The 282,139-nt window shown below is 37.8% G+C and overlaps 28 protein-coding genes, 2 long non-coding RNA genes and 2 pseudogenes across 59 annotated transcripts in view; 17 read left to right on the top strand and 15 right to left on the bottom strand.

Moving 5' to 3' along the window:
- The window catches only part of LOC149048833 (uncharacterized), a 14,247-nt gene extending 5,390 nt beyond the window's left edge, over positions 1-8,857 (bottom strand). The window contains exon 1 of the long non-coding RNA XR_016185006.1: positions 8,732-8,857. This is a non-coding gene — a long non-coding RNA (uncharacterized LOC149048833). The remainder of the gene's footprint in view (positions 1-8,731) is intronic.
- On the top strand, positions 1,878-2,516 carry LOC149048834 (uncharacterized). The gene is made up of 2 exons (XR_016185005.1): positions 1,878-1,988; positions 2,157-2,516. It is a non-coding gene; the product is annotated as an uncharacterized LOC149048834 (long non-coding RNA).
- Positions 8,858-8,995: 138 nt separating the features above from the next.
- On the top strand, positions 8,996-18,811 carry LOC149048832 (guanylate-binding protein 1-like). 2 transcript variants are annotated; one of them, XM_089200485.1, is made up of 13 exons: positions 8,996-9,116; positions 11,541-11,772; positions 11,942-12,099; positions 12,689-12,861; positions 13,548-13,743; positions 14,079-14,340; positions 15,014-15,309; positions 15,659-15,913; positions 16,428-16,550; positions 16,791-16,838; positions 17,193-17,552; positions 17,770-17,817; positions 18,172-18,811. In XM_089200485.1, the coding sequence occupies exons 2-13, from the start codon at positions 11,625-11,627 to the stop codon at positions 18,439-18,441; spliced, it is 2,337 nt and encodes a 778-aa protein (XP_089056611.1). In that variant the 5' UTR covers positions 8,996-9,116; positions 11,541-11,624; the 3' UTR covers positions 18,442-18,811. The 2 variants fall into 2 exon arrangements, with proteins under 2 accessions (XP_089056611.1, XP_089056612.1); XM_089200486.1 differs by lacking the exon at positions 11,541-11,772 and having other exon boundaries at positions 9,032-9,116.
- A 4,033-nt stretch (positions 18,812-22,844) lies between these two features.
- LOC113684123 (trace amine-associated receptor 7f) lies at positions 22,845-24,383 on the bottom strand. The gene has a single exon (XM_027201460.2). The coding sequence runs from the start codon at positions 23,990-23,992 to the stop codon at positions 23,036-23,038; it is 957 nt and encodes a 318-aa protein (XP_027057261.2). The 5' UTR covers positions 23,993-24,383; the 3' UTR covers positions 22,845-23,035.
- Positions 24,384-28,101: 3,718 nt separating this feature from the next.
- LOC113684146 (adenosine receptor A1) lies at positions 28,102-36,861 on the bottom strand. 2 transcript variants are annotated; one of them, XM_089200482.1, is made up of 2 exons: positions 36,694-36,861; positions 28,102-30,229 (listed from the first exon to the last, which is right to left on the bottom strand). In XM_089200482.1, exon 2 carries the CDS (start codon positions 30,220-30,222, stop codon positions 29,134-29,136), a length of 1,089 nt encoding a protein of 362 aa, XP_089056608.1. In that variant the 5' UTR covers positions 30,223-30,229; positions 36,694-36,861; the 3' UTR covers positions 28,102-29,133. The 2 variants fall into 2 exon arrangements, with proteins under 2 accessions (XP_089056608.1, XP_027057289.2); XM_027201488.2 differs by lacking the exon at positions 36,694-36,861 and adding an exon at positions 32,585-32,697 and having other exon boundaries at positions 28,777-30,229.
- Positions 36,862-38,210: 1,349 nt separating this feature from the next.
- On the top strand, positions 38,211-39,912 carry LOC113684124 (adenosine receptor A3). The gene is given in 2 exon segments (XM_027201462.2): positions 38,211-38,263; positions 38,666-39,912. A coding segment is annotated over 1 exon segment (1,104 nt). The 5' UTR covers positions 38,211-38,263; positions 38,666-38,681; the 3' UTR covers positions 39,786-39,912.
- Positions 39,913-42,709: 2,797 nt separating this feature from the next.
- On the top strand, positions 42,710-45,808 carry LOC113684144 (adenosine receptor A2a-like). Of its 2 annotated transcripts, none has more exons than XM_027201486.2 (2): positions 42,710-42,924; positions 43,899-45,808. In XM_027201486.2, exon 2 carries the CDS (start codon positions 43,924-43,926, stop codon positions 44,887-44,889), a length of 966 nt encoding a protein of 321 aa, XP_027057287.2. In that variant the 5' UTR covers positions 42,710-42,924; positions 43,899-43,923; the 3' UTR covers positions 44,890-45,808. The 2 variants fall into 2 exon arrangements, with proteins under 2 accessions (XP_027057287.2, XP_089056610.1); XM_089200484.1 differs by having other exon boundaries at positions 42,710-42,999.
- Positions 45,809-47,795: 1,987 nt separating this feature from the next.
- LOC113684149 (tachykinin-like peptides receptor 99D) lies at positions 47,796-49,836 on the top strand. Its single transcript, XM_027201491.2, has 2 exons — positions 47,796-48,010; positions 48,895-49,836. Exon 2 carries the CDS (start codon positions 48,922-48,924, stop codon positions 49,834-49,836), a length of 915 nt encoding a protein of 304 aa, XP_027057292.2. The 5' UTR covers positions 47,796-48,010; positions 48,895-48,921.
- Positions 49,837-51,246: 1,410 nt separating this feature from the next.
- LOC113684125 (adenosine receptor A2a-like) lies at positions 51,247-52,357 on the bottom strand (annotated as a pseudogene).
- Positions 52,358-59,923: 7,566 nt separating this feature from the next.
- Positions 59,924-61,593, bottom strand: LOC113684126 (adenosine receptor A1-like). Its single transcript, XM_027201463.2, has one exon. It carries the CDS (start codon positions 61,528-61,530, stop codon positions 60,727-60,729), a length of 804 nt encoding a protein of 267 aa, XP_027057264.2. The 5' UTR covers positions 61,531-61,593; the 3' UTR covers positions 59,924-60,726.
- Positions 61,586-64,679, top strand: LOC113672058 (uncharacterized). The gene is made up of 2 exons (XM_027188333.2): positions 61,586-62,317; positions 62,591-64,679. The coding sequence occupies exons 1-2, from the start codon at positions 61,987-61,989 to the stop codon at positions 64,159-64,161; spliced, it is 1,902 nt and encodes a 633-aa protein (XP_027044134.2). The 5' UTR covers positions 61,586-61,986; the 3' UTR covers positions 64,162-64,679.
- Positions 64,680-66,784: 2,105 nt separating this feature from the next.
- On the bottom strand, positions 66,785-69,887 carry LOC113684127 (adenosine receptor A1). The gene has a single exon (XM_027201464.2). The coding sequence runs from the start codon at positions 69,885-69,887 to the stop codon at positions 69,075-69,077; it is 813 nt and encodes a 270-aa protein (XP_027057265.2). The 3' UTR covers positions 66,785-69,074.
- Positions 69,888-71,699: 1,812 nt separating this feature from the next.
- Positions 71,700-78,552, top strand: LOC113684128 (neuronal pentraxin-2). Its single transcript, XM_089199556.1, has 4 exons — positions 71,700-71,858; positions 72,470-72,557; positions 77,524-77,719; positions 78,107-78,552. Exons 1-4 carry the CDS (start codon positions 71,700-71,702, stop codon positions 78,480-78,482), a joined length of 819 nt encoding a protein of 272 aa, XP_089055682.1. The 3' UTR covers positions 78,483-78,552.
- Positions 78,553-79,168: 616 nt separating this feature from the next.
- Positions 79,169-86,895, bottom strand: LOC113684152 (adenosine receptor A1). Of its 3 annotated transcripts, none has more exons than XM_027201493.2 (2): positions 86,588-86,895; positions 79,169-80,302 (listed from the first exon to the last, which is right to left on the bottom strand). In XM_027201493.2, the coding sequence occupies exon 2, from the start codon at positions 80,276-80,278 to the stop codon at positions 79,220-79,222; it is 1,059 nt and encodes a 352-aa protein (XP_027057294.2). In that variant the 5' UTR covers positions 80,279-80,302; positions 86,588-86,895; the 3' UTR covers positions 79,169-79,219. The 3 variants fall into 3 exon arrangements, with proteins under 3 accessions (XP_027057294.2, XP_089055068.1, XP_027057295.2); XM_089198942.1 differs by lacking the exon at positions 86,588-86,895 and adding an exon at positions 83,480-83,636; XM_027201494.2 differs by lacking the exon at positions 86,588-86,895 and adding an exon at positions 81,740-83,405.
- Positions 86,896-92,452: 5,557 nt separating this feature from the next.
- Positions 92,453-100,920, bottom strand: LOC113684148 (actin-like protein 6A). The gene is made up of 13 exons (XM_027201490.2): positions 100,755-100,920; positions 100,601-100,677; positions 99,114-99,192; positions 98,124-98,225; positions 97,594-97,694; positions 96,430-96,729; positions 95,914-96,003; positions 95,495-95,556; positions 94,460-94,574; positions 93,852-93,932; positions 93,347-93,442; positions 92,994-93,077; positions 92,453-92,854 (listed from the first exon to the last, which is right to left on the bottom strand). Exons 1-13 carry the CDS (start codon positions 100,777-100,779, stop codon positions 92,774-92,776), a joined length of 1,293 nt encoding a protein of 430 aa, XP_027057291.1. The 5' UTR covers positions 100,780-100,920; the 3' UTR covers positions 92,453-92,773.
- Positions 100,915-107,594, top strand: LOC113684151 (uncharacterized). Its single transcript, XM_089200478.1, has 6 exons — positions 100,915-103,107; positions 103,349-103,537; positions 104,162-104,338; positions 105,547-105,667; positions 106,047-106,156; positions 106,669-107,594. Exons 1-6 carry the CDS (start codon positions 100,999-101,001, stop codon positions 106,984-106,986), a joined length of 3,024 nt encoding a protein of 1,007 aa, XP_089056604.1. The 5' UTR covers positions 100,915-100,998; the 3' UTR covers positions 106,987-107,594.
- A 2,748-nt stretch (positions 107,595-110,342) lies between these two features.
- LOC113684136 (glutamate [NMDA] receptor subunit 1-like) lies at positions 110,343-119,865 on the top strand. 3 transcript variants are annotated; one of them, XM_089200481.1, is made up of 9 exons: positions 110,367-110,472; positions 110,654-110,691; positions 110,925-111,280; positions 113,668-114,269; positions 114,853-115,511; positions 115,805-115,972; positions 116,469-116,671; positions 117,502-117,680; positions 118,172-119,865. In XM_089200481.1, exons 3-9 carry the CDS (start codon positions 110,960-110,962, stop codon positions 118,881-118,883), a joined length of 2,844 nt encoding a protein of 947 aa, XP_089056607.1. In that variant the 5' UTR covers positions 110,367-110,472; positions 110,654-110,691; positions 110,925-110,959; the 3' UTR covers positions 118,884-119,865. The 3 variants fall into 3 exon arrangements, with proteins under 3 accessions (XP_089056605.1, XP_089056607.1, XP_027057274.2); XM_089200479.1 differs by having other exon boundaries at positions 110,343-110,691; XM_027201473.2 differs by lacking the exons at positions 110,367-110,472; positions 110,654-110,691 and having other exon boundaries at positions 110,698-111,280.
- Positions 119,542-135,944, bottom strand: LOC113684134 (kinesin-like protein KIF27). Of its 2 annotated transcripts, XM_089200474.1 has the most exons (29): positions 135,769-135,944; positions 134,802-134,939; positions 134,207-134,293; positions 133,666-133,773; positions 132,574-132,709; positions 131,691-131,837; positions 131,054-131,110; positions 130,499-130,668; positions 129,734-129,883; positions 129,525-129,605; positions 129,037-129,140; positions 128,645-128,867; positions 128,298-128,514; positions 128,061-128,173; positions 127,620-127,759; positions 127,260-127,368; positions 126,911-127,089; positions 125,887-126,151; positions 125,147-125,442; positions 124,692-124,893; positions 124,229-124,301; positions 123,627-123,768; positions 123,157-123,409; positions 122,752-122,930; positions 122,181-122,397; positions 121,343-121,428; positions 120,915-121,033; positions 120,714-120,781; positions 119,542-119,937 (listed from the first exon to the last, which is right to left on the bottom strand). In XM_089200474.1, exons 1-28 carry the CDS (start codon positions 135,799-135,801, stop codon positions 120,747-120,749), a joined length of 4,059 nt encoding a protein of 1,352 aa, XP_089056600.1. In that variant the 5' UTR covers positions 135,802-135,944; the 3' UTR covers positions 119,542-119,937; positions 120,714-120,746. The 2 variants fall into 2 exon arrangements, with proteins under 2 accessions (XP_089056600.1, XP_027057271.2); XM_027201470.2 differs by having other exon boundaries at positions 119,542-120,781.
- Positions 135,945-135,946: 2 nt separating this feature from the next.
- On the top strand, positions 135,947-141,615 carry LOC113684135 (inactive double-stranded RNA-specific editase B2). Of its 4 annotated transcripts, none has more exons than XM_027201472.2 (3): positions 135,968-136,226; positions 136,452-136,617; positions 138,091-141,615. In XM_027201472.2, exons 2-3 carry the CDS (start codon positions 136,575-136,577, stop codon positions 141,273-141,275), a joined length of 3,228 nt encoding a protein of 1,075 aa, XP_027057273.2. In that variant the 5' UTR covers positions 135,968-136,226; positions 136,452-136,574; the 3' UTR covers positions 141,276-141,615. The 4 variants fall into 4 exon arrangements, with proteins under 4 accessions (XP_089056602.1, XP_027057273.2, XP_089056603.1 ...); XM_089200475.1 differs by having other exon boundaries at positions 135,977-136,286; XM_089200476.1 differs by lacking the exon at positions 136,452-136,617 and having other exon boundaries at positions 135,947-136,226.
- Positions 141,276-149,644, bottom strand: LOC113684129 (glutamate receptor ionotropic, NMDA 1). Its single transcript, XM_027201466.2, has 7 exons — positions 149,082-149,644; positions 146,930-147,513; positions 145,495-146,144; positions 144,638-144,802; positions 143,955-144,157; positions 143,271-143,449; positions 141,276-142,328 (listed from the first exon to the last, which is right to left on the bottom strand). Exons 1-7 carry the CDS (start codon positions 149,517-149,519, stop codon positions 141,599-141,601), a joined length of 2,949 nt encoding a protein of 982 aa, XP_027057267.2. The 5' UTR covers positions 149,520-149,644; the 3' UTR covers positions 141,276-141,598.
- A 3,417-nt stretch (positions 149,645-153,061) lies between these two features.
- Positions 153,062-163,055, bottom strand: LOC113684145 (tRNA (cytosine(38)-C(5))-methyltransferase). Of its 2 annotated transcripts, none has more exons than XR_016185075.1 (13): positions 162,751-163,055; positions 161,296-161,405; positions 160,325-160,401; positions 159,937-160,008; positions 159,680-159,745; positions 159,074-159,119; positions 158,403-158,426; positions 157,286-157,369; positions 156,541-156,910; positions 155,375-156,225; positions 154,728-154,782; positions 153,829-153,961; positions 153,062-153,365 (listed from the first exon to the last, which is right to left on the bottom strand). XR_016185075.1 is itself a non-coding variant. In XM_027201487.2 (13 exons), exons 1-13 carry the CDS (start codon positions 162,818-162,820, stop codon positions 153,259-153,261), a joined length of 1,260 nt encoding a protein of 419 aa, XP_027057288.2. In that variant the 5' UTR covers positions 162,821-163,055; the 3' UTR covers positions 153,062-153,258. The 2 variants fall into 2 exon arrangements, 1 of the variants encoding a protein (XP_027057288.2); XM_027201487.2 differs by having other exon boundaries at positions 155,375-155,420.
- Positions 163,056-163,972: 917 nt separating this feature from the next.
- LOC149048831 (fibronectin type-III domain-containing protein 3a-like) lies at positions 163,973-170,691 on the bottom strand. Its single transcript, XM_089200881.1, has 6 exons — positions 170,480-170,691; positions 167,401-168,011; positions 166,226-166,531; positions 165,702-166,010; positions 164,672-164,761; positions 163,973-164,375 (listed from the first exon to the last, which is right to left on the bottom strand). The coding sequence occupies exons 2-6, from the start codon at positions 167,981-167,983 to the stop codon at positions 164,371-164,373; spliced, it is 1,293 nt and encodes a 430-aa protein (XP_089057007.1). The 5' UTR covers positions 167,984-168,011; positions 170,480-170,691; the 3' UTR covers positions 163,973-164,370.
- Positions 170,692-170,848: 157 nt separating this feature from the next.
- LOC113684142 (protein sidekick-2) lies at positions 170,849-178,594 on the bottom strand. Its single transcript, XM_089200883.1, has 5 exons — positions 176,127-178,594; positions 175,188-175,487; positions 174,174-174,482; positions 173,288-173,377; positions 170,849-172,991 (listed from the first exon to the last, which is right to left on the bottom strand). The coding sequence occupies exons 1-5, from the start codon at positions 176,707-176,709 to the stop codon at positions 172,987-172,989; spliced, it is 1,287 nt and encodes a 428-aa protein (XP_089057009.1). The 5' UTR covers positions 176,710-178,594; the 3' UTR covers positions 170,849-172,986.
- An 875-nt stretch (positions 178,595-179,469) lies between these two features.
- On the bottom strand, positions 179,470-182,087 carry LOC113684141 (uncharacterized). Its single transcript, XM_027201481.2, has 2 exons — positions 181,067-182,087; positions 179,470-180,753 (listed from the first exon to the last, which is right to left on the bottom strand). The coding sequence occupies exons 1-2, from the start codon at positions 181,565-181,567 to the stop codon at positions 179,854-179,856; spliced, it is 1,401 nt and encodes a 466-aa protein (XP_027057282.2). The 5' UTR covers positions 181,568-182,087; the 3' UTR covers positions 179,470-179,853.
- A 1,183-nt stretch (positions 182,088-183,270) lies between these two features.
- LOC113684137 (death domain-containing ATP nucleosidase) lies at positions 183,271-189,770 on the top strand. Of its 9 annotated transcripts, none has more exons than XM_089200884.1 (6): positions 183,316-183,434; positions 184,368-184,441; positions 185,890-186,664; positions 187,348-187,533; positions 188,342-188,431; positions 189,060-189,770. In XM_089200884.1, the coding sequence occupies exons 3-6, from the start codon at positions 185,974-185,976 to the stop codon at positions 189,332-189,334; spliced, it is 1,242 nt and encodes a 413-aa protein (XP_089057010.1). In that variant the 5' UTR covers positions 183,316-183,434; positions 184,368-184,441; positions 185,890-185,973; the 3' UTR covers positions 189,335-189,770. The 9 variants fall into 9 exon arrangements, with proteins under 9 accessions (XP_089057013.1, XP_027057279.2, XP_089057010.1 ...); XM_089200889.1 differs by having other exon boundaries at positions 183,330-183,434; positions 185,890-186,658; XM_089200885.1 differs by having other exon boundaries at positions 183,344-183,434; positions 184,368-184,407.
- A 3,839-nt stretch (positions 189,771-193,609) lies between these two features.
- Positions 193,610-201,121, top strand: LOC149048830 (uncharacterized). Of its 3 annotated transcripts, none has more exons than XM_089200879.1 (4): positions 193,610-193,719; positions 196,987-197,060; positions 199,005-199,097; positions 199,810-201,121. In XM_089200879.1, exons 2-4 carry the CDS (start codon positions 197,048-197,050, stop codon positions 200,088-200,090), a joined length of 387 nt encoding a protein of 128 aa, XP_089057005.1. In that variant the 5' UTR covers positions 193,610-193,719; positions 196,987-197,047; the 3' UTR covers positions 200,091-201,121. The 3 variants fall into 3 exon arrangements, with proteins under 3 accessions (XP_089057005.1, XP_089057006.1, XP_089057004.1); XM_089200880.1 differs by having other exon boundaries at positions 193,613-193,719; positions 196,990-197,060; XM_089200878.1 differs by lacking the exon at positions 193,610-193,719 and adding an exon at positions 198,007-198,071 and having other exon boundaries at positions 197,044-197,060.
- Positions 201,122-204,244: 3,123 nt separating this feature from the next.
- LOC149048829 (uncharacterized) lies at positions 204,245-205,350 on the bottom strand (annotated as a pseudogene).
- Positions 205,351-210,157: 4,807 nt separating this feature from the next.
- LOC149048828 (death domain-containing protein CRADD-like) lies at positions 210,158-212,662 on the top strand. The gene is made up of 3 exons (XM_089200876.1): positions 210,158-210,268; positions 211,280-211,369; positions 211,996-212,662. Exons 1-3 carry the CDS (start codon positions 210,262-210,264, stop codon positions 212,268-212,270), a joined length of 372 nt encoding a protein of 123 aa, XP_089057002.1. The 5' UTR covers positions 210,158-210,261; the 3' UTR covers positions 212,271-212,662.
- Positions 212,663-213,455: 793 nt separating this feature from the next.
- LOC149048827 (death domain-containing ATP nucleosidase-like) lies at positions 213,456-230,591 on the top strand. Of its 8 annotated transcripts, XM_089200866.1 has the most exons (8): positions 213,456-213,619; positions 215,014-215,053; positions 219,928-219,967; positions 226,550-227,282; positions 227,749-227,934; positions 228,627-228,689; positions 229,305-229,421; positions 229,655-230,591. In XM_089200866.1, exons 4-7 carry the CDS (start codon positions 226,562-226,564, stop codon positions 229,415-229,417), a joined length of 1,083 nt encoding a protein of 360 aa, XP_089056992.1. In that variant the 5' UTR covers positions 213,456-213,619; positions 215,014-215,053; positions 219,928-219,967; positions 226,550-226,561; the 3' UTR covers positions 229,418-229,421; positions 229,655-230,591. The 8 variants fall into 8 exon arrangements, with proteins under 8 accessions (XP_089056992.1, XP_089056993.1, XP_089056997.1 ...); XM_089200867.1 differs by lacking the exon at positions 213,456-213,619 and having other exon boundaries at positions 214,935-215,053; XM_089200868.1 differs by lacking the exons at positions 213,456-213,619; positions 215,014-215,053 and adding an exon at positions 218,446-218,555.
- A 5,392-nt stretch (positions 230,592-235,983) lies between these two features.
- LOC149048826 (death domain-containing ATP nucleosidase-like) lies at positions 235,984-249,343 on the top strand. Its single transcript, XM_089199555.1, has 8 exons — positions 235,984-236,172; positions 243,538-244,277; positions 245,051-245,236; positions 246,035-246,112; positions 246,669-246,727; positions 247,023-247,077; positions 248,082-248,171; positions 248,799-249,343. Exons 2-8 carry the CDS (start codon positions 243,551-243,553, stop codon positions 249,071-249,073), a joined length of 1,470 nt encoding a protein of 489 aa, XP_089055681.1. The 5' UTR covers positions 235,984-236,172; positions 243,538-243,550; the 3' UTR covers positions 249,074-249,343.
- A 2,359-nt stretch (positions 249,344-251,702) lies between these two features.
- Positions 251,703-277,247, top strand: LOC149048825 (uncharacterized). The gene is made up of 7 exons (XM_089199554.1): positions 251,703-251,842; positions 253,196-253,235; positions 267,550-268,013; positions 268,727-268,806; positions 275,900-275,992; positions 276,652-276,735; positions 277,126-277,247. The coding sequence occupies exons 3-7, from the start codon at positions 267,568-267,570 to the stop codon at positions 277,245-277,247; spliced, it is 825 nt and encodes a 274-aa protein (XP_089055680.1). The 5' UTR covers positions 251,703-251,842; positions 253,196-253,235; positions 267,550-267,567.
- Positions 277,248-277,405: 158 nt separating this feature from the next.
- Positions 277,406-278,860, top strand: LOC149048824 (death domain-containing ATP nucleosidase-like). The gene is made up of 2 exons (XM_089200875.1): positions 277,406-278,088; positions 278,528-278,860. The coding sequence occupies exons 1-2, from the start codon at positions 277,551-277,553 to the stop codon at positions 278,719-278,721; spliced, it is 732 nt and encodes a 243-aa protein (XP_089057001.1). The 5' UTR covers positions 277,406-277,550; the 3' UTR covers positions 278,722-278,860.
- Positions 278,861-282,139: the final 3,279 nt, after the last annotated feature.

Here is a 282,139-nt window from a genome sequence, read left to right as displayed (position 1 = left end):
AATTTACTCGTGCATATTAACACCAAATCGCACTCGACATCATGGTATTACCTATGCTGAAATGCATCAAGCTAAAAACACTTTGCACCACATTTTTCCACCTTTTAGAAATTCTTCATGCATGAGGGTTAAATAATGGAAAATTTTGGCTGAGTCCTTCAAAAGACAGCTAGTTAAATAAAAGCTGGCGTCGATATTTAATTCGCCTTACTTAATTTATAGTCAGCTAAACCAATTCCACTTTATTTCCTTCCGTTTTGCCTTACACCAAGGAGATACCCCTGAAAATTTTCGCCTTGATTGACGGTTATACACAATAGAATTCTCATTTTGGATTCTGTGCAATGGCTTATGAGACTATAGGCTGCGAAAGTACCTTAAACGTGATATCATGAAATATCTGTAGGCATAGTATGTCGGGCTTACATAGTGATTTCTTGGTGATAAATATAAATGTTTTCAGACGGCGAGTCAACATTGTATATCAGGTGTGTTTATATCGTCACTAGCCTGGAGTTAAAAATGGTATATTGTACCATCAAATGAGACTGGAAAAATGAAATGAGTAGAAATAAGCTTTCAGCTTCCAACTTTTGACGTTAAAATAAGTGAGTTAAATATACTTAGACAATAACTGTTTCTTTTCTCTAACATTTAAATGATAGGGCTTGACGTCTTTAAGGAAAGGTCAATTATACAATTTATCTTTTCGTTTCCAAACCAGAAACTCTGAAAACGAAGCAAACAGTGTTTAATGAAATTAAATAGAACATTCACATTCACGTTGGATCCAAAGTTAATTTAGTGCCGCTTTCGCTAAGAGCGGTCCTCTCGACTTCCCGTCGAAAAAAGGTTTTTTTTTATTTTTTGCCAATGAAAAGGGCTTGGGACACGTGTTTCAAAAATAGTTTAGTTGTACTCTAGTTCTCTCTTTTTGCGTTGCCACAAGCCAAAAATGATTTTTAGGCTAGACCACCTGTGTGGAAAGCGATTGAAAATGTAAAGGACACACTTTAACAAATGACGATTCTAATTCGTTACATTAACTAATTTTGGTTTCACTTTTTACAACCCGCGAAACAGGTCATAAGAAAACGGGAAAAATAAGCATAATAACGTCACGCAATACATCAAGCTGGGTTTGTCCAATTGATTTTGATGGTCGCAAGGAAATGTTGAGTTTGTCACTCAAAACCGTTGTGGTCCATAACAGCGTAAAATAATTAATGATGTGAACAAATTTTCAGAAAGGAGGGCTAATTCATTGCGTTCCGTGTGCTAAGTCTCGGGAGAAACTGCAAGAATTCTTGCAGAGTGTATGCATGTTGTTTTGTAAATAAGACTGTAACGTATTTTAACTTGTTTGTATGTCCTATAAGCTACGCGATATGTCTGTAATGACCAGAGCACCACATCTTATTCTTAAATTTTGATCTTCTCCACACTGTGTGTAGTTCATGACCTGATGTTTCAACGAAGATTATCGAGAAGGCGCTTTACGATCACCCTTGTTTACTTTGTAAGTCACGCAAGCGTTCAAGCGTTACGACCGATCACGTTTGCGCAACGTTTAAGGACAACTCGGCATGTATTCTCCATTCAGTTGTTATGAAAACCTAAGATCCTCAACGCAGGAGATAAACAAACGAAGTTTGAACGGTGCAAAGGAGATCTTGGTCAATTTTTAGAATTATGCAAATAATCTTTGACATGAGCGCAATTGAGCAAACACATGGATTTGCGTTGTTGTGCGGGATTTCCCACACTTTGTCAACGCCCGCGAAATTTATTTCTTTATTTATTTGTCCACGAGAGAGAAGTGCTTGTCACGTGGTTTCTATTTGCGTTCAGTGAGCCGTGAAGACTGGATTCCAGTCGGCGTTTTTTCATAGTGTATTGTATGGCGGCCATTTCTCTTCTCAGTCGTTGGGTTTTGGAGAACTTATTCGGAATTTCATGTTTGTTTCTTGGGGATTTTTGTTTCCAAGGTAAGGATAAGTCATTTCATATTTTCACGGGTTCTTTGCGTGCTTTAACTTTTCAATTTTGTTGTGGGAGCTTCACGATTAAGCTCTCACGAAAGGCGATTACGTTTGTACACCTGGTTTGTGTTCTTTCTTTCATAATCTGAGGCGTTTGTTTCGTTATTTCTTCAGGTGTCTATAACAAAAGATTTTTTCACGTAAGTCAACACGCTGAAACGCGGCTTGTGTTCAGTGCAGGTTGCACAGGAGCTTTTACGCTTTCACATTTAGCCAACATTTATCGGCTTGGACCTTCGGTGCGGGTTGTGTCAGATTGAAAGGAGTCATTGTACTCTCGCAAGCCAACATTTGTCGGCTTGAATGTATTTGTGCGGGTTGCGCTTCAAAGAGTCTCAGGGTGTCTCAAAGTGTCTCACGAGTGTCTCAAAATGTCTCACGAGTGTCTCAAAAGTGTCACAAACTGAAAGAAACTATTGTTTGCCTTGAACTGTCAAGAGTGTTATCTATTTTAATAAACTGAGTTTCTAGTTAGTTGGATGGTTGTTGTTGCTCGCTCAAGCACACAAGTAAATATGGGGATCTCCATTGACCAATTCCGTTCAAGGATTGGATCTCATGAAGATTTACATCCTGATTTTAGTGAAAACTATGACCTCTTTGATGATCTCAACATTTCATCAACATCGCTGAATAATGAACCACTGATATTGAATGAATTACCTGATTTTGATTTTCGTCAAATGGTCCAGACACCCGATAAAGAGCAAAAAGAATTTTTTTAACACATTTTACATCAGATTAAAACCTCAGAAACCCCTTTCTACTGCTTCCTCAGTGGAGGGGCTGGTGTTGGCAAATCGCATTTAACAAAAGCTTTGTATCAGGCAGTGCTTAAGTATTATAACACTAGAGCTGGTGATGATTTTCATCAGATCATAGTTATACTATTAGCTCCAACTGGTAAAGCTTAAGGGTGACACTCTTCATAGCACTCTGGCCATTCCTGCCAATCAATCACTGAGAAATTACAAACAGCTTGATTCAAGTAGACTAAACACTTTGAGAAGTCAATTGATTTTTGTTGATGAAATCTCAATGGTAGGAAATGGTATGTTTGCAATACAGCTAAACAATAGGCTTAAAGATATAAAAGGCTGTAGAGAGGATTTTGGAGGTGTGAGCATAATTGCTATAATGGTGACTTATTCCAATTAGAATCTGTTATGGATGCTTATATTTTCAAAGACCTCAAAAATGTAGATTTATGCTGTTCTTTCTCCCAGTTTATGGCATAAACACTTTAAAATGTTTGAACTTAATGAAATCATGGGTCAAAGAGACAACAAATTGTTTGTAGAATTACTTAATAGGTTGCGTAAAGGTAAACACACAGTAGCTGACATTGCAAAACTTAAAGAGAGCTATACAAGAAGACATCAACAACCCAATAGATGCAGCTCACCTATTTATACAGAATGCTAAAGTAGATGAATTTAAACAAAGGGCCCATAATGCAGCCACAGGAAACAAATTCACAATAAATGCTCAAGATAGTGTTATTGGAGCTATCTCTCCAGAGCTAAGAAACAAAATACTAAGACAAATACCCAATGATCCAAGAAAAACAAAACAGTTAGCCTCAACCCTTTGTCTTGCTGAGGGTGAAAGAACACACCTTGTCATGAATGTACGAACCGAAGATGGCATGACAAATGGTGCTGGAAATGTTGTTAAACTAGTTCAGTTACATCCACAAACCAAACCATCTGGTATTGTATGGGTACAATTTGACCACTCAGATGTAGGTCAGAAAAAAAGGAATGAAAAAAGACATTTGTATGTACAATGAATTGAACACACATGGACCCCAGTAAACCCTGTGACTACACAGTTTGCGGTAGGTAGAAACAGAACAGCACAAGTTGTTAGAAAACAATTTCCACTGTGTCCCGCAGCAGCAAAAACAATTCACAGGTCACAAGGTGATACTGACAGTAGAATTGTTGTGGATTTTAGTACCAGAAATACTATTCCACACATACATTATATGGGACTCAGTAGAGTGACTGCTATAGAAGGCCTATATATTTCTGATTTGTGTGAAAGCAAGATTGCTGTTAATCCAGATGGAGAGATTAAGAACAACTGCAAAACTTAAGCTTTGCATCTCCCTCTCCATGACATAACATTTTCCCTTCTTAAACTGTGTTATCTTAATGTAAGGTCTCTTCACAAACACATAGAAGATATACGTAAAGACTTAATTTATCTAAGTGCTGATATCAATATTTTCACAGAAACAAGATTTAATTCTCAAGATAATAATGACATGTATGACATTGCTGGTTATGTTCTCTTCTGTAATGATAACCTTAATTCCAGCAATGGATCAAGGTCTTATGGTGGTACAGCTGTGTACAGTAAAATCCCATACTTACCTGGATACCCCTATTGTCACAATATACATGGTGTTGAAATAACAGTAATTAAGTTAGCAAGGTTTGAGGATTGGACAATCATAGGGATATATCACTCCCCAAACGTGCCTGTAAGACAACTTTATGAAGCAATAACTGAGGTTTAAAATAACATTTCACCAGACAACAATATCATTACTAGAGACTTTGATATAAATTGGCTTGTTGAAACAGACAGAAGACCTTTGTATAATTTACTAGTGAGGGATAACCACTACAAACAGTTCATATCAACTTATACAACTGACAACAACACAGTAATTGATCATATATATACAAATATATCTAACATTGATATACAAGCAGATGTTTTAGAAACACATTTCACAGATCATAAAGCTGTTTGGGCCTCATTTCACGGTGTCCTATAACAAATTACTTTATCATGATGTACATTGTTTTTAAGTTAAGAGAGCAACAAAAGAAAGCAGTAAATAGTTATGAAAAGAGTTGTTTCTCTTTTTTCAGAGGAATTTGTAATGAGAAACTTGCAAATAAGGAAATGCTGCTTATTCATTTGGTACCAGAACAGGCCTTTTAAAATTAAGTTTGAAGTCATCTTTCTAAGAGTTGTCCAGTTTAACAGCCTTTACAAAAGACAAAAATAAACTACATAACACACAGTCCTGAAATTTCAAGGCAGCTCCCTAAGCATCTTGGCTAATTTCTAACTGCAACCTTTATTGACAACCCTGCATTAAACAATTATTCCACAGTTAAGTCTGCAACCCCTCCTGAAATACTCCAGGATACCAAAAAAAACAACAACAAGCAAACAAACATATTAGTGAAGTGAGCAACAACCACATGCGTGACTTTCACGTAATATAAAATTCGTGATTGCAGCATTCCCACGTGCGTAAAGTGCTTGTAACTTACGGGAAACACACGCATGTTACACCAAAAAAACCCGCGTGGTACAAGAGGCCGATTACTCGCAATTTCTCGTAGTTTTGAATTTCCCTTTTGTTTTTCAGAACACCCATATACCTGTACTTTTTTACACCGATGCGATAGAAATTAATTGGAAAAACATTCCTTGAAATAGGAAGTCGTCCTGTATTTTCAGCGAAAAAGATTGTCAAGTGATCAAAACAACACCGGCCAGATTATAGTCACGTGCTCGGCAACGACTTGTGGAAAGCGATCATCTTTCATTCTTACCATCAAAACAGTCACGCTTGCGTAGAAGAATAACAAAACGAAACGATTACAACGGAAAGACCCAAATTGGCGTAGAAAGAAATAATGCTGCAAATTACCATTTTTTTTTTTATCTCATATGTACATGTTTCTGTGGGAATTTCTGTGTCAACAGCTTGCTGTCACTCACAAACTCTTCGTGATTCTCGCTAGTCCTCGTTATGTTCAGCGCATGGACGATTCGAAGACGCTTCAAATTTGGTTTTTTAGTTGATCATAGCACTAATCTGAAACATTTGAAGTCCATTTCAATATAGTAAATGTCGAAACAGGCGTGTAAAGACAATAAATATCGCAACGATCAGTGCAATCATAATAGCGCCACGACTTTGGACTTACTTCTTCGGAAGGATAGATCTCGAGTTCGAAGCCGACTAATTAAGACTAATTACTAAGAGTCCACGCTAATTTGCATATCGCAGAGCGCCCACAAGAACTCGTTTCTACGCTATCGTGTATCCACGAGTTAAAAAGTAGTAGCAGAAATTTTTTCAATTTTTTTTCAATGACTGTTACGAAAATATTTACTGCTTCAAGTATTTCCAGTATTGCCGTATAAACAAATAAATAGCCTAAGCCACCAAGAGGTAATTTATTTGACATAGTTTGAAGCTACACTGGTTTGCAGATTTAATGAATGTAACCGAAGAAGTTACAATTCATAGACCCAACGTTTCGACACTCCTGTCTAGTGCCTTCATCAGGGGTGATCTAAACGCTGCAACAAGAGGTCCTTTTATATGATCACTAATTAGCGGCCTTTTTTTTTTTTTTTTTCTGACGAGGTGTAAATAGGCGTCAGGAAGTAGACCGCCATCGTCACGATTTAAAGGAGCGTGGGCGGAGTTAATGTGCCAAGCCTCCAAACAAAGGCGCTGGTGGTAACGCCGATTAGTAGTGATAATTTTAGAATTATCCCACCCAATTGTATGGTTGGTTAGGCAAGTATGCTCCGATAAAGCTGAATTTTCCTTTTTGCAAAGAAAAACCGCTTTTTGGTGCTCTTTTAACCGTGTACCAAACTGGCGTTTGGTCTGTCCGATGTATTCGTTATCACAGTCATTGCAAGGAATAGAATAAATGGCGTCGGTTCGTTGTTCTTTCGTGACAGGATCCTTAGGTTTGGCGAAAATATGCCCCAAAGTCTGATTAGTGATCATATAAAAGGACCTCTTGTTGCAGCGTTTAGATCACCCCTGATGAAGGCACTAGACAGGAGTGTCGAAACGTTGGGTCTATAAATTGTAACTTCTTCGGTTACATTCATTAAATCTGCAAACCAGTGTAGCTTCAAACTATGTCTGATTGTCCACCTGGTTGCCGTGTGAACTTTAATATAAGGTAATTTATTTGTTGAAGACGATTACCAAACGTTCAAAAACACGCCAAAAAGCTTCCAGGGAGGGAAGGAAAGGCATATTGCTTGATAAAAGGAAAAGTTAATACCCCAGATCCCTCCTGTGAATCTGTATTTGTTCAAATAATTCCCACACAAAAATTACTATTCAGACTGTTGATTCCAGGCCTAATATCACCCCTGTAGTACAGTTGACTCACAGTGAGCGACAGGTTTGCTTCCGCTCAAAAACCCCTTCCAAACACTTTGTCAATAAAATCCCACACAAGTACGCATTGCGGACCTAAGTTGGTGGATGAAAGTTAATGATATTCCCGCGTGTTTGAGGCAATCGGTGACCTTATTGGTGTATAAAATATGCGCAGACATGCTTTTTTAGCCCGATTAACGCCTGCATTTGAAAATTCTTTCATACAAATTGGTGAATTTTTGATACGCAAATTAAGGTCGAAGAGAAGGGTCTCCCCCACGCTAGTAAGAAAAATTTTTCAGGTGAAGTTTCCATATTTTGTCTGTGAACTAACTGAATACATCTTGTAACCTGTAGCAAGATAGAATTCCGTGAGCCATACTATTACAGTCGCTATGCGCTCGACAAAATCTGTGAAATTTATACTTTTGTTCGCTGTCCACACGGGTGGTCTAGCCGAAAAATCACTTTTGGCTTAGGGCGACGCGAAGAACAACTAAACAATTTTTAAATATATGTCCTAACCCCTTTTCATGGGAAAAAAATAAAAGAAAACTTTTTTTTCGACGATAGGTCGAGGAGACCGCTCATAGTGAGAGCGGCACTTACGCATCGAAAAACTGTTTCTGAGAATAAGTGAAGCAATTAAAAACGGCCTAAACACGTAAAAGTGTTTGTTTTCTTAGCGATTTCTAAGTAAAACGAAAACTGTGTATTTTTTTTTCATTACTGCGATAAACAATGACCGAAAATTGTCAAATTGACTCGAATCAATGATGCAAAGATATCCTTATGGGATTCATTTGTCCTATAATCTAATCTATTTTGTTGTTTGCAAGAGATACGTGAGATCAAGCCGAAAGCAGTGACAAGGACATAAATGAAAATCTATACGAAGTTTTGCGTGACAGATCTTTTAGGCGGTTAACGTTATGTTTTGGTTTCTCGGAAGCTTTTCAGGTTTTGGGAATTTTGAATCGACTGGATTTCTCGAGAGGATAAGAGGTAACTGAATACAACTTTGTTGCACCAGATTTTGAAATTTTCGTTGACGATCGATCCATTTAAAGCGTACTTTTTAAGGTATATCTGAGACTTACATCTACCTTGAAGAACAGTACTTGATATTAATTCGAAGTAAGAAGAAAAGTAAATAATTTCAGTTTCTTCGAACCATCTCATGATTTTTATGAGATTTATATCCTGCTAAAGGGGTCTGTGCCGGCATTTTACATCCGTAGTTTACTCACGGAGGAAATTATAAATCTAGATGACTGCAAGAGAGGTTTATTTGCAAACGGCCGTTATAGTGTTTATGTACCTCAAGTTGATTTTCACTTCGCCACTCATTTGCACTCGTCGCAGTTAGAGAAAGGTAGTCTTCACGACTCTAGTCAGATTTTCAAGTAATTTTGACCATATTAAACCTTGGACGACTCCTTTTAATACTTTTACTCCAACACACTTCGCGGAAGCATTAAGGTTTAAGAAGCAAGTCACATTGGGAGCCTCAACTTACCTCAGTTTACTCGTCGATACAGCAGCGAATCCTACGACACGCTTCGGGAGTTTCTTGCTGTAAAATGATTCGAGAAGTCTTGCCCTTTGAAATAATGATGAGATAGCAATTTCGTAAACAGGAAAACTTTCACTTTCTAAGACCATGCATGCGCAATACTACTTTATCAAAAGGTATTTTCCCGAAAGTTATTTAAATCCTCGAAACAACTGAGGATGACAACACATGACAACAGCTAAAAATAGCAAATACTAATGAAACTATCATGCACTGGTGGCGTGATCACCTTTCTTTGAAGATCCGCATGCGGGCTAAAACGGAACACTTTCGTTTTCGAAGAAGGCTCCAAATATTTCAATGTAAGCAAGTTTAAGCCAAGTAACAGGTGAGCTGTTTCACTTGAGGATTTATCTGTGCAACTGCGATTAGTTTGTTTTAAAAATATGCCTCAAATATTTCAAGTCAGAGGTCTTCGATAGAACTTTAAATATGGCTTAAAAATATACAGTCTGCTACACATGCAATAATGTTAGTAACATGTAGTTCTGATGCAGCTTGAAAAAAATTCAGGGTTGGGGTTTTAAAGGGAGATAAATACTACCGTTGAATAGAATAATCTTAATTTCTTTTGCGTAGTGGTTATGGACATATCACGCTATTCTGTTTTGCATAAACATCACTGAGAATTCGTTCATTTCGCATGGACCAGACTTTCTGCTTCAATTTACCCCAAACTCAGCGAGAAATTTCATTACTTAAACGCTTTCTGGTTAAGAGGAATCAATTTGTTCCATAAACATTTCGTTCTCCACTGAAATGAGTTACGAAGTTTCGCATACGTAAAGCGGAAGTAGAGGTCAATCACTAGAGGCTGCTTTCGTTTTTAATTTGTGAGCAAATTAATTCAAATCCTTGGAACTTTCTTGGAATCCTTTAAATATTTTTGAGATGAAAGTCATTAGTTAACCATTTTAGCAATTGTTGAGGTTTGCAAATTTGACTTGCATCGCACAGACAATTCACTTGTTCACTAATCAAGACGACCTCTCTTAGATTTAGTTTTGAAATGCAGATTACGGTAGTTGAGTTTGCCATTGTTGAGAGACAACCTTTCCTCTCTCTCTCCCAACGGGGAAAAATGATAAGTGAATATAATGACTTGAAGAATGGATGCAGTTGTCAAAACAATGCAGGAGCAAAGGGATTTTTCCCCTAACCCAAATATACTGCGGTAGCTTTGAAATTTAGAGCTCTCGACAACATCAGATGGCAAGAATTTCCCTTTGATTTACAATATTTATGTTAATCTGGGAAAGATTTTGGTGGTTAGGTGCATATACACACACAAAAAAAAGGAGTCAAGAAGATGAAATTCACTGATTCGCATTAAAAATGTGAAAATTATAGAATTACTCGCAGGCACTCTACTGATAAAATTAGTAAATTTCATATTCCTATGTTTCTGTTTCATTAATCATCCAATATAACACTTTTATAATAAAGTTCGGATATAACACGCGCTGTCAGTGGTTGAAAGAGCGTGCTCTATAAGAGTGTAGAGCATATAGAGCTGAGCTAAAGCTGTCACGCCATCTGCCAATTGTACTATGTACGACCTTTTCCGGGACTTCTTTTTAACTTTTTTCCGATAATTGAAAGTGAAATTCGGAACTGAAGAGAGCCGGCAAGTAGCAACAGAAGAATCAAACAAAGGTTTGTAAACATACCAGGCGCCGTAATTTACGTTATTAAAACGTGAGCAGATACTAAAATCTTCAAAGGAAACACAAAATAAACATTCCGAGTTTTAAAGATTTTCACGCTCAGTTAGATTGCAAGCTTACGTACGGTAATAAAAATCAAACACAGCTAACACTCGTATAGTATATAAAGTTCAGTGTTCAAAAACAAAACAGAACAAAACAGAAATGATGAAAAATATAACCAAACTCATTAAAATTCATACTAATCATGACGGTACGAGCGAATATGATCATGCTAAGTTCATCGCGGCTCGCTCATCATGGCGATCTCCGGTCATCACAGTAAAGCAAGCCTCAGAAACTACATCGGCCTTCCTTCGAGTAAAAAAATAAGAGCTTGCTCTGATATCCTTTCCGATGCGTTGAGTGGAAAGTCACATCAGTCACTGCAGCCGAGTTTTGCAGTGCTGTCATCCCGAGCGATCTTCATGTTCCGGTGAATTCGGCTGTCGTTCATTCAAAATACACTCGCCTTGAACAGTTTGTTTCCTACCTTGTCATGTGAAAAAACTCGCGTATTCTTAAGAGCCATAATTCGGCTGAAGTTCATTGAACATTTCACTTCAAGATTTTGTATTAGAGACTTAACTTCAGGCAAAAGTGTTAAATTCGACCTGCCGAACTATTTTAGTTTGTAAACTATCGCAGAATGTGAACTTTGATGGTTTGACACTTTTGACAGCTTTAGTCCTGTACAGCCAATCAGATTACTTGAACCATTCTAACAGGGATTCTGATTGGCTTATTGAAGCGTGCTTTATGCGAGTATAGAGCATGCTGACGACACTGTTGTTCGCTTTGGGAATAAAATTTGTTTTGAAAATTGAAAGTAATGCTCGGGGAATTTAATGGATTCTTTATTATAAAACAAATAGAGACGCCTGGACTGTGCTCTGTTCTGTTATAAAGCACTTAGGAAGCGGATAGAGCACTCAAGAAGTGGGGACACTTCTTTCGTGCTCTAGCCGCTTCCTAAGTGCTTTATAACAGAACAGAGCACAGTCAAGGCTTCTCTATTTGTTAATTCAAATTATTTAAATTTAAAGGAAATACAATTACCGCTTTGGATGACAAAATCGTGTAAAGGGTAAAGAAACAAAGAATCTTCGCCTATTTAATATACTTGCAAGATGTCGAAAAACTGCGCGGTTCCCCTCTGCCTCCCAAACAACTGCAAATGGGACGAGCAGACGGGGGAACACAGCACTAACGAAGAAGAAGAAAGAACCAGCCTCTATGTTGTGAATGCTGCCCTGGAACGATTGAGGAGTGTTAAAGGTAAGTTTTGGATTGCTTGAGAATGATCATAGATTAATATTATTACCCTGAAAGCGATTTTACGGAGCTAAAAAGGCTGTTTTGTGGCGAGAGATTCGTGCCTATGCATATAGCATTTTAGCTGGATACAACATGCTTTTTGTAATGTGTGATCTGGATTTTGTTGTAGGTCCAGTGTGTGTTGTATCTATTGCTGGTCCATGTAGGAAAGGGAAATCTTACATCTTGAGTAAAGTTTTTGATCAAGGCGAAGTTTTTCCCCTTGGACATAAGTTGGACCCAAAGACTATGGGCATATGGTTGTGGATTGTACCAGAGAAATTTCAGGTAAAACACTTTTTATCCGTATATTTCTTTTTCAGGAGCTTTTGAAAAGGGAATGAACTAGCTTCAAATAAATTCTGAAAAAAATAATGATGGTGTTATTGATAAAAATTAGAATGATAATCCTAATAAAAAGTGAAAGCAAAGAGAACAAAAGGTTGATTGCAAAGTATTCATATTCTCTTGCATAAGTTTCTTAGCAGTGTTCGCTGCTGATCCCAGATAAGTAACTTGGTCTACATCTAGTCTTAATCAAAACAGAAATATTGATGAACACCAAAGAATATTACTTATCGTAAAATAATACATCTTTGTGTAATCCATTTTTGTTTATCTTTCTGTTGTTGTTGCTGTTGTTATTTATGTGGTTGATGTCACTGTTGTGGTTATAATGGCTGCTCTCAGGCTAGGAGAAGATTATAGTCAAACTAAAATTATGGCAAAAGAAATTTTGCTGTATCTAATATCAAATGTTACATTTTAGTTACCAATATTTTTTCTCTCAGTTTTTTGTATCTTAGATGTTGTTGTCTTCCTTGTGATATTTTCTTCGACGTAAAAGGTTCAGTTGTTATATTATCAATACCCATAGGACGCCAGCGGACAGGAATTCACAGTGGTGTTATTGGATTCAGAGGGAATAGATGCCGTAACTGGGGGTAATTCTGACGATCACTGTATTTTTACATTGACCATCCTTCTGGCCTCAGTATTGATTTACAACTCAGCTGGTGTACCGACAAGGACTGATCTTGACAAACTAGAGTATCCTTAATCGCTGAGGTGTTTCGCTTTGTAAGCTTATGAAAACTTGATGATTATTTTATGCCAGGACATTCACAAACTCTCATTTTAAGCACTGTATGTCTTCAAATTAATCTAAGAAAGACTGAAATATTGGAACGATTAGTTCATAAATGAAATCGGAAAGCTGCTGTTCATAGTATTTTATATAATAAGCTCGGTTATGTACGCATTCTGATTGGTTCTCACTTATGATCAATTGGAGGACAGACGTAAAGATGACGTCATCATTAAAACTTTTTTTTCCGTATATTTTAATTCTTTATTATATAAAACAAATAGATTCCAAGTTACCGTGCGTCTGTTCAGTAATAGATCACAGAGGACGTGTCACATCAGTGACACACTTGGCTGCGCCTCGTGTGCTACTTTTTTGTTCTTACCACATTTTGACGTCATCAGTGATCTATTACTGAACAGACGCACGGAAACTTGGAATCTATTTGTTAAATAGAGCACTTCTCTAGACCACACGGAGAATGTGGATCCAATATCAGACTACAGACTGCTGGGTAGAAGAATAACATGCATAGATCACTGAATACGATGAGCTACGATGCGTCCCTTCTAACTCTCATTGATTGAAAAACTGACTTTAAAATTAGATTTGTCTTTTCATAATTTCTTGACTTTAAAAATACTCTCAGCTACATTGTGAAGCTGTCACAGCGAATTCAAATTTATTCAGGGAATGAAACGTCTGATGTAGCCAAAGCTTCTTCAGAAGATGATAATGCAAGAGCCTTTCACAAGACTTTTCCTTTCTTCGTTTGGTTGCTTCGAGATGTTGTTCTTGCCCTCCCTGAAGGTTGCCATAGTCTAAAGGATTACTTCTTGACCAAGGTAAAATCAATAAATCTATTCAAAAAAATTTATGCACCTCAATTCGAGGGGAACTGGTCTTCCAGATAATCGTATTTATATATATTTTTTATCTTCCTTACTTGTTCTCAAGGAAATTGCCTCAGAAAATAACATCGGTAGTACCTTATCAAAATTTTTTTTTCACCAAACTTAACATTCCACAATAAAAGATAAAATTTCATTAGTTTCATCGTAACATTTCATAGACAGTACTTCATTTCAGAAATAAACCAAAGTATCTTGAAGGTAACGACACATAATCTGCTTCAGTAGAAACAGTCTTTTTTAAAGAAAGAGATGTATACTTGTTCCAGGTATTCAAGACTTCTGGGCCGAAAGCTGACAAAGCAAAAGAAGTGGCAGAGAGCATCCTCAGTTATTTTCCTGGATTTGACGCCTTCCCGTTGCCAATCCCTTCGTCTGATCCTCATGTGGTGTTAAACCTCAACAGAGATGAAGTACAAGATGACGTTAACAAGTCCTTCATTCGTGGAGTCGATGAGTTTAAATCAGTTATGAGGTCTAAACTGACTCCAAAGCACAGCTTTAACGAGGCAGAGTTTGTGACTGGTGAAGGTACAGTACTGAGAAAAATTTTAGGTTTTGCTTTGCTTATCCATAATTATGATCCCTTGGAATCGACATACCGCCTGACTAACTGACTGACAAAAACATCCAGATGCAGCTCGTTAATTTGTCCACGAGTAAGTCTTTAAATGTTTGGGAACACCTGTGGAACTTTGTAGTGAGAACATTATCATTAAGAATGATAAAAATTTCCTCACTTTGTAGTGGAACAATTGATGCCGTTACTTCTTCATTTACATTGCTCAGTTTCTACTGGTTTATGTCCCTCCGTTAAGACTCACTTGTTTAACCGACAGTCTTATAAACGAGTGTCGAGTTCTAAAACTTGTGAGAGTGACAAAATGAACGAACTTTTTAGCAATCAGAAACGTAAAAATTTTTACAGGAAAAATCTTCAAAGGCGACGAATTAGGAACAAACTATTGTACTAAAGTGAGCAATGATATTAAAAGTTCGGCTGGAGTGTAGACATAATTTTGATTCCGATGCAATTTGTGGATAGAAAATAAGAAAAAAAAAAAAGAAGATTGAAAGCTTTCGGGAAATCTATTTCTGTGATAGGAAAATTTCTGACAGTAGCGATAAGTGCGGACAAAATAGAGACATGAAAGGGCACTTAGATTTTCTTCATGATGTATCGCCTTGTTTTGATACTGTTTAGCGCTCGCCATCATGGTAATAAGCTACATCACGGCTTTAAACACCCCAGGAACAGTTCCCAATGTCCAAAACGCCTGGGATGTCTTTGTCTCCACCCAATGTACCAAGGCCAAAAAGGCTGCCGTTGAAGAATACGACAAAGAAATGAAAATGGAAATGTCTGGAAAACTGCCGTGTGAGAGAGACATCATCCGTCAAGCTCAGCTAGCAGCTCTTGAGCGAGCACTGAAAGTGTTTGAGGAAGAGACGTTTGGAATATCCACTGCTAATATAGACAAGTACCTAAACGAGTTAACGGTTGGTAGGATTTCCTACGCTTATGTGCTACTGACACTTGAAAACAACTTCGGTTGTTTTATACTCTTGAGTTATTAATTTTTTTCTCGAAAGAGAGGATTATTTGCAGTGCTTAATAAATATGTCTCTCTTCCTGAGAGTCACCATCGTAGTTTTTGTCAAGGGGTCGTATGGAGGGTTCTCCTTTCGTGAACCAATGTTCAGTAATTACCAATAAAGCTCCTTGAGAGCGGCAAAACTGCCTATGAGTGATGAACTATCGATAAATTTTACCGTCACTGCAAATGACACAACATATTACTCATTGTAAGATTCTCTTTGTTAACAAATTTTTAAATAACTCCGATAGGCGTACATGGAAAATGGCTTGAATAGCTGGCAAGAACGAAACACCCAGCTTACCAAGGACAGCTGTAAGCAGCTGCTGATTGGCCTTAAGCATCAATACCTTGATCCAGTTCTGATTCAATTGAGGGGAAAGGATGGCGCAAAAGTTTCGTTTGCTGAAGTAATGGGCTGCTACAGCGCTATCGAGCAAGGATTTAAGGCAGAGGCCACCGGGGCAGAGGACGTTTGTGCGCAAGTCTTTCTTGATTTCCACCCCGTGAGTCACTTGCACTAATCCAATATTCTTTGATTGAGTGTTACGAAAACATCGACGGCCAATCAAAACAATTAAAAGAAAATATCACAGGGAGCCAGAAGTATATCAAAATAAACGCATATGACATTTCTAAATCGCGAAAAATGTCTATGGTTGAGCCGCGACTAGGTTTAATTTTGCATATGTTTGGCGTTAGTTTTCCAGATCAATTTTAGAATCAAGAAACGAAAAAAAATGCAACTAATTGAGGTACTAACATGAAATCTGCCCTGAATCGACACCTTTTCTTTTAGAAACTAGACACGACGAGAGAGAAGGACGTTGTGGCGGGGTTAAATTATTGATTAGGGTCTATGTATATTTCATGATCATCACTGATGCTCTCTTAATCTATACGGCTCCAGCGTTAAATTGAAAATTGATTTCATTTTATTGACTACGAGCTTTATATTACATCACGCATGTTTAGATCTTAGCGATTTTTGCTTAACTTTATTTGCTTTCTTTAATGCAGGAGCTGCAAAATGAGATGGAGAAGCACATGGAACATTTGCAGCAACTCAAGGATTTTGACAAGAACCTGGCGTACGAAAAAGAAGCGAGGGCACAAGAAATGGAACAAAGAAAGAGAGTTGAGGTATAAAAAACAAGCAGATAAACTCAGCAAAAATGAACAAACAAAGCTGACAAAAGATAAACAATGACGAAAAAGAAAGCCGCTAAGTACCATTGACAAAATAAATCGTACTTACTTGTAACATGTGATAAAAAAAGCCTTCCTTGGACTGTACCATATGAAGCTTTGCTCATTAATCTATCTGCGTATATGTAGTTGTTAATTCAATATCATCATCTTGTGTCTTTGATGTTTATTTAGGAGGAGAAGGCGCGTTTGGAAGAAGAACTAATTAGAAAGGAGAAGGAGGTGTGTTCAATTTTTTCTCTGTAGTAAACTGTGAGGAGAGAAAATTGAAACTTAAGCGTGTTGTTGAGACTTCGTTTTGGTTTTCCTCGAAGGAGAGGGGTGCTCGCTTCCAATCAACACCCACAAATACTTATAAAGACTTGATATTTTGCTTCTTGCGAAACGTCTGTTACTGGAGTTGTCTGCAAGGCCAAGCTATGCTTAGAAACGTCCCTTTAAACTAAAACCGTCTTTCGCGACTTTTTGCTTAAAACTTAACCATTTCATGACAATGCTGCGTACTGCATAGGGGTAAAGTTTATAAGCGATCCATTGATCGTCATTTCATTAACCGATCTATTTTTTTCACTTTAGATGGAGCTCCTAAAAGTGAAACAAGAAGAAGATAGACGACGCCTGGAAAAACAACTGAGTTCTAAGATAGAAGAACAGGGGGAGCAAATGCAGAACATGATGAGAGCAAACATGGAGCAGTTGTACAGAGAAAGACAAATCATCGTGGATCAGAACAGGACAATGCAGGAGGCTCTGTCGGGCATACAACGCTTGATGAATGAAGGAAATGATCAAAAAAAAAATATTGAAAGGCAGATTCAACAAAATGCGATGGAGAAGCACATGGAACATTTGCAGCAACTCAAGGTTTTTAAAGAGAACCTGGCGTACGAAAAAGAAGCGAGGGCACAAGAAATGGAACAAAGAAAGAGAGTTGAGGTATAAAAAACAAGCAGATAAACTCAGCAAAAATGAACAAACAAAGCTGACAAAAGATAAACAATGACGAAAAAGAAAGCCGCTAAGTACCATTGACAAAATAAATCGTACTTGCCTTCCTTGGACTGTACCATATGAAGCTTTGCTCATTAATCTATCTGCGTATATGTAGTTGTTAATTCAATATCATCATCTTGTGTCTTTGATGTTTATTTAGGAGGAGAAGGCGCGTTTGGAAGAAGAACGAATTAGAAAGGAGAAGGAGGTGTGTTCAATTTTTTCTCTGTAGTAAACTGTGAGGAGAGAAAATTGAAACTTTAGCGTGTTGTTGAGACTTCGTTTTGGTTTTCCTCGAAGGAGAGGGGTGCTCGCTTCCAATCAACACCCACAAATACTTATAAAGACTTGATATTTTGCTTCTTGCGAAACGTCTGTTACTGGAGTTGTCTGCAAGGCCAAGCTATGCTTAGAAACGTCCCTTTAAACTAAAACCGTCTTTCGCGACTTTTTGCTTAAAACTTAACCATTTCATGACAATGCTGCGTACTGCATAGGGGTAAAGTTTATAAGCGATCCATTGATTGTCATTTCATTAACCGATCTATTTTTTTCACTTTAGATGGAGCTCCTAAAGGTGAAACAAGAAGAAGATAGACGATGCCTGGAAGAACAACTGAGTTCTAAGATAGAAGAACAGGGGGAGCAAATGCAGAACATGATGAGCGTCGTGGATCAGAACAGGACAATGCAGGAGGCTCTGTCGGGCATGCAACGCTCGGTGAATGAAAAAGATGATCAGATAAAAAATCTTGAAAGGCAGATTCAACAAATTGCAAGCAGACGACCACCATCACCACCCAAAAAAAAGGAGGAATGTGTTGTCGTGTAAACAAAATCTGCAGTATGATCAGATTGACATGCCAAAAAAGTTTGTTAACCATTGATAAACTTTGTTTGGAACTTTTTATTAGTAGAGAAACAGAAATAAGTTTTGGAAGGGGAAGAATATGCTTTATTTAGCTGTGGAGATAGTGCATTATACATCCCGTTGTCAACTATTTTAAGATAGCTCTCTCTATAATGATTTTGGTACATCTTTACTGATTATCCGTCTGCGCAAACGAATAAAGAAATAACCAGAATTTAAAATTATCGCATTCGTCTAACTATTTCAGTGTTTTGTTTATAAAGCTTGTCAGTATGAAAGGATTTGACATCCCAGTACGTTCATCCTCTCCTAGAGAGCGTTATCCTTTTGAACGTATCACTCTAATCTTTTCTCTGCTACAACGAAAAAAAAACAAATTCTGGCCTGGACGGGGTTTGAACCCATGACCTCTGCGATACCGGTGCAGCAATCTACCAGTGGAGCCGGCAAACCAACTGGGAGCTACTCATCAGGCAGTTCACATACATGATTTTCATATATTTACGGTCATTTATTCATCACCTCACGGGTTGTATAGAACCAACATGATGACCAGCTCTCAGTTGTCTTGTTCGCTCCCAGTTGGCTTGTTAGCTCAGTTAGTAGAACATTGCAACGGTAGAGGTCATGGGTTCAAACCCTGTACAGGCCTGAATGTTTTTTCCAGGCCTTCTTTTCACTACTGCGAGGATCGCTTTCGCATTCACGTCTTTATCCGCAGTTCATATATATGATTTTCATATCTTAACAGTCAAAAAAACAAAACAAAACAAAACAAAATAAAACAGAGCAGAGCAAAACAAAAAGTATCTCTTAGTATTTTTCATTACTGTAGTAATGGCGTTCTACAAGATCATGGAATTAAAACTCCCTTGAACTATAGCAATAGATCACGAGTAAAGCCTGTCAAGAGGTAAGATTTATGAAGTCTTAACTGCTTTTACGTGCTTCATGCACATGTTTTCGGTATGAGTTCAACCACAAAAAAAGCTAACCGTAGTTTGTGCTCGGTACGTTTTATTACTCGCTCGAAGTGGCGTTTGTCTCTTCAGTAAAAAAAAATACTTTGTCATCGAAACAGATCTTAACTAAAGCCTGCTGTGAGGTTAGTTGATTTAGAGAATCTATATTGCTCGTACGTGCTACTATGCATTTGTGCGTTTTTCAGTCTAATGCTGAGTTAAGATCAACTTGGTAATCATTCGTGTGAACGAATACCCATAGACGGTGATATTGTTTAACGATGAAATTGGTTCCATTGAAAGTAACCGTGTAAGCAACATTTTTCATTTGCAAAAATAAAAGAGTGAGAAATACATGATATTATTGTTTCTTTAGAGGGCACGGTAACGAATCTTGCAATCTGATTGGTTCTTTACCCGGTCAGTATTTTCCTATCTCTGCCCACGGGCCACGGTAACGCTTTCGTGAGTCGCCGAGTACATCCCAACTTTCGTTGTCATTTTTAATAAATATACCTCGTTTTCCAGCTGGGCAGTATTTTTAAGCAAACACGTCGGTCACTACCTCAAGCCGATAAATAACTTATGAATCCTCCCTTTTCTCTCTATCAAATCACTTTGGTTGACAGAAAAATATTGGTTTCAGAATGAATTTGTATAAACAATAGTGTCATTACGTTGGTTGACAAGCGGCCTAAAAAATTAATTTTAATCGTTCACAAAAAGTACCCAGAAAGTTGAAACGTGAGGTATTTGGTTACAGTTAAACTGAACGATGGAACTTTCATTCATTTAATATCTGAATTTTCTCGAGCAATTTGTTCATAGGAAAAAAAAAGCGAGCGAAGTTTTAATTTAAGTTCTACAACAAATATACGCTCCTGGTGAGTCTTTCCAATTCCGTTCAATTTGGACATTTGTACCTTAAATTGCACAACAGAAATTGAAGGAATTGAGAAAAGGCTGCATTAAATTCCCTTGTGTCTCGTTGGAGTGTGCTGTTCGAATTTAGTTTTTGTGAAGGAAAGATCAGAGTTAAACACGCCATTACAGCAAACAAACGAGCAAACTCTCACAACTTCAAAATAAAAAATTGAATTTACTCACAATTACTTTCCTCGCCGTTTACTTAATGAACAGAGGTAAATCTTCGTACATGAATGAATGGTCGATGAGAGTAAATAATACTTTCCGTTAGATCATTAACTGATTTTTAAAAAAAACATTGTCGTGACAGGCCTTGCCAAACTAGTTCTGTTGGTTTTCAAATGTTCCTACGATTTTTTTTTCTTGCGCGCTCTCTAATTGACAGGTGTCAGATTGTGACAGATACTTGTAAAAATAATGTTTCAAAGTTTGTTTGGAAGCCTTTTAAATCACCTTTATCGTTACGGAAATGAAAATGTTTCGCTGAGGCATCTCTCTTAAATTTGCATCACCTCTATTTTAACTACCATTTACTCACTCAAAAATTGTTCAATTTATGGAAGATCTTGCCGTATTTACGGCCATAAGTCATTCGGGTTCTTTCGGAAAGAATTTCGTCAAGTTTAAAAACAATAAATATGTTATTTACCGGCTAAGGGTCGGTCCGTATGGTGAAAAACTGTGACCTCGGTCTTGAAAATGCTGCCCTCGGCCTACGGCCTCGGGCAGTATTTTCAAGACCTCGGTCACAGTTTTTCACCATACGGACCTCCCAGCCGGCAAATAACATATATTTATGCAACGCGGATTTATTTGTATTTTTTTTTTTTAATATCGCAGACTACTCGAGCGCAAAGCTTTAATAGGTATTCCTGCAGTGTTTAAATAACACTGGAATCGCAATATAACCTCTTCCCCTTCACCTCAATAATAAGTGGTGTGCATTGATAAGGTTAATAAAGTTGGCATAAGATAAAACTGACTATGAGGAGAATGGATTAGATAGCTCTAGTATTCTTGATTTTATCATGCATTTACCCAAATGTCTCTTTCCTAATTGGTCAATGAGGATTGCACGACAAGAGTGATAGACAATAAGCATAATTGGCAGGCCCGATTAGTATTCTTTTGTACTCACATAAATTAGCTTAACTAGAGTCTCGTCTTTGAGTTAAAACGTTGTTGTTCCTTAGACATACTGACGAGGCTACCTGAGCTAATCTTCATGAATACAAAACCGGAATACTAATCGTGTCCGCCATTTTTGTAAAGGGTTCTATGAGCAGGGTTGTCTTAGATGACACCTACTGTACAATCTTCTCAAGCTTTTCACGAAGATCAAACGTTTTTTCGAGGAACATTAATTTTGGTTTGAGCTAGTTTTTTCACTTGACCAAATTCATTCATACTCATCCACTGAGTATGGCAATGCCATGTGGTACATTTTACAAGTGTTACAAAAACTTATTTTCATCATTAGTAAACAGCTCATAGAAACCAGCACATCTAAACGTTGCATTCTTGATGTAATATAATCCGACTGAAGATTAACAACACCGTCTGCAGAACACTTAATTCATATCCATACCCTTGGGCAGCTACAAAGTATTCACGATTTCTAACATAAAGCAAATAAATCATGAAGTTACTTGAGTATTAATGATGTTGATAATGCACGTTTTGGAGCGATTATTACTTTCTGAAATAGAAAATTCTTTTTTTCAAGACGACGAACTTTTTTCTCGGGCATGGTTTGATGAAAGCGTAAAGGTTAGTGCTTTTTTTTCTTTGAAAAAATCTGATCTTACTCAGTCAGACCTCATTTTTTCATCATTCGTGCAACCATTTGAACACTTGAGTGGTTTTATGTATTGAGTATTGGTTCATGATATTTTTGTTCTATTAATGTTGATACCCTATCAATTGATAATAATGACTTTTAACCTCAGTGACTTTATCAGTGTTAGCTTTAAAGTTTTTTTTTTAGTTTGTTGTTTTGCTCTTTTTTTGTGTGTTGCTTTGTTTTGCTTTGTTGTTGTTGTTTTTTTTTTCGGGTTAACACGAATTAAGCCATTTGGCGATTCCACAGGGAACGAACAAAATAAGAAAATATTGCCGGGGTAGCAAATGAATTTTGATATATTTAGATTTAAAGATTGGAATGAAAATAAAGGAGATAGATTTATTTAACCTACCGGCAGTAAACGACAAGCATGTGATTTATAAAAAGTGCTCAGTTACAGTGAAACCTGCTTATTCTTTCGCTAAGGTTTGCGTAGTGATAGAAAGTGCAAGTCGCTCCATGTATATACATTTTATTCATGAACCAGATCCTGTCTTCCTAATATTTAACTATTGCATGGGCGGTCTGGTATAAATGATGCTACATTACCATCATTTCACGCTGTTACTAACTATTACTTTCATAATGACGTCTGCCCAGCAGGAAACAACAAACTAGAATAATATAAGTCATTTCATTGCCAACTTTATTTGATGTTGTTTTTCAGTATGAGGCCACCGTTACATTAAGATCACTATCAAAAACAGCAAAGAATTATTGTTGTTGATATAGTTCTCAATTTCTTCACAGTATATTTATATAAATTAGATAGTTTTATGCATTCTCTATCATTAATAGACTTTGTAGTCAATATATACAGCTTTCATTTTATGTTAAAGAATTTCTTGATTGCATCCATCACTTCTCTCATGCGGCATATATAAACCAGCGGATGCAGGGCCGATGTAAAAAAGATAAACGTTACCGTAAGGGTGTACATAATTTTAGCATGTTCTACCCCTTCTGTACAAACGTAAGCTTTACAAAAGCTGACGAAAACAACCGGGACATAACAAGCAATGATAAGAGCAACAATGAATGCCACAGTGCACACATACTTTTTGAGGCGACAAAAATCATAGAGGCTTCTCTGAGAACCACGGCGATCGCAGACAGTCAGTTGGTCTATTTGGATCTGATGACGTCGCACTAGTACAAGTATTTTTATGTAGACTGTTACGATAACGAAGAGACAAAGCAGTTTAGAAGCCTTGATGATGAAAAGAAAAGTCTTCGGGTCTAACCATAATTTTGTTACAGTTATCGAGAGAGACAGAATCCACGAGAATAACACTGCTCCTGTGGTACGCCTGTTGGTGATGACTTCTTTATATCGAAGGTGAAGGTGAAGCGATAAATATCGATCAATAGTCATAAAAGTCAGTATGACGAATGACGCACTAAGCGTTGTTTGTGAAGTAAAGTCGTAAGCCGAACGCAGAACACAATAAGATTCAAAATTTCTTGTGATCTCTGCTATTTTGAAAGCAACAAAAGCTGGCGCTGCCAAAAATCCCAACAGGAAGTCACAAAAGGCGAACCATCCAAGGAGAATATTCGCTGGCTTGTGAAGTGATTTGGTTTTACAGAGAACGGCCACAATAAGAAGGTTTCCAAACGATGAAAATATAGCAAATGAAGAGTTTAAAACACACGCGATAACATTTACGATAAGTGTGGCCGAAGACTCGAAGATGGGAGCGGTGAAGTAGAAACAAGTCACCGAGGAAACTGTGTGCGTTTGATCCTGATTAAGCAAAGAGGAACTGGAGGCGTTCATCGCATTATCTTCCCACGAACAGCACTATTCAATATGATTACCAAAGGAAAAACTCCAGATTTCAAAACTACGTAGCTACCTTTATAAAATGCAGTCCTGCATATTGGTCTCAAAGTGAATGTTGTCCATATAATAGATTTCTCCCAAATCACGAAGTGCCTCTTGACGACATTGATTTATGGAATAAGAACTAATCCGTTTCACTCGGTCAGTTAATTATAAACAGGTGATTCGAGAACTCGTTTACGTAAGTTTTGATATTGTTTCTGGCTTAACCTGCTTCTTTTCAAGGAACTTTTACCACACGATTAGGAACATTAGTTTAATAGCTGTGACGAGAAATGATGGTTTTTGAGGTTTAGAGAGTTCTATTAATAAAATCGATATTTCTTAAATATGAAATACTTTTCTCCTTCAATGAGTGAGTTGCCAGTAATCGGATCCTTGTGTTTGTGCAAAGGTTTTTGGGATCGCTACGGGGCAAACCTTGCAGCTCGTTGGAAACATTGCAGCTTGCTGAAAAGAATGTGTGGCGAAAGGTTGTTTTGACATCCGAAAAAAACGTTTTGGCGAGATATTATCACTTTTTCACCGCAGTTTTGTCATAGAGGGATAAAGAAAATTTTAATACGAGGGAAGTGGGAGTTTTTGTTAGAATTACCACGAAATATGTTATAAAACGTACCGATTAACTTCTCTCTAGTCCTTGCGTAAGGTCTAATGTGAAATCGCCATCGCGTAATGGTCTTGACATAAATTATTACAAAATTGGGCATAAATCGCTAGGAAACAACTCATTCAAGTCTTCGCAGTTGTATTTATATATGTACAGCCTGTTTTCACACTTGTCAACGTATTAAATAAACGAATTACGACGTTTGAAAAAATACTTCCTCAAAGGAGAGAATTCGTTGTCAGCGGAAATGAAAATTGTTTTTACCAAGCTGCTGGTGCTCTCTGAACGGACGAAATAAACGATGAAAAACATGAGGAAATCCCCAGGTCAAGTGATAGTTTGTTAGAGAAAATCCAAAGGCCTTTGAGCTGTAACTTTCTTCTCGAACTACTTAAAGGATCTTGTAAAGAAAAGCAAGATCACGGTAACTCCGATAGAAACTGTGGATATATGAAGCGACACATTTGTACCTACTTATCGTCAGGGTTCAGTTTTGAGCCGGTTATCAGCGCTGGTTCGTTCTCACTGATCACAACAGAGAAGAAGGTGCTTAATGACTTTAATGAACGACGATAATATTCAACGCTCAAGCACACCACTCAATCAGTCCTAGCTGTTGTAGCGCTTTTTTGCATTACCAAGCTAAGCAAGGATCTAGAAGTAGACTTAACACCCGTCAAAAAATGAAAAGGCTTTGTTGAGTTATTTCTCTGCGATTTATATTTAGTTTTTTAAAATTTCGAGACCTTAACGCGATGTTAAATTCACAATAAATCTTGCGCGTGGAGACAAGTTTATCGGTAGATTCTACTACATATTTCATGGTTGATCAAACAATTCGAAAAACTTACGCTTCTCTTGTATCAGCATCACCCAAATCCATTACTGATAAAAAAGAGGCAAGAATAGGAATAATCTCTCTCCAAAATCTTTTCTTTGGACGTAGGAACAGACTCTCGCCGTACTTTCCAGCGAGTTGCAGTGTTTGCCCCGTAGCGATCCCAGAAATCTGTGCGTAAACACAAGGGTCGGATCGGATTACTTTCAACTCATTCATTGCAGCACAACAAAAGTCGAGCACTTAACAGAAAACAATTGCTTGGCAAGGTTGTTAAATTATTTTTCCTCAACAAAGAAGTAAAATCAATTTGATGAAAAAAATTCATTTTTCCCTAATGAAACGTGGGAAGTGGTTTGCGACGGAAGAGCATCCTTGCATCACAAGTCTGATAAAAAAATATGTAATGTAATTAGTTCGACTAAACAATTTCATTTAATTTATTCTAAATTATTGTAATTCATTTATTTAGTTTATCTCAAAGTTCTTTTTTTATATTTTCCCCGGAAGGGACTAGCATTTACTGCAGTAGATAAATATTTTACATCCGCAAACTTGCTACATGATATTATAAACAAGGGCATTATCACTTATGCATATGAATTAAGTGTCAAGAAGGATGTTGCAATGAAGGAAAGGTGTACAGCACAAAAATCGTACCTCTTCTTTCAGATAGAACAAGGGAAAGCAAAACGAAGAAGAAAGGAAAAGTAAACGAAACTTTATTATTAGGTTTAAGTTTACTGCCTGTGTGAAAAAATTTTCTTAGTCTTCGTTGAACCACCCTGAAATAGATATGGCGACATGAAAATTTTCCCACGGTATGAAAAAAAAGGTGTTTACTTTAGTCATGGTTTTTGAGCTACAAAATTCAGTTCAGGCTCAAGCTGAAAGTTCTGGAATTTTGGTCATATGGTTGGATGAAATAAATTTATCAAATTTATTCAATTATTATTATACCTTTTAAAATTGATTATTTCTGCTTGAGTCAATTGTACAGCAAGCAGGCACGCGGACCTGTTGTGAACAAATATAGGTGCATCCGGCTGGCGAGTAGAATTTCGTTGTTATTGTCATAAAGCTGGCAGTTTCAAGTTCAATTTCAAAATGTAAGGATAGTGAAGAAGGACTTATGGAGCTTTTACGACGGCCAAAAACGTACAGTGTGGGCAGACACTGAGAAAATTCGTTTGAATCATCTTCATATTGTTGCCTTCTGCAAATGACCAATGTTCAAATTAGAATACTTGTTGGGTAAGAATCCTTTAAGAAAAAAGCTATCGTGAATGAAACGAATATTGAACAATCCATTTTGATACAAAAGTTCACTTTTACACCAAAGCATAGCAAAGCAAAGTATACTTTGCTCTCTGGGAATAATACCAAAACAGGCTCTTCATGAACGTAGAATGAATTATGACACCATTAGTCGTATCATTAACGGTGACTTTATCAATAAAGTTGCCATTTTTTTATTATTTACATCCCGTGTTACATTCTTATTGACTCACACGTTTACTTATGTTGGCCTCTCAAAACAAAAGCAATATTGGTGTATTTAATTTAGGTACCGTGTTCTTTTTTTGTTGTTGTCGTTTTTTTATGTGTGTGTGTGTGTCGAACTCTTCTAGATGGGATCTTTAATTCGTCGATACGTAGGTATCTAAAGAAGAGAATTTTCGTTTTGGGAGACGTATTTTACATATCCGTTGTTGACATGACGTAAAGGTATTTTAAATGTGTGACTGAAATAGACATTACACCTCAGACAACAATATCATTGTATGAAACAGGCGAAGGGCAATATCGATGACGATTTGGGTTAAGTTTCTCATAATTAACAGTTGCTGCATTGGATGTAAAAAATGAATCTGTCTCGAATTCATCTGTGTGTAGTTTCACTGATTGTTTTTAAAATTGGTAAACAAATAAAGACACTCAAAGTCTGGGACTGAAATCGTTGCCCCTCGCATGACATTACAGCGTTTTAAAATATCACTTAACGGAACGATCGAACGACAATATCATTGACGAGTTCCGTTGGCAATTGTTGCAGTATCAATCATTGAAAAAAAAATACACCTGTCTGGAATGATTTTATATTTTGATAGTGATTGTCTCATTTGCCGCCTTTCAAAAATGTGAATTACCTTGTTTTTGGCGAGAAACCGCTCGAAGTTGGTCATCATTGACAAGTAGGAATTATTGCGAGCTAAGAGACTAAACTGGTCCTACTCCAGGGGAAGATGGTCTACCTCGAGTCATTTTTTTAAATTCAAAGTATCCAGCAACCGAGTGAACCAAATTTAAGACTCAAAGAGGCTTTTTTAAACCGAAACTGTGAGTGCACTAAACGTCATTTTATAGGAATCTTTTTGCATTTGAACCAACATGGAGGAATGAAATATCTCAATTTAATCCTCTCTTGTTCCAGAAAATTAAAAGTGGACTTAAATTTAAAAATCCCAACGTAGTCCTTAGTCCTAATGATATAATTATCATATTTCATGACTTAAACTTCATTTCTTTTTGCGCACTTCTTTTCTTCTTCCCGCTGCTTGTTGGATTACGATGTCTAAAAAACAGTCACCTTCCTTATTTTCTCAAATACCTTTAATTTTTTGAGGAAGAAGCTCTATCGCACTGCACCTATACATTTTTGTCGGTTTTTAAGATTCAGCCGTCAAGCATAATATTTATCTGACGAATTGAAATTAGCTGAACCCATCTTATCCCCCCTCTCCTCCTTTGTTAATTTGATTTTAATATGTTACCAGGCCTGCTGGTAGACAGAGGTATTTAGTAATATTTGAAAAACGTTTAAGGAGCTACATAGGGTTTTTGACCGCGCGAGATTTGGGTGCGAACATAGGGCGAGCGTCAACATGCAAAACAAACATGGTGGCTCGATACGATCGTGCCATTGTCATCTGAAAAGGTGCGTGAAAAACACTTTAACTCTATACAGTTTTTATGTGATAAAATCCAGGGTTTCCAGAAATTTCTACCGAAATATTCATAAGCCTTCTACACCCGAAAAAGAGGTCAACCGAAAAGAAAACACCGTGGGAAAGATTGCCAAAAGACTACAGATTCGAAAGTCTACGCATGCTTAGATACCAATCTCAACGAAGTTCTATCCCATTACGTAATGTTTTGCGACAAAGAAAATAGGGTTCTTTCGAGTAAGATTTATCGCGTCTCCTTCGTTGGAATTCCTAACGCTAATTATCACTCGCGAGCGCCTCCCTTCGTGGAGCCTTAGCTTAATGACGAGAATCATTTTGATTTTATTGTTACTACAGCAAACGATACTCCGAACCTTGGTTATTACCTTTTGGCGCCCGCCAACATTGAGCAAAAAGCCTATGGAGCCTCCTTAAATGCAACTATCGGCATTGTTAGTGTAATAAGGCTGAGTCTTAAGGCTGATTAAAAAAAGAAATCGAAAAAGAAAGGTCCGTAGAGGCTTGGTTGGCTACACAGAATTTAAGCTGGTATAGCGTGATTAAACTAGCTGGTATTTTTAAAGAAAAAAAAGAAACCTTCCCCACACAAAGTGTAGTTGCTTTTTCACAAACACCAAACATTCTCAAACGGTTTGAAATTGATAAATCTCACGCCTCATCATACGTTTTCAGCAGCGTGCAGTTCACTAGGAGAATATTTTCCCTTTTTATGCATCAGAAATAAATCAGCTCTCCTCCTTGCCAGTCGTCTATGCCCTGTTGCACCATAGCTGCTCTTCAACTGGCTTTCACCATATATGATGTTTAAATTCACCGCTGAGCAGGAGTTGACGAGATTGGAGACAGATGTCAGAGTGATCCCTGCCGCGTTTCTGACCCGCATGTTGCCCCTGGAACTCAAAGAACCGCTGCGGAAGACATTAAGGATAGCTCTACGGAAGTCTTGCATTCGAAATGAATACACAAGGGTGTTTACGAACGAATTACTATACTGAAGTAATTTTATGACATAAACGAGCCTGTGAGATGGGTTTTTGCAATAGTGGCAAAAATGGACAATTATAATGATAACCTCAAAAGGCATCCAAGTCACGATGAAAATTCCTGTGATAAGAAACAACGTTATAGCGAGCCTTTTGTCTTTTTCAACCCCTCTTCGACGTCGTCTTCGATACTTGATCCGGAGCCACAAAGCACTGTAGGCAGAGCAAGCCACTGTAAGCGACACGGACAAAGATGCAACGGTTACTGTGTGAACGACGCCTGAGATGAACTTAAATCGAAAAAACAAATAGAGGCAGCAGATGGCCACTGCCAGGATCCAGGTGCCCGATACGGCAACTATGTAACACTTCAGCGGAGTATAATGACGATACTTCCACGGCCAACCAACGGCATACAGTCTCTCGACAGATACGACTGCTAAGGTGAAAACAGACGCCATGCCAGAGACAATATCGCAACTGTAATAAACGGCTTGAATAACTTCACTTGTACTCCACAAATCTGGATTTACAAAATGGAAGATATAAAGTGGCATTGCCAGTGCCCCAACCATCAAATCAGCCACCGCAAGGGAGATGAGAAAATAGTGGGTTGGTCGTCGGTTAAGGCTTGTTTTTGTAAAAGCTGCAATAGTCACAGAGTTTCCAATGATTATGGTCAGCGCAATCAAACCAAAGGCTGCGGTTAACGCGATAGACTCTGCCTTGGTAAGGGGTGTCTCCGTATCCTTGGAGCTTGGCATCTCTGCACTGAAAAGGGGAGAAAAATACAAAAACAAAGATTAAAAAATAGAAAATGGAAAACATAAATCAATTAGCCATTAGGAATTTCCCGATTTAACTCTTCAGAACTTTTTTTTCTCAATAAACTTTTGGGTCATTAGGTTTCCCTTTTTGACCTTAATTTATGCGAGTTGCAACATACGGAGTGGACTCTATTATACTTCATAACCAAGGCCTCTGAGACCTCATGCGGCTAGGTTTCCTTGGAGACCCTGAGCCAGTATTTAAAATGAACTATTCATCAAAAAAATCCAAATTTCATAAAACATTTTTTTAAAGTGGAACTTCCATTAAGCCACCTTTCTATAACGGCCACCACTGCGTTTCCTAACAAGTCACCAAAAACTATTAGAATCACGCCACCCCCTTTTTTTTTTTTGTTTTTTTGATAAAAATTTTTACACTAAACTTTAATTCACGCTTTCTCTGCTATTGCTACATTATAACTGAATCGTTCGCATAATTACAAACCGAAGCAAGCCTTAATTTTTTTCGATAAGGATACGCCAGCTCGTCTGTGCCCTATATGTGGACGGCTGTCGTGGAGAACAGCAGACTTAATTAATTTTCACGACTTGAAATTTTTCAATTTTCATATTGTATAATGAGCAATGAAAACAACGCCAATGTACGTATGTGACCACACTGAAATGTTCTCAGCAGTCAACGAAGCCCAGGCTTTCAAGGGAAGCTTTTAACAACCTTACCACACGAATATTTTCGCAACATCCTAGCTTGCATTAGAGCACGCTTTCATGTGGGTTATCATTGAGATTCAGTCTTGTTGGAAGGCGTAAAAGGTTAAGCAATCGCTACACTTCTTTGCCTTTACAAAAAAGCAACAACAAAATTTGTGAGGTTGGTCTAACATGTTTTTAACCAAAATTTCCCTCGACCGATCATTGACAGCTGCTTTTAGCAAAGTGCATAAAATCTCAATTTTAGAAATTTTAAAATAATCCTACAGGATGTATATATCATATGATATTTTATTTGACTTGAATTTTTAAAAGAATATTCTGTCATCCTTGTAGCTTGCTTTGCAATCAGGTTGAAGGATTTTCTCTCCTTTTTTATCCCAATAGTATTCAGGAGACATTAACACGCCCGTTTTTCACATTTATCTCTTATGATGAATAAATTTCTCTCTAAGAGCGTAAAGTTACATTCAAATGTAAACTAAGGAACTCTGCGAGACAAAACACATGTAAAATACTCACAGGCTACTTTTTTTTCCGCTGTGGTTTGGCTGACGCTTGTCTATTGCTCCAAGCTAACTTGTTGTTGCGGTGAGAAACTTATGAATTAATGAGGAAAATAAATAAACCATCAGACAGGTTTGTGAAAAAAAACTGTTGACTTTAAACCTGATCACACCTTTGTCTTTGCAGAGTGAAATTTTCAGCTTGGATAAAAACCAGAGAAATACTGGAAACCGCGTTTTGCAATGCGATATGGGTTGGTCTCAACAGCCAATTCCTGAGCCAGCTGGTTCTCTTGTTTTTTTTTTTTTTTTTTCTCCTTTTTTACCATCGAAACCTTTTAAACGTCTTGGTTTGTAAACTAACATAACAAAAGGTAATGAATGGTGTCGTTTTTTTAAATTTCATTTGCATTTTAATTAAATGCATTTTAATTAAAAGTATTCTCCGACGATCATCGTTGAATTTTCACCAAGCCGAAGCATAAGTGGGTCTCTTTAGACTTTCATCATTTGGAATTTCTCGAAACTGAACTTCAAAGAAGATGCATTTCAGAATATAAAGTCAGTATTCCAAGAATCAGTGCCAACAAACATGAATGAAAATGAATTTAAATGATATAGAGAAAACTGGGAATATTGCCTTTGCGTTGACTCTGTGACAATTTATGTAAGCAGAAGAAACTGAATGAAATGTTATAAACTTAAATTTGCCTTGAATTACTGAGTATTTTATTTCAAAATCAGCCAGTTTAAACTAAAAAGCAATTGGTTTACGGTTTTGTCCCGGATTTCACAGAATAATGTGAACTGATTTGAACACCAAAATTCAAAGGACGCAAATGTACATTATTTCAATGTGAAGGGAGTTTTAGCATTTCACACAGTCAGTGGAATAAAATTTTCCTAATCTTTAAAAGACTGCGTTCTAATGAAACTGTATTCTCATATTTGTAGGCATTCACTATATAAAGTATTGTCATTTCGCCTCTTTTACACAGAGAAAAAGTAAAAATACACATCATAGAGACTTATCTCAAACTTCTCTTCCAAAATAATTTCTTTTTCTGTAATTTTTCATACCGAAAATTGGAAGTTAAATCGAATAATGAATACGTTACCTTTGTCGCGGAAAATGATTGTGGGATTATTTACAAAGACTCTATATGTACAACTGATTCAGCTCTGTGGAAACCGAACGCTTAGTCTGGACATCTGAAAGCTCATATGATATAAAATATTGAAATTCAAATTTTTGGTAATTTTGTGACAGCGAAGAAAACGATAACTCTCTTGATGGGAAATAGTCGCCCACATTAATGAACAAACACTTCATTTCTATCTGTCAAAGCGGTAGAACAGAACCTAAATATGTTTAGTTTCTGAAATTTCACCATTTCAGAAGATAAACTTGTTCTAAATTGGTGTGATTTGTGTGGGCTGAAAAAAATACTTTAACATTTTAGAAAAGCAGTTTTAAGCTTGGTCAGAATTAGGAGAAACAATGGAAAAACAAAGCTATTTATTCAACCAACGCTTTTAGGAAGGAAGTAAGCGAATGCGTCGGTCCTCAACGAACGCTCAGATCGACATTGCCCGTTGTGAATACCCAATTATGTCAGTATCTTTTTGTATAATGACAGAAGCTTATGAATAACGTATGTACTCGGATATCAGCTTCGACGCAAGCTGAAGGACAGCGCACCTAAAAACCTTTCTCGTTGTCCAAACAAATCATTACAGGCATTCCTCAAAGAAACGATAAGGTAAAATAGGCGCAGATAAAAACAACACTTTATCTAAATACGTGCGTCAGAGCTTTGATGTGGAAAAAGTGTCTAGAGACGGAAAAATAATTCCAGAAATAAATACTTGGACCTTAAAATCAATCAATCTCTGTCTTTGTTATATTAGACAGGAATTCGAACATTTTGCTGAGCGAAGGATGTCTTAAGTATTGTCAGAAGCTTTGAATAATTCATTTATAAGGTAATTTGTAATTGCCAAAGCCTTGAGAGCGACGTCAGTGTATCTGCCAATGAAGCTTCGGACGTTGCTACTGGGTAAGAAGCATCTGACCTTGATCTATGTAATAATATCTACTTCTCTGTATGTGATTTCAAAGATATTTCTAACCAGAGGATGCGTAGGCTCCAAATTAACTTTATGAGCATTCCATTGATGACAAGACAATTGAAATGAAGTCAAAATAAAGTCAAGTTCGACAGGCCATCATTTATGTGCACACATGCGCAAAGCTCGAAACTGTTCTAATCGGGTTGATCCAAGTATGACGTCAGTACCGAGCATAATTTTTCTCTTGTCAAACAAAGAAGCCACGTGACAGTTCTAACATGGATAGGATTATTGCAATAGTTTTTCCTTTCAGAAGAAATAATAATTATATAATAAGTCCTTAGCATTTTGTTGAAATGAAATGTCTTTGTTAGCATAATACATAACACAATAGCATTTAATTCTAGATCTTTTCAGATTCCCCTAGGAGGGGAGAAAGATCAGAATAAAATGGGATGGAATTGATAAGAAGCAAGGCCTATATCGGGGAATCATTTTTATAGCATGCTCTAATGAAAGCAACTGATTTGTAAGCCTTTTTTTTAGGTAACTTTCGTTTTAATTTGTTCTCATCTATGATTCTGTGATTCCCTTTTCGCTCTTATCAACAGGAGTGGAAAAATGACCGATATTTCTTAACTAATAATCACATTAAGACTATCACTCATCACTAAGAATTTGCTATCTATCTATCACAAATGCTGCAATCTCATTGGCTACTTTACTGGCCATTTACTTCGTAATAGGTGGCGATTAACCAAAAATTATTGGTTGTAAACAAAGTAGGAAAAAACACGAGCTTTTATGTTTTATTTCATACAAATCAAAAGCTCTTAACTATTTTTGTATATTTTTAGATAATATTATCCTTACAGTCTATAGGAGATCTGCAACGACCATATTTATGTTATTTAACCCCACGTAAACGAACATTAAAGGATACTGGGGTTAATTGTACATAAAAATTAATCTACAATATATCATTAACCACACAGGAACATAAACTCACTCTATCCAGCATTTCCGAGTCTGAATATCGAGCCAAGATTGTTATATTTTAAGAATATATGCAAAACACATGCGCCAATAAACATTTTGCCGCTGACCCTTTATGATATTTTTTTCTCTCTTTTGTGCCACTTTTTTATGAATTCAGTGCGTTTATTCAAAAAGTGCCGACAATGTTGACACAGGTGAAGATTTATCGAAAAGTCTCATCTTTAGTGGATGTTTCTTCAATTTATGTTAATGTAGACCTATAATGAAGTATCGTCAAAGCGGATAACGATACATTTTGTATTTCTTGAGATGACTCAGAGGAAGAGTTTTCTTTTAACTGTTTTTCTTTTCCGATAACATAATCATAGTCCGATTTAGCGGCTTTCAAACGAAACCGCCGGTGTGAGACTTTGTTTGTTTTTGGTCTTCTGATATATTTGCCCCTAACGGATTTAGGATTCAATATACTTTCATTTGCTGGCCGGATTTTGGACGAAGATTACTGGAAAATACTTTTATGTTATCTATTTAGATGACAAACGTGAAAGAGAATAAACAAAGCCGTTTGAATTTAACCTAGTATGCAGTTTCATTGCTTTCTTGTCTAACCTAAACTTCCTCAATTATTGTATTATTTGATTGTTGTCATGTATAAACTGTGAATCTAATACCTCCTAAAATATTCAAATGCCCAATTTATCTATCTAAAGAACTTAAATGCTTTCATGTGCTTAAATTCTGATTTCTTTCTTTGGGTGTGTCGTTACACCCCTTGAAAATTAAAGATGATTTTTGGTCTCAGTTTTTTTTTTAATATTATGATTTTTATCTGAATTCAATGTCGGCTTATTTCTTGGTAGGTAGCTCCACAGTTTGCAAAACGACCACCTGTCTAGATTCAAAGCATACAAACTCTGTTGTCTTTCGAAATCAAATAGCGATCATTTCATGTCAGTAACTTGGCAACGATGCCATCTAAATGGATTTTTTAGTCCTCAAAGTAAACACTATTGCAAAACAAAAAAGCTGAATCGAATAGAAGAAATCAAATAATCGGGGTAACACGGTTGACCTTTACTTAGGCAGAACGGATGCTTTCAGATTTCTCTTGGAGTGGAGATTTTTTAAGGACTACCATTTTATCGCGTTGGAAGTCAATTATTTAGCTTCCGATTGACTTTGAGGTACGTATGGACATTTAGTCTATTGAATACTATACTGAAAAATATTGCAAAAAGCGTATTCTTCGAATTAATTTTTTTCTTACTCTTAAGATGAATATTATTTTAAACTAAATGTATTTGGTTATTGCGAGTTTAATTATCTTATGTTAAGATCAATATGGATTTTAAAGATACTTACAATGGATGTATTTAGTAATGATAATTTTCTTCTGTGATTGTGCTCGTAAAGTAATTAAATGGCAGACTTTAAGTAGCTTGACCGGTTGGCACATTGTGTAAAATCTTTTATCGTCCACTGTTTTCAAATTTGATGGCGCCCTTCGCTTTAACACGTATATATTTTCATTATTCCTGTTTTTAACCATGGACGTACAAAACCAAGACTAGAGATTATTTTTCAAGGAAGTTTTAAATCTGACAACTAGCAATTTTGAAGTTTCATTTTGTAATCTGATTCGATGTCAAAATATCACGTAGGGCCATGATAGTCCAAATTACGGAAATCCGCTAAAATGCTGGATATCTTGAGAACTTCAAGGAGAAGATGTATAAAAGCTGAATAAATTTAAGGCTGCCGGGAATGGATATTCAATTCCTAACGCATAAGCCTATGTATCGTGAGCTAGCAAAGGCGCCCATCACTCACTGTATTATGATAACTGTTTAAATTTTTTTTTGTCTTTTATACAGCCATTTCCGTATGGTCAAAATAACAGCTAATTTGGTTCACAAGGCTGTTTAATCTCTAAAAACTCAAATAAAAACGAGGGAATAAAAAAAAGAATAAAACTCAATGTAGCGATTACGACATTTTGAAGCTTTATTCAAACAGAAACTAAGTAGTCCGTAATGTTCACCATGCATCTTTCTTAACAAAAAGTGAACTGATCATGGATCTCGACATTCTATTCTGGTTTTTATATACTGATTTTCTTTTCCCCATCTTTCAACTCTTTTAGCTCTCTTCTTACCTTAATTCTAGAATCCCTCTTTTACCTCTTCCTGTTGCAAGTTGCTATAAAATTGGTTGACGGGAAAATGAAAACAATCTTAGTGCGATTTTAGTAAATCGAATCTTGATAAGTTTTGAATTCGTGACAAGTGCGTATGAAACACTTTCCTCCTATAACTTTCGCAATGTTAGACAGCTGCAAGCAAATATAATTTGTTTTATCTTTAATGCATTTTAGGCGTCTTGCTGATCTTAAAGTCGTCTGAATTTCCGCCTATAATCCATTAAAACGACAAATGCATTCGTGGAGAAACCCAAGCATCTACTTTCTGAAACGTAAAAGTTTGGCCCTCTAAATTGTTTTTTACCGTTGCACAGCCCCCTGTTCGAGATGTCTGGCTTTTAAGTTACAAAAGGTCAAATGATTACCGACTAAATCATTTTTCACTCTTTCTTCAAAGATTGAAATGTTTAAACTCCCGTAGAGAAGGGTTGAAAACCCTCCCTGGAACTGTCTGATTTTAATTGCCACTTTGGAAATGAAAACAATGTGCGTTTAATATTCATAAGTATGTTGCCTTTAAATCGTAAGCGACACGTTATTCAAAGAGAAAAAAATGCGATATTCTTAAGATTCGATATATTTTGAAGTTCTCTCTTTTGAACGCTGAGTTTGTTTTATCCGCCAATAAATTGAAGATGAAATAGCGTGTAATGAAAGTATGTACAATCGGTAACCATGTTGCAATTGAATTCCCTTCCGAAATGTTTTTGTCATTTATTTGTTTAAGAGCTGAAGTGGGTCACATCTCAGTAAAAGCAATTATGAATTATAAGTACTACAGCTAATACAAAACTGAAACAATATATATCAATAATTTCATGAGCCGTCACGTATCCTCAGCAAATTTGAAACCTAAGCGTTAAATATATGTACCAATCAAGAACAGAGATATATTTGTAAATTAATAATTATACGACTGTTTGCCATGCTGCTACACCAAACTCACTAACGCAGAGGTAACCGATGGGTTTTCATGCTGTAAAAATAAAATAACCTGTGATCCAAAAGAAACCACTCTATCTATGACAGTGGTTATGCTGACGTATCACGGGTTTAAAATTAAACTGGTGGAAATCCTACCTACTCATTCCCAGTCGACAATTTATTTCAGTTAAAAAACAAAGGAAAGAACATAAAATGAACGGGGGGATAAAATATTTGAAACAAATCATAAAAATGTTGAATCGATCCCACTGTCTTGCACATGAAGAAAAAAATGTAAAAGGGTCATTTCTGGAACTGCAAAACTTTTGATCGTGATGTTTCCTTGGCTGCATAGTAAGTACGGACAGTTTTACCCAAACTTTGATCGTTCGCCTCAGAACTTTCACCGAAATGGCAAACTAAAGTAAACAACTACCACAAGGCAATTCAATTATCATGTTATGTAAGAAAGTGACCCAATAATACACACTGAAAATCACAATTAATTTATTATCTGACTAATGAATATTTTTTGGTTTGCTGTGTTTGTTTTTAGTTCGGTTGTTTTTGGTATCTTTTCCATTACCACTCTTCAATAAAGGTAAATAAACATAGCATTTTGAATATGAAAACCTAATAATATAAGTCGTTAGGTACTTATGGTAATCTCACTTGTGTGTAATATTTTCAAGCTTTCTCGACGGAAGCCGGCGAGGTGGTTGCTTTGGTGTAAGTTCATTAAACGGTGGCTGTGAGGCTTTCTTTCTTCCTTCAAAGTGTCAAAAAGCATGTTCTATTTAATAAGAACAAGATAGCATTTATTAAATTCGACTTCACTGCTACATGAATAAGTCTTTCGAGAATTCCCTGTTGAAATATCGGGGTTATTACTTGCAGAGAAACTTCTAAATTCAGTACAGTGATCTTGAGGTCTGTATCTCTACAATCGTGTTAAATTATCATATTTTGGAACCATGAATAAATTCTATTGCTCTTTTTTCAGACTCAATTCATCCCATATGGCAAGCTCTTTAGCAAACAGGACACAAGAAGTCATCTTTTCCAGGAGAGCAAACATTGCTTGGAGTACCATCTTTGGCTTTCTCGCTGTAATTATTGTGGCTGGTAATGCTTTAACAATTGTAGCGTTTACAGCCAGGCGACTTGTTCGTAGACGTGCTGTTTTCTTTCTGATCAGCTTAGCTATGGCTGATATGATGGTTGGAGCAGTTGCCATACCGCTTTACATCTATTTGAGCATTCAGAAAACCTTAACAAAGAGAGCTGTCCATCACATCTATGAAGCAGTGGACATCCTGTCCGGATTGGCCTCTGTGTTCACATTGGCACTGATTTCTGTTGAAAGGCTGTTCGCCATTGGGTGGCCTTTGTTTCACCGCACCCTACGTAAACGAGCCTACTTTTATTTTGTGGGTCTGGCATGGATTTCTGCCCTAATCATATCCATCATAGACTTGCTTTATCACTACAACATCGTGTCTTACCTCGCTACTCTGGACATTGTTCTCACTGCTCTGTGTACTTCGTTTGTAGTTACTTGCGCTGCATATTTGGGTCTGTTTGTTAAGGTTCGTTCTCGAGATTATAGTGTAGTTGGGAGGGAACAGGACAAGATCTAGAGACTAGCAAAGACACTATTCCTTGTAACTGGAGTGTTTATGGTCACATGGCTGCCTTTTCAGTGCCTTCTGTACGTGGTACACTTTTGCAAGACATGCCCCTTCCCTTCTCAAAATGCAGTGAACTTCATTAAACTATTACAATATTTCAATTCCTTTATAAATACGGTTATTTACTCACTTAGAATGCCTGAATTCAGGAAGGCAATTTCTGAGGCTTTTAAAGGTAGAAGAAGTCATAATCCTAACAAAGATAAGAATATTTACCTCAAAAACCTTCAAGGAGACACACTGAGTGCAGTTGGTGGTGTTCTGGGCTCCTATTCGTCACTAAATCTACGCCTTTGTATGGGAACTGAAAACATCGTCCTATCAGAATTGAACTCGTCAAATCTTCGAAGGAAGTGTTTTGCTTTTAATAGCTCTAGAAATTTGAGAAAGAGCTCCAGCCGTAGAACTTTTGTAAGTGTATCAGTAGTTTAAGCGCATAGTCCAACAGATCTTTCGCCTGTTACGATCACGTGGACAATAGAAAATGGTCGTGACGCGAAAAAAGGTATCACCAGGGGCTGAACAAGATGAAATACGATTTCTGATTTTAACGCCAGTGGTGATTAAGTGAGAGATCACTGGCTATTAAAATGGTTTTATAATCGGAAAAAAGCTGAACACGAAGTCATATTTGTCCTTCAAGGTAAAGTAACCGTAACTTAGCAGTTCAGCCGAAGAAGCTCAATTTGGTAATTCTGTAAGTTCCATAGTGTTCTTTCCATTACTGGGATCTATTTCTTACAACATGAACAACCATTTTATGATGGACAAGGCCATAAGATAAAGTCATGAAATAGAGATTTTCTGAAAAGTAGCTTTCTTCTGCACAAAGTTGTATTTATTAGATATGTGACGTGGGCCAAATGTTCTCTTAGGAGCGTATAATTGTTTAGGAATGGCCGTTGTAATTGAGCCTTTGCGCGTGCGTTTTACATGTTAAATAATTCCAGAATCAATGTAATTTGTATCTTTTACAAATTTCATGTAAATAGCATATAATATATCAAATCGACTACAGGTACGATTAAGGTGATGACTTAAAGCTGAAAATAAATTACTATACAATGATTAAATATCATATAATATATCAAATCGACTACAAGTACGGTTAAGGTGATGAATTAAAGCTGAAAATAAATTACTATACAATGATTAAACCAATTAGTTGTGCATGTAAATAGGATCAAGCAAAAAATTTAGAATAAAAAGGAAGGAGGGCTATAGAAAAAATTTTCTCATTTCTCACAAAATTCTACCACAACAACAAAATATCAAGTTAAATGTCTGCAACAACCAAGTCTTCATTCCACGTTGAAGGCTATTGCTGGTTTTCACGTGACGTCACTAAATTTCAGACTTCAGAACTATTGATCCTCCTGAGATTTTACTTTCATGATGTATTAGAGCAGCTAAAAACTAATATTCAGACAAATTTTCACTCCAAATGGGTTCTTGGTTTAGTGATAGACTACTCTTAAATTTCTAAGCTTTTGCGTGACGTGGCCTTTACATGACGAGCGAGAGAGCTGTTATGTTGGTTTAAAAGGTGACTTATTTAGGGAAATTCAGCTATCTGAACAGTTCTTGTATTAGAATAAAGTATTATTGTTACGTTTATGAGTTCTTAGAGAGATAAATTCACGCTTTTGTAGCAAAACTCAGTGACAGATGTTTCTGCTGGTTTCCGGCCGCCATGTTGGTGCCCATCTAGGTGGGCACCAGCATGGCGGCTCCATACAAATCTCTATAAATTTGGGAAAAACGTTTCTCCTCATATCTTCCGTAAGAAAAATTGCTGTGACCTGAATCTTGGCGAGAGTCTTTACATATCTAGCTTCTTTCTATTTCCAGATTCTAGACTAAATCGATTGAACGGTTTTTATTTTTTATTTTGATCTATTTTGAATGGCGTGACACTGAAAACCAGCAATTTGTGTTGCTTTTGTTACAGTGTCTTATATATTCTTACTCCTGTCCTACTTTTTAAACAGAGGTCAGCTAAGTTGCCCTTGCAAATTAAAATGTATCACCCTAATCTCGGCCAGGGAGTCAAGTGCTTTTCAATGCTGTCATCCTGCACAACCATAAATAAAAAGTCTTATTAATTATTATCATCGACTGTTCTGTGGTCAGGAAAGAAAGATAAAGGTTTATACCAATGTGCCTATAATTGTATAGATCTTTCCATGAATTCCATAACATTTTCCTTTAATTTTTTGGTGGAAAACGATGCAACTTTTATTTTCCTTCGTTTTTCCTCCGATTGCGGTATAATTGTATAGATTTTGCCATGAATTCCATAACATTTTTTGTGGAAAATAATGCACCTTTTATTTTCCTTCATTTTGCCTCCGATTGCGGTAAATAACACCCAATGACATTCATTAGAGAAAATTACAAATAACATCCTGTGTCAGCGTTTCGTAGGTTGGACCTCAGTTGCAAACAAAATGAAATGAAACAACGGGGTGAGAGGGGAAGAATTTCTCAGTTTTTTTTTTTATTTTAATTTTTTTATGTTTTAACCGATTTTTCCGTGATTCCGGAGGGTTTTTGTCGCATTTTCTTACCGCACTGCTTGGTTGTAGTACATTAACTTATGGCCGAGATAGATTCAAAGGCGGTAAGCCACAGTGGTCGGGAGATCTTTTGAATGGGATAAATCAAATATTTGTTTGGTTTCAAATTATCATCTTAATTGATTGTATTGCAGAAGGGTGAGTCTACCAATTGAAACATTGCTTTTCAAATTTTATCTGTTGACAATTTTAGTCCCTGCGTACACCAGTGACCTATTCCTGTAATTAAACATAAGTTTTTCAAAAATTATTTTCTTCACCGGATGGCATTATGTCATTTCCTTGATTTCCTTTTCCTTCCAATGTTTGTATTGTAACGATGGTTAGCACAATAAAAAACGTTTTATGTTTACAGATAAACATCCAGGCGCTGTATAAAGGTCAGTATGAATTGTGTCTGGTGCAAATTCGTTTATTCAGATTAGTCAACAATGTATTTTTGACGCTTTACGATCTGCACAAATGAAATAGCTAAGCATTCTTAAAATCAAGAGATGGGAAAAATATTTCAGATAACATTCTCACATCAACAGTCAGTCGTTGGTATATCCGATAAGTGAGGAAAGCTCTAAATTGATATCTTTTTAAAAAGTTTCTCTCTTGTATCATTTTATTTTTCATTAAAATTTCACTCCTACTCATGGAGGGATCTGACGTATTTACCGATAAGAATTTTCCTATACTTCTATCTTAGATCCCGTCATAAATAATTGCGATAAAAAAAGGAAAACAAATATTTGTTCTTGCTGTGTAAACGAACCCTATAATCACCCATGCAGACTCGCTTCATCATTCACTCCATGGTAGTCTAGAGATTCAGCTGAGCTTATGCTGATACTTTGGCCGTTTTGCTGCTCTGGAATCATTTCAGAAGCTATAGACCTTGACTGATGTGACTTATACACCCAGTGGCTGTTTGATAATGACGACAAGACGATGGATATAGTCTGTTTGAGCTGCTGAGCAGTGGCAAGTGCTCTTCAATAACCCCGGTGGGATTTCGTGTAAATCTTAAACAAGATATTAGCAAATCTTAGAAAACTATCCTGATCAAAGCCGGGAAAGAGGTATTTTAGGGCAAATTACAGATAGAAAAACTACAATTACCTCGTTGATCGATCATTCAGATTAAGAGCTCCATGTAAGAGGTCTGGAAATCGAATATCGTACGAATTTCAGAGAAGCAAAAATTAGAGGGGGTCAAGCGATTTGGCATCGTTGACGTCTTCGGAAAAGACAATTCATTGTAGCTCACTTAAACCACTTGCGCTGAGTTGATGTTCTAGGACACCCAAACACTTTGCTAGCTTTTGTTTTGTAGTAGAGATTGAGCTCAGTATGTTTTTTGGAACTGTATTTGAGAAGACAGCGATATTTTAAATTCTCAGCTTATCACAGAGATCGTGCCATGTTTGAAAATTTGGGCGAAGTTCACCCCTTTTAAACGTGTATGCTACTTACTAACATCATCGACATAATTTTCTGCTCATTTTTTTTTCTATTGTAATAAAAAAAATTTGCGTGGGAGAGAAACGACAACAGGCAAAAAGTAGCTTGATCTAATGGTGTGTCCATTCTCTGTTTGATTCCTTCTTCTGCCCTTATTATTGATTGATTGACTAGATGATTGATGAATGCTTTTAAAGATTTTTTTTCTAAATGACTGTTTTTCTCCATTAATTGCTTTGTTGATCGATGATGCTTTAAGCTGACATATGCAAACAAAATAATACATTTTTTTGTTGTTATAACCTTGGCGAAGTACAGCTTATGATATTCCAATGGATTTATATGGCATGTTTTTAAAAGAGCACATCGAATCGATGAAGCTTTTAAAGAAAATTTACTAATGGCATTTATTATTTTATTTATTTCCCATGTAACGTGGTTCCAGAGGTTTTCTCCACAAGATCATCGAACAAAAAAGCTAAGTCATTTTTACTTTCTTTCTCTCTCAAAATCACAGACATCAATTCACAAAAGGACTCACAATGGACTTCAACCAATGGAATATTATTTGGAGTATCTGCTTTGGAGCAATTGCCTTCATGATAATTATTGGAAACTGTCTCTCCATCATAATCCTTCTCAAGCGCAGGCTTCGCAAACGTCCGCATTACTTACTGATAAGTTTAGCCATTGCGGACCTGTTGGTTGGTGTTTTTGCAATGCCTATTTACATGATCATCGTGATGTCTGGAAACAAATTTGTTACAGTGCTTGTTTTTGATTGTGTGGACATGTTCACTGGATTTTCCTCGGTGTTTACCTTGGTTTTAATTTCCATGGAAAGACTGAGTGCAATCGCGCAGCCTTTGCGCCATCGACTGCTTACCTCACGAAGTTACATCTTTGCGCTGATAATACCGTGGATCCTGGCAGTAGCAGTGACGTCTTCTCGCCTGCTGCTACAGTTAGCCATCATAACAAAACAGCAGTTCCTTTCCATTATTATCTTGAGTTTATCGACCCCACTGTTCCTGTTGTGTCTGGCTTATTGCATCATTATGCATAAGGAAGCCTTGCGACCACAACTAGGATTCAGAGCAAGGAGCGAAGCCAGGCTGTCTAAGACAGTGTGCCTAATAACCGGCATGTTTATATTAACGTGGATGCCATTCCAAGTATTGGTCATCGTTATTCATAAATGCACTGTATGTAGCAAAAGCGTACCTGTGTCAGTGGTATTCTTAATTAAGCTTCTGCAGTTCAGCAATTCGGTCGTTAATTTCTTCATATATTGTCTTCGAATGCCAGTGTATCGAAGGGCATTGTCTGCATTGTTTCGGAGCTGCAATTGCTTTGTCTCCCAAACTCAAGTGCACCCTTTCTTTCGGCATCAAAACACAAATGTCACAATAATTTCCCTCTCGAGTTCGGTGTCTGTAAACCGCTGCAGGCAAGGACAAAGTGAAAACTCAGAAAGTATAATGGATACGCAAATCAATCAGATATAAATCCGTCTCGTTCGCATTGAATCTTAAGCTTAAAGAGCAAATTCAAAGTGTACTCTCCCAAACGATTGACATTGCCTTTTTGAAAATTTGAAATAACTGCTTAATTTAATCGAATCTTAATTATCTGAAATTATTTGAAAAGCGATATAGATGCTTTACAATGCAAAGTCAATCTGGTCAGGGTTAGAATCTCAAGCTTCAGAAGTAATTAAGAGATAATGTTGACTTCCTCTTAATTTATTGAATTACTCGTTATCAATCTAAAAAAAATGGCCTGTTTACAGCAGGAGAGGAACTTTCTAGCGCATGACGTGAGTCTAATCTGTTTATCAGGTGAGCGAGTCAAAGTCTAATTACTGGCACCCCCCTTAGTAGCTGGCGAAAATATTGACTTAGCTGATCGCGAATATTGACTTAGCACTTTTCTACACAACTTCCAATACTTAAGTTCATTCCCGGCCTATTGCGTCAATCTTTTCAAAGTTGTTACAAGTCTGAACTGTCATGATAGCCTTCGTACAGCTGCCTTCAACCTTCAAAAATATTTATCTATTTGTATTTTTCTACTTCGAAGAGGACAACCTGTAATTACCTTACAAGATTTCGACGTATATTACTACTCAGCTAAGAATTCAATATACTGCGAAGAGGTGCATCTGTGATTTTTTTCTTGTTGGCTAAGTTTTAAAGAAAGATGTGTGTATAAAGTAGAATAACACATGAAAATAATTACATTGCATATGTGATCACTGAGGTATCATACGTAAACAACTGATCCGCCTTAAACTTAATCTCCATTTCAAAATAACTACTTTAAATCTCCTCATGGGTCTATTGTTGTAAATAATTATCAAAATGAAAATAATATGGCGAATGAGAATGAAAGAAACAGATAAGAATAAAAGTTAATGAGAACATGTATGGAAGAATAGGGAACTTCGTGCCTGTGATCTTCAGCTCTTGTTTATCTTATAAGAATAAAATACTTAATTCGCGGATCATTTCACTGATTTGCCGGTTTTTTGAGTCGGTGATTCTCATTTGTGGTTGTAAAAATGAAAAATATGATGAAATGGGAACAAGAATGAGAAACACTAACGTATGCACCAACACACGAGAAACGCTAATGTATGCACCGACACCATGGCAAATGGAGACAATCTGTCGGTAAGTTCTGAGGATCATATGATATAAGTATATGGAAGAAAACAAAAGGGGCATAATTTGATAATCAAACCTTAGTCCTCAATTTTCACCTTCATATTCCTTGCCGTATTGACGTTTGTTCCAAAATATGGGATAGACATAAGAACTTTCAGCTTTACCGCAGTGGCCTCGCTTTATAATTACATGAGTGCGTGGAAATAAAAACATGCCACACCACTGTGGGCGGAAAGGATAAACATGTAGGCAGGGTTCAGTTATTAGAATGTTCTTAGCACTGCCAAGGTTAGTGTCAAAACAAGGAAAGTTAGTAGAATTAAAAAAAAAAACACACACACACTTTCAGCATGCCCACAGCTGGGGGTTCATAACTACTTTAGTAAATGGAAACCAATAATAGCCCTCCATTGTAAGACTCTTAGAATGGTGGAGTAGCTTTTGCTGAGAATAGCATTGAAATAAGATGAGTTGATAGTGTAAAGCAAAAGCAAGCAATGTAATCATGTTCACGAAACACGAACGAAACCAAAACAAGGGAAGTTGATTGATCCCATGAAACAAAGGCACGCAGCTGCAAAGCTTCGTAATGACTTAAGCAAATGGAATCTATAATAAACAATAGATAAAAATGAGGGAAATTCTTATCTGTGAGGAACTTCCCAAAATTATTAATTATGTGCTGTGTGATCCTTAGCTAGGCCGATGCATGAAATTTAATCGGTTTAAATTCACTGCAAATCTTGACAAGAATTGATGATTTGTGAATGTACACGCCGCCATTTCATAGCGACTTATTTCCATTTTCAAGGAAGTTCCACTTGCTTGCATCACTTCACAGTTTAATTGAGGTGAAAAACAAGGCAAATGCTATTTCAAAACAAGATGATGGTTTCTATAGAATTTAGATAGTCTATAATACAGATGACGTAGTAGAGTGTTTCCTCAGTCTGCTATTTATATCATAGTGTAAAACGTGTAAACAAGGAACAAAGGGCTTACGCTTGAAACATTAGCTCTAGAAACTCTTTACGGTGGCCACTTATCATACCTCCACCCACGCAGCAACAAAGCCTCTTGAGAACTTACCCCCTTTGTTTATCTTAGCCATATTATAATGATAGGCTAGTTTCTGAGACATTTTTCCGTTTCAGTGTTAGGCAGCACGTACGTTCACTATATTTAGCCCCCTCTGTAATAATATATTAAAAGATTATGCTTGCAACCCTGAATATTCTAATGGCAATAGTAAGTTTAGTCAACACTATGGGGATTTGTTTCAACGATGATAACAAGAAACCAATGCTTATAACGATTTCATATCCTTCAAAACATAAACCCGGCTTACTTGTAATTGTGAAGTTTTGGCTTCAATTGAAATCTGAATCAGAGATTAGGTACCATTTTACTTCTTGACTTGTCACGGCATGCTTTAAGGTTAAAAGTACTTTACTATTTTCCCCTGTGCTTTTCCAAAACATTGTTTGTCGGCAGGATATATCTCAACAAGCAAAGAACTATCGGTGATACAGGCCGAGCCGTCGTGTTCCTTCCGGCGACGTCATTTGCCTTTTAAAATTTTTTTTCTAATAAAGGTTAACTTATCAATGCAGAAATGATTCTTTCCTTTGAACTTTGAGAATCGTCATATCAGATAAGCCATTAAAAATATTGGTATTGCTTTCGGTTTTGTGGAGTAAAGAAAACCTTCCTAACAGTAAAAAAATTGAGGGAAAACCATTTAAAAAAGAAAGGCAAACGAAAGATGACGTGAGCACGACTGCTAAGCCCTTCAAAACCTTTTATCCTTCCGTATTGGCTTCAGTATGTGGTTATCGCCCGCATCACGAAAAATTGCTTTTAGATTACCTTTATATTTCAGTTCCTCGTATCTGTGGATGCTTTATCAGTTTTCCTCCATCAGTAAAGATATCGTGCTTCAACTGACTCCACGTTTAAGGTGAGAACTTTTACTCTATGATGGCAATTTTCTCCTTCTTGATTTAGATTGAGTCTGTGGTTTAGATTTTTATCTCGGCCATAACTATCCTTACGCTCATTTCGGATTAGTGTCAGGTTTCCATCCGCTTTCAAACCCTTTAAATTTTGCCCCAAGGCAAAGGGTGAACCACTGCATGAAACTGAACATAAGCCTCAACACAAGACGAAGCTACTCAAGTTGAGGTTATCTAAGGTTAGGTGCGCTATGTCAATAATTATTAAGTTGAAATCGTAGGCTAGCTTAGAAGCAATTACACTAACCTCTCCCTATAGTTTGTTTCTTTTCCTGAAGCAACGACAAATACAGAAATAACTTTGTAGAGAAGATTAAAAATCAATTTGTCAAAGGAACGATTTGTTCAAAAAGGAATTTTACACGCTGACAGTGAAAAATGAAGGAAAATTTTACTTCTTAACTTTATATCGATAAACAATTTCCTACTAGCGATATGTAACGAACCCCTGAAACAAACAGCCGTGCAGTCATTTGATTAAGCACGCATAAATCATAAAATCTGTATCGCGTGGATCAGAGATGAAAAGAGGGAAGAAAAACCAACATTATCAAAAACAAACTTACGTATAATAATGATAGGTGACAGTATTTGGGTGACTCTAGATTGAATAGGGCTTTTACCTATCTTACTTACGTTGATTTTAATTTACTTGCCAACCTTCTCCATTTCCGGCAGACAACAAAATGGCAAATGGATTCTCTCCCAATTACCAAAATAACATATCTCTAATGGGCATCAAAACTTACAAACAACGGGTAGGTCTTGTCTCCTTACAAATTTTTGTTGTGTCATGATGAGTCAAAATAATTTTTCCTCCTTGTTTCAGGAATTGCTGCCCAAACCCGCGCTGAAGATGAACTTCAACAAATGGAATATATTCTGGAGTATATGTTTTGTATTCACAGCAGTCATAATAATCATTGGTAACTGTCTCTCCATTTCAGTTCTATTGAAACGAAGACTTCGTAAGCGACCTCATTATCTACTTGCAGAATTGGCCATTGCTGATTTGTTGGTTGGAATATTTGCAGTACCTATACTTATGATAACATCTGTCTCCAACGAAAGAGTTTTGTCACGTTTCATCTCTGATTGCGTAGACATGTTCACAGGTTTTTGGTCAGTATTCACCTTGGCCGTAATCTCTATTGAAAGGCTTTATGCTGTAGCACGACCTCTCCACCATCGACAGCTCTCCTTTAAAAGCTACATCATCGCTATGGTAATTCCATGGGTCTTCTCTGTTATCGTGACATCAACGAGAGTGTTACTTTATTTTAGAATCATGACAAAGCATCATTTTGTAGCTGTTATGATCATTAGCTTATCGACTCCATTGTTGATGTCTTTTATCTCCTACGGCATCATCGGGAATTTGCAGGCTTCCAGACCACAAAGTGACCACAGAGCTAGAAGTAACACTAAGTTAGCTTATGTACTGCTTTTGATAACAGGGATGTTTGTTGTAACGTGGCTACCGTTCCAAATTTTGGTTATAGTGTTAAACGTCTGCATACCCTGTAGGCGTATCCCTTTTGCGGTTATATACGTAATCAAGCTTCTCCAGTTTAGTAATTCTTTCATCAATTTTATCATCTATTGTTTAAGGATGCCAACTTATAGGAACATAGTTCATGAAACTATTTTGAGATTGAAATGTAGCCTTAGAAGGCAACGGGAACTTCACCCTACCACATTCAAGCAATCAAATATCTCACTTATTTCCTTCAACAGCACACTCACTTTACAAAACATAAAACGTTTATAATATGAAAACAGTCTAATAGGATGATATTGGAGGATGGTGAACTTTCTTTAGCGGACTCAAAGAGACTCTCTGGTGACAGATTCATGTTTTTATCATATACTTCTTACTGCATATAAAAATAAAAATTAAAAATTATGCTAAAGCTAGAAGGAGGGTGAAGTTATCCAATACGCAGCTGCTTCTAACTGGGACTTTTACAACATGACTGCCCTTCACAATTTCAGTTGTCCATTTAAGTGGGTGTATTACTCAGGAATCCTCACATTTGCTGTGCTGTATTGGACCGATTTAGTCCATATATCGTTTGCCAGCCGTATCAGTGATTGTGCACTAAGGTAACTGTACATAATCTGTAATTACACGGATCATTTTTTCGGCGCACGATCAGCAATAATCCCTTTTTAAGTGCCATAGCAACTTATTCTTTTTGTTTGAATTGAACCAAGGATAAGCAAATCAACATAATGGATATTACTTCAGATTTAACATAAGTTAACGTATGACGTTGATCTTTCTACATGGGATGGTCATTTCCAAGCGTAAGTACCGAGCAATGTTGAACCATCTCATGATCCTACCAGAGAAAAACAACCCATCAAAATAAAAGAAGAACTTCCGAATTGAAATGTCATATGAAACCAAACAATAGCATCCTATCGGACAGGTATGTAACCCTTTACCACAATGCAGTTTTCTTATAAATCCAAAGCGAAAGCCGCACGTTTTTCACTATTTAGCTGGCTGTCTGGCCTCTATAAATTACGTCTCTACATAAATAAACACACATACACATATATATATATACCCATACGTACGTAAAGACATAAGGAGGCAGAAGTTTCACCTCCACAAGTGTCCTTTTTCTTTATCATTTGGATACCCTCTCGTCTATTGTTGAGTCGCAACTTTCATAATTTTTGTCTTTTTTTAATCAAAATACAAACCTTAGCCCTTTTCCTCTGTCACAACACTGAATCCCTATTCATTGCAATTGATATGTAAGGACACCCTCTAACAAATTAGCTTTTTCCAGGTGCCCGGCCTCACGATATGGTGCGGTGAGCTCCGTCAACGATCAATTAGAATAGCGAGCTAGCGGTCTCGTGGATGACAATGTGATTTTTATTTTCCGTACATGCTCTTTTAATACAAAAATGAACGTAGTGGAGGGCGTTCGGAAATAAGTCAGTGCCTTGCTCTCTTCGCATTTGAACCCAGTCTCCCTCAATGTCAAAGGTCTCGTTGTTGAACCAGAGCCCCAAATCATAATGGAAAGTTGTCTGTAGGTAATTAAAACGAAGAATAGTTAAAGGATGCTAAGAAATAAATAAGAGTTGTTTGGTTAAATTTTCCTGTATTCTTTGCTCTCCGTTTTTTTTTCTCTTAGGGAAATAGTGCCGAGGATTTCAATTACAGTTGCCAAGTCTCTTCTGTCGGGTCGAAACTTAAGGAATGAAAAGTACCTGTTAAGGTTGCCATTGAAAGCACAGTGATGCCACTACTAAACTGCGACATTTGCTCTCCTCTCTTCCACGGAAAGAGATTTACAAGCGTCTCTTTAAACTCATTTATCCTTAAAGGATAGACAATAAAGTTAACGACTGCATTGCTGTAATGTAGAAACTTGATGATGTACACAGCTACCATAGACAAGAAACGCACAAGTTAAGAAAAACAATCAAAACTTCAAAAGGCAGCCACGTGACCAGGAAACACACTGTCAGCTTCATTAAAGTCTTGATTAGCTTCTCGTCACTTCCGGTTCTATGTGGATTTGGTAGTCGAGATTTAATATTTTTCCAGATGGAGCGATAACAGCAAATCGTTATAGTAAGCGGACTGCTCAAAGAAATTATTATAAGGATGACAAAATGACACCGGGTTATAATAGAAAAGTGTAACAAGAGTCTTGTCGACGTAACCATTGCAGCTAAAATCCACGGTAAAGCAATGCCAGCAACATAGATCCTGTTACTTAGCGACCGGTGACGTAGCGGCCAACTTATGGCATTACTCTTTTCAGAAAGATTAAGATGACGGTGAAGATCGATGCGAGCCCAGAAAACATGTCGATACAGTCAAACACAACAATAAAGAATCTTGTGGTGTAGTGGACGTGAAACGTTATGTAAACTGGAATGGATAATAGTCCGACCAGCAAATCTGCTGTAGCCAAGCTCATCAAAAAGAAGTGTGGACGGTTGCGAAGTCTGCGCGTGGAAAATATGACGATGGTCAGCAAGTTTCCAGTAAAGATGAAAGAGGCCAGTAAACCGAATGAAAGGCTTCAGAACACGTTCCAAGTATTGAAGTCCATGTTTTCACCAGAGTTCCTCGGATTCCCTTGAAAGGTTTACATTTAGTATTAAATCAATAATGAGGGAATTTTGAACCAGTAAATAAAAATATCGCCTTTACTTAACTAGAGTATCACTTAAGAGTATTTTTGTCTGGGAAACTATTGGCCCTCGAACCTAACAACAGCTACAGAAATATATTTGAACGAAAACACTATTTTCATGTCTAATTTAAAAATTGAAAAAATTGAAAAAAATTAATTGGACAGCTAAAGAAAATTATAATGCAGTCGGACGGTTATATTATTTTGATAAAAATATAAATAGAAAAGTTTGCTTTGCAAGAAAATTATTGGATTTCTGTCATTAAAGTTGAGTCATTTGCTTAAAATAGGCTATCTTTGCACGGAATAAAAGGGGTAAGTTTCTAAAGAAACTGTGGTGCTGTGTCGGTGGGAGAGTGTAGCAGGTAATTTAGTGTTAACAACTGAGTTGAAAACGTAAATTGGCCACCGTAAAGAGTAAAAAAGCTGACGTTTCGAGCGTTAGCCCTTCGTCAGAGCGATTTGACGAAGGGCTAACGCTCGAAACTTCAGCTTTTTTTCTCTTTACAGTGGCCAATTTACGTTTTCAACTCAGTTGTTACTACTAAATTACCAGCTATCTTGGCATGGCTTCGCAGCTTTTCACTTCGACCTATTGACTTCGTTCAAATGAGTGAATATATAAAAAATTTTCTCTTTCTCTCGCGTTTATCACCAATTAAAAATAAAATGCAGCGCACCATTTCAATAAAATTGCTTAAGAAAAATTTTTAAATGGGTCGGGATAGGAATAGGATAGGATAGTGCGAGATGAGGCAAAAAGGTACCGAAAATTCGAAACTTCATTTTTAATTTATCTGATTTATAAAAGAGCCACTTCAGTCTTAATTGAGAATCTCCAAAACATGCAGTGACGAATTCATCATTAATGATTATGAAGAACAACCTGTTACCTTAACTGAGAGTACAATTTTCAATTAGATTAATGACATTTAGATGTATTTTTGATTTTATTAATACCCACTCTTGGCTTCAAACAAGCTCTCTCTCTGGAGACCGGCTTATAAGAATTAAGAAAAAAAAGTGCCTCTCTGTATTCCGGAATCCGTAAGGAATAGACAACGACATTCATTAAAGAGTTAATGAACTGCATCATCTTCATGATATAAAATACTAGGTAGGGCCAAGATCAAATCCCGCAGAATGAAATTATAATTTTTATAGCCTGATGAGGACCCCAAGTTGGAAGGAACGTTCCCGTTATTATAAACAGTGACTTTACTAATATCTTGTTCGGATTGTCTTCCTGTTCTTCGATCGGAAGTGTCATGTTGTTTTCTCCATATGAGGACATAAGTGATGATTGTTATTAGAAGGGGGATGAGGATAATGTGTTTATCATCATTAAGAAGACCAACGGGGATATAAAGCGGAAGTGAAAGAGCAGTTTTTTTGATAGTAATAAGAGCAAAAGAAAACTTTCGTTTAAGAAAGCTTAAAGAAAAAACATTGTGCAAACCTAATATTGCGTTATTTTGACTACCATAAAATACTTCGCCGATCAAATATTTTAAATTTGCGAGGTCCAATTATCGGCAAATATGCGGAGTTCCATACATTGACAATAAAGTTGTTCTCGTAGCGGGTATCCTTCAATTAAAAAAGAAACTGATCGAGCGCTATTTGTTAACGCAATATATAATTATCACAGTTTCAATTCGAGTAAAGGATGGTGACATTCAAAGCGTTTTGTTTCCCCATACAGTTCCTTATACTATTGTTAACTTTAAGCGAAGCAAACTACTGGTAAAGAATAGGAGGAGAAAACACAAAAAGAATGAACTAAAATGCCAAAAGTTGAGAAGTAGCAAAGACAACAACAATTCGATGGCTTTGAATTGAAAGAATTATTAAAATGCAGGCGTTAATCGGGCTGAAAAAGCATATCAGTGCATAGTTTAACCACCAATGAGGTCACCGATTGCCTCAAACCCGCAGGTATATCTCTAACTTTCATCCACCAACATCCTGATTACAGGGCCCCCTGGCCAAATCGTAGACAAAGAATTAACGAGATACATACCCGTAAAATTTTTTGACAGTAAACTAAGGTGTTACGAAAGAAAGTAGAACCATTGCAAGTAAATTAAAGAAATTATAGTACTTGAGTATGTGATGGAAACCCCCCAGGTGGAGTATATGGGTCATTTTCTGCTGGGTATGTACAGCCGGCTCCTCAGAACCTCTGCCGTATTTTGGCCTATGTTGTGTTAGCCGTACTTTTGAATTTCCCTTTTGTTTTTCAATACACTGATATGCTTGTATTTTTTTACACGGATGCGATAGAAATTAATTGGAAAAGCATTCCTTGAAATAGGAAGTCGTCGTGTGTTTTAAGCGAAAAAGATCGTCAAGTGATCAAAACAACACCAGCCAGATTATGGTCACGTGCACGGAAACGACCTGTAGAAACCGATCATATTTCATTCTTACCATCAAAACAGTCACGTTTGCATAGCAAAGTAACAAGATGAAATGACCATAACGAGAAGACCGAAATTGGCGTAGCTGCCGAAACGTCGGGGAAAAAACTCTGAAACGAAAGAAATAATGCTGTGAAATCACATTTCTTCAATGTTATGGGTACATGTTTCCGTGGAAATTTCCATGTCGACAGCTTGCTCTGTTACTCACAAACTCTTCGTGATTCTCGCTGCTCCTCGTTATGTTCAGCGCATGGACGATTAAAAGACCCTTCAAATTTGGCCTTTAAGTTGATCATAACACTAATATGCAACATTCGAAGTCCATTTAAATTTAGGAAATGTCGAAACAGCCGTGGAAAGACAATAAACATCCCAACGATCGATGCAATCACAATAGCGCCAGGGCTTAGGACTTCTTCGGAAGGATAGATCTCGAGTTTGGAGCCGACTAATTACGACCAATTATGAAGAGTTCACGCTAATTTGCATATCCAAAAGTGCCCACAACAACTCGTTTCAACGCTATCGCGTATCCACGAGTTAAAAACAACGCAAATCCACGTGTTTGCTAAATTACGCTGTGTCAAGGATCATTTGCATAACTCTGAAAATTGGAGATCTCCTTTTGACCGTTCAAACTTCGTTTGTTTATCTTCTACGTTGTGGATTTTAGGTTTTTATAACAACTGAATGGAGAATAGATGCCGAGTTTCGAGGCTCAAATGATCGGAACGAAACAAAATAAACTTGAACTTCAGGATTTCGCTGGATAGATGGTAGTACTTCAAATGACTCGATACGTCGTCCTGGCATTCTACGACAGAAATCAGGGCTGAAATACTCGCAGCCACTACAATCTTTGCTTTTCACAAATCATGTAAACATTTCAAAAGATAAAATTCTCAGTAAAATGCAAAATTCTTCAGTTCATTTTTACTTTCGATTATAATTCGTTACATTGACCAATTTTGGTGTATAACATGGGAAAAATAGCATAATTACGTTACGCAATACATCTAGCTGGGTTTGTCCGGTTGAGTTTGATGATCGCAGGGAAATGTTGAGTTTGTCGCCATAACAGCGTAAAATCATTAATGATGAAAACAAATTCGTAGAAAGGAGGGCTAATTCACTGCGTTCCGTGTGCTAATCTTGGGAGAAACTGCAAGAATTCTTTCAGAGTTTACGCGTGTTGTTTTGTGAATAAAACGGTAACGTATATTTTAACTTGTTTATGTGGCCTTTTAAGCAACGCGATGTGTCTGTAGTGACCCGAGTACCAAATTTTACTCTTTAATTTTGGTCTTCTTCACACTGTGTGTAGTTCATGACCTGATATTTCAACGAAAATTATCGATCACCTTTGTTTACTTTGTAACCACGCAAGCGCGCAAGCGTTACGACCGATCACTTTTACACAACGTTTTAGTGCAACTCGGCATCTATTCTCCATCCACTTGTTATGAAAACCTGTAGAAAAAAATGTAAAGTTTACACTTTCGATCGCTGTCCACACGGGCGGTCTAGCCGAAAATGATTTTTAGCTTGTACATGTGGAAACGCAAAAAAAACAGAGAATCGGAGAACAACTAAACTATTTTTGAAACATGTGTCCTAACCCCTTTTCGTGGGCAAAAATGAAAAACTATTTTTATGACAGAAGTCTAGAAGACCGCTCTTAGCGAGAGCGGCTCTTAGTAATGCGAAACATGACCAAAACATTTCTTTGTTTATAGAAATATTAAGAGAGAATTTTTCTGGAGACCGCGTGAAATCAAAAAAATGTGGCACATGCCTAGAAAAAGCCCTACCTTCATACTTCGCTCAAAGATACCTTAGGGTAAGTCTATAAACGTGGTATAATTTTTTTGTTCAGAACTGTTTTTATTTTCTAGAAAATCACCAAACACTATATCGAGCCCCAACCACCATAACAGTGGCCGAAATGAAGCCGACGAGTAGGGCATCAAAAACGTTATTCTTCAAAAGCGCAAAAGAAAGCAAGTCTTTCCGAATATTATCTATTTGTATACGAGGTATTAACAAATGATTTGAATCTAATAACGGGATTATTGACATAACTATGAATTATTGGCGAATATTTGAAAATCGCCAAAATTTTATTGATTAAAAATTTCATTTTGGAGCAGTTTTTCAATAAAAATTTTTCCTGCTCGGTATAACTCGGAAGCACTTGAGATGAGCATTACTGAAAATTGGAAACGATGTTCTTTTCAAGGATATAAAAATTAATTTGGGGCTCTTAATTACTGCGAAGAAATAACCCGATCTATTTCGTGCAAATCGCAACGCCGCCGTGTAAACAACCGCAGATAATCCAATTATTCTTTTATTATCGAAGCCATAATTTCTGCAAAATCTTACCGCTTTGAGCTGTGCTTTATCAGAAACTCAATATGTTACCCTTACCTTCTGAAACCAGTGATTAAGGAGTGATGTTTCCATTATTTTTGTTTCAAATCGCCATGTTCACTTGAAAAGTGTTTACAACGTCCGGCTCGGAGCTGTTCATAAATCATCGCAAACCATCGCAACTCTTGACTTATTTCTGCTTCCATACAACTCCAGTATATACAAAAGTCTTTTTAGCACGATAAACCAAGATGCTTTGATTGCTTACAGTTTCATTTAAGAAACGTTTGGCTCACCAAATGGCACAATGATGTTCACCAACGAAGTCGTGTGTCATCACTCATGTTTGTCACGCAATCACGCTAAACGTGCACAGGACACCCAGACAGGCATTCGTCTGCAGACATCGCTGTACAGAGTGCAGGGCCAACTAATATTTATTTCTTAGTCAGTGTTATGTTTTAAAAAAACCTGCGCGAATTCACTTAAAAAACGCTGTAGATCTCTTTTGAGTGTTTTGAATCAGTGCTATTCTGAAAAACTACTATTTGACGTTTTCGTAAATTTAGTCACCCCCTGGTACTGACTATACATGCGTTGTTATCGACTTTATTTCCACGACTTCGCGCTTGCAAAGATTCTATTTATCAATAGGCACTCTAAGCATGACGTTTAACGGCAAACGGCAAACGCAAGCTTGCCTTTCATTTTGTTACCTATTTATGGAATTCTTAAAAGAATCCTGCACAAAAAGTAAAATAAAATAACACATTCACGACAAACACAAACCTACTTAATTCCGTGTACACACGCCTAGAGACAGACGACAGAAATTGAATTTTTGACGTTCGCGGGAAAAACAAACGTCATGCGTAACCTCTCAAATGACGAACTTCCCAGTTAACTAAAACAACTGGAAGTTAATTGTCTAGTGCTCCGTGATTATATACATCACCTACGTGTCCCTAGTGGATCGATAAGGTCTACCATGACCTTCAGTGGCAGCCAGACAGGTTCCACGGTGAGGCGTTCTTTTCTAATGACACAGGAAAAATTCTACCGACTATGTAAACAGAACAACAGACTAACAATTTCATGCTTTATCTAAGCACTTTGAACGTTAAACTTCACTAAAAACGTAAATCTTCGAGTGAGACATTACTTGTTATTTGATATCGCCTGACTGTAGGTCATTACAATTACATTTTTTAAAGCTTTGGACTTACACAATCTCTGTTTTTTGTTTTTGTTGTTGTTGTTGTTTTTTTTTTAATTTTCCTTACGATAGCGTGCTCATCAATTTAAACCTTTCGATTTTGTACCTTGATTGCTACGATGATAATGGCCATCGCTAGAAACTTGACAGTTTTCTCAACTCGAACTCGGAAAAAGTTGTTTCCGTCCCTTAATCAATTAATCGGCCATTCTTTGAGATCCCGAATTCTCGACAAGACAGAGGCGGCGTACCCTCGGAGATTCAAGAAATCAGGAAGTTCCTCCATACCAGCTAACTGAATGGGTTTTATAAAGCAAAAAAAAAAAAAAGAAAGAAAGAAAGAAAGAAAGGAAAAGAATACAGTGTCATATACTTTAGGTGTTTTCCTGGTCAATGAAACCAATATTCAAGCTACATGAAGTTCGTCACTGCTGACAGGTACAGCTAAAACAAAGGGCTTCGATCTTGCTCACGTAAGGCTGCTTACGATGAACGGAGATATCGAGAAACCGAAATATTGGAAGGCAAAGTGAATATCGATGCCCGTGCTAAAATGAGATCGACTTCTGATTCAACATCATTCACGCCCACAGCCTGTTTGTGCGCAGAGATGTTTTTCTCACATAAGCGCAGAGGGACTATAAGAGAAGCTTTTCCTGCAACTCGACTTCGCTTATCTTGGGAGCAGCATCTCCCAACTAATCTTTGAAAGGAGCAATTGATTTCCATTTGGTACGCTCACCTCTTAAAAAAATCGGCGGCCAAACGAAAACACCATTTTAGTTTGCTTTGGAAAATTTATGGCGCGACGCTCATTATATGGTTAGAAACCGTGCCTAATCTGATTTATTTTTTTAGCGCATTATTATTATTTAGAAAGCTACTCCCAATTTAATTTTTCCACTCCTGCACCTGTCTACCCTGGAAGCCGTCACAATTTACAAAATAGGATAACACATTTTTTTACGTCGTTAAAAATTAATGCAGTGAAATTTCCTCTATGCTGTAGTAACATATACCTAATTCATTTAGCAGTCTAGGGTGACGCATGAGTGGTATCGCGCTTAAAAAATGCAAACAACGGTAATTTTAAATTCTGGATTTAAAACTTTTTCCCGGAAATAAAAAATAGGGGATAAGAAGGAAAGAAAATAAGAGCGTATTGGTAACCGAGCCTCCTTTCGAGTGACATGTTATTGCGTGACACTATCGCAAAAAACGAACGTCAATGATTCATTTCATCTGTCAGGATGCTCTGGCTCGTTCTATAAAAAAACAAACTTCCATTCTTATTGTGAAAGGAAGACTTGTAAAATGTGAGTGTTCCAAGCTGAAATATGGTTATAACTGTCCAGCAATGCGACGTTTCCGGCAGGAACCTTCGTGAGATGTTTTCACTGTGATTTGGTATACACCGCCTGTAGTGCTGTACTATCGAAGCTGTTGTCAAGTCTCTTTATAACAAGATTGAGGCAAGGAACCAATCTTAGAAAGGTGTTTTTCGCCAGGTGAGCCTAAGAAATCCAGTTTACAATCTAGTATAGGTCAAAGCGATAAGATTTTGTTGGAATTATGGCTTCGATAATAAAAAGCCTAATTGGATTATCTGCGGTTGTTTACATGGCGGCATTGCGATTTGCACGAAATAGACCGAGCTCCTTCTTCGCAGTAATTAAGAGCCCCAAATTAATTTTTATATCCATGGAAAGAACATTCTTTCCACTTTGTAAAAATGCTCATCTCAAGTGATTCCGAGTTATACCAGGTAGGAAAAATTTTTATTGAAAAACTGCTCCAAAATGTAATTTTTAATCAATCAAATTTTGGCTATTTTCAAATATTCGCCAATAATTCATAGTTATGTCAACAAGCCCGTTATTAGATTCAAATCATTTTTTAATACCTCGTGTACAAATAGGTAAAATTCAGAAAGACCTGCTTTCTTTTGCGCTTTTGAGGAATAAAGGTTTTGTTGCCCTACTCGTCGACTTCATTTCGGTCATTTTATGGCGGTTGGGGCTCGATGTAGTGTTTGGTGATTTTCTAGAAAATAAAAACAGCTCTGAACAAAAAAATTATACCACGTTTATAGACTTACCCTAAGGTATCTCTGAGCGAAATATGAGGATAGTGATTTTTCCGATCATGTGCCACCTCCCACGCGGTGATAAAAAAAATTCGCTCTTAACATCTGTTGTCTACAAAATGTTTTCGGAAAACCCTTTTATAAGTCCCCTTCAATGTTTGTAGTTCACCATCATTATTCTTCCTTCAAATACATATTCTCTTCTGAAATTTAAGCTGAAACAATCAACCGAGTCTTAATTCTTACACCACAACTTTTTCAAGCGTAACAAATGTACTATTCTTTCAATTTAGTATTCTTTAGACGCTCATCGACCATCCTCGCTCGTTATCTCCTGTCTGAGATCAATCGCTGCTTTATTCACGAATAAGGCATCGATTTCCTCGGCTTAGAGGGTGCAAGGAAGAACTACCTGTCTATATTCTGAAATCCTCAAGGAGTAGATGATAACATTTGTAAATGAGTTAATAAACTGTAATATCTTAACGATGTGAACCACTTTGTAGGGCCAAGATCTGCAAGACTTGCAAAATGCCGATACAATGATCAAGACTTGGTGTGGACTCCAGGTTATGAGGGAAGCTGCTGTTAAAATGAACAATGTTTTCGCCAATTTCTTGTCATGATTGTCGGCCTGGTATTCGTTCTGAGGTCGATTAGGCAGTTTTCTCCATAATAAAACGTAAGCGGTGGTTGTTATCAAAAGGGGAGTCAGGAGAAATGTGTTCGTCAGAATTAGAAATTCCGAGGAGGATATAACCCGGAAGTGATAGAGAAGTCGAGATGAAACTCCTATCAAACCAAATACCCATGGTATTCCAACAACGCAAATGTAGAAACGTGATGTCAACAAACAGTGGCGAAAGGGCCATAACACGGCGTGGAGTCTTTCTACTGAAATGCTAGCAAGGGTGAAAATAGACACCATTCCTGTAAACATATCTACGCATTGAAACAGGAGTACCAGCAATTCCTCTTGTGGATGGATACCAACAGCAATGTACAGAGGAGCGGATACCGCTCCCACGCATGTGTCCGCGATGGCTAGGCTTAATAAAAGGTAACGAGCGCGGTTTAGAAGTTTCCGTCTTAGGAATACTGAAATGGTTAAGAGGTTACCCGCGGTTACTACTGTAGCGATCAATGTAAATGTAACAGTCCAGAAAATGTTCCAATCAGAGGAGAAATCCATCAAGCAGGCTCATAGATCTTTGCATGTGAACACAAATATAAATTTTTGCATGGAACTTAAGGTGGGACTTAACCTAAAATTTGACTACAAAATGCAATTTTTGTTTTTGGAGAAATCTGAAACTTCAGGCATAGAAGAAAGCCATGACATGAGTTTTTAAGACTAATTTGCTTTATTTTGTTGCCTACGATAAGTTTTCTGCAAGCTAGTAAAAAAATATTTTTGGTTACCATGGCAACGCAACGTAGCATCTTTCAGTCTTGCTCCAATTTGAAGCCCGAAAGTCCATCCAATTCCTAGAATTTCCTCAGTATTTTCAAGAGGAAGCTATATGACCCCTTACATGAAGTATAGCTAGTCGGAGGTGGCGTGGGATTGAAAGCTGGCGTGTTTTCAACTGTGGAGATACTGTGAGAGCGAGATTCGAGTTTTATATCAGCGAAGTTTTTGTCTAAAATGCCAGGAGGGAAGAAGAATACTGTATATAGAAGAAAGCGGAAAGGAAAGCATTTTACTGGAGTGCAGAGATACGCAAGGAAAGCGAAGAAAATGCCGCGTGCGGATAGAGAAGTCACAAACTCAGCATCGAGTTCCTCGTGTGATGAGGCTCTGTCAGATGCCGAAAGTGCTTCCATCAGTGCTTCGAGACTCAAAATGAGACCAGAAGATTCACCAGATAGTTCATCAAAGATTTCTGATGTAAATGATTTTCAGGGAGAGGGATACAGACTTGTAGACCTCAAGAAATTATATGCCACGTTGTCTGAAGCACATGTGTGCGAGGAAGGTGAGAAAACATAAGTGAACATCTGTTTTACTTTTAACCTTTTCTTTACTGTTCATGTCTCGTAGCATATGCTAGTAACAGTGTGCAGTTTCCATTTTTTTCTCTAAGAATGTTTTTTTACTTCTCTTCAGTACTATCTTTATTGTTTTCATTTATTAAAAATTACAGTTGTAACTGTCTGTTGTGTGGTATGTGGTGAATAAATTTTGTGACTCATATACATGTATGAGAATGCACAAAATAACTTTAGTGTATACTGTTATTATGTTCTAGGGAGTTTAACTCTGAAGGAGAATTCTTCTGGGAGAAATGGGCTAATGGCAGACCTCTCTGTGGAGTGTAGCTCCTGCCTTGAAGCTACACCATTGAAAACATCAGATACAATAACAAAGAAAGGGCAATCTTTTGACGTAAATCGTCGTGCAGTCTATCATTCTCTGGAGACAGGAGGTGGCTATGAAGGGCTAGTAACCTTTTGCAGCATCATGAACATGCCATGTCTATCACTACCTGCTTATTACAGACAAGTAGACACAATACTTGAGGCTTTAGAAGCTGAAGCCAAAGATGAAATGACACAGGCAGGGATAAGAGTTCGCGAGTACATCCTGAAGGAAAGTGGAGATGAAGTCAATGATGATGTAGTCGATGCAGCCGTTTCGTTTGATGGTACATGGGCGAAAAGGGGGTTTACCTCTCTGACTGGAGTTGTTTTTGTTATATCTGTAGACACTGGAGAGGTTCTTGACTATCATGTCCTTTCAAAAGAATGCCGGAAATGTACCATGAAAAGGTCTCAGTGTCAAACTGACGGGGAGTTCGAAGCATGGCAGATTGAGCATCTTGCTTCCAATGAGTGTGACATTAATTTTAATGGAAGCTCACCTGCAATGGAAGCTGAGGGTGCCATAGTTGTTTGGAGTAGATCTGTGGAACTGCATAAAATAAGGTATAAATGGATGGTTTCTGACGGAGACAGTAAGGCATTCAATACTGTGGAGAATATATATGGCGATGACTGCAAGGTGGAAAAACTGGATTGTGTTGGGCACGTGCAAAAACGCATGGGCAAGCACCTACTTAATCTTAAAGCAAGAACCAAAGGTAAACTTGCAGATGGCAAACCCATTGGAGGACGGGGCCGACTGACTGAGAGCCGCATTAAACGCCTTCAGAAGTACTATGGTCTAGCCATTAGACAAAACACCCTAACTAAAGCAAACCTAACAGAAAGAGAGGTTGATGTTGTTGTTTACACCATGAAGAAAAATATCATTGCCATCCTCCATCACAGTGTCCAGTCACAAGATGCTGCTAAACAACATCGCTTCTGCCCTGTTGGTGAGGATTCCTGGTGTAAATGGCAACAAGATTGTGCTACTGGAACAAATACTTATGAAGCAGGTGACTGTTTGCCTGAAGTGTTCTTTGAACTGCTGAAGCCAACATTCATCACACTTAGTGAAACTAAGCTGCTCCAAAGGTGTGTGCGTGGCGCCACCCAAAATCGCAATGAATGCATCAACGGACTGGTGTGGGCACGCTGCCCAAAACACAAGCATCATGGTGCCAAGGTGATTAGATGTGCAGTTGCTTCTACTGTGTGCCATTTTCATAGTGGAGCTGCCAGCAGAGCAAGAATAATGCAGAGACTGGTAATTCCAGCAGGGGAGTACACTCAGAAGGCCTCAGAAGAAAAGGACAAGAGGCGGTTGAGAAAATCGGACCTTCAGACCTCTGCTAAAGAAAAGAAGCGCCGGCAAGGAGAGCAAATGAGGCGCACACGCAGAGAAGATGCCCTACGGGAGGCTGATGGTGATACCTATGAACCTGGAGGCTTCTAAGTGACTGAAAGAAACATTTGCTATGATATTGGATAGTTCATAGCCATGCAAATTTGTGCAGACAATCTTCGTTTTAGCTTTTTAACTTTAATCGCACTTTTCTCAAAATGTGCATTTTGCGCATTCTAGAAAACATATCTCATAGAGGATTTAACCAATTGACTTGAAATTTTCAATGTTTATTGCTTTCAAAGAGTGTCTGGGAATGAGCAAAGGGTTTTTCTGTAGCTTTACTTTGTCAAAAGTTACAAAGAAAATTGTGGTGGAAATTCACCCCAAAAATTTTGCTTTACTTTAACTGGAGGCTGGAACCAAAGTTTTTTATATTTTTTAAAACTCTATGCTCATCCCCATGATTAGCCTATATACTATATAGTTATAAAAACAAATCAGAGCTAGCTGCATTCCATATCAAGATTTCTTTTCTAGAGTACATGTGGGTTGTGCACAGTATGGGGTAACAATATTTTGCTGGTATCAGGTTACAAATAAACTGTGTGCAGAAATAATTGAAAAAACTGAAATCTGTGATTCATTAGCTTTTCAGTGATATATGGTTTTATATGGTTTAACTAAAAACTGTGGATGTGACAAGTCATTGAAAAAAGGGGTCTTTTTTAGGTTAAGTCCCACCTTAAGCTGATGCTCCCTTGTAAGTCCGTCAGATAGACAACATACACGTGTTCAGCACATAAATACCCAATTCCTTCTTCACCTAGTATGACATCTCGGCAGTTGCGCACGTTCAAACCTGAGCTTGAAAGCGTGAAAGCGTGAAAGCTTTTAGGACCAAATCGTTATTCAAAGCCTTCAAATAAGAAAACCAGCTTTCTATTCATGGTAATAATTATGGATGAGCTCATCCACGCGGGTGTGGAAACACTATATAAAAAAAGAGTGGTGGACAATTTGCCATCTGCATTAAAGATCCCGAGGGCCAACTGAAACGTTAAAAAATGTTTTTGATTAAATATAGAAATAGAAAAGTGTTTTGGCTCTATATTTTGTTTATACCAAATTATTTAAATTAGGATTATCTCATTGGATCTGCATGATCCAAATCCATAATACTTGAAATTTTTTTAAGTGTTATTTCAGACTGCGTTTTAATTAACTCGAGAAAAATAAATTTCTATGACATCAGGGGAAAAACATGACTCGATTACTTCCTCACAAAGAAGGTGTTCAATTTTGACAATGTCACAAACTTCGAAGACTGAGAAAACTAAGCAATACAGTGCATAATGTCGACAAGTGTATCCCCGTTTATTAATTCAACAAGGTCCTGATCTCCTTGTAACCTTTACACACAAAGTTCGGTCGGGAAAGGAGTCAAATACAATGGAGTGAAAGAAGAAAGTTGCCAATTTATGTGTATTTATTTGTTATGTCCGGTTCGATCGTTTTTCGTGTTTTGTTTTGTTTTGTTTTGTTTTGTCTTTTTTCAATTTACAAACATCTGCCCTCTTATGCTCAGACGACTCAGTGTTAGAGATGATTGAGGCAGTGAAACCTGCCATACCATCAAGTTTATTGATGGACTAGAAAAGAGAACGACATCATCTGTATTTGTCCATGTCGCCATTACAAGTTGAAGGGTATCTAATACACTAATTAAATGTCTCGAAAAGACTACAAAGACGATGTTCGTTACATCGAGTCAGTGGACACCAAGTGATAAAGAAGGCGCTAGTGAGTCCTATGTAATTCCTAAGGAGCTACTATGGTGTGAATCTCTGTGTACGCACGTGAATACATGATATCAAAATGCAGTTTTAATTCAGCTGAAGCACTTTCAAAATCAATTCGAAAAAAGAAAGTACTATAAAAATGTTTTCTTAATAACCCGCACCCCCTAAAGAGAGTATCGTTGTGAGCGCTATAAGAATAAACTGGAATACTCTTTAAGAATAGCTAAATAACAATAGCTTCTTTTTGGGGCGAAAATATCCACTGATAATTGTCTCCGGACATTATCTGTTTCATGATGCGAACAGTTGTCCGAGAACGAAGCATTCTTGGCAAAAATTTTGTCATAGGAACTAAGCACATTGCTAACATCGCAAGGAAAGTTTCAAAAAGCGTACATTGTATGATGAAAAAAAATTTTCAAGGTGACGATCTCTTTTGTTCTTTTATGCCATCACAAAGGTTGCAAAGTACAATGATCGTCCGAGGGATTCAAAGTCTTGTAGCTCTCCATTAACTATACCAATTTTTACTTCACGCATGCAATGCATTCAAATCCTTGTTTTACAAGTCTGGCAAAAACATTAATCGGAATTAGCATATCTAATTTTAAAAGGGAAGACGTTTCATCACTGCACAGATATTGTGTCCTGACCGAGATAAATTTTGGTTTTAAGACAACATCAGCCATTATTATTAATGGACAAATGTTGCATCAACAAAGGCAACAATATGGAAATTCTCCCCGAATAATCTTATTGAACAGAATTTCCGATAAAAATACATTTATTGCATCGCAAATGAATCAAGGATTTATGTACACCTCTAAAATACAGAGGTTTTGTTTAAACTTTATTTAATACTCTTCGCACAAGAAATATTTGCATTTCTCGGTCTTTGGCTTTAAGAAGCCCAACCCGGATATAAGCTGGAGGTAAAAAAGAAGTCGATACGAAACTCCCAGCATACCAAATACCCACGGGATTCCAATCACGCAAGTGTAGAAACGTAGCGTCGTGTTCGATGGCGGAGAGACCATAAAATGACATACATTCTCTTGAGTAAGATGCTGGCAAGAGTAACTATAGACACAAAACCGGTAAAAACGTCTACGCATTGAAATACGAGTAGCAGCAAAGCTTCCTGTGGATGGATACTAAACTGATTAAGTTCCCAAAAATGTGCCCACAATGGCCAGGCTTTAAATCAAGAAACGAACACGCTTCAGAAGTTTCTTTTTACGAATATTACAATGGTAGCGCTATTGCTAACAGTTATCACTTTCGCTATTACACTATACGTTACGGTCCAGAAAACGTCCCAGTGAGTGGAGAAATCCATGAAGCAGGCTCCCTGATCCTGAAATATGAAAACAATACTCGTAGCAAATTTGACCGTCACAGAACTTGAAGCAAAAACATTTTTGAAACAAAAAGTGCTTAGTAAGTCTTAAATAGCAAGTTTCCGCATGTTCAGTTGGCATGAATAACCATTTTGGCATCGGTGCACGTAGGAATATAACTTTCGCTAAAGGAAAGCGCTTGAACACAAAGTCATCGTACATGGCCCTAAATATAACCAAGAAATTTTCATACAAAGTTACATAAAATGATATAAGATTAGCCCATCAGCACGGGTGATGAAAAACTAATCTACACAAAGTGAAAAATTTGACGTTTACCTCCTCAAAGTTTGAATGTGCAACAGTTGTGATAGTAAAAAGGAACAAAAAAAACTTTTAGCTTGAGATAGCTTTGAGAAAAAATGGAACGCGACTTGTATAATCTACTGCGTTTTTGTCTTCCAAAAAAAGAAGTTCACAAATGAAGTATTTCAATTTGACTAGGTCTTATCACAATTTAAAGAAAAAATGTTGAATTCCACATACTGATGATGACTTTTTCCTCACGGATGAAAAATAAATGTCTTCTTACAAGGCGAGCGCTTTTTCTTCGCGGCTATATTTCGACATCCTTATTTCCATAAAAAACGAACTGCTTTTGAAAAAGAAAGTGTTTGATTTAATGATAATGTTCTTCATATGGATTATACTCAACGGTGTTAAAAGTTGACATGATGGTAGTGTTAGATCTTTGTGCTTGGAGTAAAATGATCCCTATTTCTCATTAAAAATACAGTTTGGAATTCAGTTCTGAAGCGCGCTCCATATAAAGTGTACCTTTTCATCAGTGTTATTAATACTTTAAAACGTGCACGTACTTAAATTAAGAATTTACTTGGCTAGCGTTCTTAATATATTCATCGTGGTGTATCCACGAGTTCACCATAGTGTCACTTTTCTGAGTGGTGGCTGATAAGTCGCTTTAGCAAGCCTCCACATGTTTAGCGCAATAAAACATTAATTTTGCAAGGGATGGCGTTGGACGACCTACTTATCTGCAAGAAATATAAGTAGAGGTTCAGTTTTAATTTGGCTGAGCCCATCAGTTATGATCAGCAGGCTCGGACACACTACATTTAGCGAACACTTTTCAATCTGCTAAGTCAGACTGAATCCCTTGGACGATCATTGTACTTTGCAACCTTTGTGATAGCATAAAAGAACAAAAGAGATCGTCAGCTTGAAAACTTTTTTTTTCATCATACAATGTACGCTTTTTTTTTCTTTTTTTTTTTCAATAATCCTTCTTTCTTATCTCTTTACTTATCTGCTTTTTTCCCCACCTCAGCGTTGTTTACAATAGCATTATACATACACCTGTATTATATTCTCTACGAATACGTATAATTTAAAATTAACAATATTTGTAAAGGTAATAATGAGAATTTTCTTTTCTCCTATTTCGTTTGCGTGTCTGTTCTGTCGCACTTTGTAACAATCGTCGCACTTTTTAAGATAACTGTTGCATCTTGTAGTACTTGCGCACTTTGTAATAACGCCTGTCGCACTTTGCAATAAAAAAGCTACAATTCGCTTGCTTCACGCCTCAAGTTTTTATCTTTTAAGTTCCATCAGTGCTGTTCACTACTTTATAATTTACAACATGATTTAAAAAAGCTAATGGAAAAAAATCAATTTTTCGAACCGAAATGTACCAGACCATTTTCAGGCAGCCTCAAAGAGTTATGTCTTTAGCCATATACTTCGCGCTTTCTGACGTCACATCCTAACACCAGACTTGATTGATTGTACCACTTAATATTTGCATGAACAATAAGATCTTTTTAGTTTTGCTTTCCCTCTCTTTGGGATCTAAATTGGATCACAGGCTAGAGGCACAGGAAAGCAGTGTCTGTCTGTATTCCTGAAACCTCAAGGAGTAGACAATGACATTGACAAAAGAGTTACTGAACTGAAATATCTTCATGATGTGAACCACTAAATGGGCATACGGCGACCGTCTGCAGGATATGCAAAATGAAAATATCAGGTTTATAATCTGATGTGGAAACCAGGTTAAGAGGAACGTTGCCGTTATAACAATCAATGTTTTAGCCAGTTTGTTGTTTTGACTGTCTGCCTGAATTTGGTTCTGAGGTCCATGAGGTTTTTTTCTCCATATCAAAATGTAAGAGGTGGCTATTAACAGTAAAGGTGTCAAGAGAAATGTGTTTGACGTAACTGAAAGCATCAGCGGGGATATAACCTTCAAGTGATGGAGCAGTCGAGATGAAACTCCCAGCAAGCCAAATAACCACGGCAATCCAATAGCACACGGGTAGAAACATGACTTAAGCGCACGATGGCGGAAGGGCCATACGATGGCGTGCATTCTTTCCAATGAAATGCTAGCAAGGGTAAAAATGGACACCATTCCTGTAAAAACATCTACGCATCGAAATACGAGTACCAACAAGTTGTCTTGAGGACGGATACCAACAGCAATGTACAAAGGAACTGATAAGGTTCCTACGAATGTGTCCGCCATGGCCAGGCTTAACAAAAGGAAACGGGTGCGCTCCAGAAATTTCTGTTTTATAAATATTACGATGGTAACGAGATTACCTGCAGTTATCACCGTCGCCATCAAGGTAAATGTCACTGACCAAAAAACGTTCCAAGAAGAAAAATCCATGAAGAAGGGTTAGAATGATTCCGATATGCAACAATGAATAAAAAGGAACACGGAACCGAAAGTTATGTTCCTTTGTCCTTTTTCCTTTGTCAACACACACACGCCTGGTTCATACACAAACAATTCCTTATTCAAATTAAAGATTCAGACGTTGTGGCAGCAATATATGTTGAACCCTAACACTTTGCCATCTGCTTCTTGAAACTTTAAACATCCCGACGGATGAAAAAGTTAACGTTGGCCAGCCTTTGAGACTTGATGTAAGAATAGAGAAGTGTTTTGGCTTCAGATAACCTTTGTTTTTTTCGAAAACGGCACAAAATTTTTACTGGAAAACCTTTTTCACTCATTTATTTTTGAATATTTTTCTTCTTTTTAAACACCTTTATTTTAATTAGGATTATGTCGTCGAATCTTTATGGTCCAAATTCATAATGTAATTTTACTATCAAAGACCGCACCATAGTTAACTCGAGCAAATTAAATATCCATGACTTCAGGGGAAAAAATATGACATTGTTAATTCCACAAACAGGAAGGTATTCAATTCTGAAAATAATTTTTAAAGACTAAGAATAACAGTGCATGATGGTAACAACCCGCTTGTTTATTCAACTAGATTCCAATCTCTTCTAACTTTTACTAAGATAGGTTGATCATCAAAGAAGTTGAATACTATGGAGCAAAAAGGTTTTAAACTTATGTATATTAATATTCTGTGTTTGGTTTTTTTCTTCGCAAATGTGCAAACACCTGGCTTTTTAATTCGTAAAATAGTGTTAATGACTACCAACTTCCCGACAGCTCAGTTTTGGAGATCGTTGAAAGAATGAAACTTGCTTGAGCATTAAATTTATCGAGGAACAAGGGAACGATGTCTGGTTCTCAAATTTTTTCGTTGTCATCTCGAGTTATATAGAGTAATTTTGATAAGTGTTAATTTTAAAATGTCACGAAAACATGGCGTGTTCATAAAATGGAATGGACACCAGGTGATAAGGAATGCTCCCGTTACAAGAAACACTCAATCAAAAATATTTTCCTACTCATTTTTTCGATTTATTACGAGAGATAAATATGGGATCGGTTTTTGTGCTTCGACCAAATTTCTTTAAAACCATTAGCGATGGAGGAAATACGACGTAAATTGACGACAAAGCACGATGAAATCGAGTAGAGCTGTATTATGAGATGTAATTTGTGTAAATTAGAATCGACATAAATTATTACTTTGCCGGCACGGAGCGATGAACTGGGTTTTAGCGTAGCGCGCTTGGGACCACGGTTAGGGGGTTTAAAATAGTGACTAGTTAGTTATGCGTGTCATTCTACGGTCGGCCTCGCTGCGTCATCTTACTTTGTTTAGTTTTCTCTGGTTTTTTCTTCGCCGTGGCCATGGACGAAGCTAACGTTTTCTAGCATGATTGCGAACAGCAACAAAGAACTCTTATATCAATTTAAGGCCCTTATTTCAGATTCTATTTCAGATCTTAAGCGTGCCAACGAAGCTACGGCTTCGAAGCAGATGCAGGAAATCAAAAGGATAAAGCGTGACCCTGTTCCGCAGTGTAACAAGAGGAGCAACGAAGATCAGTTTAAAGCCCGTAATACTGTAACTGAAGCCGTGGAAGACGCTAAGGCAGCTTTGGGGACGAAGCTAGGCGAAAAATTAGCGGAACTGGCGCAAGATAGTGCGCTCAAGTCAATACGCAGGGCAACTGAAACAAACGATAGAGGCTTGTAACCAAAAATAGAGTTTTTAGCTTTGCATGCAATAAATAAATTAGGGAAATTGGGTAGAATAACCCAGTCATGAATAAAGTTACTCCAGTGAACTCCATCAGAGCAAAGCACTGGCCAAAAGTGGGCCGACTTCCAGATTGGAACAACGAGAGCTCCCTTAGCGCTGAAAAGCTTCATGTGCCTGACAACTTTGCACCTCAAATAAACCGGGGACAAAGCCAGTTAATGGTGAGACCAATCTTGGGAGAAAGCATTCACGCCACTCGAGCCGGGTTGATAAAATCTGGCATTGAAACACTTAACTTTCGCGTTATACGGGCAAACAAACCTATCACTATCACATGTATGAGGACCCCACAAGTTGTCCAGGTCGGTGATCAATGAACTTGCTAGCATCATCTGCTGCGCTGTTTAGATCTCGTGGAATCCACTGCATATAAATGCTTACACCGTTAAGGAGGCAGGTTTGGAAAATGCCCATAGCTAGATTCTGTAATGCAGGAACTCTGGAACCGGAGTTGACGATACGGACAACATTCTGATTATCGGTGAACCAAGTAACCGACTAAGCCTGTAAAACTCAGTGAAAGCTTTCATGGATAAAGAAACAGCAATTGGCTCCCTGAAAGAGTAGCTTTAAGATTTCTCGAAATCAGACCAATTCTGATAAAAAATTTTGCCTTTGAACTCGATGAAACTACCACTGGCTGAAGCGGATGCATCCGAATAGACGATCTTTGTAAGGCTTAGTCCTATCAAGCCATGCAAATAGGAATACCGTTGAGGCTTGCCATTTTAGTTCTCCAGAAAATCAACTCAGTCAAACTCTTATATGAAAGGTGAACGTGAGAATTCCAAGACGACGCACAGTTGATCACAGCAAAAAGATTTCTGGTCATAAGGCGAGAGACATTGCCCACACAGTTGGTAAGTGAAATTATTTTCCCGCAAACGCTAGCAAGCTCGCGCAGAGATATGAACAGAAGAATCAGACAGTATTAAATTTAAGAGATCCTGCAAACTTGTAATCCGTTCGTTAGTGGCGCCAATACGAAAAGTAGCCGTATTGATAACGGACCCGAGCCACGAATTAACCTGGGTCGGTTCCCAAATGCATTTGGATTTGTTCGCAAGAAAACCTAAACGGAATAAATCGGCGTGAACTTGTAAACTAGCAATCTTAGTATTGTTGTAGCCGGTAAGACCCGACGCCGTCGTCTTTGAAATAACAATCCGCTTGGCTTCTGATCTCCATTTCTTAACCAGAGGCTTGAGCAATTTCGTAAAAAGATAATGCACTGAGCTGAGGCCAAAAACAAGAACAGTAAATTCAAAAAAACCCAGTAGGGTAAATTTACGGTGGTCAGGAAAAATGTCCACATGATGATAGCCCGACTTCAAATCAAAAGAAGGCATGTAATCAGCTGGACACAGAGCCTCCTTGGCGACGCTTAAATCTCCACACCTAAACCGTTTGCTTGAAAGGAATTGATGAACGTGACGAAGGTCTAAAATGAGACGCTTTTTGCTAGATTTCTGAATAGAAAGGGACAATGGATGGATGATGACAGGCCTCTCAGAAACTTAACCGGAAAACTATTTGAGGGCCTTCAACAGATAGGTAGAGTTCGCCAAGGGCGTGTTGGGCGTTCCCGCTCTTCCTGTCGGTCCCATGGATTATGCCCTCTACCTGCAGTTCCTTCTACAGTCATCTAAGTCGGCGTCTGCTATCAACGGCGCTTTTTACGCTCTCAAGTGACTACGTCAGATGGCAGGAGTGGATTCTCCCACCCTAAGCCCCACCGTTATCTCCGCGAAGGAGGGAGCCCTTCGTCTTGTTAGCCAACCAGCCTCTCATAGAAAAGAACCCCTTGAGGTGACCCATCTCAAGCAACTTGCTGATAGGACTGAATTTGGCAATCTTTTGCAATTAAGAAGCTTAGTTATGTTCGTCCTCGCCTTTTCCGGCTTTTTCAATAGTTCAGAATTATGTCTCATTCGTAGTAAGCATTTTCAGTTCCGTTTCTAGCTATATTACTATTTTTTTATTGAGAAAAGCAAAACAGATCAATTAAGAGAAGGACGTTCTGTCGTCATCGCCGTAACCCGTTCGTCTTCTTGTCCTCGCTACCTTCTAAGGGCGTACATGAGCAAAGCCCATGTAGCCGGGAATTCTGACGAGCATCTTTTTCATCCTATTTCGTCTTCAGGAAATCGTAAGCGTTTAGTTTCGATTAACAAACCTATCAGTTACCCTGCATACGGGGATTCCTTTAAGAAGTCTTTTTCGGATATTGTACCTGACATATCAAAGTGTAGTACTCATTCCACGAGATCAGTAGGAGCTACTTTGGCAACCAATTCAGGCGTCTCGGAGAGGAACATTCAGCGTCACGGTCGCAGGGCTTCTGTAGGAGCTAAAAACATTTATGTTATAGACTCGCTATCTAGCCGGCTTGAAGTCTCTAAATCTCTGTCCCTCTGAAATTAAGCCCTTACTTTTACTATGTAGCATGGGTCTGGCTGACCGACGCGCCCATGCCTCCAAGTGTTGTTTTGTGTGTTCGGCTGTGGGCGCAAAATCTGAAATTTCCAGCGACTCAAGGACTCATGCGATTGCTTTGACGCTTATGTAGAAAGTGATGTGGGTATGAGAATTCGAAAAGCCGCAAAAAGGTGACACTTCATTCAAGAGAGTTTCCAGTAAGGCAAGGAATTTATTGAATCGTGGCAGCAAGCACTGCCCAAAATTTTAACCTCTTCAGTCATCGATTCTTTAAGGGTGACGCTTAGTAATCGAGTACTCCAGCTTTATAAAAGACTACTGGAAGACAGGGCGAGCCCATTCTGCAAATGTGCGCAAATGCTGTCGTCCAAACAAAGGTTTGAACATGATTTCAATTGGCGTTTGAAGTCAACTGGCGCGTGGCGCAGATTTCTATGGTTTTGAAGAACTCGCCAGGCAAAAACAACCAAGATGAGAAACTAATAAAATAGTAATTCTTGAAGGATTTATGAAATCGAGTGCATATGCACATGCATAACTCAACACTCGTATTATACGGCTGTGGGCGCCCCGAAGACTTCCGGTTAAAAAATATTCATATTCAGGAAGTCACATGACTTTATTTTAGACCGGTTTCGGAATTTCCTTTTCAAAGGGGATAACACGAAAGTGTATTTCTTTTACTCCTTCAAGTCAAGTGGAAAAGCAAAAGTTCTTAGAAATGATAAAAGCTATTGGAGAAAAAGAAAGGAAAAAAACAACAACAGCGGGAGGTAGCTTAACTTACGCACACCTTTTATTCTAAATCTATTTTGAATTTTCTACCGGAAGTTTTTTACTCATCTCGACAAGAAAAAACCATCCTCAAGAACTGAACTCTCCCTAAAGTAAAAAAAGAGACAAATGAAAATAAAAGAACAAACCAATAAGCATGAAAATAAAGCTTTCCTTGCGTATCATTGATTGATAAAAGGCATCGTTAAGCCTTTTTATCAATTTTTTCACTTAAACTTATAACAGACAAAAATTACAAACATAAATTGATTTAACACTTAGGAAACAAAAAGAAGTGATGATGAATTTGCATTAGACATGAAGTTGTATTCAGGAGCACATTGGCCTATACAACATACTCATAACGACTTAGGACTAAAGTGAAAAAAAAAATGTTATATCGTAGGTAATTTTAATTGATTTTCGAAAATTCCAAAATTAAAATTTCTTGAATGTCCACAATTCGTCACTGACCATCTGGGCTTCATTCTGTCGAAGAGTTTATAATCTCTTAGCCTTTTTCATTAAGTCTGAAATTTTAAATGAAACCATCGAGTTGCCGATTTTTTATACAATGCATAGATCCTAATTCATTGACAATTGCGATGGTGCAAATAACTGCGACCAGGCTGTTTTTACTTCTACTTTCTCGAATTATTTTCAATTTTGAGGCTGCTTGCGGACAAGAGAGGAGTTACACTGATGGGGCAATAACAACTCGAGTAGGCTTTAGCCTTAAAGGAAGCGTTATGAAAACGCTACGTGTCCCAAGTATTATTTGTTGCACTCAACACTGCTTGAAAGAGTCCAGGTGCATCTCAACAAACTTTAAGTTTCCGAAACATGAAAGCAATGGGATGTGCGAATTAAATGATGCAGCTCTTTTGGCCAAGACGAAAAATAAATTATCTCCAGAGGAAGATGTTATATTTTCGCAGTATAGTAGAATGAAGGTAAGAAGACCTTAGTACAGGTAACCAGGAGATATTTGTGGTTTGAGTAAGAGACACAAGGCAGCTTCCCTCCGGGTCGATCAATTTAAATCGAGATCTCGCCTAAAAGCGCCACCAGACTGAATATTTTCTCCAAAATGAGGACAGATTTAGCGTAATAGAGTTGCCTGACATGATACGGCTGTTAAGCTCATTAGTTTTTTTTCTGAGTGTATGATCCATCTTTAGTTCTTTTCCGCTGTAGAAAGTCCATCAAGCCCAGGAAATCCAAAACAAGGAAACCTACCATGGTAACTTTTTTACACTGAGTTGATGTTGTAATATTATGCTTGTGCATCTAAAGAAAGATTCACAAGAATCACTTTTGAAACAGTTATTCATTAAATAAATAACTGTGCTGCGTAGATTCTTGTTCGGGAACAAAGGTGTAAACAGAGAGAGAAACTTAATGGATAAATTTTGGACGTGTCGATGGATTTGGTACTGTACTAATTGGGAACACTGTTTAAAACTCAAAAAAACCCAAATAAGTAAAGAAAAGTGAATGCAAGTCTCGAGAGTCCCGACCGGTGGGAAGTGGACCAATTGGTTATTTAACTTTGAGGTGTCGCCTGGTAGTAAAACTTACTTCTCAAAACACAGTTGATTGGCCGGGGGTGGGATTAAAAAAAAAAGGAAATTCCAGCCCCTAATTAAGAGGCGGACTGTCTCCTCAAAGATCGAGGGACGAGGAGAAAGCGAAGTCACAAGCGGAAGAGGCATGCGCAAAGACACTCAGATGCGTCAATCATTAGCGGCTTTAAAGATGGGATAGATATGATTTTTAGCTTCATATCATATCATGATTTTTAGTTTCATAATTGTGACACTGAAAACACGTTGTGGCTTTGCTACAAATTAGCCAAAGATTAGTTTATGATCATGAGTTATCGTGTCAAGACTGTAAGTCAGTTTTGTCATTTCTGGGTAAATCAAATCATAAAAGATAACAATGAAGACACCTCTAAGCTATTGAAATATTCAATCGTAGTTAGTCACTCTGGGCAGTTTGAAACCAGATAGAATTACGACTGATAGTTTCCCTCCTTTTCGATTTGGGACCAATTGCTTTGATTTTTAATGTAAGTGATATTTTAATTTCACCACAAAGGCAAAAGCTGCAAAGCAGCGAGTGAATATTTGAAGAAGTTTGCCATCGTTTTGTGGAACTCTTTTTAAATTTCTAAAGCCATTTACACCGACAAAAAATATTCTGTTAGATCGTAATATTGTGTTCAAAAAACAACGCATTAAAACTGAAAGAGTAATACCATCTGACCAAAGGATTCTTCAGATCAATTGAAACAGGCCATTTTAAGTAAGCAATTACTTTTACTTTCGGATGTGTTTCGTGTCGTTTTTATTGAAACAAACTTACCCTTGCCTTAGCCCTACATCTATTGTGCAAGCTAAAAACCCTCTACGAAAAAAGCCGCACATAACCTTGGGTAACACGGATATAATGTTTAAGTTGGTTACCCTTTATCACAACGACTCCTTAGGTCTAGTTTCTGAGGCGTAGTTCTTTCCATTACACCAGAAACGATGAGAAAATGAATTTTCCATTTCTTATAGATTTTCTGCTTAGTTTCAGATTTTTCCCTGGAATTTCCATCTGCAGCTGGGTTTAACGATTCTGTTATCTTGCCCGCATCAGTTCCAAAATTACAAGCATTCACAATCTGTTTTTGGATGAAAACAGATGACCGAGACAGTAAGGGAACGTCATTTAGTTACGCAGTGGAAGGAAGGGAAAATGAAATTGTTTTGAAAAACTACAAGAACTTCCGCATCCAGGTCTCGAACAAAAGTCCGGGGTGAGTATCACGGCAAGCCTAAAACAAAAATGTACAGCAAAAGTTTTCTCCGGCCTTCTTTTCTTGTGATATGTTCATGGATTATTTTGTTCAATGTGTATTACAACCTCTTGTCTTCTGAGATTCTTGTAACCGGAAGAAGAACGGAATGAAAAATGAAAGCATATCAACGAAAATTTTGAACTATCAATAACTCGTTTTCCATCGTGAACGCTTTCCAAGAGTTTATTTCAACAAAGTAGCGCATTTGTATTTTGCTTTTCTATTTTTTGATAACAACGCTGCAATAGGGTCTCACATCGATTAAATGTTTCACAATATACTTCGACTAACCAATAACTGTCTTATTCAAGCCAATGTTCCTGTAGATTCTTTTTTTTTAATCAGTGCAAGTGGTATATCTGCAAACGATGGCAAATGGCATCACATCTGCGTGACTTGGGAGAATAATGACGGTTCATGGAACCTTTACAAGGATGGGGGTTTGGAGAAGGGAGGAACAGGCTTAAAGGCAGGTGCTGTGATTGATGGCGACGGGATCTTTGTGCTGGGGAAGTTTCAAGGAGATCGTTTGAAAGAGAAAAACTTCATCGGTCAGATCGCACATTTAAACATCTGGAGTCATGTTCTCCCAAATGCTGATATTACTCGACTCTCTCAGCTTTGTCTCTCAGGTGAAGGGAACGCTGTGAAGTGGTCAGATTTCAAAAATGGAGTCCATGGAAACATCAGTGTGGTTATTCCGTCGCCATGCAGGCCATAGCGTCCCAAATTGCCAAGATGTCTCGATTGAAAAATGTGCGTATGGGAAGAACTTCTATAGAAGCTGCACTAACTTTGCTTATTCTAGGTCTGTTAGATAATTACTGGTAAAAGCCGCATTCTTATTTGTTTTTCCTCATTTCCCTATTTTTATTTCTAATAATCCTGTTATGCTTCATAACTGCATAAAAATCAAAGTAGTCTAATCAAAGCAAATCAGTTTATTTTTACTTCTGTGGTTTGTTCTTTGCTTTTACTCTTAATTAGGTAAAAGTTAACGTAAACAAATAAATTCCTGACGTCTGAAGAAAAAATTCCCTCAGAAATCGAGATTTTGTCTAAGATTGGATTAGTTCAGCTGTCTTCAAGGCGGCAATATTTAAACTATTTCTTGAATGTTTATGTTATCATAATGTCCTTCTTCGTGGCTACAGATATATACTTTTATATTTTTTTCGCGATTTGACACTTAATGATTTGAAGTACCTGCTAGCCCTGCCAATCTGAGGTAAGATTTTGATAATCAATTATGTTGATGAAATATTCATCAAATGATGGCAGAACATATGTCACTAACTAAATAGTTGTATAACAGTTCTATCAAAAAGGTAGAAAGGCGAGAACGTGAGCATAAAGCAAAGATAAGTTCATTCTTTTGGTACTAGGTATAGAGATGATAAATGTATGTTTGAAAACTTTATAACGATACGTAGCGAACTCATTCTCTGTGATTTCAGTCTATACGTTCCTTAACAGGCTGTTAGCCATTGTTTGATTTCCATCCATAGAACTCACTTCTACAGTCTTGCTTAGTGAAGACGATGAGGTTTTATTCGAATTTATCAGTGGGCTATGCAGAGTCAACCGAGTTACAGACGTAGAGCTGTCGTAAGTGATTTCTTTTAAGTGCATATCGTTGACTCCGCTGCGGGACGAAGACCGACTAAAAATCTCCTTTAATGCTTCTTTAAATTCCGGGATTCTGAAACTATACACTGCTGTGTTCATAAACGAGTTGCTGTAATGCAATAGCTTAATAAAGAACACAGTGTTCACGGAAAATCTGCACGTCTTACAGAAGTGGACCAAAATGAAGACGAGCTGGAATGGAAGCCACGATACGACAAAAATGGTAGTGATGAAAAACAAGGTCATGCTTAGTCTACGCTCGACTGTTAAATCCTTGGCGTTCTTTGCACTGTTGTTTTTCTGATTGATTTTATATATGATAGCTATGTAAGCAAAACAGGCAACAGACAGGGACAGCGACAGGGAAAGAATTACTACAATGTAAAAAGCTTCTTTCACAATCCGCAAGTAAAATGCGATACTCACGGCGGCAACGCTTCCAGAGAGACCCCACGTGGCTGCGATACAGCAGAAGTAAGCATACCTGGGAATTAAACGATACTTGAAAGGGATGGATACAGCCAATAGTCTTTCTATAGATACAATGGCCAGCGTGAAGACAGACGTTAGTCCTGAGAGAATATCCACTGTAGAATGAACCATTGGCATGGTAAGGCTGCTAGTCCACATTTGTGGATTCACAAGATAGGAGATGAACAAAGGCACCGATACAGTTCCGACCATGAAATCAGCAACGGACAAGTTGATGAGAAAGTAATGAGTATGCTTGCGACGAGGTTTTGCTTTGACGAACGCAGCAATGGAGACACTATTAGACAAGATGATCATAAAGGCTACGACACCGAACGAAGTCCCCCAGAGAACGGCTTCAACGCTGGTCACAGTTCCCGTTGCTCCTCCTTGGGCAGATGTCGAGTTGTTCATCATTCCTGGCCGCGTCGTCAATTATAACTAAAACACAGAAATGTCGCAATGATGTTAATATGGTCAGTCCTGGGGTTTAAATGGGTAAACCGTCAATTGATCACTTTGAAGCTGTTTTGAATTGCTAATTGTGTTTATATCATCGAGCTAAATCCCTTTTATCTCTAATTTCAAAGTAACTGTAATTAAATGTGAGGTGTCTTTAAGCGTATGCTGTCAAACTGATTCCCTTCACAATAAGTAATCATATTAAATTATCACCGTAATCGCTTCAAGGTTAAAAACATACTTAACATAAAGGTCACGCCAGGCGCCAAGAACTCACACATTATTCCATTTGAAAAAGAAGCACAATGGTTTTTCACGTAAGACGGCAATAAATTGCTGCTTAGGGATTTGCTTTAAATACGTTTTATTGCGCGACACAATGAGCGTACTGTCAGAATTCAAAGACAGGAAATGACGAAAGCATAATCGTTTTGAGATATCACAAATCAAAGTCCTGCAGATGATGATCTTTTAATCGAAAGCTATTGTGTGGTCGTTTTCAAAGCCGTATGTTTAGGGCTATAAATTCTCAATCTCATTTAAAGTTACTGAATGGAGGCAAAAGTCCTTTTTTTTTCAGTAAAATCTGTCAAAATCCCTATAAACCTGCACCATGTTTGGCTCCTTAATTTCAAATTTAGCTACTTCACTAGGTATTCACATCATGGAGAATAAAAAAAACACATTTTCTTAATTTTTTACAAGCATACTTAATTAGAGCTCAAACAAAATAAAAAAACTCAGTCATTTGTTCACGATTTAAATTGCATACGGTTTTTGGACAAAGTTCAGTTGGCGTTTATGTGTGTGTTTCAGAATGATGTAATCCCAGATCTCTTTCCTCATCATAAGAACCAATTGATTTCACGGCTGCTAAATTTTGATATAAGTTGCCGCTTTTCGTTGTTTGTGTTACATCCTATGGTCTATTTGCTTGATCAACGCTCTTGATCATTTATTGCTTCGTTTGCCACTCTTTTCCAATTGAAAAGGCTCCCGATCACAATTAGGAAACAAACGTAATCTCAAAATATTCAAATAGCAATTCAAACTCTTAAATCACCTAAAAGTGCATACTTAGCCAAAAATTGTTGGCAATGATGATCTCTTCTCTCAATGTTCAGACGAAATATCCATAACTATAGACATGGAAATAACAGAAAGATAAAATATCGTGAAGAAACACACGTGAGATGAAAAATAAACATGAAACCGCTTTCCGCTTCCAACTGAGCAATTTGAATTGCTTTAAAAGAGGAAACTGTCTCCAGGTTAGGCTAAAGATGAATAATTCTTTTTTCCCTATTGAAGCTCGGGTCAAAGATGTCTCAAAATCTAAAAAAATTAACTTTTTTTATGCGAGAAAGAAGGAGAAGAAGAAGAAAGAAAAACAAATAGATGTTTTTAATTAGTCACCTCTGTCCGGAGTGAGGCCTTTCGAGGTTATTGCCATGAATTACTTCGATATTACTCTCAGCCAATAACACTAAATAGACAGCAGGAAATATATTTGAATTGTCTTGGAAATGGACTTTCGTGGTGTACACCGTAGATTTCGTCAAAGCCCGAAAATCCAATAAAACCTCATTGCTTCTATGGCAAGATAATGGGAACATAATCTTTAAGTTCATAACAAATAAAGGCTTTGGGCAAAAACACGGTTCAAGCTTGAGGTTTACCGGAATGATCTTTCAAGATAATGCACGGAAAAAAATAGTTTTCTTTTCGTTTAGTCTATAATTGTATGACGTCAGTGTATTTTAGTAAATCAAACCTTAATTTGGGCAACTTGTGCGCGTGAAGCGAAACCTGAGGGTCAAAACGTTCAATTTGGCGTCACGCTGTCTTCGTTTAACAAAAGCTTCATTTAATAGGTGTGTTCTGGGTAAAAGAATACAATTATTTCCAGGATGTGAACTGTCTCGTTCTGTAATATATGCGCATGATTGAAGAAAACTCAGAGATGTTCCCGTTTGGTAAACCTAAACATGTCCTTTCATGACAAAAAAGAAAAAGAAGACCATGAAATTCTCCCATAACAAACGGCTTTTTGTAGCATTTTCAGAACAACAGCGATCTGCATGTGGCCATTAAGCCAATATAATGTGGTTACATTGTTTTTTTAACGGACCCAAGAACTTTGTGAAGCAGAAAAGAAATTATGGAAAACGCAATTGAAAATTACGATGTTTAGCTTTCAAAATTATCTTCAAGGTTAAAAAAAGCATCAGAAGTATGATTCCCGATGGATTATTTCAGATATCTATCTTTTTTAATTTGTATTGTTTATTTCTTCGAAGGAGGACATTGTAATAATTAGCGTGGGATACAAATTACGATATTTATTTTTGTGTGGTTTGCGCGCTTCTTGTTTAAGGATGTGTTACCATGTATGCACTCTAAACTTAATACCGTGATGTTTTATCTGATCTCCTTGAACTATCAATATGAAGGCAAACAAAGGTGCCGAATGCAAGACAAAATATCTGATATAAAGTAATGAAACGGAAAACAGTGTTATGTTAACGACTTGAGATCTAAGTGTGATATTTCAAGGTTTCCGGAAAAGTTAAGATTTGAATAAACTCTGTGCAGAGAGCTAAGTCTTTTCTTCAACAGTTCAGATCGATTTCTTTATCTCTTTTTGCTCCATTATTAGATTCAGGTTATCCATATTTATCCATATGCATGATGTAAGCATGGTGTAAATCTAACACCTCGATAACTCTGTCTCATATAATACGAAGCGTTATCTTTCGGTTAGTGTTAGAAAGCTCGGTGTAAATTTTTACGGTGAACGATTTTGTAAAAATGACATTTTAAAACCAATTTAGCCAAAAAATATTCTAAATTATTAAATACATTACTCGCCGCGGTGTCCAGTCGCTTTCGTCTACCGATATATGAATTCCCTCTTTTTTGCCCTATGTTATATTCCGTTATTCCTTCCTAATTTTAGTGAATTCTGTCAGTTCGGTAAACACTTAAAAACATTTTAGGAAAATATCTTAAACGTCGAAAATGGCTGCTAGTCCTGTTGTGTAGGCTAAAAACTAAAAGGTAACAAATCGTATACACAAAAAAAATATTTCGTCAGATGAAAATTCCTTTGTCACATATCAAAGTCACCAACTCAAATCGCTGAAAATGAAATACCTTTTTGAATTCAGTTTCCTGGGCGGTGTTGTTATTGAATTTTTTCTTAATCTTTCAGTGGTCTTAAAAGGGGAGGCTTGCTGAATTGGTAGTAGTGACTTATCTGACTGTTGTGACGATTTCTGAACACTGGGCGAATTGCCCAACATTTAAGGCGATTTCGAATGCAAATAATCAAAATTTAATTAGGGCTTCGTAAATCGAGGATTAGACTCAGACGGAGCGGATCAAGATGTGGATGGTGGACTAAAACTGCCAAGATCGCACTCGCCTCATAAAGAAACTGAAATTGGACTCAGAGAAGTTGGAAAAACTAACGAAAAGAAAAGCTTTGCCGTTGAAATAAACCAAAGAGCTGCAACAACGGATCCCGGCTCAATAGACTTGAATGTAAATAGTCATGAACTCTGCGAGAGGAATTTTTACATGAATAATCCCAATTTCCTGTCAGATCCACAGGTTACGAAATATAAAATATTCATAACAAAAAGCTGTTTTGTGCCATTTTGGTTAAAACCAATGTCTGAGAAGATAAATGATCACTTAACAGAGAAACTTAATTTTTAAAAAGTAAATGAAAAGTACGTGTGTCGTCTCAAGATTTTCAGTGAACTTGAAAAAGAGGGACAAGCATTTCTATTAGGTTAATTGCCACGCACGTACACTCAATATATTTCTGCTGTCAAATTCGAGAGCCCACAATATTCGTGACGATTACCACGGAAATAGCTTATTTCGCGCTAAAAATTTACTTTAAGATTTCACCATCACGGAAGGTTTCCGAAGGATTCAATGGCTATAATATTTCGTGGATGTAAAGTATATTCAAAATCATTCATGAATATTCGAAATAATTGTTCATATAACCACTTCCTATGGTAAGAAATGTATATTGCTTTCTTGAGAGCGGTTTACTCCGTGATTACATGCTAATTGTGATTACTCTGGTCCATTCCAGATCTTTTGTCACATAGATTAGGTGGATTAATGAACATTTGGGTCGAATAACTAATTTTCTCTCGAGTGTAATTACTACTCGTTCGTAAGTGGCCAAAAATTGTTTGTACTCGACAGAAGAGTGGGACAACATTCATTGTGATAAGATGAAGTACCTGAACACGGAACTGATTTAATCGTCATTCCGACAATTTTTCACTTTCTGTTGGTACTTGTGTACTCCGAAAACCTATCGATAGAATTCAAAGCGAACTAGGCAAACTTTTTGCATAAAAACTAAGATAACGCTGCCTCCTCTCTTTGTGAAAGGCCTGTCGTTATTTCAGTTCAAGCTAACGTCATTCAAAAGGATTAGTAAAAACAATTTGTTTGTTGAAAAAATTGCCTAAGGCATTTATAATACATGGAATTTTCTAGGCGAGAAATTAACCTTTTAACACTGCATGTAGCTGATTAAGATATTAAGAAAGATTTGTCGAGATTTCACGACAGCTCACGGATGTACTCACTGCCGAGAAAAAACTAGAAAGGGCATAATGCTTACACTCCGCCTACAACTCCTTGCTTTCGGCTTTTATAATCGTGCTTTTTTAAATTTTTGTTACTAAGAGGAAATATCACTTTGAAATACCTAATGTTTACCAGTCAAAATAAAGATTTTTTTGTTTTTTTTTTTACTTTTTAAAATCAGATTCGTTGAATTACATTGATTTCAAGTAAAAGACTAAGTTACCGAGCTAACCATTTTTAAAGGGATGAACCGCTTCTAAGAAAATTAGCACGCAGTAAGACAGGAATCGAAGCGACTTACAGATAACTACAATTCGTGCATCCTGAAATATGTACCCTAAAAAGATACTTCTGCTCAATCGTCAAGATGAAAGATATAAATTAAGTTTGAAAAATTAAATAGCCAAATAATAAAACTAAGGAACTTTCTCTGGGCACTAAGCCACTACTGAAGTGCATTTATCTTCCTAGCAATAACTGTCATTATTGCTGAATTCCAAACGATCGATCAAAGCTGTGCTACTTACAGGTATTTACCAATTAAAAAATTTTCCTCTAGCAAAATTAATTTTTACATTTCTAAATCACTGCTTTTTTTATTTCCGTGCAGTAAATATCATAGGCATCGAGCCTATCAGAGTACCGAAGACCCAGCCAGAATTTCCATAAACAGAGAACATTTTCTCAGAAGAGAAACCACCAAATACAGTTATTTAAATCAAGCTGAAATGATAATGTTCATCATGATAGCACAGCAAAAAGGATATAAAGTCGTATACCAAAAATTTTGATTGCGTCGATAATCCGCTGAACCGACGTAAATAAATAACGATAACCGGAAAACCGAAAAAAACCAGACGCCACATTTTTTTTTATCATTGTACGTGCGGCCTTGGCCTTCAGTTTACCTTCGACGATCATAACGAAATCAAATTTTCAAATTCTTATTGAATTATTTCATCTTTGTCGAATCACATTTTGTGGAACATTATCATGTCTCAGCAAATTAATATACAAGAAGTGCTAAGGTTGTTTTTTCGGCAGCACGACTTCGTATCTATTCGATTTTCACGAAACAAGATTGAAAATATTGAAAAAATTGGGCACCTCACTCGAAACAAAAGTTGCGTCGTAAAAAAACAAAGCTTAATGGATATATTTTTAATACATCGGGTAGAATAAGTAGCTCAATTGAGAGCAAGCAATGCAACTTCTCATTGGCCCAATCAAATTTCCGAGTTCTTTTCTCGAATAACAATTAAGAATTAAGACAATGAGTAGTAAAAAGGATATGTTTCAAGTTTTGCTGATGGAGACGATCGTTTAAAATCAAAGATTTTAATAATCTTCTCCCAAAAAAAAAAAAAAAGAAAAGAAAAGAAAAAGAAAATGCATATATGAATCAATTGAGAAACGAGTTAATGATGGATAACATGAACGAAAACAATTATGCCCCCGCGCGAAATTTCTCAGTCACTGGATGGGGAATACGCCGCTTTTTGGCACTTTCACTCTCAGAGGTAACCAAAAAGGACACAATTTCAAAAGCAAAGGTGATAAGAAGTAAAAGAAAGATGTCGAATTAGGAATCTTGTTTTATTTGACATTATATTTTCAAAGCTAAAAGTGTAAGAAACTTACGGTATTTAGATCGTGGGAGTTGAAGACTTCACTGGCGCAGCTGCCATATCCGTTGCAGAGAGGTGCTGTCGTCAAAGGTAGACCCAGAGGAAGTTGACGACACCCATCATCTATAGGCAAAATAATACTCTCTTTCCCAAAGCAATTGTCATCCGGCAGTTAATGTTCTCGAACCGAATCAGCTCAACTTGGTTATAGATGTATTTACTCGAAAATATTGATTGGTTGCCTTTAGCGATAATTTGTTACCAGTGATGACGTCAGAAAGTATTAAAAAATGCAAATGATCTTGGAAAATAAATTGAAAAGGGAAAAGCTACCAAGGAAACGTGTCTTAAATCGTTTCTTCTTCTTGCTCCTTCTCTATAAAAAGCCTAGCTTTGTTCTTTTCCTAATTCGTCCTAACGCCTAGTAAATGAAAACTCTGAGGCCATGGTTCAAACTCCTTTTCTTTCTGAAATTGTTCTTAGAACATTATTCAAATACGACATTCACCATCCACAGGAGGCCTAGGGCAGATATTTAATTTCTTATTTAATTTCTCGTTTAATCGGGAGTAAAATTTACAATTAAGTCCGCCGAGGACCATATTTAGTATTCAAACAAAGACAAAACAAAAAGAGATCAAATAGAAAACTTTTGCAAATACTCGGTGATACCAAGAAAATACTATAACCATATATTTCCAAAAAGGTACCCATATCTCAAGTCACCTTTGTAGCCTTCATTAAAAGACTTAAGTGATTGGTTAAAATTTCAAGAATATTCACTAAGCCTCTGGTGAATCATCATTAATTACTGGTAATGTCGGAAGATTAAAAAAACAAATACGACTTGAAAGGACAATGTTGTGACTAGAACACGTGCCTGCATAGTATTCGAGAGCATTTGGCAGAAAAAAAAAATGGTGTAGCGTTCGTAAATATCTTTGGGCTCGCATTTAAAGTATGATATTCTTAGAAGGGTGGTTATTAGTCGAGGTTCACCATATCTTCTTTTCATGGTTTTAACTTCAACGGGCAGGGTTCTCGGTTCTTGTTACCTTTTGACTTCAAAGGGTAGGCTTGTTTATAAAGTATGACTTTCTTAGAGGGGTGGTCCTCATAACGTTTTTTCATGGTATTGACTTCAACGGGTAGGGTTCTAAAAGAGTTATTTTCCGTTAGCTTTGTTACTTTCTCGCTACATCATCACATGGTAGAAATTCTCGAGACCCTCTTTTGCTTTGTTTTGCTTTGCCTGAGGTGCACTTGTCCATGGCATTGTTCCATATCGGGAACCTAGCAGAATTTCTGTCAAGATTTTTCAACATTTCGCAGGAATTTATAGGTAATAACCCCTGGCTCCGAGGTAGGTAGAGAGCCACTGTGAAAGTTTAGTGTCTTGCTTAAGAATGCAAAAAAGATCTCTAAACAGAGCTTGTTTTTGAACCCATCGGCATAGTCCACAGTACTAATAGGCTACCGACGCACAGGTGAATTTTTACCCCAGACTTTTGTGGCCAGAGTGATACCCAAGAGGCTTGCAATACTGGATTTGCTCTTAAATACCATTGGTCCTTTTTGTTAATTAGGCAGTAGTTGGAAAACGAAATAGCCGGTCGCGCGAGACAGATACTATTCGGCGAGCGAAGAAACTCAAACATGACTAGCAAGTTGTGGCCGTTGATAAACCTGTTAAGACACTTTGCTATCAAGATACCTCAGGTCCCTTAGGAACCTAATGTGTACCAGAGAACTGCCACAGGGATTTGAGGGAAAGAAGAGGTTTTAGATTTCCCTCACTACTGAAATTCAGCTGGAACCATATAAATTCGCGGTGGCTCCGGAGCAGATCATTTTGAATACAGGGTCCTTTAATGGTATCACCACACTCCTCGTACTCCCTTGCAGTGAACAAAAAGCTGCTGTTATACTTTATGACTATATTATGAAATATATAGAGCATAAGAAACTCTTCGTGAAAGTATTGCTTGGAGTCAAAAATAATCTTGCCAGTATTCTTGCTTAGAGCAAGTAATGCAGTCTTCGGGGTAAAATAACGTAATGGATTTACTGCATTGAAGGTATAAAGGCATTGTTCCAATTATAAATTTGTCATCCAGTGGACTTTGTTTAAGTTTTCCGTATCGCTCACAACACCTAATCTTTCAGATTCTCATGAAGAATCAACTAGTACGGTTTTTAAAATGTTATTGTTTTATAAGGAAGATATGATGTCTCTCTTTCCTTAGCCTCAAAAGCGCACTACTATTCGAGGAGTTTCAGAACATGTTACACAAATGTACAATTTGCCTCTTTATTGCGGCAGTTTTCATTAAGGTTTGTCACATACAATTTTACTCTTTTGCGGCTTGTTCCTCATTATTTTGTTTGTTAGTCGGCAGCTGTGTTTGTTCATGCGATCTCGACCCTAATGAGCTTACTGACAAACCCCCTCAAGCATCATAACTTTTATTTATTCTTACACCACAGTCGAACTTGAATTGAGTAATTACCCACAGGTATGGCGTAGTGACCACTTAATACAGGTTCCTCAGATACACTGCGCCGCTTTATACCATGACTGACCACTAAATGTACAGAATGTCGATCAAAAATACTATTTAATCTGATTTTGGGAGATAAACTAAGATAAAAAATTACTTGAAATATTATTCTTAGTTATATCGGAGTGGTTCCGTTCGATATTGGTGGAAATAATAAAAATAGGCTTTTTGGATTCAGTTTAGGGTGACCGCGACCGCTTAATAAAGGTGAAAATATAGTAATAGAGGGAGAGTAAATTCGAAACTTTGACAACTGACCGCTTAATACGGTGCCGCTTAATTTAAGTTCAACTGCATGTATGTGACACTTGAAATGTCCCTCGAAATCATGGACCCAATTCTACTAAGCGTTTACTGATCATGGCTTCTTTTTTTCTGCAGCTTGTTTAATATTTGTTTGTTGCATTTGTTGTACGTCGGAAGTTACCTTTTTGAATTATACTATGTGAAAACTAGGGAGCTAAAACACTGCAGTTTCGCCACGTCCATCGTGCACTTTTAAGCGACTGATACAATTTTATTTGTAAATAAAAGCAATTTAAGGGAATGCCTCTGGAGGGAGGTACCCAAGAAAGACAAAAAACTCAGGAGTTTCCCTACAATATCAAGAGGAAGAAGAAGACACCATCTACCAACAAAAAATGGAAAAATCAGCCATTTCATGGGCAAATTAAGTCCTTTACCTCGAGGCCGGTTTCAATCACTTTTCCGTAGGCAGTTGCTAATGATGCAACAGGCAGCTGTGTCTCAAGGAGAAACTTAAAACATGCACAGAGCCGGTGGTAAGAGATCCTACAGGTGGCGGTACATCGATGGTAATCAACTTTCATTAAAGTTCCTGCGGATGGTTTATTAAATTTTTCCCTGGCTTGTAGTTGCTAAACGTGTTCTCGAAATCACTGAAATAACCTGGCTTGTAGTTGCTAAATGTGTTCTCGAAATCACTGAAATAAAAATTTATATCACTATCCATAGATAATGTCCTTTTTCTTAGTGATAGAGTCTGCAACAAACCTCTGACTCGCGAAACTCTGCCGAGCAAACTCAGTTGGAAGTGAGGAGTTGCGGGCAGTGATTGGTCTTGAAGTTTCGGTAGTAAATGTATCTACATCCGATCTAGGCATTATGCATCAATACAAACACCTTTTTTGCCATAAAACAATATGATGAGCGCTTGGATTTAAACTAGATTAAGACTAGTGTGTTCAACATGTACAGCTAGTTACCAAAGCGTACAGTGAAAAAAATGCAAATGTAGAAAGGTCGGGTTTAAAACTGAGTTAAAACGGGATTAACCGAACCGAGCCAACTTTCCTCATTTTGTTTAGTCCTTGCTTACTGTGTGTCTCTTCTACTGACAACACCTGTGACAGACACATTGATAACTAGTATTCATAGCTATAATACATGAATTCTGGAAAATTATATTTAATTTTTCAGGTAGAGCTCTCATCATAATTAGTCAATTTGATATCAGTGGAAACGGGGTGATACTTTAGTAAGTTCAGGAGAAGTTTCTTACAAAAGCCCGATGGTAAAGGAACCGAAATCGTCGTGATTTTTTTTAACGGTTTCCTAATGGTAAAAGAAGACTGAACACAATTACTTTTACAGGTACCGTGGCTCGATGCCATAATTTCGTCGTTAAAAGTCCCCGACTTCATTTCAGTTTCGCGGTCAAATGCTCCACCATCTGAGCACCAGGTGCTCTTTCAGGGCACATGCTGCTCTCACATGCTGCTTTCACATTTTGAACCTGTACTGAAGTTCGAGGTGGCAAGGCCTTTCTCACCAGAAGAGAAGAGTCATTGCGAGGTAATGGTCATTACCACTGCCTGGGGGTGGGGAGGAGGAAATCGGAGAATCGTTTTGGTTGTGTCGTATTACAATTTTCCTTGATTCCCTGCCTAGGATCTGAATTGGCCGTCAACAGTCCCCTCTCTTTGTTCTTCCCCCCTTCATTTCCCCTAAAACCGTGTGATCCCCCCCTCAAAATCCTCCAACAAAATCTCCCTTTCCCCCATCACCATGCTCCCGTGAGTGGTGAATAATGAGTGGCCTTTAAAGCGGTGCCCTTCAAACATATCACAACTCTCTTGTAAATCTGTTGATACCGTTAAACCACAGGTTGAACTCATAAGGCCAATAGGAATTCACCATTTATGCACTCACTCGTACCTTACCCCTTTGACCCCTCAGGGTGATTAGCGTCTAATTTCTCCTTGAAAAATTGATTGTTGAGCAAATTCTCCTCGTCAGCACCTTAGGATATGTATAGAGAATAATATGGAGAATATGCAAACTGATGTAAAAGGTGAAATGGATTTACTTTCTCTGTTTAGACTACGCCCGCGGCTTAGCCTGATTATGGACTCTAACGAAATAGTTTATGTGATATTTAAAAACAGATACGCTGAATAAGCGTTACACAGAACATTTTCTTCATGACGTTGAAGAAGTACACTTTGTAGAGACAGGTTTGTCACAAATGGAGTTTTAGGTGCAGATTCACAGTTGACTGTTCACGGAGCGGACGAAATTTTCAATCGGCACGACACAGCCCTAGAACAGAACGGCACTTGTAACATAAAAGTATAGAGGAGTAAGAAAGGAATTGGTACCAGTCAATTGAACGCCAAACAAGGAAAAACCACAGAAAGATAGATATCGAAGCAACGAGACGAGCTGCCGACTTACTGTATATTTCTCTTCTGTAGAGAGAGGCCGAGCAAACGCAGTCAGGGTAACATTGCTCCAGACTTTGAAAATCCCTATCAATTTATCTAATAAATTCCATTTTGCAATGCGCCTGTCTACTAATAGATCACAGATGATATTAAATGTGACCCAAGCGTGTTACTTTTGTTCTTGACACATTTTGACATCTTCTGTGATTTATTATCGTAAGGACCCACGGAAACATGGAATCTATTCGTTCTTTTATGATGAAAAAAGCCAAAGGGTGTTAATGGTGACGTCATCTATGTTCCAATAGATCATGAGTAAGAACCAATCAAAATGCCTGTATAATTTTGCTTACCATGTAAATCACAACAGTGATGATCATTTGCGATACTGAAAAGAGATGATAATATTATGCGAACGAATATCGTTTTATCAAATAAGGTTCATTCTGCCCTTTCACGCGTACGTGCATGATTGCGTAATGTATAAACCTATGGCGCTCACTCATTAAATGAACATATGGTCTGTAAAGCAGCCGGTAACGATTATTTCAAAACTTCAGCGTCAAGCGAATGAAATTCCTACATTATACAGCAGTACTGAGTCCGATGGAAAACACGCACGCTAATAACTCATATTTTGTTGATTTACTTGAGAGATATTTTACAACCTTGAGTTGTGGGTTTTTTCTTTGGTTAAGAAAACGTGACAGCATTCGTCGTCAATCGTGTCGAGATTTCATGTCTATTGCTGTTAACTGTGCTCGGAAAACGTCACAGTTAGTCAATCTGTTTAGTTGCTCAGTTTACCCCTGGTTCGAAAAACAACCTCAAGTATTGTTCATACGCTATTCTGAAATATAAAAACGTTACAAAAAGGGCTTTACGGTGATCTGGCGAAATCTATTATGATACATTAAATATACACTACAGTTGCTGCCAAAGACGAAGTCGTCAAGGACATTTTCTTTCGACACATCCCTTTCCTTGGTCTTCGTACTCTTGTTTTGATATCCACATTTGCTGAAATGAGCCCTGGAAAAAAAAGAAATAAAAAAGGAGGAAATTTGGTAAAAGAAGTTTCTTCCAATATATGTCATTCAGATTAGTATCTAGAGCGAAAAGAGTATTTATATCCTCAATAACGAACACATAAGCTCAAAGTTTGCTTTACCAGTGATGCGAGAATAGAACCGCCTATCCATGGGTTAAATCGTCTCTCCGTGGGCGCACTAGATATCAGCTTTAATCTCATGCTCTGGAGAAGACAAAACAATAATCAAGAGGTTTTATAAATGGCATAGTAGTTCATAGTTACATGCGGTTTTCGTCTTTCTGACGAATTCTTTAAACTGACCACCTCTTTGAGTGACTCCTTTTCCCTGCAAATTGGGTGATGCCCTGAAAGCGAGTTGACGGTAGAAAACTTCAGGTGCAAGTAAATTACATCAGGATGTTGGACAAATCCGTTCAGCAAAAGTAGAGCTACTTAATTACAGAACTCATGACTGGCTGTTTGATACTCACTGGTGGTGTTTTAGAAAGAAGCTCTCGATTCAGTCTTTCATTAAAACCTTGTAACAGAGTATTTCCGCCCGTGACGATAACAGATCCAAACAAACCCTGGTCAAAACAAAAAGTACATTACGTTCAATTTAATGTAAAACATAGAAGCTTGATAAATTACAAATCAACCTGTAGCTTTTAAAACGCGTGTTCTTTCTGTTGTGGGTGGATATATCTCTACACAAATCATTCATAATTCTTCGCGTTATTAAGGGGAAACTGAAATCAAGAGAAGTGCATACTACAAAGGGAACTAACATCCCCACGATTCAAATGCTACATTGCAAGCTTTTGCAATGAAGTGAACTGTCGATTGACTGTGCGTCCCTATCTCTAGTGCGCTTGTTTACGTGCTTATACACTTTATCTATGACTAACCTACAGGTACAGTTTAACTTGCATTTCCACGCCTTTCACTCTGTTAGAATAACGACTTATAAATAATCAAACCGTTCGAAACACTTACAGCTCTTATATCTATGTCTGTCATTCCTACACTTGTGGTGACCACTTGTGTGACACCAATCGCTGTGCTTCCCTCAATACCCTGAAGAAGCATAATGATAACATTACAATTTCATTAACTGCGTCTATGCATACTTGCTGGCAGGTTCAAAGAAAGCTCTCCTGTAACTGTCTTTCACGTCTCTTGAGCTAGTAAAGCAATGCAATTGAATCTAACGATACGAACACCTCTCACTCATTTTTAACTGAATCGACGATTCTCAAAATTGTCGCCACCTCTTTTTCAAATACAAAAAAGTGGAGGCAATTGTTCTTGGAAGTTCCCATGGAAACTCCGGGGCTTAAAATTCTTAATATTCTATTATACTCTGACCAGAGTCAGATGGACAAATAGGCGACTGTCGCGGCAGCTTTAGTAGCCAAACATTTTCTCGATTCACCATAGTGACGACAGTACCCCCAATTAAACTGAAGCACTGACCAAATGTGGGAAGTTGCGCAGATTTTGTGTACGGTAATCGACGCTCACCCGATTTATACTTCAGAGGTTTCTACAGTAGTAAGTTTTGTTCATCTGGCTTATCGTTAAGGAACAGCAGAAGAACTAACCTTGACATTTGAGGGATCAAAGAGTCCTTCACAAATCTTAAATCTCTCCACACCAAATGTGTTGTTATAACCATTTGGAAATTCGTAAACCACTCCAGGAATATTGCCAAGAATGCTTTTAAGTGGTAAATAAACAAACAAACAAATTAATTGATTTAGATTTTAAGAAAATAAAAATATCAAATAAAATGTGATATACTCTAAAACGAATTTAGAGACAACAAAAAAAATTTCATTTATACTTTTGTACGGAGGATTCGAGGAAAGAGTGAACTATAGAACTAAAGAGAGTGGGAAAAAGTTGGAACAAAGGGACGAGAAGATGAAAAAGAGAGAGAGAGCAAAGAAACAAACGGATGAATCGGAGGGTAGAAGAAACAAGGGACCAAATGGACGAAAGAAACAAATGGATGAAGGAAACGGACCAACGGCCGAACAGACAATTGAACGAACGAAGGACGAACCACGAACGATAGACGACCAGACGGACGAACGAACAAACGGACGAGCGAACTTACAATCGAACGAACTGGAACGAATGGACAACGGAAGGCAGGAAGGCAGGAACAAAGAAATGGAGGAACGGAGGAACGGAGGAACGGAGGAACCGAGGAACGGAGGAACGGAGGAACGGAGGAACGGAGGAACGGAGGAACGGAGACACTGAGGAATGGAGGAACGGAGAAACGGTAGAACGGTGGAACGGAGGAACGGAGGAACGGAGGAACGGAGGAACGGAGGAACGAAGCAACGAAGCAACGTAGCAAGGAGGCCACGAAGCCACGAAGCAACGAAGCAACGAAGCAACGAAACAACGAAACAACGAAGCAACGAAGCAACGAAGCAACGAAGCAACGAAGCAACGAAGCAACGAAGCAACGAAGCAACGAAGCAACGAAGCAACGAAGCAACGAAGCAACGAAGCAACGAAGCAACGAAGCAACGAAGCAACGAAAAGAATGAAGCAACGTGGGAACGAAACAACGAAGGAACTCATAATTGTTTAGTGACATTTGGGTATACTAGAAGGTTCACCTTTCATCATAGGGACCATCGGATACTTGGAGCACACTCGCCTGGAAATCTTGTAAGGTTTCCTGGGAAGAAAAGTAAAAATAAATTTATACGCATGGATTACAGCAACCACTCCTTTCAACCGCATAGAGCTAAATGCTAAATCTAAACAAACTTTTAAAATTTTTACTCAAAAAATACTTCCATATGTCCTTTTTCTTTACATTTTCGAAGTATTTAGAGTGAACAATGCTGTTTTTAAAATGTCAGCTGGGACTAAAGATTACCTTAATAATTCCATAAATCATATCAATGTAAAGAGCGTTGAGGCCAGAAAACGCACTAACTGAGAATTTCTGTCTTATCATTGTTAATATAATGGGTTACTGTCATCACATTAGTATAAATTTTCATATACTTAAATAATATCTACCACTTACAGTAACCATGTGTCTGTGAAATGATTTCGTAAGTGGTGGAATATTGTTCTTCTTGGTGAAAATAGCAGGCCCACCTTCTTTGGAGGCTTCCTAAATAAACATCAGAAAGAGCATATCCCATAAAATAATTAAGCATACTTGGTTGCTAGAATAAAAGGAGTTTTTATTCAACTGTACTAACAAATACCTCAAACAAAATTCTATTTTATTGAAATTTGCAGCATTTGGAAGTTGTTCTCATTACCAAAGAGGGAAAAAATTTTGAATGACCTCCAAAACCTTTAAGGGGTTTTTCCATAAGTGCCTTCAAATGGTGTAAAAGGTGTCTGTGTTGTAAGGTGAAACACAAACACCAGAGCTTGCTTGCAGGCTAAACAAACTCCAGTGAGAAATCTCATGAGTGGGTGTAGACTGCCTGTAACCACTGGCTTTTATTAAAACACCTGACTTTTGCCCTCAAAATAAAAAGCCTTCTAGTCACGTAAAGCTCCATAATTAACTGAGTTACTCCTTTACCTTACTAGCAATGAGGTAAGGCGGGACAATTTCAATATTCTGTTCTTCAAACATTTGTCGACACTGAGCAGTGATGAAGTCCCCAGCTAAGGGAGACTTAACAATTGCTTGTTGAAGAACATATCCATCATGAACAGGCACAGCACTGGTCTGTGTTGCTCCAGAATCTATAACTAGTCCAGTGGATCTACCATTTGCAAATGCTGTGAGCACTGCACTTTTGCACAGAAAGAATGCTGGGATATTATATTTTTCAAACATCAGTTCTGTAAGTTTCTCTCTCTTTGCACGTACATTCCACTGAGAAAAAAAAAATGAAGCCAGGAAGAAATAATGTTGGTATAGTACTGAAGTTAAACATTAAAATTTGGTAACTTTTTCTTATGTAGAGTTAACAACTGAAATGCAAACAATAAATAACTGCTTTTATAGTAACTCTGAACAAATTGGTGCAATAATCCAAGGGTATGATATACTGTCAGTGCCCTGTTCAGCCACTCCCTCTCTTACAAACCTAACCACACCCTCACCCCCCAAAACATCTGATATGTTATTTATAATTCAACTGCTTGATATAATGCCCATTTCTTAAAAGGCAGGAAAAGCAAAGAAGATAGAGAAGCGTTCCATATGCAGCTGACGGTTAAATACTCAGGATATTTCACTCTACAAAATAACCAACAGTCCAAATATTGCATGATATTTGTACTAAACTCACAGGTTGTTTGTACGCTACTTAGTTTACATGTAGTTGGATAATAAGTGTAGGTTCCATTTAAAATGAGAGGTTTCAATAAAAAGAAATGCACTCCTTCTATGGACGTCATTTAATCTGAGAGACAATTCACATCATATAAAACAAGTTGCAAATTGAGCCCTCAATAACACAATAATCTTTATTAGAACTCCTCAATGGGAATCTTCCAGCTTGCTTATTACACCGATGAGTCTACCCCCACCACTCCATCATAGATAAGCCTCCACTCTCTAAAAGCCCTAAAAATTTAGAAGCCACCCCCCAACCCTTAAGGTCTTAATTAAAACAGTACTTTGTCAATGAATCCCTTAACTTCATGTACAAAGTGACTTCAGTTTTTACAACCAAAACCATTTGGTACATACATATATCACCAATACCAAAATGTACACAGCAATCTGACTTACAGAAGCTTCTGACATAACCACAGGGTGAAGAGCTGATTCAGACTTGATGTCTTTTGCATACATATAGTCCAGCAGTTTCTCAAATGTATCCCAATCTTCAACTGCAGTTGACAAAATAATCAATTAAAAACAAAAAAAATACATAAATAAATAAACAGAAAACATTCATGAGGTGACCCAAACAGAAGCTCTTAAAATCCCACCTTCAAGCTAGCTCATATCAGACAGATATCAACAACAGGGCCAAAAATCACCCACATTGGTGATTTTCTCAAGAGGCCATTTTACAGTTGTGTACTTAGTTGCCAAGCCTTTAATTTGGAGTGAGGCTGAAGGTGACCTTGTTGTGTTAGAGACCAGTATCTAGTAAGCATGATAACAAAGTAACTTATTTTAAAAGCAGCAATATTTGTATCATATATTGTTACAAGTTCACCCTTAGTCTCACTTCTGTTCAAAGGCTTGGCAACTAAGCATCCAACTATAAGATGGACTATTGTGTAAAACTACCGTCTCTTCTTTATACTTACTCATTCCATCCTTAACTGGATTAATAATTTCCATGTTCTCTTTAGGAAGATGAATGTAATTGGTGTCGATGTAGTATTTTTTCTCTGGAAGTTTTGGCTTCTCTGCAAGGAGAGTAACAGAAATAAAACAAATTAAAGTAAACTTTAACAAAAGATAAACCACAATTGAAGAGGAGAAAATTTTGGAATGAGAGTTTCTGACTGGTTGCTTTGTATTGGGAAAAACTGACTGAGGTCTTGGGATGGTCCAAAGTAGAAGCTCAATGTGGGTCATTTCTGGACAATGAAAACACCTTTTTTCCCTGCCTCAGACTAACCTTTGCTCCAACATAACATAATTTTTTTGAGGTAAAAAATTATTTGCAGATGCATTTGTTTTCATAACAGTCACAATGTTATAAACAATGCAGACCAGTTTCAATTGACATTAGGTTTATTTACAGCACAATGTTGTTTTTTAACTTAAGTTGATAAAACCATAGAGTTTACAATACATTAACAGGCATAAACATGTTTTGGGCCTGACTCTGAGTAATTTCAGTCTGAACTGCTAGGTGAGGATTAAAATGACTCTGAGAAGGGCCTTGAACATTTTATACCCAAGAACAAAGACTGTAATAATATTATTATCACTTTGGAGGGCATTGAGAAACTGGAAAAAATATAGAGACAAAAACAGTCTGAACTATCATGCCAGCGTGTGAACAACCAAAATTTCCATTAAGCACACAAAATGTGCCACAATACCCAACTAAGTGATAATAATAATTATTAACCCTTTAACTCTCAAGATCTGATTGTTATTTCTCCCCTCTGGCTGCTACACATTTCCTTGTAAATTGGTTACAAGATTTTGGTGTTTGATCCAGGTAATATCTTGTAACTGATGAGTTTGAGCATTCTCATTACCCGTTTGCTGGATAATGTATGGATATTATAGGGAGAAGTTACATGTTAATCACTTCTGGAAGTTAAAGGGTTAATAAATACCTTCAGGAGGAGCATCAGTTTCCATAATTTCATCTTTGACTTCCTCTTCTAAGGTTCCTACATGTGTTGGGATGTCATACTTTAACAAAAAGAAAAGAAGACATTGGAACATCAAAATGACACTCTTTCTTAGTGTGTTATGTACACATACATGTTGCTAACTAAATAGATCGTCAAAAGGAAGGGATGGACTTCCAAGAGATAACAACATCAGGCAAACATGACATGCTGCTGCATCAATCATGTAGCAACTTTGAAGGGTGAAAAATTGAGAACAAATAATTATAAAATGTTCAGAGAAATGTGCATGCTGTGATTGGTCAGAACGAGTTCATTATATTTCTATAAAGCACACACCTTACATCACACGAATGCACTGTTGAGATATACACACAGCCTATGTCATCGTTATGAGCATGCACAATTTGTGGTACACTTTTTACAAGAAATAAAAAACTTGTTCCTTGAGCACTGTTGAGTTATATAAGCACCTGGTAATTTTTAAGAAAACTCGAGAAGTGCAAGAAGCACTCACCTTAGGCTCATGCTTCTCCACACTTCTCTTTTGTTCTTAAAAAATCCCACATGCTTAAATAACTCAACAATACATTGAGCGCATTTTTTATTTCTTTAATACAGTGTTTCCTTGAACAAGCACCTAGGCACTTATTTAAAATTTTGGCTGAAAGGAGGGGGCATTTACCGGAAAGAGGGCACTTAATTAGTGGGAAGGAGGGACACTTGCTAAGAAATTACTACCCTAAACTGATTCTGCTCCAGTTGAGGCTTAAAAAGTTATGAATAAAGTGGCAATAGAAACAGGTTTCCCATTCTCAGAGACTCAAGGGCTGTCAGTTGATGACTAGAAATTGCCTGATGGCCCCTGGGTCTCAAAGAAAGAGAATTTCCTTGTATCCCTACTAGGTGAGGTGAGGGAGGAAGAGCACTTATTTGAGGAGGTGTGTGTTTGATGTTGTGACCTGAGGGATGGGCACTTATATGGGGGAGAGCACTTATGAAAGGGAGAGCGCTTATTCCAGGAAGTACAGTAATCAAACTGTTGAGAAGACAAAGAGCCAGTTAAGTAAAGTATTAAATCAAACGGTAGATACAACACAATCTACGATTCAAATCCCAAGATCTAATTGTCAATTCTCTCTTATATAATTAACACTTTCCTTTCTGTGTCGGTTGAGAGAATTTGATGTTGCATCAAGATAACACTCTGGTTGATAGGTTTGGTTATTCTCATCACCTGATTACTCCTTTATATATGTGATCGTTGTAAAGAGAAGAAACATGACGATCATATCTGGAATTGTAACCTTATTAATGAACATTAATCAAGCACAAACTTGCGATCACACATCTACAAAGCTAAGTTACTCCATGGATAGCTTATAATATGTAATGAATTGCTGCATATTCTTGGCAAACCAGGGAAAATAGTAGCTAGAATTCTGACTATAACTCAAAAATTATCTTACCTTAGGACAGTCTTCACCAGCATAACCGGCCCGAACTGAATGGGCGCCAATGTCGAACACGATCGCGCCAACTTCGTCTAAAAACGAAAGAGTTTTTCTCAGACCAGCAAAATTGAAATATGCAAGAATTAGTCCAAAATATTACAAACATTACCTCCTCCGTAAACTCCGCCACTCATTTTAATCTGTAGTTTAAGTTTGAAGAAAAACCAGTAAAGTTTGTTATTGATCCACTTTAGAAGAGGAACTGGTCAAGAAACTAACAATCAAGCACGTGTGCGAGTACTCGTTCGTTACTGGTCAGCGTTAAAATCAAAGATGGTGGACGAAGTGAACGATAATCGTACTTTATTTTGCACCTAAATATTCCACGATATTAGAGATTTTCAATCCGTAAAATGTCGCTAAAAGATCTTTTCTCCAAAGCTCCATCGCCACCTCCTCTGAGTGAAGAGCCATGGCCCCAACCTGTTCCTTCTAGTTCAAATTCTTCGAGTAATTGTCACTGCATGTCACCCTTGTATTCAGCTACCGCCAGACCAACTGTAGACGAGTTTCTGCGAACAAATTATTTGATGATTCCTGAATTCGTGCAGCAAGTGAATCGAGCAAAGATAGCAGCAAACAAGGGAGGCGTTGGTCAAAGTGTGGTATTCGAAGAAAGTACCTCTCTCCAAGGAACTGCTCATCGAAGGAAAATCATTTCTTTTGATTCGCTAACACGGGACATCAACAGCGAAAACACAGAGAAGAAAGAAGATGGAATCAAAGAAATTAAAGGATGTGACTCAAATGTTAAACGTGGAGCCAGTGGAGCAAAAAGTATAGATGTGAGTATTGATACTACTGCTGCACAAAATCAGGCAAGTGTTCGGGACCTTGTGGTGCCTCCTCTACTTAAACCAAAACCTAGGGTCAAAAAAGTGATGAAGGGAGGAACTCTAGTTACAATACCAGCCCCTCAGATCAGAAAGAGACCTCCCCAAGGGTTTACTGCGAATGATGAAAACAACGTTGAATCGGGAGTACTTTCAGAACAGAGCGAGGGTGGAAAATCTGTCGTTGAAGCATGTCTGCTAGAGGGAACCCAGAATAAGATTGATCAGTCCTGTAAAGATGATCCAAGTAACAATCAGCTGGCCACAGGCAAGCATGACTTGGTGACACCTACACATGGATCGAAGGACATACCTGGGGAAGTTTCCTCTCATCAAAGAGAAGTGTCAGGCTCTGAAATTGTACCCAAGAAATGTCAAGAAACACAGGTTCTTGTAAGTTTCATTGACAATAATATACCGCAAGACGATAAGAATAACACGGATGAAAACTCTGATTTTGGTGAAAATAGATCCTTTAACACTATGGCCTTACTGGAAAAAGACAGCACAAATCCTAAGGAGATTGTGGATAAGAGGTCTGAGGAAACACCCACTGGACCCATGCAGGAGTCGATCAAGGCAAAGTCGAACGATGAATTTAAAGGGAATATTCCATTAGAGGAATCCGAAGCACTCAGCTCTGAAGACACCAATTTGAGTGAAAATCAGGGTGAGTATTTCAGTGATTATCAGACATTGGACATAGACTTAGTTAGAGACCTGAAAGAGAAGCACATCAGCAAAAACACTGATGGGAGTACAACGAGAGTTCGTGAGCCGTTAAGGCCTGGTTCTATTCTAGCTCAGCTTAAAAGTCCTCATAGCTCTAGCACTAAAAAACAAGAGGAGCTGTCAAGTGATCTGCCAAAAGCTACAGGAAGTTCCATGGCAAAGCAAAGCTCTGAAAAGCTTAATATGTCAGATGAAGAGCACAGTGAGAAGATCAAACAGAATGAAAATTCCCATCAAAATCAACTTTCCAGTGACGAGAAAAGCCAACTTACAGAAATCATTCATTGGGACAAGGAGGTTACGAGAAGAACCAGGGAGAGCTGTGCTAAGGGTATAGATAGAAACGCTGAGGAGTGTTGTATAGAGAATTCTGATGCAGGTAACCATGACACTGGTGTTTTCAACGAGAGTGCTGATGTTAAGAAAGATTGCACTGGCTCTATTGACAGTATCAATAGTGATCATAATGCTAATGATAACGACGACCAAGAAAACGGCGATGACGACTACGATAAAGATGATGATGACGACGGCAATGATAATACTAAGTCTGTTGATAAAGGAGACAGTGTAGCAGATGACGGCGGGGACGAGTACGCTGAGCTTGTGATGGTGGAGTCAACATCAGACGAGGATGAAGAAGAATATGATAACTTTCTTATTGATGAGAATGATTCCGATGGAGAAGAGAGTAAGGTGAAAAGTGATTATGAAGCTGAGGATATGGATCTTGACTCTGACAATGAAGGAGATACTGGCGGAATATCATTTCATCAAGATACTACGATTGGACAAAGGGTGAAATACTCAAGGGGCAGGCAGAAGGATAATAAACGAACAGCGAGGAATCGAAGAAAGAAGTTTCGCAAAAAGAAGAGGGCTAAGAGACAAAACCAGGTTTGTATCAAAAGAAAACACTCTTTTTGTTTGGAATAGAGCACTGTTTGAATTATTCAGTAGCGGTCAGAAAAAGCAACCACTGTGGCAGAAAAGATGAAATGTCTCTTATTACTTACCAATAGCAAAGAAACCTTGAAGCACATAAATCTTTTGTCTCCAAGCTTGTTCCCAGGATCCCCTCTTATTTTCCCTGGTCAAGTCTCTGCGTGAATTTTGTTGAATGTGTTTACTTTTATAGAGACTTTTAGAGAAAAAGAAATGTGGGCCAGTCTCAGGACATAAATCGACGGATACTCCAGAGAAACTTTCTGAGATCAAGACCTTACCAGTGAACAATCCACCCCGGGAAAAATCAGCGGAACCTGGATCACTGTTATCGATGGTGTCTTCTTATTCTGTGGATCTTACAGTGGCAGCCAGTGAAAAGGTTTGTATCCTTATCCTTGTCTTAGCATGAGAATTTAGTTTCCCCCTACTACCGTCCTGTCAACCATTTTTGTACTTTTGTTCGATGTATGGTTACGAACTGTGATTAAAGATTAAAGATTAAAGATTAAAGATCCCCTAAAGCTGGTCAGCACAACTCGGTAGTCAAACATCGAGTATGCGCGGGGAAATGAATCTCGGCTGGCCGCGCGCCAATTTCTCGCCCAAAGAAAACTTAAGAAATATGAAAATAATAAAAAAAAAAACCGAAACGTTCATAGAGTTTTGTAAAATAAGGTAACGTACCAAAAAGAGAAAACTTGAGACTTGTCGAATGCAAAGTTTATTTTATCATGGTATACTGTTAATTTTCCAATTTGCTGTAGGTTTTATGTAAAAATATACGCTTTTGAAATAACGTGACTTACTGGCTTTTGTGGTTGTTTATAATTGATTTACTCTTTCATTTATAAATTTACCTATTCATCTACACAGTGATTAAGTTATTTATTGGCTGTACTGATTGCTAATGGATATATCGATCCAACCATTTGACAGCTGTTGATTAAGTTATTTATTGGCTGTACTGATTGCTAATGGATATATCGATCCAACCATTTGACAGCTGTTGAAACGTAAGACTCGAGGTGGACAACACGCAAAGAAGTTGAAGAAAGCAAAAAGAACAGCGGAAGCTTTGGAGAGAAAACGGAGTGGAGAACCGCCACCTCGAACAAAACCAGTTTATAAAGAGCTCCTCAGACCAATCTGCTCATTTTACATTCAAGGAAAATGCAGGAAGGTACAGTGAGAGGTGCACAACAATAGCTGGTGTTCTCATACTTAACCCTTTAAATCCTAACATCAGTATGCCAATTCTCCATACTGTTCCGTATACATGTCCCAAGGTGCTGACAAGGAGAATGTTTTTAACAAGCAATAGGTTCTTTAGTTGCTGATCATTTCCTTCGTTCTCCTAACCTTGATGTTTGATTCAGGAGTGATATTTTGATGAGAAATTAGATGCCAGTCACTATCAGCGGTCACAGGGTTAACCTCTGAATGAGAATTAAGGAATTGACCGTTAAATAAGATTTTAGACTAACAATAATTTATTAATAATCTACTTGAAAAAATACGAGATAGCTTATCATAACTATGCAGTAGCAAAGCGCACGCATTAAGTGCAAAAATAATTTATTCAAACCCTGCAAGTGACATTGTGTGTTCGGTCAAAACAACTGCGTACGGTCAAAACAATAATATACAATGGTATTTTCACATCTTTAGGGTGCAAAAAAGTTCAAAGTCCGGCTAAACAGTTTAAGGAATTGTTCAGTCTGGTTTGTTACTTCTTTGCACTGAATTAACTCTCTTCTGCATTGAATTACCTGAAAATTTCATTTATCTTAACCAATCAGAACTGAGTAATTTTTTCATGTATCTTATTAAGATTGTAAACGTTCATGGCCCCGCTTTTGAGAAATTCGATGAAATACTGATTACTTTGTCCACAAAACAAAATTTGGGGGAAAAAAACGCTCAAATCATAACGGATTAAAATTGTTACGATACATTCCTATCTTAAGAGGTTGCATTGACCAAATGGGTTGATCGTTTTTTCTACCTTGCGTTGCGAAAAAATTGTTTAGTCAGGTTGGTGTTCATCCAGGGCTATTACAGCCCCGTGAAAACTGAAAAGTCGTAGAATTTTCTGACTTCGAAAGAGCGTGAACACTGCCCTCGTTTGAGAACAAGAATTCGAAAGAATGACGATACTTTATATGTACTGTGTGTCTATTTATGCATACTTAATAGACTATTCCCCCAATGGGGCTTTTCAGGGCCAAAGCGAATGAAAAAAGTGTTTAAAAATCCCGATTAGCAGGAGGCTGAGCAGTCTGATATCCACAAAGTGCATTGTCGTACAATGCGATTTGCATAATGCATAGTTGTTGAACAATAAGACAATCTCATGTTCCGTTTTGTTTTATTTTTTTTACCCTAAAGGGCAGTGAGTGCTCTTTCCGTCATGACAGATCAGCTTTAGTGAAGAAGAAGGCGATCTGTAGGTTCTACGTGCTTTCCGCTGACAATTGCCAGTTGGGAGATGACTGTGCTTTTATGCACAATATCCTTTTCAAAAAGTTACTACCTCCTTCCTTTGAAATTCAAGAGAATGTTATAGTTAGAATTCATATCTAACGCGAAATGGGTACTGAAGAAAGGAAGGAAGAAAAAGACGAACGCGAATTTAAGAAACGAAAGGTGACTGCGTTCAGTTCTGGCAATAGAGCATTGAAATTTTCTCAATTTTCTGGTGTTAAAAGGTTAAAGTTGTACAAAACAGTGCTTCATTTTGTACTCTTTACGCGTAGGAAAAGTGAGAAAACTTAAAATTTATGCTGAGAAGAAGCAGTTTCGTCAAACTTGTTGATGTTGTTTTATATCGTTTTAGCCGTTTGTGTTTTTTTTATTTTTCTTCGTGTGGATTCCTTAACCTGCCTTACGTTCATTTCCATGTAAATTTTTTCACACAATAAAATCCTGCCGGGAAGGCAGCCGCTGCAGATTTTCCCATGATGCTCTAACTGAAGAAACAAGCAGGATACTTCAAGAGGTAAGCGGTCATTTGCCAGCCATGTTCCTTCCCTTCCATAATAATCCTTTTCGGTCAGCTTCAGAAGTGCTATTAAAAAAAGTAAGCTTGCGGTGCTTTGAATGTAGCAAATGTTGCAACAAGAGGGGTGGGTGGGTGGTGTCTCGTCGACATGTTTAAGAAGTCCAAATTTCTTATCCCGCAATTTTTTCGGATGTAAATTAATGACGAGTACTTTTAATCAGTGAATTGTTATCTCTCTTCTTATAAACTACCGCTGCTGGACCATCCCTAACACGATTTATATATATATAGTTTTTTTTTTCTTCTTTTTACGGCAAGCGGAAGGTTTGACAATCACTAGCAGCACGATTAATAAGAGAAGCCGTCCTATGTTCTGAGTTAGGCGTTGATTAGTTTCACCTCTTACTAAAATGGGGCAAATTTGAAACTCGTTGGCTGATTTTTCGGATGGAAAACTGCTTTGGAGGTACTTTATTTAAAATCTCATTAATGTTTTCCTTATTTTGCAGTATCTCAACCCAGTCCACGAAGACGCTGATCAATTGCCAGAGGGGACTGACTTCGTAGCGTTGAATCAGCAAAGTTCTGATCCACAGTCGCCCGTTGAAGACACCTCGCAATCGGGGCATTTGTCTCCATACAATCTAAGGACAAGTGCACGAAAGCGGGTACTTGGTTGCGATGGAACAACACCAGGGGGCCAAGGAACATTTGGAAAATTGATCAGACTTGGAAGACCTGCAAAGGCAGAAGAAGACGGCGCGCAGGACGCAGAAGAGCAAATGGGCCCGTTCGTTCCAGGATTATACCGAGACTTGTCTATATAGATGCCTGACCTTCAGGGGCTTCTTTATTCAGAGCCAATGAATGAAAAAAGGGAATCAAACGAACATTCTAAGTGGACAAAAAGTTGTCAAAGATCTCCACTTACTGAGAGCTGCTCAGTCGCTTGCGTTCTAAAGGATACAAGGAGTTTAACATGAGGAGCACGAACAGTTGAAGATGGCCCATCCGGGAACGAATCCAGTCCGTAGCGGGATGGATGACTTGATCCCGAGACCATCAGGTAGCAAATTCAACGCTCATACCACTCGGCCACCGTCCCGAAGAATAGTAGAGAGTTTGTCAGTAAACGGTTTTTTTCGGAAGTATCCGACAGTTAATTGGCATGATGTAATTTTTCCTATGACAATAAGCATCTTAGGAATTGTAACATAACCTTTGCGTCTGAAGAACAAACAAAGACCGAAAAGAGTTTATATTAGTCCAAGTGTATCCTGGTATTTGTAAATCGTTAAAACAGGCTATATTTCCTTTTAGCTGTTCCGTTTCTCTGAAGGCACGTGTGCCATGAATGGATGTTTGGGATTTGAGGCTTCATTGTACTTAAAAGGTATCCAAAATTTTAAGCTCAATAAAAAAAACGCAAACCGTGTATTATTATGGCATGGCATAAATTGCTCTTACTCTAGCGTGACGGAATAATATCTATTGCCATAGTGCCTCTCAGTCCGTACTGGCTGCTTACCAAAGGAAAATGTTCTGTGCTTAAACATGAAGATAGATGGCCCTGAGTAGTGGGTGAGTGGGCCTTCAATCTATCCAGTGGTAACAGTTACTTAGAGACACCTCGCTGAACAGAAAATAAGCGTCTTGCATTGGATAATGCTTTAACTGATTCTTGGATGTATCGTACCCAGGTTGCTCACCACCAGGGTTTTTTTTGTTCCTTTTAGTTGCTCTCTGCAATAGACCTATCGGTCGATTGCTTTGAAAAGGTGAAAAACTGACAGGGACTAGCAGACAACTCTATAGTAATCATAAGAAACAGAAACTATTGAACAGCAATTGATACATACAAAGCTGGTTAAACAATGAAATCAAATACAACAGCTCCATTTAATGTCCAATTGTCAATCCAGTTCAGCTTACGCCATGAAATTTTAATTTCATCTTTTAACAATGATTTTGTAAATTGCTGCAGAGTTACTGCCACTCACCTTGGTTTGACACCGGGAAGCTTTTTTATCAGTGAAAGAAGGGGTTGGTTGGCTTATGGTAAAAATAAACAAACTGAATTACAGTGAGCGAAAGGATGGCAACTGCCTTTGGCGTACGGTTAACCCTTTTTCCAAAGATTCTGACCTACTTCAATGAACTGACGATGATGCTTCCATTGTCTTTAGTTTTCTATATTCTCAAAAGCTACGTGCTCGATATTGAACTGAAATTTCAAGGAGAAGTTACCTTAAATATCACTCGTAAGAATGAAATTAATGTTTTGAAGAATCCCACGTACTGGAGGTTGCTTCTTTCAGCGCAATTCAATATTGCAATAGCAATATCACCAAAACGGCCGAGGTAAAGAAAAACATCGGGACTACGCATGAGCAAAGGTATATCTGCAATACAGCGCTGGGTTGAAGGTCTGCGCAGGTCAAAGCGTTGTGAAGGTTGTCAAAACAAAGATCGGTGTCCTACGGGAGATATAAACAACCACATAAACCAGTAAATCACGTTGATTTAAAACCGTCTTCCGCTATTATAAAGATCAAAACAGATTGGTAAATCAACAGGGTACCAGTAATTGAAAAAGCATCGTTTTCGAGAAGTCTCGCGCTTACATTTTCCCAATTTTAATTTCCTCTTCAGTTGCTGATTTCTATTAGCCTCTTTATTTTCTTAAGTTTTCTCTTGGGCGGGAAAATGGCGTGCGGCCGGCCAAAACTGTTCCCCTTGCGCGTACCCGACGCTAGACTGCTGCGTTTTTATTTGCAGGCGGTGGGCTTCTGGCTAATAAAATTGGAGATAAAATGCACACAATCATAACTGCGATGATCAGCGAGAGTGGGTGATATAAATGTATGCTTCTTGCATACAATTTAGAGGCAATGGAGCCCTCTACTGGATTTCAGTTCCCTTGTCAAAGGAATTGGATACAATTCAGCCGTTAATTTGCGTTTCAATTCGGTCAGAACTCTTCAGAAGGCTAAACACGTTTGGCCGTAAAGATCAGCCGTAGTTTGGCGATCTTCCTTGAAAAAGGTGAAAAGTCTGCCAGACAAGACCATATATTCACGGAACGTCTGTATACTGTCTCACTCCCTTTTACTTAAAAGTCATCTATCTCAGTTTCCTTAATATCTCAATTCCTGACATTGTAAGTTTGGTTAAGATGTTTGTCAAAGAAAGCGAAAGAAGCCCTCTTAAAATATAACCATGAACTAAAGCTGCATGTCATTTTCCAAGGAATGAGTCTGGAATAATCTTAGTTCGCAAGTGAAAATTTGAACCAGTCATGGTTCAGATGTACCTAAAATACTGAATCACAGTTTGATTCAGCGCAATCCCAACTGATCCTATTTTAAGACTCGCACAACAAAATAAGTTGCCTCACTCGAAAAGGCCCATGCGCAATTGGAAAATTTGCAGTTAAAAATCCTTTGAAAGACTAACCTGTATGACCTAATTAAAGTTTAAAACGCAGCGGCTACCGAGCAGTTTTGAGGTGAAACCCAGCGGATGTTCATCATTTTTTTTTTCACAGTTTCTTTTTTTTCGGCCGTAAATGACAAAGTTATCGATCGCAGTATGATTCCAAAGGAAGAAATGAATTTAAAGTTAGTTTATTGCAAACAGAGATGTTAATGACATGCTGCTGAAAATACTTCAATTGCTGAGTCGAAAAGAGACAGGATATCAGGTTTAAGCGCTGATCAAATATGCTAAAAAAAAGTTGTTTGAAAGGCAGCTATTTCTGAGTTTGCAAAGAAATTCTGTCTTTGAATGGTCACCTGCCAGGAACGCATGTCTGACAAATGAGAAATTTAAAATGTCATGAATTTTTAAAAGCAACCGGAAAAAACTTGGCTATATTGAAAATTGTCTTCATTGGAGATCTTGAATTTTTATTGCTTACAGAACAGCATGGAGATTAATAATGTAGATTTAAGCTCTCGCAATTCGTAGAAATTTTTGTTTAATCACAGATTCACAGGCGTAAGTTGATTTTGTATCCTAGTCGTTAAAATTTGAAATTTGGTTTTACTCCGCTTCAAACAGGTACAGCTGTTGTTCTTGCGATAATTCCGTGCATTATTGCTTTTCATATATATCAACCAATCAAATCAGCACATTAATAAATTTTGCTGACATTATATCGCACTTCAGCGGAAATGACAGCGATTTACTTATGCGGTTTGATGACAGAAGGCAAAACTTTCCTGAAAGCTTAATTGTCTAAAATCCGCTGCAGTTCTGCCAAACCAGGGATTTCGTCTCTCGACTTAGCAGTTTAGGAAAATAAAGATAAGGTGTTATGGCTATAACAGGTCCTCTGTTTTTTACATAATTACAACCTGTCATTTGACTTTCCGAATGTGTGTTTAGTAATGTAAAATAATGTGTGATGTCATCCAATCACACACTATCCTAATGCTGATGTTATTAGATGCTGCAAAAGTTTCTTGTGATATTTTTTGTTATGCTTCGCAGGCCGCATGTGAGTTGCCGGATCTTGCTAAACACCTGGGGTAAGACGACTCACGTGAAAAGAACGAAAATAACATATGCATTGGAAATAGGCATCATCCGCTGAAAATTGGCTTAAGCCAATGGCACAATATGGACTCGAATGTTTGTCGTAGTTAGTACCAAATAACACCGGTCTTTCTTTCAATCAAGAATATGGCTGGAAGGATTTTTCTGAGGCAACTAATGTTATTTAACACCCTGAATTTTCTCACTCGTTTCGGTACTGCTGTAGAAAAGCTGGATGTCAACATTGCGGTGTTCTTTGACATGGATGACATCTTCCAGGAATATGTCTTCAAGTCGGCCGAACAAATGTTCCGATCAAGAAAAGTTGTAACTGGTAATGTGACTCCTAATGAGTTCTTGTTGGAGATGCATTTTTCAAGGCCTAATTTAACCGATGTCTTTCCCCTCGAATATGGTTTGAGTGGTTTGTTTCCCAAGATTTCAAACATCACTTCTGACTCCCAAGGCGTAATCTTCGTCAATGTAACAAAAGATGGACTACTTTATTCCTCGCTTTTGGAGAGTTCCGTGTTTCCATCAATTGGGCTACTACAGAGCAGAAGGGCATTTCCCATCACACAGGTAAATTAAAAATTCATCTGTCTAGCTTCTTTGTTTCAACTAAACTCACCTTTGACGCCCGTTAAGTGGTAATCTCAAGCGATTTTTCAATCTCTCCACTGATGTCAGCGAATTTCAATTTTTGGAATTTTTTTCACTACATAGGATATAAAAGCTTTATAATTTGGAAAAAATCTGTTAGCAGTTTGTTTCTTTTTTTAATTTATCTACCTTTCATCCATATAACCAGCCAAGTTAACATCACATTTGGGTCAAAAGGAATTTAGAAATTCATCTCAGAATCTCGTCCCTCGCGGAAGCTCTTTTTCGCTCATCAGCAAAAGAGCGCGTAACGAACGCTAGGAACTTAATCAATATTTGGATACTGCTGCTTTCACACTTTTGGATGATATTTACAAAATAAATACAATCGTTTTATTTAAATTTCATCGTTAATAAAAAAAATAAACATGCTTGAAAAAAATTGTTCGGGTAGATGCAATTGAAAAAAATTCAAAAATATTGTGTTATCAGATATCAACTTGGCTTAATAAATGAATTGAACCACTAGGAATACTGGCAAGAAATGAATATTTATACTAATGTTTATGTCTAATGTTATATCGTCAACGTGTGTTAGCGCCTGCCCATTTTAAAGCCGACAAGATCTTAGTGCCCCCTGCAATCGCCTTGAAAAGCTACCTCATAAAATCTCGAGAAAAGGCCTAAAAAGAATTCTCCTTTTCCTTTCATTTTTTCGTTTTACGGAAACGATCAGTTATATAACTAGTTAATCTACCATTCAATGCGAAAATCCGAAGGATAGTCACTTTTGAATGACAAAAAAAAAAGAGGAAATTTCCGACAAAAAACATCTGCGGCTCGAAGTAATTTCGCCATCTATCTAGGGTTAATTAGACTAAAAATAGGTTGAATGAAATTTTCATATTCATTTTCAAAAGGCTAAAGAAAATATTCTTTCATATATTTAAACCTTTGAAACCTAACAATTCAGTGGGAAAGTAATCTAAAATTTAGATATTACATGTTTCAAAATATTGCTTGGCTTTTCATTAACATTTTTTAAGATTATGAATTTTGGGAAAAATTCATCTATTCTAAAGTCAGTTTTGCACCATAAAGGTAACAAAACTGTCATTATTGTATCACGAATGAAAGCTTTCATGAAGAAATAGCTGGCGATAAAAGATAAGCACAATTCAAACAGAGATCAGACATATTAAGCTCGTAAACGAACGACAGGCGGTTAGCATAAGTTAAGGAAATCCTTTACAAAAATGATAAAATATGAATGAACCATTCCATTCCTGTCTGGTGACGAGCAGTTTAGAATTTACAGTTATTCAACAATAATTGTTGTTTTTTTTCTATATTGGAAGCTCATCGTTGACTTTCCTCATATATAGACGCTTGTTTCAAATGGTTGTGTGCTATCTAAGTAGCTCCCTTGTAGTTATTTAATGAACGGCCATATTCATGTAGAGACAGTAATGTGTTCCATTGTGGTTCTCCAGAAAACATACCCCTTTATTTTACTGATTCATATCGGCAATCAAGACATTTTATTAACAATTTTCGTAGATTTTATTTGTGGCACTAGAGCAATTTAATTGTAAATCACTCCGGCTGATATGCTTATATGTATATCTGTTCTTTAGAGCAAATAGTTATCCGACTGTGGCTGTTAAGCATGAAGAAAACTTTGATGTTCGAAATAGTTTGCCTCGATTTCACCTCGAACAAGCCTGAGAAATGTTTCCGGTCCCCCTTTGCGGTAATAATTTAAAGGCAACACTTTCAACGCATCAGAAGCAAAACTAAACCCCATCACTGTGACATGGCCAAAAGCGTTTTCCACTCTAGAATGGAATCGCTTCCCCCTTTGTACAATATGGAGGAAACGTTCTGTGTTATCCCGAGGTACTCCCTTTATGCTATCCTATTCCTACATTTAGAGAGCTGCTGAAGAGCAACGGCTTTCGTAAACTTTCTTTGAACATGACTCTGAAATAATAATATTACGCTAAGAAATAAAAGTAAATGATCCAAAAGGTATTCAGTAATTGAAAACACGGTGTATGTTAGCAGCTGCTTTTTTACGTATTGAATCTCTGTCTTCCACGTAAAAATCACCTTAAACGAGAACGACACCGAAAATATAGGTATGGTAAAAAAGAAAATCAGCAAATTTAGGGAAAGAAAATCAACGCGGATTAGAATGGCTGGGGATGTAAAAGGTATACAAGGATTGAAACTTGAAAAAATGTAGGCTGAATTTATCACTTCAGGTGCGCTGACATATCGTGAAGTGCCTCTATGGAAATCGTTTTTCGTTTATTTGTTCGTTTGTTTCTTTGCTTTGATTGTTGGTCTGTTATTTTCAAAAGGAAAGTTCTGGCGGATTCACAAGAGTTGCAGCGCCATCAATAATGGAATATGCACAAGTAATGGTGAAAATTACGGAGAAAATGGGCTGGAGGACCCTCAGTTTGGTGACATCAGCCACGTATGAGGGGCATGTATTTGCTGACGCTCTCAAGCGCTTAGCTCAGGAAAAGAAATGGCGTGTATTAACCTCATTATGGATTCAAGGAGACGAAAGTCTTCAAGAAATAACAACGGGACTTCTGCGCGTTATGTCAGCCAAATCGGATGTAATTATCGGGCACGTTCGTGAAAAGAGCAACGACAATATGTTTTGGACGATTCAAAAGTTGCAAACCATTGAGAATAGTAGCGTATGGCTCGTTACTAGGCCTACCACGTACGGTGTACAAAACATAAGTTCGATTCCAACTGGACTGACTCAGATCAGCTGCAAATTACCTGAGGTTGGACATGACTATGAGTTGTACGTAAAAGCATTGTACGATTCTTTTGTCATGTTCGAAAGTGCTTTTAAAATTTCAGTGAGGACAATAAACAATGAGCGAAAACAGGTCCTTAACACTTCAGAGAAATACAAATTTCTGCGGAGAACGGCTCTGATGTAAGTCAATAATCCATCTTAGAACTTGTAAAGTTTCTCTTTTTTTGGTTGTTTCATTTCACTCATTCATTGTGCAGATACAGTTTAGCGCTGAGAGAGAGATAGGGTCGCTTCTCAGGAAGGAAGCACTGAACTAAGGGAAGTAGATGAGTAGGATAAGGGACGGATAGCTCCATTGATGAGTTTGCAAAAGAATACTGTCTCCAAAGTGCAGCTGAGTAGGACCACGTCTCTGTGAGCGGTTCTCACAGAGATGTGGCAGTACTTGTCTTGTCAAATTACCAGAGGTCACTTTCGTTTGAAAGATTTATGTATGGTACGAACAGAAAGCTACATGAATCACTTCAATGCCAGGCAGTTCAATTTTTTTCCATCTTAAACCGAACACTTTACCTCGACAATGTACAACAATAACCCAAACTCTAGTGTATCAGAAGTTTACGTAACCAGTCGTTGATTTGATCTTTTGTTCGAAAGTTTATTTATTCATCTATCCTGGTTAATCATTCGTCAGGGGGAAAGATCGGTCGTTCTTCTCTTTAATTAGCCCTCTTTTATCCTGTACTTTTTGTTCCTTCTTTAGCCGTTTAAAGGATACTAACATAAGAGGTAGCAGCAAGCTTTTCAGAGCTCACGATTTATCAGAACAACACCATTCAGCCTTTGACATCTGGAATTTAAGGGAGGATCTCGATAGCAGGAAACATTGGCAACATGTTGGACTTGGTACAACAACTGGACTCGCATTAGAGCCCATTGCAAATCACAATGGTAACACCCTCCTTCCACTACTACATCCTAAGCACCCCGTCCTGCGGGTTCCTGTCGTCGAGTGGCCCCCTCTCGTGGTCTCAAAAGATCCAGCGTTGACGATGAGCCGCAAATCATGCGTTGGAAGAACTTTACCTTGCTATAAGTACTTAAGTGTCCAAAATTCTACGCAGACGACTAAGCAACTTCTTTGCTGCTATGGAGCGTCTATAGACTTTTTGAAGTTTCTAAGAAGAGACCTCGGGTTTGATACGGAAATTTATTTCAATCCAGATGGGCGATACGGGAAGTTCGAACCCGTGAACAGCACCTGGAATGGAATTATAAATGAAATTATCTCTGGCAAAGCGGATCTAGCTCTCGATGTGGCCGGAAACTTTGAAAGATCAAGGGTAGTGGAATTTGCATACCCTAGCATTGCATCAGCAATGAACATTTTGGTCAGGAAAGATCGCTCCTACAAGGAACAAGGTATAAGGTTATTTTGCAATGTAACCGGGTTTGCTTACTTGCAAGAAAGTGTCCAGGCTCGATTTAAAATCAGATCAGTGCCGATATAAGTCGGGACTCAATTGGTCCTGATGTAACACAGTATCCAGTATGACATTGTTAGGAGTGAGTGAGAATACTTTTAGATAGTGTACTTTTTTATTTTTTATTTTTTGTCATCTTTTTTTTTTTTTTTTTTTTTTTTTGCAAGGAAACTCAATCGTGGAAATCTTTAAAAAATGTAATTTAAATACTTCTACTCTTTTCTCTATCAGTAAGCATCTGGTACTCTTGGCTGGAACCGTTCCGATATGAGCTTTGGATCGCTATCCTGGTGACATGTAACGTGATCCTGTTTGTAGTTTGGTGGCTTGACAGGAAGAGTCCAAAAGGATATTATGTCCTCCTCAAGGACAGTGACGAAGATGCTTTTACACTTCTAGGTAAGAAGCAAAGCAAATCCATATGGTTTTTAGCAAGGGATGGGAATGGGAAGAAAAAGATAAGGCATTTATCGCCCGGTAACCTTAGCCTGGGACATCTTTGTTGACGATTCGTACACTCTAAAATGATTTTTCAACTTAAAAGAATGATGACTCGGGTCCAACCCGACTTATGATGACTCAGGTCCTAGAAGCTTTATACACAGCATAAGGGACTTTTCTCTCCTCTGGATGAGTGCACTCCTGAAAAGGACGGTTTTTGTTAGTGATGACCGACTTTCAGACAACCGAAGCAGGAGTCATCTTAAGGTCAGGTGTCTAAGTCAGAATAAAGTACCTTTACCCTAATGATGACTTCCACTTAGATTGGTTTGTCGAAACCCAAGTCACCGTCACCGTCACCGTAAACGAATTCTTTTAGATGAGTCTTCACCCGGACGATCATGCTAACGCTATCGGGTTGATATCATTAACTGTGCTAAGACTTTCTTTCCAGACGCCATGAGTTATGTTTGGGGAGTGGCATTTAGTAAGGACATTGGTGCGGAAAAGACTCCACGCAGCAACAGCGCTCGTACCGTTTCCGCGGTTTATGCGTTACTGGCCTTGATCATGGTGAATACCTACTGTGCAAACCTCATGGCCTTCTTACTTGATGATCCATACAAACTGCCCATCAGTGGTGTAAAAGATGCCAAGGTAAGTGCCGTTTATCGAACCTTGTTCAATTGAGTATGAAAAGCATCAAGAATTGTAATGTGTTTGCTAGAACACGACCTCTAATTGGTTCAGGAAGCTTGCCTCATTATCTCCACCGATCAGAAGAAAAATGTATTTAAAACTTAATCAAACTCAGATTGCATTTTAGTTACTATTCATTCCCGACGTTAGACACCAAACGACATGATTCCCGTTTAAAGCCGGTTGCCATTATTCCAATTGTACTCTCGTTGGCTCCTTGACTGTCCTGATCACATTGGTTCTACTAACTTACGCCCTATCGAAAAGCATTCGACTACTTTTCAATTTTTATGTGCAGCAAAATGCAGCTACTCTGACATTACTAATACTGTAATTTCAGCTTGCGTTAAAAATAACCATCGCTATTACCCAAGTTTATGACAGACTGAACTGATGAATTAGTTTTCCCAAAAGCGAGCGAGTTTAAACCACGATCTTGCTGTGAGAGGGCGCGAGGGATTTAGGTCTGTAAACATCCTATGGAATTTGCCTTCAGTTAACATCGATTGAGTTATTGCAAAAACTAATCTTAGCCTTAAGAAAGACGCGAAGCATTTGTCACCAAAAAGAACCGAAAAAAAGGAATTTGATGACGTATGTAAAATTCGAGTCCCAATCAGTTGAGCTACAGATGCTCTGAAAAAAGAGCTACGGACGTAATTTTTTCTACATCGTTTTTATTTTCTACAAAAAAAAGGCTAAGGAAGGATTGCAATCCAAAGCACTAGTTCCAAAGACGTTTCAGTCCACCTCTGTCGTCTAATGTTATTCTCGTCTCATTTCAATAGCTCACCGAGAAGTCTCTTTACCCACCAGATGGTTTTAAACTCGGAGTCACACGCGGGAGTAACGAGGAAGCATACTTCAAAAATCACGTCAAAGACTTTTTCAGGAAGATTTACCACGTTAACTTAAAAATACATCTGGTGGATGGTTTTCAGGCAGGGATACAGCAGCTTACAAACGAGTATGTTTTAAGTAAATTATAATCTTCGTATACAGTCATGTTTCTTGAACTTTTAGATCCGAGGGCTGGATATTCAAAACCAGACAACTTCTCATCGTGATAGTTTGACAAATAACACACGCACAATCAATGAGTCCGCCACACAGCCAATGAGTAGTTACTCAATTAAACAAGACAGTGAGTCAGTCCGTAAATTGATCCGCAGCCATTTAGTCAATCAGTAATGCAGCTTGTCGTGCGGTCCATGAGTTTGTTTGCTAATTAGTTAGAACTTGATCGTTAATTCATTCAATTATTTCTGCAATCAGTCAGTAAGTCAGTCAGGGGTCATCCAATCAGTTGATCAGTCGGTCAGACAGTAAGCCAGTAAGACAGTTTGACAGGCAGAGAAGCAGGCAGTTCATCACTAATTATGATTTGAAATAAGCTGCTCGTCAGTAAAGAATTTACTTAGTTCTACTAATTGCTGTTCGCAATATTTTCAATCTCAGCGAGCTGGATGGACTTGTGGGTGACTACTTATCTTTGAAGCAAGCTGGAAACAGTGATGCGAACTGCAGATACAGCCTCGCTGGGGAAAACTTCTACAACTTTGGCTATGGTTTTGTTTTCCCCAAAGGTTCACCATGGATAGAGGAAGCAACTTTGTCAGTGCTAAAGAACCAAGAGAATGGCAGTATTCAAGCTATTTTAGATTACTGGTTCAACAAGAAGGAATGTACCACGAAACCAGTGAAAGAACTTGGTCCCGAGAAATTTATTGGGTTATTTCTGCTTCTTCTCGGTGTAATTGGGTTCAGTATAATTTCTTTGATATCCGAGATGCTCATCATATTTGTGCTGGTTAAATTCGGACGTCACCTGGGTCCCATGGGAAAGTCTTTGACGCGCATGATCTTTAGTGTGCGCAAGGGAGAAGAAAACGACATTCATATAAAGTGGTTGCAGTTGTACAGGAGACATAAGAGCATGCGCCCAAACGAGGTACAATTCACTGAACCTCATCACGATGTTTCGATTCGAAGAGCGAGCTTTTGTAACTTGAGCTTTGAGTATGCAAATGAGATGTTACCCTTTGATGAACAGTCGGTGTATCTTCGTAGAAGTCAGCTATTGGCAGTGGAAGATCTATCCCTTTCGGCTGGTGGGAATTCCGAATCAAATAACAATACCTCTGATAGAACAGAGAATTCGACGCTTTGAGTATCAATAGATGATGTGGCTTTAGATTATACCACCACAAAACTGGCGAAATCATTGGGCAAATAGGCACCCCTTGTCACTCAGCACTCGTAGGGGTACCGAAGTTAGTAGCACACCAACGAAGGCGAAAAAAAATTAAAACTTCAATATCTGCTATGGCTGTATTGATGGATTATACTAAAACAAAATTTTAATTTAAGTCTTATGAGAAGTCAAAATATAGCCTGGGAAATGAGTGACGTGCAGAAAGAGCATTAAGGCTATTCTTATCCTGATAATATAAGGACTACGCCCAACCCAGTGAAGTTAAGAGTTCAAATGGATAAGTGAGTAAAATGTTGTCCAAACGTAGCACATACGTTTCACTAATACCTTTTGTTTCAATTGGGTGCAATATTTGTACCTCAACTAATTATGTGCGTGTCTCGTAGCAAATACATGCGAAGGGAAAAGAGAGAAAAAAATGATCATCAGAAACAAGTTTACGTTGACATAAACGGCAAGAATTGAACTTTCAGTTGTGGAGCAAAAACAAAATTACATAAAATTGTCGCAAATGAGAGATCTTTCCCAGGAGAACTCTCTCGGTCTATTTGGAGTATAGGTGATTCTACAACCGTACATAACTCTGTCATAAAACTTGCAACACACTCAGTAAGAACGTCCCCCGCCATGTGGAACATCACTTTTATTGACATTTTTGGCTCAGTCAACACATGTTTCAAGACCATGACGCCTACCACACCAATAAATAAAATGGTTCCATTAAAAAATACGTACCATAGTATCTTCGCTTTGAACAAGTGTAGAAAACTGTTTCATTATATGAACTGTTCAGAAGTAAACATGATTAAGGTGAAAAGTAGACTTTCAACTTTATAATTACAACGTGTGATTTTATACAACTTTGTATTATACCTATGTCTTTTTTACAGAATTGTTCTACAGTTCAAAGAAATAAAAGGAGAGGAAGTAAAATACAGCTATGCTGTTCCGTTTGTCCGTTACGGCCGTCAGGCTCTTTATTTAACATGCTTCTAAAAAGTAGCCTGTGCTGTAAAAATAAACAAACGCACAAAAGCTGATGGAACGATTGTTACTAAAACGACTTACCCACAAGAACGCATTAGTAATAAACAAATAAATAAATACTGACACACTTCAAGCTTTCACCCTTAGTCTGTTTTCACGACGAATGTATGTAACAATAAAGTTGCATTTTAGCTCCACAACACATTCTTTACAAAGTCGACCAACTGTTGAAAACAATAAAATACATGGGGCAAGAGTTTACCGAAACAAAGAATTAAGTAAATAAACTCCTTCCGGTAGCTGGTGTGTCGATGGCTAACTTCCACGACTGGGTAATTGTCCGAAAAACGAATTTTCTGGCGGGGAAGCGAAGCTTCGAGGGAAAATGTGAAATTTTGAGGACAGTCTCTCAGCAAAGGACATCACAGCCGACATACCAGCAAGCCAGAAGGTGGCTTATTTGATTTATAATCCTCCCATTACGTGTCATACCGCGCGATGAAAATAAATTTTCTTGACATTTTGTACTTTCTGGAGCAGAATTTGAGATCTGCTTTTTAATATCACTACCACGATTACTCTACTTAACCAATTGGTTTTTCTTCCGGGTAAAGTAATAAAGATTAAAAAGTAAAACACAAGAGCTGGCTTCTTCCTGGTCCAGTGATTTTGCACCACGCGATGTAAAGTAGCCAATAGACTCACGCGGAAATTAATAGTGGGTTGCAATGTCACATAGACCATGGAAAACTAATCTATATAAACACATCAAATTCATCCATGGTCTCAATTCCTTACATCTTCCTTTCTCACGTTGGTAAAAATGTAGATTTAAGCCCAGGGATTCTTGTTTTGTTCAATTGAATCTGAGGGAAAAAATGGCATATTATTTAAATTGGTCTTTCAGTAAATTATCATCACATATCATATCCTTTAAAAATATAATATGTATCGAGAAATGAAAACTACGGGGGAGTTATTGAACTGTCGTTCACACACCTTGTACTAAGTCGTCGGCAGATTCTTCCACAAGGCTGTGTTTGTCAAAGAGACCTGGCAATTCGGGGACCGTGCTGGCCACAGAAGACTGAGATCTACGCATTGACACCTCCTGTGAACTGAGGTGAGAGTAAAATCAGAGAATCACTTGGACGACTATTCCAATCTAGGCACACAAATCAGCCTCTCTATCGACAAGTAAATACATGAAAAACTCATTACAAACGTTGTTCTCTATTGTTTAATTTTACAGCGAAAAAACAGTTCGCCTCATCGTCCTTTCTTGGCCCTCTTCACATCGTGTAGAGAGTCTTTCTTAAATCATTATTGTTATTATTATCATTATTCTTTAGCGTTATGTGACAACCAAAGTACTAAGCAAAGACACAAGGCCATCAAACTTGGCTCGTTACTTTAGTTAAAAGTACCTCAGCTGTCGAAGCTCTTTACGAGAAACCCTAACAGGAGTAGAAGCTTGAGAAGGAACTCCCATTCCCTTTTCGGCAAGAGAATGCTTTAAGGTAATAGATAACAAAATGGAAGATATGAATCAATCAATCAATCAATTTGAAGTTCAGTTTGTCCGTACGTTGGTCCGTGAGTCAGTCAGTCATTTAGTCAACCAATCATTCAATAAGTCAGTCATTAATTCAGACAGTCAATCAGTTACTTATTGAGACAAGATAATTTGGTTTTATCAGATGAGTTGAAGATGTGAATTGGCCACCGTTCAGAGAACCTAAAGCCGATGTTCGAATGTTAGACCCTTTTAGAGCGCGGATTTGCTCTGACGAAAGGCTGAAGCTGGAACCTCAGCTTTAGAAACTCTTTACGGTGGACAATTCACATTATAAACTCAATTGATGAAACCAAATTATATTGTAATACGCCCCACCAACGCAGCACCATAGTTTATTTAAAGACTTACCCTTATTATTCAGTTATTGAGACAGTCAGTGAGCAAGTCGATCAGTCAACAATCCAGTCTGTCGCTCAATCAGTCGGTCATTTACTCAGTAAGTCAAACAGTCAATCAGGCACAAAGTCAGTCTGTCAGTCAGTGAGTAAAACAGTTATTTTATTAGTCAGTCAGTCAGTGGACAATAAGCTAACTAACCAACGGCAAAAAATTAAAAAATGTTAGAGAGTAACCAAGGAATTACAAAGCCAAAGAGGAAAACAAGACACCCAACGTAGGATACCCAAAATGCAGGCCAAAAAGGAAGCCAACAGTCATTCTTACAAAATCACCAGGGGAATATTTACCTTCATACGGGAAACGTCTGTCGCTAATTGCTTGGTGTAGACATCTGTACTTTTATGCTGAGCTTCCAGTTCACTACTGGCCATAAAAACATCCGATTCAACACTGGTACCCATTCCAGACACCATCTTCTCTCGCAGTTTCTTTTTTAGGTCGCGGCTTGTTTTCTTGTAGTAATACAGATCTTTCTCCAACTGTTGGGCTCTATTTTCAAGTTCACTGCGATAAAAGAGAAATATTTGGTTTAGTTTACATGCTATCACAATTGTATCATTTTCTTTGTGTCCGTACGACTGCAGATCTTCATTTCACCCTTGAGACTGGACATAACCTTTTATCTACATACAGTATTTTTCTACGTGAGCTATGGTAGACATCACTCTTGGCTGAATTACACTTCAACGCTATGCTTACATTATTTCTTTCAAACAAATGCGACAAAACCAAACACAAATATTAAACAACAACAAAAACAACTACACGGTATACCAGCGAAAAAGGGTGACGTAAATTCTGCATTTCAAACTAAATCAAATATGACCCGGATTGTTGTTGCGTTTTTCAATAAGGTACCTTATTCTCTCGTCTGGTGTCTCATTTAACTCAGCATCACGAAGTTTGTTCATTAAGAACTGTATCCTCTGTTCGTATTTCTTTTGATGCTCCACTAGCCTTCGGTCCCCTTTTATTCCAGCTTGCTGCAATCCACGACCTAGTTCACCAATGATCCGTTCTTGCTCGGTTATACGAACCTGGCGAAATTCAATGTAAAAAAATGGTAAGTAACATATTCATGTTGCAAAGTAACCTACAAAATTTAATCTCAGATGGAAGCAAAACATTCTCACAGAGGGAGAGCCAGTTTTCGCTGTTCTATCCTTTTGCTGATTATGTATTCATTTTTCTCCGAAGAGGAAGACGAATTATCATCAGACTGCCTTTCATACGTTACCCCATCGCTGATTCATTTATACTTACCTCCAAATCGCTGCAATGCAGTTCCAGTTTCTTCTCACTTCCCCGCAACTCGACAACTTTCTCAAAGTATTTTGACAACAGGGCGGTGGCTTCCCTTTGTGAGAGGTTACTCAGCTTGTTCATCAGTCCTTCTCGGTCTTTGTCTGTAAGAAGTTTACCACTGTCCAATTCTTTTTGTTGGGTAGCAATTCCATCGTTTTTAAACTCAATCGCAGCTTCTAGCGCGTCGATACCTTCGTCTAGTTCAATAAGCCTGGACAGAACAGAAGCATATCTCAATAGTGTTTGTTCTTGCTTCAACCAAAAAACCTCGGTATGATAAAAAATGACTTTGGTTGCTGTTAAAACGATCGATTGATCTTCATTACATGAACCTCTTGTCAGTCATTATTAACTCTCGTCACCTGTCAGCCTTACGGTGCATCGATAACGATTCTGAGAGTTAGGGGGTTAAAATATGTACATTTTACCTCCTTTCTTCCTTGGGATCTAACAAGGAGCCTTCCTGTAGTTTCTGCTCTAAAAGTTCACGTTGTTTTAGAAGTTCATCTTTTGTTCTCTCCAAAGTTTTTGCACTTTCATTGCTCTTACTTTGACTTGAAGCGTCAGTTTCTAGAAAACAAATTATGGTAAAATGATTATGGGCGTTCTGTGATAATTCAAATTATTAAAAGGTTGTCACACTCTTAGTACATTTAAATGTCTAATCCCAGTCCGCTTAGCTGTTAAAATCCTAACCTTGGCATATGTTGAACGGTACAAGTTCTTGCTTTATTTCCGCAATCAGTGATAATAGTGAGGAAATCGAGCAAACGAATAACAACAATTGTACACTAGAATAAAGCCATGCATGGAAAACGTAAAGAATCCAAGTGGTATTCTGTGTGATGAAACAGATTGTCCAAGTTAAATAAAAAGGATCTTGACCTTTCCGTCATTTCTGTCTTTTCTGTCACGACAGAGACGTCAATCGACTTTTAAGATAAAAGTAGTTCGATGATTCTCTGGTGAAGTAGCTCAAGGTGATATTTCGTATAAACCAGTAATTCAGGATTTTAACAAAGAATCCTACCGTCCACATTTTTCCCTTTTTGTTGGATCTGTTTGTCAACTTCTCCAAGTTGGGTAGATAGTCGAAGAATATCCTAGAGGATTCAAATGAAAATGATTTCATCATTAAGAAGATGTCGGAGTCCACACGTTTATTCGAGTTGAACCCTTTAGCCCCTAAGAGTGACTAGCATCTAATTTCTCCTTACAATATCACCCCTGAATCAAACACGAAAGTCATGAGAATAGAGCAGATGATCACCAGCTAAAGCAGCTCTTGATTGTTAAACAAATTCTCCTTGGCAGCCTCTTTGGAAAATACATGGAAAACAGTATGGAGAATATGCATACTGATGTTAGGGTGTAAAGGGTTAATGAAGTGGTTTAATTCACTAAACTATTTCTCTTCTCTGTGACTTAATAGTTTGAACAAGGAAGTGTCTCCTTAAAGAAAACATGAAAGTTAAAATGTGTTTTTTTCTTACCTTGGTAAGTATCTGGCTAGAGCGTAGTTTCTTCATTTCCAGTTCACTTTTCTCGGCCAGCATGGCTTCTTTGTTTAGTAGGATGGCTTCTCTTTTCTTAAGCTCCTCTGCTAAAGCTTCCATGGCCTCCTTTCTCCTCAAAACTTTTTCGACTTCATTATCCAACCATTGACGGCGTTGCTCTAATTTTGCTTGTTCGTCGCTGTAAACAGAACAGTAGACGTCCTGGGGGTATCATAATTTTTCGGTTTGGGGTAAAATTCAAGAGTAACCACCGCAACGGTTAGGGAGCTCTGTGATCTCGCTCGTTCTTTAGTAGTACATTAAAACGTGGCCTGTCTGGGGCTTTGCCTAATAGAAATTAGTGAAAGAAAAGCTGGCCAGTGCTTGTTCAGAAGGGAACTCCTAACCCAATGAACCTTTCTATGCAATACCGTATCTAGGAAGATTCGTACCTCTCCTTTTCTTCAGATCCTTGTTTGCCAACACTTCTAAGTCGCCGCTTAGCGGCTGCCACCTCTTCTGTTTTCCTTTTGAGTATCTTCTGCTGCTGGCTCATATTATCTTCAAGTTCCTTGATCTTGTGCTGTTGTTTCTGCATTTCTCTCTCCATTTTTATTTTCCTGTCAGCCTCTTCTTTAAGCTTCTTCTGGAGCTGATCCTGTTGATTTTTCATCCTGTCAATGTGCACCTCGAGTTCCTGAACTTTCTTTTCCCTCTCTTCGTGCAGGGCGCTTATTTTTTCATTGTCCTATGGAATATATAAAGAAAAAGAATAGGAAAAAGGTTATCTTTTTGACAAAAAAATTTCGAAATGCAGACCCATGCATGATACAAATGACGCAGTTGCGAGACCAACTGTTCAAAAAATTTTTGTTCAAAACCTTACGAATGATCACATCGAAAAGAACCGATACCAAGCTACAAAAAGATGGGTAAGAGAGAGAATGCTATGGACGCAGCGGCCTAATGCGCTGCCTTGGTCTTCAAGACGATCCAGGTTCCAGTGCTGCTATCTCGAATGTTCCAGCTGTTTACCGAAGGAGACGAGAGCCATTCTCGTACATTTCATCTTACGAGTAGGCAAAACAAGATAAGCTCTCTTCTGTGTCTTTACAGTTGGAAAGAACGAAGAAGTGCCAAGTATAACAAAGAATACTTGTAGCAGCTTAAACGTCCAAAACATAAGTCTTACCTTTTGCTTTCGTTTCAAAGCCTGAAGCTTGGCCTCCACCGCCTGCAACTTTTTCTTATACTCAGTTTCGACTTTTTGTTTCTCCGCGACTTCGTGATTAGTTTTAAATTCGTATTCTTCCAGAGTTTTCTTACTTTCTTCCAACTCTTTTTTGGCTTTTTCCAACTCCTGTTTCATGGACTTTATTTTCTCGGAGTACTGCTTCTTTGTGTCCTTGGCTTCTCTATCACTCTTGGCTAGTTCCTTGATCAACTCCTCTTTTTGCCTAAACATTTATCATCAAAACATCACACTGTATACAAAAGAGGTAAGAGGCAACTATACAGCTAATTTCTTTCAATAAGGAGAAAGATAAAAAGGTTTTGATATAAAACGTGCGCTGGCTACCGAGGAGAAGGACAACGAAGGGAAGAAAGGGAAGGAATAAAAAGATTGGGAAAAAAAAGAAAGAGGGGAAGGGAGGAGATTGAGAGGGAGAGAGAGGATGATGAAGTAAAGGAGGAGGATGACACGGAAAAAGGGAGGAAGGGAGGAAGGAAGGGAGGAAGGGAGGAGATTGAGAGGGAGAGAGAGGATGATGAAGTAAAGGAGGAGGATGACACGGAAAAAGGGAGGAAGGGAGGAAGGAAGGGAGGAAGGGAGGAAGGGAGGAGATTGAGAGGGAGAGAGAGGATGATGAAGTAAAGGAGGAGGATGACACGGAAAAAGGGAGGAAGGGAGGAAGGAAGGGAGGAGATTGAGAGGGAGAGAGAGGATGATGAAGTAAAGGAGGAGGATGACACGGAAAAAGAGGAAAACAAGGATAAGGAGCAGCAAGAGAGGGGCGGTTGAAAACGCTGAAAGAAACGAAGTGGGGGGATGAGGAGGGGTGATGGGGAAGAGGACAAGGAAGACGAAGAAAAGGAGAAGGAGGAGAGAGAAGCTGGGGAAGGGATGGTTGATGGAAAAGTAGGAAGGGGGAAGGAGGGAAACGAAGAAAACGTGAATGTGAGGAATGGGGAAGATCAACTTTGAGCAACGGTACCTTATATTAATAGTTAAATCTCTCAGTTTTTGCTGGGCGGAGTGGAGTCTTAACTCTGATTGTTTCACTTCGTTTCCGATAACTTGAGTACTCGATCGCAATGCTTCAACTTCATTATGTTCCGCTGAGTCAGGTCTTGACCCTCTGCCCTTCGATTCGGCCAAATCTTTTGTAGAGACCTAACGCAAACGATTTCACGAACAAGTTTATTACAGCAAACGCATATACCATCTAAAGCAAGAATATGTGGAGGTAGAGGTGCAAATCTATGGAAAAGTATTTTGTTTGTTTACATGACAATGTTTTGTAAAATGAAAATAGGTGCACAAAGCGTTTTTAAACCATTCACCTTGCCGTTACCCAAGATCTTTAAAGTCTTTGATTGTTTAGGAACAGTCTCAGGTACCCGTGGTATTTTCGAGCTTTCTCTTTTCATATTCCAAGTCCTGCCCAATTCCCTGAGAATAAATAAATATTATTCTACGATTTAAAAACAAATATGCCGACCAATGTTAGAAAAAGCAAGTAAATAGAGTCAGAACGAACTTTCTTGTGCATGTTCTGAGGCGAGCATGTCTCTCTCAATTTTGATGTAAACAGGATGAGGTTGGTTAGCACAAAATGATCCCGGTCAATTAGTACGTTACTAAAAATAAATCACACAATTATACACTTAGCCTTCGCTTCCCTCTGGGTGAATTTTTTGTACCTTGAAGGTTCTTCATCCACCTCGTCTGCACTTTCACTGCTGTCTGACAAGGTGCATACAACCTCGTCTTCCTCCTCGTGTTGGCTGACTAGCAACTGACTGCGTGCTCTGAAATCTTGTATGACTCTGTCAACTATGAACTAGACACGAAACAGAAGCAATCAAATTTCCTTTTTAGAACCTAAGGCAAGAAGAGTAAGAAATGGAAAGGCCTTTAACTTTCATGAGTGTATGGCTCTCTTTCTTAAGGCAATATGGCACATAGACTTAAAGTGTGCCAGGTAGGGGGAGTAAGAGTGATACAAGGAGACCTCTTTCCGGAAAAAAAAATTGGATTAAAAACAATCTCCGCGCCCCACTACTGCTGATCTCGGTTTTGTTCAAGCACTTCCCTCGGGATTTTTTTTAACTCAACGAACAGTATAGCGCGTTAATGCTTACCACAGGCGGGCTGCTGTGAACTTCTCTATCATTCATAGACGCCGTCCCATCTTCAACTAATGGTGCAGTATGAATACGTGTTCCTCGAGGACTGGAGAAGACCATTTTGTCTTCTAAAAGAACAACATATAGGCCCAGTAAACAGAATTACATTTTACAGAACGATAATCTAATCTGGTCGCACAATTTTGCTAAAAAAGCAGAAAAAAAATTATCTCTTGAAAACTTCAATCGTACCTTGATGACCCCCTTGGTTAAGAAGGAGTTGATTAAGCTGGAGTTGTTGCTGGAATAGTTGATCTTCATGTTTTTTCAAGCGATTCTGCGCTTCTTGCAGTTGGTTGTTGAGTTTAAGTTTCTCTTCCTCGAGTTTATGCGCATGCTCCCTTAAAAATTCGATCTCCTTTGATTTCTCCGCGAATATTTCTTCATCACTTGACAAATCTTCCTTGTACTATGAAGGAAAGGGATTCGTGGTTTAGACGGGGAAATGGCAAGGCCGATTGGGAGGCGATAAACTTAATTTTACTTCTTCATTTGCGTAACTTTGTCTATCCTGAAACCTTCAAAATCGTCACCATTACCTTGTTAAGTTCTTTCTTAAGCTGCTCTATCAAGTCGGCTTGTTGTTGACGACTGGTGTTTGGAGTCCAGATTGGTCTCGACCTGATCTGCTCTACAGCTTTAAGCAACAGGTCAAACTGGCTACACTGATTATTTGACATTACGCCGGCCTTATGCAGAGCTTTTAATTGATTTAAAGCATCGGAAAGAAGCTGTTTATATGTGTCACACGCTCCACGAGATCTAAAAGAGGACAAAAAAAACTCTTTTTCATTGGCTCCACGATTATATCGAAATACCTCACATCATGCTAGGAGGGGAAGTGATGTCAAATCTAATTTAGTGCACAAATAGGATTTTAAAAAATTGAAATGCAGCAATATTTGCCAAATTATTTTTCGTAGTTCCTTACCTTTCTAATTCATCTTCTAGCGACTTGATTCGCTCGGCATCTTCTCCTGTACCGGCAGACCCAAAAGATGAACCACGGCGTCGTTGAAGTTCTTCACGGAGAGCCTACATCAAAAGACAAAAAGAGTGAAGTGCCACGATTAACACGAGAGAAACACACAGGTGTAACTTTAAGGTTCAAACCTGGGGAGTGAGGGATGGGCAGGGGGCAGGAGGCACAGTAACACTTAACGACACGCGAAAACTGACTTTTGTCAAATATTGTACTTTTAGCTGGCACTATCTGGCTGACAAAGGCTTCTTCCTTTGGTGCCATCACATATTAGTGAAGTCTGAGAGCGAGCGCTTTTTGTGTCTTCATTAAATGTAGGTTACGTTAACTAACCCAACATGGTCTTGGAGTTCGCAATAGGATATTTTGAGGTATTTTCTTAAAAATTCAAGTGAATCAAATTCACCAACACACACACTGATATAAGATCACTTTACCTGTATCTCGCTTTGCATTTCTGCCAGTCTTGTATTCTGTGGATCACGATTAACCACTGGCTTGTTGCGAATGTTTCTAGCCTAAAAAGAAGGGAATATTGTGTGCGGCAATCTTCGCTTTACCTAACGTACCCATAAGTCTTAGTTTAGACTCAGTCTTGCCTTAGTTTCCTTTTCTTTCGCTTTAAACTAAGGTCCAACATACTCACCCTCGTGGCATACTTTAAAGAATTCAAATTTTCCGCAAAGTCTGTTGCACAAGGACTGAGACACGTTATCATCAATGTTCTGGAATTGCCTCCCAAGGAATCTTTAAGCAGTCTTGTTACCTTACTGTCCCTGTATGGAACATGGAGGACCTAAAATGGCAATCAGAAAATGTAGCAAGGTAAAGTTGAAGGTTCACTTCCGGTCATGTAAGTTATGCAGGTCAAATTCTGAATTCTTACAGACTTATTGTCTGCGAAAAACAGGTTGACAGCAACAAGCCTTTTGAACTGGTCAAAGAATAGAACTTAAGAGTTTTCCTTGCAAGAATAGGGTGGTGCTGGATTGGCACCGCGCTTCTGAGACAAAACACTAATATCTAAAAAGTTAATCTCAGATGGACTTTAAAGGAGCCAGAATTAAGGGTATTGTAACTGGGAGCAAGCATCGCGGCTTGCAAAGGAGCGACTCAATGAAGAAGACTCACTGGACGATGCACTAAGCGCGACTTGACGTTGAAAGGCTAAATTATGATCACTAATTACTTTAATAGTTACTACGTGAATTTGTGACATTATCTCATCCACAAGGTCAAAACATTACTTACTACCTGTATACTTCATGTAGATGACATAGGTTTAACGAAAAAGACAGAAACCTTAAGTAACAAGAAAATCATGCGTTTTTTGAACTGGCACCAAGTCAATAGGCCTGCATGTCTTGCATGAATACACCTTACTAGTATCATAACACATTTCTTTGCATACCTTCTTTTTGGAGTCCGCCAGAGCACTAATCACATTTCCCAGCGCTAACAAACCACTGTTAATGTACACAGACTCCTTGAACCTTTCACCAACGTTTCCTGTTCGATGAGCTCTCTCTGAACCAGCAAGATCAACGAAGTGGAACTTGGCATACTTGTAATCTGTGAAGTCTGACAAATAATGAAGAGAAATCAATGATTAGTCTTCAGTGCCCAGCTATCTATGAACAAAAGATTGAAGATAGGCTAAAGAAAGCACAGTTTTATCATTTTACCAAGTTAGTAAAGATTGCTTAAAACGGAAATACGATCGAAAAAAAAAAAACACACACGCAAACAAGGAAACAAAAAAATACCAAGACATGGGTTATAATAACTTTCTCTATAAGCAGTTGCCGATGTTGTAATAGGGGACTGGGTCCGAAAAGAGGCCACGAGGCGGTACCCAAACACGAGAGGCTTCTCGAGGCTAAACAGACGGTGGTGAGAGGTCTGGTGACTAGCTTTTATTGAAACACCTGCCAAGACATATATACATACATACTACATTTCTTACCCATGTCGCTCTTTTTCTCACTGTCCACATGCTCATCTTCAGCCAGAGGTTTTTGCTCTTTTTTTCAAGAAATCAAAGGACACAAGAATGAGGATACGAATAACAAGCAATTTGTGAATGTGCAAAAATTAACGTCATAATCTCATAAATTTAACTCTTAATGTCAATAACTAATCTTTAAATCCATATTAAGCTAAAAAAAAGTAGTAATTTGAGGTATTTTTGTCAAAATACCAGCGTGTAAAAGCAAGAACTCATTACATGAAGAAGCAATGGAGGGATATGGGATAACCTAAGTAACAAACGTCCAAAACTTTTCGCGGCTCCGCTACTCATTTTTGCAACTGCATCACTTGTCAACCTAAAACGTCCATTAAATGACCAGCTACCCAAGCTAGAGGAGATCCTTGTGTCTTTGTTTATGCATCTTTCCATTGAAAAAGTGGGCTATACACCTAGTTTGGGCTTTCCTCCTTCAATCAAAATCTATCGCTAACGCAACCTCGTTCCGAACGAATAAGATTGCTAAGTTGAAATTGCCAATTTTTCAACTTGCCACTTCGCCCTCTTCGCTGCTTAATACTTAGAACTGGACATCTACGTAAAAGTCAGTGTCGTTTTTAGACTTTTCTTTTACCAACATATAGAGTGAAAATCGTATGTGATCGGCTGGAGCGTTCATTCATATTCGTGGTGCCCACTTGCCGCCCAGCTGATCCTGAGTCCAGGCAGCTCATAACTTCATCTGCTGTGTTCACTGGCTGTTCAGTGGCTCCTACAATAACTGAAACAAGAGAGGAAAAATTCTGTACCTGATAGAGCCATTTTCATTTGCGAGTCAAGAGTAATTCGGTATTGCTCTGGCTTTGCTTTATTTCGCTCTGCGATTGGTCTAGAAATCTCGCGCCATTCCCTAAACCAATAAGATGCGAAACTAACACTAACCGTGATTTGGACACCCGCGTTTTCCCGCGCTTTTGGAAAATTGCCTGTTTTTACTTTGAGTTCCAATGGTTTTTTTCTATTTCGACAATCGAAGACAAAAAGCTTCAAATTTTTTGAGATGGAGAAATGAGATTTTTTTTGGCACAGCAGCCAGCAATTTATAAGAATGCTTTTATACTCAGCCTCCTTTCCAGTGACTTGCAGCAAGATCACTTACAGAGAGCAATTTTCATTTGAGTGAGGAAAATAATCCGAAATTGGTTTGTTTTGACTTTACCTCAGTCTATGATTGGTCCATAAAATTTACGTCACTCTTTCAACCAATCAGATGCAATTATCCAAACCACTCGCGATTTGGTCTCTCACGTTTTCCCGCGCTTTAGGCAATTTTTCGGCTTTACTTTAAGTTCTTACTGACTTTTTAAGGTACCGGTGTTTCCTTTCTTCGTTAAAGCAGATGATTAAGTTTGGGATATATAACGGCTAACTCTTTCGCTTCGTGCACGAAATTTGGTACAACAAAACTCAACAACACTACGGCAGTAAGCCTTCTGCCGATTGTATCATAGCAGTACCTGTATTTCCCTTCTCATCCTCTCTGACATGAATATCTTTGCTGGATGTATCCGTATCGAGTAAATCTCTCAACTCCTCCATGTAAATCTCAACATAGGATACAGTCACAACAAACTCTGTTTTGTGTTTGTTTTCCTGTGGAAAAAAAAACCTGGATATGAGTTATTTTGGGGATTATAGTGTTATCAACAGTTTTGAGTGAATAGATGACATCATCATGATCATGAAAATGATTACAGCTGTGGGCAAGTGTGAGTAAAATATTAATTTTTTGCCTGACACCTCCAGAGATGACACCTGGCTATAAATGGCAAACTGGTGGGGTTAAACGAACTTAAATCCTAATAATTATAATCATCATCATCACCACCATCATCATCATCATCATTGTAATCATCATTATTAAGAACTGGATCTTTGGATAATGCAATTCAAGAGTTTTCATTGGCTTAGCCATCATGGGTTATGAGCCATTACACCATGCTCTAGTAAGTGTACACATCAAAAAAAAGTTTACAAAATAAGGTTGGGAAGATTTGTCGATATTTTTGGGTGTTTTTTAAAATACTTATACCACTCACACTTGTCAGATATGAGGCAATTATACCCAACTCAGCCCTATGGACCATGTTGGCTATCTCTCATCTCATATCCAATGCACACTCCTGGAATAATTATTTTTATAATCCTAAAATCATAAATTTTTAACTTAATGTTTTACTTCATCATCTTTTCTTTACCCATTACTCATGACAAGTCAAACATGGCAATAGATTCAATATGGTGAAATAAGAACTATAAAAATTCCTTCCTTGAAGAATCAATTGAAGGTAAATAGAGCATGATGCTAGTTCACTAATGAAATATCAGTTATTTATGAAGTGATACAATCTCTATCTCTGTTGGAATGATAACCTTCTGAGCAAACAGGTGCCCTATGGTGCTTGCCCCTCACTGAGAAGATCTCCTAAAACAATCCACTTTTACTCTAAGGTTTAAATCCCTTAGAGAAAGGTATGACTAAAATCCTGTTACATGATGCTTTGCAAACCCTTTTTGAAAATCCTGCATTTCCCTGTGCTAACATTTACCTCCATAATCTGAAAAAGTTGTTTAACAGCTCTAAGAATGATCCCATACTGTTCTTCCAAAAGGCCAGCACTGTCAGTTCCACCGATTGTATAGGTCTTCCCAGAGCTCTGTCATACAAATAAACATTTAACTGATTGAAAAAGTATTAGAAAACTTCTTCATTACATGTATGTACATGCTATTTCTTGGTATCTTAGGGTTTACCTTGTAAGAAACTATGGAATTTCCTTAGTTTGTAAGCAAACTTTCACTAAAATTTTCCACCAGTACACTGTTTTGACTTCAATTTACACATGTATGTAATGGGTTCCTACACCAGAGATGGGCTTTATATTGAACACTTTACCTATAAATATCAAATCACATTTACATGTACACACCAACCATGACTTTGCAGGACAATTTTGAGCTTACAGCTACAAGACTTGAGCACAGTAACCTCAAGATTTACTAGTTGCTATTTACAAACCTACTGCTATTATGATATTAGATGTGGTAATAAAGCAACAAGAATGAACATTGCATCACAACAGTACTCACAGTTTGTCCATAAGCAAACACAGTGGCATTATATCCTTCCATACAGCTTTTCACCAATGGTTCCACACACTTTTCATAAACCTCTGTCTGATGACAAAGATTAAAGAAAAACTCTTAAAAATCAACAACTTGCCATCTTCTATGAAATATTGAGTTTATTCTTACATGGAAAAAGAAATAATCAGACATGAAGTATTTTTCCTCAACTTACCTGCCACATGCTTTTTTCCAAAACCCATTGTGAACTTCCTACATCAGCATTTATTACAAAGTTTGTTTGAAAAGCATTCCCATTTAAAAAGAGCTCTTTAAATGAACACTCCCTGATGGAAATTAAATCATCCAAATGTGTCCCCCCTCTTTGGCATTTTTCTATACCCTTCTTATCAACTCAAAAAGGACAAGAATAAATCTACTGCAACTGGTACAACATATTCGGAAAGATAGTTTATGACTCTTGTGTAATCTATCATTGGTGATCAGGTCTTTTCTTCTGATTTTAGCCCTTCATTTACATCATCACCCGATTTCGCATGTTTGTTATATACACACAGTACAATAAACACGCACATTGTATTAATAATAAATTCATTACCTGACTTGCTTTTGGAGGGAACACATAATCAAATGTGAATCCCCGGTCCTTTCCAAGGATCAATTGAGGCTTCTCTGGAATAAGGCGCACACACTGTGGGACATTGTGGACTTTCTCCTTGCCAACCAAAGGGCGTACCTGAGGGCATAACACAATGACATGCTTTGAAAAAAATTGCTTAGATATTAACCCATTTGAAGGCCCCTGAACTGCTCCTTACTGCCCATGTAATGCAAAAGACTTTTACTGAGTTTGTATCTCTTCTGTAACAATGGCAAAATACTCTACACTTTTACATTTTTTCATCAAAGTGTGCCCAAGGCGTAAACATTGAAGGATATCAAATGTCTTCTGATTATTCCCTAGATTTTAATGGCATATTGGTCACATGATGAGTGTAAACCAATTATTGCACATGAGAAAAAATGTCTAATGATTGTAGTTAAATTGTGATGAGTTACTTAAATAAATCTTCACCAAGGCATTACATTTATGGGAACTATTGGTAAATGTGACTACCCTGAATATTATCTACCTGCCCAAGTGTTTTATGTCTAAGTGGTAAAATATTCCAAAAAGTAATTGGGGGGTCGCACACTGATGGGGAAAACATTTTCTTTGACTTTTTTAATTTCCATTTACAGGTCCTCAGTTCTGACTTCGCAGTGACTCTCTCTCTGCTTCCAATCGAATGAGCCTTGTGTGACATCCAAAAGAACGGCTGCGAAGGATTTTAATGCTCAAGTAAATTACTTTCAAACACTATTCGATAAAATTAGCCGCCCACGATCTAAAAAATCTACAAAAGTGTTCTTTAGCGAACATGGGGATAAAATTAAATGGTAGGATAAAATAAAATAAATGCAAGACCAACAATAACCCCCCTAACTTAAACGAGCCAATTAAAAATTTCTTAGTGATTGCCTAGATATGTCAGATCAGTGCGCTGATTTTCATAGCAACGTACCCGAACAGCAACTTTTACTGGAACTTCTGTCATTTTATCAAGTTCGTTGCGATCCAGTACTTTTGAATTCCATGAACACAATACAATCAGTCAAATCTTCTCTCAATAATTCCTTTGTAATTTGGCGGTCTAACAGTCTGACATCCTGTTTGTTTATACCCCAGACTCAGCTGATCAGCGGTATAAACAAATAAGCTCAGTGAATGATGGGTAATAAAAACATGGCGGCCGAATTGAAACTGAAAGGGTTAGAGCTGTTTGGGAATTTTCAGCGCACTAAATCATAGATCGCCTCGCGATTTGAAGCAACGCTTCAGTTATTGTAGCCATAGTTGAGCTATTTCATCCAGAGGCTATCGTATAGACATACGAAATAACTCCAAAGTGGAAACCCCGACAAGGTACAGATCGCAACATATCGGCAACCCCAGACACGTTGACGTCGCACGCAAATGACGGTATGTAGAACATACAAAATACTTAATCGTGCCAGATTTGATACGGCATATCTAGAAGAGGTATTTTTCAATACATTGTCATATTTTCTGTAGTAATTTCCGAGTTCTTCCCAAATGTTATTTTATTTCAATGATTTCTTTATTCTTTTTTTCGAAACTGAAAAAAATTACTTCGGGGATTTTTTCATAATTTACACTCAGATTTTTCCTATTTTCTTATTGAAGCTCTTTCGCTTTTGAACTCGACGTCTTAAAAGATCCAAGGCGAGCTTTCGTTTGCAGAAAGGAAAATCGAAGGAGGAAAGCAGTTCATAACCCTTTGGTCCTTTAACAAAATTGCCTGTTAGTATGTTTCGCTCCTTTTCTCAGCTGTCTTTGAAGAAAGCGAATTGTAAGTAAGATTTTACGTACCAGTTTACTTCCGTTTCCTAGTTCGTTAAAATACCTCGTGGCAAGAGCTGTGGATTTGAGCATTTGGCATTGTTAAGTTTGTTCTACTCAGGCTTACGTCCATATGTATAAATCAGGGTCGGCCAGGGTTTTTGGGTATTCGGTATTCAGGGGCGTTTTAAATCGGGTATACGGTATATTGCAGCTTAAATATGGGTATTCAGTATATCACTTTCTTTGAATTTCAGGTATAAAGTATTCAAAGCTTCGATTATTTTTGGGGTATATTTGGAGGAATTTGGGGTATTTTGGGGTATTTTGTCGATTTTTTTTCGGGTATATTGGTATTCCACTACCCCCCCTGGCCGACCCTGATAAATAGAGTATAAATATCCCATTAATCGAAGTATCTCTTTCGTGTCAAAGCCATCGCTGGATCCGATTCAATGTTTTTTCCAAGCTATAGCATTCTATAAATGTATTTTTGTCTTTTGTAAAGAAAAGCAAAGTGAATCAATTCTAAACTGAGAGATATTGTTTGAAAGTATAATGGCAATGAACCATGAGAAATGGATTTGTTCCCATAAAATTAAAGGTGGTAACTGCCTCCATTACATCTTCTGTCATATCTTTTTCTGTTTTTGGTATGCCATTCTTGATGCTTTTGGCTTTTTGCATGACAAATGTGTAATTTCAGACAAATTGATATAAATCTTTTTGTAACTCCTTTAATTTGGGATCCAATTTGTAGAAGTTTTTTGTCCTTCCCTTTAGTCTAACCATTTTTTTATGGGTTCAGCCCCACTTTCTTTAACAGTTGAACCCCTATAACTTGAACCCTGGGTAACTTGAATTCCTGGCTAACTTGAAGCAAAACTGATTTCCTTAGGAATTGCCTCATATATTTACTGTAATTTTAACCCCTATAACTCAAAACCCTGATAACTAAAAGCAATTTTTACGGCCTTTCAGGTACTCTTCTTTGTAATTTTACCCTTGATAACTCAAAGTTAATTTTCACTTTTTGCAGACTAATGAGCCATAACATTTTGCACTGGAAATTACTTATAATCTCATTTACATATTATGACAAATTGAGCTTTGTTTTGTTTTGTTTTGCTTTGTTGTTTTTATGTTCTTACATTGCTAGAAATCTTACACTAAAACATGTATAAGCACAAAACCTCTTAAATCAAGTTTTTTCTTTTTTTTTTGTCCAAAACCTCTCTAACTTGAAACCCCAATAGCTTGAAATAATTTCTGTTTCCCTAAGTAATTTGAGTTAGCTGAGTTCAACTGTATTTTAACTACCCACACCCCTTCTTTGTCAGTGCAAGTAAATTCTTGCCTGAAGTTTGATCTTTGTTTAGTTTTTGTACCAAAAATGACTCCTCAGATAGTTTGTGAAACTTTTTTCCAATGTTTTTTTGATCAAAGTAGTGACAAACTTCCTGTTTCTTTTCATTTTTTTCAGGCACCTCAACAGAGGGTAAAAATATCAAAGAGTGTCTCGAAATTGGGGAAATAGATGAGGAAGGGCTGAAGGAGAAAGTTGATGGTCTTAGAGAAATTTCATCTACAGGTAATCAACTAAAAGCACTGACTCGGCCACAGTCAGGAGATAGAGAAATCAGTACTCTTCAAAAGCAGATTGTAAATATTATTGAAAGCAAACCATATCCGTGTGCTCTTAGTGATATTCTGCACAATATTTCCATCTCTGCCACTGAAGAAAAAGTGAACAAGTGTATCAATCAACTGGAACAGGAGGAAAGGATCATAAAAGTCCTGCAAATGCCTCCTATGTGGAGAATTGCAGAAACAACCGAGGAAGGCAAGGATGACGATAAAGCGGCAGAAGATATGCCACCGTTGGAGACACTAGTGCCGGACTATGAATCAGATGAAAGTGAAGAGGGAGTAGAAGTAAAGCGGATATCATCCACTATTAGTCCTGCAATTAGTCAGAGTAAGCGTCTTCCGATCTCAAACCATGGTGGATCTCTTCAACCTAGGCAGTCTATATCTGATCCTCTCTCAAGCCGAAAGGGAAGCACATCGTTAGCAGGAGGTCCTCCTCCGCCTCCCTCGGCTCATTTCTACAGCGCCTTGATGTCACAGTGTTCTAGGAAACCAAGTCCAGTTGTCATTGCAGCCAGGCCAACCTTTTGCTCTACGTCACGTCCAAATCTGCACTCCACAAGGTCTCAACCACCTCGTCCACCGATACAATCTTTAGTTCCACGACCAAGTCGACCTTCAGCGGTAGCATCACGATTTTCGCCACAATCACTCATGGATCTTGAAACGCCCTTGAACTCACATGTTGCTTTTAAAATGTCATCAAACTCTGATGCTGTTAACCTACCTGATACACTAAAAAACCGAGGGTATCTCAGAGAGACCAACGCTTTGCAGGAGGACGGAACCACGAGTTCTCCAAACGAGTCATCCAACGTTAGTTCAGTTCCCTTCACACAGCCTCAAGTGTCCCATTCTATGAGTGGCTCATTTGGGTATGGATCAACTCCACAGAAGAAGCCGCCATTAGCACAACAAGCTCTTGCTATGTCTTTCCACAATTCTTCGCATGCTTCAGTAACTCAGGGAGCTGATAGGATTCCTCTCCCCCCTTCAGCGGAACGTTTCCGTGAGCTGGTCAGCCGTGGACCCCAGGCAGTTCCAACATCGACCAAGAGCCCCGTAACTTGTACACCTCATCAAGCTTCAACGCTAAGTGACCTCGAAGCGGGGGTGCTGGACTTAATGAAAAGAGAAAGAAAATCTTTTCAAACTCTTCATTTGGCCCGGCAATTTGGTCTGCACAGAAAGAAGGAGATCAACCCAACTCTTTACAAACTGCAGTCGTTGGGCTTGATTTACAAGATGCACGAACATCCACCAACGTGGAAGGTGCGTCACGAAGTGAGTTCTCTGACATTCAAAGGTTTAAAGCCGGTTGAAGTCAGCTCTTCTGCACCTGCCCAGAAAAGAGCATTTCCCACCGCCGGTGAGCAAGGACATGAGCAGTTAGGAGCTAAGAAACACTTTCAGCCAGCGGATACTTCTCCGACTCCTCCCGGGAGTGGGGTGGGTGTCTTTGGGCCTTCCCAGCGAGGAACGCTCTCGCCCAGCTTTAAGAGTAACCCAGTGGCACAACCTGCATCTTCCCTTGGATCAGGAAAAAATCCCCCAGACGTTCTCTCCAATGTCGCTTATTCCGCCATCAACAAAAATCCCGTCAGTGCTCTCAACGAGTACGTGCAAAAGAATAGAATGGAGCTGACGTTCGAAACACTTAGCCAAGGTCGTGCATTTGTGGTTGCTGCTAAGATAGACGGAAAACTATTCCCTTCGGCAGAAGCACGAAACATGAAAGATGCAAAGCGTGAAGCCTCAGATGTTGCTCTGAGAACCTTACTGGGTTGCAATATGAACGAAGGTATCGAAGAGGGATCTTTGGCCATCACTGACCCTTCTGCAAGCGTTTTGAGCAAAGTTAGCACGCATTTTGATTTGATAGCTGCACTTTCACTTCATAAATTCTTGCAGATTGCAGCCTCCATCTCCGAAAAATTTGCTGGTAGAAAGGTTGTGGCATGCATGATTATGAAAAATAGCCCAGAAGACTCTGGCCGAGTTGTTGCCGTGGGAACTGGTAACCGTTGCGTTACTGGAGACAGGCTGAGTATGGAAGGAAAAGTGGTGAACGATTCTCATGCTGAAATTGTTGCTCGTAGGTCTCTGATGCGATTCTTTTACAGACAATTAAATAGTTACTACGATGGAAATGATTCTATTTTTGTACCGAAAGAGGGGTCAACGAAGCTTGATGTTCGCGAAGGTGTCTCATTTCACCTTTACATCAGTACAGCTCCGTGTGGTGACGGTGCCTTGTTCACTCCCCGAGAGGAGCCCAACTCTGACCTCTCTGAATACTCCAAAGAGCATAATCCTATATTTACAACCAAGCAACAGGGCATTCTGCGAACAAAGATCGAAGATGGCGAGGGTACTATTCCAATTGATTCATCTGATGGTATTCAAACATGGGACGGGCTTTTACGAGGTAAACGGTTACGCACCATGTCGTGTAGTGACAAGATTTGTCGCTGGAACGTTTTGGGACTTCAAGGCGCACTTCTTAGTCACTTCATCGAGCCGGTTTACCTAACTTCCCTGACACTTGGATACTTGTACGACCATGGTCATCTCTCGCGCGCAGTTTGTTGCCGCCTTCAACACAACAGTGACCTCAACGCGCAGCTGTCGCCTCCATATCACGTGAATCACCCGTGGCTTGGACGTGTTACCGCATACGACCCACCGCGTGAAACAGAAAAGACAAATAATCTTAGTGTTAATTGGTCAATTGGAGACACGGGCGCTGAGGTCACTGATGGTAGAACGGGAGCATGCATGTCACGAACAAATAACAGCCCCACTCCTTCGCGTGTATGTAAGGCCGCGCTTTATACATCTTTCAAAGAAATTGGTACCAAAGTCGGTCGTGAAGACCTGGTGAACGTTGAAACATACAGTGAAGCAAAGAAGATGGCGACTGAATTCCAAAGAGCGAAGCAGATGATGTACGAGTATTTTAGCTCATCGAAGTATGGGTCGTGGGTAAGCAAACCCATGGAGCAAGAACTATTTTAGTTTTTCTTCTGTCGTTTGCTCTGCTGCTTTAATATATGATAGACAGTGATTTGGGTTATACTTGATAAAAGCGTTCCAATTGAGGTTAGGAGCTACCTTAAATGGGCGGCCCAGACTATCACGTGATGTATACGCATTGAAAACGTCAAGAAATCAAGGTTGTGCAGCTCTTCATGACGAGCTGCGTAGCCAAGATTAACAAAATTTAATGGTGTCATGTTAAACAAGTATTTCCAAAACGCAAGCGTCATTAAATACAGTTCGGTGTGTATGATAACTATACAAATTATACAGTTTAGAAGGAACGCTCATTAAAGTTCATGTTATAGTTTTGTCATCATTTCAGTTTCTTTCAATTTTCTAGTTCTGCTATGGCTCATGTGCCCGTTGACGTGTGCATGGGTGTTCATTTGGGAAACTCTATTCGTTGTGATATGCCCATTGCCATTCATGTCAGAGTTCACGTGACCCAGCGGCTGTTCTTGAGAGAAGCAGTATTCGTTGTTATGAAAACCAAGCTCCACTCCTGTGATTCTCTCAACTCTCGCATTAGCAGCCGCAATATCCCAGTTTTCCTTTCGATGGCGTCTGAATATAAACGAATATTGCATTTTGAGATGTGCTTCTTCACCTTCCTTCACGTTCAAAACAAAGTTCTTCATGAACTTTCCTATTGCACCGAGACGGTCGCCAAACTTCATTATGGCAATGACTACGCCGAACTCCAAGAAAATCGCCAGTACGCAGAAGGCAATGACAATAACTACTGTCATGAACAAACCGCTCAGATTTATTATCTCAAGCTGTTTGAATGGTTTTAAATCGCAGGTCTTTTTGTTGAACCATCGCCGTTCTATGGTTTCTATTGCCCCGTTTTCTTGGTGTTTAAGCACCGCTTGATTGATATCTTGTAGCCATGGTGAAGCCTTTGGCAGCGCTATCCCCAATCCAAAGTTGAAAAAGTTTGGTCCAGCTAAACTGTAGGAACAGTCAATGTCGTTATTAGCGACTTGGCTCAATGAAAGATGATCTCCGACCAATCCGTGGATTTCCCTTAAAAGTGAGAAGAAAAATGAGAATTTAAAACGGATAAACCCTAGAAATAAAAATGTGGTGGTAATTCCCTAACTTCAATAATACTAATTGAGTTCGGATTTGTTTGGTTAGTTTTTTCCTTTCGTTTTCTTTGTGCCTGTGTTTGCATTTGCGTCCTTTTTTCCTTCACGAGGAGCTGTGTCAGAGATTTGTGCATCACTTATCTACCGTCGTCCTACTAGCACTAGCGGCTAACTCCACGCGAGACTGAGGTTTGATGAGTGCCCTTTACCCTTTCACTTTTGTGCCAAGTCTTGCGCGTTTTGAAGAAAAATTACATTGAGACTATGTTGTGGCCATATCAGGATTTGCTCCCCAGCCCCTGCGTACCCCCATTTTGTGATTTTAAAACTAAAAGTCGTTTTATCCAGTAAAAACTTATTTTAACCTTAACTAGGAACTGTTATCCTTCAAAATTCATGAAATTACACGATACTCAAATATTTCCAAAAAAGTGCATAAAGACCTTTTGCAATCGTGATGCTTAATAGGCTTTCAAGATGTACATTATGACCTGTGTGATCACAGATCACGACCCACTACATTAGGACTTCAACACGATCAAAGTGTGTTATTCATTACGTATGCGTCAATTATTCTACTCGTGCGTACTTGAGAGCAAGTTTTCCCGAGAGAGACACGTGACAATGAAAAACAATGCTCATACATATGCACGAACCGCAGTGGAGTGCGGTTCGCATAATTACACACTTTGATCGCTTTGTTGTCGTCACGAGTTTCAGAATTATACCAAACCTGGTGACTTTCGAGTAACAACCCTCAAAAGCACGTCGTGTGTCGAAAACCACTGCTGAGGCATGCCCAGATTCATGGCTTTACAGAAAGTTCTCTTTTGTTTACCAACATAAATTCTTCTTGTCTCTCTTTAATTTGCCTTACCTGTTTTTTAATTTTTCAAGGCCATCTGCGAAATTTCTCACAAAATTGACTTGTAAGTTGACTTGATAAATTTCACGAAACATGTCCTCGCTGTGAAATTTAAAATAGCTCTCTTCTTGGGAATTTTCTTGTACTCCAAGCTTGAAACCATTGGGCGGCATGAGAGACGGATGTCGAATCTGTAGCAAGTGACAGATATAGAAAAGGCTGTAAGTAACGGTTTCACGGTGACCCTTTCCCTTTTCACAGGCCTGATAAAGAGGTATTGAGGGAACAGTGATTATCTATCCCATAGGAAGGGAGGATTCTGGTGAGACCACATGGTTCTCAGGGGGATTGGGAACGGATCAGTTCGCCGTCCCCAACAGGTTATAAAGGGGTGACCATAAAAATTTGATGCCAATTAACTGGCAATGAGGGGAGATCATAACAATGTTACAGTGCGTTACTATCGGAGAGCAGGTAAATTTCTATCGTGACACAATTAAAATCGTCCAAACACACCTTACCGAAAAATGCCTTACCCAAACACAGTGAGAAGTTATGTGGGAAGTTATAGTCGAATTAGTGAATATTGATATTGAAATTAGTTTGCTTCATAATTTTTTATTAGTTCATGTTAAAGTTAGCATCAAAAGGTTCGCCAGTCTTTGTTAGAACTGGATATTGATCGGAAAAAATTACCTTTTCGTCCCGTATTCCGCTGATAGGAAGTACAAACTCCTCTTGGACTAAAAAAGCCATTAGATTTGCGCAGTAAGTGTTGACGACAATTAAAGCAAAGAATGCAAAGAATGTAGAGACACATCTTGCACTACTGCTATGGGGTGTCTTTTCAGCTCCTATGTCTTTTCCGAACGCAACTCCCCATACGTATGTCATAGAGTCTGTTGATACGAAGTAAGTGTGATGATATATGGTGCTACACTGGCATCAAGATCAGAGCATTGAAGACTACCATTAGAGCTAATATGGAACTTTTTATTTCCACATATGTGCGAAGTGGCCCTTCCATCTCAAATAATTTGAATGAAGGATGAAATTTAAAAGGCGCTTCGTTACCATATCACTGTGGTTCTTTGTTGTAAGATACAAATTTCCTCCAAAGCATATGCATATGAGACCAAAAAATAACCGTTTGATGAGAGGGAATATTCCCAAAACGAAAAGAATGTAATGGCAAATGTTAACTTAAAAAGCATGGGAAATATACATAACAACTTAGTTTAAATAAACAAACACAAATAATTTCAGAACTAAGGAATGAGATCAGTTGATGTTACTGAACAGTCTATACCGAAGGAGGCTTAGGGAGAATAATAAAGTTAAAGTTGGAACTAGAAATGAAAACAACAACAATAATATACCTAGTAATGTGAAACCATCGTCTCCGCTATCAACTTGTCGATAATGTCCATATGGACTCTTCCGGTCAATCCACCAAGTTACAAGTAATATGATGTTGATAAATCCGAGTATAAAGAACCACAGTTCATACTGAAAAGGCTCCAGCCAAGAACTCCACTGAATTTCTATGCAACAAATCAGGTTATATGATAAGCTGAATGGCACATGCATTTCGATTGGTTCTTGCCTATGACGTATGGGTGATCATATAATAAGCTGAATGATGCAAGGATTTTTATTGGTTCAACAATGCAAGGTCTCGGTTTTGATTTCATGTTTCCAAATCTTGTAACAAAAGCTACATAACACCTGTCATTAATTCTAGATAGATGACGAATGAACGCAGCACCAAAATTATTTGAGTTTGATTTCTAAAAATTGTTTTATTGTCTTTCTTTGTTTATTTGTCCGAAAAAAATTGACTCTAAAGGTCCATCCTGTTGGTGTTCACTCAATTGATAATGGCAAAAATGGTAGGCAGAGGAAGACATCGTTAGTAACGAGTCCTCTTGACAGAAGTTTCCCCGCTCATTGGACCTATCAACTAATTTTTAACGGGCTGTGTAGAGTCTAAATTTCTACAGGTATTCTCACGTCAATCCATGATCAGGTAAGAAGAGTCGTTTTCCTTAAAACCAATTTGATGACAATTAAGCTTGAAGTGAAAAGACAGTTTGTTGATTGTTTCTACCATGATGATGATTACGATCGTGATTTTTTCATCATTATTATCATTATCATTAATATGTTTGACCACCTTAATTATCCTGGAACATTTTATTTTCATCATTAAACAAAGAAACCTCGTTAGCCTCACCGTCATTTACTCGCAAATCCTTCAAAACCAAAATGTTCAAAGCGACGTGGACAAAAGGTTGAGCGAAGTCAAGGTACTTTGCTCTTATGGAATTTACTGATATGTCAATGGCGAAATCCGCTTGTCCTGATACCACCTCCTGAACGATTCCATTCCACATACCCTTGTTCTCGTCAAAATCGCCGTAGTTACCATCTGGAGTGAAGTAGATCTCGCTCTGAAACCCCAACTCGTTCTGCATCATGACAAGCAGATCGATGGAGACACCCGAGCAACAAAGAGTACTCTTTTTGATTCTGCTTCGGTTGTGATATTTGTAACAAAGTTGTCCTCTTCCGATACAATAGTAACTCCCCCTGCCATCTATGCGAGAGTCCTCAATTTGGACCCAAGGACTGTACTCATTCACAGGAACTCGCACCACATGTGTCATTGGCACAGAAGGTGGGGTGATAGTGCTCCCATTTGGGACCCTTACGGTGTCAAGCGCAAAACCACTCGGCGTACTCAGCCCAACAAGGGTCCAACATTTTGCACCATTTTTATCACCTCGAAGGTTCCATATTTCAAATGATGTCGTTGATTTCTTGTGGAGTGAAGGTTCCACGAACAGAGAACTTAAGCCTTCGAGGTATGAATCTTTTACGTTCCTTGCATGTTAAAAAAGAAAACAATACGTGAGAAGAAATAAATTAGCTCCAAGGACGTTTTGGCGTAAAACTGCTGCTGAATACTAAGTTTAACCTTGTAACTTTTACTTATGTCATTTTTATTTCGCTAAAGGAGACCCGTGTGAGAATTGACTAGGACGAAAAGACCTAGCACTAGATAACTATTTCATCAAACTAAATACTCCATTGCCCAGCCACATGACCTCACAACGATCTTTGTTACCAACTAAAATTATAGAGCCTCTATCGGTGGGAACATAGTCACGTGAAAACAAGAAGAAATTAAAAAAGATGTTTTTCGTATTGTCACGAGTGTGTGTGACAAAAAAATCTTTCTCCATTTCTTTACTGAGCTCAAGACTTACCATCCTTCTTTCTCTGTTTACAAACATAACGCCATTGATCCTAGCAGTATGCAGGACGCGTGTCATACATTACCTTCGTAATGAGCCTTGCTCACAATAGAGTCTCTGCGGCTCAGTGGTAGAGCATCGAAGCGCGGAATCCGAAAGTCTGAGGTTCAATTCCTCATGGGAACTCAGAATTTTTCTTTGTCCCACGCACGTGACTTTCTCTGTTTCTTTACCGAGCTCAAAACTTATCATCTTTCTTACTGTACTTAAGAACATATCATATGACTGGATGTTGTATCAGTAGCTTTCAGTTCCGTGAAATATACACTTATCCCGGATAAGTGTAGATTTCTCGAGTTAGTAAAATTAAAGCAGAGGAGTTTTCCCCCTTTTTTCGGCGAAACAACTTACCTATAAATTAGACTCCCAATATCTCCATTGTATTCATAACAAACATTTTCAGTAATCCGATGTAAGTCCATCCCAAGCGCTTTTTGCAATGCAGCTTGATAAAGGAGAAGAGCATCGTAAATAGCGTCTGAATAAAAAGTAGAGTCAATATTCTTACTCCTGACGTTGATTCTTATCAAGCCATCTGGAAGGATGTGAACATTTGATAACCCAAACATCGTAACATCAGTAACAACCCATAAAGAGTGCGAAGTGTTGTTTTCCGTCAGCAGTCCAAGCAAAACTCCATTGTCTTCATTTCTGCTGTGTACCACTACAACGTCGCTTTGAAGAAATGGTAGAGAAGCTGAGATATTTTTAATTGACGGCACATTATTCTCGACAAGCCAAAATATCTTGCTGATAAACCATTTCTCCTTTTCTGCCACTTGAGTCATTGAGTCCGCAAGTTCTTGTCCATCTGAATCAACGGATAACACCAAGCAGAGGCTACGTCGTTCTGTCTTTTTCATGAGCTCCCAAATAATCTGAGCATAATACTTGACCGATGGTAAAGCAACTCTCGTAAAGTCGGCAGGACTCTCCTAATAAACACACGGAAATGAAAATCTAGGAAATGGTACAAATTTTACACCTGTGCAACTGGCCCACACTAGGCATCATCTTATCCTCGACAACTTGTAATAAGGTTTAGCTGTTTGTTGATAACAACTTTTATCTTTTTTTTGGTTTGTTAGAGAAGTTGATTCATATTTGGATGAAAGGCCTATAATGAGCCGAACGGTTACAAGGCTAAATGGATTTTAAATTTTCTTGTTAAGACTCTCCTGAAATTTTTATCTGAGCACTTTAGCTGTCAAAGAAAGTTCTCTTTTTAATTTTCTTTAATACTGTACGTAGTCATACATTTATATTAGCAAAGGAAACTTTAAGGCTAAGGAAATAAATCATTAAAAGCTTTCTTGTGAATAATGAGCATTCTAAACAGTCTTACAAGATAAGGACCAAGCAAAAAAGAAAAATAAAAATATATTTTTCGGCTAGGCGGTTTTTCAGCCAAGGTGTATGAATAATTTAGTTTAGTGAGACAGTACTAATTATGATGATTAGTAACAACGGAAAGAATCATATTTATGAAAAGAGCACTGTAATTCAAGGTTAAAGAAAAATATCAAATAAATTTAAAATAACATGGGAAAAACAAATGCAAATCGAAAACCTGGCAGAACAAAACTTACTGTTTTTAAACTCCTTTAATAAAAATTTACAGCTGTTGATGGAATAAAGAGACTGCTTCAAATAGTGAGATATTTTTGATACTGTTATTCCATCATGACGACTGATCCGATGTGAACGCCATTAAATACTTAGAAAAAAACATTTTTCATAATTCTTCAGATACTCGTGAGAGAATCTGAGTTGATGAAATAATTCATCTGTCAGGAGTCTAAAAAATAAGCTGGATTTAAATAAAGTGGATTTGCATATCTATGAGTCGTTACAATTAACACGAAAATTTTTTAGAGAAAAATGCGTCCAAAAATCGATAAAAAGGAAACGGAAATAGAAACAAAAGATGCCAGCCTTTCCTTGGTAAATTCTCTGAGAAAACTGGTTTTAATTGAGGGGCGAGGAAAAGGAATCATCGTGTGGTATATAAATCTTCGCTAATTTGCATTACGGTTACTTCCATCCATCAACAATTCGGTCAAGGAAAAGCTTTCGTAATTGTTACCAGCTTTGAAAAAAAAAAAAAAACAGCGCTTATGATTAAGTGATTTATTGGTTTTTTCGGGTTTGTGAATCCGGTTGTATAATTATATGTACCCCCCCGAAAAAAAACAAATAAAACTAAATGCGACGCTTTGGTCAACATCAAATATTTTGGAATTAAGCCTCTAACCTTGGTTTCATTTTGGTTAGACCCTCCAAATAAACAGAAAAAAATTAAAAGAAAGCCAGTGATTTTTTCACTAAGAAAATATGAACTTTAAACTGTTCGGAAGAAAATCTTAATCAGGATTGATGTACTTTTTATCTCGTGGTCTCTAAGGGACCGTAATGAATGAGATCCTCGATTTGTTCAGTGATAATTTAAAGATTGTCCTAGCATTTTAAGAAAATCTTCTACCTGCTAGCTACCACTGTGTACCTGTGTTCTCGGTTGTCCCTCGCTTTGAAAGATCCCAATGGTCGGGAAATCCAATTCCTCCAAAAGTGACGAAGTATAAAGGGCATCAACGTTGACGTCCACAAAAATGGCACCCAGAGTCTGCGATGAGATATTCCAGATCTGAGAGAGAGATCCTCCGCTGGCACCAATTTGACTGAGCGCTATCTTATTGCTGTCAATGGGCAAAGGATTTACATAAACCTCTGAAGCTTCCTGATCAAGACTAATCTTACTCCTCGGTCTGTTAGCAAGGAACAAGGATTCTGCCCTTTGTACAATGTTCCGCATGTACCTACTCGAAGCATTGTAGAATATAACGACATCAGATACAGTTTTCCCATTACTGTATGACGCTAAAATACTTTCTCTTTGAATTACAAGCAGAATGAGTAACAAAAAAATGCTGCGAGAAGTCATCACTAAATCAAATTAGTACTCTCCAATCTTGCATTTCACTATTTCAAAATTTCCATCGATTAGCTGTGAATAAATATGCTGCCCTACGGGCAAAAATTCTAAGTTCACCTAATTTCCGATGCCACATGAATAATTACTTGCAAACGAGACTTTATGACATAAATTTCAATCTGTATGAGAGCATAACCTTGAGTCTTCAGAAACGAAACAGAACTAATATTCTTGGTATCGAGACAGACAATGACAAAATTCTCCAATGACGGGCTGGAAAGGCTTTTGAAGGTTTCAAGAATTTACTGTGTTTTACAAAACCCACGGGATCTCCTTCTGTTTCCTTCTGTCTGACGCAAAACATGCGAGGCGTAAGTTCGATTAAATTTGGCGTGCAAAAATAAAAAAGGTAATTTAAAATACTCGACATGATATAAAAACATATTTTTAATATGAGGGGGATCACTTTCCCAGACCTTCTCGTTACTACAATATTAGGTATTAAGCTTTGCCTCAAAAAAATTTCATTTGGTTTTGACGTCCGGCTCTATTTACGTTCCTTGTGATATCGTCCTGTCACCATGGGCCCCGTTTAAACCGCTGATTTGATCTGCATCGGGAAAAGCTGCTATTTAACGGTGTAAATTCAACAGCCGTCAAAGGAACTTCTTTTGTAATCAAACAAACGTCTCCAGTTTAGATCAATACCCATTTATTCAAACCCCTTCATTCAAATTCAAATCAGACTTGCTTGAATAAGTCTTGTTTTAAAACAACAATTATTGAGTGACGGCTATAAACAACATACTAGGTATCGCTTCAGTTGATAATCGCATCCTTGTAGAGTGGAAATTTTGATTTTTGTTTTCTCATATCAGGTGGTGCGGAAAATTTGTTTACGTGTAGTAATTGAACTAATGCAGATTTATTTAACTTCCTGTATTTTGGTGGAAAATAATGGCATACAGTTCATTGCGATTGACAACCTTCTTGACATCACATCACTAGCAGATACCATTTCTTTTAAAATTGGATTCTTTACCGAGCATTTGAGCACAATCGTTTAACGGCATCTCGTGCTCCCTCTGCGAATATCAGAAATCTATAAAAATTACTCCATAATTTTATGAATTGGAAAAAAAATTATGCCGAATAAATAATGAGGTAGTACCAAATATAACAAAGCCTTTTATACCAAATACGAGTTTCAATCGTCCAATTTAAAAAAAATGCATAAGCTTGTAAGAAAAATATATAGGAACAAATTTTGAGTATCAATGAACAAAATTCTTTTTTAGGTGAGAATTAAAGTCATCTTCTATGCAAATCGATCCAATTTTTCCATCAATGGTGTTTTTTTCAGATTGCAAAGTGTAAATAACATCTGTCATGTCGCTTCGGGGTTTTCACTTTGCGGGAGCGGATTTAGTAATTTTCAATTTCCTATAGATGTTAAATATGGAAAAATCTACCTAATTTACTTTGTGTTAATAACCATTTTACTTTGTTGACGCAAATCAAGGCAGGCGATTTAAAAAACGTTTTTTCTTTCTAGAACTTCTGTTTTGATTTTTGTACTTATGTTTATTTTTGAGGGCCCCCTAACCGTTGAGAATTTTTTCAATTTTCTCTTAATTTTCACTTAATTGTATTCTTTCGTCGAAGATAATTTTACTCTCCTTATTAAACAAATACGCGCTGCATAATTCTGTACAGAATTGTTCTTGTTTTTGCTTTTCAAAAATACACCATCTTTTGTTTGTTTGTGTATCAGTCTGCACGAGTAAAAGATAAAGATTGCATGAAAAGGCGGCTAAAGATTAACGAAAAATTTTTAAACACGTTTGTTTTGAAAAAACTGCTGCGCGTCGAAGGACAAACCTCGCCAACCTCCTTCCTCTCGAACCGCCCCAAGACAACTATCATTTAGAAATAAACGAGGAAAGGAAAAGTGCTCCGGAGGTAAGACGACCCATGTTCAAGCCATCATTCTGGCCTTTTACAAACGACTTGGTTTGCTTAGAAACACAACTGTGACAAGCTACTGTTGTAGCAAATCTGATCTATAATTCTATCACAGTTAGCAGAGAGAGTTTTTTTGTAAGCCGGCAAATATCAAAAGTGAAAACAGCGGTGTAGAAGGTTAGTTTGGAAGCTCCTGACCACTCACATCTTTTTTTTCTGCGACCACACGTGGTTACCAAATAAATGATTGGAAAGTTTAGATTGTTTAGAATAGTTCTGAATCTATAGAGATTAGCAGTGTAAGGTCAGAAAATTCATGACAATATGGTAAATCTTTGCAGTCGTTTTTTTCTTTAATTACTGCATTCTATTAACTACAATAATGGTACCCTGGTAAATGATATTGGAAGGATTGCCAGGCATGAGCTTAAAGATTATTTTACAAAGAATTTCTTCGGGCGAAAATCATGCGGTTAAATTTTAATATGTTTGTCTCTAAATTCGCGTAACTGGTTTGAATTTATTTATGACAAAGAAATGGTAAACTGCAGATCAGCGCAGACTACAAAGGCCACCGACCTGAAAAAACAATCAAGAGTTATTATATGCATTGTGTGATAAGATCTAAAAGTTTAACGGCACTCTAACTTCCTAGGAGTTATTGGAAATGCGCGTGAGATGACAATATCGTACAGTGCATCAATGAAACCGGAGCCGCCGAAACAAATAAGCAAAAAAGATGCAAAAGAAAAGAATAAAAAAACAATCACCCACACGCAATTTAAATTTGCGAGCTTTCAGCCGTTTTCATGAGTTAGTACTCCTACAACCCACTTGCAAGCTTTACGAATGCACTAAAAGCTTACTGATTTTAAAAAGTTAACCAACCCTGTAGTCCCATTCACATCACCGGTCAAAGAGGCTAAGATCTTTTTTCGTACTCGATATTTAATTGGCTGGATTACAAGGCACATCGAAGTATCTCGTCTTATTTCTGCCCTATGTTTTCGTATTGCATAAGTGACCCTCAGTAAGTAGATCATCCCCTACTTTATAGAATATGCTGCAAATCTGCGTAGAATTTACATAGTTCAACGGCCTAGCCTACCACGAATCTCCCACAACCCAGTTCAAGAGATTATAAACAGTTCATAATCCCTTGCTCAGTAATCTACCACCGTCCCGATTAGTACATCAGATCTTCGTATGATCCGAACTACTAATCGGAACGGTAGTATATTACACTCCTACAAGGAGCACTCAGCTCGGAGTTCTTTCTTGCGACAGTTGGATTCATCCTCTTCTGAATATCACACTACTAAAGGTGTCATTCTCTTGGCCGCCCCTACAGCCACTGTAATTTTTACCGTCACTTTTAAACACAATCAAGTAATGTTCACCATCAATTTCACTCACACTATGCTCTGCACCTTATCAGTGATGCCCCCACCCCCCGTATTTGGTATGTAAAAAAAAAGAAAGCCTGCCCTCAAAACAGTAAAAAAGAAAAAAACCCCTTGACTCTAAATCCAGTCCAGTCGCGAAATTGGGATTTGGGAACCCTTTCTCAATGAAAGGCTGTAAAATTATACCAACTGGAGCTACGCATTTATTGTTGGCTAAATCTATATTATTTACAGATAAAAAAAAATGTTCGATTTGTAGAGCACGTCTTCTCTCTTGTTTCCGTAAATAACTAATGTCACTGTGACAGTTTCTTCAAAGCATCATCGTTTTCTTTCCACACAGACACGAACAATCTCCAGTCTGTCTCTTTGAAAAATTATGGCGCGTGGAAGAGACAGTTCAGTAACTCAGACACCACCAGAACATTGAGGCTGTTTCCTAGCAGGCGATATTGTTGTTTGATCGACAAAGACGAAGGGAAACCTGATAAAGTAAACAAAAAAGTGAATGACAGTAAGTAAAGCTCCAAGTAACAATACCGCGACTTCAGTCCCTAAGGGATCGTAGATTCTAAAATGGAAGGCAGTTGGTTTTTGTATCATGTAAGTTAACCGATGACAAAAAATAGGCGTAAAATGTATTCGGGAACCTATTAAAACAAGAAAGAGAGAGAGATGGAAGCCAAACTAATAAGATACATAGCGAGCAATCAATAAGAAATGTTCTTGCAGGTATTCCGTCTAATAAATTATACTAGGATGAAGGCATGTAAATATAACGTTCCTTCGTTTCCTAAATCATTGACAATTTACTGCACTTTTTGTGAGTGCTTTGTGTTAGGTTTTGTATTCTGTTGTTGTCGCTGTTTTTTGGATGGGAAATAAAGACATAAGATGCGTGTGCCATCATGATTGAAAGTAAAAAACAAATGATTGATAATACTCACGAAACTCGAAGGGGAAGCCATGCAGATTTGCCACCTCACGTGGGGTAAAATACCTCAATTTCAATATTGACAAAAGCTCTGCTTTTTGTTTATCATCTGTAAGATCCTGGTATCTTCTGAAGATATCTGAGTCCTACGAAGGATAACAAATGTCTGTTACATTGATACAGTCTTTCGTGATAGGAAGACGGTAACTTGGTCTGGATGCACCATAAACACCGTACATACAGATCTTCGATCGCCAAAAGATGACTTAGCTCTGTGTGGGAAACTGCCAATTTTGAAAGCGTTCGAATTACGAAAGAAACGATAGTTTTGTGTGTAATGTGATAATTGAAACGTCTTTCTTTTCCAGCAAACTCCTGCGCTAAAAATGAGTATACAAGAAAAGTAAACAAAAAATCTTTGGACACGATTTTCGTGATAAACAAACATTAATTAACACCATTTAGTGTCTTCAGTTTCCCTTTGTCTCAGTCCTACATGAGGAAAAGTCAATTCTTCAAAATCTTAATCAAACAATTCCATTATGATTTATTCCAATAACCCCATACCAAAATATTGCATTTCATAAGCATATGATGCATGACCTAAAGCATCACGATGAGAAGAGGAGAAGGGCAACCTATGAGAGGGAACACCATATTGTATTGTATTTGAACAAATTCTGAGATTCAGTTCCAAGCGTTACCAAAGATTTTGTCCAAAATTGTGACCAAGTACTGTACTTGATTCGTGTGGGGCGATCGAAGTCACTGTTAAGGGTGAAATGTGTGGGTACAAAATAAATGTTTCGTTCTTTGCTTTATCCTCCCTCCTTTCAGTTTCTTTCTTTAAGTTAAAATAGGAGGAGAAAGAAGTAACAGATTAAAAAAATTTTTAAAAAGAAGAAAACTCACATCTATATTTGCCATTTTGAGCACTGAGCCAGTTCCTTCAGCATAATGTCCATAACTATGCACAGGAAAAAAAAAGGAGAAAAAATGAGATTAATCGCAGTTTCAGCGAAAAGACGATGCATGGGGCATTAAACACGACATTTAAACTAAACAAAATACTATGGCCACTCCAAGTATACTTAGCATTCGAACCAGTTTTTCCGTTCACCTTCAACCAGTTACATGATCTGATTGGCATGTAGAATGCATTCTGACTGTGTGTCGTAAAACCAGAACCAAAGTTATCACAACGCCCGCTTACAACAAAAATAAATACAACAAGGACCCAATAAAACTCAAAGTAAAGACAAGCAAACTCCCTGACGCGCGGAAAATGCTGGTTACCAAGCCGCTATTGGTTTATGAGTGGCACCGAGCTGATTGGTCGAAAAGAAAAAAGAGGTAAGTTTTCAAGACCAATCCAAGAGCTAAGTGAGGCAAACCTATGCATTCCCGGACTGCTAAAGAACAATTCAAGTTGATGGTCATGGTTACGTGCTGGCTTTCCTTGTCTCTTTGCTTTTTGTGCTTGCTTTGTTTATTTGTTCCTTATAAAGATCTGAAAGTCAAAGGAAAATCTTATAATTGTTGTGTTTAAAAATACTTACGCCTTTGTGAAGCAACAGGAACGCTCAGATTGAGGATTGACGATGTCTGTGAAAGTAAGATAATAAACAGTTACAGAGCGTGGACAAGGCAGTAATATTTGTAAGACTGACATGTTATGTTTCTAGAAATTCATGCAAACAATGCATTCATAAGAAAGAGAAGGATGAAGAAAGATGATGGATGTATTAAGTGGCAGCTTATATTTTGAAGCTGAAAAGCAGAATAATTTGCGGTGAACATTGACATCTTCCCATGTGAATAAAGGTTTCACCAATAAAGGTGTTTTTACGCATAGGCGGGAACCTTTAGTAATCGATTTATGAAGACTTTTTTTTATTGTAAGGTCATTAATTGATGAAAGATTCACTGAAAACTGGATGCATCTCTAACAAAACTATTCGGGCCAAACCGCTGATGCACTACGACCCATTAAACATCAGAGTTTGTCCCGGTCTCAATAGCATGAAAATCCTTGGAGTATACTGGTGTGACGGGAATTGATGCTTCTGGATTGCTTCGTTCAATTCCCTTGTTGAATGTCATGTTTGCTTGACCCAGCGAATTCAATAATACCGACCGTCGCCGTGCTTGCGATAAGTTCGCTGCAGGTGAGTGTAATAATTTTGAGACTAAATCCACGTTAACCCATGATTTGCGTCATGATTTGTTTTCCCTGTTCTGAAGAGAGTAGTAACAGAAGACTATGTCTAGCTGTAACATTAGGGACAGCCAGTTCTGGAAATGATTTCAGTTCTTTCTTTTCTTGAGCCCAGATTAAAGGCTAGATTAAGGTTGTAACTCCAGTTGCTGTTGTAACAGCTGTGCTGTTCTTCTACATACTGTAATCCGCCTGAATAAGATGCCAGTCAATCACAGGTAAGCCTGAATAATTCGTTGCAAGTTGCGCCGACAGTTTGCCGGCTACTATTTATATTTCTGAGTGGAGAGAGCCTCTGTGAGAAGAAACAAGAATTTGTACCTTTCCAAGAGCGAAACCCAGACTGCCCCGGCCAAGGCTCACTGCCGGACCTCTAGATTCGGATTCGAGCCCGTTGGCAAATGGGTATCCCACAGAATTTCAAAAACCGCTTTAACTAATCTTCAGTCATAACAGGACGACGTTTTACTAAAGGATAAGCTTTGTCTCAATGTGTCATGCTCTTACCTAAAAGGAGTGCAAATTTACACAGAACCTTCTCCGGTAGAAGAAACTCTTCGAAGTAATTATCATCTTTACCATTCTCTAGGTAGTCACAGATTCGTCGACAACTTTTCAGCTCGTAAACCTGACTACTTGAGTCCATTGCAGGTACTTCTGAACATCGTTCATTTCTTGTCCTAAAGCATTTCGAGCAGGCGGGGTTATGATGTGATCTTTGATTCATTTCAACAGTGCACTCTGTCGCAGATGACTGCTCGTGATCATCCACATCTACTTCATACCCTGTTGACATCGGGTCATTTCCACAACCACTGCATTGACAGTGACATCGATTTTCGGCATGGAGATACATGTCTGGAAAGCTCTCCATAATCTGTCGAAGATAAAAGCGCAAATCTAGTCTTAATTGTTAACTTTCCACAAAAAGAAAAGTTACCAACTGTCAACTAATGTGTCTCTAGTAGACATAGTGGCTGTGTAGGAGTGTAGTGAATGAGTTAAAATAGAGGCTATCGAGAAACATAAACAGCTTGTAGAAAGAACCGAATCGTAACGTGAGACCTGTGTGCTTTGAGCTCCGTAACATAACCAGAGGTGGGTCTGTTCAAAGATTTTAGTCAAATCTTGTTGTAAATATACCGTATGTTGCTTTAATGTGAAAAACTAACGTTCTAATATCAATTTTAGTATTCTAGAAAATGTCGCCATGGTGGTTAAAGCCCACATAAGTAGTTTGCAATCTGTTTACCTCATTACGTGTTGGGAAGCAAAATCGAAGGGGTCTCCTCTTTGCCAAAAGATAGTACCTTAGACGAGAGTTGGGGATTCCGAACTGCAAATGTAACAGTGCAACAATGTTATTAGATGTACACTAAAAATACTTTACAGTACTTTAATCCTTCAACTCCTACAAGTGACCAACATGTAACCTCTCCCTTTAATATCTGTATATTATCCAGCAAACAGGTAATGGGAATACTTAAACTTATCAGGCAGAAGTTGTTATCATGATCTAACACCAATTTCTCATAACCAATTTACAGGAAAATGTGTTCGTAACCAGAGGGGAGAATAAAAAAGGTTACACTTAGATGGCTCAGGTCGGGTCAGGGACTGGGGACTAAGGAGAAAGACAGGAGAATCGTGGAATACTAAAACATCCTGAGATAACTTTTTGCGTTGCATTTTTAATGAGTTTGACATTTTTACACCCTCGTTATGGTACAAAAATAGCTTAAATATGATTTGAAAAGACTGTCAGTAATTGAATACGCCAAAAACTTTGGTCGGACCTGATACAGAACTGAGCAAAAGTTGCAAAAGTAATGCAAACGATTGTTTAGTTCACAAACCCCTTCAGGCGGCTGACATGTCAGCTGATAATGTTCGCAGCTGAGAGATTGTCTGAAAAATGAATATTTGGCCAAGAAGCAAAGATTCGAGGGCAAATGTGAAATTTTGAGGACAATCTCTAAACAAACGAAATTATCAGCCGACGTACCAGCGAGCCAGAAGGGGTTTTATTTATCTTTTAACCCTGCCATTATTTTTCGTATCGCACGTTGACAGCAAAATTTTATAAAATTTGTTGTACTTTCCCGCGTAGCATTTGACATCAGCTTTTTAATGTCACTACCAAAATAAGTTCGTTTTTTCTGCAATGTAAAGTAATATAGATGAAAAAGTAAAACTCTTGCGCTGGCTTTCTTCTTTTCGACAGAAATAATCGAAGGGCAAACATCGACCTAAATGGCGATTGTTAACTTAAAGTCATAACTTCCCAGTGATTTTGTACCACGTGACAAAAGTTGCCAATTTCCGAAGACATTATTCATTCTTTTGGCATAAAACAATGTATACACTACCTGAACTGGAGACAATAAGAATTCCTATGGGAAAAAAAAGGATGATATGTTGGCTGATATGATAATTACATGTTACCTGAGTATGCTCAAATATTAGAATTGTTTACCAAATTATTCAGCCTATGAAAAATAATCTAGATAGGTAGTGGACTTGACTTTAGCAAATCCTTTAACTCCTATGAGTTACCAAGACAGAATTTCTCCTCACAATATCGATACAATATAAATCAGACAAGTGATGGGAATACATGAGAAAGAAAAGAGGTTCTGTAAATTATATTTTGGACTGGCAAAATGAAGTTAGTAAGTATTTATTATATGCATACTTCTGAGCTCAAATAGAGGGCAAATATTTAACTTTGAAAAAACTTTGCATTTAGCTTGCTGTACAGTGACATATGGGCTGCTATTATAGCCCACTTACTTCCTAAAAGACAATAGAAAAGACCATAAGTGAGTTGAACAGGCTTCCTTTAAGCCCACTAGCTATTTCATATGCCTTTTTCTTTTTACTTTAAACTTAAAGATTTTTCTTCTGTTAATTTGAGACCTGGTAGGACTAGGAACTTATTTTTGTTTCAAAATAGGTTTGCCAACATCTATAATTGTAGATGTATTAATACTCGACTAGTTAATTTACCATTATACAAAATAAGAATGCCTGTATGTACCTGATAATTATAACCACAAGTGTTTAGTGTTTCAAGAAAATACTCTCTGAAGAAAAAAAAAATAGTATGCCACAATAAACAACCATATCAAACAAAATAAACCACAATGCTTCCATACATATAGGGGAAAAAGTGTAACTGAATGGTTAGGGCACTGGTCTTGTAATTTGGTGTTCAAGCCCTCCATCCTGCTACTCACTGGACTTGTTCTTGGTTGCTACAAATTCAACTCCTTGGCTGTAGTTTGTATATAGCCAACTGGTCAGTTGGGATATTTAAAACATTATCATCATGTTTATTTACAACGTTTATGTCAATTTGTTTGTATTGGCCCTGCAAAGCCCCATTGGAGGTGTAGTCAATTAATGTTATTATAATTATCATCATTAGTACTAGTGCTTAAAGTATACTAATAATTATCATTAATTTTAGAGTAATCTTTTATTTGCTCTAGTCTAAGAAAGCTGATAAACGGCACATCTCGATTTAAATTTTTCATTTTTTAAAATTTTCTCTCATATACATGTTAACACCATAGACATATAACTTAATTTGATCATTCATTAGCTCAAAGGAAAAAGGCATTCAAAATTACCTAGTAATTACCTCGTATCTGAAGTTTCAAATCCTTTTACATTTTCCATTAGGATGTAGTCTGGCACTTTTGATAGTCTATCATTGAAAAAAAAATATAGTTACACAGTAGCCAGGCTACACTGAACATGCAGGCACTAACAATTTTGGAGGATAGCTCTGTGTAATGACCTATATCACACCAACAAATTTCTTTTGGCAATTTTGTGTCACTGATTTTAAATCAAATAATCTTATTAAGCATACACATAACAACTATATGAACTTACTGAGGTAGGAGTTCAAGAATGTGAAGAAAACTTCTTGATCTTGGATCACTGGATGCACCTTGAAGACCAACCCTAAAAGTTAAGAAAGCACCTCATGAATATTTCAGAAATAAAATACATTGTTTATCAGATCCCCCTAATCCCTTATCTACCAGAAAAGATCAAGTTGTGTATCATGGAAAGAAACCACATATTTATTACAAAAAGAACTGCATAAATACTAATGAAATATTAAATCCTTGCTGCTAATAAACCTGAAAATTAACACATCCCATATCTGAACAGTTTGGCATTTTGAGTGTCGATTTTTAGGATTATATGGTTGAAACTCCAGATTCTCTTGTATGTCCATGTATGGTACATTTGCATTAATGTACAGTACACATACCTTGTAAATGGCTGACAAGGGGGTGACATCAGGAAAACATCAGCAGATAAACGATCCAGCTCCCTGACTGTAATGCCCTTAAAAAAAATTAACGATACACAGAATCTACTGTTCTTCTGTGAGGTACATAGATCAATTACAATGTAATTATGGAGAGAAAATTCCTGAACTTAGTTTAGTTTCCAAAGTAAACATTCAACTGCAAATCCCTCATGCTTGACCTATAAATTAAGATTACCACCTGACAGATAATTTTCCATTCTCCTTTATCTTTTGAAGAGGGAAATGAAGACACCTACATGTGGTATTTTAAAGACAAGTTTATCATCATCTTTAAGACATCAGATAATCAGGAAAAGTCAGATATAAAATGAGGAACTTCATTAATCTAATCACCCCAGCAATTTAAAAACTTACTAAAAATTATGAATTAAAGCAATCTATTGCTTTTGTACACAGTGCAGGCCTATTCTTTTCTGAGTATCTAAAATTTGAGTGGAGTACACATCACTACTTTGGATATACAGTACTGCTTGCATGTACTGCAGTATTATACGCACTTGATGCACCTGGGGGTACTGCAGTACATGTAAACTGTACTGCATAAGCCTGGCATTTCAAAGATCTTAAACTCAAATCCACTGTCTTGGATATTTGATCTCTAAAGATTGATTTTTCTCCTTTGGAAACAAAAACCATAAGAAACTGATCAGTTAGAGTTTCAGATGTCTGAAATAAAGTATCTTCATTCATCCTATCTAACTCCTTTGATTTTCTGGTGCTAATACACCTTGAGATCAATGTACCAATCCCGCAATACTAGAAATGTATCACTCTACAGGTTACTTCTTGTGATTCATTGCAAAAATTTATCTAAAACATTGATTGGCTGAAATTTCTGTCCACTTCCTCTGGCACTTTCCAGGCATACAGAACATTTTACCACTTGTTATAAAATCATGCACACTAACCTCTATATTCTTTTGCAGCAGTTTTGTGTCAGCAAAGTTTAATTGGTACACTTGATTTGCTGTGGTGTTGATCTCTAAGGCTGCACTTACTTCACCAGCAAACCCACATCCTGCAGGCATGAAAACAGGAACATTAAAGTTGTATTAGAGTGGAGATAGAACAACATGTAGCAGTCACTTAGTGTATTTTAGCTCACCTGTAGAAAAAATTGTAATTACAAATAAAAGGTAACAGCACAAAAACCCTGGTCTGAAAGTCACATCTCAAAGAGATGTAAACAGAGAAAGGAAGCAAAAGAAGCTTATCAGATATTCCAAGTGGTTTGAGAGAAAATTCTCTGAACAATTTCCACGAAATGTTTTCCTAGTGTCCTATGCCTGAACGTCACCAGATTTACTTGAGTGTAGATTTTGTAATTTATTTTATACTTTAAGCATCAAACGATTGCGATTAAAACTGGTCATGATTACAATTGGACACTTGAAAAATATCTTGTCAACATCTGATGATTCTTGCTTGAGATTCATTCATTTTAATACACACAAGTATAAATCTTGAGTTTCTTCTTCCTTCTTCTCAATCTCTAAACGAATTGCGGTGATTTCGCTAACGAGTGATTTGCCAACGTCACGTTCGCCAACGTCTTTGGTCGCTTCGCCAACGTGATGAGTCGCTTCGCCAACGTCCTACTGGTCACTTCGCCAATGCCAAATATCTAGTAATAACTTAGTAAACCTTATAGAAGAACTTAAGGAAAAGGTTGCACACACGCGACTTTATTGCTCTAAGTTAAATTCAGCAACATACAGCGCCGGTGACGCGTGGCGTGCCGTGCATTTATGTGGGCCCACTGTGTTTTAAGTTGCGCGTACAAGAGAAGGAAACTAAGTCTGAACAAAATAACGGAAGGAAACTAAGTTCGAACGGGGAAATCAAGTCAGCTCAGTCAAGTAAATAACACACAGAAGCAAGAAGAAGTAATGGTAAATTTTTATTTCGAGTAAACTAATACATTGGCGAAGTGACCAGTAGGACGTTGGCGAAGCGACTTTTCGGTTTGGCGAAGCGACCTAAGACGTTGGCGAACGTGACGTTGGCGAAATCACTCGTTGGCGAAATCACCAGATACCCTCTAAACACTTCTGCAGTTGTCAAGTTAACGTTTGATCAAGATGTTGTGAACGCTTTCATTTCGTCAACCATTGGAGGAAGACAGAGGAACTGACTGACTGGCAGCGTGATGCGAGATGAAAACTACTGTGCCTGCAAATGTAAGAACCATTTTTGCCAAAGCATGTTCATCTGAGCCAACAAAAAGAGAAGTGACGATTCTGTTTTGATCAATTTTCTTAGAAGACGACATGAAAGGTGAGAGTTTCGAAATCACCTTAATTGATGGTGAGAACAGATTCAATAGTCTTTTTAACATTACCGCTTTCTCCGAAATGTGTTACCTTTCAAAGCAAAGTGCATTCCACCGATTCCACTGTAAAACTCGACAACTCGAAGAGATTCGTCCGCCATTTTGATTTAATGTAACCAGGCCTTACGTGCAGTTATGTATATGTCACGTAAACAACACAAGGTGTCCCCTCAAAACCTCACACTGACGGTGTTTGCGCCATTTTCTGTCAGTTCTTGGGATTAAGATAGATTAGATCCGATTCACCTACACATAGGGCATGGGAGACGAGTTTTAAGCCACTGAAATTAGGCACGTGCTTAAATCAAAAGCTCGCGAACTTCGAGGGCTTCTCTCGCTGGGTTCACCAAATTAATTAACAAGGCGTTTTTGATCAAAACACGGCCGAGCGAAGGGTCTCGGGCGATATCTCTTTTACGCAGGCGCAAATTAAAAATGTACCGCCAGAATCAAAAAGAGGAACAAATTTCCTTTGTTTTGATATGTAAAGTGTCGAACAAAAAGCAGATTTACCCTCGTCAAATGGCGTTTCAAAACAGCTGTATCTCCCTCCTTTTGATTTTTTCCTGTTTTGTAAGCGTGAAAGCAGTAGGAGAGGGATCGGGAAACTCAGGAAGCGCTTCGGGAATTATTCTGCCATCGTTTACTTACAAGATAAACAAGTAAGATTTGTGAAGTTCGTTGAAGTACGAAGTCTAAATAAATGCCTTTTTTAAGCTTGTTTGCTGGATTTTTCGTAAACATCCCTGATTAGTTTTTCGTTTCAGCTTACTAATCTATACTATTTCAAAGCAATGTAAAGACGAAGACGGAGAACCATGAGTCGGTCCTTTCGACAATCGTAAACAAAGTGTTTGAGCAATCAGGTATACGAGGTGTAATAATCAATAGCCGCACATTAGAAGTCTTCAGAAAGAAAGTATTCTGTCTTCAGAAGGCTGTCAAGAAAGCTAGTGATCGTGGCGGAAAGCAATTAAATGCGCTTCTTAGCAAGTTGGAAACGGGCCCTCGGTATCGATTTAATATCATATCGATCTCAGTATCATACAGTTTTGTATCATTCCTCCGTGGATTCGCCTTTCTAACGAGGGTTTATGTTGAGTATTCATTGCAAAATCGCTTTGTTTTTTTCTTTCTTTGGCTTGTCCGCCATTTTGAAAATTCGTAACGGAGAGCATGCGCATTACGTGGGGTTAGTGGTTGCGTACACCTGGAACCGAGAAAAACAAATGTTCGTCGCACTAGGGAAAGAGTTTGATAAGTATCAGTTTATTATTGTCGTTATACCGGAAAATGGTCTACACGCGATTTTGTCTCTTCAGTTGCTCAAAGGTGACTAGTTGTTTTAGTATAAACAATGACACAAAAAACGATTTTAACTCATTGATACTAACAACGATGACAATATTTATTTTTAGGCGCAAATCCCGCACAAGTTATAGGAGATGAATAGCAAAGGATATAATTATATTTAGAATTTGAGTAGCCAATCAGAGCGCGCCTTCGACGCTATCCATTGTTTCATAGGTACTAATTTAACGTAAAATAAAACTGATGTATATTGTTTTAAATGCCGTGGCCAATATTGTTTGAGGCTACGTTAAATTACTCCAACCAATTGTCTGGTTCACTTTCGATGTCCATGACCTCTTCAACCTATGGAGAGGCACGAGATAATTAAAAAGATAGATAATCAAAGATTTGTCTAGAGCTGTGTCTCATGTTTATCACATATCGGCACCTTAATTAAGAGCAAGTCTAGGAGTTTGCATAGTCAATCAGAGCGTGCCTTCGAAACTATCCTCTGTTTTAGTATATACCAAATAAAGATAACCATCAGAGGATAGCCACGACAGTCAGGCACTCTGACAGTTGAGCTAGCCAGAAGACGCATCCGAATCTCCAATCCCTAAGTCATTTACTAAATACACGTAATCTACGGTCACAAATACCTTGCGTCCCATTCCACCAATACCAGATCATGTTGATGAGAAACGAAAAGCTCTTGAACAGCAAAAACTCTAATAAAGAATCAGGTGAAACTATGGAAAAGGAGGAAATTTAGAAATGTCTATAAAATGTTGGTTTCATTATAATTAACATTACATTCGGACCTCTGAAAGTCATAAGGGTTGAGTGGTTTTTTTCTCTCAGAGAGAGAATATTGGCCGTGTATGGAGAAGTGACTAACCGATCATTATCTTTCGCCTTGGAGGTGGTGTGGGTTGGAAATTGGAGGATTTTGGTTGTGTCACGATAAAAATTCAGCTGACTCCCCCATAAGACTCTGCAATATTCTGATGATCTCCCACTTCGTTGTCAGTTAATTGGCCATCAATTTATTATAGTTCCCCTGCTTCCCCCCCCCCCCCTCCCTTTATACTCTGTTGGCGACCATTGATCCCCCATTTCCGTTCGCCCTAAAAACCGCGTGATCCCGCAAAATCCACCCCTCTTCCCCCCTACCAGGCGATAAAAACATTCACTGGTCCCTAATTTTTTCGGCATCTCACTTAGGATTGTCTCGAAATGCCAACTATATCCTTTTTTGTTTCCCATGACCGTGAAGGCTTATTATCAGGCACAAAGCCTAAAAATCACTCGCGGAGCCAGCAAGCCGCCAAATAAAAAGGTGAAATGATCGCTCCTTGCGGTTATTTTTCCGGCGCAGCTCATGCAATTTCTAAAGAAAAATTCAAGTTATGAAAATGAAATAATGAATATCAAGAGCCTACCCTGCTAATATGACCTACAAAATCCAACAAAACGTTCCGTTATTTCCAAAATTGTGAGTCATGGGTAGGATAGGACTACCAAGATCATTTTATCATTTCGCTAGCTTTTACATATTAGACTGTTCACCGTTTGCAGTTTAAAGACGGATTTTAAAGGCTCTGTGTTCGGTTCCCACTACTGTAGCCTGTATTATTAATTCGAGTCAATAATGCAATCTAATTGTTACTTAAGATGACTAGAACTTACCACATGCAATTTGGACTATGTTTGGACCCTCCTCTACCTTTGTACTCTCACCACACCGGTTTGTGGCAGTTACTTGGAATTCATACATTTTCCCGCTTTCTAAACCAAAGACTTCATGTTGAAGAACGCCTCGACCAGTTGCCTCTTCTTCCCAGACAGAACGTGAACCATCTTCATTGACTTCTCTTTTATAGACTGTGTACTCTTTTATTGCTGCTCCATTGTCTTTAGGTGCTGTCCACTTCAACGTCACCCTGTCCTCAGTTATTTCACGTGGAGCTCTTACACTATGTACTTGATAGGGAGCACCTGCAGGAAGGATCCTAGCGATTAAAATCAACCTTTTTGGATACAAGTAGTTTCTTTTGACACTCAGGAATTTTATAGCTATTATGTTAGGGACTTATTCGCCTGGTCGAGAGGTCTGAGTTCGTGACCTGGTCGGGTCATCTGTATATTCTAATTTCATTTCGTTTAGTTGTTTTTATTTAGTTGTATTTTACAGCCACGTTTGAGAACCTTACCCAACACTTTCACTCTGATTGTCGCTTTCCCCCCTCTTGGGCTCTCACCACATCGGTTTTTGGCGGTTATTTGGAATTCGTGCAATTTTCCGATTTCTAAACCAACGACTTCATGCTGAAGAATGTCTAGACCAGTTCGCTTTCCTTCCCAGTCGGAACGTGAACCATCTTCATTGACTTCTCTTCTATAGACTGTATACTCTGTTATCACTGCTCCATTGTCTTTAGGTGCTGTCCACTTCAACGTCACCCTGTCCTCAGTTATTTCAAATGGAACTGCTTCAATATGTACTTGATTGGGAGCACCTGCAGGAAGGACACTAGCGATTAAAATCATCCTTTTTGGATGCGAGTGGTTTCTTTTGACACTCGGGAATCATGGTTGTTATGTTAGGAACTTGTTTGCCCGGTCGAGAGGTCTTGGTTCGAGACATGGCTGGGTCAATGTGTTGTGTTCTTGGGCAAAACACTTCACTCTCACGATGCCCCTCTCCACCCTGAAGTATAAATGTTTGCTAGCTAATTGTAACTGTCACTGAAGAAAGCCTGATGAAATTCTGGGGCTGTAACTCTGCGATGGACTGGCAGCTCACCTAGGGGGGAGTAGTAATACTCCTAGTCGCTTCATGTTAAGGGAACCGGGATAAACTCCGGCTGAATGGGCCAATCCGGGGGGGAGTTTCGAGGTCTAGACTTCTTTGTCTATTCCTTAATGTCTAAAGGACTCCTCGTATTACCTCTTTATTTGATATAATGACCATGACCATAATTCGTATTGTGATTTTTTGGTGTTCAAATTGAAAATTTGTCCCGACAAGAAATGATCGGGGCGAAACGTTAAGATAGCTTCTTTTAAAGGTTATTGCAATGACGCCATGCTAACATGAAACCTTAATGATTGTCGGAGTATAATCTAAGTTATTTTAAGGAAGCATAATTATTAAGGATTTCAATACAAGTGATATCGTAATGGAAGAGGGGGGGGAGGGGGTTGGGAGTTTCCGTGTATCCACTATAATCTAGAGCTTTATTATCACAGCTTTATGTCTGACGATAAAGGTAACTTGTCCTTTGTGGGCAGAAAGAAAGAATCATATACGTCATTTGTGGCTCTCCCTGAGTCATTATTTTCGGAGGAAAAGGAAAGGGAGACAATTGTTTCTAAAGCTTCTTACCACGAATAGGAAGTGAGGCGCTCTCGAAGAAAATTGGGTAGTAAGTGTTCTCTTCCTTACCAACCACTCCAACCACAAAGGTTTTATCCGTCTTATCAGAATATAGCACCGGTGAACCAAGAAAGTTTTTTCTGTCGAGGTCACGCCCAATGGAGTACTTCCTCGTGTTGTTTTTGTACGACCAATCAATAGATTGTGCTCGTTTTCCATCATCACTGAGAAAATATGAGTAAACCTTCTCTTTCTTTGTACTGTCTGCACTCAAAAGGAAATGCGAACACAAAACTTGGTCATCTGGGAGAAGGAGAAAACTACGCTTGTCATCGCACAGAATATCTAGGGCTTTCGGGCGATGTTTGCCGACATGCTTTGGATTATTCGAACAATAGCGATCTAAGATAAATTCGTGCTCATTGTCTGCTCCTGCGTCTTCAGGGCTGGCAACATCTCTACACGTGAGCACATAATATTTCCCCTCACATTCTACTGCACATCCAATCCCCTTTCTTTCGCTATTTCCAGTTCCCACCATAAACAACGCCTTCCTCTCTGGGGGTTGCAACAGATCGTCAAATATTCCCATGTCACAGATTCTACTGATTTTTTCCAGGCTGAAAGAGAGTGTTTCAGTTTATGAGTAAAAGTAAAAAAAACCTCCTCCTGATGATTCTAACCCTAAACCCGAGGCTAGCAGCGAGCGCACATCGTTGTCCTATACCTTAGAAAATTTGTGAGCACATCAAGCCGTTACAACACATCCGTCTTCGTCCGTCGATGATACAAGAATCTATATTTTAGTATGCGCGACAAGCTGTAATGCGGTATCAAGTTGAGAAATTATATCTCAGCAAGTGAATGGGGGGCCAGGTGAGGCACTGTGCATGTGCAATCGCATGAGTAACTCGCAAATCAATAATTCGTCAGCCAACCAAACAGCAATTACTGATAACAATAGGCACCATGAAATAAAAAAATTACACAATTTGTGGAGTGAATATCGCTGGTATTCTTATCATACCCATCATTTATCTCAGAAGACTTCTGTCTTTAATCAGACTCAGAATCCCTGCGTATATTCAGTAAAAATTGGGTGATAAAGTTCGGTCTTTTCTTGGATTATCATGCTACTGGCCACCATATAAAATCGTCTATTATCTTCTGAGTTACGCTGATAGGCCAAGCGACATGTATGATGGTAGGGATCAACTGAAAGGGATAAACCAATCATTTTCTCCCGTGCCTTATCGTCGGTTTACATCAATTTGGGATTTTTAGGGCCAGCGTTTAATACTTAATTTTCCAGGAATTCATTTCAACCAAGGAAATGTATACACGATATAAGCTTAATTTGAAGTTTTATTACTATGTGCTATGGGAAAGAAGCAAACTACGAAAGCTTTCGTTTTTTGCGCTATAAAATTATCTTTTGTCAGTGACATCCAGTGCCTAACCTGAAGTTTGAAAATGTATTTATAAGCCTTGAATACATCATAATTCATCATTGTTTTACCTTCCTCAGAACAATTCTTTAACTCGCGAGAGATAAGTATAGGAAATCGTATGAACGCGAGTGCATTTTGTGATTTATGGGCACGAGTGATGTTTTGAAAGTTCTCAAAATGAGAACTTTCAAAACATCAGGTTCATACGATTTTTTATTTATTATATTCTCGACAAAATTACTCCATCGCGCTACTCTGCACGCCTTACGTACTACAAAAAAACACTTCAATGGGTTCCAAAATGCTCACATGTTTTATTTGAACCAATCAAAAATGTAATGTTGTGACAGGTAAATCAAGCGTGAAGTTCTTGAAAGTTTCTCAGAAAATATTACAAGCCGAACTCAAAAGCTAAATTTCAGTTATTAAAAGCGCGTTGTTCGTGCTCGTATTCTTCCATTTTTGGGTTTACTTTTCGTTGAGTCGCCCATGTTTGCCAGACATTTAACCAGGTCTGTGTAGCTTTCAACGTGTTTTTGTTTTTCGCATTTTCTTTAAGTTGCTCAACGATGTTTTGGTTTGACAAAGCAAACCGGCTGTCAGCCATTTTTTTATAATTTGGTGTTCAAATTTGGCCCTTCCCCGGTGTTTCCATGGCAACTTCTCCGTATTGCACTCTATAACCTCTATTGCACTCTATAACCTATTTATGCATTCATCATTGACCAATCAGAAACGCGATATTTTGTTGAGTATATAATAAATAAAGTTATGGCTTGCAAAAAGATGATAGTCTGTATCGCAAAAATATCAAGGGGTTGCATCTACCCGATTGGGCCGAGTAACTAGACCTAGACCTACGTAGTGCGGCAGACGAAAATTGCGAAGAAACGTTTCTCAATGCATTCAACCATTAAGCTAATTGTTTTCTTGGCTTTGTCGAGTTTTAGACATAACTCATTTTTAAACCGGAGAGTGGAGAATGTGAGAAAAACAATGATTCACTTCTTCAATCCTAAATTCGAGAATGTCGTCACATTTCTCCCGTGTAACCACCGAAAGTTAACGCCAAAACGCAATATATATTTCCTGAGCCCAGCGTTCTCTACTCAAATTTGCATAAATATTTCCGTCTTAGCTAAATAATTGTTTCGACACTTTAGAGTGCGGATTTACGCCTGCTCGTTTGCCACATGTATTAATCATTTCTAAACTCAAAAGCACACCCAGGAAAACTCACAGTGCACTAATTTCCACTCAGTTTGCTCACGAAACTTTTCTAGATGCTGCTTGATTCATGGCTACCACGGCCGTTTAACAGTATGGTTGACCAATATCGAGACGCAATATGAAGTATTCCTGTTACTTTCTAGATCGAATTTGAACCATTTCTTGCATTTCAGTTTAGTTGAGATAAACTTACATAGAATATACCTAGTATATTAATATATTAAACAATATTTGAGGATAATTCCACCCAAATACCATTACTGATCAGTATTGCATCGACAGATAAGCTGATCTTTATCATAGTGGTATTTATAAACAAATCTGGATACAGTCGACATTTATCCGCCTTTAAGTAAGCAGCGTTGATACTGTGCTCAGATCAAACGAACGATGTTTTAAAAACTTACCCAAAGAGCTGGGAGAACCACTGTACAAAATGCAGTATTTCCAAAGTTAATGAAAATGAACGAGAAACTTGACAAAGTCAGTGCATCAATGTATTGATATCGACGAGACTAAACAGGACATTTAAATCACTCATTCATTTAAATGTTCCGCAACTTAGACACCTCCTAAGGCGTGATGCGTTAGCTCTCACGCACTGAACTACGTGTAGCCACTCATGCAATGTAAATCATAATAAATGTGTAGCGGAATAAAAATGTTTTGATCCACCGCGTGTCAATTGCTGGAGCGAATAATCGTCTATACCACATAGCTTAACATATATACCAGAGATAAGGATACAGATTTAAAAATGACAACGTCAAGAGAAGTTTCAAACCTCAAAGATGCCATTTCTTTATTTCTCCGGAATATGTCCTTGAGAAAAAAATTGCCCCCAAATGAATTAAGTGTCTGTCTCCTACCTGGTTTCTTGGATTAACTTAAGGCATAACTCAAATATAAAGTTAATGAGGAAAGACGCATGTTCTGAAGAGTCAAACTAGATTACGAGGGACACAGTCATAACTTCTAAAATGGAGTGAGTAGTAATCGCAAAACGTTCTCAAGGCTAACTGGCGACCTTGATAACGACAGGACAAGAGAGTTCTTGGCATCACGAGTTTAGGTGGGAAATCACGGAGCCATCAGTGATCAGTGTAAGGAGTAGACTATTTCTCGAGTTCGCGAGACCTGGCACACTCAGCAAGGTCGACTCTCTTCCTACCAGCATTTACCATTTTTATCGTGCTCTTAATTTTTCTATAGCTTCACAGGTGAACATTCAGTAAATAACAAACAATTGTAATACATGATGTAATTTTTAGGTAATAAATAAGCCATCTGACTCGGCCGAAAATTATCTCAAGACAACCTGTGCTGGCTTCTATCCATCACACGGTAATCTTGCAAAGGAAGATCTATTTTTGACCCAAAAATCAACCTAACTATCGACGAAGGTATACTTTCATATCTTTACACACTCACAGCAAGAGAAGAAGACGTACAAAGAAGTGTTTTTCTTTTTTTTCATTATTCAATTTGCATGTGTAATAATATAGATACTTTTAACTATAGATATGGGACGCCCACCCGTTGTAAAGTGTATGTGATACCATATGGTATGAACATTTTGAAGGTGGGTCTTTTAAATTACTGGACTGCCGAAATTATAACCTGAATTTCCGCTAAAAATTTAGTTTGCGAATTGCTGGAAATTACAAATCATCAGGTAAAGAAAAGAAACATTCCAAACTACTATAAAAGTCTAACAGACAGCGCACTCCACACATTTGATTCATTTAATTGAATTCTAGTAAATCGTAAAGTTTTCCGCCTATAAGGACTGATACAGTAAGGAAACTGAATGAAAAACCTACCCTAGCCCACTTACGTATCCCCAAAAGTTTTTCAACCTTGCAGCTTCAGGCCAATCTGCAAAGCCCCCCAAATCAAAACCCGAAAAATGTCCATGCCACATGGAACAGAGTAATTTTTTATGGGCAAGACAATTGCTATTGAAACGTTTGCTTTGGAGCAACTTGATGACTGTAAAAAAATGAGCCTTACATAAAAAAGCGTCTTTCATTAAATGGGCACCAACGATGGCCCTATGAATGTTCACGTCAACTTTTAACTTTGCAAGGACTAAGTGAGATGGACAAGACACATCACATAGCTTATGCGCAGATCAATTCGAAGTTTGTAACTGCGTCTGGATCAATTCAGTGTCAGAATCTGAGCCATTGCCCATCTGCCCCTACCCTAAAATAACAATAGTCTACTGAGGTATACCACTTGAGCTCTTCGGTATTCAATCATTCTACAATTAAAACAACGTCAATTGGGATTCAAATGATAGGTGTCCTGGTTGAATTTCTATCCTTTGGTTCTGATGACTGGTTTTATCACCACATTAACATCCAAGTTAATCCGACCTGTTTTGATGAACATTTTTAGCCCCTATCAGTTGAAGATGTTTGCAAACTTAAATATTAAGCTGTCATCTTTGAATAAGACTTTCGCCAAAGAAATCCGGCTCTGTCAAAAATACGTTCTTATAATTTTTCAGTATACACCTGCATATATGAAAATGTCAGTTTATTATTGTCATTATACCAAAAAATTGGCGACACGCGATTTTGTCTCTTCAGTTGCTCAAAGGTGACTAGTAATTTTAGTATAGACAAACACGCAAGAAACGATTTTAACTCATTTATACTAACAACGATGACAATATTTATTTTTAGGCGCAAATCCCGCACGAGTTATAGGAGATAAATAGCAAAGGATATATATTTAGAGTTTGAGTACCCAATCAGAGCGCAGCTTCGACGCCATCCATTGTTTCATATGTAACGTAAATTAAAACTGATGTAAATTGTTTTAAATGCCGCGGCCAATATTGTTTGAGGCTACGTTAAATTACTCTAACCAATTGTGTGGTTCACTTTCGATGTCCATGACCTCTTCAACCTATGGAGAGGCACGAGATAATTAAAAAGATAGATAATCAAAGATTTGTCCAGATCTGTGTCCTATGTTTATCACATATCGGCACCTTAATTAAGAGCAAGTCTAGGAGTTTGCATAGTCAATCAGAGCGCGCCTTCGAAACTATCCACTGTTTTAGTATATACCAAATAAAGATAACCATCAGAGGATAGACACGACAGTCAGGCACTCTCACAGTTGAGCTAGCCAGAAGACGCATCCGAATCTCCAGTCCCTAAGTCATTTACGAAATACACGTAAACTACTGTAACAAATACCTTCCGTCCAATTCCGCCAAGACCAGATCGTGTTGTTGAGAAACGAAAAAATCTTGAATAGCAAAAACTCCAATAATGAATCAGGTGAAACTATGAAAAAGGAGGAAATTTAAAAATGTCTATAAAATGTTAGTTTCACCATAATTAACATTACATCCGAACCTCTGAAAGTCATAAGGGTTTAGTGATTTTAAGGACCCCCCACAGAGAGAATCTTGGTCGTGTATGGAGAAGTGACCAACCAATCATTATCTTTCGCCTTCAAGGGGATTGTGGTTGGAATTGGAGGATTTTAGTCGTGTCAAGATAAAGATTTAGCTGACTCCCCCATAAGTCTCTGCAATATTCTGATGATACCCTCCTCGTTGTCAGTTAATTAGTCGTCAATTTATCATGGTCCCCCCCCTTTATACCCTGTTGGCGGCTACAGTTCACCCGTTCATCCGGAAAACCACGTGATCCCCGCAAAATATACCACTCCTCACTCTCCCAGGCTATAGAAATTCGCTGGTCCCTGATTTTTCGGCATCTCACTCAGGATCAGTGTTTCGAAATGCCAACTATTTCTTTGTTTATGTCCTGTGACCGCGAAGGCTTAGATCAGAAAGCCTAATTATAACTCGCAGAGCCAGTAAGCCACCAAGTAAAAAGATGAAATGATTGCTTCCGGCGCATCTCTTACAATTTCTAAATTGAGTCGTGGGCAGGATAGGACTACCAGTGTCGTTTTATCATTTCGCCAGCTTTTAAATGTTTGAATGTTCACCGTGTGAAGTTTAAAGACGGATTTTAAAGGCTCCGTGTTCGGTTCCTACCACTGTACCCTAAATTAAAAATTTGAATCAATAATGCAATCTAATTGTTACTTAAAATGGCTGGAACTTACCACATGCAATTTGGACTATGTTTGGGCCCTTCTCTACCCTTGTGCTCTCACCACACTGGTTTGTGGCAGTTACTTGGAATTCATACATTTTCCCGCTTTCTAAACCAACGACTTCATATTGAAGAACGTCTCGACCAGTTGCCTCTCCTTTCCAGTTAGAACGTGAACCATCTTCATTGACTTCTCTTTGATAGACTGTATACTGTGTTACAACTGTACCATTGTCTTCAGGCGCTCTCCACGTTAAGGTCACTCTGTCTTCAATTATTTCACTTGGATATTCTACAATTTTCACTTGATTGGGAACACCTGCAGAAAAGATGGAATCATCATCAACCTTTTCTGATCTGTGTAGTATCACTATCATAATCCTGAATACTGGATATGCCTCGGAGCCATTACTGACTTCTTTGCTAAACTGATTCCTTAAAATACTTCTTGACTGCAAATCTAACTAGACCTAGAATACTTTTCGGAAATCTTGAATGAAAATTTTTTGAAAGAGTTTATAAACTACGCTTTTCACTCTGAGCCTCAATTACGACAAAATTAAGCGTAGGTTAAGAGTCTTAGTGCGAGATGATTTTCTATCTACGTCTTTGTGTATCAATACTGATTATCAGACATGGTAAAATACCTCGGGAATAACGAAATGTTATAAAGAGTTCTTTAAAGGAAAGTTTTACAAGGAACCAAGTACATGTTAGAAAAGTTCAACTACATTTCAGTACCCTGATGCTTCTTGCTTTTTTTCTATTACTCAAAGAGCCACCCATCAGGTTTCAAAAAGAGTGGAAGGCAGAGGGAATCATAAACATATTAAAAACACATTCTCATTTACATTTTCAATCGTGAGAAAAAAAAAAGAAGTCCTCGCATCATCGGCGGTTTCAGCCGAACACAGTATTTTACCACAACCCTTTCCCATCCCATACAGTGCAGATTCATGTATATAAAATATTCTTAATCTAATTTCATTTAGATGTAGTTTAAAGCCACATTTGAGAGCCTTACCCAACACTCTTACTCCCCTTGTCGCGTCCGCCCCTTTTGGGCTCTCACCATACCGGTTTGTGGCAGTTACTTGGAATTCATACATTTTCCCCCTTTCTAAACCAACGATTTCATGCTGAAGAGAGTGTAGACCAGTTGGCTTTCTTTCCCAGTCAGAAGGTGAGCCATTAACTTTTCTTTGATAGACTGTATACTCTGTTATAACTCCTCCATTGTCTTTAGGTGCTGTCCACGTCAACGTCACCCTGTCCTCAGTTATTTCACGTGGAACCGGTACAATATATACTTGACTGGGAGCACCTGCAGGAAGGATGATAGCCATTAAAATCAAGTGGTTTCTTTTGACACTAAGGAATCATGGCTGTTATGTTAAGGACTTCTTTTCCCGGTCGAGAGGGCTGAGTTCGAGACCTGGCTGGGTCATTGTGTTGTGTTCTTGGGCAAAACACTTTATTTTCACAGTGCCTCTCAACAATCGGGAGTAAAAATGGGTGCTCGCTAATTATAATTGTGGGAAAGCCTGATGAAATTCTGGGGCCGTAACCCTGCGATGATCTGACAGCTCATCCAGGTGGGAGTAGTAATACTCCTAGTCGCTTCATGTTAAGGTAACCGGGATAAACTCCGGCTGGGCGGGCCACTCCGGGGGGGTAGTTTCGAGGTCTAGACTTTTTTGCCTGTTCCTTAATGTCTTAAAGACTCCTCGTATTACCACTTTATTTGGTATAATGACCATGACCATTATTCGTATCATGATTTTTTTGGTTTCCAAATTGAAAATTTATCCCGACGAGAAATGATCGGAGCGAAACGTTAAGAGTGCTTCTTTTTAAAGCTTATTGCATTGAAGACATGAACATGAAACCCCAATGATTGTGGGACTATAATCTAAGTTACTTAAAGGAAGCAAACTAAGTAAGGATTAAGTAAGCTTCTTACCAGGATAAGGAAGTGAGGCGCTCTCGAAGAAAATTGGGTGATAAGTGTTCTCTTCCTTACCAACCACTCCAACCACAAAGGTTTTATCCATCTTATCAGAATATAGCACCGGTGAACCAAGAAAGTTTTTTCTGTCGAGGTCACGCCCAATGGAGTACTTCCTCGTGTTGTTATTGTACGACCAATCAATAGATTGTGCTCGTTTTCCATCATCACTGAGAAAATATGAGTAAACCTTCTCTTTCTTTGTACTGTCTGCACTCAAAAGGAAATGCGAACACAAAACTTGGTCATCTGGGAGAAGGAGAAAACTACGCTTGTCATCGCACAGAATATCTAGGGCTTTCGGGCGATGTTTGCCGACATGCTTTGGATTATTCGAACAATAGCGATCTAAGATAAATTCGTGCTCATTGTCTGCTCCTGCGTCTTCAGGGCTGGCAACATCTCTACACGTGAGCACATAATATTTCCCCTCACATTCTACTGCACATCCAATCCCCTTTCTTTCGCTATTTCCAGTTCCCACCATAAACAACGCCTTCCTCTCTGGGGGTTGCAACAGACTGTCAAATACTCCCATGTTAAAGATTCCGCTGATTTTTCCAGGCTGAAAGAGAGTGTTTCAGTTTATGAGTAAAAGTAAAAAAAACCTTCTCCTGGTGATTCTAACATTAACCCCGGGGCTAGCAGCGAGCGCACATCGTTGTCTTATACCTAAAAAAATTTGTGAGCACATCCAGCCGTTACAACACATCCGTCTTCGTCCGTCGATGATACGAGAATCTATATTTTAGTATGCGCGACAAGCTGTAATGCAGTATCAAGTCGAGAAATTATATCTCAGCCAATAAATGGGGGGCCAGGTGAGGTACTGTGCATGCACAATCGCATGAGTAACTCGCAAATCAATAATTCGTCAGCCAACCAAACAGCAATTACTGATAACAATAGGCACGATGAAATCAATAAATTTACAAAATTTGTGGAGTGAATATCGCTGGTATACCCATCATTTATCTCAAAAGATTTAGAAAATACCTCTTTCTTTAATAAGACTCAGAATCCCTGCGTATATTCATTAAAAATTGGGTGATAGAGTTCGGTCTTTTCTTGGATTATCATGCTACTGGCCACCATATAAAATCGTCTATTATCTTCTGAGTTACGCTGATTGGCCAAGCGACGTGTATGATGGTAGGGATCAACTGAAAGGGATAAACCAATCATTTTCTCCCGTGCCTTATCGTCGGTTTACATCAATTTGGGATTTTTAGGGCCAGCGTTTAATACTTAATTTTCCAGGAATTCATTTCAACCAAGGAAATGTATACACGATATAAGCTTAATTTGAAGTTTTACTACTATGTGCGATGGGAAAGAAGCAAACTACGAAAGTTTTCGTTTTTTACGCTATAAAATTATCTTTTGTCAGTGACATCCAGTGCCTAACCTAAAGTTTGAAAATGTATTCATAAGCCTTGAATGCATCACAACTCATCATTGTTTTACCTTCCTCAGAACAATTCTTTAACTCGCGAGAGATAAATAAAGTTATAGCTTGAAAAAAGATGATGGTCTGTATCTCAAAAATATCAAGGGGTTGGAGCAATGTTTCTCTCTAGGGAAGCTCTTTTCTCAACAGTTCCATGCCTTCGTTTGGTGGAGAAAGCCACACGAGTTCAAAGCTAACGTTCTGCCGTCAAATCTGATAAGCTTTTCCTTGCATGCGAACACCCCATCAGCTTAGTCAGATGGCCAGTAATACAAGACTGAGAATAGGAGGAGGGCAAAATCAAGTCAGGTTGCCTTCAGTAACGCAATCGCTTGTGGGTTTAGTATTAACGCAAACCAGCAACTGTCCAAGAATAGCAATCTGGGCAGCCACGATCTTACAATGTAGATGTCAGTTATGAAAAAAACTTCATGAGAAGTAATTTAACACTTCTACCTTGATTTGAACATCCTTCATCGAACGAGGAGAAACTGCGTGATGACCTTATAGGCCATCCAGAGATGGAGCCACACATTTCCATGCCGTGCAGTAACCAGCCTGCATCTACCCGATCGGGACGAGTAACTAGACCTCAAAACAACTCTATTCATAGTGTGGCAGACGAAAATTGCGAGGAAACGTTGCTCAGTGCATTCAATCATTAGGTTTATTGTTTTCTTGGCTTTGTCAAGTTTTAGGCTTAGCCTTGTTCAGCTTCACTTGTCGAGGAAATATCTGGCGGGTCAAATATGTTCTTGTTCTAATGACATAACGCTTTTTTAAATCGTAGAATGGAGAATGTGAAAAAAAAAATATTCACTCTGATTTTTCAACATGACTTGCGTGGTCGATTCAATCCTAAATTCGAGAATGTCTTCACATTTCTCCCGTGTAACGACCGAACGTCAACGTCAAAACGCAATATACATATTTGAGCGCAGCGATCTCTACTGAAATTTGCATAAATATTTCCGCCTTAGCTGAATAATTGTTGCTACACTTAAGAGTGCCGACTTACACCTGCTCGTTTGCCACTTGTATTAATCATTTCTACACTCAAAAGCACACCAAGGAAAGCTTACAGTGCACTAATTTCCACTCAGTTTGCTCCCGAAACGTTCCCAGATGCTGCTTGATTCATGGTTACCACGGCCATTTGACAGCATGGTTGACCAATATCGAGACACAATAGGAAGTATTCCTGTTACTTTCTAGATCGAATTTGAACCATTTTTCGCATTTCAGTTTAGTTGAGATAAACTTACATAGAATATCCCTAGTATCAAAAACAATATTTGAGGATAACTCCATCCAAATGCCACCACTGATCAGTGTCGCATCGACGGATAAGCTGCTCTTTATTATGGTGGTATTTATAAACAAACTGGATACAATTGACGTTCATTCAAGTAAGCAGCGCTGAAACTGCGCTCAAGATCAAATGAACGATGTTTTAAAACTTAGCAAAGAGCTACAGAGAACCACTGTACAAAATATTTCCGGACAAGTTGATTTCAATGAACGAGTAACTTGATATCAACGAAACTTAAGAGGATATTTAAATCACTCAATCATTTGACTGTTCCGCAACTTAGACACCTCCTGAGGCGCGATGAATCATTCATAGGCTCTTGCAGTGCTAGCTCTCACGCACTGAGCCACGTGTGGCCACTCATGCAATGTGAATCGTAATAAATGTGTGGTGGAATAACAATGTTGTGATCCACGGCATGTCAATTGCTGGAGCGAATAATCGTTGAACACAGCTTTTAAGCTAGTACTGTTCACTTCATTTTAGAAGTTATGACTCCGTCCCTCGCATCTAGTTTGACTCTTCAGAACATGTATCTTTCCTCATTGACTTTATATTTGAGTTATGCCCTAAGTTAAAACATACATGCCAGAGATAAGGATACAGATTTAAAAATGACAAGGTCAAGAGAAGTTTCAAACCTCAAAGATGCCATTTCTTTATTTTCTTCGGAATATGTCCTCGAGAGAAACAAGACAACCTGTGCTGGCTTCTATCCATCACAGTACTTTTGCAAAGGAAGATCTATTTTTTAGTTAAAAATCAATCTAACTATCGACGAAGGTATACTTTAATATCTTTACACACTCACAACAGGAGAAGAAGAAGCACAAAGAAGTGTTTTTCGTGGTTTCTGACACACCCTGAAGTTTATTCACGTTTTATGATGGGTGAAAGGTTTAACGAAGTATTCTAAACATTCACTCACGATCAAGCAGTTGTAGACCTGTATCGTTCGCTTCAATGTTTCTATTGTTGTTACCTGCATAACTTACTTGTTGATTAGCTTTTTCGTCTTTGATAGAGCGGAACCAAATGCTTATCATGACGACCAAAGCGCTCTGAATAGCACTTGAGAGCAGGCTTTCGTCAAAGAACTGATTTCCGACTAAAAGAAACGAGAGTTGAACCATCACGACGGAAATGCCTGCAGCAATCATGAATCCAAAGTTAATTTTCGCCGAAGTATCCCACTTTTTGGGACACTTTTGCGAGAAATAAAGCGCAGAAAAAACATAAAATAAAAATGCAAACATGATGAATGATGTTGCCACTGGTAGGGCCCAATAAGGCTCAGTAATAATACCGATCATCACCCATAGGGCGTGATGAACGGCTATAAAAATTCCGGGATATGTCGTCCATAGTAATATACTTTTCGAATGTAGTTTTCCGTCATTTCCAAATTTTAAACACACGATATTGATTTTGTTATCTTCGTTACCCGCCTGAAACATGTAATAAGCAGAACAAAGTAAAAAAATTAAAAGAATGAATAAAAGATACGTTAAAGGATAAATGATTTGGGCCTGACTACTGTAAATAACAGCGACGATAGCAACAATCGTCCCACACAAGAGAACAACAAATACTAATGACAGAATCGATTTTGCCCTACTACTTTCACCTCTACAATATTTTAAAACTAACATGCGTATTAAGTTGCTTCCTATTAGAGAAGAAAATAGGATTAGCCAGCAGATTTGAGGGAAGGCCTTGTTAATGTTCTTGAGGTGGTTTTCGTAACCTCCGTCTGCAACACATTCAACACTGTTCAGCGATGGGTTGAACGAGGATGGACTTATTGCGATGTCCTCCAGCTGTTGAGAAAGGAAAACCATATAATAATCAGATCAAATTAAAAAATATCCCAGGGTTTATTCGTGCCACTTTGTTACATGGAGGGAGTCGACAACCATATAATTTTTTTAAAAATTATATTTCGATACCAAAGCATTTCGGAGGACTTTAACAGATGTTCGACAAAAGTGCTATGCGACTGCGTTGTGCAAATAAATCCGTGAAGCGTTTGTGTTGAAGTGTGATAGTATAGCTGAAGAATGCAAAATTTAAAACATGTAGACATAGAAAGCACTACTGAGAGAAATCAAAGAATGCTAATTCTGGTCTTACCGTTGACAAAAAGTTAATAAGTTTTCTCTTTGTCTGCCGTGGATCACAAAACTGATATAGTGTTATATGAAGGTCTTCTTGCCCCCTGTCAGGCCAAATGGTAAACAAGGAATAGAGACCCATTGCTCTTAGACTGAGGTATCGATCACTCACGTACAAACAAGACCGACTCCAAATGAACTTCAGTTGATTTACCTCTGTCAGATTAACAGAGGAGTTGGTAAAATGCACCCAGATATTGACAAGTTTAGAGGATACATCTTCGGATGGATAGATAGCACGGGAAATGTTGAAGTAGTTGTCAAAGGGTGGCTTTGTAGAGGCTAAGGCTTCATGAACCTGGTAGTCATACTTGAGACACGCGTATACGTAGTTGTCTGTCGGGTCGTCCATCTTAGTCCTTGTGTTTACTTTTTTAGACGATGGCGTGGACGACATCTGGTGAAAGTTGGCCAATAGAAGTAAGGCAATGTAGAGCTTAGCGAATTGCTTCCACTTCATATTACTTTTCGTCAGTGTGTAAGCTGAGAGTAAGTGTGGGAAAGATGCACGCGGTTCGGGCCTGATGTAGCAGATAATGAAAATATACGACGTCAACAGTTATCGAAAAAGGAGCTAACCACGCGTAACTGAATAAAATATTCTCTTTTTAATGCAAACAACCATAATAAAGGAGTTTAAAGAAAAGAAAATACCAGTTGTGTCTAACCAGGAACCCATTTGGTCCAGCGAATAAAACATTTAGGGTTTTTTTTTTTTTTTTTCAGAAAATTAAAACGATACATATTTAAACAGGAAGTTTTAGAGCGGACGATATAGATCTGGATTTCCAAGTTTTGTCAGAATGTCGTTTCCGGCCCTTAACAACGTCTTCCCTACAAAGATGTTAAGATAACTCGAGCTCCTGAGATAGAACATTAAGAATTCAAACGGAGCCAAACATGTAAACAAAGCCATGAAACCTCAGATGCCTCTCAAAGCTGAGATACTACAATCATAAAGTTAGCAAACAACTTCTTTTGTTCTGGCTGGCTGCATTCCTCCGATATCAAGCTTAAAAAAAAGGGTAATGATGCGTACATCTTTATGCCAGAGGCCATTTGTAGAAAATAAATTGTCCTCTCTGCCGAGACATTTATACTAAAAATTTAGAAAACGTGATAAAGGAAGTGCTCTTCAAGAGGCATTCGTAAATAAAGTTTGTCAAGTAAAGTTTTGTCAACAAAACAAAACAAAAAAGGCGTCCATCTGGATTGGTGCTACTCGTGGCCTCTTCTCCTTAGGAGTTCTAAATATTCGGAAAATCGTTGCTAGAAGGTCTAGAAGGGAAAAAAACATCGAAGAGAAAGCGAAACGCAAAGTAAAAGAACATATAACTCCCAGTTCACTCTAGAGGCGATCATTTGCTACACGCGGAAAGTATGCAAATTGGTCAAAAGCCAAAGAAATACCTCAGCTTGAAAATCACTTGCACTGATTACTCCCTGAGTAATGCGATATTACTTGAATTAATGACTCGGAACGAAAACATTTCCTTTGATAAAGCGTGATTACAGCCTGGCGCCTGTAAAACCAGTAAAATTTAACCACCATATAGTTCGCGTTTTGTGTCGGATCTTCTGAACACGAAGCGATGCCTTTCGCTGAAATTTATGTCTTCAGTTCTCAACTGATTCGATCATACAATGTTGTAGCTTTTAGTCATTCATCTTGCTTAAAGCGACCTTTTAACCCTACAAATCTGCATTGCAAGGAAGCACTCGAATTCCATATTTTGCTTTCGAGTTACAGCAGTGATTTCAAGGGGCTTGCTTTCAGTGCCTAGCAATCGACATAGCGCGCCATCAGAAAGTAAACGTCATTTTCAGCGGCTTCACTTTGCACATATTAAGCCCTGCGCCATTTACTCTTTCGTGATGTATATGGTTTTCTTTTATCTCACACTTCATACAGGTTATTTCACCTATACGTAATTTAAGTTTGTAGTTTTCCAAAGTAACATTTTGGTTCTTTCGCAATATAGACCTGATCCAGAGGCTGTCACACCTGTTTAATTAACTTTTTCTTCTTCCTTGACACAGTGTTCTCGCGTCATCATTCAAACTTAAGATATGCCAGAATTTTAGATTTTAGGACCTTGTAGAATCTTTTCATATCCTAAATCCATTACAATACGTCGTCAAATCTACTTGTGCCGCTGTCCAGTTCCGCTAGTCCTAACAGTCCCATCCACGTCTTTATTATTGCAGCCTCGTTTCCAAGTAAACCAGTTTGGTTACGAGGCAAAGCGTCCATGTAGATGCCAAGATTTGGCGGTTTGATTATCAACAATTTGGAATCGGAGGTATGTTATCTGCCATGTCGACTGGTACGTGTGGTTTTATGATCTTCATAATCTCCCCAGCAATCGATGTGATTATTTGAATTAAATATTAGTGCCAAACGTATACGCCAACCCTTTACATATAAATGTTGACAGAGGGCAAAATCGATCATTATAGATTTTGTAAATTAGAATAAGCATGATTTCTATTTCTTCCATCATCTTTTCAGTGTTTATAACTATTCTAACTAATAGCACAGGATCTGCTTATTGTACCCCCACTTCAATCTTCGCGTTCCAACTGCAAATGAAGATTCACTCTTCCCCAAGCGATCAACTTCTACTTCCGGTTTAATTTATAAAGTTAATCGCAACATTAAGGTTTTGTGAGTTGCAGTGTGTACACATTTTTACACGAAGTGGCAAGATACTTTCAGTAAGATGACATGACACAGGTAGTCTACAAATTTCTGCATTGTTGTTGCTAGCAATATTCAGAACTTATTTCACATTTATCAAAGGGATCTGATATGTTGTACACTGGTTTATAGAAACATCGGACCGCGAACTGTAATTCTCGAGCTGGCCGTAGATCGTAATTTTATCCTGCGCCCCTTACAAAGCGAGTAACATTTTCTACACATAATTGTTGTTCACTCTAAAATGTGTAATGTGTCTTAACGTAAAATGCTTCTCTAACTCGGTGGTAAACACTGAACCCTAAAACTCCCAAGATCTGATTGTATGTTTTCCCCTCTAAGAGCAATTGTAGCTTCTCGCGTGATCTCCAGACAATTTCATGATATTAAACACAACTTGTTATATTATCAGCAAAGAGGATAAAATGTTTTGAGATCAGAACTCTCCTCCATCATACTTCAATGTGTACATACCTCTTACTAAAAAAGTAAACAAGTTTTAAGTCTGCATTATAAGTTAATTGGACCAAGTTTTTTTCTGCTCCAAATTATTGCATAGGCTTGAAGTATGTGGGCCAAATCTGAGTGGAAAAAACAAGGTCCCATAACTTACAGTATTGACTAGGAAATAAGGTTAGAAAGATAATTATTATATCACTGGGTTCAAATTAGAGGAGGAAGATTTCCATTCAAACAGAACTTTAACATTAGTGGGCTGTGCAGTGGTACATAACCTGCTAAATTGACCAATCATAGTGCTCTGCATACTTAATGAGAGATGGGAAAACATAGTGCCCTGGTGCACTGTGGGAATAAGAAGCAAGCTTTGTTCTATTGAATTTAATCACACAATTTGCCAAGTTATGAATATAATTTAAATATGATAATTGAGAGCTTCTCTTTATTTCTCAATGAATACTTGCTCGGGTAATTTTGTCAACGCCACAAATCTGACAACCATAGTTTTTTTTTTTTTTTTTAAAGACAGATGCTTGCTACAATTCTGTATTAGACTCCAAGACTTCAAATTAGTCAAGTGTAATTTTGATTGATACATGTAGATATATTGGCAATGGTATAGGTACTGGTATTTGCATAAGGATTTCATAATTCACCTGAACTTTATGAATTTTGTGGCCTCACCATAGATAGTAGAATTCTGGGGTTTTGATTCAGCATAAGTCCTATTTATAATTGATAGATTAAGTAATAAGCTGACTGATTAATTGAGTAAGTGATTCACTGTTTGACCTACTGAATTCATGTAATTAGAGTGTCAGTCATGGACTGACTATCCAATGCATAATACAGAAAAAGATAGAATAACGCACTTGGAACTCTGGGTAAAGATGCCACTCTGGGTAAGGATCTCATGGGCCCATCTATTGTGAGGACAACCACCCACAATGCATTCCAAAGGCATTTTTGAAATGACTTACACAACACCTTCCAGGTATTTCAAAACTATTTGCCTACATCAAAATGGTTGATTTACCCAGAGTTTGCAAGCATTGTGCCATCTTTTTCTCTATTGCAGAGTGACCAGCTCAATTGCTTGTGTGATGTACTATTTGGATAGTATATTCCAGATTTTATCTTCTGCCTCATGCATGTAGCTGTAATCATAAAAAGCTAAGTTATTTATATATATATATATTTATTTCCACTAATGTGGAAATATATTTCCACTAATGTGGAAATATATTTCCACATTAGTTGGGTTGCATTTGTTAAATCTTAGTTGGGGGACACCAGTACTTGGCTGGGAGGGTGGGTGCAAGGGCAACTGGGAGAACTGTTAAGCTCCATTTTAAAAGTTTTTAGAGGCCACATCTACTCTGAGAAATCAGCTCTTTGCATCTTTTTTTTTTCACTCAAAACTTTTGGAAAAGATTCATTTAAATTATGTAAGGGTGGGAAAGGGGTGCACTTAAGTAGCTGCAAACTGCATTGGATAAATATCCCCTAAAGGATTTATTTGGCTGAACTTTTAGCATAGTTTGCAGGAATTCTCTCTTTGTCTGTTTAGACACTAAACAACCTTCTATCCACAATTTTATTTTACATTTCTTTTATTTCAGCTGTTGTCTATTGTTGGATCCTTCAAGCCCATGACACAAGAGAATCTGTAGAGTTACAAAAGTAATAAGACTAATACGAACAGCATGTCTGCACGAAGCATTGAAGACAAACCACCGTCTCTTGCTGAGGGCTTCACTCCTCCAAAACCTAGAAACCTGCCCAGAGATCGAACACCTTGGGGCGATGTGAAACTTCCGATAGACATTATGTTACTCACAGTTAAGGACTGCGAGTTTTTAAGTTGCTATAAGTTGTTAAAGAACTCCTTCAAAAGCTATACCCTGGCACTTGGTGATGTTTATTTTGGGGGAATAGGTATAGATGAACCCTTGAAAGTGGCGCTAATGAAATGCCAGGAGGGTTCAGACACAACTGGTGGGTCAACAATCGTCGTAAAAAATGCCGTTACTATACTCAAGCCTAAGGCAGTGTTCGCTGTGGGGTGCTGCAGTGGGCTGCAGCGTTGTGAAACGCGACTGGGAGACGTAGTCGTGTGTTCTAAGATGACTCAGTATGCTTCTCGAATTGTCCAGAGTGGTGAGGTCCAATCAACAGGTGCTACTCGTGTTCCCGTAAGTCGAAACATGTTGCAACTTATCAAGGATGCAGCTGCTGGTTGGAAACCACCATTGCGTGACCCTTCCTCACGAGAAATTGAAGTTCATTGTGATGCGGAGTATCTGAGTGGCCCAGAGTTTGTCTGTGACAAACAGAGATATGACGAACTAATTCGTCTTTATCCCGATGCAAAAGCAATTGATAGAGAGGGTGAAGGTCAGATTTGTGTTTTAAAACAGCTTTCATATTTAACTCCAAGGATAGAGATCGCGGTATTGATAGAAACTGATCTAAAGTTTTTCTTTCGAAAAGTGAATCGAAACATTACACAAAGCGATTGCCGGTGTCACTGCAAATTTGGACCACATCTTCCCCCTCCCGAGCATATACCCACTAGTGGATATGGAAAAGATTGAAAAGATTACATGAAAAAAATGCGTTTGTCACTCATGTAATTATTTAGGAATTTTGTGTCCACAATAAAAGAAGCGTTGACAAAAATTTGACCTAATTATAAAATGATAAATTCATGATAGAGGAAAAAAAAATTGTAAATTTTTTAAAGGATAGTCCGAATCTGCGAGAGTGGGGTTCATATACCCTAGTGGACATGGGCCGGAGGCCCAACTCCAGGAGGGGTCCAACTCCGTTTGGAAACCGGGGATTGCAGACGAAAGGAAATGGAGAAAGGAACCAGTCTCGAAGTTTAACCATTTATTTTTTGGGCAACTGATTGAGTATCTAGGAGTTAACTGCTTTGTTACATTTCAAATGTTTTCAAATCCAATGTCAATTCTCACGGTGATGTATATAAGAAGAAGGAAATCCTCTTTAACGCAGCCACACAAAAAGCCTTTAGTTTCAACTAGTTATATGGAGTAATGTTTTTCTCTCTTTAGGGGTTTATGTTGCGGCGTATGACTTGAAAATGGAATGGGTTGTCGTTAAGGGAATATCAGGCTATGCAGATGGCACTGGAGGAATTACCGATGAGTGGAAGACCTTTGCAAGTGTAATGTCAGCCTCAGTTGTGGAAAATATGTTGTATGGTTCCGTTGTTTTCCAAAGCTGGCCACATTATAAAGGTGACGTCACTCTCTTTTTCTTGAAACCAAATAATTGGTTCTCATATCCTCATAGATTTATAAATTGTGTGACCATAATCAACCTCATATATGATTATGATTATCTTACAAGATATTTTGGTTCATTAACTCAATTTATATTATAATTGGCAACCTTAAAGAGTTTCTGAAGTTACCATTGATACTGTGAGGATTAGGAGTTACGATTAAGAGATAAATATTTTTGTTCTAGAGCTCTAGAGTTCCAAAGTTTCTCTAGAAACTTGCCCCCTTTATTTATACGAAGATTATCTTGGTTTACCTTATTTCAGACCATCCATTATGTAAAATTGCTTGTAATAGGCTTAGCCAGGAAAAGAATCAGCTAAACTCAGAATGAAAAGCACTATTTCTCTTTCCTAAATCCCCTCTCCTCGTTCTCGTTCAAAACTCCCACAAAGGAACTGGCTGTGCAGGTAGACGTAAAATTATTGAAGTTGTCGAGAACCACTGAGCATGGGATGGTATAATGGCAAAGTAACTGAGATTGCATGAATATTAAGAGAACGTTAATTGTGGTTTTATTTCAATCTAAGTTCTGTATAGCAAGTTATTAATCTTATGCATTGAGTGAATTTTCAAAATACGTCAACATATTAGGCTTTTTAACATACCTGAATCAAAACCCGAGTTACTTCCCTGTGAACTGAAAATACCGATGGTTCATTAATAAAGGGCCAGTCTAGTCTACGTGAATTAAAATATTTTCCTGTTGGAAAGAAGGAAGCTTGAGTTTTTGCTTTCTAAATTCTTGAATTATTTTGTTTAGAATCAAGTGACATCGGTGCAAGTGTACCTGCATCAGCAGGGAGCCCGGGTATAGAGCGTCCAGAGGTTATCACTGCCATGGACAACAAAGGTACACTTTTGCCGATATGGACTTTTCAATCTGTTATTTGTCTATCTTCTTAAACGACTGTCTTTTTGTCTGCTTTCCTGCTTCCATGTTATTTTTTCTACTTCCCAATCCCGCACTGGATATCTGCGTGGTTGCTTGCCAGCCTTTGTCTATGATCTTGTTTGTCTGTGCAATCTTCCGTACGACCGTTTGCCCATCTGTCTGTCTGTCCTTCCGCCTGTCTGTTTGTCCGACCGTACGCCCGCCTGTGCGTTGTTTGCCATAAAACTTAAAGGAGAACTACTACAAAACGTCGCAACTGCTTTGCTTCTTTTTTCATTGTGTAAGTTTTGTCTTTCTCGAGCAAAACATAAACAGATCGGTAAAACAGAATAGTTCTTACATGTTTGGTGATATTTGGCCGGACCAAAAAGCTCCAATTTCCAGCCAAAGATTTTCAATTGGAGAGAATCATAACAGCTTTGAAATAATTAGTCTGAAGTGATGCATTGTATTCCTCCAAAGAGATCAAGGAATAACTCCATGACAGGATGATTGACGCTAACCAATCATCCATCTATTACGTAGAACAAGAATTACTTTATTAAGAATATCTTACAAACATTAACTTTACTTTTTCAATATTCAGTCAAGAATGGCAAGCCCAGTGACGAAGAATTAGAGACAATTTCGAGAAACATCGGCGTAGACTGGAAGCCACTTGGAAGACGTTTAAAGTTTAAGGAACCAGAACTGGACGCTTTTGACGAAAACCATAAAGAATTCACCGAAAAGCCATATCAAATGTTGCTTCACTGGAAAAGAAGAGAGGGTGAAAAAGCAAACTATCTTGTCTTACATGACGCCCTATGTCATGACTTGGTAACCCGTAAGGATTTGGCGAACGAAATATGCTGTCAATGAGAGACTTAAATGACTTTTCAGTAGTTGCTGATGCAAATAGGTTTTTTGAAATAAGGACAAAACGATCAACAGTTGTCCAAAAATAATCTGTTGGCTTCAATAATGAGTTACTCTTTCAAAGGTAATGGCATTTATACACCAGTTTTTCCCATTAGATTTTTAAGTTAGATGGATGGTGAGCTGGAATCTCATGATAAGTTTTCCTTGTCATACGTTGTTTTTATTTTCGTTGCATTTTAAATCGTGTATATTGTATTAATCTATCAAGGAGCTTTTTTTTACAAATTATAACTCCCCTGAAAAATCCTGCCTTCAATTAACATTGATGATAATTCTAAAGCGATTGCTTGTACTATAATTGCGATTTCACTTCATTACTACCATGTAATGAAGTAGTCAAAACAATATTAGCTCTTTAATATACAACAACACAAATCCATGCTGAGTGGACACTACGTACGTGTTTACATTTAGAAACTCTCTGCCTTCCCAGGACTTCATCGCCGTAAAAAAATTGACCCAACCATTATATAGGATTATAATGCTAATAATCATCCTATATAATGATAAACCTATGCCTATCTAATGGAGAGCGAATCAAACGAAGGGAACCCCCCCCCCCCCCCCAAGCGATAAACAATGACCGGTTGCCTGCTTAACCTAAGGATGATTGACTTGAATAGGATAAGCTCTAAAAATAGAATAAAATTCTGACCGAAAATAAAACTCTGTTTTCATACCACAAGAGAAGCGATAGGTTAAGAAAACATTTAAAGTAAGTCATTCCCTGAATGCAAAAGAATCATTATGATACGAAATAAATAGGAAATTAATATATATTTATAAATTAACGACTTTAATCCATTGGAGAAAGTAACATGTAACCGTCATGAATCTACGTCAGAGTGACCTTAGCTATGTTTGCATAATTAAGGAGTCTGATAAACTACTCAACGACATTGCAAGTCTGAAACGAAACTGTCTGAGAAGTGTTAACTTTTCGATTAGTTCCGTCGATTCACAAACTACCTACGAAGTAATATCGTTTGTCTTCACGGTCTTGTTCACAGAGTCAAGTGCAGACATTTTCATTTTAAAGAGAAAGTGAAGGTGGGTAAAGAAAGTCATATATTTTGACTGTACACATTACGGAAGACAAAAGCGCCAAGCACATATTTCTTCGGTGTGATTTGAACCGAGACAAGGCGGGTTTTTATCAATAACAGATGACTAACTTTATCATAGATAAACATCCAAGAGCGAAAGTCTTCGACAAAAACCCTTCAATCCATTTGTTTTAATTTTACACGATACAGGAACGATTTAAATAATAGTGGATACTGTGAGAATTAAGTCACGCTTATGGCCGTATGACTTTGTCTTAGGTTATTCTCATTACCCCACGATAGTCCATCTTCCCGAATGATTCCCCTCCGACCGAGCTAAAGTGATGATCATTTGTAATGATTGCAGTTTAAAGATACTGATCCGGTTATTTTAGTCAAGTTAAGTCTCTAGTTGAAACAGAGACTTAAAAGAAACAAACTGATGCTTGTCCAGACGCAAACAAATACATAAAGACTTCGTGAAGATAACAAATGGCTACAACTGTTTGGTTAAGTTATTCTGAATTTTAAAGCAAAAGAGACTAAAATCTTCTTTAGAATACATGATCAGATCAATTTACCATGCAGCTATCTGTGCTTCGACTAAGAATCTCAAAAGATCCGTTCAGATATGCCCGCTTTTGTTTATGTTTCGTTTAGAGAAAGCAATTTTTAGTTAAGGCGGAAGCACCAAGTATTACTCGTTCGATGTAATTTGCAATAAAGCTAAAGCGGCGATTTTACTCAATTCCTGAGTGATAACTTTGTCGTAGAGGGACTCGCTGTTTTCATCGCTTACAACCACTTAGTCCCATTTTTTTAGATGTACATAACACTTGGATGATTTGAACTGTAGGCGATAGAAATTCAGGCTTTGGGAATTGATTTATCAGTTGTGCTTCGATTCTAGGAATCTTGAAAGATCAAATATATGATCTTTGACTTGCTGTTGCTCATATAGGCAAGCTTATCTATCTGCTCTCTCTCGCTCTGTGTTAAAAGATTATGAATATGTGAGGTAGACATCAAAACTTTTATTTACGTACAGTCGTATAGTTGTTCTTCGGTTCTCGCTACAAAAATGAGATAAATTAATCTTCCGATTTGTTTTGTCAACACTTGCATTTCCCCTAGGGCTTCAAGTTATTATTATAAATATAACTTTTCATAGTTGTTGAAGTTCCGGTCTCTTTTTCTGAGAGGATTTTAAGGCATATTAGTCGGTTTGTTTATATTTCATGCAGCTTAGGGGAAACATATGGCAACAAATTTAGTTGACTTGGCTCAATATTCCTAAGTACGGCCCTCGCACTCGATTATTGAGAATAGCGCTGTAACTGGAAAATGTCTGTTTTAACCCCCAAAGTAGGGCCGTTTCGGTGATTGAAATACAGTTCTATTTTTGGGTCTAATTTGGTCCTCTTTCGTTAGAGAGGATGAAAACTGACTGCTATTTTGTGGCCAATTCAAGTAAACTTATGTTACAAAACAATGTAGATAAATAGCTAAATGGGCATCATAAGACCTGAAATGATGCTCATGACAAGAGCTGTTTTGAAGAACTGTAAAACAGCCCCTGAAAAAACTAAAATGGTTATGATATGATGTAAAATGGCCTCACTTGAGCCATTTCATATCTGTACCATGCAGTTAAATGACTTCGTATGTATATTTAGAAGGTTTTTATTTATATAATGGTAATGGAACTGAGTGGAGTGCAATTTGGTCTTAAATTACTTGCGTAATTTCAAAATCAAACAAGTTTTCGTTGCATTTTATATCGTGTATATTGTATTAACTATTCCTGGTTTTACTCTTGTCAATAGTAATGATCGAAATTGTTCACAAATATATTTGCCTCATGTTTACACCTCAAATTTAAAATCAAAATTATCAACTCGTTCACAGTTTGGCCAACTTTTTTCTGCGCAGTACGTTTAGAGTCCGTAATTCTAAGAAGTTTTTTTACGAATGGAAAATCCCGGCCTTCAATTAACATTGATGATAAACTACGTGTTTACATTAAGTAGCTCTCTGCCTTTCCAGGACTTTAGCCGTAAGAAATTGAGGTGATTGTTTTAAACCTATGCTTATCTCTGCTACACTACAGAGCGAATCCAAACCAATGGGACCTTCCCTCCCCCCCCCCCCCCGGCGATAAATAAGGACCGGCTGCTAACTGAACTTCTTGCTGAAAATAAAACTCTGCTTTCGTTGTACCACACGATAAGCGATAGGTTATGAAAACATTAAAAGCAAATAAACAAAACCAAACATTATAAGAAAAGAAAAAGGAAGCGGAGGAATCATGCGCGAACAACTCCCGCTTGCTTCTTCCTCTCCCCAAGCCCTTCGACACTAGTAAGGATTTTCTTTCCATTTGAAGACAGTACCTTCTTCGTGACTGAGTTTTTTAACAATATTACGTAATTTTTCAGTCAGGTCTGCCTGTTTGTTTATTATCTTAGCCATAAATTCCTTCCCTCTCGGCAAGGAGAGGATTCTTATGAGAGGTTACATTTAATTGAATTAAGGCGGTCTTGACATCCGTTAATTTGAAGCACTTTCGGTCTTTTGGAAATTTTACAGATTTATTTTTACTCCACTTTTAAGGATTATGAGACTTGACAACCGTTTTTAGATGATCTCTGCCCCATTCGCGTTATATCAAACGCAGTCATACTTTCTCAGCGCTCAAACTTTCGAAGTCCCAGAGTTCCTTCATAACGAGCACCGTCATTTCTTAGGAATAATACTGCAGCCGTTTTGACTGGTTTAAAAAACCGGTCACCTTTTACGGCTAAGCACAAATATCTTGACAGGGTCAACAAGGAAAACAATATAGTTTATCTTATATATGCAACACAGAGCACTCAAATTAAAAGCTTCTCCCGGCCTCGTTGTCGTGCTTCTTTCCTTTAGCTTTACACAAAAAATTATTTATGAAGCGTTACCTCCACCTTAAATCATTTATGTTGACTATGAAACGGAACTCCATTCCCTGAATGCAAAAGAATCATTATGATACGAAACAAATGGAAATCAATATCTGTTTATAAATGTACATTTTCAATCCATTGGAGAAAGTAACATGAAGCCGCCATATATATACGTCAGAAGACCTTAGCTATGCTTGAATAATTAAGGAATCTGATAAATTATTCATAGACATAGTAGTTCCGTCGATTCACGAACTACCTACGAAGTAATATCGTGTGTCTTCACGGTCTTGTTCACGGAGTCAAGTGCAGACATTTTCCTTTTAAAGAGAAAGTGAAGGTGAGTAAAAAAGTCATGAATTCGACTGTGGGCGTTTCGGACGAAAGCATGGTTCCTTCGGCGTGATTTGAACCGAGACAAAGCGAGTTTTATCAGTTTCAGAGGACTAACTTTACCATAGATAAACATCCAAGAGTGAAAGCCGTTGATTAAAAACGCCTCAATCCATTTGTTGCAATTTTAAACGACATATGCAGGAATGATATTAATACTGGATAGCGGATACTGTGAGAACAAAGTTACGCATTTGGCGGCGGTATGACTTTGTCGTCAGTTATTCTCATTACGCCTTCGAGTCGATGTTTCATCTCCTCGAATAATTCCCTTCCGAACGAGTTAAAAATGACGAGCTTCTGTAATGATTGCAGTTCAGTTGCAATGATCCGGTTATTTTAGTCAAGTTAAGTCTATAGTTGAAACAGCGATAACTGATGCTTGTCCAGACGCAAATAAATACATCAAGACGTCTTCAAGATCACAGATGGCTACTGCTCAGTAGAGTTATGCAGAATTTTAAAGGAAAAGAGACTAAAAGCTTCTTTAGAATATAGGATCAGATCGATTTACTATGCAGCTATCCGTGCCTCGACTCTAAGAATCTCAAAAGATCCGTTCAGATATGCTCGCTTTTGTATATTTTCCGTTGAGAGAAAGCAATTTTTAGTCTGGGCGTAAGCGCTATGCATGACTCCTTCGATGTGATCTGCACTGAAGCAAAGCGGCGACTTAACTCAATTCCTGATTGACAACTTTGTTGTAGAGGGACAGAGAGAGCGCTATTTTTGTTGTTTTCGTGGCCTACAACTACTTAGTCCCTTTTTTTAAAATGTGCATAACACATGGATGATTTAAACGGTAAGCGATAGAAACTCACGCTGTGGCAATTGACTTATCAGTTGTGCTTCTATTCTAAGAAACTTGAAAGATTAAATATATGATCTCTGACTTACGCAATGAATTTCCTGTTTTAACTATCTGCTATTTCTCTCTGAGTTTAAAAATTATGAATTTGTGAGGTAGACATCAAAACTTTAGTTTTCGTACAGTCGTATAATCGTTCTTCGGTTCCCGCTATGAAAATGAGATAAATTAATCTTGCGATTTGTGTTGGTAACACTCAATTAAGTCTTACTTACTCCCTAGGGCTTCGAGGTATTATTGAAAATGTAACCTTTCCATAGTTGTCGTAGTTCTGGTCTCTTTTCTGAGAGGATTTTGAGTCATATTAGTATTTGTTTATATTTCATGCAGCTTAGGGGAAACATAATGGCAACAAATTTAGTTGCCTAAGATTTAGGTTGACCAAAAATTTGTCTTGTCGTCTAGCAGTATGGATTTGAATAGTTATTCACGGTTATCATAGCATTTACTGTAAATTAAGTATCATCCCTTCAGCTTTATCATCTTGCGACTCAACTTGTTGAGTGGCAAGATAGCCATGAGGTAAATCCAAACGTTGTGATTGGTTCTTACTTAGTCTGCATTTTTGTTCACGAAAGCCGGCTCAAAATAAACAAGTTTGGCCCGAGTACCATATAATAAACTACATACTATAACCTCGCTTTCTTGAACCATACTGTTACAAAACAATGTAGATAAATGGCTAAATGGGCATCATAAGGACCGAAATGATGCTCTTGGTAAGAGCTATTTTGAAGAACTATGTAAAACAGCCCCAGAAAAAAACTAAAATGGTTATGATATGATGTAAAATGGCCTCACTTGAGTAATTTCATCTCTGTACCATGTATTTAAATGGCTTCTTATGTATATTTAGAGGGTGTATATTTATATAATGGTAATTGAACTAAGTGGAGTACAATTTGGTCTTTTATTATGCCCATTTTGAAATCACTGGTGGTCCCTGTAATCTGATTGGCTCTAATTGGTGCGATTTATTCATGAATCGCATCATTTTTTGCTTTAAATCGCATCACTTTCCAAGCCAATGAGGAGGCTACACTGAATACAAAATAACCAATAAGATTTCAAGGCTTGTATTAAGTAACCAATCTAATTGCAGGAAAATGAAAGACAAAGAGTATCATGTGGTAAATTTTGCAACCTTTGTTTCCAAAACTGTTGTTTTTTCCCCCCAATAAATAGATTAATTTAATTTCAAACTAGCTTAGTACTGCATCAATAAAATATTTGAACTGACCAAGTCCTGTATTTGGGCGATTTCAGAATGGATGTAATAAAGTGGTCTGAAATCATACTTGTGATTTCAAATCGAACTCGCGCTATGCGCTTGTTCGATTTTGAAATCACACGTATGATTTCAGCCCAAATTGCACTCCACTCAGTTCAATTACCATTATAAATTACTTGCATAATTTCAAAGTCAAACAAGAGCGCAGCGCAGGTTTGATTTAAAATCACAAGTAAGATTTCAGACTAAAATTGCACAACACAAAGTTCAATTACCCCTTCATTACATCAATTTTGAAATCACAAAATTCAATTTCTCAGATATAGGATTTTTTAGTCTGTACAAATGTTTTGTTGATCCTGCAGGGAGCTTGTTTGTAGAAAGTTGCAAAAGTTGTTTTTTCATTTTCCTGTAATTTGATTAATTTCTTTAAACAAACAATTGGTTGCTGTATTTTAGGAAAGCTTGTTCATAGGCTGGGACAAAGATATGATTAAGTGTAAAAAAGGATGAGATTAGTGAATAAATTGCTCCAATGAGAGCCAATCAGTTTACAAGGATCAGTAGTGATTTCACATTGGATGAAATGGACTGACAAATAGAGACATACATCTATATATACACTCGTTTTTAAATAAATATAAATATACACACACCTTTTTTATCCAGTAGATGTTAACAGAACAAATTATAGGTAAAATTTTTCAAAAGTAAAGTACAATAGCTGCTGTCCAAATAACAAAAAAAAAAATATTGTTCCTTTGATGTGAAATATACATGCATCGGGCACCACCTTATTTTTTTTCTTGCCAAAATATTGCTCATAGCATACACTTACATGTAAGACATGATAAAGCTATACTTAAATCTCTGCTTTACATATATTACATAATTTAGTGACAAAATATTTTTTCATCAGTTGCCACTCACTCAATAATTTTTCTTGGTAAGAAAAGTCACGTGTTAATTTTTTCAATGCTATAGTGAAACTTTAGGTAGTAGGTCTGTACAATAAGGGTTATGTCCTTCCATTTTACATTTACATATGGAAAACGTAACCACTATAAAAATCCAGTTAAGTTGCATTTTCTAAATTGTTGAATTATTTTGCTTAGAAGCAAGCGCCTTCAGTGCAAGTGAACCTGCAGTTGTTAGGCTGACGTCAGCATCAGTACCATGGCAGCCATAGGTAAGCTCTCGCCGATCTGGACTTTTTAATGTCTGTTATTTGTCAATCTTCCTGTACGACTGTCTCTTTGTCTGCTTTCCTGCTTCCATGTTATTCTTTCTACTTCTCTTCTAGACAATTCCTCTCTGGATATCTGCTTGGTTGTTTGCTAGCTTTAGTCTTGTTTGTCTGTGCAATCCCTTGTAAGACAGTTTGCCCATCTATCTGTCTGTCCGACCGTTCACCCTCCTTTATGGTGTTTGCCATAAAACTTAGAGGAAAACTACTACAAAACGTCGCAACTGTTTTGTTTTTTCTGTTTTTATTTATTTTTTACTTTATTATTATTATTTTTATCGTTTAAGTTTTGTCTTTCTCAAGCAAAACATAAACAGGTCGGTAAAACAGAATAGTTCTCATATGTTTGATGATATTTGGCCGAACCAAAAAGCTAGAATGTCCAGCCAGAGATTATCAGTTGAAGAGAATCATAACAGCTTTGAAAGAATAAGTCCGAAGTGATGCATTGTATTCCTCCAGAGAGACCTAGGAATACTTCTCTGAGAGTAGGACTGATGCTATTTAATGATCCATCTAGTACGTACGAAACATCTTAAAAACATTAACTGTACTTTTTCAATATTCAGTCACGCCCAGTGACAAAGAATTAGAGATAATTTCGAAAAACATCGGTGTGGGCTTGAGATCACTTGGAAGACAGTTAGATATTAAGGAACCAGTGCTGGAAGCGTTAGACGAAAACCATAAAGAATTCACTGAAAAGCCATATCAAATGTTGCTTTACTGGAAAAAAGGAGAGGATAAAAAAGCAACCTATGCTGTCTTGTATATGGCCCTGTGTCATCCCTTCATAGCTCGTACGGATCTAGCGAACAACATTTGCTGTCAATGAGAGAATTAAATGACTTTCAGTTGCTGATGAGAATGTTTTTTTTTTTATATAAAGACGAAAGGATCAACAGTTGTCAGAAAATAATCACTTGGCTTTAATAATGAATTACTCTTTCAAAGGTAATGGCGTTTATACACCAGTTTTTCCCATTTGATTTTTAAGGCTTTATGCCAGATGGATAGTGAGCTGGAATCTCACGTTTAGTTTTCTTGGTCGAATGCTGTTTTTATTTTCGTTGCATTTTTAATCTTGTATATTGTATTAATTATTCCAATTTTTACACTTGTCAATTGTAAGTGATCGAGATTGTTCACAAATATATCTGCCTCATGTGGACACCTTAAACTTACAATAAATTATTTCAAGGAGTTTATTTTAAGAACTCGTCTAGAAAATCCCTGCCCTCAATTAACATTGATGATAATTCTAATGAGATTGCTCGTACTATAATTGCGATTTTACTTCATTACTACCATATAATGAAGTAGTCAAAACAATATTAGCTCTTTAATAAACAACAACACAAATCCATGCTGAGTGAACACTACGTGTTTACATTAAGGAGCTCTCTGCCTTCCCAGGACTTCTTCGCCGTAAAAAAAATTGACCCCACCATTATAAAGGATTATAATGCTAATAATCATTATAGGTTATAATGCTTATAATCTATGCCTATCAACTACAGAGCGAATCTAAACCAAGGGAATCCTCCCTTGCGATAAACAATGACCGGTTGCTTACTAAACCCTAAGAATGATTGACTTGAATAGGATAACCTCTGTGCAAATGAATGTGCAATCATACACAGTACGCATGGGCCGCTTGTGCAGGAGCCAACCTATTGGGACAAAGACGGTTTTGGTCCGTTGTTTCACGCATAAAAGATGCCGTTTAACTCTTCTCCGACAACGAACCCATACTTTGGTGCTTTTTTGATCTATTCTAGTTAAGGGGATGACTGAAAGTGGTATTTTTGAGCCTCTTAATTATCCAATGAAATACGAAATGCAATATGTTTAACTGTAGATACGATTTCTGGTCATTTTATACAGACAATTCGGATACTGCAGATGATTCTCCTCGAAAGAGACGACGGTCGTCCTCTCCTTCCGGTTCAGACCCTGAAAGAAACAGATCGACAGCAGGTAATAATGTTTAGTTTTTAAGTACAATGCTGTAAGAAAATGTTGTTAAGTAGCAAGGGAAAAATTAGTTTCAAGATTTGTCGAATACTTTGCGTTTGTAGCCCATATTACCGAATATCATGGCTAAAGAGCACATTTCTTTAACCAGAGTATAAAATACAAGTGATGCCGGCTAGCGAGAAGGAAGGGAGGAAGAAAGAGAAGGAAGGAGGAAAAGAGGAAAGGGTAAATTGAGAGGAGATGGAGGTTTGCGATGGATGGAGGAAGGGAAAGGAAAGTCGTTTCACCCCTATTTCAAATCCCTTTAAACCCTGACAGTCCTCAAGGCCAATGTTTCAGTATCGAATGATATTAAAAACGTGAATCACCTTTCGCTGCATTTTTGTCCACCATCTGTCAGAGCCTTGAAGCACCACTTTCTTCAATCACCATAGAAACGGAGCGACATTAAACAATTTACGCCTCTTGTGTCAGTCTTTTACCGCAAATTGTCCCTTTCTTATATAACTTGGCTATTCTTCTTTTCTCGGAAATCATAATTTTTTATGAGTAATTGGTAATAAGATTTCGTGTCGTCCAATTCTGTCTGTAATCATACTCGTGATAAACAAATCGGTGTCCCGCTGCGCGGTCGTCCGATTTTGTTCATCACTCGTATTATTACAGACCGAATTGGACTCCACTCAGTTCTATCACCGTTACTTATCCTCAGCTCCAGTCAAGGCTGGCGGACCATCAATTGACGAGTTAGAAGATCTGTCTCTGGAACTTGGAGGAAAATGGGAGGAATTAGGAGGACGTCTGAGATTTAACCAAGCCGCAATAACTGGCTTTGATGCAGATAATAGAGGGCTGAAAAAGAAGGCTTTTAAAATGTTAATGGCTTGGAAACAAAGGGAAGGCTCAAATGCCACTTATAAAGTTTTGTGCGATGCCTTGTGCGACAAAAAGGTCCAATGCACACTTCTTGCTGAACAGTTTTGTTGCGAATAAGATTGTAAAAATTGCCTGTCCTTAATACTCCACTTTAAAAGATTGAGTCATTTCTATATCACTTAATATTTCTGTCCGAGTACTCCATAAAGCATCAACACACTTTTGCGCTAAGTTAGGGATTCATTTTCCTTGTCATTGAAGATAGGGAAAACGTAGTTTTAGAGAATATATATTTACTGCTATTTTTCACTAAAGAACCGCTGGCCAAAGAACATCAAGAGGTTGGAACTCAATCAAATGTTTACAAAATGCTGATTACATTCCCACTCTGAAGTATCATGATTGGCTACTTTAACTGACCGATTACAGTTGTCCGATTACACTGTCCGATTACAACGGTACACAGTGATTAGTGAAATCTAAAGCAGTTGATGTACTAATCACATTTAAGAAATTGTAAGGGTTATGATTAAGTAATTGATATACAATTTGATTTGTGTGAGTACTCCAGAGAAGATCTGTATCGTCTTGCATTTGTGAACTCCGCTTATTTTCCTAGCTCTTTAAGACAGGGAAAATATTAGCTTTAGAGAATAGATAGTCACTCTTACTTTTCACTTAAGAACCACGGGTTAAGGAACATGGCGGTTGGAATTCATTCAAATGTTCGTAACACGCTAAGGACACTCCCAACCAAAATCATCCTCATATATCCTTCACATTCTGACATTAAAATGCACATTCTCCTAACTATTCTCTTTGCATTTTTTATGGAACTGACAAGGATAATTGCGTGCTTAACAAATAAAAATTGGCTTTGGTTGCTGATCATTTCCTTTGTTCTCGTAAACTTATTTTTCAATTAATGAGTGATACTGTAAGTAGAAATAAGGTGCTAGACACAATTTAAGTTTAAGGGGTAATCGTTTGTGGCGAGAATAGGATATGAAGTAACTTCTTTTTCTTGAGAAAAGTTAGATTTTTCATGTATCCGGTGTGGTGGATATATGCTTAAAATATATAACGGTCTCAGGAGCTGGGAGCTGTAGGAGCTAGGCTGTAAATAAAGATCAAGGATATAAAATGTATTCCTCATGCTGAGCTCTCATATATTTTTTTTATAGGTTATAGAGGTTTCGCCTCATTGCAAGTTCGCCCTCAACAAGTTCGCCCCTACTACGACCAGCTCTCCCCGTCATCATTGTGCCTCTCTTATCTTTAAGGTTTCCCTCTTATAAAATCGGTTTCTTCTCAGCTTTAATCATATCATAGTTCGTTGAGCGCGTGAAATATATGTAGAGGTCGTTTTTCTACAACTCAAAACTGAGTCTTTGTGCTCCAAAACCACTGGAAAACAAAAAAATAGTTTCTTTTATGTGGGTTCGATTGACCGCTGAACTTGCAGCTGTAGCAACCATATAACGTAACATAGCTTTCGAAATATCCGAAAGAAAACGAGTTATTGATTCAGGAAGAAGAAAGTGGAAGGACTACGGTTTGAAGACCACCGACCAATCGTGTTCCCCTTTGATGGCCTAATGTTTAAGTCTTACAACAAAAATTTCTTTAAAGATGAAAAGGTCAATTATTGCAATTTTTCTATCTATTGTATTAACAATATTATTATATACTCAACAAAATATCGCGTTTCTGATTGGTCAATGATGAATGCATAAATAGGTTATAGAGTGCAATAGAGGTTATAGAGTGCAATACGGAGAAGTTGCCATGGAAACACCGGGGAAGCGCCAAATTTGAACACCAAATTATAAAAAAATGGCTGACAGCCGGTTTGCTTTGTCAAACCAAAACATCGTTGAGCAACTTAAAGAAAATGCGAAAAACAAAAACACGTTGAAAGCTACACAGACCTGGTTAAATGTCTGGCAAACATGGGCGACTCAACGAAAAGTAAACCCAAGAATGGAAGAATACGAGCACGAACAACTCGATAAAAGAGTAGCGCGATGGAGTAATTTTGTCGAGAATATAATAAATAAAAAATCGTACGAACCTGCTCGTGCATTTCGTGATTTATGGTCACTCGTGATGTTTTGAAAGTTCTCAAATTGCACTCGCCTACAGCTCGTGCAATTTTGAGAACTTTCAAAACATCACTCGTGCTCATAAATCACGAAATGCACTCGCGTTCATACGATTTCCTATACTTATTAATAACTCGCGCTTTTTCAGTTAAGTTTCTCCAAGAGATCATAAACAGTCTATAACTCTTAGTTTCCCTTTAAGTCATCAGTAAGCGCGCTGTGCGTGCCTATTATCATGTCGAAATATGATAAGAGATAAGATAAGATAAGATAGCTTTATTTATACACGGTATTTCCATCAGTTGTTAATTATCGATAAAGGTATATCTATCTTCCTAACTATAATAAAATCTAATAATAACAATTCAAATAAAAGAAACAAATAAAAAATCTGCTTTTCATGGAGGCCGTGTCTAAAATTTACTTAAAATTAAGATATTACTTTAAACTGTGGCGACTTAATTTAGATTTGAAATCGGTCAGTGAAGACGCTTGTCTTAGGTCTAAGGGTAAGTCGTTCCACAAGTGAGCTCCGCTGTACAAAAAACTTCTCTTAAGATAATCAGTTCGAGGTTGTGGAAGAACTAATTTGTTTTCCGTATTCCCTAAACGATAAGCACTTATATTGTCACGATATACAAATCTTGATCTCAGATAATCTGGTGTCATACCATGTAAAGTTTTATACATTAAGATAGATTTTTGTTCCAATCTTTGATAGTAGAGTCTTCGCCACCCTAGTGCCCGGAACAAATCATCTAAATTACTATCATAGCTCGCAGACATTAGGATGCGAGCTGCCCGATTTTGAAGCCTTTGCAGTTTTTCAGAAAGGCCCTTGTTACAGTTTCCCCACACTACATTGCAATAATCAAAATGTGGTTGAACAAGGCTATTATAAACTTTAATTAGAACATTAAATGGAGTGAGGTGCCGAATTCGTTTAATTGCACCAATGGCACAAGCTATCTTCTTAGAGATGTTTTCAATATGACACTCCCAGTTGATATTTTGATCGACATAAACTCCAAGGGACTTAGCGGAGGTTACTTGTTCTATTGCGATTTCGTTTATAGTAAGAGAAGGTTTTTCCGTAAATTGTGATAACTTCTGCCTTGATGCAATAAGCATAAACTCAGTTTTTGTCATATTTAGGGTAAGCTTGTTAGCACTCAGCCATTCGTACACATTACTCAGGTCGTAATTAAGGCAATAATTTATATGATCAAAGTCAGTACTGGCAAGCGTCAGGCTGGTATCATCTGCGTACATTCTGGGTTCCGAATATGTCAGACAATGTGGTAAGTCATTAATATATATTAAAAACAGAAGGGGTCCCAAAATTGTTCCCTGGGGAACACCACATCTTAGATATTTCGGAGTTGACTTACAAGAATTTACATGGCAAATCTGTGTTCGATTATCTAAATAAGAAGCAAACCATTGATGACTAGTCCAACAAATCCCATAGTATTGCAATTTTCGTAGCAAAATATCGTGATCTACTGTATCAAATGCCTTTTTGAGGTCTAAAAACACTACGGCATTAACAAGACCACGGTCTATATCCATTGCCCAACTATCTGTAGCTTCGATAAGTGCTGTGAGCGTGGAATGCAAAGACCGAAAACCAGATTGATGGCACGAGAGAAAGTTGTTGTTAGTTAAATAACGATAAAGCTGATCGTAAATTATCCGTTCAAAGACTTTGGCCACAACTGGAATTATTGATATTGGTCGATAATTAGTCGGATCAGAGCGCTTCCCAGAATTTTTATACAATGGAGTGACTCTGGTAGATTTCCACTTATCGGGAAAGATGCCAGTCATTATGGATAGATTGAATAGATGAGTAAGAGATTCCGCTAGAACATCAGGACATTCCCTTAGAAGTTTTGCTGAGATATTATCTAATCCAGTTGCATTTAACTTGCAAAGCTTTGATAGTAGTGCAAAGACATGTGTTGGTGTTGTTTTTTCAAAAATAAAATTTTTATCAGTTTCAATAAGAAATTCTTCGAAGGATTTATCAACTTCTGACACGTCTCTACTAAGGCCTGGCCCAATTTCTGTGAAAAAGGAGTTTAGCATTTCTGCTATATCCGTTTGATCTCCAGAATTTACCCCATTATATTCCATCTCATTAATAACAGTTTTAGTGGACTTTCATGAGGTCAGTTCATTGATTGTTTTCCATGTTTTCCTTTGATCTCCACAACAATTGTTGAAGGCATTTTCATAATAAGCTTTTTTCGCACTATTAATTTCCCCGTTAACTTGATTTTTAACTATTCGAAATTGGTCCCAAATAACTGGATCCTTTGTCTTAATAGCCTTTCTTTTGAGGCGGTCTCTGAAATTCATCCGCTTTTTCAGAATAGCGGTTATCCATGGGGATTTAGAATCTCGTGTCCGTTTGGTCTTCGTCGGTGCGTGCTTTTCGCATAAATTCAGGAATAATTCTTTCCACCTCCTCCACATATCATTAGGATCATATAATTGCTTTATTTCATCCCAAGGTTGAGCTAGAATGTCCGCGTAAAAATTTGCGCTATTAAAATGTTTAAACTGTCTATATGTTATCAAGTTAACTCCTTTGGAGTAAGTCGGAATTGAAATTTTTCGATATGCATAAACTAAACTGTGGTCACTTATGGCGACATGAGACACCCCCGAACGATACACATTCTCTGGCCGATTTGTGAAAATCAGATCAATTAAAGTACTTGTAGAAGGTGTAATTCGAGTAGGTTCGTTAATGAGTTGTTCCAATCCATAAATGTCTGTTATGTTCAGAAGAGCTCTTACATTTCCATTGTCTTTGGATTGCAAGTCACAATTTAGATCCCCCATGAGAAAATGTTCTACGTTCTCAGAATCTAATTTGCCTAATAATGCTGGTTGATGTGCGTGAAAAGTTCATGGAGTGAATTTGGGGGTCTGTACCATGAAGTAATAACAAACGGTTTTGAGTTGTGTTTACGAATTTCAATTGATATTATTTCCAGGAGCTCACTGTCCAAATCTGTGCGTACAGAATAGCTTATGTTTGAACGAATGTAAAAGCATACGCCACCACCAAACCTGCCATTTGCTGACCTGTCACGGCGTATTATATCATAACCCTGGACTTTTACCTCCTGGTCAAAAATACTTTCATTTAGCCTGGTCTCATTTATGGCTAGAACGTCGATGTTTTGATCATTTAGAAAAACGCGAAGTTCGTCAATATGTTTCAAAAGACTGGTGATATTCAAACTAGCCATTTTAAATCCACGACACTTCGGCATTAGAGTTGACTTGATTCGGGCGCTAGAGGTGGCAGTGAGGTTAGCTGTCGCCACAGTAGTCAAGTAAGAATCATATCAATGAACTATATTATTTACAAAATTACTCGCTAAAATAGCAATACCTTTCTTGTTAAGGTGGAGTTTGTAATTGTTCAGACATGTTTCGTAGATGTTCAAGTGTTCGACAAAGCCCCAACCATTCTGATTACAAAATGTTCTTAAAACTTTGTTGCAGTCCTTTACTTTGATCTTGAGCGATTCTTCATCTGATCTTTGTGTGATTGCAGAAATGGTTACACTAGTGTTAGGAAAGTCTGTAGCAATTACATTCCCCAGGTCGACAATTTTCTCCGCCACATTCCGAACAGAGGATGAAGTTTTCAGATCATTTGTTCCCACGTGGAGGATTATTGCCTTCGTTTTTTTAGCCAAGCTTGGTTGTAGATAATGCTCCATGTCTGCGGTTGTAGCACCAGGGAAACTTCTCACAGTTACGTGCTGTTTAGCTGCCCGACTTAATAAGTCCCTGCGTAATCCTTTGACAATCGAATCTCCAACAATGATTGTGCCTTCATCAGGTCTTTGCTCCCCTTGGCCGTTCTCACTAGTATCACTGTTTTCCATTTGTAGTTGCTGGTTCTGGGAACTGGCTTTGCCTTTCTTTTTCTTCTTCCCTCGTTTAGGATTATTAGACTTGTTTGACGTAACGGTTTGCCAGTCGTCAGAAGCAGGTTGTGGGTCGTGTGAACTTACCGAAAGATCTGAAGAAAGAATTTTAATAGATTCCATCAAACTTGCTTTTTCTTGTTGAAGTTCTTGGATCTTAACTTCGTACTCAGCGCACTTAAATTTGTATTCATCAATTTCACGTTGCGACGCATCCACTTGGGACAGATTCGCGGGAAATTCAAATTTTCGTTGAATGGCGTCAATAGCTTTCCAAAGCTATTGAATAATAAATAAGGAATAGAGGGGGAGGGTTACAAGGTGATGTGGTTTATCGACTGAGATGAAAGGAAAATGAAATGAAAAAGTTATCTTGATACATTGCGTGAATTTTACACCACAGTAAGTTTGTGCTGATCGCGGACGCTATTATCTGTTTCAAAATGGCGGCGGCAGCGAAGGGAGTTACTACATCACGGGCGACGAGCGGGGATAGAAAAAACGACCCAAATATGAGCGGTCAGCGGTGAAACAGCTTTTATACTTCATATAGAGACATAATTTGTTGTTCCAGAGACAATCGTATTGTAAAGCCGAAATGTTAACAGTTTACTTCACAGTTTAAGCAATTTTTCAAAAGTGTTGATTGAACTCATATCTTTTACTGCTTTAATAAACAATGGAGGCTTCGGAGAGGGAGTCAGTGGCATTTGGAAAGGCACCAAGAATAATTATATATATGGTTTGTAGCTAGCTGCGTGACGTGCGTGACGTTAAGATAGATTTTCACGAGCGTCAATGGTGCAGAATCGTAACTTGATGGAGCCAACAGTGGACAACATCCCAGAATTCAAACTTTGTGATTTTTTTCTCGGCTTAAACGCTAAGTCAGTTGTTCAATTGAATAGGAAGAAAAACATTTCGAACGGAAAACAGCATTATTTGCACGTGTGGATCTTTTGAGAAAAGGTCTCCTAAACGAGTGGTCTTGATTGTAAATACTTAAGGAATGGTAAATACATTAGCCTTAACATGGCTGTTTCTCGAAGCTCAGTGTTTTCCTACTTGCCTTTTCTCCACGTGAATTGGGGGCGATTGAATAGATATAATATGCAGTAAAAGAACTTCAGCTGATAGAAATTTTAAATTTCTCATCTTAGGCTGTGGATACAAAATTCAAGTGAAAAGGAAGCCAACTGTGATTAATGCTTTGAACAAGTCAAGATACGTTTTTTTCGTCACACAACAAGTTACATAACGTGAATATCATTCTTCTTGATGCCTTTCCCGGTGTCACCAATGCCTTTCCCGATGCCTCCGTTGGTTAATAGGGCATTAAAAGTATTGTTCCAGTTAAAGCTTGAGGAAAATTGCTTAACTTTTAAGTAGCGAAGTGTAACTTGGTAACATTTCGGCTTTACAACACGATTGTTTTCTGCAACTACAAAACGTACATTTAATTCTTCTTGGTACCTTTCGGATGCCACTGATGTCTTCATTGTTTACTAAAGCAGTAAAAGATATATGTACAATCAACACTTTTGAATTGCTTAACATTTTATTTAGCGAAGTAAACTGTTTACACTTCGGCTTTACAACACGATTGTTTCCTGATACTACAAATGATCTGTCTATATATGAAGTATGAAAGTTGTTTCACCGCTGACCACTCGTATTTGGGTCGTTTTTTCTATCCCCGCTCGTCGCCCGTGATGTAGTAACTCCCTTTCTGAAGAGAAAACCGGAATCTGTTGTACCGCAAGAAAAAAGTGATTTTCTCAGAATAACGCCACTGTAAGTTGTTTTTTACCTAAAATCTCGAAGCGAATATATAAATAAGTCAACGCGTTTGTGTTTTATAGATACCGATCTGTTTTTGGTCGTTGTAAACTGCACTAGAACGTGCGTCTGCACTTGTGCTAACTACAAAAACTTTTAAGTAACCTTCAGACGTCTTCGATATATTTGACCGCGCATCCTCGCAATCTAGCGAGCCTTTTTCACAAGAGCCATAAGATATCCCAGTGGACCTGCTGCTGTAAATAAACAGTTGATTAATGGTGCAAACTATTATTTCTGCGTACATCAGTATTGTAATTATAATGATTTGCTAAGACGCTTCTCAGATTTTAGGCATGGATCTGAAATTAAATTCTTTACCGGTATGTTTACTTAGGGGAGCCGGGCAAGAAGTTGGTCGGTCCTGTCACATCCTAGAATTTAAAGGAAAGAAAGTGATGGTTAGTATTACAGGGTACTGAACCCTTTCACTGGCAAGATTCAAAATCTTACATTTTTTGCCGTGACTGTGGGAGACCCAATAGCCTAATTATTCATAAACTGGACCCTGTGTGAAGAGGTTTGGGTTCAAAACCTGACTGGGTCATTGTGTTGTGTTTTATGGGCAAAACACTTCACTCTTACAGTGCCTTGTTCTGCCCAGGAGTAGGACTGGGTATTGGCATATAGTCAGGGAAGCCTGATGAAATGCAGGGGGGTTACTTTGCGATGGACTAACATCCCATCGAGGGGGGAGTAGTAATATTCTTGGTCTTTTAATGTTGATATAAGCTCCAGTTGGGAGAAGCACTTTGCTTAATTGCTGACTGCCCTGTCTTGACTTCCTAGCAATGCATTGTTGCATCAGAAAGCATTGCGTTGTTGATGATTTTTTCAGTTCTTGTCACCTCTTGTTGTGTAAGAGCTCCCTACTCCTGGTGTATGTCAAATTTTAATTTCAAATCATGTTAAGTCCCTAGGGTTAATGATGCTTTCTTTTGTGGATGTAGAGGGTTATTCAGGCACAACAAGTTCAACGAAAAAAGAAATGCAACAACAGATTTTATACCACTGCACCAATCACTTGCTCTTTTTAACTCTGTAACATTTCCCACTTTCAGCTGAATTGTGGAATTCATCCTGGAATGTCAGGAATGGAGTCTCTACCTTTTCTTGATGAAATTGATACAGCAGGAATTTATCTTCTCCTTATTAGTCAGTAAGTGGTTATTGAAAAAACCTTATTTGTCATAGTGGAAGTTTACCCATCCTTATTTACTTGTACACTAGTTGACCACCAACAAATCCTTACTCAGCCACCTGATTAAAAGACTGAGGAATACTTGATCCCCACAATTAAATCCCAGTATCATTCTACAATTGAAGCAAAGGGGGCCTTGGGATAGAGATTCTTCTTCATATATTAACTAGCACATCACCAATTGCTATTCCAAGTTCATGTAGTACTACTAGCGTTCTTCAGATATTTTAGCCAGTCATAACTGTTTTTTTTTTTTCACGAAAGGTGCAATGACAGGTTTGTTTACTTAAACAACTATGAACGTGTCAGCCATTTCTGCCTGTGTCAGCCTGTTATGTGTAGCACGAAAGTGAGCATTCACCTTTTGAAGACACTCTTTAAATACATCATCCTCCTCTGCATCGACCAGTCCCAGTAAGCTCTTCATAAATCTCTTTGACTTCCACTCCTGCCCTATGGCTTTTTTATGAGCTGTATTTGTAACTCCGTCGAAGTAATAAAAATATCATTGTTTCCACAAGCTATACAGACAAAGTAGTTTCATTCACTTTCCTGTTCCTGGATGTACTTGTCCTTTAAGTGTGATACCTCTGGCCTAGTTTACCAAAAACCCATCAAAGATTTCCCCTCTGTTTGAAGCACCCAGAAATCACTAAAGAAATTATCCTTAGAAGTTATTTGCTGGCATGCAACAAGTGGCTTCGTGGCTTAGTAGTACAGTGTAGTGCCTACCTACTATCTGGGAATAGATGTTGAAACCTCATCGAAGCCTTCAAATTCTCAGACTCAATGTATTGCTATGACTACGATTGCAGTGCACCTGGGAAGATCAATTTGTCACTCGTAATTTTCATTACTGTTCATTATTTTAGTAACATTGCAACAGAGGACATGCTGTACACTAAGAGAGATCTGGAAAAGAGCATGGACAATTGGCCATCGTAAAGAGTTTCGTAGCCGACGTCAGAGCGAATGACAGAGGGTAAACACTTCGCTCTGACAAAGGGTTAAAGCTCGAAACGTCAGCTTTCAAAGACTTTACGGAGGCAAATTTATGTTATCAACTCTGTTGAGAATACTAAATTACCCTATTTTGTAAATGGATTACTGCAGATTAATATTAACAAAATCATCCTGAGCTTCACGATGTTCCACTCTACTATGCTTCACAACTGGCCAAGAAATCCATGTCAGGTGAGAGAACAGTGCCAGGTTTGTAATCTTTATGATATTTTAGAACGTAGAATGACAAGGAATTAGTTTGACAACCAGGAGTGATTAGAGAGTTAATCTAACCCATTTATTGAATGGGTTGTCTTTAGAGGAATATCAGGCTATGCACTGGAGGAATTACCGATGAGTGGAAGACCTTTGCAAGTGTGATGGCAGCCTCAGTCGTGGAAAATATGTTGTATGGTTCCGTTGTTTTCCAGAGCTAGCCACATTATAAAGGTGACGTCACTCTCTTTTTCTTGAAACCAAATAATTGGTTCTCAAATCCTCATAGATTTATAAATTGTGTGACCATAATCAACCTCAAATATTATTATGATCATCTTGCAAGATATTTTTGAGGATTAAGAGTTACGATTAAAAGATAAATATTTTTGTTCTAGAGCTCTAGAGTTCCACAGTTTCTCTAGAAACTTGCCCCCTTTATTTATTTTAAGATTATCTTGGTTTGCCTTATTTCAGACCATCCATTATGTAAAATTGCTTTTAATAGGCTTAGTCTGGACAACAAGCAGCTAAACTCAGAATGAAAAGCACTATCTTAAATTTCTCTTTCCTAAATCCCCTCTCCTCGTTCTCTTTGAAAACTCCCACAAAGGAGCCAGCTGTGCAGGTGGACGTAAAATTATTGAAGTTGTCGAGAACCACTGAGGATGGGATGGTATAATGGCAAAGTAACTGAGATTGCATGAATATTAAGAGAACGTTAATTGTGACTAATTGTTAATTTCAATCAAAGTTCTGTATAGCAAGTTATAAATCTTATGCATTGAGTCAATTTTCAAAATATGTCAACACATTAGGCTTTTTAGAATTCCTAAATCAAAACCCAAGTTACTTCCCTGTGAACTGAAAATACCGATGGTTCATCAATACCGGGCCAGTCTAGTCTATGTAAATTAAAATATTTTCCTGTTGGAAAGAAGGAAGCTTGAGTTTTTGCTTTCTAAATTCTTGAATTATTTTGTTTAGAACCAAGTGACCTCTGCGCAAGTGTACCTGCATCAGCAGGGAGCCCGGGTATAGAGCGTTCAGAGGTTATCACTGCCATGGACAACAAAGGTACACTTTTGCCGATATGGACTTTTCAATCTGTTATTTGTCTATCTTCTTAAACGACTGTCTTTTTGTCTGCTTTCCTGCTTCCATGTTATTTTTCCTACTTCCCAATCCCGCTCTGGATATCTGCGTGGTTGCTTGCCAGCCTTTGTCTATGATCTTGTTTGTCTGTACAATCTGCCGTATGACCGTTTGCCCATCTGTCTGTCTGTCCTTCCGCCTGTCTGTCTGTCCGACCGTACGCCCACCTGTGTGTTGTTTGCCATAAAACTTGAGGGAGAACTACTACAAAACGTTGCAACTGCTTTGCTTCTTTTTTCATTGTGTAAGTTTTGTCTTTCTCGAGCAAAACATAAACAGATCGGTAAAACAGAATAGTTCTTATATGTTTGGTGGTATTTGGCCGGACCAAGAAGTTGGAATGTGCAGCCAAAGGTTATCAATTGGAGAGAATCAACAGCTTTGAAATAATAAGTCCGAAGTGATGTGTTGTATTCCTCTAAAGAGATCTAGGAATAACTCCATGACAGGATGATTGACGCTAACCAATCATCCATCTATTACGTAGAACAAGAATTACTTTATTAAGAATATCTTACAAACATTAACTTTACTTTTTCAATATTCAGTCAAGAATGGCAAGCCCAGTGACGAAGAATTAGAGACAATTTCTAGAAACATCGGTGTGGACTGGAAGCCACTTGGAAGACGTTTAAAGTTTAAGGAACCAGAACTGGACGCTTTTGGCGAAAACCATAAGGAATTCACCGAAAAGCCATATCAAATGTTGCTTCACTGGAAAAGAAGAGAGGGTGAAAAAGCAAACTATCTTGTCTTACATGACGCCCTATGTCATGACTTGGTAACCCGTAAGGATCTGGCAAACGAAATATGCTGTCAATGAATGACTTTTCAGTAATTACTGATGCGAATACGTTTTTTGAAATAAGGACAAAAAGATCAACAGTTATTGGCTTTAATAATGAGTTACTCTTTCAAAGGTAATGGCATTTATACACCAGTTTTCCCCATTAGATTTTTAAGGCTTTATGCCAGAATCTCATGTTTAGTTTTCTTGGTCATACGTTGTTTTTATTTTCGTTGCATTTTAAATCGTGTATATTAATCTATCAAGAAGCTTTTTACAAATTATAACTCCCTGAAAAATCCCTGCCTGCAATTAACACTGATGATAATGCTAATGAGATTGCTCGTACTATAATTGCGATTTTACTCCATTACCTCCCTATAATGATGTAGTCAAAACAATAATAGCTCTTTAGTATACAACACAAACCCATGCTGAGTGGACACTACGTGTTTACATTAGGGAGCTCACTGCCTTCCGAGGACTTCTTCACCGTAAAAAAAATTGACGCGATCATTATAGAAGGTTACAATGCTAACGATCGTTATAGGTTATAATGCTTATAACCTATGCCTATCTACTACAAAGCGAATCCAAAGTGAGGGAACCTCCCTGGTGATAAACAATGACCGGTTGCCTACTAAACCTAAGAATGATTGACTTGAATAGGATAACCTCTGAAAATAGAAAAAAATTCTGGCTGAACATAAAACCCCGATTTTATAGTACCACACGAGCAGCGATAGGTTAAGAAAACATGAAAAGTAAATGAACAAAACCAAACATCATAAGAAACGCAAAAAGAAACGGGGGGGGGGGGGATAGGGCGCGGACCACTCTCGCTTGCTTCCTCCTCCCTTATATCCTGACAAATATCTTGACAGGGTCATCAAGGAAAAAATATAGTTTATCGTATATATGCAAGTACAGAGCGCTCAAATTTAAACTTCTTCCTGCCTCGTTGCCATACTCTCTCCCTTAGCTATTACACAAAAAATTATTTATGAAGCGTTACTTCCACCTCAACTCATTCATGTTGACTATGAAACGGAACTCCATTCCCTGAATGCAAAAGAATCATTATAATACGAAATAAATAGGAAATTAAAATATGTTTATAAATTTAGAACTTCAATCCACTGGAGAAAGTAACATGAGATCGCCATGAATCTACGTCAGAGTGACCTTAGCTATGCTTGCATAATTAAGGAACTGATAAACTATTCACAGACAATTGCAAGTCTGAAACGAAACTGTCTGAGAAGTGTTAACTTTTCGAGTAGTCCAGTCGACTCACGAATTAATTACGAAGTAATATCGTGTGTCCTCACGGTCTTGTTCACAGAGTTAAATACAGAGATTTCCATTGTAAAGAGAAAGTGAAGGTGAGTAGTCAGAGAAACTCATATATTTTGACTGTAAACGTTAATGAAAACGAAAGCGCCAAGAATTATCCCTCCGGTGTGATTTGAACAGAGTCAAAGCGGCTTTTAATCAATTTGAGATGACTAACTTCATCATAGATAAACATTCAAGAGAGGAAACCGTTGATTAAAAACCACTCAATCCATTTGATTAAATTTTATACGACATAAGCAGGAAAGATTTTAACAATAGTAAATACTGTGAGAATTAATTACGCTACGGACATGGCCGTATGACTTTGTCTTCAGTTCTTCTCATTACTCCTCGATAGTTCATCTACTCGATCAATTCCCTTCTGACTGAGTTTACGTGACAAGTATTTGTAATTTAAAGATACTGATCCTGTTATTTTAGTCAGAATATGTCCTTTTTAGTATATGTTTCGTTAGGAGAAAGCAATTTTCAGTCTAGGCGGGAGCCCCAAGCATTACTCGTTCGATGTGATTTGCACTGAAGCACAGCGGCGATGTTACTCAGTTCCTGACAGATAACTTTGTCGTAGAACGCTATTTTCACTGTTTTTATGGCTTACAACCATTAACGTAGTCCAATCTTTTTAAATGTACACAACACTTGGATGATTTGAACGGTAGGCGATTGAAATTCAGGCTGTGGGAATTAATTTATCAGTTGTGCTTCGATTCTAGGAATCTTAAAAGATCAAACGAATGATCTCTGACTTACGTATGAATTTTCTGGAATAGAATAAGCTTTGAAAATAGAATAAAATTCTGGCGGAAAATAAAACTCCGTTTTCATCGTACCACACGAGAAGCGATTGGTTATGAAAACATTAAGAGCAAATAAACTAAGCCAAATACTATAAGAAAAGCAAAAAGAAACGGCGGACGCGGGAGATAGGGCGCCGACCACTCTCGCTCGCTTCCTCCTCTCCCCCTGGTCAGCTTTTACCGCTAGGCACAAATATCTTGACAGGGTCATCAAGGAAAAAGCATAGTTTATCGTACATATGCAAGTATGTTATGCTTCTCTCCCTTAGCCAATACACTAAAAATTATTCATGAAGCGTTACCTCCACCTAAACCCATTCATGTTGACTATTAGCGGAACTACATTCCCTGAATGCAAAAGAATCATTATGATGCGAAACAAACGAGAAATTAATCTATATTTACAAATTAACATTTTAATTCCATTGGAGAAAGTAACATAGAACCGCTATGAATCTACGTCAGAGATTAGCTATGCATGCATGATTAAGGAATCTGATAAACTATTTGCAGTCATTTGCAAGTCTGAACCTGTCTGAGAAGTGTTAACTTTACGAGTAGTTCCGTCAATTTACCAACTACATACGAAGTGATATCGTGTGTCCTCACGTTCTTCTCCACAGAGTCAAGTGCAGACATTTACATTCTAAAGAGAAAGTGACGGTAAGTTGAGAAAGTCTTATTTTGACTGTAGACGTTACGGAGAACGAAAGCGCTATGCATTATTCCTCCGGTGTGATTTGAACAGAGACAAAGCGGGCTTTTATAAATTTCAGATGACTAACTCTATCATAGATAAACATCCAAGAGCAAAAGCCGTCGATTAGAAACCACTAAGTCCATTTGTTTTAATTTTACACGATATATGCAGGAATGATTTAAGACGTCTTGAAGATAACAGATGGCTAAAACTGTTCGATAAAGTTATGCTGAATTTTAAAGCAAAAGAGACTAAAATCTTCTTTAGAATAAAGGATCAGATCGATTTTCCATGCAACTTCATCCGTGCGTCGATTGAACGAATCTCAAAAGATCCTTTTAGGTATGCCCGCTTTAGTATGTTTCGTTGAGAGAAAGCAATTTTTAGTCTAGGCGGGAGCGCCAAGCATCACTCGTTCGATGAGATTTGCACTGAAGCAAAGGGGCGATTTTACTCGACTCTTGAGTGATAACTTTGTCATAGATGGACATGCAAGAGCACGATTTTTGCTGATTTCATGGCTTACAACCACTTAGTCCCATTTTTTTTAATGTACACAATGCATGGATGATTTGAACGGTAGGCGACAGAACTTCAGGCTGTGGGAATTGATTTATCAGTTTTGTTAAGATTTTAGGAATCTTGAAAGATCAAATAGATGATCACTGACTTACGCTACGAATTTTTTTTGTCATGAAGGCAAGTTTATCTATCTACTTTGTCTCTCTTTGTTGAAAGATTATGAATTTGTGAGGTTGACATCAAAACTTTTGTTTTAGTACAGTCATATAATCGTTTTTTCGTTCTCATAATAAAGTGAGGTTATTTGTGTTGATAACACTTGCTTTCACTCTTAGGGTTTCAAGTTATTTTGATAAATGTAGCTTGCCATAGTTGTCGTAGTTCTGGTCTTTTTTTCTGAGAGGATTTTAGGGCATATTAGTATTTGTTCATATTTTATGCAGCTTAGCGGAAACGTGATGGCAACAAATTTAGTTGACTTAAAATCTCAGTTGACCAAAACATTGTCATTTCGTCTAGCAGTGTAGATTTAAATAGTTTTTCACGGTTATCATATCATTTACTGTCAACTAAGTATCATCGCTTCAGCTTTATCATGTTGCGAATCAACTTGTTGTGGAGGTAAATCCAACGTTGTAATTGGTTTTTACTTGGTCTGTATTTAACCATAAGGACTGTTCTTTGGTACAGTCCAACCTCGATTATCCGGATTTCTCGACTATCCGGACTTTTTTTCTGGTCACAATTTTGTCATGAATATCCATCAGTCATGATCAAGATCCGTAGCCATATTTAAAACTACAGCGTTGAAAAGTGAAGTAAAGTCGTCTTTGTTTCGCTTTCAAAACACCAAAAACCGGGCTCGCACGCTTCGTAACTAACGAAGAACATTCGAATGAGGTCTGATTGGCTTACAGTTGCTTTGTTGTTAAGAGAGATTTCACGCTCTATTGGCTCGTTCGGCGTGGTACGCAAGATAAGCTACACAGCGTCACGAATGTTTTATCACGATCAACATATCCTTTCGGCGTAAGCGATCCGTTCTTTCTACAATTTTGCGTTTAGAGAATGGAGAAAAAAGGAACAAATTTGTCTGCTGAATATAGCGTTAGTACGCAGCAGATATCTGATATCCGAAATTAATGCAGAAGACCTCTACACGATTCACATGTAGAGGTATTCACAACGGATAGTAAAGACAGTAAAGATATGGCCATATTTTTTTCAAACCGATTTGTAAATGTTTTGTTTCACGATTAAATGTCGCTTTCTTTATTTGATCCGTTTTTGTTCCTCATTAATATTCATATTCTCGATTATTCGGACTATTTCGTCTAGTCCCAACGAGTCCGGATAATCGCGTTTCGACTGTATTTGTTCATATTTAATGCAGCTCTGAGGAAACGTAATGGCAACAAATTTCGTTGACTTGAAATTTTAGTTAACCAAAATTCTGTCATTTCGTCGAGCAGCGTGGTGTTGAATAGTTATTCAAGGTTATCATAACATTTATTGTCAATTCAAATATTAAGTATCATCGCTTCAGCCATATCATTTTGCGAGTCAACTTGTTTTATAGCAAGATAGCTCTGTAGAAAATTCAAACGTTGGGATTGGTTCTTACCTGGTCTTTATTTTGCCATAAGGACTGTTTCCACGGACACGGTCATAAGGTGTGCATTTTGTTCACAAAAGCTAGCTAAAAATAAATAACTTTGGCCCCAAATTCACATAATGAATTACTTAATATAACCTCGCTTACTTGAACCGTACTGGGTAATATTGGCCTTCGTTCGATTTTGCATGGACCTCTCTGCGCTCTCTCCTTACTGCCGCGACATCCTGGTCAATATTCCTCAGTGCGGCCCTCGCGCTCGATTATTAAGAATATCGCTGTAAATCGAAAAGATCTGTTTCAATCCCAAAAATAGAGCCGTTTCGGTGATTGAAATACCCTTTTTTTTTTTTGGGGGGGGGGGGGGGGTTTAATTTGGCCCTTCTAGAAAAGGGTTGTTTTGGCCCGATTGTTTTGGAGCCAAATCTTTATTTAGAGAGGATAAAAATTGGCTACCATTTTGTGGCCAATTTAAGTAAACTTATGTTAAAAAACAAAGCAGATAAATGGCTAAATGGGCATCATAAGGTCTGAAACGATGCTCATGACAGGAGCTGTTTGGAAGAACTATGTTAAACAGCCCCTGAAAAGAGTTAAAATGGTAATGATATGATGTAAACTGGCCTCACTTGAGCCATTTCATATCTGTACCACGTAATTAAATGGCTTCATATCTATATTTAGATGGTGTATATTTATATAATGGTAATGGTACTGAGTGGAGTGAATTTACACTGAAATCACAAACGTAAATTTAAAATCAAACAAGTAAGCAGCGCAAGTTTGATTTGAAATCATAAGTATGATTGCCGACCAAAATTGCTCAACACAAAGTTCAATTACCACTTCATTATATCCATTTTTAAAACGCAAAATTCAGCTGCTCATACATAGGATTTTTTAGTCCGCACAAATTTTTGTTGATCCTGCAGTGAACTTGTTTGTAGAAAGTTGAAAAAGTTGTTTTTCATTTTCCTGCAAATTGATTAGTGTCTTTAAGCAAACTATTTTAGTAAAGCTTCTTCATTGGCTGGTAAATAAATGCGATGCTGTACAAAACATGGTGCAATGAGTGAATAAATTGCTCCAATGAGGGCCAATCACTTTAAAAGGATCATCAGAGTGACCCTGGTTATGCTTGCATAATTACAGAATCTGACAAATTATTCACAGACATTTGCAAGTCTAAAACGAAACTGTTTGAGAAGTGCTAACTTTTCGAGTAGTTCCGTCGATTCACAAACCATTTACGAAGTAATATCGTGTGTCTTCACGGTCTTGTTCATAGAGTCAAATATAGACATTTTCATTTTAAAGAGAAAGTGAAGGTAAGTAGAGAAAGATATATTTTGACTATGGGCGTTACGGAAGACGAAAGCGCAAGCATTATTCCTTCGGTGTGATTTGAACCGAGACCAAGCGGGTTTTTATCAATTTCAGAGGACTAACTCTATCATAGATAAACATCCAAGAGCAAAAGCCGTCGATTAGAAACCACTAAGTCCATTTGTTTTAATTTTACACGACATATGCAGGAATGATTTAAACAATAGTGGATATTGTGAGAATCAATTATCGTATAGGGCCAAATGACTAAGTCTTCAGTTATTCTCATTACTCCTCGATATTTCATCTAATCGATCGATTCCCTTCCGACGAGAAGTGGCAAGAATTTTTGATGATTGCAGTTTAAAGTTACTGATCCAGTTATTTTAGTCAAGATATGCCCGCTTTCGTATGCGTTTCGTTAAGAGAAAGCAATTTTTAGTCTAAGCGGGAGCTCCAAGCATCACTCGTTCAATGAGATTTGCACTGAAGCAAAGTGGCGATTTTACTCAACTCCTGAGTTTTAACTTTGTCTTAGATGGACATGCAAGAGCACGATTTTCGCTGATTTCATGGCTTACAACCACTTAGTCCCATTTTTTTAATGTACACAATGCATGGATGATTTGAACGGTAGGCGATTGAAATTCAGGCTGTGGGAATTGATTTGTCAGTTGCGCTTCGATTCTAGGAATCTTGAAAGATTAAATGAATGATCTCTGACTTACGTATGAATTTTCTGGAATAGGATAAGCTTTGAAAATAGAATAAAATTCTGGCGGAAAATAAAACTCCGTCTTCATCGTACCACACGAGAAGCAATTGGTTATGAAAACATTAAGAGCAAATAAACTAAGCCAAATACTATAAGAAAAGCAAAAAGAAACGGGGGACGCGAGAGATAGGGCGCCGACCACTCTCGCTCGCTTCCTCCTCTCCCCCTGGTCAGCTCTTACGACGAGGCACAAATATCTTGACAGGGTCATCAAGGAAAAAGCATAGTTTTCTCTCCCTTATCCAATACACTAAAAATTATTTATGAAGCGTTACCTCCACCTAAACCCATTCATGTTGACTATTAGCGGAACTCCATTCCCTGAATGCAAAAGAATCATTAAAAAGCAGCGAGACAAACGAGAAATTAATCTATATTTACAAATTAACAACTTAATTCCATTGGAGAAAGTAACATAGAACCGCTATGAATCTACGTCAGAGATTAGCTATGCATGCATGATTAAGGAATCTGATAAATTATTTGTAGTCATTTGCAAGTCTGAACCTGTCTGAGAAGTGTTAACTTTACGAGTAGTTCCGTCAATTTACCAACTACATACGAAGTAATATCGTGTGTCCTCACATTCTTCTCCACAGAGTCAAGTGCAGACATTTTCATTCTCAAGAGAAAGTGAAGGTGAGTAGAGAAAGTCATATTTTGACTGTAGACGTTACGGAAAACGAAAGCGTTAACCATTATTCCTCCGGTGTGATTTGAACAGAGACAAAGCGGGCTTTTATAAATTTCAGCTGACTAACGTTATCATCTATAAACATGCAAGAGTGAAAGGCGTTGATTCAAAACCACTCAATTCATTTGTTTTAATTTTACACGACACGGGAAGGATTTAAGACGTCTTGAAGATAGCAGATGGCTAAAACTGTTCGGTAAAGTTATGCTGAATTTTAAAGCAAAGAGACTAAAATCTTCTTTAGAATAAAGGATCGGATCGATTTTCCATGCAGCTTCATCCGTGCTTCGATTGAAAGAACCTCAAGAGATCCTTTCAGATATGCCCGCTTTAGTATGTTTCGTTGAGAGTAAGCAATTTTTAGTCTAGGCGGGAGCGCCAAGCATCACTCCTTCGATGAGATTTGCACTGAAGCAAAGTGGCGATTTTACTCGACTCCTGAGTGATAACTTTGTCGTAGATGGACATGCAAGAGCACGATTTTCGCTGATTTCATGGCTTACAACCACTTAGTCCAATTTTTTTTAATGTACACAATGCATGGATGATTTGAACGGTAGGTGATAGAACTTCAGGCTGTGGGAATTGATATATCAGTTGTGTTAAGATTCTAGGAATCTTGAAAGATCAAATAGATGATCACTTACTTACGCTATGGATTTTTTTTGGTCATGAAGGCAAGTTTATCTATCTGCTTTGTCTCCCTATGTTGAAAGATTATGAATTTGTGAGGTTGACATCAAAACTCTTGTTTTAGTACAGTCATATAGTCGTTTTTTCGTTCTCATCATAAAGTGAGGTAAATTAATCTTGCGATTTGTGTTGATAACACTTGCTTTCACTTTTAGGGTTTCAAGTTATTTTTATAAATGTAGCTTTTCATAGTTGTCGTAGTTCTGGTCTCTTTTTCTGAGAGGATTTTAGGACGTATTAGTTTTTGTTCATATTTTATGCAGCTTAGCGGAAACGTGATAGCAACAAATTTAATTGACTTAAAATTTCAGTTGACCAAAATTTTGTCATTTCGTCCAGAAGTGTAGATTTGAATAGTTTTGTTTTTTCATATCATTTATTGTCAATTAAGTATCATCGCTTCAGCTTTATCATGTTGCGAATCAACTTGTTATGGAGGTAAATCCAAACTTTGTGATTGGTTCTTACTTGGTCTGTACTTTGCCATAAGAACTGTTTCCATGGAGACGGTCATGAGGCGTGCATTTTTGTTCACGAAAGCCGGCTCAAAATAAACAAGTTTAGCCCGAGTGCCGTATAATAAAATGCCTTCTAAAACCTCGCTTTCTTATACCTATACTGGGTAATATTGGCCCTCGTTCGATCTAGTATGGTCCTTGCTTTGCTCTGTCCTTACTGCCGCGACTTTGGGTCGATATTCCTCAGTACGGCCCTCGCGCTCGATTATTAAGAGCGGCGCTATAAATCGAAAAGATCTGTTATAGCCCCGATAACAGGGCCGTTTCGGTGAGTAAAATACTGTTCTATTGGGTCTAATTTGGCCCTTCTAGAATGAAGATGTCTTGGCCCAATTGGTTTGGCCCTGTATAGAGTAGACGAAAAGAAGCTATAACACGTTTCGATGGGCAAATCAGCCCTTCTGGAGCCAATTTTTTCTTAGAGAGGATAGAAATGAGTTCCTAATTTGCGGCCAATTCAGGGAAACTCATGGTCCAAAGCAAAGTAGATAAATGGCTAAATAAGCGTCATAAGGTCCGAAACGATGCTCAAACAGGAGCTGTTTTGGAGAACTATGTGAAACAGCCTCTATAAGAATTAAAATGGTTATGATATGATGTAAAATGGCCTCACTTGAGCCATTGCATATCTGCACCCTGTAGTCAAGTGGCTTAATATATAAATATATATGTATGTAAATCTATGCGTGTGTGTGTGTGTGTGTGCGTGTGTGTGTGTGTGTGTGTGTGTGTGTATCGATGTAGACATATATACATAACCCTTTTGGGTGTATAAGTGTCTCTTTTTGATGAGAAAAAAAAGGGATGGTATTTGATATATATTTTCAAATTTGCAACGTTTTTGAACACAGGTGTTTATTTATATAATGGTAATGAAACTGAGAGGAATGCAATTTGGTCTTAAATCACAAGCCTAATTAGTCCGAGATCAAACAAGTGCACAGCCTAAGTTTGATTTGAAATCGCAATATGATTGCAGACCAATATTGCACAACATGAAGTTCAATTATTTGAAAATGCAAAATTCAGTTGCTCAGATATACGACTTTTTAGTATGTACAAATGTTTTGTTGATCTGTGGTGATCTTTTTGGTAGAAGGTTACAAAAATTTTTTTCATTTTCCTGCAATTTGATTTATAATATATAAACATTTATTTACACACACACACATATATATATATACACCCGTTTTCAAATAAATACAAATATATACACAATTTTTCTTTATGCATTCCTTTGATGTGAAAGATACATGCACCGTGCATCACTGTATTAAGTCAATTCCTGAGTGATAACTTTTTCGTAGATGGACATGGAAGAGCGCGATTTTCGCTGATTTCATGGCTTACAACCACTTGGTCCACTTTTTTTTAAAATGTACATAACACTTGGAGGATTTGAACGGTAGACGATAGAAATTCAGGCTGTGGGAATTGATTTATCAGCTGTGTTTCGATTCTAAGAATCTTGAAAGATCAAATAGATGATCTCTGAATTATGCTATAAATTAAAATTTTCTGTTAGTCATGTATGCAAGTTTCTTTATCTTCTCTGTCTCTCTCGTTTGAAAGATCATGAATTAGTGAGGTAGACATCAAAATGTTTGTTTAAGTACAGTCGGATACTCGTTTTTCGGTTCTCACCATGAAAATGAGGTAAATTAATCTTGTGATTTGTGTTGATAACACTTGTTTGACTCATAGGGCTTCAAGTTATTATTATCAATGTAACTTGTCGTAGTTGTCGTAGTTCTGGTCTCTTTTTCTGAGGGGATTTTAGGGCATATTAGTATTTGTTCATATTTTATGCAGCTTAGCGGAAACGTGATGGCAACAAATTTAGTTGACTTAAAATCTCAGTTGACCAAAACTTTGTCATTTCGTCCAGCAGTGTAGATTTGAATAGTTTTTCACGGTTGTCATATCATTTACTGTCAACTAAGTATCATCGCTTCAGCTTTATCATGTTGCGAATCAACTTGTTGTGGAGGCAAATCCAACGTTGGTTTTTACTTGGTCTGTATTTAACCATAAGGACTGTTCTACGGAAACGGTCAAAAGCCGGCTTAGAATAAACAGGTTAGGCCCGAGTGCCATATAATAAACTACTAACTATAACCTCGCTTTCTTGTACCTATAATGGGTAATATTGGCCCTCGTTTGATCTAGTATGGACCTCGCTTCGCTCTGTCCTTACTGCCGCGACTTGGGGTCGATATTCCTCAGTACGGCCCTCGCGCTCGATTATTAAGAGCGACGCTGTAAATCGAAAAGATCTGTTTTAGCCCCGATAATAGGGCCGTTTCGCTGAGTAAAATACTGTTCTATTGGGTCTAATTTGGCCCTTCTAGAGTAGAGACGTCTTGGCCCAATTGGTTTGGCCCTGTATAGAGTAGACGAAAAGAGTTATAATACGTTTCGATGGGTAAATCAGCCCTTCTGGAGCTATTTCTTTTCTTGGATAGGATGGTAATTAGTTCCTAATTTGTGGCCAATTTAGGGAAACTCATTGTCCAAAACAAAGTAGATAAATGGCTAAATAAGCGTCATAAGGTTCGAAACGATGCTCAAGCAGGAGCTGTTTTAGATAAAGATGCGAAACAGCCCCGGAAAGAACTAAAATAGTTATGATATGATGTAAAATGGCCTCACTTGAGCCATTTCATATCTGTACCGTATAGTTAAGTGGCTTAATATATATATATATATATATATAGTTTGAAGTTTGATTTGAAGTCGCAACTATGACTGCAGACCAAAATTATACAACACAAAGTTCAATTATTTGAAACTAAAAATTCAGTTGCTCACATATAGGACTTTTTATAACTAGTCTGTACAATTGTTTTGTTGATACTGTAATAAGCTTTTTTGTAGAAAGTTGCAACATTTTTTTTTTATCATTTTCCGGCAATTTGATTTGTAGTATATAAACATTTATTTACACGCATATATATATATATATACACCAGTTTTCAAATAAATACAAATATATACAAACCTTTTCTTTATCCATTAAGTGTTAAACAGATTGTTGGTCCAATTTTCAAAGGAAAGTAAAATATTTGCTGTCCAAATAACAAATAAAGTATTGTTCCTTTGATTTGCAAAATATATGCACCGTGCATCACTGTATTTTTTTCCTGCCTTAATTAAAACTTTATTACAAACACTTAGGATACATCAGTTACAGAAAATAAAATATTGCCAACAGTATACACTTATATGTAAGACATAATGAAGCTTTACTTAAATCTCCATGTTACGTATATTGCATAAGTTACCGAAAAAAGAGTTTTTTCATTAGTTTCCACTTACTTAAGAGTTTTTCTTGAGTAAAGTGGAATAATAAAGTAAAGACTAAGAATGACAAATTTTCCAATGCTATGGTGAAACTTTAGGTGGTTCGTCCTTCCATCTTACATTTATATATGGAAACCTAACCACTACAAAAATGCACGGAGTTAAGCTACATTTTTGCAAGGCAAACAGTTTGTGTAGCCCCAGAAAACAGATTCAAGGGAGAATTCAACTTCAATTTTAGTCAATTCCCAAATCCGACTATTCAGGGCGCTGCAAACTTGAAAGATCCGGTCAAAAATTAATAATTAGAAGCCTTGCACCTACGTATACTGAAATATAATCAATCAATGCCTAACAGAAAGGATTCCTCTGTTAAAAAGGCTTCCATCCTAACTGGCACATACCTTGACGACAGAAGTGTAGAGCGAGGGGAAATAATAATCATTAAAAAAAATGGACTCACATGTACTGTTAAGTAATCCATCAATGTCTAACAGAAAGGATTCCTCAGCTAAAAAAAGCTTCATTCCTTAATTGGCATGTACCTTGATCACAGTACTTTAGAGCAAAGGGAAAAAATTAGCAAATGAAAGCATAGCACCTACATGTACTGTAAATATTTAATCAATGCTTAACAGTAAGGATTCATCAGCAAAAATCTTCATTCCTAACCGGTATATCCCTTGAACAAAGAAGTGTATAGCAAGTAAAAGACTAATTAGTAGGTGCACTGCACCAACATGCACTATTAATGATTAATCCGTGACTGACAGAATGGATTCCTCAGCAAAAAGCTTCCCTCCTAATTGGCAATTACCTTGATTACGGTAGTTTAATTTTGAGCAATGGAAAAAGCTTATCATACTAGACACTGCACGTACAATACATGTCCGGTAGAATGATCAAGCAATACCTACCAGTTAGGATTCCTCTGCTAAAAGCTTAACTTGGAACTTGTATATACCTTTATCACAGTGGGGTGGAGAAAGAGAAAAAAATTAATCGATATAAGCATTGCATACGCATATACTGTAAAATGATAAATCTGAGCCTAACAGTAACAATCCATCAATGAAAAAAAAAAGGTTCACTACTAGAAGCATTGCAGACACAAGTGCTTTAACTGGTCAATCCATACCCAGCAGTAAAGATTCCTCGGCTAACAACTTCACTCCTAACCAGTACATACCTTGATCAAACTCCTAACTGGCATATACCTTGATCACATCCCTAACTGACACATACGTTTCCCGCAGTAGTGTAAAGCGAAAGAAAAAAAATTAAGCATTAGAAGCAGTGAACTTTCAGTACTTCAAAATGATCAATTAATGCCTAACAGTAAGGATTCCTCGGCTAAAATTTTTACTCCTCACTGATAAATACCTTGATCACCGTAGTGTAGAGAAAGGGAAAATAGAGGTGCTGCTCCTACAATGTGCTGTGGTTGATCAATCAATGAGTAACAATAAATATCCTCAGCAAATAGCCTTACTCCTAACCGACATATACCCTGGTCACAGTAGTGTAGAGCAAGGGGAAAATTAATCTAAAAAAGCAGTCCAATGTGCACTGTAAAATCATCAATTAATGACTGACAGTATGGATTGCTCTGCTGAACGCTTCACTCCTGAATGTCTGAATGTAAAGCAAGGTAAAAATTAATCTCTAGAAACACAGCATCTGCATGTACTGGCATATACTTTGCTCACAGTAACGTAGAGCAAGGGAAAGAAGAAATTGATCGTATGAAAATAAATCGATCAATCAACGAAACGTTTACAATAAGATTCTCTCAAAAAAATACTTCTCTCCAAACTAGCATATGCCTCCATCACATAAATTATGAGTATCAGAATACTTATGCATACTTGCGTAAGATGCAGCTTACCAATACCTTCATACTTAGCCATCTAAACTGAGTTATTACCTATGCGTGAGTGAGACAGCATGAGAGAGGTATCCATCGTACAGATTAGTCAGATTGCCTTCAAGGGAATTTTTGTTTATTCTTAGGCGTTGTGAAACATGGAAAGCACTACCCACGCTGGTGAAAGAGGAAATCAGGGCGAGAGCATGAGAGAACCTCCAGAGCTTAAAAAGAGAGTAAAAGTGCTTAAGAAGGAGAATCTCCCCCCAAAGACAACGCCTTGGAAAGATATCGAAGAAAAATTCCTGCCTGTTGATTTTCTGCTATTAACAGCAAAGGAATGTGAAGCTTTAAGCTGCCTCTCCATTCTCAAACACATTGAGAGGGGTTACGAAAAAAAGCTCGGCCCTGTGTATTTCGGGTTTAATAGCTCAAAATTGAAAATTGCCGTGATTCAATGCTCAATGGGCGCCGCCGCCCCTGGTGGTTCCATAGTTGTAGTCCAAGATGCGGTTCCAATCTTGAGGCCCAAAGCGGTCATCTGTGTGGGTTATTGTGCCAGCTTGGACGAGAATAAAGCGGAGCTTGGTGATGTCATTGTATCTGCAAAGTTGATAACCTACGCTTTAGTCAAAGTAAGGAAGGAAGGGATCGAAGAACGCGGCCATGTTGTTCCTCCACAGCAGGGTATGGCTAAACTCATCAAGGATGCCGGGGCAGGTTGGAAAGCACCTCTAAAAAAACCAGAAGACCTAAAAGTGACAGTACGCAATGATGGCGTGCTACTCAGTGGCCCTATTGTGCTTGATAACCCAGAACTTCGGCAACAATTAAAGGAGCGATTTCGCCAAGGAACTGCCATCGAAATGGAAGGCGAAGGTACTGTCTAAAGTACTCCATAACTTTATTTAGAGCCCTTGATCCTATAGACGCTATTGCAGAAAAAAGTAATCTACTTAAGTTGTAATAATTTATCGAACATTTTTCTTTTGGCCAAAAGTGCTGCGTACCATCAGCAGTTCTATATATTTTGTCTGTTGTGTACTGTTATTGATAAGCAAGGAAAGCGTGCCTTCTTGAGGTTTGCACGCTGGAATAAATCGATGATTTATTGACATAACACGTACAACATAACTAAAGATACATGCTTAAGACTAAAAGTTCTATGCAAATATGTGGAGGAAAAGATAAAAAAATAGTTCCCCTAAATCCTTGAAGATTTGCACACAGTACTGAGCACAAGCATTGCAACGAGTCGTCAAAGTTTACAATTCGTTCCTCCGATATTTTAATAAAACCACTGCGTTTTGGTTTTTTTTTTAACAGAATTTTAACTCCTCTCTAGGTCTTTACGCAGCCGCTCATAACCATGGAATTGAATGGTTAGTTATCAAAGGAGTTTCAGACTTCGGCGATGGTAGCAAATCTGCTACTAATCCTTGGAGGCCATTCGCAAGTGTAATGGCAGCTTCACTGGTTGCGCATATGCTAAATGACAGTAATGTGTTTGAGAAATGGCCCCACTATGAAAGTAAGTAACTCTGATAAATGATAATTAGTGTTACTTTATGAGAATCACTTTTGTTTGTTTCTCACGTTTCGGGTGCATGCTGCTAGAATTCAGTGAGTAAATAAGTTAGTGTGGTCGACTGACTACCCACGACCTACAAGACGTGATTCTCTGCCGCGATTGATCTATCTTTTATTAGCTGTTGGTCGAATATGCATAAAAAATCTGATGTCTATAAATGTGTATTTTTGTTCGTTCTTAGTTTGGGAGGAGCCAGTCAGGTATCAAAAAGTATACTTTGTGTTTCCTATCTATCTCCATCCCGCGCGCGCTGCTTCTCCCTCTCCCTTCCTTCCCTGACCATGAAAACTTTGCGATAGGGAGGATGGATGACAAAAATCTTGTCCAAGAATCATAAAGAAAAACTTCAGGCATTTTATCCACTGGTTAGTCAATTCATCCAATAGCCTTTTAATCCTAGAACAAGTCAGTTTTTTCTTATCAAAGGTAAACTTATAGTACCTTCTTGGTGCCAGCCATTTGGCACTCTTGATGTAGATGAGTACACCGAGAGCATGAGGGAAGATCTGTACAAAGTTTAATCGAGTCTCGGGAAGTAAATGGAAGAATTGTCACCGTAAATGCATTGTAGGGGGAAGGTTATTTAAGACTGACTGTTACGCATTCATCACATTCTTATCTTGTTTTTTCAGATAAATCAAATCGAAAGAGACGCTCGTCGACTCCTGATTATACGAAAGCAAAGGTGACCAGAGGTAATTACCCTTCGTAAAGTTTCTAAAGTCTTGATTTGCATGCAGATACTTTCAGAATATCTGAAAGTATCTCAGAAAACCATGGCGCTCTCAAGTACCGTTTATCGTTTTTAAAACAAGTCATAAAGATAATGTCCGCTTTCTTGTACCCATTGAATCAATCATTCAACACCATTTCTCGGAAGAGACTGATATTTCTGACGTTCAACATTGGGAGGGGTGGAGTTGACCTCCACAAAACGGTTGAAGACTTGAATATACACAACCCTCATTTATAGCAGAGCTATGACAGCATTAGGACAATCATAACTTTTGCGTTATTTGACACGCAGTGAGAATGTCAAGAACAAAAGATTACATATTTTCCTGTTAACTGCGGCTAATTCTGGCACTCCCGCAAACTACCACGTAAATGAGAAGATATGGACGTCGCCTGGGATTCGAAGCAAGTTGCTTAAAGAGTTTGTGATTGTGGGTGGACCTCATTACCAAAAATTGTGACTAAATATTTTCACCTTCATTAAAACAAGTCATAAAAATTTACACCCCTTAATCCCAGCCACCAGAAAAATCCCATGACGGCTCCATGACATTCCCTACTGATTCATTCCATAGCAACAGCATTGCATTTGAGGAAAAAAAAAGTACTTATGACGAGAGGCTGCTTCCTAGAAAACGTGGTTCATGACCTCCATGTTAAAGATGGTTGTAGAGCCCTGCGCAAATGAAGAGGTCAGAATAGATGAGTCTGGAAAGCTATTTAGGCAGTTTGTCTTGAGGAAATTCCTTTTTTCCCATACTAAAAATGACTCTTGCTGAAGCCTGACAGTCCTCAAGCCCAACGATTCGATATCGAATGATAAAAAAAAGAGAAATCACCTTTCGCCACCACTGCTCGCCATTCGCCAGATACTTGAAGCACCTTTTTCTGATTATTTTCCTTCTCCATCCATTATTATCCTCAGCTTAATTTGGTCAAGGCCGGTGGACCATCAGTAGACGAGTTGGAAGATCTGTCTCTGGAACTTGGAAATAATTAGGAGAAATTAGAAGGACGCCTGGATTCAACCAAGCCGCAATAACTTGCTTTGATAAAGATTATAGAGGGCTGAAAAAGAAGGCTTTTAAAATTTTTTAACATTTATTTTAACATTTAACAATGCCAAGCTATTAAAATAGCTTGGCACCGAAAGGAAGGCGCAGATGCCACTTACAAAGTTTTGTACGATGCCTTGTGCGACAAAAAGGTGCAATGCAAATGTCTTGCAGAACAGTTTTGTTGCGAATAAGCTTGTAAAAATGGCCTGTCCTTAGTACACTACTTGAAAAGATTGAGTCATTTCTATATTACTTTATATGTCTGTCTGAGTACGAGCTTTCGCACCATGTAAGTAATTCATTTTCCTTGTCCTTGATGATATAGAAAACGTAGTTTTAGAGAATAGATATTTACTGCAATTTGCACTGAAGAACCGCTGGACAAAGAACATCAAGAGGTTGGAATTCATTCAGATGTTTAAAACACGCTGAGTACATTCCCACCCTGAAGTATGTTAATCAACCCTTCACCCTTCAACATTAGAATACATATTCTCCTTACTATTCTCTGTGCATTTCCTATGGAACTGAAAAGGAGAATTGGTTTAGCAATAACAACCTCTTTAGGTTGCTGATCATTTCCTTTATTCTCGTGACCGTAATTGTTGATTCAGGAGTGATACTGTTGGGAGAAATTAGATACTAGACACTGTTTTGGTTTCGATTTAGTATAGAGTTACGCTTTCCTTTGGTGGATATGCATAAAATGTATAACGGCCTTAGCATTAGGTTTGCAGAAGCTGGTTGTTATTTGCGGAAGGGCATTAAAGATCAAATATATTATTTCCCTTCTTCAGACTGAAATGCTATGACTCTTTTTGGTTCATAGGGGTTTCATCTCATCGAAAGCTTACCCCCAACGGTTCGCCCCTACTACGACAAGTTTTTCCATTAAATAGAAAAAATTCGCCATCGCGCTTTTCCAAGCAATGACATCATCCCTGAACAGATAATCCAGAACAAAAATTAGTGAAAAATTGTAGTTCGCTATTTCTCGAACAAATCATAAACAAGTCGGTAAAGCTGAATAATACTTATTTTTTTAGTGATATTTGTCCAGGCCGAAAAACTGGACCTTCCTGCCAACGGTATAATGAATCATAACCGCTTTGAAAGAATCGTGTAAGAGGTAATGCATTGCATTTTCCTAAACAGATCTAGGAATACTTTTCTGAGAGGAGGACTGACGCTAACCAATCATCCATTCATTACGTAGCAAGAGTACAAGTCACAGTTCCTTTAAAAATTATATTACCGCAACATTGATTGCACTTTTCTTAATATATTCAGTTAAGAATGGCAAGCCCAGTAACGAAGAATTAGTGCAAATGTCGTATAACATCGCTAAACATTGAAAGCCACTTAGACGACGTCTAAAACTTAACTGAGGAACCAAGGCTGGTTGTTTTGACTAAGAAAATGAAGAATGTAGTGAAAAGGCATATAAATGTTGGTAGATAAGGAAAGAGGTTTCAAACGTGATTTACGTTGTCGTATATGATGCCTCGTGTCATCCATGGAAAACTCGTCGGGATCTGGCAGGAAAAAATTTGCTTTGAAAGAGAGAATTAATTAAGTGAGTTTCAGCTACTGCTGCGAATAAGTTTGTGAAATAAGGACAAAAAAGATCAACATTTGTCCAAACATGATCCATTTACTTGAATAGCGAGTTGGTGTTTTGTATATATATATTTATACGTATACTTAGGCTGAGTAAGGAAACCGGTCCTTATTTATCGCCGGGGGTCTCCTTGGTTTGGATTCGCTCTGTAGCAGATAAGCATAAACTTAAAACAAACTCGTCCTTTGTAATGGTCGCGCCAATTTTTTTTTTTTTTTTTTTTTTTTCACACAGTGAACAAGTCCTTGTCCACCAGCATGGATTTGCGCTGTAGTATGTCAAAGAGGTATTATTGTTTTTATTACATCATGATAAGGGGGTAATGAAGTGAAATCGTGACTATATTGTGAAGGAAAGTAGAGCTTGCTGTAAGAACTATCATCGATGTTAATTGAAGGCAGGGGATTTCTACGGAAGTTTTAATTCGTAAAAAAAATCGTTCTTGATAAAATTACGCACCCTCTACTCCGCAGAAAGAAGTTGTCTAAACTGTAAAACAAGTTGATGGCTTTATTCGAGTTTTGAGGCTTCTACCTCAGGCAGATATATTCGTGAACAACTTCGATCATTTGCTAATGAATACTGTAAAAGTGGGAATAATTCATACAATATACATGATTAAAAATGAAACAAAAGTGAAAAATAACGTTCGACTATGAAGTCAAAATATGAGATTCCAGTTCATTTAACTGCCTTTAAGCCTTAAAACAATATGCAAAACCCTGGTGTGAGCGTAAATATCTCTAACACACCAACTCATTATTCAAGTAGATGGATCATGTTTGGACAGATGTTGATCCTTTTTCTCCTTATTTCACAAACTTGTTCGCAGCAGTAGCTAAAAGTTACTTGATCTCTCTTTGAAAGCAAATTTTCCCGCCAGATCCTAATGGGACACAGGGCGTCATATAAGACAAAGTAAGTCGCGTTTGGAACCTCTTTCCTCATCCAGCAACATTTATATGCCTTTTCACTACTTTTGGTCACAATATAGCCACGTCTTTACTGCATTACCTCCTTGTAATAATATAGTCATAACAATAATAGCTCTTTGACATACAACAGCACAAATCCATGCTGGTGGACAATGCTTAAGTGCCACTCTCGCTACGAGCGGTCCTCTCGACTACCCGTCGGAAAAACGTTTTCTTTTATTTTTTGCCCATGAAAAGGGTTTAGGACACATGTTTCAAAAATCGTTTAGTTGTTCTCCAATTCTCTTTTTTTGCGTCGCCACAAGCCAAAAATGATTCTTGGCCAAGCCACCCCTGTGGACAGCGATCGAAGGTGTAAATTTCAAAGATTTTGTCCAGCGCGCAGCGACTGCAACAATGTTGCTCACGGAATTCTATCTTGCTACAAGTTACAAGGTGTATTCAGTTAGTTCACATACAAAATATGGAAAATTCAGCTGAAATATTTTTCATACCAGCGTGATCAGAGGAGACCGTTCTCTTCGACCTTAATTTGCATATCAAAAAGTCACTACTTTTTACGAAAGAATTATCAAAATGCAGGCGTTAATGGGGCTGAAAAAGCATATCAATGCATAGTTTATACACCAATGAGGTCACGGATTACCTCAAATCCGCGGGTATATCTCTAGCTTTCATCCACCAACTTCTTGAAAACAACGCAAATCCACGTGTTTGCTCAATTGCGCTCGTGTCAAAGATCATTTGCATGATTTTTAGAATTAACCAAGATCTCCTTTTGACCGTTCAAACTTCGTTCGTTTACCTTCTACGTTGAGGATTTTAGGTTTTCGCCGTAACTGAATGGAGATTAGGTGCCGAGTTGTCCTAAAACGTTGTGTAAACGTGATCGGTCGTAACTTGTGTCCTGAAGAATTTTTGTCTCGATTTTTGCATCCGCTTAAAACTTCAAAACTGTTAAATTTCGTCAGAGCTTGATCTGCTCATGAGACCCGAGCTGGCATAGTTTACCAATGGACTCAAACTCCAGTTTCAGGATTTATCGTGCGTCGTTTCAAAGTTTTAAAATCCATGAGTTTCGCGACAAAAGAAAGTTAATGCCTTCCAGGTAAATTTTAGTGAGTTCAATAACTAGCTGGTGGTAGCTTTCGCGACAAATGGTGTTGAAAACTCAGTCTCCTTTCACTGCCTCACATTCTTCTTTTTGCTCTGGATGCTAAAAAATACTTTTACTACATTTCCAGTGTCCTCTCAAGTGCTCTAGTGTTTAGAACATACCACTAACTGTTTTATTTTTTCCAAATCAGGGCTGAAATACCCAAAGCCACTCCAATCTTTACTTTCCATGAATCAACTAAACATTTCGACGATAAAATTCTCATTAAAATGTAAAATTATTCAGTCCATTTGAATAACTTTCGATTCTAATTCGTTACATTAACTAATTTTGGTTCCAACTTGTAGAACCTGCGAAACAGTTCGTATGACAAAGAGAAAAGTTTGCACAATCACGTCACGCAATACATCCAGCTGAGTTTGCCCAGTTGATTTTGATGGTCGCAGGGAAATGTCGAGTTTGTCGTTCAAAACCGTTGTGGTCCATAAGAGCGTAACATCATTAATGACGGAAACAAATTTGCAGAAAGGAGGGTTAGTTCATCGGGTTCCGTATACTAAATCTCGGGAGAAACTGCAAGAATTGTTTCAGAGTGTATGCGTGTTGTTTTGTAGATATAAACAGTGCAACCTATATTAACTTGTTTTTGTGTCCTTTTAAGCAACGCGATATGTCTGTTATGACCAGAGTGTCAAATTCTATTCTTTAATTTTGATCTTCTCCACACTGTGCGTAGTTCATGAACTGATATTTCAACGGAAATTATCGAGAAGGCGCCTTCCGATCACCTTTGTCCACTTTGTAAGTCACGCAAGCGCGCAAGCGTTACGACCGATCACTTTTACGCAACGTTTTAGGACAACTCGGCATCTAATCTCCATTCAGTGGCGGTGAAAACCTAAAATCCTCAACGTAGAAGATAAACGAACGAAGTTTGAACGGTCAAAAGGAGATCTTGGTCAATTCTAAGAATCTTGCAAAGGATCTTTGACACAAGCGCAATTGAGCAAACACGTGGATTTGCGTTGTTTTCAAGAAGTTGGTGGATGGAAGCTAGAGATATACCCGCGGATTTGAGGCAATCCGTGACCTCATTGGTGTATAAACTATGCATTGATATGCTTTTTCAGCCCCATTAACGCCTGCATTTTGATAATTCTTTCGTAAAAAGTAGTGACTTTTTGATATGCCAAATTAAGGTCGAAGAGAACGGTCTCCTCTGATCTGATATGAAAAATATTTCAGCTGAATTTTCCATATTTTGTCTGTGAACTAACTGAATACACCTTGTAACTTGTAGCAAGATAGAATTCCGTGATCTACATTGCTGCAGTCGCTGCGCGCTGGACAAATTCTTTGAAATTTACACCTTTGATTGCTGTCCACAGGGGTGGTCTGGCCAAAAATCATTTTTGGCTTGTGGCGACGCAAAAAAAAGAGAATTGGAGAACAACTAAACGATTTTTGAAACATGTGTCCTAAACCCTTTCCATGGGCAAAAAATAAAAGAAAACTTTTTTTCCGACGGGAAGTCGAGAGGACCGCTCTTAGCGGGAGTGGCACTTAAATTCGATCTAACACTAAGGAGCTCTCTCTCAGGACTTCTTCAAAGTGAAAAAAAAGGCAAATTGACCCGACCATTACAAAGGATAACTTCCTTTAAGTCTTTCCTTATCTACTACAGAGGGACGCAAATCCAAACTAAGGGGACCCCCCCTGGTGATAAGCTCTGAAAATAGAATAGAATTCGGGCTGAACATTTAATTCTGTTTTCATAGTACCACACGAGAAGCAACAGGTTATGAAAACATTTAAAGAGACAATACCTTCGTGACTGAGTTGTTTAACAATATTATGCAATTTTTCAGTCAGGTCTTCCCATTCATTTATTGCCTTAACCATAAATTCCTTTCTCTGTCTACAAGGGGAGGATTTCTATGTGAGGTTGCAGTTAAATTAAGTTTCGAAATCCGAATTTGAAACACTTTTGCTCTTTTGGAAATTTACAGAATTATTTTTTCTCAACTTTAAGGATTACGAGACTTGACAACCGCTTTCAAATGATCTCTGCCCCATTCGCGTTATATCGTACGCAGTCATACTGTTTCTAAATCCAAGTGTTCTTACATGACGGGCGCCTTCATTTCTTAAGAGTGATACTGCAGCTTTTTTGATTGGCTTCAAAACCCGGTCAGTTTTTACGGCTAGGCGCAACAAGGAAAAAATATACTTTATCGTATATATGCAATACAGAGGGCTCAGATTAAAAGCTTCTTCCGGCCTCGTTGTCATGCTTCTTTCCCTCAGCCGTTGCACAAAAAAATATTTATGAAGCGTTACCTCCACCTTAACTCGTTCACGTTTACTATGAAACGGAACTCCATTGTCTGAACGCAAAGGAATCATTATGATACGAAATAAATGGGAAATCAATATCTGTTTATAAATTTACATCTTTAATCCATTGGAGAAAGTAACATGAAGCCGCCATAAATCTACGTCAGAATGACCTTAGCTATGCTTGCATGACTAAGGAATCGGATAAATTATTCATATACATTTGCCTGTCTCAAACGAAAAAAACGAAAAAACGAAAAACTTTTCAATTAGTTCCGTCGATTCACAAACTACTTACGAAGTAATATCGTGTGTCTTCGCGGTCTTCTTCATCGAGGCAAGTACAGACATTTTCATTTTAAAGAGAAAGTGAAGGTGAGTAAAGAAAGTTTGTAGTCGACTGTAGACGTTACGGAAGACGAAAGCGCCGAGCGTTATTCCTCCGGTGTGATTTGAACCAAGACAAAGCGGGTTTTTATCAATTTCAGATGACAAACTTTATCATAGATAAACATCCAAGAGCGAAAGCCGTTGATTAAAGACCACTCAATCCATTTTTTTTCATTTTACACGACACAGGAATGGTTTAAATAATAATGGATACTGTGAGAATTAAATCATGCATAAGGCTTTACTCCTCGATAACTCATCTACTCGAATGATTCCCTTCCGACCGAGTTAAAGTGACGAGCATTCGTAATGATTGCAGTTTAAAGATACTGATTGCAGTTTAAAGATACTGATTGCAGTTTAAAGATACTGATCCGGATATTTTAGTCGAGATATGCCCGCTTTAGAATGTTTCGTTAAGAGAAAGCAATTTTTAGTCTACTGCGCTGAGGCAAAGCGGCGATTTTATTCAATTCTTGAGTGATAACTTTGTCGTGTAGGGACATGCAAGAGCGCGATTTTCGCTGATTCCATGGCTTACAACCACTTAGTCCAATTTTTTCAAATGTATACATAACACTTGGATAATTTGAACGGTAAGCGATAGAAATTCAGGCTATGGGAATTTATTTATCTGTTGTGTTTCGATTCTAGGAATCTTGAAAGATCAAATGAATGATCTCTGACTTACGCTATGAATTTTCTGTCAATCATGCTTGTAGGCAAGTTTATCCATATGCTGTGTTTCTCATTGTCGAAAGATTATGAATCTGTGAGGTAGACAGGAACACTTTTGTTTCAATACGGTCATATAATCGTTCTTCCGTAACGTTCTTACCATACCATGAAGGCAAGTTTATCTATCTGCTTTGTCTCTCTAAGTTGAAAGATTATGAATTTGTCATCATAAAATGAGGTAAATTAATGCTGCGATTTGTGTTGGTAATAGTTGCTTTGCCCCAAGGGCTTCAAGTTATTAAAATAAATGTAACTTTTCATAGTTGTCGTAGTTCTGATCTCTTTTTGTGAGAGGACTCGAAGGGATATCAGTATTTGTTCATATTTTATGCAGCTTAGGGGAAACGCAAGGGCAACAAATTAAGTTGACTTGAAATATCAATTGACCAAAACTTTGTCATTTCGTCGAGCATTGTGGATTTGAATAGTTATTCATTGTTATTATAACATTAATTGTCAATTAAGTATCACCGTTTCATCTTCATCATTTTGCGAATCAACTTGTTGTGTGGCAAGATAACCCTGAGGTAAATCCAAACGTTGTGATTAGTTCTTACTTGGTTTGTATTTTTCCATAAGGACTGTTTCCACGTTACTTTCTGGAGCCAATTCTTTCCTAAGAGAGAGTGAAAATTTGCTCCTATTTTGTGGCCAATTAAGATAAACTTATGGTCCAAAATAATGGAGATTAATGGCTAAATAGGCCTCATATGATCTGAAACGAGGCTCGTGACAGAACTAAAATAGTTATGATATAATGTAAAATGGCCTCACTTGAGCCATTTCGTATCTGCACCATGTGCTTAAATGGCTTAATATATATATACTATCTTTTTGGGTGTATGTGTCTCTTTTTGATGAGAAAAGAAAGTTATCTGTCTTTAATATATATATCCAAATTTGCAACGTTTTTGGAACTGGTTTATACTTTATAAAATGGTAATGGAACTGAGTGGAGTGCAATTAGGTCTTAAACACATGCGTAATTTCAAAATCAAACAAGTACGCAGTGCAAAAAAGATGCGATTTAATGCAAAAAATGGTGCAATTAGTGAAAAAATTGCTCCAATCAAAGCCAACCAGTTTGCAAGGATCACCAGTGATTTTAAAATTTCAATATATGTAGTTTCGATATATGTAATTTCGATATATGTAGTAGGTAAACATATATATATATATATATACATACAGACACATATACACCCGTTTTCAAATAAGTACAAATACATACGCATTATTTCTTTATTCCCTAGCTGCTGACAGAACAAATTACAGGTACAATTTTTCAAAAGTAAAGTACAATAGTTGCTGTCTAAATAAAAGAAAAGCATTGTATTTTTTATTTGAAATATACATGCATCGTGCATCATGGCCTCTCTTTTCCTGCCCTTATTAAACTTTTGTCACGAACACTATGGATATATCAGTTACAGAAAATAGATTACCAAAAGATTACTGACGGAATACACTTACATGCAAGACATAATGAAGCTATACTTCAATCTGTAAGTTACAAGTATTACATAATTTACTGACAAAATAGTTTTTTCTTCAATTTCCACTTAAAATTATCTCCCGATGACAAAAGTGACATGCCAATTTTTCAATGTTATAGTGAAACTTTAGGTAGTGCGTCTGTAAAATCGGAGTTATGTCCTTTCATCTTACATTTATATATGAAAAACGTAACCGCTAAAAAAATCCAGTTAAGTTGCATTTTTACAAGGCAAACAGATTGTGTAGCCAAAGAAAACAAATTCAAGGGAGAATTCAATCTTAATTTTACTACTTTCCCAAATCCAATTAGTTAGAGCGCTCCAAAAATTAATAATTAGAAGCCTTGTACCTACATATACTGTAATATAATCAATCAATGGCAAACAGAAAGGATTCCCCAGCTAAAAAAAGCTTCAATCTTAACTGACATATACCTTGATCACAGTAGTGTAGAGCAAGGGGAAAAATTAATCATTAAAAGAATTGCACCTATGAAATTGATAGCACCTACATGTACTGTAAATATTTAATCAATACTTAATGGTAAGGATTTATCAGCAAAAAGCCTCACTCCTAACTGGTATATCCCTTGAACACAGAAGTGTATAGCAAGGAAAAGACTAATCAGTAGATGCACTGCACCGACATGCACTGTTAATGATTAATCAATACCTAACAGTAGGTAAAATTAATCATTAAAAGAATTGCACCTACATGTATTGTTAAATAATTAATCAATGTCTAAGAGAGGATTCCTCAGCTAAAAAGGCTTCAATCCTGACTTGGCATATACCTTGATCACGGTACTGTAGAGCAAAGGGAAAAAATTAGCAAATGAAACTGATAGCACCTAAATGTACTGTAAATATTTAATCAATACTTAATGGTAAGGATTTATCAGCAAAAAGCCTCACTCCTAACTGGTGTATCCCTTGAACACAGAAGTGCATAGCAAGGAAAGACTAATCAGTAGATGCACTGCACCAACATGCCCCGTTAATGATTAATCAATACCTAACAGTAGGGATTCCTCAGCAAAAGCTTCCCTTCTAATTGGCAATTACCTTGATTACGGTGGTTTTGGGCAATGGAAAAATGTAATCATTAAAGGCACTGCACGTACATGTCCAGTAGAATGATAAATCAATGCCTGCCGACTAGGATTCCTCAGCTAAAAGCTTAACTTGGAACTAGTTTTTATCTTAATCATGGTGGAATAGAACAAGAGAAAAATAATAATCAATATAAGCATTGCACATGCATGTACTGTAAAAGTATCAATCTAAGCCTAACAATAACAATCCATCAGCGAACAAAAAAAGCTCCACTATTAACTGGCGTATACCTCAAGCACAATGGTGCAGAGCAAAGGAAACAAATAATCATAAGATGCATTGCACCTCTACATGTAGTGCAATTGATCAATCAATGCTTTACAGTTAGGAGTCCTCAGCTAAAAAACCTAACTGGCATATACTTTGATCACAAGAGTGTGGAGCAGAGTGAAAAAATTGTCATAAGATGCAATGCACCTACTTCAGCTGTAAAATGATCAATTACATCATAACAGTAAGGATTTCTCAGCTAAAAGCTTTACTCCTAACTGACATATACCTTGATCAAGATAGTGTAGAGCAGAAGATAAATTTAGTCAGTAGATGCACTGTTCCTACACGTTCATTGATCGCAGTACTTTGAAGAAAGGGACATGTGCTTTAAGTCATCAATCAATATCTAACAGTAAGGATTCCTCAGCTACCATCTTCACTCCTAACTGGCACCTACCTCGATCACTCCTAATTGGCATATACATTAATCACAGTTGTTTAAAGCAAGAGAAAAAAATTAAGCATTAAAAAAAGTGACCCTACAGTACTTCAAAATGATCAATCAATGCCTAACAATAAGGATTTCTCAGCAAAAAAATATTCACTCCTAACAGGTCTGTACCGGTACCTTGATCACAGTAATGTAAAGCAAGGGGAAAATTTATCACTAGAATAATTGCACATGCGTTTACTGTAAAACGATCAATCTAAGTATAACAGCCAGCAAATGAGGTTTCACAACTTACAGGCATATACCTTGATCACAATAGTGCAGACCAAAAGAAAGAAAATACTCATGAGATGCATTGCACCTACATGTGCTGTAAATAATTTATCATTGCCTAACAGAAAGGATTCATCAGCAAAAAAAGTTTCACTCCTAAATGGCAATTTCCTTGACTTCAGTGGTGTAGAGCTGGGGAAAAAATAATCATTAGAAGCATTGCATCTATGGATATTGTGGAATGATCAATCAACGCCTAACCAAAAGGATTTCTCCGGAAAGAATTTATTTCTTGCCGACATTTAACTTGATCACAGTAGTGTAGAGCAAGGGAAACAATTGAGCATTTGAAGCATTGTACCTACATGTGGTATAAAATTATCAATCGATGCCTTACAACAAGGATTCCTCATCCAAAAATCTTCACTCCTAACTGGTAGATACTTTGATCACAGTAGTGTAGAGCAAGGGAAAAAAATAATCATTAGAAGTACTGCTCCTACAATGTATTGTGATTGATCAATCAATGAGTAACTGTAAAGATTCCACTGTTTTGCACTCCGTTGACAGCTGTGATTAATTTTGAGTCACGGTATTTTCTTTATTGTTTTTATTAGCAATAAAGCCGCACACGCAAGATTATTATTCTTTCTTAAAATTAAGCCAATCAGATTTCAGTTTGCTCATAGGACTAGCGTGATTAGGGAAACTGAAGGATCAATGAGAAAAAATCCTGTCATTGAAAACAGTGTTCATAAAGTTTATACCTTTTCTTTAAATAAGATAGAAAAATAGCCGTGTCATAAATGGAATCACGCCTTACAGAATTGTAAGTATGTTCACATTTGTTGAAGCAAGTTTGCTCATTTCATTTTCGATTAGATTCGATTCGTCAAGCTTTTATAGTCGATTCACAAGTAAGCAATGGAATGCATGCCTTTCTTTTCAGTTAATTATACACACTTAGCTTGCTGTCGCAACATCGGAAATTATGACATCAAAGTAGTACCGTAGACTTTATTTTCCTGGTGTGTCTTCAACCCGAGTAGTACCCTAACCTGAGGTGCGAAACATCCTCAGCTAAAAGCTTTACTCCTAACTAACACACACCCTGATCAAAATAGTGTAGAGGAAGGAGAAAATTAAACCTAAGAAGTAGTCCTATGTTTACTGGAAAATGGTCAATTAATGCCCAACAGTATGGATTGCTTACACCCTAACATCAGTATGCATAGTCTCCATACTGTTCTCCATACATTTCCAAAGAGGCTGACAAGGAGAATCTGTTTAACAATCAAGAGCTGCTTTGGTTGGCTCTGTTCTCATGACTTTCGTGTTTGATTCAGGAGTGATATAGAAATTAGATGCTAGTCACTCTTAGGGTTTAACGAGTTATACCTTCAGCATAGTGGTGTAGAGCGAGGTAAAAATTAATCACTAAAAACTCTGCATCTAAATGTACTGTAAAACGCCCAATCAGTGCCTAACAGTGAAGATTCTTTAGCCAAAATTTTCACTCCTCGCTAGCATAAACTTTGATCTCAGCCGCTTAGAGCAAGGGAAAGAAGAAATATATCATTTGAAAATGAATCGATCAATCAATGAAAAAATCAATCCATGTTAAAAAGTAAGAATCTCTCAGGAACAAAATTTTTCCAAACTGGCATATACCTCGATCATATAAAAGTATGAGTATAGGGAATACTTATGCATACTTGCTTAAGATGCAGCTTACCAATAATATCGTGGCCGAGTCAATAGTCCCCGTCCCGAAGCAAGCGACGTAAATTACGATCACATGGGGATCGGATGTCCACAATTTGACTCTGGTTTGCAACGATTACGATCAATGAGAGGCTTACAACCGTAGAGGCTTTTGTTCACCTTTCTTGGACAACCTTATGTGGTTATTCGTATTTTCGAATTGCACTGCGTTCGCCCCCTATCAAGTTCGCCCCTACTTTATGCCGTGTTCACCCCCACACGTTTCGAGTTCGACCCCATCAAGTCTAGTTCGAGTTCGCCCCTTGATTGAGTGATATCCAGATGAGTTGATTTGTGACGAAGGCACTAGCGGAATGTGCCAAATGTCACGTCAGCGAAGACCATTTTGAATTTCGGCAATTGAGTGGAACCTGCTTGGGAACTGGGTTGACGGAATCAACTAAATATTCTGCGTGGGATCTGGGAATACCAGAAATAACTGTATACACTGAACTTGTGATAAAGAGAACCACACTTAATCAAAATAACATTGTTTAACTTATTATTCAGACTGGAAAAGATGCAAACCAACCTCGGTTTATCTAACGAACACGAAATGTTGGGTAGATAAACTTGGTTCTAACTTGTTTGCAATGTTCGATAGCAACTAATTTAGACATGACTCAATCTGGGGGCGAACTCGACTTGGTGGGGTCGAACTCGAAAAGTGCGGGGGCGAACACGATATAAGGTAGGGGCGAACTCGAAGGCGCGAACTCGATAGGGGGCGAAAGCGGCGGATACCGTCTTTTCAATTTCTAGCTGAGTTTGTATTTGAGAAGACCATTCATCATGGCAATCCCCCACAGAATTTCACATGATGTAAGACCGAAAACGGTCCATTAAAGTGGCTGAGATAGCCCAATTAGGGCCAACTGACCATGAATGAAAAAGTCACCCTTCCCACTAAATGTCTCTTGCATTGATAATTGTCCTTTTTCAACTGGAATCCTCTTGTTATCGATGTAACTTTATCGAAATGTAATGAAACAGGAGCTTAAATGACCGGTGAAACATAACACTGAGGAAAAAATACCTCCCCTACTTCGTATTAACTTTGCTTTGATTCATTATCCATCACTAAGTTTCTATCCAGTTAGCTAGTTAGCTCATGTCAGTTTTGAAATAACTTGGCATATTATTGCTATTATTTTATCACAGTCGATTTTATGCTAAACACACCTAAGAGGTGACTGTATTTCTAACGTAAATGAGGACTCAGACAGCCAAAGGCTGATCAGCATTGATTTTGAGTATTGAATATCATGACTATCTCATTAATCACCTAATTATTCCCAGGAACCTGTAAAACATGACGGACGCTATCACTGCTGAAAGTGCGCATCAAGCAACAAGCAAAAGAAAACCACCAGAAGTAGATGTTGAAGTGCTAGAGATTGAAAATCTCCCGGACCACTCAGAGCCGTGGGAAAAGATCCAAAGAGACTTTCTACCGGTCCATTTTCTTCTGCTGACGGTAAAGGACTGCGAATTTCTAAGTTGTCTTTCCTTTCTCAAAGAAGGTTTCGTGAAGAGTAATCGCAAACCCCTTGGCATTGTATACTTCGGAAATATCCGTGACAACAAGCACGAGGAAGTGAAGGTTGCAGTGATAAAATGCAATATGGGTTCTAGCACTACCGGTGGTTCTCTGGTTGTTGTCCCAAACGCAGTCCGCATCTTAAGACCGAAAGCTGTGTTTAGTGTGGGTTTCTGTGCTAGTTTAAAAGAGAAGAAAGCAGAGCTAGGTGATGTGGTCGTGTGCTCAAAGTTAATTACCTACGCCTTCATAAAACAAGAGGGAGATATGGTCCAGGAGCGAGGTGACAAAGTTCCTTTGAACAGGGATTTGGCAACTCTTGTCAGACACATTGGAGATGGATGGAAACCACCAGTGAAGTACTCAACCGGTCAGAAGGTGAAACCACGCAGAGGTGGCGTATTTCTGAGTGGGCCTGAGGTGATTAACGACAGAAAACGACGTGATGCACTGATCAAACGATATCCAGAAGCAACAGCAATTGAGATGGAAGGGGAAGGTAATTAATGAAGAGTAAAACTATGTATTTATGATTATTTATATCTGTGCAGGGTCCTGTTTGGCCATCTGTCTTTCTTTCCGGCTTTCTGCCTCTAATGTCTGTTGGCCCCTTTTTTTGTCTGTTACACATGCTAGGATACATTCAGCTGCTGAATTAAGTTAAGTTCTATCATCATTTCAGTTTTATTTTTTAAATTTTATGCTGGATTGTTAATGGATAATAACTGTAAGTAGTATTTTTGACCGCCTTGCCCTCAAAGATGAATAAAAATTGCAAGTTACATGAAAATTAGCCCAACTTACATTCATAATCATAACAATCGATTCTCCCTGAGCTTGGAACCTAGGAACGAAACATGTCTAAGTGGCGGAGTATCAGCTACAGTTAAACGGCAGTTGCAGGAGGAGTAAAATCCACATTAAAAATATCAAAAACAAAAACAAGAACAATGAAAATTAAAACTCTTGTGCCTTTTTTTTGTTGTTGTTTTTTTTTATATTTTACTTAGTTTTCGCTCTCGTCATTTCTTCCTTACTTGCTCCCCATCACTTTGTGAAACAACTTTTCATATCCATCCCTTGAGGTCTCTCTGTATGTCTGCGTTTCTTGCTGTATGTGTCTCTCTATTTGACCTAGTCGTGTCTATTTGTCTGTGTCTCGCTGTTTCTATCTGTCCTTCCGTGAGTCTCATTTAATTTTTTAAAAAGGCAATTTAAAACCCCGGCGTCTATTCAGTGTCTCTTATAGGCCAAAAAATGCTTTTCTTCTAGGTCTTTTAGTAGCTGCCCATGATCTCGAAGTTGAGTGGATTGTCATTAAGGGCGTGTCAGACTTCGCCGATGGGAACAAATCTGAAACTGATCTTTGGAGACCATTTGCCAGTGTTATGGCAGCGTCTCTAGTTTCACACACTCTAAAAGATTCTAGATTTTTTGAGTTCTGGCCTCACTTCGAAGGTAAGTGTTCAGTTGGTTGAAAAAGTAGATACTTGTATCAAGGGAATTCTGCATTCAAAAAAATAAAAAAATCCACACGCAAGTTATAATCAGCGTGACTCAGATTTGCTGTATAAAAACGCTATTAAACGATGTAAACTTTCTAGCGTAGGCGCAGACAAAAGTTGCATGATATGAATTACAATGGCAACCGATTCTCAAAACGAGCAACCCCAAGAGGCGTGAAGAAAACACTGCCGGTCCTGCAAAAAAAGAGCAAAGAAACAGATGAACATCAAAACAAAGAGAATAAAAGGAAACAAAAAGGTTTTAAGATCATTCTTAACAATCACCGCTTGCGAGGTCTAAGGTTCATTGGATAAATATTAAAGTAATAATTTAAACGATGGATACATAAAGAATTACATGATAGCCGCCTCGTCGCTTCCGGCCGTTTTAACGCTATTTTGTCTAATTTCTTTGTACTGCGTGTTGTGCACTGTTTTATTGCTTCTATTATCATTTTACATAATTATTATTATTTTTATTTGCTTTCGTTTTTAGGGCACACGCATAAGTTTCATTTAATTTATTTGACATACCTGTTTATCACCCTACTTGTACAACCTATTTGTACAAAGACAGTTTTGGTTAGTTTTTATGCATAAAAGACAGTGAACCCATACTTTGGTGCTCTTTTGATCTATTCTGGTTAAGAGGATAACTGAAAGTGGTCTTTTTGAGCCTTTTTAATTATTCTGTTAAATACGAAATGCAATATGTTTAACTGTGGGTACGATTTCTTGTCGTTTTATCCAGATAATTTGGATGCTGAGACACGACGGTCGTCACCTCCTCCTTCCTGTTCAGACCCTAAAAGAAAAAAAGCGACTGCAGGTAATAATGTTTGATTTTTAAGTACACTGTTGTAAGAAAATGCCTGCTCAAGAGTTTTGTTAAGTAGCGAGGAACAAATTAATTTCAAAATTTGTCGAAATATTTTGTGTTGGTAGCCCATAGTAGCGAATATCATGGCTAAAAAGCACGAGTCTTTAACCAGAGTATAAAATGCAAATGATGCCGGGTAGTGAGAAGGAAGGGAGGAAGAAAGAGAAGGAGGAAGGATGGCTTTTTTATGAGCTGTATTTGTAACTCCGTCGAAGTAATAAAAATATCATCGTTTCCACATGCTATACAGACAAAGTAGTTTCATTCACTTTCCTGTTCCTGGATGTACTTGTCCTTTAAGTGTGATACCTCTGGCCTAGTTTACCAAAAACCCATCAAAGATTTCCCCTCTGTTTGAAGCACCCAGAAATCACTAAATAAATTATCCTTAGAAGTTATTTGCTGGCATGCAACAAGTGGCTTCGTGGCTTAGTAGTACAGTGTAGTGCTTACCTACTATCTGGGAATAGATGTTGAAACCTCATTGAAGCCTTCAAATTCTCAGACTCAATGTATTGCTATGACTACGATTGCAGTGCACCTGGGAAGATCAATTTGTCACTCGTAATTTTCAATACTGTTCATTATTTTAGTAACATTGCAACAGAGGACATGCTGTACACTAAGTGAGATCTGGAAAAGAGCATGGACAATTGGCCATCGTAAAGAGTTTCGTAGCCAACGTCAGAGCGAATGACAGAGGGTAAACACTTCGCTCTGACAAAGGGTTAAAGCTCGAAACGCAGCTTTGAAAGACTTTACGGAGGCATATTTATGTTATCAACTCTGTTGAGAATACTAAATTACCCTATTTTGTAAATGGAATACTGCAGATTAATATTGACAAAATCATCCTGAGCTTCACGATGTTCCACTCTACTATGCTTCACAACTGGCCAAGAAATCCATGTCAGGTGAGAGAACAGTGCCAGGTTTGTAAACGTTTATGATATTTTAGAACGTAGAATGACAAGGAATTAGTTTGACAACCAGGAGGGGTTAGAGAGTTAATCTAACCCATTTATTGAATGGGTTGTCGTTAGAGGAATATCAGGCTATACACTGGAGGAATTACCGATGAGTGAAAGACCTTTGCAAGTGTGATGGCAGCCTCAGTTGTGGAAAATATGTTGTATGGTTCCGTTGTTTTCCAAAGCTAGCCATATGATAAAGGTGACGTCACTCTCTTTTTCTTGAAACCAAATAATTGGTTCTCAAATCCTCATAGATTTACAAATTGTGTGACCATAATCAACCTCAAATATTATTATGATCATCTTGCAAGATATTTTGGTTTATTAACTGAATTTATATTGTAAATTGGCAACCTTAAAGAGTTTCTGAAGTTGACGTTGATATTGTGAGGATTAAGAGTTACGATTAAAACATAAACATTTTTGTTCTAGAGCTCTAGAGTTCCACAGTTTCCCTAGAAACTTGCCCCCTTTATTTATTTTAAGATTATCTTGGTTTGCCTTATTTCAGACCATCCATTATCTTTCCTAAATCCCCTCTCCTCGCTCTCTTTGAAAACTCCCACAAAGGAGCCGGCTGTGCAGGTGGACGTAAAATTATTGAAGTTGTCGTGAACCACTGAGCATGGGATGGTATAATGGCAAAGTAACTGAGATTGCATGAATATTAAGCGAACGTTAATTGTGACTAATTGTTAATTTCAATCAAAGTTCTGTATAGCAAGTTATAAATCTTATGCATTGAGTCAATTTTCAAAATATGTCAACACATTAGGCTTTTTAAAATTCCTAAATCAAAACCCAAGTTACTTCCCTGTGAACTGAAAATACCGATGGTTCATCAATAAAGGGCCAGTCTAGTCTACGTAAATTAAAATATTTTCTTGTTGGAAAGAAGGAAGCTTGAGTTTTTGCTTTCTAAATTCTTGAATTCTTTTGTTTAGAATCAAGTGACCTCTGCGCAAGTGTACCTGCATCAGCAGGGAGCCCGGGTGTAGAGCGTTCAGAGGTTATCACTGCCATGGACAAAAAAGGTACACTTTTGCCGATATGGACTTTTCAATCTGTTATTTGTCTATCTTCTTAAACGACTGTCTTTTTGTCTGCTTTCCTGCTTCCATGTTATTTTTCCTACTTCCCAATCCCGCTCTGGATATCTGCGTGGTTGCTTGCCAGCCTTTGTCTATGATCTTGTTTGTCTGTGCAATCTTCCGTATGACCATTTGCCCATCTGTCTGTCTGTCCTTCCGCCTGTCTGTCTGTCCGACCGTACGCCCACCTGTGCGTTGTTTGCCATAAAACTTGAGGAGAACTACTACAAAACGTCGCAACTGCTTTGCTTCTTTTTTCACTGTGTAAGTTTTGTCTTTCTCGAGCAAAACATAAACAGATCGGTAAAACAGAATAGTTCTTATATGTTTGGTGGTATTTGGCCGGACCAAAAAGCTGGAATGTCCAGCCAAAGGTTATCAATTGGAGAGAATCATAACAGCTTTGAAATAATAAGTCCGAAGTGATGTATTGTATTCCTCTAAAGAGATCTAGGAATAACTCCATGACAGGATGATTGACGCTAACCAATCATTCATCTATTACGTAGAACAAGAATTACTTTATTAAGAATATCTTACAAACATTAACTTTACTTTTTCAATATTCAGTCAAGAATGGCAAGCCCAGTGACGAAGAATTAGAGACAATTTCGAGAAACATCGGTGTGGACTGGAAGCCACTTGGAAGACGTTTAAAGTTTAAGGAACCAGAACTGGACGCTTTTGACGAAAACCATAAAGAATTCACCGAAAAGCCATATCAAATGTTGCTTCACTGGAAAAGAAGAGAGGGTGAAAAAGCAAACTATCTTGTCTTACATGACGCCCTATGTCATGACTTGGTAACCCGTAAGGATCTGGCGAACGAAATATGCTGTCAATGAATGACTTTTCAGTAGTTACTGATGCGAATACGTTTTTTGAAATAAGGACAAAACGATCAACAGTTGTTGGCTCTAATAATGAGTAACACTTTCAAAGGTAATGGCATTTATACACCAGTTTCCCCATTAGATTTTTAAGGCTTTATGCCAGATGGATGATCAGCTGGAATCTCATGTTTAGTTTTCTTGGTCATACGTTGTGTTTATTTTCGTTGCATGTCTCGTGTATATTAATCTATCAAGAAGCTTTTTACAAATTATAACTCCCCTGAAAAATCCCTGCCTTCAATTAACACTGATGATAATGCTAATGAGATTGCTCGTAATATAATTGCGATTTTACTCCATTACCTCCCTATAATGATGTAGTCAAAACAATAATAGCTCTTTAGTATACAACACAAACCCATGCTGAGTGGACACTACGTGTTTACAATAGGGAGCTCTCTGCCTTCCGAGGACTTCTTCACCGTAAAAAAAATTGACGCGATCATTATAGAGGGTTACAATGCTAATGATCGTTATAGGTTATAATGCTTATAACCTATGCCTATCTACTACAAAGCGAATCCAAAGTAAGGGAACCTCCCTGGTGATAAACAATGACCGGTTGCCTACTAAACCTAAGAATGATTGACTTGAATAGGATAACCTCTAAAAATAGAAAAAAATTCTGGCTGAACATAAAACTCTGTTTTCATAGTACCACACGAGCAGCGATAGGTTAATAAAACATGAAAAGTAAATAAACAAAACCAAACATCACAAGAAACGCAAAAAGAAACGGGGGGGGGGTAGGGCGCGGACCACTCTCGCTTGCTTCCTCCTCCCTTTTATCCTGACAAATATCTTGACAGGGTCATCAAGGAAAAAATATAGTTTATCGTATATATGCAAGTACAGAGCGCTCAAATTTAAAACTTCTTCCTGCCTCGTTGTCATACTCTCTCCCTTAGCCATTACACAAAAAATTACTTATGAAGCGTTACCTCCACTTCAACTCATTCATGTTGACTATGAAACGGAACTCCATTCCCTGAATGCAAAAGAATCATTATAATACGAAATAAATAGGAAATTAAAATATATTTATAAACTTACAACTTCAATCCACTGGAGAAAGTAACATGAAATCGCCATGAATCTACGTCAGAGTGACCTCAGCTATGCTTGCATAATTAAGGAACTGATAAACTATTCACAGACAATTGCAAGTCTGAAACGAAACTGTCTGAGAAGTGTTAACCTTTCGAGTAGTCCAGTCGACTCACGAACTAATTACGAAGTAATATCGTGTGTCCTCACGGTCTTGTTCACAGAGTTAAATACAGACATTTTCATTGTAAAGAGAAAGTGAAGGTGAGTAGTCAGAGAAAGTCATATATTTTGACTGTGGACGTTAATGAAAACGAAAGCGCCAAGCGTTATCTCTCCGGTGTGACTTGAACAGAGTCAAAGCGGCTTTTAATCAATTTGAGATGACTAACTTCATCATAGATAAACATTCAAGAAAGGAAACCGTTGATTAAAAACCACTCAATCCATTTGATTAAATTTTATACGACATAAGCAGGAAAGATTTTAATAATAGTAAATACTGTGAGAATTAATTACGCTACGGACATGGCCGTATGACTTTGTCTTCAGTTCTTCTCATTACTCCTCGATAGTTCATCTACTCGATCAATTCCCTTCTGACTGAGTTTACGTGACAAGTATTTGTAATTTAAAGATACTGATCCTGTTATTTTAGTCAGAATATGTCCTTTTTAGTATATGTTTCGTTAGGAGAAAGCAATTTTCAGTCTAGGCGGGAGCCCCAAGCATTACTCGTTCGATGTGATTTGCACTGAAGCACAGCGGCGATGTTACTCAGTTCCTGACAGATAACTTTGTCGTAGAACGCTATTTTCACTGTTTTTATGGCTTACAACCATTAACGTAGTCCAATTTTTTTAAATGTACACAACACTTGGATGATTTGAACGGCAGGCGATTGAAATTCAGGCTGTGGGAATTTATTTGTTAGTTGCGCTTCGATTCTAGGAATCTTGAAAGATTAAATGAATGATCTCTGACTTACGTATGATTTTTCTGGAATAGGATAAGCTTTGAAAATAGAATAAAATTCTGGCGGAAAATAAAACTCCGTCTTCATCGTACCACACGAGAAGCGATTGGTTATGAAAACATTATGAGCAAATAAACTAAGCCAAATACTATAAGAAAAGCAAAAAGAAACGGCGGACGCGAGAGGTAGGGCGCCGACCACTCTCGCTCGCTTCCTCCTCTCCCCCTGGTCAGCTTTTACGGCGAGGCACAAATATCTTGACAGGGTCATCAAGGAAAAAGCATAGTTTTCTCTCCCTTATCCAATACACTAAAAATTATTTATGAAGCGTTACCTCCACCTAAACCCATTCATGTTGACTAATAGCGGAACTCCATTCCCTGAATGCAAAAGAATCATTAAAAAGCAGCGAGACAAACGAGAAATTAATCTATATTTACAAATTAACAACTTAATTCCATTGGAGAAAGTAACATAGAATTGCTATGAATCTACGTCAGAGATTAGCTATGCATGCATGATTAAGGAATCTGATAAACTATTTGCAGTCATTTGCAAGTCTGAACCTGTCTGAGAAGTGTTAACTTTACGAGTAGTTCCGTCAATTTACCAACTACATACGAAGTAATATCGTGTGTCCTCACGTTCTTCTCCACAGAGTCAAGTGCAGACATTTTCATTCTCAGGAGAAAGTGAAGGTGTGTAGACAAAAGCATATTTTGACTGTAGACGTTACGGAAAACGAAAGCGCTATGCATTATTCCTCAGGTGTGATTTGAACAGAGACAAAGCGGGCTTTTATAAATTTCAGCTGACTAACGTTATCATCGATAAACATGCAAGAGCGAAAGGTGTTGATTAAAAACCACTCAATCGATTTGTTTTAATTTTACACGACACGGGAATGATTTAAGACGTCTTGAAGATGACAGATGGCTAAAACTGTTCGATAAAGTTATGCTGAATTTTAAAGCAAAAGAGACTAAAATCTTCTTTAGAATAAAGGATCAGATCGATTTTCCATGCAGCTTCATCCGTGCGTCGATTGGACGAATCTCAAAAGATCCTTTTAGATATGCCCGCTTTAGTATGTTTCGTTGAGAGAAAGCAATTTTTAGTCTAGGCGGGAGCGCCAAGTATCATTCGTTCGATGAGATTTGCACTGAAGCAAAGGGGCGATTTTACTCGACTCTTGAGTGATAACTTTGTCATAGATGGACATGCAAGAGCACGATTTCCGCTGATTTCATGGCTTACAACCACTTAGTCCCATTTTTTTTAATGTACACAATGCATGGATGATTTGAACGGTAGGCGACAGAACTTCAGGCTGTGGGAATTGATTTGTCAGTTGCACTTCGATTCTAGGAATCTTGAAAGATTAAATGAATGATCTCTGACTTACGTATGATATTTCTGGAATAGGATAAGCTTTGAAAATAGAATAAAATTCTGGCGGAAAATAAAACTCCGTCTTCATCGCACCACACGAGAAGCGATTGGTTATGAAAACATTATGAGCAAATAAACTAAGCCAAATACTATAAGAAAAGCAAAAAGAAACGGCGGACGCGAGAGGTAGGGCGCCGACCACTCTCGCTCGCTTCCTCCTCTCCCCCTGGTCAGCTTTTACGGCGAGGCACAAATATCTTGACAGGGTCATCAAGGAAAAAGCATAGTTTTCTCTCCCTTATCCAATACACTAAAAATTATTTATGAAGCGTTACCTCCACCTAAACCCATTCATGTTGACTAATAGCGGAACTCCATTCCCTGAATGCAAAAGAATCATTAAAAAGCAGCGAGACAAACGAGAAATTAATCTATATTTACAAATTAACAACTTAATTCCATTGGAGAAAGTAACATAGAACCGCTATGAATCTACGTCAGAGATTAGCTATGCATGCATGATTAAGGAATCTGATAAACTATTTGCAGTCATTTGCAAGTCTGAACCTGTCTGAGAAGTGTTAACTTTACGAGTAGTTCCGTCAATTTACCAACTACATACGAAGTAATATCGTGTGTCCTCACATTCTTCTCCACAGAGTCAAGTGCAGACATTTTCATTCTCAAGAGAAAGTGAAGGTGAGTAGAGAAAGTCATATTTTGACTGTAGACGTTACGGAAAACGAAAGCGTTAAGCATTATTCCTCCGGTGTGATTTGAACAGAGACAAAGCGGGCTTTTATAAATTTCAGCTGACTAACGTTATCATCTATAAACATGCAAGAGCGAAAGGCGTTGATTCAAAACCACTCAATTCATTTGTTTTAATTTTACACGACACGGGAAGGATTTATGACGTCTTGAAGATAGCAGATGGCTAAAACTGTTCGGTAAAGTTATGCTGAATTTTAAAGCAAAAGAGACTAAAATCTTCTTTAGAATAAAGGATCGGATCGATTTTCCATGCAGCTTCATCCGTGCTTCGATTGAAAGAATCTCAAGAGATCCTTTCAGATATGCCCGCTTTAGTATGTTTCGTTGAGAGTAAGCAATTTTTAGTCTAAGCGGGAGCGCCAAGCATCACTCGTTCAATGAGATTTGCACTGAAGCAAAGTGGCGATTTAACTCGACTCCTGAGTGATAACTTTGTCGTAGATGGACATGCAAGAGCACGATTTTCGGTGATTTCATGGCTTACAACCACTTAGTCCAATTTTTTTTAATGTACACAATGCATGGATGATTTGAACGGTAGGCGATAGAACTTCAGGCTGTGGGAATTGATATATCAGTTGTGTTAAGATTCTAGGAATCTTGAAAGATCAAATAGATGATCACTGACTTACGCTATGGATTTTTTTTGGTCATAAAGGCAAGTTTATCTATCTGCTTTGCCTCTCTATGTTGAAAGATTATGAATTTGTGAGGTTGACATTAAAACTCTTGTTTTAGTACAGTCATATAGTCGTTTTTTCGTTCTCATCATAAAGTGAGGTAAATTAATCTTGCGATTTGTGTTGATAACACTTGCTTTCACTTTTAGGGTTTCAAGTTATTTTTATAAATGTAGCTTTTCATAGTTGTCGTAGTTCTGGTCTCTTTTTCTGAGAGGATTTTAGGGCATATTAGTATTTGTTCATATTCTATGCAGCTTAGCGGAAACGTGATGGCAACAAATTTAGTTGACTTAAAATCTCAGTTGACCAAAACTTTGTCATTTCGTCCAGCAGTGTAGATTTAAATAGTTTTTCACGGTTATCATATCATTTGCTGTCAACTAAGTATCATCGCTTCAGCTTTATCGTGTTGCGAATCAACTTGTTGTGGAGGTAAATCCAACGTTGTAATTGGTTTTTACTTGGTCTGTATTTAACCATAAGGACTGTTCTTTGGTACAGTCCAACCTCGATTATCCGGATTTCTCGACTATCCGGACTTTTTTTCTGGTCCCAATTTTGTCATGAGTATCCATCAGTCATGATGAAGATCCGTAGCCATATTCGTTTAAAACTACAGCGTTGAAAAGTGAAGTAAAGTCGTCTTTGTTTCGCTTTCAAAACACTAAAAACCGGGCTCGCACGCTTCGTAACTAACGAAGAACATTCGAATGAGGTCTGATTGGCTTACAGTTGCTTTGTTGTTAAGTGAGATTTCACGCTCTATTGACTTGTTCGGCGTGGTACGCAAGATAAGCTACACAGCGTCACGAATGTTTTATCACGATCAACATATCCTTTCGGCGTAAGCGATCCGTTCTTTCTACAATTTTGCGTTTAGAGAATGGAGAAAAGAGGAACAAATTTGTCTGCTGAATATAGTGTTAGTACGCAGCAGATATCTGATATCCGCAATTAATGCAGAAGACCTCTACACGATTCACATGTAGAGGTATTCACAACGGATAGTAAAGACAGTAAAGATAAGGCCATATTTTTTTCAAACCGATTTGTAAATGTTTTGTTTCACGATTAAATGTCGCTTTCTTTATTTGATCCGTTTTTGTTCCTCATTAATATTCATATTCTCGATTATTCGGACTATTTCGTCTAGTCCCAACGAGTCCGGATAATCGCGGTTCGACTGTATTTGTTCATATTTAATGCAGTTCTGAGGAAACGTAATGGCAACAAATTTCGTCAACTTGAAATTTTAGTTAACCAAAATTCTGTCATTTCGTCGAGCAGCGTGGTGTTGAATAGTTATTCAAGGTTATCATAACATTTATTGTCAATTCAAATATTAAGTATCATCGCTTCAGCCATATCATTTTGCGAGTCAACTTGTTTTATAGCAAGATAGCTCTGTAGGAAATCCAAACGTTGGGATTGGTTCTTACCTGGTCTTTATTTTGCCATAAGGACTGTTTCCACGGAGACGGTCATAAGGTGTGCATTTTGTTCACGAAAGCTGGCTCAAAATAAATAACTTTGGCCCCAAATTCACATAATGAATTACTTAATATAACCTCGCTTACTTGAACCGTACTGGGTAATATTGACCTTCGTTCGATTTTGCATGGACCTCTCTGCGCTCCCTCCTTACTGCCGCGACATCCTGGTCAATAGAGTGGTTTAGCAAGAGGACGGGAACGTCATTTCAGAACGGGAAAGCGCGCGGATAATCTGGACACGACTCTATTTCGACTTCCGGTGTTAGCGTTGCCGTTCTCCCCATCAAGTTCAGGACGTCATTTCGCTGGTTTTCCCGTCGTGATCAAAACGCCTAGTATTTGCGTTCATTGTGTACTCATAAACGAGATGATGCTGTTTGGAATGATTTCAGAACTCATTTCCAATATAACCAGGTTACTTTCTTTATTTTATTCGGTGAATTTGTGAAAGTTTACCGCTACATTTATTCTGGATTCCCGAAAGGAAACACGATCGTCAGCAAGCGATCTAAGATTTTAGGAATCAGTTACCTTTTGTAATTGAGCGTGGCTTTAAGCAACGTAAGGGCTTTTCTTTGATACATTTCTTAAACCATGTATGAAAACTCCAAGAATGGTTTCTGTTAATTTTATCGTGGATCATGTCATCAATAAATTAAGCTTGCTTCATGTTGAAGTTTATCAAAATGAAACAACACGAAGGTTACCTGCTATATTATTCATTGTTATTTGTTGTCATTGTCATTTTAACCGTGACTAAAAACTGTTCTGCGAATTGAAGTCAGAGATAAAAAAAATTTGAGAATAGCTCGGGTTTTGCACTTTTTTATGTCTTTAGTTTTTGATCAGCGCCGGTGAAAACTAAGACAAGAAAGTCATCTACGAAAGAAAATAACAGTCAACTTGATTTCGGCACGGCTTTCTAAATCTATTAATTTGATTCAGTCTTGAACGACTTTATTCGTTAAAAGAAAATCAAATTAAACAAAAACAAAAATAAAACAGGAACGAAGTCTGATTCCTCAGTCTAACCGTTTCGTTGGTGACTAGTTTGAGTGCATTTCATTGGTTCATAGTTAAACGGGAACTCATTGTAAACAACTCCATCTTTGGGTCGCTTGATCTCTAAATGTTTTCGTCATAACTTCTGATAACTCCGTTCAAAATGCATTGCAACTCTAAGAGGGTGGTGCTCAAAAGAGGTGTACCGTCATGATTGAGAATAATATTCAGTAAACAAGGGAAAAAACCGCGACGATTTAAATTCCAAATTATACTTTACAAAATTATGAAGAAAAACGAGTAGTGCTAAAATCTAGAAGCACGAAACGAAATGACAGCGATACAAATCATAGAAAAAAAAATATTTAGTGGGCTTCAAAATCTGATAGACTCGAGACTAGAATGGAATAATTTCAAAGTTTAACCGCCCATGTGGATTCATATTAACTACTCACTTGTAGTAAACTATCCTCGGTTTGTGCTTGTTACACCCTCAAAGAGGATAATTTCGTTGTCCTTCGAGTGGTCTACGAAACCGAAAAAATTCAAAGCTGATAATGATCCTAAAGAGCCAAGGTTAGGATATTCAAGAACGAAACAAAAGAACAAATATAGCGTGGACGGTTCGTTGAAACGACTGCTAAGTCACTTTTCAATACAACGCGACGGCGTTCTCGACCCAGTTTCTTCTCGGCATTTTTGCTGCGCGTGCCGTTCTGAAATGACGTTCCCGTCCTCTTGCTAAACCACTCTAATATTCCTCAGTGCGGCCCTCGCGCTCGATTATTAAGAATATCGCTGTAAATCGAAAAGATCTGTTTCAGCCCCAAAAATAGAGCCGTTTCGGTGATTGAAATACCCTTTTTTTTTGGGGGGGGGGGGGGGGTTTAATTTGGCCCTTCTAGAAAAGGGTTGTTTTGGCACGATTGTTTTGGAGCCAAATCTTTATTTAGAGAGGATAAAAATTGGCTACCATTTTGTGGCCAATTTAAGTAAACCTATGTTACAAAACAAAGCAGATAAATGGCTAAATGGGCATCATAAGGTCTGAAACGATGCTCATGACAGGAGCTGTTTGGAAGAACTATGTTAAACAGCCCCTGAAAAGAGTTAAAATGGTAATGATATGATGTAAACTGGCCTCATTTGAGCCATTTCATATCTGTACCACGTAATTAAATGGCTTCATATCTATATTTAGATGGTGTATATTTATATAATGGTAATGGAACTGAGTGGAGTGAATTTACACTGAAATCACAAACGTAAATTTAAAATCAAACAAGTAAGCAGCGCAAGTTTGATTTGAAATCATAAGTATGATTGCCGACCAAAATTGCTTAACACGAAGTTCAATTACCACTTCATTATATCCATTTTTAAAACGCAAAATTCAGCTGCTCATACATAGGATTTTTTAGTCCGCAAAAATTTTGTTGATCCTGCAGTGAACTTGTTTGTAGAAAGTTGAAAAAGTTGTTTTTCATTTTTCTGCAATTTGATTAGTGTCTTTAAGTAAACTATTTTAGTATAGCTTCTTCATTGGCTGGGAAATAAATGCGATGCTGTACAAAACATGGTGCAATGAGTAAATAAATTGCTCCAATGACAGCCAATCACTTTAAAAGGATCATCAGAGTGACCCTGGTTATGCTTGCATAATTACAGAATCTGACAAATTATTCACAGACATTTGCAAGTCTAAAACGAAACTGTTTGAGAAGTGCTAACTTTTCGAGTAGTTCCGTCGATTCACAAACCATTTACGAAGTAATATCGTGTGTCTTCACGGTCTTGTTTATAGAGTCAAATATAGACATTTTCATTTTAAAGAGAAAGTGAAGGTAAGTAGAGAAAGATATATTTTGACTATGGGCGTTACGGAAGACGAAAGCGCAAGCATTATTCCTTCGGTGTGATTTGAACCGAGACCAAGCGGGTTTTTATCAATTTCAGATGACTAACTTTATCATAGATAAACATCCAAGAGCAAAAGCCGTCGGTCAGAAACCACTAAGTCCATTTGTTTTAATTTTACACGACATATGCAGGAATGATTTAAACAACAGTGGATATTGTGAGAATCAATTATCGTATAAGGCCAAATGACTAAGTCTTTTGTTATTCTCATTACTCCTCGATAGTTCATCTAATCGATCGATTCCCTTCCGACGAGAAGTGGCGAGGATTTTTGATGATTGCAGTTGAAAGTTACTGATCCAGTTATTTTAGTCAAGATATGCCCGCTTTGGTATGCGTTTCGTTAAGAGAAAGCAATTTTTAGTCTAAGCGGGAGCTCCAAGCATCACTCGTTCAATGAGATTTGCACTGAAGCAAAGTGGCGATTTTACTCAACTCCTGAGTGATAACTTTGTCTTAGATGGACATGCAAGAGCACGATTTTCGCTGATTTCATGGCTTACAACCACTTAGTCCCATTTTTTTAAATGTACACAATGCATGGATGATTTGAACGGTAGGCGATAGAGCTTCAGGCTGTGGGAATTGATTTATCTGTTGTGTTTAGATTCTAAGAATCTTGAAAGATCAAATAGATGATCACTGACTTACGCTATGAATTTTTTTTTTGTCATAAAGGCAAGTTATCTATCTGCTTTGTCTCTCTATGTTGAAAGATTATGAATTTGTGAGGTTGACATCAAAACTTTTGTTTTAGTACAGTCATATAATCGTTTTTCGTTCTCATCATAAAGTGAGGTAAATTAATCTTGCGATTTGTGTTGATAACACTTGCTTTACTCTTAGGGTTTCAAGTTATTTTTATTAATGTAGCTTGTCATAGTTGTCGTAGTTCTGGTCTCTTTTTCTGAGAGGATTTTAGGGCACATTGGTACAGTCCAACCTCGATTATCCGGATTTCTCGATTATCCATACTTTTTTTCTGGTCCCAAATTTGTCATGAATATCCATCAGTCATGATCAAGATCCGTAGCCATATTCCTTTTAAAACTACAGCGTTGAAAAGCGAAGAAAAGGCGACTTTGTTTCGCTTTCAAAACGCAAAAACCTGCCTCGAACGCTTTGTAACTAACGAAGAACATTCGAATGAGGTCTGATTGGCTTAGAGTTGCTTTGTTGCTAAGTGAGATTTCACGCTCTATTGGCTCGTTCGGCGTGGTACGCAAGATAAGCTACACAGCGTCACGAATGTTTAATCATGATTATCATGTCCTTGAAGCGTAAACGGTCCGTTCTTTCTACAATTTTGCGATTAGAGTAAAGCGAAAAAAGGAACATATTTGTCTGCTGAATATGGCGTTAGTACGCAGCAGATATCTGATATCCGCAATTAATACAGAAGACCTCTACACGATATAGCCATATTTTTTTCAAACCGATTTGTAAATGTTTTGTTTCACGATTAATTGTCGCTTTCTTTATTTAATCAGTTTTTGTTCCTCATTAATATTCATATTCTCGATTATTCGGACTATTTCGTCTAGTCCCAACGAGTCCGAATGATCGAGGTTCGACTGTATTTGTTCACATTTTATGCAGCTCAGAGAAAACATAATGGCAACAGATTTCGTTAACTTGAAATTTTAGTTAACCAAAATTCTGTCATTTCGTCGAGCAGCGTGGATTTGAATAGTTATTCAAGGTTATCATAACATTTATTGTCAATTCAAATATTAAGTATCATCGCTTCAGCAATATCATTTTGCGAGTCAACTTGTTTTATAGCAAGATAGCTCTGTAGGAAATCCAAACGTTGGGATTGGTTCTTACCTTGGGATTGGTCTTTATTTTGCCATAAGGACTGTTTCCACGGAGACGTTGAAAAGGTGTGCATTTTGTTTATGAAAGCTGGCTCAAAATAAGTAACTTTGGTCCAAATTCATATAAAAAAAATACTTGTTCTGTTTACGACACTGTGAATATTATTTTATTTGCATTGATGTCTTTACCCTGCTGTTCAAATGCATTACTGAGTTCTCTATTAATTCTTTTAGATATGCTAAGGACCTTTGGCAGAAAAATTTTGCTCTCGCATAGTGACCAGCTAGATCCCTCTGTTGACTAGGATGACATTTTTGTTTCAAGCTCTCAATGAAGTCCATGAAGTTATGAGTGACTACACAGTTCACTAGCCTCTAATTTCTTGCAAAAATACAAATTGCTCAGAATCAAAATGGAAGATTAATTATTCAATTTATGTGGATTTTTTTGTTTCATGTGAGAACTTTGAGAGTTCTTGTTAGCTTAGTTTATTTACTTTATTTGTTACTTTTGATATATATCCACTATCACAAAGCATTGACCTCCATGTTAGCAAAAAGAAAAAATACTTATTTAATATGTAAGAGCTACATTTTTTGAGAACGTGGTTTTCATATAGTATAATGAAATGTTGCATTTTCCGCAAAGAAGCTGTGATACGAGAAACCAAGAAAATTTCTTTCGCGAATTCCAATCCCGAAGTTGTGTCCCATGGAGAAAGGAAAGCAGAAAAAGAGAGCGATCGGAAAGCCGGTGAGATATGTGGTCTGTGAATGTTTATAGACCTTTATATAATGCAATATATCAAAAACATACACTACTGCATGATCTATTTAATACCTTCCAAATTCAGAGAAAGTGCAAACTAAGTTGCTAGTTTGTATGTAGCCATGGATTTTTGTTTTGTAAAGGTGAACACATAACTTGGAATTGTTTAGAATACATGGACCTACAAATTGGCTTCTCATGCCCAAATTTTGCCTCTCAAACTTAACAATTTTAATCTTCGACGTTTCATTACCAAACCAGGTACTGCAAGAGGCTGTGTTACTGTTACTGCAAGAGTCACTTATATTAAAAATAAAAATTTGTATGGGCAACTCTAACTATGAAAGATTCTTCATTTGACTGAAGTCAAAGAGAATCCAGAAGGGACAGACAACCCAAACAAAGAAGACATTGAATCCCCCTTGCAAAGGCGCAAGGAAGGTACCGGAGACGTTTAATCGCCAATTTTTGTTTCCTGGAAACAGAGAAAAGGTTTAAGTCGATGTAATTGTGAAATGAGTTGTCCAAAGAGAATTATTCATGAACAGCATAGTGCTTAAAGGCCTTCTTAATTTTAATAGCTCTGTTAATATTTGAACATATTTATCTCAGAATCAACTGGGTAGTTATAGTAAGGTTGCATGAACCCGAAACAGGCATGTCTTTTTTAATTGTAATAGGTTGTATGATGAGCTTTAGGATGTTAGCAGTTATACAAAACATAAGCATGCTATGCATGCAAGAGTTATTTTTTGGGGGGTGGGTGGATTACTTGAAACATTGTAAGTGATGTCTACACTCTTACAAAAAGAAAGAAGGGTATTAACGCGGAAAAGAACGAAAATGTCGAATTAACTCAAACACAGGTATATAGTGGCCAATTGTCTGTGTTTTGCGAATAACTGTAACCAAAAATAAACTATATTAGTCCTACGGATACCTGTTAGTACAAAATCCAGACTGCAGACTGAATAATGCGGAGTGCAGACCGGAAACAAAATGTAGACTAGGTACAAAATGCAGACTGCAAACTGCAGAGTGGGTACAGATGCAGACTGAGAATTTAAAGTGTTTTTTCTTCTGGTATGTGATAACATGTCATCTTACAACTTACCGAGCGTCACGCAATCGCTTTTCTGCGATCAGCCTTCACGATTATTGTGGAATATCCCTGGCCCGTTTTTTGATCAAAATAGTTCTGAATATAATTCCAAGTCTTCATATAGTCTTCTCACTTTGCGCGCGGGTTGGTTGGTGTGATGTCTGTACAGATTTTACCAACTTAATAAAATTAGATGTAAATGAGATGTCACTGTTGCATATTTAACACGCGCAATATTCGAGAAACAATTGAGAGCTTTGCAAGTGGTCCATATTATCATCTTTTTAAGCGATACGTAATTGTTTATTTTGTTGACAAAAATGCGGACCGAGACCAAACATGACTATCGTGGATACGTTACAAGGCTAGTGAACTACTTACCCCACTCAAAAGTATAAAGTTCGCGTATATCGATAGCAAATCCCGCTCCAAGAAAATACTTAATCTAAGAATGAAATTTCCAAAGGAAGAAGTAAAATTTACTACAAAAAGTAGTGATTGTACCGCGTAGTGAGAATTGGGCAACAGATTAGAACTTAAATCATTGAACTGAATTACTTTTAGCTTTTCCTCTGCGAATTATACTTTTCAAACCGAATTGGTGCTGTATGCTATCTTAACTGTTTCCGAACAATTCCGCGAAGCTTGACTGGATTAATTCACTCCTGTTCATTGTATTGACTAGCACTATCAACAGAGTGAAGGCGGCAATTAAAAGGCATGACTATTGTGGATACGTTACAAGGCTAGTAAACTACTCACCTTACTCAGAAGTAAAACGTTCGCGTGTATGGATAGCAAATCCCGCTCCACCATCCTAGGAGGTCAGTGGGGCATGCCTCCCCCCAAAAATTTTAATATTCAGGTCCTCAGAAAGGTGATTTTCGGCATATTATAGGATAAGTGATGGGTTTTTCGTTTTTCCCATGTCTTTAAAATAGTCTGTTTTTAGACAAGGACTACGCTTAAATATTTCACAATTCTAACTGAAATAAATTTCATTTGACCTGGGGATGAAAATCAAGTAACGCAGTGATCCTCGCTGCTGCGTTCCTTTTAAACAGTTGCTGAAAAAAGCCTGAAAGAAATTCAGGCTCCGACGGAATTCGAACACATTTCTCCTTACCTGTTTGCACGTGCGCAACTGCGTACCTACAGAGCTTACTTAGAAGTAAAAAAGCGATAATTGTAAAATGCACCATAACCTTAAATCATGTGACTATACTTATTTCTTTACAATAATTTCTAAAGCAAAGTGGCCTTTTTCCTCTCAATCCGACAATGTCGTTTTTATCGAGAAGAGTGGACTAAAGGTCGCAAGGGGCCTAGGCGAAAAATACGTGGTTCATCCAGACCTCCAACTGAAGTTTGCAGCAACCTTAGAAAAAAAAACAAAGCAATCAGAAAAAAATAACCCTCATGCCACGCGGGCTATTAAGGGATCTACAAGTTTGATTTCAAAGGTTTCGAAATCACACCTCGAGAAAAAACCTTGCGACGCCCCTTCTACTGCAAATGGGCTCTCAAAACTATAAGGCAAGGCTGCACGCCCCTCCCCATGAACGTACCTCAGAAAAATATTCCCTCTACGAATTACCGCTTAAACCGAAAGATTTAAAATCAGGTTGAAGAGAAAGACAGAGAGATGCCATTGTACGGTCACAGACACCTAAAAGGACGATCAAACGTATGTTCTGTAAACCATTGTGTTTTAATATGAAGTGAACAAAGTTAAGAATACAACTAAAAATACCAAGCTAAAGAGATGCTTTGTGTAATAATAAAAAGATGGGTTGTACAATGTTATCACGAAAATGATGACTATCTAAGATTTATTTAATAACTTCCTAGAAACATTTAAAAACATAGATCTATATAACTATTCCAAACTGTTTTAGATACAGGTTTGTTCATGGGGAAGTGCGTGCAGCCTTGCTTAATAATTGTGAGAGCCCGGCCATTTGGAGTAGAAGGGGCGTCGCAAGGTTTTTTCTCGAGGTTTTGATTTCGAAACATTTGAAATCATACCTGTAGATCCCTTAAAAGGCTTGAGGGTTTTTTGTCTGATTGCTTTGTTTTGTTTTTACTCGGGCTTTCCAAAAGAGACGCCTGAGTTGAAATTCCGGCTTCGTTTCTTTTTTCGTTCGGTCGCAAATCGCAGTCAAGTCCTCATTACGCATGCGCAACCTTTTAACTCCGACGCATGCGCGACGTTTTGACTAATAAGCACATGGCAATGGTGGACGAAAGGAAAGGAATATATATAACGGCGTAATATGCGACTAACACAGCCTACAGCCCACTAACCCAGTCGGTAGATTAATTATAATAAATTAATATATAATGAAATTATAATACTGGCGTAAAGTTTACGTTATATATATATCACCGAAGAGAAGCTTTTGTTGTGAAAAATCAGCACAGACATTGTATATAGTATGCTCAAAACGCAGAAAAAATATGCAGATATCGCTCGCGGTAGACCCACTCTAAAAGATGTCGAGCGTTTTCGGAACGGGTCGGTCCGTGAACGTTATGAGAGATCTCTTTATGAACGAACATGTGTGAGTGAACCTTTCATCGAGAAACATGCTATATCAACTGAGCTAATGTTTATCGAGAGAGGCATAGACGCAAATCTCATCGTGTATGCGTTGTGAACCAGGTAGAATACCAATACGAAGTTTGAAAAGGTTAAGGAACAAGAGCAGAAAGGTTAGAAAATTTGTCTATGGACGTATTCTCTCATGTATCCCTATGTCATCTGCATTGAACTATTTTGTTAATGCTAAAAAAACTATTAAATAAAAGGACACTTAAGTTTAACTGTCGTGAGAGAATTCGCCAGTCGATATTTAACATTGTTTTCTTGTAACAAACCGATCTATTCTTGCAAGAATGAGGCTCATGTAGGAAATTATTGCAACCATAGACATATGTTGACCCTAGTAAAACAATAGTAGCTCTATACTGTGACGATAACGAATTAGTTTTTGGACAGAATGCAAGACAACAATGTGTTGCAACGAGTTTGTGTTCTTTGATTTACAATAACACAAGGGATCTGCTCTGCAAATGATCTTATAAAAATAATGAATATTGGAAATCAGCTTTATTCAAGTTTGTCACAATTAGTCAGACAGGCACATTGAATACAGTCAGAATTACCAACACTGAGGTACTGTTCACAAAGAAATTACTATAGAGGGATATCAGTACTGTACGTCTTTACGAAGATCCTTTGAGTTGCTCATATCTGAAAACTACACCAATTTCATATTAACAGTAAAGTGTATTGCTGTTGCAACCTATTGTAATAGTAATATGGGGTTCAAATATTTGATTCTCATGCTAGAGATTTGTGTGGTAGAGGGCAGCCTCAAAGTATATGTGTTCTTCCCAAAGTACCGCACTGCATATAAACAGAATGAAGACACTTAGATCATTTTCATATGCAAATGAAAATTTGTAATGACGGTAATTAGTGGACCCTGAATTTTTTTTTCATTATCAAATGCTACAAACTAAATTGTTATTTTCATTCAATAGCGAATAAAAATAGTGGTTTTGATTACAGTGGTTTCAATAAGCCTGGGTACTGCTGATGAATTACATAAATGTTATTAGATGCTAAATGCTTTGTGACCTTTTGTTTCTTTACATCTTTTAGAGCGATATTCATTTGCCCATGAAATAAATAAATGACTATTTAGTTTATAGTAGTTTATAATGAACAAAAGAAAACAAAAAAAATTCACAGTACACCACTAACTATTAATTACCCTATTCATTCACGGAAATGAAAAATACTCTAAACACTAACAGTTACTTAGTTATCACCAGGTGTAGTGAAACCACTCTAACCAATAAACCAAACTGTATTAACTAAAGTATGCTAGCCCACTAACTCCAAATGGAAACAAACAAATTGGGCGGTAATAGTACAAAATATGCTAAAGTATATCTCACAAGCATAACCACAACCCCATAAAATTAATAGTTCATCTGGTAAGAACCTTTGGTAGTGACTTTTTGCTTTCTTTTGGTTAAAAGTCTACACCCGAGCACTTAGGGCTGTTCATAATTCAAAGCTACATGTATCTCAGCCTGAAACTTTTGTCAACTAAGAAAAAGGAAAAAGTAAGAAGACTGCCTGTTTGGCAAAAGACTTACCCTGCTACAACCCTTAACCCGCAAAACAAAATTCAATCAAGTCAATACTCTGAAAAAAAAACAATCCCCCCACCACCCCTGAAAAGGGTCTTCACACTGCATAACAAATGCTTTCTTCAGCTCTGTATTCATATGTGAGAAACCTACATCTCTGGCATACCAAGAGAAAAAAGTCAGAGGATAAACCAATAATTGCATAAAAAAAAACTTGGGCAAATGCAAGCACAAAAACAAAGTTTATTTCCAACATAACGTGAATTAATCCAGTCACGCTTCGCGGAATTGTTCGAAAACAGTTCAGTTTGAAAAGAACAATTAGCAAAAGAAAGGCTAAAAGTAATTCAGTTCAACCTTTTAAGTTGTAGTCTGTTGCCCAATTCTCACTACGCAGCACTGTTGCTTCTTTACGCTGTGAATTTTACTTTCGCCTAAGCAATTGCATCGTTGGATATACTCATGAGGGTAAAATTTAAGTTACACACTGGTAATAACTTAAGCACCTAATTTCAGACGCTTAAATGTTTCTAATAATGGTATTTAAGGCAAAAAGATATCGATCTGATATCAAGACTCGGAAGACACCGAGGCCACTGGCTTGATATGCGAGACTGAGACCAAACTATTTACCCCAAACAACAACTATTTTACCGCCACTATACTCAGATAATCACTAAGTACCGGTGCTCTTAACGACTAATTAAAATTTCCTCGCTCACATGCTCACATCTTAACTCTGATAAGCTGTACACCTTCCTTTCAAACGAGAAACCCTGCTGTAAGTAAAGACCCCACATCTCCAGGAATTCACGTAAAAGTGAAATTTGGGACTCAACACAAAGGCTGACGATATCAGATTCAAAAATGGCAAGGTCAACAATTTTTCAAAAGTTCCTCTCACCGCCCTTGAAAGGGTGCCACAACCCTTCAGCTCTGAAGTTTCTTTACTAGCATGAGTGCTCTTGTGGGAGTCGCATATAGAACTACAACCTGTCAGCCACTGCAGAGGAATCATACAAGATTACGGGTATCGAACAGGAGATAAATTCTCGATATTTTCATTGTTCTTGTAACAACAGCATGACTTGACAGAGGATAATGGAGTAAGAAGGGGCAGTGAGTACTTTTGTATAAAATCATATTCATTTGGAAGCTGTAAGGAAATTATCGTTTTTTTCCCACAAACTAACAAGAGACACTCTTGTAACATGAGCCCTGCCCATAGGGTAGCCTGTAATGCTCGTCAAAATCTAATCTGAATTGATATTTGTGTTTGGCAGAGTAAGCAGTTTTCAAATATGGCCAGTGAAATCGAAAGAGATGCAGCTAAAAGTGCCAGACCAAGTGTTAGTAGTACTACCACTAACATAAAGACAGCTGGAGGGACTGAGGCAGAGACTACTGATGTTTGGTCAGTTAAAATGTTGGTGGCTGCCGTCGGTTGGAGTACAATTTCCAAGACTAGAGGCTTAGTAGCTTTTTTCCTTGAGAACCAAGACAAGGTTATAGATACATTTCAACAGGCTCTTAAAGTTTATGGTAATGTTACAGATGTCACAATTGGGTCACTTATCATTCACTTAGATTGTGGATCACAGGAGAAATATTCAAAGTTTCAACAAGACTTTGAGGATGGAAAAGTTAAGGAAGCATTGGAAAATGAGTTGAGGAAAATTGGCTGCGATGCCAAACTGGAAGTAACTCTCATGAAGGAAACTCTCAATGTGGCTGGGACTGAAATGAGGTAAATGAGTTGTTTTTATTTAATAGGTGACATGTAGTGGTCTGTAAGTCAGGTGACTGGCCAGGCCTTCCCTTCATACCTCAACAGGCATTCATTTTAGCAAGCAGTCACATTAAAGTCAGGAGAACAAAGGAAACGATCAGAAACTAAAGAAGCTCTCGATTGTTAAACAAACTCTCCTTATCTCTACTTTGGGAAATATACATAGAACAGTATGGAGAATATACGCACATTGATTTTGCTCTGTTAACGACACTGTGAACATGTCTTTACCCTGCAGTTCAAATGCATTACTGAGTTCTCTATTAACTCTTTTAGATATGCTAACGACCTTTTTGCAGGAACATTTTGATGACATTTTTGTCTCAAGCTCTAAATGAAGATCCATGAAGTTTTAAGTGACTATACAGTTCACTAGCCTCTAATCTCTTGCAAAAATACAAATTGCTCAGAATCAAAATGGAAGATTAATTACTCAATGTATGTGGATTTTTTGTTTAAAATGATATATTCTTATGTAAGATTCAATATGCTTCAAGAGTTCTTATTAGCTGAGTTTATTTATTTTATTTGTTACTGTTGATATATATCCATCATCACAATGCATTGACCTCCATTTTAACAAAAAGAAAAAAATACTTATTTAATAGGTAAGAGCTATATTTTTTGAGAACATGGTTTTCATATTGTGTAATGAAATGTTGCATTTTCAGCAAAGAAACTGTGAATTCCAATCCTGAAGTTATGTCCCACGGAGAAGAAGAAGCAGAAAAAGAGAGGGATCAGGAAGCCGGTGAGACATGTGCTCTGTGAATGTTTATAGACGTTCATATAATGCAATATCTCAAAAACATGCACTACTGCATGATCTAATAGCCTCCAAATTCAGAGAAAGTACAAATTTAAGTTGCTAGTCTGTATGTAGCCATGAATTTTTGTTTTGTAAAGGTGAACACCTTATTTGAAATATATCAAAAACATATGCTATTGCATGATCTAATAGCTTCCAAATTCAGAGAAAGTACGAACTAAGCTGCTAGTCTATATGTAGCCATGGATTTTTGTTTTGCAAGGGTGAACACATAGCTTGGAGTTGTTCAGAATACATGGACCTACATTGATTAGACATCTTTCATGCTCCTGAAAGAAGTGGTGATTAAGATAATCTAACAATTTCCAGCTTTTTCGAGCATATTCCAGATTTTCAAGATTTTTTGTAGCATTTATTCCAGCTTTTTGAGGTGTTTACTTCATGATGACTCACTCTAATGACCATAATAAGTTTTACTTGCCATTCAACCAATCCAACTAATTTATTAGACGTATACAACAAGGCTAAGCCCGTAATCTACCATGAATCTTAACAGACTTTTTGTTTGTAGCATTCACACGCCCAACAAAAACAAGTATCGTGTTTTTTTGCCAGCAATACCCTGCACAAATCGATTTGAAATTCTATACAGTAAAAATGAATTATCCAAAATATAATTTTTTTTACATACTAAAATCTTTTCTTTGTCACTATGACTGTCCTGAACCGAAACTGAAGAAAACATTGTCTTTTTTGATTAAAAAAAAAAACAAACAAGGACAATAAAATGTTTCTCATAGCTTTCTCTGTTCTTGTCCTCTGTATTTGGCCTTACTTTCTTTATTTGCTCTGGCCTTCTTTAAAACCAAGGATTAAGCTCCTGTTTGTATTCTGAAATATTTTTAACAGCATTCTCCAATGCTGCAAGCTAACTTTTGGATGGCCGAGGCCAAGGTCCATCTAAGGTGGCAACTGACTCTTCAGTGTCTTGAGGGGTTTAAACACCTCATTGACCTTATTTTCAACAAAACATGAAACCGGATGTAATTTAGCTGTCTACAATACTTCCACCATTAGCAATCATTGTAGTAGTAAAAACTAGACATGTTGCATGTTTGAAAATTTGGAGAGATATTGAGCATTTTAACATTTCTTCAGTGAAATATCGCATTTTTTCTATTCATTTCTTCTTAAGGTGTAATCTGAATAAGATCTATGCCTACCTAATACAGACACATTTCTTTTCAGCTAAAGTCTGACTCTAGTTTTGACATGAAAAAGTCATTAACAAGAGAACACAGACATAAAGTTAAGAATGAAAAAACCATCAAATTCAGTCAGGTGACAAAGTGGATCGAAAATCTGTTTGAAGTCAAAATTCGGAGCAACTGCAGAATACCCGGCCACTCATTTACATGTCACTACATAAGAATAGCGTCTATTGTGTTACGCCTCGATCTTCAAAGCCTCCCGACACATGTAAGTGAGGCGGAAAAAAGCTGCGGTCACTTCTAAGTCGGCGATAAATATCACATCCTGGGATGGGTCGAAAATAAAGACGTGTGAAATTGTTCGGGAGTAAGGTTTGCCAGATCGTTATTATTCTTGTTTGCTTTGCGCCCATTCTGCCCAAGCATCACTCTTTCTTGCAAAGTTAACACACAAAAAATCCGTCACAAAGTCCTCCGCTACAAAGTGATGGATGCTCTGGACACACTTCGAATTTTTTGTGAAGCAAGCGGCCGAAGCAACCGCTGATCCGTTATGGTTGTTTACCAAATGCCGACGAATTTCACCGCTGACCAGGTGATCGCTATAACGACAGCTCTTACGTACGCGATCGTAGGTAATAACATGGCGGCTTTGAGAAAAACTTTCGAAGCTACAACTGATCGGAGCCATCAGCATTAATTTCCTATATGGACGAGATATCATTTATCCAGAACAAACTCTTTTTGAGACATTCCCCGCTGCTATTGTGAAGTTACAAGCGTCATGTGCCATTTCAAGCTGCTGGGATATTCAATATTTGCTAAGTCGCTATCTTCAATTTCTTTTTTAAGACCTTAGAATAGAATGAAGCTGACTAAGCTGACAATTTCTAGGAGAGGGTAAAACGAAAATTGGCCGCCGTAAAGGGTAAAAAAGCTAATCGTCAGCTTTTTTACCCTTTACGGTGGCCGATTTATGTTTTCAACCCAGTTGTTAACGGTAAATTACCTCATATTTCTAGCTTATTCCAGTTTCCTGCAAGCAGGCAGCAGCCAATAGATGCGTTAAATTCCAGCTATTTCCAGCTTTTGAAAGAACTTAAAACTTGGAAAAACTGGGAAAATATTTTCTAGAAAAAAACCAAATTAGGATTCTGGAATAAAGCTGCCATATTCTAGAAATCTCTAGAAACTTCCAAAATTATCAGAAAGTTGGAAATTGGTTTTGCAAGAGAACTGTAACCAAAAATAAACTGTATTTTGCCACGGCTACATATTAGTGCAAAATGAAGACTGCAGGCTGAAGACCGGATACAGAATGTAGACTGCAGACTGCAGAGTGGGTAAAAAATGCAGACTGAGAATCTAAAGAGTTTTTTCGTTTGGTGTGTGGTAACATGTCATCTTACAACTTACCGAGCGTCACGCAATCGCTTTTTTCGCGATCAGCGTTCACAATTATTTGCAATATTTTGGAATATTCCTGTCCTATTTCTTGATGAAAATCGATCGTAATATAATTTCAAGCCTCCATATAGCCTTCTCACTTTACGCGCTAGTTGGTTGGTGTCTGTACAGATTTTACCCCACGTAATAAAAGTAGACGTAAATGACGAGATGTCACTATTGAATATTTAACATGCGCAGCATTCGAGAAACAATTGACAGCTTTGCACGTGGTCCGTGTTATCATCTTTTTAGGCGGTATGTGTTTAGTTTGTTGACAAGAATGCGGACCGAGACCGAAACTTTTCCTTCGACTCGATATATTTTCGACGTTATTAGATCACATCATATTAACTTACCTCCGTATAACATTCATTCCAGTTAATAAAATCAAATAAACATGCTAACGATGGTATCTAAATTCGTCATTGGCCAAACACAAACGACTCCGCAAGATCACTTTCTCCAGGCATCGAAAACATACACAACGTTGTCCATAGTTAATTTTCATTAGACATTCATCTAGAGATAGCAGCGAGTAAACCAATGCAGAAAAATATAATCGGTACCCTCAACAAATCATGAAATCTTAAAACTCAGCTTGCCGTTAAAGAACTGCTCAAATCAAAATGTTTGGTGCAATTCATCAACACTTCAAGAAATATTTGTATCAACATTTTTCCACTCACCCTCGTCGTGAAGCAACAATAACCATGATCATGCTACAATGCACATAACTCCATTTTCTCTCAAACAACTATCCACCATTTTCACAGCATGAGTAATCTGATAGGTAATCTGATATCTTTCATCTGTCGAGTAGTATCGCATTTCTCATAAAGCGCGATAAAGCCAACATTTCTCATTCTAAATGATGATTTCGTTTGCGAACCGCTCTCACCGAATCCCCCATTACTTCGTTGAAGCTGAACACCTCTCAAACCAAAGAACAAAAACGACGCTCGGATTGGTGCGAGATACATACCCTAAATGCGGCGATCTGATTGGTGCGAGATGCATTCCCTAAACGATCTGATTGGTGCGAGCAACATACTACTCTCTGCACGCTAACTTTATTTTTTTAATAAAAAAAATAACTCAAAAATTAATCGATAGAGACATTGCACATGCGTGTACTGTAAAATGATCAATCTTAGCCTAAGAGTAACGATCCATCTGCAAAAAAAAAGCTTCACCACTAACTGGCCTATACCTTAATCACAATAGTGCAGAGCACTACTTCTACTTCTAATGCTTAATTTTTTCTCTTGTTTTTCACTACTGTGCCAGTTAGGAGTGAATATGTCAGCTGAGGAATCCTTACCGTTCGGTATATTGGTCAGTTATAGCATAGGTTTTTTTCTTTAAAGTACTGCGGTCAATGAATATGTAGGAACAATGCATCTAATGACTAATTTTATCCTCTGCTCTATACTATTGTGATTAAGGTATATGTCAGTTAGGAGCAAAGCTTTTAGCTGAGGAATCTTTACTGTTAGGTATTGATTGTTAGTTTATAGTTCAAGGAAGGTGCAGTGCATCTCATGATTATTTGTTTCCTTTGCTCTGCACTATTGTGATTAAGGTATAGGCCAGTTAGTGGTGAAGCTTTTTTTTTGCAGATGGATCGTTACTCTTAGGCTAAGATTGATCATTTTACAGTACACGCATGTGCAATGTCTCTATCGATTAATTTTTGAGTTATTTTTTTTATTAAAAAAATAAAGTTAGCGTGCAGAGAGTAGTATGTTGCTCGACGAAATGACAAAAGTTTGGTCATATGAAATTTTAAGTCAACTAAAATGTCTCAAAATCCTCTCAGAAAAAGAGACCAGAACTACGACAACTACATTCATAATAATTACTGGAAGCCCTCTAGGGGCAATGCAAGTGTTACCAATGCAAATCGCAAAAATTTTGATGTCTATCTCACATATTCATAATCTTTCTTTCCTGCTCTACACTACTGTGGTGCAGGAATAAGCCATTAAGGAGTGAAAATTTCAGCTGACGGCAATCCACACTGTTAGGCATCAATTGATCATTTTACAGTGTACATAGGACTGCTTTTCAGGATTAATATTTGAATAGTTATACATTCATGGTTATCATAACATTTACTGTCATTTAATTCATGATAATCGCTTCAGCGTTATCACTTTGCTTATCAAATTGTTGTGTAGCAAGACAGTCCTGCATGAGGTAAATCCAAACGTTGTGATTGGTTATACCCTGATCACAGAAGTGTAGAGTGTAAAGGGGAATATTAATAATTAAGACAGTCCTGCATGAGGTAAATCCAAACGTTGTGATTGGTTCTTACTTGGTCCGTATTTTGCTATAAGGACTGTTCCCACCGAAATGGTCATAAAGCGTGCATTTTTCTTCACAAAAGCCGGCTAATTCCAAATAAACAAGTTTCGCCCGAGTGCCGTATAATAAACTACTTACTATAACCTCCCTTTCTTGAACCTATACCGAGTCTTATTTGCACTCGCTCGATTTTGTATGGACCTCGCTACGCTCTGTCCTTACTGCCACGACTTCGGCCCTCATGCTCGATTATTAAAAATAACGCGGTGATGGGTAAAGATATGTTTTGGCCCCAAAAATAAGGCCGTTTCGGTCAGTAAAGTACAGTTTTAATTTGTGTCTAATCTGGCCCCTCCAGAAAAGAGTTGTTTTTGCCCGATTGTTTCGGCCGGCCCTGTATAGGATAACCGTAAAGAATTCACGGGGGGTCGAAATAACATTTTTGGGTGGCCAAATCAGCCCATCTGAGGCTAATTCTTTCCTTAGAGACGATGAAAATTGGTTCCTATTTTGTGGCCAATTTAGGGAAACTTATGGTTCAAAACGAAGTAGATAAATGGCTAAATATAGGGGTCATAAGGTCTGAAACGAGGCTCGTGACCGGAGATGTTTCGGATAACTATGTAAAGGAACTGAAATGGTTATGAAATGATATGAAATGGTCTCACTTGTGCCATTTCATATCTCTACCATGTAGTTAAATGGTTTTATATATATAAAACTGTCCAACTACATGGTAAGAAGTCTGTTTTGATTTTTCCGTTGTACAGTGCTCGATACGTGGAAGTAGAGCGCGATATATATTGAGATAGGGAAAAAACAAACAGACTATAGAGACTAGAACGACTAGACTTGTCGTTAAGGAAATATCAGGCTATGCAAATGACACTGGAGGAATTAGCAATTAGTGAAATACCTTTGCAAGTGTGATGGCAGCCTCAGTTGTGGAAAATATGTTGTATGGTTGCGTTGTTTTCAAAGCTGACAACATTATAAAGGTGACGTTACTCTCTTTTTCTTTAAACCAAATAATTGGTTCTCATTTCTCCGTAGATTTATAAATTGTGTGACCATAATCAACCTCATATATGATTATGATCATCTTACAAGATATTTTGGTTTGTTACCTGAATTTATTTTATAAATTGGCAACCTTAAAGAGTTTCTAAAGTTGACGCTAATACTGTAAGGATTAAGAATTACGATTAAAAGATATCTTTTTTTTCTAGAGCTCCAGAGTTCCACAGTTTCTCTATAAACTTACCCCCTTCATTCATTTAATGATTACCTTGGTTTGCCTTGTTTCAGATCATCCATTATGTAAAATTGCTTATATGAACTTAGCCAGGACAACAAGCAGCGAAACTCAGAATGAAAAAGGCTATCTTAAACTTTTCTTTCTTGCATCCCTTCTCCTCATTCTCTTTAAAACTCCCAGAAAGGAGCCAGCAGTGCAGGGCAGACGTGAAATTATTAAAGTTGTCGAGAACCACTGAGCATTGGATGGTATATGGGCAGAGTAACTAAGGTTGCATGAATATTAAGAGAAAGTTAATTGTGATTTTATTTCAATCTAATATCTGTATAACAAGTTATTAATCTTATGCATTGAGTCAATTTTCAAAATATGGTATTAGATGCGGTTTTTTAAAATACTTAAATCAAGCCCTAGTTACTTCCCTGTGAACTGAAAATCCCGATAGTTGCAATCATAAATAGAGGGCCAGTCTACGTACGCGTAAATTAAGATATTTTCCTGTCGGAAAGAAGAAAGCTTGAGTTTTCGCTTTCTAAATTCTTGAATTATTTTGTTTAGAAGCGAGTGACGTCAATGCAAATGAACCTGCAATCATACCCAGTACGCTTAGGCCGCCTGTGCGGGAGCCAACCTATTGGTACAAAGACGGTTTTGGTCCCTTTTTTTAAGCATAAAAGATGCCATTTAACTCTTCTCCGACAATGAACCCGTTCTTTGGTGTTCTTTTGATCTATTCTAGTTAAGAGGATAACTGAAAGTGGTCTTTTTGAGCCTCTTAATTATCCAGTGAAATATACGAAATGCAATATGTTTAACTGTAGGTACAATTTCTTGTCATTTTATACAGACAATTCGGATGTCGAAGATGGTTCTCCTCCAAAGAGACGACGGCCGCCATCTTCTTCCGGTTCAGACCCTAAAAGAAACAAAGTGACAGCAGGTAGTAATGTTTAATTTAAAGTACAATGTTGTAAGAAAATGCTGGCTTAAGAGTTTTGTCAAGTAGCAGGGAGAAAATTAATTTCAAAATGTGTCGAATATTTTGTGTTGGTAGCCCATGTTACCGAATATCATGGCTAAAAAGCACATGTCTTTAACCAGAGTATAAAATACAAGTGATGCTGGGTAGCGAGAAGGGAGGGAGGGAGAAAGAGAAGGACGAAGAGAGAGAGGAAAGGAGAAATTGAAGAGAGGAGAGGGAGGTATGGGATGGGTGGAGGGAGGGAGAGAGAGAGAGAGGGAGGAAGGTAGGGAGGGTGGGGGAAGATGGGAGAGAAGGACAAAGGGATGGATGGAAGGAAGGAGGAAAATAAGAAGGAGGGGAGGAGGATAGAAGAAGGAGAGAGAAATCAAAGGGAGAGAAGTAGCAACCTCATATGTGATTTGATCATCTTACAAGATATTTTGGTTTATTAACTGAATTTATATTGTAAATTGGCCACCTTAAAGAGTTTCTGAAGTTGACGTTGATACTGTGAGCATTAAGAGTTACGATTAAAAGATATTGTTTTTGGTTCTAGAGCTCTAGAGTTCCACAGTTTCTCAAGAAACTTACTCCCTTAATTCATTTAATGGTTACCTTGGTTTGCCTTGTTTCAGACTATCTATTATGTAAAATTGCCTATATAAGCCTAGCCAAGACAACAAGCAGCGAAACTCAGAATGAAAAAGGCTATCTTAAATGTTTGTTTCTTGAATCCCCTCTCCTCATTCTCTTTAAAAACTCCCACAAAGGCTGTGCACGGTAGACGTGAAATTGTCAAAGTTGTCGAGAACCACTGGCATGGGATGGTATATGGGCAAAGTAACTGATATTGTCATTTTGTTTCGATCTAAGTTCTGTATAAAAAGTCAGTAATCTTATGCATTTAATCAATTTTCAAAATATGGTAATACATTCGACTTTTTAAAATACTTAAATCAAAGCCCTAGACACTTCCTTGTGAACTGAAAATCCCGATAGTTGCAATCATCAACAAAGGGCCAGTCTACGTAAATTAGAATATTGTCTTGTCGGAAAGAAGAAAGCTTGAGTTTTCGCTTTCTAAATTCCTGAACTATTTTGTTTATAAGCAAGTGACCTAGGTGCAAAGGAACCTGCAGTTGTTGGGATGACATTAGCAGGGAGCTCGGGTATAGAGCAACCAGAAGATATCATTACCATGGACAACAGAGGTAAACATTTGCCGATCTAGAATTTTCAGTGTCTGTTATTTGTCTATCTTCCTATACGACTTTCTGTTTGTCTGCTTTCCTGCTTATATGTTATTCTTTCTACTTCCCAATCCCTCGCTGTTAGTCGAATATGCATTGAGCATCTGTTGTCTATATATGTGTATTTTTGTTCGAAAAGGAAACCTGAGCACGAGAGAACCTCCGGAACTTAGAGAGACATTGAAAGTGCTTGAAATGAAGGATCTCCCCCCAAAGACAACGCCTCGGAAAGATATCGAAGAAAAATTCTTGCCAGTTGATTTTCTGCTGTTAACAGCAAAGGAATGGAACACCTAAGCTGCCTCTCCTTTCTCGACGACATTAAGATGGGTGATGACGACAAGCTCGGCCCTGTGTATTTTGGGTTTAATAGCTCAAAATCCAAAATTGCCGTGATTAAGTGCGCCATGGGCGCCGCCGGCCCTGGAGGCTCCTTAGTTGTAGTCCAAGATGCAGTTCCAATCCTAAGACCCAAAGCGGTCATCTGTGTGGGTTACTGTGCTAGCTTGGACGAGAAGAAAGCTAAGCTTGGTGATGTCATTGTATCTGCCAAGTTGATAACCTACGCTTTAACCAAGGCGAGGAAGAACAAGATCGAACACCGCGGCTATGTTGTTCCTCCAAATACGAAAATGGCTAGACGCATCCTGGTTGTCGGGGCAGGTTGGGTAGCACCTCTAAAAAACCCAGAAGACCTAAAAGTGACAGTACGCAATGATGGCGTGCTACTCAGTGGCCCTTTTGTGCTTGCTAACTCAGAACTTAGAAGGGAATTAAAGAACCAATTTCTCCAGGGAACTGCCATCGAGATGGAGGGCGAAGGTATTGTTTAAAGTACTCCATAACCTTATTTAGAGCCCTAGATCCCATAGACGCTATTGCAGAAAAAAGTAACCTATTTAAGTTGTTATAATTTATCTAAAATTTTTCTTTGAGCTGCGTGCCATTAGCCGTTCTTTATATTTTGGTTGTTGTTGATAAGGAAGCAAGGCGTGCCCTTTGTCTTCTTGGACTTTGCATGCTGGAATGAATGACATGACACGTGAAACATAACTTTACGATATATGCTGAAGGTTAGACGCTGTATGCATATATATGGAGGAAACGTAAAAAATAGTTCCCCTTAATCCTTGGAGGTTTGTGCACAGCACTGAGCACAGGCATTGCAATGAATCGTAAAAGTTTATAATTAGTTCCACCAATGTTTTTCCAAAACCACTGCGTTTTATCGTGTTTTTACAGAATTTCAACTCCTCTCTAGGTCTTTACGCTGCCGCTCATAACCATGGAATTGAATGGTTAGTTATCAAAGGAGTTTCAGACTTCGGCGATGATAATAAATCTGGAAATGATTCTTGGAGGCCATTCGCAAGTGTGATGGCAGCTTCACTTGTTGCGCATATGCTAAATGACAGTATTGCGTTCGAGAATTGGCGTCACTATGGAGGTAAGTAACTCTGATATTTGATACTTTATGTTACTTTATGTGAATTACTATTGTTTATTTCTCATGTTGCATGCTACTAGTCTCCAGTTAGTGATGTGGTCGACTGTTTACCCACGACCTACAAGACGTGATTCTCTGTCGCGATTGGTTTATCTTTTATCAGCTGTTGTTGGAATATGCATGAGGCATCTGTTGTCTATACATGTGTGTATCTTTGTTCGTTTTCAGTCTGGGAGGAGCCAGTGAGGTATCAATAAGTACACTTTGCGCTTCTTATCTATCTCCATCACCCACGCTGTTCCTCCCCCTCCCCCCTTCCTTCCCTGACCATGAAAACTTTACGATAAGGCGACGCTTAAGTTTTATTTGATTTATTAGGCATTCCTGTTAATCACCTTTAAGCCCCTAAGTCACACACAATACGCTTCGGCCGCCTGTGCGGGAGACAACCTATTTGAACAAAGACGGTTTTGGTCAGTTTTTATGCATAAAAGATGCCGTTTAACTCTTCACCAACAATGAACCCATACTTTGGTGCTCCTTTGATCTATTCTAGTTGAGAGGATAACTGAAAGTGGTCTTTTTGAGCCTCTTAATTATTCAGTGAAATACGATATGCAATATCGGTCATATGCGAATGAAGTCATCATAATGAGTTTTTGCTTTCCGAGCAGTTTTATTTTTTCAAGGAAAGTCGTTTCGCACCTATTCCAAATACCTTCTTCCCAATTCCTTACATTCCTCAAGGCCGACTTTTTAGAATCGAACGATATTAAAAAAATGAATCACCTTTTGCCACATTTTTTCACCTTTTGCCAGAGCTTTGAAGCACCCCTTTTAATTTTTCTTTTCCCTTCTACTATTATTATTCCCTCGATTGTCTATGTCATATTTCCCACTAAATCACTTGCCAAGTTGTCATCACACAGTTTGTTATCGGACATTTCAATAAGCCAATCCCGCTCAAAGTTGCAGTTTAAATCAACCAATCACATTCAAAGTTGAAGTTTTAATCAACCAAGCACAACCTTGGTTTCAATCACCATAGAAACAGAGCGACATCAAACAATTTACGCCTCCTTTGTCAGTTTTTTTAATGGAAATAGTCCCTTTCTTTCTCAACTTGCCTATTCTTCTTTCCTCAGAAATTGTAATTTTTTTATGATTAATTGAGTCGAGTTTCTTTGTACTGCATATTTTGCACTATTTTATAGCTTCTATTATCATTTCATATACTTTTTAATATTCTTTTATTATTTTTCTCTTTTTACGGCACACGCTTGAATTTCATTTATTTGGTATTTCTGTTAATCACCATTAACCCCTAAAATCACACTCATAGTTTGCTTGGGCTGCCTGTGCAGGACCCAGCCTATTTGTACAAAGACAGTTTTGGTCAGTTTTTATGCATAAAAGATGCCGTTTAACTCTTCTCCGAAGATGAACTCATGCTTTGGTGCTCTTTTGATCTATTTTAGTTAAGAGGGTAACTGAAAGTGGTCTTTTTGAGCCTCTTAATTATCCAGTGAAATACGAAATGCAATATGTTTAACTGTGGGTATGATTTCTTGTCATTTTATACAGACCCTGAGAGAAACAAGTCGACAGCAGGTAATCTTTTTCGGATCTGGACTTTCAATGTCTGTTATTTGTCAATCATCCTTTACGACTGTTTGTTTGTCTCTTTTCCTGCTGTTATGTTATTCTTTCTGATTCCCTTCTAACCAATCCCTCTCTGAATACTTGCGTGGTTGCTTGCCAACCTTTGTCTCTATACGCCTGATCTTGTTTGTCTGTACATCTGTAATCGTCCGTAGACCGTTTGCTCGTCTATCTGTCTGTCTGCCCTCCGTCTCTCCGTCTGTCCGACCGTACGCCCGCCTATACGTTGTTAGCCATAAGACTTAGAGGAAAACTATTTCAAAACTTCGCAGCTGCTTTGTCTCTTTTTTCATTTTGTAAGGTTTGACTTTCTAGAGCAAAACACAGACAGACCAGTAAAACAGAATAGTTCAATAGTTCTTATATGTTTGGTGATCTTTGGCTGGACCCAAAATCTGGAATCTCCAGCCAAAGATTATCAATTGAAGAGAATCAGAACAGCTTTTAAAGAATTAGTCCAAAGTGATGCATTGCATTCCTCTCAAGAGTTCGAGGAATACTTCTCTGAGAGGAAGATTGACGCTGACCAATCATCCTTCTATTAATTAGAACAGGAATTACTTTATTAAAACCATCCTATAAACACTAACTGCACTTTTTCAATATTCAGTCAAGAATGGCACGCCCAGTGACGAAGAATTAGAGACAATTTCGAAAAGCATCGCTGAGGGCTGGAAGCCACTTGGAAGACGTTTAGAATTTAAGGAAAAAGAGCTGGAGATATTTCACAATAGTCATCAAGGATACACCGACAAGCCATACCAAATGTTGCTTGATTGGAAAAGAAGAGAGGGTAAAATGCAACCTACAAATGCAACCTACCTTGTCTTACATGACGCCCTTTGTCATCCCTTTGTAGGCCGTAAGGATCTGGCGGAAGAAATTTGCTGTCCATTACAGGATTAAATGACTTTTCGTTATTAATGCGAAAATATTTTTTGCTATAAGGACAAAAGGATTGACAGTGGTCCGAAAGTATTCCATTAGCTTTAATAATGAGTTACTCTTTCAAAAGTAATGGCATTACCAGTTTTCCCCTTTTATTTTTAAGGATTTATGCCAAATGGATCATGACATGGAATCTCGTGTTTAGTTTTCTTGGTTAAACGTTGTTTTTACTGTCGTTGCATTATAAGTCGTGTAAACTGTATCGATTATTCCTATTTTACACTTCTGTCTAGGGTAAATGATGGAGATTGTTCACAAATATATAGGCCTCATGAGGACACATTAAACTTAAAATAAAAGTTATCAACTCGTTTACAGTTTCGAAAACTTCTTTCTACGAAGTACGTTTAGAGTCCGTAATTATTTCAAGAAGTTTATTTTACGAATTATAACTCACCTAGAAAATCGCTGCCCTCAATTAACATTGATGATAATTATCATGAGATTGCTCGTACTATAAGTGCGATTTTACTTCATTACCTCCCCCTAATAATGTAATCAAAACAATATTAATAATTATAGCTCTTTAATATAAAACAACACAAATCCATGCTGAGTGGACACTGCGTGTTTACATTAAGGAGTTCTCTGCCTTTCCAGGACTTCTTCGCCGTAAAAAAATTGAGGCGACCATTATAAAGGATGAGTTTCTTTTAAGCCTATGCTTATCTGCTACAGAGTGAATCCAAACCAAGGGGACCCCCCAAGCGATAAATAAGGACCGCTTGCTTACTTAACCTAAGAATGACTGACTTGAATAGGATAAGCTCTGAAAAAAAAATAAATTCCGGCTGAAAATAAAACTCTGCTTTCATA

This window comes from Pocillopora damicornis, chromosome 3 (assembly GCF_964200805.1).
Source record: "Pocillopora damicornis chromosome 3, jaPocDami1.2, whole genome shotgun sequence".
Taxonomy (NCBI): domain Eukaryota; kingdom Metazoa; phylum Cnidaria; class Anthozoa; order Scleractinia; family Pocilloporidae; genus Pocillopora; species Pocillopora damicornis.
Note: the sequence above shows the minus strand (reverse complement) of the source record. Positions and strands in the feature narration are given on the sequence as shown.

Excerpts from the sequence above, each read along its gene's own strand:
- LOC149048832 (XM_089200485.1), top strand. The coding sequence starts at position 11,625 with ATGTCGAAAAACTGCGCGGTTCCCCTCTGCCTCCCAAACAACTGCAAA. Across the intron at positions 12,100-12,688 it reads TTGTACCAGAGAAATTTCAG|GACGCCAGCGGACAGGAATT; the intron begins GTAAAACACTTT and ends CAATACCCATAG. Across the intron at positions 14,341-15,013 it reads AGAGTTTGTGACTGGTGAAG|CGCTCGCCATCATGGTAATA; the intron begins GTACAGTACTGA and ends GATACTGTTTAG.
- LOC113684123 (XM_027201460.2), bottom strand. The coding sequence starts at position 23,992 with ATGAACGCCTCCAGTTCCTCTTTGCTTAATCAGGATCAAACGCACACA.
- LOC113684146 (XM_089200482.1), bottom strand. The coding sequence starts at position 30,222 with ATGCCAAGCTCCAAGGATACGGAGACACCCCTTACCAAGGCAGAGTCT.
- LOC113684144 (XM_027201486.2), top strand. The coding sequence starts at position 43,924 with ATGGACTTCAACCAATGGAATATTATTTGGAGTATCTGCTTTGGAGCA.
- LOC113684149 (XM_027201491.2), top strand. The coding sequence starts at position 48,922 with ATGAACTTCAACAAATGGAATATATTCTGGAGTATATGTTTTGTATTC.
- LOC113684126 (XM_027201463.2), bottom strand. The coding sequence starts at position 61,530 with ATGGATTTCTCCTCTGATTGGAACATTTTCTGGACTGTTACATTTACA.
- LOC113672058 (XM_027188333.2), top strand. The coding sequence starts at position 61,987 with ATGCCAGGAGGGAAGAAGAATACTGTATATAGAAGAAAGCGGAAAGGA. Across the intron at positions 62,318-62,590 it reads AGCACATGTGTGCGAGGAAG|GGAGTTTAACTCTGAAGGAG; the intron begins GTGAGAAAACAT and ends ATTATGTTCTAG.
- LOC113684127 (XM_027201464.2), bottom strand. The coding sequence starts at position 69,887 with ATGGATTTTTCTTCTTGGAACGTTTTTTGGTCAGTGACATTTACCTTG.
- LOC113684128 (XM_089199556.1), top strand. The coding sequence starts at position 71,700 with ATGAATAAAGTTACTCCAGTGAACTCCATCAGAGCAAAGCACTGGCCA. Across the intron at positions 72,558-77,523 it reads AGACATTGCCCACACAGTTG|CTGGGTTTAACGATTCTGTT; the intron begins GTAAGTGAAATT and ends TTCCATCTGCAG. Across the intron at positions 77,720-78,106 it reads GTCTCGAACAAAAGTCCGGG|TGCAAGTGGTATATCTGCAA; the intron begins GTGAGTATCACG and ends TTTTTTAATCAG.
- LOC113684152 (XM_027201493.2), bottom strand. The coding sequence starts at position 80,278 with ATGATGAACAACTCGACATCTGCCCAAGGAGGAGCAACGGGAACTGTG.
- LOC113684148 (XM_027201490.2), bottom strand. The coding sequence starts at position 100,779 with ATGAGTGGCGGAGTTTACGGAGGAG. Across the intron at positions 98,226-99,113 it reads AACTGATGCTCCTCCTGAAG|AGAAGCCAAAACTTCCAGAG; the intron begins GTATTTATTAAC and ends CTCTCCTTGCAG. Across the intron at positions 93,933-94,459 it reads TTGATCCCTCAAATGTCAAG|GGTATTGAGGGAAGCACAGC; the intron begins GTTAGTTCTTCT and ends ATGCTTCTTCAG.
- LOC113684151 (XM_089200478.1), top strand. The coding sequence starts at position 100,999 with ATGTCGCTAAAAGATCTTTTCTCCAAAGCTCCATCGCCACCTCCTCTG. Across the intron at positions 103,538-104,161 it reads CAGTGGCAGCCAGTGAAAAG|CTGTTGAAACGTAAGACTCG; the intron begins GTTTGTATCCTT and ends ACCATTTGACAG. Across the intron at positions 106,157-106,668 it reads CAAGCAGGATACTTCAAGAG|TATCTCAACCCAGTCCACGA; the intron begins GTAAGCGGTCAT and ends CTTATTTTGCAG.
- LOC113684136 (XM_089200479.1), top strand. The coding sequence starts at position 110,610 with ATGCTGCAAAAGTTTCTTGTGATATTTTTTGTTATGCTTCGCAGGCCG. Across the intron at positions 111,281-113,667 it reads GGGCATTTCCCATCACACAG|GAAAGTTCTGGCGGATTCAC; the intron begins GTAAATTAAAAA and ends TATTTTCAAAAG. Across the intron at positions 115,973-116,468 it reads AGATGCTTTTACACTTCTAG|ACGCCATGAGTTATGTTTGG; the intron begins GTAAGAAGCAAA and ends CTTTCTTTCCAG.
- LOC113684134 (XM_027201470.2), bottom strand. The coding sequence starts at position 135,801 with ATGACAGAAGTTCCAGTAAAAGTTGCTGTTCGG. Across the intron at positions 134,940-135,768 it reads CAGTAAAAGTTGCTGTTCGG|GTACGCCCTTTGGTTGGCAA; the intron begins GTACGTTGCTAT and ends TTATGCCCTCAG. Across the intron at positions 127,090-127,259 it reads AGATCTTGGGTAACGGCAAG|GTCTCTACAAAAGATTTGGC; the intron begins GTGAATGGTTTA and ends CGTTTGCGTTAG.
- LOC113684135 (XM_027201472.2), top strand. The coding sequence starts at position 136,575 with ATGTTTCGCTCCTTTTCTCAGCTGTCTTTGAAGAAAGCGAATT. Across the intron at positions 136,618-138,090 it reads GTCTTTGAAGAAAGCGAATT|GCACCTCAACAGAGGGTAAA; the intron begins GTAAGTAAGATT and ends CATTTTTTTCAG.
- LOC113684129 (XM_027201466.2), bottom strand. The coding sequence starts at position 149,519 with ATGACTTCTCGCAGCATTTTTTTGTTACTCATTCTGCTTGTAATTCAA. Across the intron at positions 144,803-145,494 it reads GGATTTGCGAGTAAATGACG|AAATTCAGTGGAGTTCTTGG; the intron begins GTGAGGCTAACG and ends TTTGTTGCATAG. Across the intron at positions 143,450-143,954 it reads GCGGAATACGGGACGAAAAG|ATTCGACATCCGTCTCTCAT; the intron begins GTAATTTTTTCC and ends CACTTGCTACAG.
- LOC113684145 (XM_027201487.2), bottom strand. The coding sequence starts at position 162,820 with ATGGCGGACGAATCTCTTCGAGTTGTCGAGTTTTACAGTGGAATCGGT. Across the intron at positions 160,009-160,324 it reads CCTTGTCAGCCATTTACAAG|GGTTGGTCTTCAAGGTGCAT; the intron begins GTATGTGTACTG and ends CTTAACTTTTAG. Across the intron at positions 154,783-155,374 it reads TCCTGTTGCTTCACAAAGGC|TTATGGACATTATGCTGAAG; the intron begins GTAAGTATTTTT and ends TCCTGTGCATAG.
- LOC149048831 (XM_089200881.1), bottom strand. The coding sequence starts at position 167,983 with ATGGGAATATTTGACGATCTGTTGCAACCCCCAGAGAGGAAGGCGTTG. Across the intron at positions 166,011-166,225 it reads AATCAGAGTGAAAGTGTTGG|GTGCTCCCTATCAAGTACAT; the intron begins GTAAGGTTCTCA and ends TCCTTCCTGCAG. Across the intron at positions 164,762-165,701 it reads CATAGTCCAAATTGCATGTG|TTTCACCTGATTCTTTATTA; the intron begins GTAAGTTCTAGT and ends CCTTTTCCATAG.
- LOC113684142 (XM_089200883.1), bottom strand. The coding sequence starts at position 176,709 with ATGGGAGTATTTGACAGTCTGTTGCAACCCCCAGAGAGGAAGGCGTTG. Across the intron at positions 174,483-175,187 it reads AAGGGGAGTAAGAGTGTTGG|GTGTTCCCAATCAAGTGAAA; the intron begins GTAAGGCTCTCA and ends TCTTTTCTGCAG. Across the intron at positions 173,378-174,173 it reads CATAGTCCAAATTGCATGTG|TTTCACCTGATTCATTATTG; the intron begins GTAAGTTCCAGC and ends CCTTTTTCATAG.
- LOC113684141 (XM_027201481.2), bottom strand. The coding sequence starts at position 181,567 with ATGAAGTGGAAGCAATTCGCTAAGCTCTACATTGCCTTACTTCTATTG. Across the intron at positions 180,754-181,066 it reads TTATTAACTTTTTGTCAACG|CTGGAGGACATCGCAATAAG; the intron begins GTAAGACCAGAA and ends CTTTCTCAACAG.
- LOC113684137 (XM_027201478.2), top strand. The coding sequence starts at position 185,974 with ATGTCTGCACGAAGCATTGAAGACAAACCACCGTCTCTTGCTGAGGGC. Across the intron at positions 186,665-187,347 it reads AATTGATAGAGAGGGTGAAG|GGGTTTATGTTGCGGCGTAT; the intron begins GTCAGATTTGTG and ends TTCTCTCTTTAG. Across the intron at positions 187,534-188,341 it reads AAGCTGGCCACATTATAAAG|AATCAAGTGACATCGGTGCA; the intron begins GTGACGTCACTC and ends TATTTTGTTTAG.
- LOC149048830 (XM_089200878.1), top strand. Across the intron at positions 199,098-199,809 it reads AAGAAACAGATCGACAGCAG|CTCCAGTCAAGGCTGGCGGA; the intron begins GTAATAATGTTT and ends ACTTATCCTCAG.
- LOC149048828 (XM_089200876.1), top strand. Across the intron at positions 211,370-211,995 it reads CACTGCCATGGACAACAAAG|TCAAGAATGGCAAGCCCAGT; the intron begins GTACACTTTTGC and ends TTCAATATTCAG.
- LOC149048827 (XM_089200866.1), top strand. The coding sequence starts at position 226,562 with ATGGAAAGCACTACCCACGCTGGTGAAAGAGGAAATCAGGGCGAGAGC. Across the intron at positions 227,283-227,748 it reads CATCGAAATGGAAGGCGAAG|GTCTTTACGCAGCCGCTCAT; the intron begins GTACTGTCTAAA and ends ACTCCTCTCTAG. Across the intron at positions 227,935-228,626 it reads GAAATGGCCCCACTATGAAA|ATAAATCAAATCGAAAGAGA; the intron begins GTAAGTAACTCT and ends TTGTTTTTTCAG.
- LOC149048826 (XM_089199555.1), top strand. The coding sequence starts at position 243,551 with ATGACGGACGCTATCACTGCTGAAAGTGCGCATCAAGCAACAAGCAAA. Across the intron at positions 245,237-246,034 it reads GTTCTGGCCTCACTTCGAAG|ATAATTTGGATGCTGAGACA; the intron begins GTAAGTGTTCAG and ends CGTTTTATCCAG. Across the intron at positions 246,113-246,668 it reads AAGAAAAAAAGCGACTGCAG|ACTCAATGTATTGCTATGAC; the intron begins GTAATAATGTTT and ends TCAAATTCTCAG.
- LOC149048825 (XM_089199554.1), top strand. The coding sequence starts at position 267,568 with ATGGCCAGTGAAATCGAAAGAGATGCAGCTAAAAGTGCCAGACCAAGT. Across the intron at positions 268,807-275,899 it reads AGAGAGGGATCAGGAAGCCG|ACAATTCGGATGTCGAAGAT; the intron begins GTGAGACATGTG and ends CATTTTATACAG. Across the intron at positions 275,993-276,651 it reads AAGAAACAAAGTGACAGCAG|ACTATCTATTATGTAAAATT; the intron begins GTAGTAATGTTT and ends GCCTTGTTTCAG.
- LOC149048824 (XM_089200875.1), top strand. The coding sequence starts at position 277,551 with ATGGAACACCTAAGCTGCCTCTCCTTTCTCGACGACATTAAGATGGGT. Across the intron at positions 278,089-278,527 it reads CATCGAGATGGAGGGCGAAG|GTCTTTACGCTGCCGCTCAT; the intron begins GTATTGTTTAAA and ends ACTCCTCTCTAG.